Genomic DNA, 207681 nt, shown 5'->3' on the forward strand with positions numbered 1-207681 from the left:
GATCCCTGACTCAGCTCCTGGGCGCTACCTCAGCACAACTCCTGAGAGTTCAGAATAGAATCATTGCCTCCTGCAGCAGTGAGAGATCCGTCAGTCCAGATATGCATTTGGCAGGGAGGTGCAAAGATTTATACTGACCAAAGGATTTGATGTCTGGCCTCCTCCAGAGGAGAAGCAAAGACAGGGCCTGTGGGTTTGTGAGCAGTGTCCCAGAGAGGCTGTTACCTTCCCAAAGGTATCTGGAAACACTCTAGCTCAACCCTTACCACAGACACCCAGGCCTTCGTCACCTCCAGTCGAGCAGTTCACTCCTAAGGCTTCCCTTGACATCAGTGTGGAAGCATCATCATCTGCTCAACTGCTTTTTAATGTACCGGCATATGTAGCTGCCTCCTGGGGCATCCCAATCCCCAAGAGTGGTGGAGCCCCTTATTCCCCCTCCTCAGTGTCTCAGCAACCCACCTTGGGACCCATGAGCCCTGGGTTCTTTGTGTTCAATACCTCCTCCTGGAGGCCAGATGTGTACACTACCAGATAACCCCTACGACCTCTAGAACATTACAAAATGTGTCAGTTCAAGAAATCAAGGACGAAGAGATAAGGTTAAGCAAATGTTTTATTCCAGGAAACGATAGGGGTAAAATAAGGCAGGTGAAAAGGTAACTCCTTCCTGTAAGTACTCCAAAGCTCACAACGAGGAAATAACAACAGGAATTGTTGTTAGTATTAGTATTCCCATAGCACATAGGCGCTCTAGTCATGGACCAGGACCCCATTGCGCTAGGCACTGTGACTTAGCTGATTGGTAAGGTCAAGTAGAAGGATGGTGCCCTTCACCAAGAAGCCAATCTCACCCCCTTCTGGATGGAGTGGGCCTCGGGTGACCTCAAGGCCTAGCCATCCCTTGCTTCCAGTGCAGTAGGCCCTCCCAGGCTCAGCTGGCAGTCAGTCCTCACCAGTGCAGCTGAGTCTGAGGGCTCAGTCTCGTCTTTGTGGAGCTCGGGGCTCCAGGTTAGTCTCAAGCCCAGTGACCTTAGAGAAAAACAGGGTCTTCCCTTCTACTGCAGGGAGCAACTCCAGGGTGGCTTCTCCACCAGCAGCTGTAACCTGACCCTGCAGCCAGCGCTCTCCCACAATCCCTGTCCCTGCTCAGGCTCAGCCTCAGCCCACAGGTTGGACGGTCCCAGCCACATGCAGGCTCTCTGGACCCTTCAGCTTGGTTGCCTGCCCACGTCAATCAGACTCCTTCCTGGTAACTTCCAGACACAGCACCTGCTCAGGCTCAGCTCACATCAGGGTGGTCCCACCCACGTGCAGGGTCTCTGAGCCTGCAGGAGGTTGCCCGGCCTGTCAGTGAGACGCCTGATGTGACTCTGGCTTCCACAGGGAGTTTGTGCCTCTCCAGCACAGACGAGGTGGGCCATCTCAGTCCCCCCCCCCCCACCCCACCCCAGCCATTTAAATTGTTCTCTTTGGGCCGCCACCACTGAACCACTCTGAAAGCTTGAGAGGGAGGCTTAGAAAGGTGTATTCTTGAGGTTACCTGGAGAGAGAGGACTATGGGTGTGAAGAGGGAAGCAAGCCTGGGGTGACATGCCTTGAGAGCCATGAGGCTGTGTTAAGTAACCACGTCAGAGGAAGAAGAGATGTGACGTGAAATAGAGATTCAGAGCTGTCTGCAGGGCATATGCAGAGACAAGGTGGGAGCCTTTGGAGAACCAGCCTCCCCAAGCAAGGAATCCAGCTCATACAGCGGAGGTACTAAGGCCTGGTCTGCATTTACAAATTAAATCAACCCAGCCACATCACTCAGGGCTGTGAACAATTTCACCCTCTGAGCATCACAGCTAGGTCTGCATAACCCCTGGTGTGGATGCAGCTATGTTAACGGAAGACACTTCCAATTCAGAGATACTTTATGAATAATCTGTTTGCTATGAATGCTGACCTGAGTTCAGGCCTTCCGATAGGTTCCATTAACAGATCTGGTTAAATAACAGAGATAAAAGAATATGTCCGATAGAGGCAGGCCTGGGCTATGTCCAAGGAACTCCATAAATCAGAATCAGAGTTGTTTCATGCTGGCGCACACTTTGAAAAGCAAACATACAATCAGGAGTGGGAATTAATTACCTGGGTTCATTTATCACCGCTCTCCCTTGCAAATGAACACATGCTCACACCCTGTCTCAGTGCCAGGCTGCACGTACAGTAGGAGCTCCCAAGCTAGGTTCTGACTAAGAGTTGCAAAGGGTTTCTTCTGCCTTCTCAGTGCTGCTGCAGCATGCCCAATGCCTGCTGAGCCAGATCCTCTCCTCACTCCTCACCCCTGGCCCCAAGCTGGCTGTGTGCCTCAGAGTGCAGCATGTGTGAGGTGCTGGGAGGGAAATCCCAGGAGTTTGCATCTCTGTGGCCAGATGGCACATCACATTTTCAGTGCCAGCCTCTTCCAGCTAGTCACGAATAGCAGGAGCTGAATGTCCCCTATGCCCACTGCTGACTGGGGCATTATTGCATGCCCAACACACCGAGACAGCACTGGGGAGAGATGAGCCAGCTTCCAGGAGCAATGGGACAGTAATGGAGAGCCAAGCAGCCCTGGGAATCTCTAGGGGAGTGTTGTAGACAGGCACTGGAGAAGCATGGTAGGGTCCCTCACTGGGTATATCTACACTGCAGCTGGGACCAAGCCTCCCCTCCCAGCCCAGGTAGACAGACGCACACTAGCTCTGCTCCAGCTAGCCTGCTAAAAATAGCAGTGCAGAGATTGCAGCGCGGGCGGTGGCATGGGTTAGCCACGCAAGCACAAGCCTGCAGGACCCCCTGAGTCTGAACTTGGGTGGCTAGCCCATGCCGCTGCCTGTGCCCACCACCTGTGACACAACAGCCTCCTAGCTATTTCTGGAGCACTAGCTCAAGCAGAGATAGCACATGTCCCTCTGCCCAGGATCCCAGGCAATTATGCAGTATAGAAATAGCCTCAGACTATCTGGGGCAATCGCCAGGCACACTACAGCAGCGTATGCACCATAGGACTGAAAGTTTAACGGAGCTATAATCTGTGACAGACATTGCATCCCCATGCAGTATCCTCAGGGATCCATTGTTTTAAATGACTGGCTTGTGTACGATTTGTGTTCTCCTCCGCAGGGGAAGGCTGCCACAGCTCCTCCAGGAACTAACAACAGTGGGTGGGGATTAAGGCAAATCAGCCAGGTTGTAACCCCCCACCCCCCTCGAGAGGTAGGACTAGGTAAATACTAGTTCAAACTGGATTCTCCACAGACCAACAGGCAAATAAAGGACATTTGGATAAATGGCCTGAGTTTTAAATGATTCAGGATCATATTCCTGATCCAGCAAAGGGACAGGCCCCTCAGTCCAAGAGGGACCCTCAATCCTTGTGGAAGGGTTGGAAGGGCTTGACCTACGGGGCCCCATAAGACTGATGGGTGACTTTGGGTAAGCTTTTAGCATGCCTGTTGGTTCTTTTGTTTTTGTAATGTGTTTTCTCTGTAACGCTTTCACCTTAAGAATAAATGTGCTTGCTTAGCAGGAGCAGTGTGGTAACTTGTAACTGCAAGCAGTACACTGGTCACAGCCTTTGGGGAGAAACCAAAGCACCGGCAATGGCCTGTTTAGGCAGTCAGGCTTGCTGGGGATAGTACAGCTTAAATTCAGAGAGCTGTGAAGACATACAACCCCCGGTCAGGTCACCACCCGAGAGAGGAGATGGCTCCATGGTAGACCACGGAGGGGAAACACAGGTGCAGTTACCCTGAAATTGTGACATCTCCTATCAAAATCCATCCTGCAGTTTGAATTGATTGGGCACAGAGACTGGAATATCAATCGGGATGCTAAGCAAAATAACTCATTTAGGAGGGCAATAGTTAAATTAGCCACATGTGAGGTAAAGTGTAGCCTAGGTCTTTCCACACACACAGCATCTCCCACTACCTAGCTGAATCCACGGGGCATCCACCATAAGTTCAGGCCTCATGGGCCCTCCCTCTGCTTCTGATGGGCCCAGTCTATGATCACCCCACATTAGCCTTTGACTCCATTGGTCACTGAGAGCTGATTCCATCAGGGTCATTCAGCTCAGTCCATTCCAGGCTGCTAGAGTAATGGATAATTCTGTGGCTGAATGCCTGAGCCTTTTAAGTTCTCAATGCTATAACATGCATGTTCTTTGTTCCTTTCTTTTGTGCTCATGCCAATGGGAGGCCTTGGCTGGAGCACAGAGTACCTTGATACTGGGATGATGCTGAAGAAGTGGAAACAGAGGAAAATAGCATTCTGTGATGCCTGTTGTCCCAAAGGATCCCCAAATACTTTGTGAACTATATAAACACAAGACTCACCTTGCTCACAGCTGAAATGCAGCCACCGCTAGGGCAGAACACAACAGCTATTTAACAGCACGTGCCTAACCTACGCAAGCTACAGCTGTGTGCGACAGGAAGTGAATAAAGTATCCAATTGAAAATGCAGTGGGAATTTAGAAAGGGGCAGGATGAAAATAGCCATGTTGGAATTTGGCCAGGACTAGCACCTCTAAATCTTGCAAAAACACCCTAAGATCTATGGTGACCTGATATGGTCAAGATGTCCCTTTTAGATCTCATCTAAAAGATAGCACTACCTGCAGCACAGCACCCCTAGCACCGCACTGGGGCATCAGTTCAGTATTGAGCCAAAGGGACGAATGCCCCTGAGGAATGCAAAAGGCTCCCAGAGGCTTCAGCTCTCGGAGGTTGAAGAATGAAGTTTCTGATCCTTAGGAAAGAGGTGGCATGACTTCGGTACATAACCTTCTGAAGGTCTCAAAGAAGAGGGAAGATATAACTATTGCTGGGGAAAGCGGCTCAGGAATGAGAGAACACAGAGCTGACAGAGGAGCAGGCGTGCACGTACACACACACACAAATTCGTGTGCAGAATGAACTCCCAGAGCAGTGTCCAGGAAAGGATTCAACCGTGAGTCAGACAGGCACTTACAGGGAGGAAGGAAACCACCCAGAAGACAAATGTCAGGCAGACAGGTGGAGAGAGCAAGCCAAACTGCACCACCTCCTCCTCTTCCAAAATGCTGCTTTGGCACTCAGGTAAGGTAGATTACTAATAAAGCAACAGACCAAAGTGTCATACTGGGTCACTTCACCTGCCCAACTGGGATCAATGGAAATAGGTGAGATCCAAAGCTCATGTACTATTTAAAATACAGTAGCAACGGACCTGTCCAGGGCCTCATCCATGCAAAGTTTGTGTGTGTGTGCATGCACGTCCACGGATGCCTTATGGATGGAAGGGATGACATGCTGCAATGGCTCTGCAATCAGTAAACTGACACTGCTATCCCAGCACCATCATGGACACAGGTGGCTTTTGTCTGTGTAAACCACTGCTTGCCTTAAAACATCTGGCCACATCTCCCCCTCCCAGTGCACGTACAATGTATGTGCATTAGCACTGTATGTTATAAATTAGTGACAGCCCAAGAGATGCATTTTAGTTTGGTACAGATAGTCAGCACAGGGACCAGTCATGTGCTGGAGAAGTCTCACATGTTAAAATTCTGTCACCATATCTAAAGGGGAGGTTGGGGTGATTCCCTTGACTTTGATGGAATCTCTCTTTCTCGCACACACACACACACCCCTCGGTATTGCTAATGAAGATTTATTCTTGGGGTTTATTCATAACATTTTTCCAAACAGCAAATATATTGCCTTTGGGATGGATCAGCTCACACTAAATGCCAAAGAACTTCCCGAGGGGCAAGCCCCTCCAGTAGAGGTCCATTTCAGAGGACATAAGCTGGACACCTGAGTGCACCAGTAATAAACTATTTCAGGAACAAACTCCATTGCTTTTCCTATCAGTTGTTCCCTGGGGCTGCTTCCTTGGCTCTGTGAAAGCATATCTGTATTAAGGGAGAGCCTGAGGAATCAATTATTTTCTTTTTCCTTCATCACCCCTTTCTCTCTGCAGCACCCACAGCCCTGGGACAGGGGCTTTATCACAAGCTAAAGGTGGAAATTATGGTGGGAGCCCCAGCCCCTTGCAAAGCTTTTCACAGTACATGGCTTCTTCCTTTCAGCTGGATCACTGGGGGACTCATTCACAGATGGATCTGTTAATACTCTGAGTTGATTCTGATGCTAAGCAGGTTGCTAGAAACAAATCTATACCTGCGGGACCTGATGCTCAATGGGTCCTTAATAAGTTTCTCCTTTTGAATATTCTAAATTGCACCAAGAAAAAGAAATCTTCCCGCACACCACGGGAGATCTCTGGGGGGGCTGCAAAGTCTTCAAATAACACAAGCTGACCCAGTATCAAGACAATCAATCCGCTCAGTGTATTTGTGTGGCCCCAAAGTATCCCGGCTTCCGACAAAGCCCGCTTCAGGGGTTTGCCCGGGGGGTCCCCCTCCTTCCTCGTTGATGGGAAAACTTTATTTCTGTTGGCAGGAGAATGAACAGATTTCCCCATCTCCCTCTTTGCCCTCCCCCCACCGTGAGCAAGCAAACACCAGGGACCCAGCCTGCACCGGGAGGGGCGCCTCTAGTGCCAATACAGACCCGGATCGTGGCAGGTCTGCACTACCAGCTATGGGTCTGCCCCAGGCCTGGCCGCCCCATGCATTACTGCCCTTCAGCCCAGCCTCTGTGCCCGGGCCGGGCGGCCTCCAGCAGGGCGCTTCCCGCACATTGCAGGCACGCGGCACTGGGGGGGGGGGTCGGGGGAGCAGCCCTGGCTGCTGCACAGGCGGTGGCTCCCCCCCTGCCCCTCTGGCTCCGCTCCCCGCGGTGAAGTCATCCCCCGCCGGGCCCAGCTGGGCGCAACGGCCAGGGGGAAGCGCCGGCGCGCGGGGCCGGCGGCAGCAGCAGCAGCAGTGGCGGCGGCGAGGGGGCGGGGCCAAAAACCGCGCGCGCGCGCCGCCCCAGGCTTTCCACGTGCTGCCGCCGCCGCCGCGCCGCGGAGGTGGGGAGCCGCCGCCATGCGCTACGTGCAGAGCCGGCCGTCCGCACCGCCCGCTGGGGAGAGAGAGAGCCAGGCGGTCTGTGCCCGCGGGCGGGGCTGCCGCAGGAGCATCTGCAGCCGCTGGGGGCTCGCGGGGGGCCGGGCGAATGTGAGCGAGCCTTGCAGGGCTCCCTCGGCTCTGCTGTGCCCCCTGGATCCGCGCCCGCCCAGGGGGAAGGTTTCCAAGCGCTGTCTGTGGGCGGCTGCCTGCTGCGCTCGGCTCTGTGCTCCCCGGCAGCAGGACGGGCTGCGGAGGAGCCCTGCCTGCCCCAGCAAGAGGCGACCACTGTCTCCCTCTCTGTGTGTTTCCATCTCCCACACCCCGGCAGGCCGAGCGCTGGGGGACCCTGAATCGCCGGGGAGTCTGGAGGGTGTCACGCGTTGGGAGCGGGTGGCAGGTCGTCGGCACAGGCTGGCTGCTATAGCACTGCAGAGGGAAAGGAGAGAGACTTTCCTCCCTAGCCCCTTCCTCAGCTTCCTGCCTGCCCTGGGGGCAGCATCCTGGGTCAGTAATTGCTGGCACCCGCTCCACTCCCCGGGTGGCCGCTTCTCCGCCTCTTGCTCCTGACGCAGCTGCCTATGGTAGAGAAACTGGGGCTGCACCTGTAATCTCGTAGTGACCACCTACCCACCTCTGCTTGCTCATGACTGAGTCCCTCTCACTCTGCAGTGACCCTTGAGTTTCAGGACCGTCTCTGTGCTGTAGTCTTAGATGGGAAAGGAAAGGGATGGAATATTCCCTTCTGCACTGCCAGAGGCTGAGAGATGCAACCTGTCTGTTCAAGGAGCACCACTGGGGTCTCCTGTGTCATCAAAGCAGCCCCCAAGCTCCTACCTCCCATGAAAGTAAAGTAGGGGCTACAGTATGAGCTCAGTTAAACCCAGCTGAGACTGCATAGCCCTATCTGTGAGATGCTGAGTGTTCTCCACACCCAGGTGCTCTGCACCTCATAGGAGGCTCTCTGTACCCTACAAGATCAGGCTCGCCATCTGTAGGCTCTTTCTTACTCTTCATTGTGCCCAAAATGTGGAACAACCCTCCCTCCCCCCCCCCCCCGTGTGGCCATCACCTTGGGCTGTAAGAGATGCATCTCCACATATGTGCACGCTCACTCCCACACCAAGAGTGAGAAAGGAGGCAAAGGTCCCTGGTTAGGAGATCTGACATAACAACCATCTCCCCCCTGCCAGCTGGGGAAAGTCCGTTAACACCCTGTGGGGAACTGGGGACAAGCTCATGAGAGAACTTTCCCCTCACTGGGTGCTACATGTCTCCTGCTATTAAAAGGTATTGAGTGGGGTCTCTATGGATGCACCTCTCACACATCCCCCTCCCCAGAATCCCTGTCTGTAGGATTCATGGGAAGCACATAAGCTGAAATTCCACCATGATGAGACACTGGGATCCTAAGCATTTCTCCAGCTGCAAGTCAGGACTGCCAGGGAGACTGGGAAAATAACTCTTCATCGCATATGTCTAGGCTGTAAAATTTAAGGCAGTCTGATTATGCTCCAGTGTGGTTAAATGCAGGCCAGGGCCCCTATAGTGCTCATTTCTCATCCTATCTCCAGGCTCCCAGCTGCTAAGGAAGTTATGTCTCTGTCAGGGACTAATTGGGAATCCATTGCACTGTCCCAGTATGACCCAAGTCCTTGGGGCTCCACTCTGCTCTTGCTTACACTACTGTACAAGTGTGACTCCCTGGAAGTCATTAAAGTGATACCAGTTCTAGCAAGAGCAGAACCAAGCCTGTGGTTCTTCATGTTTGCTTGGAAGAGACAATGTTAGCGAGGGCCTTACAATTAATATTCAACATGGCCCCTTTAAGAGGCAGGGGCTGCAATAGGGAATGGCCAATAGGGAAATATTTTGACGTGTTTGGGGTCTCCATCATGTCCAGTAGCCATCAGCCCCAGGGGAACAAACCAGGTTGCAGTAAGCCCCATATCTGAGGGCTCAGAATTCAGTAGAACCCCTTTTTCATTAGCCTGCCTCTTCCTCTGGCATCCTTTGCCATGGACAATGCATGCCAGATCATTTAGCAGAGTCTTCTATGGAAAGTTACCATTAGCGTCAGCAAAACTAATCTTTACTGCCCCGCCCTCTCCCCAGTCAGAGATGAGATGCCATCAAGCCCATAAGGATGGCTTTTAACTCAACTCATATACATACGAAATTTCCATTGGGGTGCTCTCCACTGGACAACAGGTGATGCAAGGCTATGAAACTATCTGCTACCAGGTTCTCCCCCTGCCTTTTACAATTGCCAAATGGGAACAGAACTTACCTCCACTCCAGTCATCTCCAGCCACCTGTGGATCTTGCTGCACCAACTTCATAGCTTGCTGGCAACAAGCTTTGGCTCAAAACTTCCCTTAGACAAAAGTTTCTGGAGTCAGACCTACTGCAGTGAAGGAGTCAGATGGGGACAGAAGAGCCAGATGGTGTGGCCTAATGATCACCGCCATTCAGTATTGTCAGTTGGCTCCTAACAGGGAGTGTTACTATCAAAGTCATCTCCAATTAGCCTCCCATAGTGAAGACTTATCTCTATCTAGGTATTTATAATGCACCACAACTTCGGTATCTACCTCACTTCTTTCCATATATCCTACCCCAGTTCAGCTCTAAGGACTGCACATTGTATTCAAGGGTTGAAGCTGCCCTCTGAGAAGGGTCCATTCCGTGTATCTGCTGGTAAGCTGTTCTCCCCACACTTTGTATCCCCCACCATGTGAGGGGACCAGAAGCAGCCCGGGATGTAGATGAAATAACTGCAGTGCCATGAGATGGTGGCTAGTTCTCCTGGGTATCAGTCTGGTGCCTGGATGAGCTATTGCCACATAAGCAAAGGATTTCCGACAAGGTCCCTCGTTCATCTTCCAGAGGGAAGGATGTCCTCAGTTAGCGGGTGGTGAAGAGAAGGTGAGGAGGATGGTGCAATCATTTGCTACAAAAGAGTAACACTCAGTACAGACATCTCCTTTCACTAGGCATCTCTCTCTCTCTTTCTGCTGTTTTCTGACCTTCCCTTCCTCCTCCTCCCCTTGTCCAAGAACAAGAGTCTAAGAGCAGGAAGAGAAAAGCACAGCTGCAAATTGAATCAATCCTCTCCTGGCAGGAATGCCTGCACAGCTGAGAGCGCTCTTTCCTCGACACAAATCGGTACCAAATGGAACAGATGGAAGAAGGCTAGTGTGGGCCAGAGAGTCACATACCCAGACCTTGATGAGGAGTTTTTAAGAACTAGAAGCATCGGCAGATGGTTGAGACTGGTGTGAGGCACTGCCTGCAGCTCCCAGGGCTGAGCAGCCACCCAGCTTTGTAAAGGAGAATGGGCAAAGAGGCTAGGATGAGGGTTATCTTTTGTCAGTGTGAAAGGGTAGGAGACTCCAATGTTCCCTGTCAGATCTCATGGGGGGCAGGACGAATGGTCTTTTTTTGTATTTATGGCATCAAGACACCTGGGTTCTTTTCCCCTGGCTCTGCCGCAGATTCACTGTGAAACTTTATGCAAGTCATTGCCATCTCTTCGTGCCTCAGTTTGAACCTCCATAACATGGGAATAACAATACTGACCGAGATGATGAATTCGTTCCTGTCTGTATAACACTTTGGGATCCTCCAGTGAAAGGTGCTGTAAATGTGGAAAGCTGAGCTGGGCTTTGACAAGGTCAATTAAGACAATTGCTTTAGGAGAAAAAACGGTCCTGTGGCTTAAATCAATGGCTAAGGACCCTGGAAATGTATGTTCAGTTCCCAGACTGGCCATGTGGTCCTGTGTAAATCACTTAGTTGTGCTTTGCTTCCCCGGCTGTGAAATGGAGAATATGATGCTTCCGCAGTCTGCCTTGTCAATGTAGGTTGTAAGATTTTCAGGGCAGGGACCATCTCTTACTTTATGTTTGTACAGCACCTCGCACAAGCGGGCCTTGATCCCAGCGCAGGCCACCGATGCTATTGTAATATTAATAATGGTTGTCATTAGCCTCAGTTGTGTGAACTGCTGAGAGTTAGAGATTGGTGCTGCAAAATCAAAAGAGGTACATGAAAAAAGAACAAGTAGTGCTATTTGTTGAGCACCGACAATGTGCCCAGTGCTATTCAGACCATAGAGGCCAGTCCCTGCCAATAGCTTACAATTTAAAGAGGAGTTGGTAATATTAAAATCACAGCTTGCCTAGCAAGAACTATAGCTCATTGGTCACTCTCTATTAGCCCCGAAATAGCAAGCAGCAGGGGCCTGTGATGACTAATTGAGCCTGCGAATGTATCTCCAGCACTCAGTGGCTTTTTGTTTGTTTAACATTTGCCAGTATTTCTGAGTGGTTCCACACCATAGCACGGTGTCTGAACACGTATTCTGTCAATTAATACGTCAGCATCTCATCAGCCTTAACGCAGTGGGTAGGTCAGAGGATGGTAACTGAGGCCTAGCCCATTCATGATGAAATTCAAGACCCTGGATTGGGCCAGATGCAGGATCAGCAGCCAGTGCAAAGAGCAGAGCATTGGCGGGTTATGCTGTTGCCACTCTGCCCTATTTAAATGACAGCTCAGTGGCTTGTCACTAGCTGGAGTTTCCATGTGGCCTTCGAAGTCAGCCCTAGTCCCAGCAAGCTGCAATTATTCACCCAGGCAGTGACCAAAGCCTGGATCTCCATAGTTAGGTCCCAGCCCAAGAGGAAAGAGCAGCTGAAGATGAGGAAAAGGCATTTCCAGACACAGGCCCGGGTTAACCAATGTACACTCGATACACTTGCACAGGGCCCGCATCTCAGGGGAAACCCAACCACCGGGCTTGGGTAAGTGGTGTTACAACCTGGTGCACAATGTTGCAATGTCACTCGGGGGGGAGTGGCGAGGCCAAGTTTGAGTGAAGATTGGTGGGGCCCAATTTTCCATAGTGCAGGGGACCCCAAAATGATTTAGTCTGACACTGCTGCCTCCTGTGATTCCAGCAACCCTGGGACCGTGCACCATCTGGACAAGATGGGGACAGATGGATTCCAGTTGGGTTGAGTTTACCACTCCTGCCAAAATTTGCCAACCAGGCCTTCCAATCAACATCACCTCTGTCTGAGTGAGATTGAGCCTGAGCCAGATCCTTTGATCTGACCTACCGTTCTGAGACACTGGGGAGCCAGACTGTCCACGCTTGACAAGGAGGGGATATGTAGCTGACTGATCTCTCTGTATTTATGGCATTGCCTTAAAGCAGGCAAAATTGCTTCTTGCCTGGAAATCTCACCCCCTGTCTCTCTGCATTTACCCGATCCACTTGAGTGGTTCCCCTCCTACTCTGGGCAGTTTCATGTTCTCTTGGTGTCATGCATCCCTTAGCATGATGGAACCCAGACACAATAGGAATGAGAAAAAAAAGGCAGTGGAATTACTATTTCATCAAGTTGTGAAAAATGCTTAGAAGCTACTGTAAGGATCTGAGCACTGGCACTGAACCACATGGGTTAGGCTGCCGTTGTTCCCCTGATCTCCATTGCAGCTGGTAAGCTGGGTGGGTGAGTGTGTTTCCAATTAATTACTCGAGATTCAGGGAAGGAGGGACGCAAAGAAAGAAAGTGACGTGAAGACTTTTCTCCTTCTTATCGTCTTAGGTTTGGCAAAACATGACCACCACTTTACCAGCGGACACCATTAATAGCTTTTATAGGTGTGGCTGGCCCAACACTTCCAGATATCAGACCTGGTCTCAGTTGCTTATAATTTTCCAGACTTTAACCGTTTGAGCAGAAATTTTCCAGGCAGGGTATCTGCCTGAGGCAGAATTTCTTTGGAAAATGTCAGCCAAAACCGTTTAGCCGTTTCTGAAAATAAGAAGGGCAGTTCTAGGGCGGGCAAGCAGACCTGAGCAGCCAACTTCAGCTTTTTTTTTTTTTTTTTTGCTCAGCCACTCAGGGAGGGCACCAAAAAATGTTTTCCATCCCAGCCAGCAAAATAGCTAGGGTCTCTCCTGAGAATGAGGGTAGGGAAAAATACGTTTGTTTTACCCAGGTTAAAAAATTCTGATGACCTTTTCTTTGAACAGCTCTGGTGCACGCCCGCACCCGCTCCCTTCTCCCGCCTGTTTCTCCCCCTCCCGCCGTGCTTTGGAGCAGGGACTTGAAATTTGGCAGGTGGGTCTTTGTGTCAGGGAGGTGTAGAGAATTTGGCCAAATTATAAATCCCTGAAAAATCAGTTTGCACATGCTCAGTAAAGGCTTTTTTACCGCTTAAATTCCCTGAAGATTCCATCCACACTGGGCATGCTCAGCCTGGGGTTGAGCAGGATTTCCCTGCAATTGCAGCTGTGGGCTCTGTTGGGTCTGAGTCCGGGCACCTGACCTGAGAGCAGGGAGATTGTGTCTCTTGTGCTTTCAGTGACCTCCTTGCTGGTCCCAGGAAGTGTGGCGAAGGAAGCTGCCTGATTCAAATGCCGAAGGGACCAGAGTTGGAGCTGCAAAGGGAGGGAATAGACTGGGACGAGGAGTCTGTGGGGGAGAACTAGCAGGGGAGAGATAGGGAAAGGCACTGGGATTTGGGTTTGGGAGAGACTGGGACTGACTGGGCAAGGAGACTGGGAGCTGGGGGGAAACAGGGCAAGGGGACTGGGAGCCAGTAGGTGGGGGAAGACGGAGATAAAATGAGGGTTTGGATTAAGGGCAACTGGCCAGGCAAGGAGACTGGGACTAAGAACCCGTAGGGCAAGGGGAAGGGAGACAGATCTGATGAGGAGCCCAGGTACAGGGGGAGAACTGGGACTGGCTGGGCAAAGCTATTGGGTCTGTGAGCTGGAGATGAACTGGGAGCCAGTGGGCATGGGAATGTGGGGAGAGGGGAGGAAACGGAGGCCATGACAGGAAAGAGACAAATCAGATGAGGAGCCGGGAAATGGCAATTCCTTGCTTTATTCACTCCCCACTCTCCAATGTCTGCATCAGACTAAGAAGGAGGGCCCTAAAAAGCAGCTTCCTGCACTACCCAACCCTGATCCCTCCCAAGAGAAGGTCCAGCCAGTGCACTCAGTGAGGCAGGAGGGGTCCTGGGGAAAAGTAGTAGGTGATCATGTAATTAAAGGCTGTATCATAATGCATATATGCAAGGAGGTGACTTAAGGTTGCCCAGACAGCCCTCACTCTGGCATTCTTATTTTTAGAGTACTTGACTTTGCAACTTTAATAATGTTTTTGGAAGGTAGCTTTGTGGGTATGCATGTGTTTGTAATATAGATTCAGGGTCAGATCCCCAGCTGGTGTATATCAGGGCAGCTCCTTGGACTCCAGCTTAGTATAAGGCATATATGTGTGTCCAAAGTAGTGTACAGACATGAACATATTAATCAGAAAGTAATCAAACAGTAAATCAAAGTATCACTGCCAAGCGAGGGGGGAGAAACCTTGCCAGATACAGTAAGACCAAACCCCTGAAATGTTTTTGAGCTTCAAAAGAGATGGGTTAGTTTTGTTTATTGGTGAGGAGAGTGGAGGGAGGTCCTTATTTTCAGTGTGATGTCCTGGTTTTGCTTGGAAGCAGAAGCACTGAAATATCACCAGCTGGGAGGGCTCCAGCCCCATTTCCAGGCTATTGAAGTGCAGAGGGTTTGGAGAAAGTTCAGAGAAATATTTGAACCTTGTGAGTCTTTCTTTGCAGTAGCACCAAGAGTCTCCCTCATGATCCTGCTGCGTTAGCTCTAGGTATCCATGCAAACAGTCTTTCAAGGAAGTTAGTTAGCCCTTTGTGGGGCTCATGCTCTCTGCAGATGAGCAGCCAGCACCTGTAGGCTGGGCTCTACCTCCTGCTTTTCTTTTTTCCATAAGGCAACTTTTCCCCCCTTGCTTTCTGGAAATGACTCCAAGTCATGAAGTGGCAATACATCTCCATTTTTCAACGAGAGCCACAAATGAAGCCCGGCGCAAAGCTTTGCAGCTTTTTTGGGGGCAAAAATAACAAACAAAACCATGAGAGCACAAAGTTCACGGTCTAGTGCTGTCTGCCACACCGAGGCCAGTGACCCATCTTTCAGCCAGTGCGCCAGAGTGTGACTCCTCTCCAAAGGAAATAAAAGACTCAGAACTGCGAAAAGAAAGGGAACTGCAGAAATGTTTATTTGCAGTACCTCACTCAGTCACTAGATGTCTCTGTGCACAGCATTCCAGAGAGGGTATAGAGTAGACCCTGGCAAACAAAAGCAGACAAAGCTGGGACTTGAATTGTGGGGAAGTCTTTCTTTTCTTTTCTTTTTGCCATCTGTATTAATAACCATTTTCTTTATTAAATGCCACCTGTAGTTCGGGTCAAAAATTTTCCATTAAAACTGTTTTGCACCCGAAAATTAGATTTTTTTTTATTAAATTACATTTTTCACAAACAGTATCTTTCTGTGGAAAATGTTGATGTTTTGTTGAAAAAGTGAATGCCTGAAAACAAAAATCAAATTTCATCTGGCAACCAAAATACCTTGAATCCAAAATGCCACTCTGATATCACACGGGAGTTATGGTTCAGGGGTCTCAAGCTCCCATTCTCCTCTATGGGCTGAGCTCCCCAACTGGACTTTTTCATCTTCTGTCATGCGCTGCAGTCAGGCAACAGCCATCCTCACCAACAGCAAGACCAAGGTGCAGCATGGGAGACAGGGAGCCTGGCCTATAGAGGAGAATCGGAGCACAAGAAACCTGGAACTACAACTCCCATGAGGCAGCACAGAATCAAAATATTTAGGCTTAAATATTTTGCCAAAAACTTGACATTTTCTGCAGGGGGGGAAAACCTGTTATCTCACCAGCTCTACTCCTCTTTAGGAAGGACTATGTGTAGAGCCATATATCATAGCAGAAACCAGTGGCAGCTCTACCAATTTTTCCGCCCCAAGCAATTGCCACCGAATTGCCACCGCACCCGAAAGAGCAGCGGAGCTGCCGCCGCGGAACATGGACTGCTGCCCCATTCTCAATGCCGCCCCAGGCACCTGCTTGGAAAGCTGGTGCCTGGAACCAACCCTGGCAGAAACAAAAGGGGTGAGACAGGAAAGGTGTACATTCTCCCTCCCTCTCCAAGTCACAGGGTGGAGCTGTCAAGGATGAATCCCCACTCTGGCACTTCGAGTGCAGAAGGTGAGGGCCTGCAAGGATTTAAAAAATTAATAGTGGCCACTTCAGGCTTGTATTAAACTCCCAAGGTTACAGCTTTTCTTTGACCTTGGCTTGGTAAATGCTGCCACCACCCAAATGCAAAAAAACCCCTTGGACCCAGGAAGGAGCACTTGGGAATTCCTCCCTGTGGGGTACCCTCAAGCCCTTTCACCCCCTCCCCGCCTCCAGGGAAGAGCTGAGAAAGAAAACAAAGGAAATTAACTGTTGCTACCAGCTAATCAAACAACATTCACAAACCTCTTCGGACACCAAAAATCCAATCCTGTTCTTAAAAAAGATAAATTTTATTACAAATAAAAGGGAAGAAAATACATCTGGAACTTAGGCTTTTGCTAGATTTTAAAAGAGCAATTCCAAAAATTAAGAACCCAAAATAGCTTTCTTGGGGGTTCAGCTTAAAGGTTACAAGCAAACAAAAGCATCTGGTGTTAGCACAGAGGAGATCCACAAGCCAAAATAAAGAAATAAACCTGATTGTGTCTATCTAAACATTCCTAATTTACTTACATATTTGGGGGGGGTTAAATAATTAATTTTAGGTATGATCTGATGATTTCTCATACCTGGCTTAAAGCTTTACACAGCATTCCTGCTGTCCGCTGTTCCCATCTTTCCCAGAGAGACACAACAGACACAAAGGGAAAGCTTCTTTCCCAATTTTAAAAAGTTCTAGCCTTCCCATTGGCTCTTTTGGTCAGGTGGCCACTCCTTTTCTTTTACCTGTGGGTTTGTTAACCCTTTACAGGTAAAGCAAGCAGAGAACAGACACCAAGAGGGATTTTACAGCTAAATGGCTGGCTGGTTGTCCACAGAACGAAGCTACCTCCGCTTCATTTATCACAAGAGCAATCTAATGGTCTCCTTAATGGGAGGGCAGCTGGATTCTGGCAATCTAAGAAAACAGCAAAGCAGGAGTGTTGGAGATGAGGAAAAAGAAAAGGAGGACTTGTGGCGCCTTAGAGACTAACCAATTTATTTGAGCATAAGCTTTCGTGAGCTACAGCTCACTTCATCAGATGAGGTTCAACTCTTCAGGGCTTGGGTGCTGAGGGTGTTTTGACATGAGATACTACCAAAGCACCACCAGCTTTGGCAGTCCTACACCAGGAAATAACCACTGGGCAAACCCAGGCATAGTCCCGAACACTCAGGCAAAATAGCCTCTCACTGCCATGAATCAGTGGGCATATTTTTGCTGGCAGTTCTCACCATTCTCCTCATCTCAGCATTTACAGAGTTGGCTGTGCCGAGTGGTGAGCTGGTTTCTGTTGTGGTACCTGCCTGAGACCATCCCGGGATAAGGTCATTAGTCTTGGTCAGTGCATAGAATAGCTAGGCCCCTCCTTATGACATCCGAGAGAAGCGTTAGGAGGAAGACTCTTCCAGTATTGGCTGGACTGGCATTGCCCAGCTCTGTGGATAGGAGAAGGATGCAGAACTGTTCTGGCTGGGGTAGTCCAGCCGTTTCCTTTCTGGCTATTACTGAATAAGAGAGGCTAGCCTAGGGCCCCTGATGGGAAGTGACATGGGAGGGAGCAGAGAGCCTGGCTGTTATAATTCACTCTCCCTCATGCCCGCTGATGCATGGCAATGAGAAGCCATTTTGGCTGTGTGTTTGCACTATGCCTGGGTTTGCCCAGTGGTTATTTCCTGGGGACCTGTCCTGTTTAAGGACAGTGCAACATGCAGCAGGCACACTGAGAAGCACTGAATGGTAACTTATTTGTTCTTCGCCTGCAGGGTCTTTCCAGGGCCAAAGGAGACCAAGCGCCAAGCCTCCTTCCATCTTATTTCCTCCGCTCCGGGCAGAGCCTCACATCTCAGCTACATCAACCAGCCAGAACCCTCCACAGGATCCATCAACATTTCTCCTTCAGCTGCGTGGCTGGGTCAATGCTGAGTTATGTGAGGTTCACCCTCTTCCCGGGGATGGACCACAGCACCTCTCCGGCCCCAGGACCCATTCCCTGAGTGCCCGAGGAGTGAGAATCCTGTTGTCAGTGGCGTGATTCCTAACCCCTACTGTGCTGCAGTGTGGGACTGAGCTGGAGGCCAGTCTGTCCCCTGAACCAGCTAGCAAGTGACCAGATAGCAAGTGTGAAAAATTGGGACGGTGGTGGGGGGTGATAGGCGCCTATATAAGACAATTAATATCAGGACTGTCCTTATAAAATTGGGACATCTGGTCACCCTACCTGAACAGTGCTGTGACATTCCACAGGGCTGTTCTCCTCCCCGGGATCCCTGTGGGCATCTCACTGTCAGAAAGATCGCGTCATTTGCAGACATATGATCCCCATCGGGGTTTCCCAGCTGTTTTTCCCTCACATTCTTTCTGTGATTCCTGAATTGCCTGACAAGAGAATCCCAGCCAATGAGGCCAACGTGGTGTCAGAGGGGATATTCCTGGGGAAGCATGATTCCCTGGGGCACATGGCGAGATTATGCTCTCCATCTTTACTTAGCCAAGTGGAGCAGGTTCCTTGTCAGACCCAATACTCATCGCAGTTGCTAGGGAACATTATCCTCTGCCTTCACTCCTTAGAATACCATCTACACAGAGTCCTTTGCCTCCAAGTTCCTATTGGCTGCAGAAAGGGTGTCACTGCTCTTTTTATCCAAGCATAAGTTGTGCCACTATCTCTGAGGTTCTGGCTTGCTCCTGACACGCACAGCCCCTGCCTGGTGGTGCATATTTTGCACACCCATTTAACAAGGTGCAGGGCCATATCTGCCCCAGAATGTTGAACATGTCCTCAAGGTCAGTTGGGAAGCCCCAAAACAGGACTGGAAGCCTCACAGCTGTGTGATCTCTGTGCCGGGCCTCTCAGAGCAGGGAGGAGCTGAGCAAAGACTCTGTTCCCATCCATCCATGGGAATTTTGGGGACCAACGAGATTTTGTGCCAGCGTAGAACCTTACATTCTATAGGCAACGGCGTTTCCTAGCACCTTCCTCTGGGCACGGCAGTGCTGTGTTACACAAACAGGGCTGTACACACACCCAAGGGCAGGAGGAAACCCCTATGACACACTGACGCAGAAGAGTTCTGTCTGGTGCATGAAACTCACGCCTCCACAGAGCAACAACACAAGGCCTCTGCACCGCTTAAACGGGGAGTTGTATCCTCTTACAGTTAAATGCAGCGGCCACCCTGAGTGAACTGAGCAGTGAGCAAAGAGGTGGCAGCACAGACGCCAACCTGTGCCATCAGCAAGGACAGCACGTTTCTAGGCTGGGTGGTGGTCCTCCCACACTGCACTTTGCCTCTGAAGAGCTTTCAGTTCCGCTTGCAACTCAAAAGATCTTTATTAAGGTCTAGCTGCTGGTTTTGCAGATTCCTCCGAGGATCTGAAAACCTAGCTGGGGTTCCCTCTGTCTCATTTCCCGGAACAACGATTCCTTCTCTGTGACACATGAGGTGGAATTAAAATCTGGCTTACTCTCCCATAGCTCCTGCAAGGGTAACAAGCTTCACAGATCATAAAGCCAGAAAGGACCATTAGGCTCATCTAGGCTGACCGCTTACATAACACACAGCCCATAGAACCTCACCCCGTAATCTCTGTACCAAGGCTATGATTTCTGTTTGAGCTACAGCAGAGCTATTCAAACAATCTCCAGTCTTGGCTTTAAGTGATGGAGAATCTACAACATCCTTAGGGAAGTTCTTCCAATGGTTAATTATTTTCACTGTTAAAAATGTCCACCTTAGTGTGAATTTGTCAGGCTTCAACTTCCAGCCTTTGGAGCTTGTTACGCCTTTTTTCTGCTAGATTAAAAAAACATCTACAATCAGGAATCTCTTCCCCATGTAGGCTTAAAACAAACAAAAGGAAGTACTACTTCACACAATGCACAGTCAACCTGTGGAACTCGTTGCTGGGGATGTTGGGAAGGCCAAAAGTTAACTGGGTTCAAAAAAGAATTAGATAAATTCATGGAGGATGGGGCCATTAATGGCTATTAGCCAAGATGGTCAGGGCTGCAATCCCATGCTCTGGGTGTCCCTACTACTTCCAAATGGCAGAAACTGGGACTGGACAACAGGGGATGGATCATTTGAAATTGCCCTGCTCTGTTCATTCTCTCTCACACCAGCTACTGCCAGAGACAGGATACTGGGCTAGATGGACCATTGGTCTGACCCAGTATGGCTGTTCTTATACTTGTAGATTGAGATCAAATCACCTCTTAACCTTCTCTTCAATAAACTAAATAGTCTGAGCTCCTTAAGACTCTCACTATAAGGCAGGTTTTCCGGACCTTGAATCATTCTCGAATCACTCTTTTCTGAACTCTCTCCAATCTATCAACATCCCTATGGACACAGTATTCCAATAATGATCTCACTTGTACTGTATAGAGTGGTAATATCACCTCCATACTCCTGCTTGATATTCCCTAGCTTGTCAACTTGCTTATTGTGTGAACTTGTTTCTGTCAAGAGGGTCTTGTGATTGAGGCACTGCACTGGCACTCAGAACACCTCATTCAGTTCCCAGCTGTGCCACTGACCTTGCTGTATGACCTTGGGAAAGTCACTTAATCTCTTTGCACCCAAGTTCCCCAGCTGTAAAACAGAATAATAACCCTTCCTTTCCCCTGCCCTGTAAGCTACTCGGGGCGAGGATTGTCTCTTACCACATCGACCATAATGGGGTCCTGGGTTTATCTAATATATGGTAATAGTGTCAGTAAAGCCACAGATACGACCCAAAAGCCCAGAAGGAGCAGACCTGGTGAGTGAAGGGGGCTGTTTTACCTAGTCACGCTTCTGACCATGACTTCACTTAAGGCAAAAGGACACGCCTTAGTTTATGGTACCATCACTGTGCAATTATCGCGGGTCATCGCTATAGCTCGGGTGAATTGCTCCATTTTTTTGCTGCTGTTAAAGCAGAGGAAGGCAGCTTAAGTCCACGGAAGGGACTAAGCATGTGAAAAATGTTCCCTTTTTCAAAACTACCATTAGCCATTTGAAGACCCTTGTATTTGCTCCGAAACTCTATGCCAAGTCTCTGTCTGAGGCTCATTGCAAACACTCCAGCTCCATAATCCCCTCCAGTCTGGGCTCCTAATGGAAATACCAACAGACCATTAAGTACAGCAGCATTTCTAGGTTCTCCTATAACTAAATGCACACAAAAGAAAAAGGTATAAACAAGCACGATAAGTTAACACTGTGGGCTGTGATTGAAGGCATCTCCAGTGAAGTCTGCTGCTTGATTGTGTGTCACCGTTTCATGAGTTGGAGGAGAGGGTCTGACTGTAGGCATCTGTACCAGGTAAGCTGCCATACTAGGCATGTGTAATGAGAACCTCACAGTGACATGAAGCAACTCGCCCAACCAAGGTCACAGGGCAAGACAACAGCATCCCCTGACTCCCAATCCTGTATATTCCTTCCATAGAAGGGAGGTCTGCATCCTGTCTAAGGACATTAGAAGGAAAAAAGCAAAGAATTGCTCCTTCAGAGTCTCACCCACCCTTGCTCTCCGTCTGAGGGCATATTTCCTGTTTGCGACCTTGTCCTCATTTCCAAGACAACCAGCTGAGGTGTCACGAACAGAAGATTCTGATGCAAGAGTGAGTAGGGGACAAGACGCGGTTTCTCTTGTCCCTCTTGTTCTTTATTGCATTTAAAGAGATTCCTGTCCCAAGAGAATGCTCCCCAAGGCCTATGGGGTTCTTCGAGGGCAACACAGCATCCCAAGATACCTCTTTCCAATATGGAGGTGTTGCTAAGCACCCCAGGAGATGCTGGAGGGCCCTGTTCTACTGCTCATGTGGGTGAAGAGCTCTCCATATGGATTATTATCACTCACAAATCCCTTGCTGCTTATCGTGCGTCTGCCAATCAACACTGGGCAGCAGTGAAATACGGCAGTTTTGATTGTTACGTTTGATTGATTATTTCAGGAGGCAGTAGGGCAGGTGACGAAGACACATACAAGGGAAATCCATCGACCAAGTGTTTCCATCAAAGCCACCCCAGGCCCCAAGGGAAATGGTGTCATGGATAGTATCTCTAGGGAGCCTCCCAGGCTATTACACATAACCCAGTGCAGCGTCCAACATACACAACCACTTCCTAGAGCATGCCAACTGTCATGGTAGCAACACCCATCTAGTCTGGAACTTGGGCCAAGAAGTTCCCACGTTTGCTCAGGATGGTGATGTTGGCTCATGATTTCTGAGGAAGTTACTTTATCCGGATTTCTTTCTCTTTTTGTCCAGTGTCGTTTGTCTGGTTTTTCTAAGCTAGTTTTGATTTAGTTAATTTTCTAACTTTGCACAAATGCCTAGGGTGCTTTGGAAAATAATACAGTAAATATTTGTTTCCACTAAGCCCATGACAAAAAGACACTGAGATACACGCACAGAGACATGCTATGTCTCACACAGACATGTGTACACATAGAGACACAAACACACACACAAACTAGTCAAATGTTAAGGCTAACGCCCTGCCACATTTCCATGAAAAAAAAAATCCTTTTTTCACTAGGCTTACCAAAAATTACCCCCACCTGAAAGGTTTCAGAGTAGCAGCCGTGTTAGTCTGTATTCGCAAAAAGAAAAGGAGGACTTGTGGCACCTTAGAGACTAACAAATTTATTTGAGCATAAGCTTTCGTGAGCTACAGCTCACTTCATCGGATGCACCATGATGAAGTGGGTTTTAGCCCACGAAAGCTTATGCTCAAATAAATTTGTTAGTCTCTAAGGTGCCACAAGTACTCCTTTTCTTTCTCCCCACCTGAAACAATTGTATATCTATATCGACAGATCAATAGATACATTTCTTCTGACAATAATCAGCAGAATCAAATTTCGCACTCACAAAGAAGTAATAAAAAGACCATTTCCAGCCTTCAACACAAAACCTGACCCCAGCCTGCGCTTTCGTAGCTGAGTTAATAAGCCCCACACTAAACAAATATGGAGGGAATTCAGAATGGAAGTGTTAAGAGACGTAATTCCAGGGGGTGTGAATGGCTAATTCTGTACATCCAAATAAAACAGAGGGGAAATATACTGAATGGAGCCATGTAGACGATCATATGAAATGTCAAAAGGCTTGTTGTTCTGCACGCACACTGCCGCGTCAATCTCGAGTTCTGTTTAAACACCCATTCTTTTGGTTTGGCATCACCTCGCCTCTGTGGCTGAATCAAAAGAGGGATGAAATAATGACACAAAGATTTTTAAAAACTCAGCACCAGCTGCAGCAGGGAGAAGCCTGAAGCGAAACGTGAGAGCGTGTGGCTCTTTGTTAAGGTTTCCTTGGCTATAGAATATGGTATATGAGCCGCCTCATGTACCCTATTTGTCATAGGGAGTGAAAGCTCTTAAGGTGGCTCCCCGGGTTCTCTCTCTCTTTTTTTTTTTTTTTTTTTTGGCTGTTGCATTGGGCAAACTTCCCTCCTGAAGGGACCCCCAGTTCCTGGTTATTCCCTGCTGGTGCACCCCAGATTCCGAGGATTGGATCAGTCTCTCTCTAGATGGTGGGTGGTCCCGTCTTTTTTTACTGTAACTGCCACTTTGCATCAGGAAGCTGAACTCAGCACTTCTTGTCGGAAGATGGTTCCAATTTATATAGGCCTCATGGAAATAAATACATACGTTTTCTCATATGTCAGCTGTAATTTATACATGGCCTTCCTGACAAGGCAAAGCTGTGTGCCGAAGCTGGTCAGGAAGCATATTTGCCAGTTGCACAGAGCAAGGCTTGGTCAGTGATGGTTTTTTAAATATATATATCTAGGCACCACTACATTATTTGCTTCCCAGTTGATCCTGCCAATGGAGGAGGCAATTGTACAGAGCCAGTTGTAACAATCCCTTGGCTAAATCCCTGAATTTTAGCTCCAAAGCACCAGTTGAGCTAGAGGGCAGGACTCATTAGCTAGGAGCTGTGGCAGGCAGCTATAGTCTGTGGATCAGCCACAGACCCATTTGGCCGGTGGTGGTGATGGCAGATTTGGCGGTTCAGACACATGGGACTGAGACCCGGCCAACTCTTTTCAGACCCAGGCCATGGAACAGCCCTCAGCTGGGAACTGAGTCATTACCAACCTCAGCCAAATAAGAACCAGCAAATAGAAAGGCAAAAGCTCTTTATCCCATTCCTGACCCACCCTCTCCTGAGCCACCTAGCCCCCCACCTCCCACACCAGCTCTCCTAATAATGTCTGAATGGGAGACAACCTAGTATCTCATTGCAACTGGCCATCCTAAATGTACATAGAGGGCTGGGAGCTCTGCCCTGGTTTGTGTGGGCAGAATTAGCAACGGGCAAAGCAGGAGAGGAGGAGGAACTATCAGGAATGTGTCTGACACACAGAAGGCCTTTCTGCAGGCACCTCTGCTCCATCCAGCTGCACCCTCCTCCCTTCGGGTGCCAGGTCTTCCCACACCAACCCAGCGGCTGCACTGGTTCCATCAGCAGTGCCCTAGAAAGGCAGTTAATACCATGGTGACCAACGCCAGGCAGCTGAGGAGCTCTTAGCCGTCTTGTTTAATCTAAACGAATGCTCTGTAAACGTGAGCACTAATGCTTTTCCCGTGGGCTGCACAGTTTCCCTTAGACGCTTTTGCAGCAGCTGTGGCCCGTTGCCCTCATCTCTCTGCTCAGCTCTTCTCCCTCCTGGTCACCATGGCCATGACAGGGTCGTTGCGACCTCCTGAAGAGGGTTTCCTCCCTGACCGTAGCCTCCCCCAGGATCCTCCACCACCGAGGGCACACTGGGAATACACCACGGCCACATCCCCATCCTCACAGACAGCCCTGAGTCACCATCTCCTCCACCCTTGTCACCAAACCCATGGCGTGGTTCTTAGCAGCCCGCTTAGCATTAAACTCTGTGCTGATGAAGAACAACCCCCAGTGAACGGGACGGGATGAAGCTGCCTTGTGCTGTGGGAGCATTTTTACACGATGCCGCCACAACAACTTTTCCCCATAGCCTGTGATGATGCCTCCGCCCCAGGGTGGAGGGATGGGGGCCTCCATTCATTTGGTTTTCCTATTGGAATAAAAGTGCTTCCTCAGAGCAATTAACCAAGGAGGGAGGCAGCACCAGAGGGCAAACCAACTGATGCTAGGGGCACTGGGGTTTGTTCCTGTACCGGTGGCACAACCGGGCACAGTGGCACGCACCTGTAATCCCAGCTACTTGGGAGGCTGAGGCTGGCGGATCGCTTGAGCTCCGGGGTTCTGGGCTGCTGTGCACCATGCCCATGGGGTGTCTGGTGCCACTGACAGCCTGGCCAGCGGGGGGCTGAAGAAATGGCTAGAACAACATGAATGAGGTGTTGTGATGGGCGCTCTCTCTGTGAGGGCTGATGGACCGATCAATCCAGGTGAGCGGGGGCACAGCCCAGTGGCCAGCTTGTGCCATCTGAAATGGGGGTGGGTTAGGAGTGAAGACCATTCAGCAGGACTGTCCTCCAGAAAAATCTTAGAAAACACTTGGTCTATTCCAAAGGCAAGACACTGGGGCTTTTGAAGTATTTACCCCAGAGATTAGCCCTCTCTGCCAGGGAGGCTTTAGCAAAATCTGAGGGGTGAGGTGGGGGGCTCTATCAGAGGCGAGGGAATCATCCCAACCTCCCCATTCAGTGTGGTGACAGAGCAGATCACTCAAACTCCCTGATATTCTAGTTCAGCTCCTATCTCCCTGGAGAGGGGCCATATCACCCTTAGAGGGGCCTGGAGTCACTGCCATGGTTCTTATCCGAGCGCATCTCTGCTGTTGCCACATCATGAGACTGAATCACCTGTCTGTCCATAGAGATCCACCCCTCAGCTGCCTCCCAGAACGCTGAATCCATTTCATGACGCAGTATGCCTGCCAAAGGACAGTATGGTGCAACGAGAGTGCACACAAGGCGGCCATGTGATCCCTCACAGCTATTCCTAGGCTCTGGGGAAGCTGAAGGATTTTGTCACGTGAAACAAGAAGCACCTGATTGCCGAATTCAAGCCAGGTGAATCCAGCCGCGGTGACAGCCAACTCCTAATTAGTTCGTTGGATTAGAAAGGCTGGGCGCTCGTAATTATTACACAGGGGTGTCCTAAGTGCAGGTCTGGGCATTCCATCCCTGTCAGCTGCTATCCAAAATGGGGGTGGGGGGAGATGCTAGGAGATGCCTGAAGGCCAACAAACTCAGGCTCTATGGGACCATTTGGGAAAACAAAGTCCAGTGTAGAGGGTCCTCTACTCAGAATGTCCTGCTTCCATGCTCTCCCACTGGTTTCTTTGGTCCTGGGCCTCTGAGTTTTTGAGGGGACGTAAAGTGGACAATTTGCACTCACCAAACTCATGACCTTTAGCAAATGATCAAGATTCCAATAACACGGCTAACAAGCCCCGACTGATTTCCTTACCCCATGGCTTGGAAATGCTGCTGGCCATTCATCTGACTCTTTTTCCTGTCACTTATGGCATAGAGTAGCATGTGTCTCCCGAAGAGGTCACGCGTGTTGAGCAATACACGCATGCACATGAGCAGCGTAGCATAGCACAGTATACATGAGCCATACAGGCCTCCTGAGTAGGCTCTGTTGCCTTCAGACACGCAGTTTGAGGCACAAGAGAACTGAGGATGTTTGCAGCCTGAAGTATTTTTATGGCTTGACAAACGGGCAGAAATATTTTGGGCCCTCTCCTGCTAGTTTCCACTCCCCTGAATTTTATTATTATTCATTCATTTCTCAGAATTTTGTGAAGAGAGGCCAAAAGCTGTGGGCATATTTGAACAAAGCTACTGATCATTAGCATGGCCCTGCCAAATTCCCTGAGTGCAGCACTACGCAGTGACCCTTTTCCCATAAACCCCGTCACGCATGCCATTCGGTGGCTCAGAGTCACACCATGAGCGTATTCCCTTCAGCACTGGATGGCAATGCGGAACTGCATTGCAGGGAGCAGCGACATGTCTGGCAACGAGCTGTGTATTTTGGAGTCACTTTCCTAGTGCGGGTGACCGGAGCTGATCCATGGAGACCAAACAGCTTCAGCTCCTCCTCTGAGTAGGGACCAGCCACGTGTTTGGAAAGCACATAGCATGTAAGGAGGCACTATCGCAAATCAGTAATAATAATCCTCCCAAATAACTGGTACTTCCATTCTGAGAAGAGTGTAACAGAAACTAGAGGTGGCAAAGGCCCACTAGACCAGCCATGATTGTTCCATGCACTCTCCAGAACTTTGTGTTATGCTCAGTGGGCTTGTAGCAGAGTGAAAAGCTCATTTTAACTTGCCAGTCAGGATTTCATTGCGATAGGCCGGGCGAAGGCGTTAGCCAGACATGTGCCCCACCAGGCTGGTACTGTAGTGCAATAAGGGGATTATCCAGGCAACTCCGGCACTATTGGGCCTTGTTTTGATTTTCCTGCCTCATCCTTCAGGCTTCAGGTATATGGAATGTCACTGTTAAAAATAATGCCACTTTGCTTTGTTCAAGCACTGCTCTGACTGAAGGATCCCACAGCATTTTAGAAACCAGACATACAAATCACTAAAGTCACCCCTGAAATGCAGCCACCTCTAGGGTGGGATGCAGCAGCTGCTTAACAGCCCACAGCAACGCTCCACAACTGCTTCAGTTGAAACTTCCGTGGAATTTAGAGAGACAAGGTGGGTGAGGTGGTCTCTTTTATTAGACTTATTTCTGTTGATGAGAGACACAAGCTTTCAAGCTTACCCAGAGCTCTTCTTCAGGTCTTCTTCAGGTGGAATTTAGGTCAGGCAGCTAGAATTACCCAGGTTGGACTAAAACCAGAAGCCCAGAATAGTGTCCAAATTATACTGAAGGTACAATGGGACCTTTAATTACCACACGTGGTCAGGGGCTGAGTTTTATGTTTCATCCAAGACAATTCCTTCCTCACCAACACCCATACTGGGCCATTGCGACGGGGCCTCACTCAGAGGCAGAGGGCAGGATACCAGCTGAGGCCCAAACACCACTTTCTGTGGCACAACACCGCCCCTACTGTTACCATGCCGGGAAATCAGCTCAGCGCTCAGAACAGGTGCTTCAGCTCCACTGCAAAAATCACCTGCTGCGGACAGTTTGTGCAATCTAGCCACCCCTTTTCATAGCAGCACTCCAAGGCATCTGCGCCATTGACTCAGCCCCATCTCACGCTATCTGACATGATCGCAGCACAAGGTGATCTGGCTGCAGTCCAAGAATTAGAACAAAGGCTCTTATGGAAAATAAAGATAAAATAAATAAACTCTTCCTCCTGCAAAGAGTCCTGCTCTTGGGGGTCTTCTTGAAAGTCCCCCTCAGAGCCTCTTTACCCCAGGACCTCCCAGACATGGAAAACCAAGCCTCATAAACTCAAACTGCCAACTCAGCCAGCTGCCTCCTGAGAAATGTTATTACCCCCCACATGACACCATGAATCAAGTGGGGGAAAACCAGTGACTGTCGGTTTTCTTCCTGCTGGGAAAGGAGAGAGACTGACTCTGCCAGGATTGTGGGCCTGATCCAAACCACAGTGAAATCAATCCAAAGCTTCCCATTGACTTCAATGAGCTTTGAATCAGACATAAAACCCCTTCCATAACTCACACAACCTTTTCTCTTGTGGGACAGCTAATGTTGAACTTCATGCCCCCATCCCACCCAAAATCCCATCAGTAACTGGAAGCTACTGCCACGTGTATGGCCCTATGCGATGACTGAATCTGGAATCTCCAAAATTATTCTAAAGTGCTGAACTATTTATTCTCCACCCACAGCAAAATGCATTTTTCAGCCCAAAGGGTGATTTGAAACTCCTGGAAGTGGGACAGGGGGTTCTAGCCTTTGCATGTGTAGCTCCCCAAAAGCAGCGGGGAAGAGGTTTCTGGGGGTTCTGATACAATCCAGGGGAGGCATAACATAGAAGTGGGGGAGCAAGCTAGGTGTTTTTGCCTTCTTACATCAGAGGAAAATGGCAGCCATGCACACTTTGTCCCAAATCTCTTCAAGTCTCACACACTCAAAAACCACACAACGAGGCCTGACTGTCAAAGTGGCCCAGGGCCAAAACGCAGGTGGAAGGTCCACAGGGCAGAGTCTGTCTTGTCCTCTAGGTTAGTATAACACATTCAAAGCACTTGACAAAGGTGGCTCAGCAGCCTGATCTCCAGTTTTTGGAGGGGAAAACTGTGACTCCAACAGGCTAAGGGACTTGGTCCCAAAGTCAGGAATAGAACCCACAGGTCTTAGCTCCCAGCCCCTCCCCGACTCTAACCACTAGGACACACTCCCCTTCCAGAGCCTGGAATAGAACCCAGGAGTCCTGGCGCCAAGCCCCCGGCTCTAACCAGTAGGACACACGCCCTTGGTCTAGACCCCAGGCGTCCTGGCTCCCAGTCTGCCCGGCCCCCGCAGCTTTACCCTCGTGCAGGGCAATCTGAGCCCTTTCTACCCTCCCCTGGGCAGCATGGGGCAAAATCTGTCCCCAGCACCCGCGGCTGGGAACTGCGCTAGGGCACCTTAAAGCGGCGCTTGCCCCATGCCCTGCCTCCCGCGCCGCTCGGAAGCAGCTGACTCGCTGGGCGGCCGCCAGGGCTGGTGACTGTTGGATCATTGAGCTGCAACGTGCAGCCTGACATGTAAACGGCGGGCCGGCCTATGCTAATGGGCGGGGGAGGGAAGAGGCGCGGGCTCCCTCCCTCCCCCAGCGGCTTCTCCATTCATAAAATCGGGCGGCCACTGCCCCCTAGTTTGCAAACGCGAACTCGCCTCCCGCCCGGTCCCCTTCCGCGGGGTGGCTGCTTGCTCCACGGCGCAGGGACCCCCGCCCCCCACCCAGGGACCTGCCTGTTGCGGGGATGCTATGCCACCCCGCCAGACAATCCAACCCCATGGACCCCCAGCGCCCCTTTCCCCTGCCCTTCACCCCTCCACACACACACCCTTAGCGCTCCCCTGTCCCCATCCACCACATACAGGCCCCCCCCCTCCGCCCCAGCCTCCTCCTCTGGTTCCAGGTCTCCCAGGACTGTGGTGGGCAGAGTCTTTGTCCCCTGCTTTGCGTTTGAGCTGCATGGTCTGGGGCTGCTTTTCGGTTCCTAGGAGCAGGGACCCAGTCTCCCAGTGACAACATGGAGCCCCGCTGCATGGCCAGGCGCTAGCCCTGGCCTGGGGTTTCATAGCCTTTCTCCCGGAATTGCCCTCCAAATGTCACTCACTTCAGGCCAGCAGAAGCACTTGTTGGATGGGCCAGGTGACCCAGTACAGCCTTCTCCAGGGTGTTCGCAAATCCCGAGACTGGCTTAAAAATCATGAGAGTTTAAAGAAACAAAAACTGGGATCTTTCTTTGGCTTCTGTGCCTTCAGGGCACATCAGGTTACCATTTCAAGTGTTTCTCTGCAACCATGAGGGCTAAACACTTTTTATTTTTAAGTGACAGCTGAGAGTCTCCCCTATCACATGACTCCAGGAACTGGGCCTTTACGAAGAACACCAACCAGCAGGTGACTCGCAATAAAATTGTGAGAGCTGGCAACACTTCAGTTCTTTGCCTCCCAAGCCCCATGCAGCAGCCTGGCATGTTCCCCGTGCTCCATCAAATTCTACACACGGCCAAGGAGCATTTTTGCATGGAAGGGTGGAGGGGGCAGGTACAAACTCAGCCCTTTTCCCACTGAGAAGTGGACAGTGGTGACAGCTTCAGGGCCCTTTCCCATCTCCCCAGGCTCTCACTTTCTCTTAGGCATGGGGAAAACATACAGTGCTGTGCTCCCACGTTGGTATGCAACAGGGCAGATGCTCCTTACCATGAGGAGCAGGAGACAGTGGCTTGTGGGCCGTTTGGTTTGGAGCCCTTGCAGTCTCTATGCAGTGACTTGGCTCAGTTACAAGCCCCATCTCCCTGAACTGACCAGCATGGGTAAAGTTAGAGACCTATCAGCATCGCAACCTCAACAGCCCATCTCAGTGGGTAGGAAGAAACAAACCAAAACCCTTGATTCCCATCATCCAGCTGCTTCTCCATGGCAGCAGAGCAGTCCTCCCTCTTCTGTTTACACCTTGGATTTCCCAGTTCTTCATTATAACACCCCTTCTCCAGATCATTATCCCCATGGAACAGAGTGTGAAATTGAGGCACAGTGGAGGGGATTTACTTGCCCAAGGCCATACAGCGATTCAGTGCCAGAGTCAGGAATAGAGCCCAAGAGTTCCCAGGCCTGTGTTCAGAGCAGCGAGGTGTAGTGGTCTGAGTTAAGACAATGGAAGCTTATCAGCTCAGGCCTCTCCCTTCTTGCAAGCTGTCTGTTCCCTGGACCTCTTCCATGTCGGCGAGGTCCACTCAGCCAGCAGACCTAATATCCTAGCAAAGCAGGAGTGGGGGTGCGTGGTAAATCTCGCAGAACTCCTTGTGCATGCACACACATGTCAGTGTGTGCATATGTGTCTGAAGCGTGTGCAGGTCTGCAGTCTGCTGGTTACTAAAGCTGAATGGAACACACTTCCTGACTTTCTCCAGGGAACAGAAACCACCCACTGGTGAGGGCAGTGTGTGCAGAATGAGCTAGCAGTAAATAGCTGGAGGACAGACAGCGTCTCTGTACGTGAGGCAGAGCACGGAGCACTGCACCTGAGGTAAGCACGGGTGCTGCTCACTTCAGCATCATAATGGAGACATCATTTACTGCTGCATCCGTGCCAGCCAGCTGTCCCTGTGCATCCGTGCCCCCCTCCACTTCCTCCAGGAGAATGCAATGCTAAAAGGGTCCCTAATATCCAGTGCTGGACACAAAGGAGATGGCAGGCAGAGAGCACAATGGGGCTTGTTTTAGGGGCTGTCTGATGCCAGGCTCTGTGGGCAGGGATATTCAATCTATGACACTTGCCTGCTAACCCATTTTCCTGCTCTGTACTCACAGTTGCTTCCGTCCCCTTCACAGGCTTTCCCCTGAGGAAGAGCAGGCTTGGCGCCAACACACCCGGCTGATTTCGTTCCGTCTGCATCACTGTGCTGAAATCTCTTTGTTCTCATGCCAGCCAGTTACTCAGAGAGGCTGAGGCCAAGCAGAACTCATTCCACACGGGTGACCCAGGCAGGACCCTAGCCACTCAGCTGAGAAAGACCTAACAGAACTCATGTCACTTACCCACGGGATATCTGGCTCACTAAGCATCCCTCCATCCCATAGAAAGAGGCACAGAAGCCCCCCCCCCCCCCCATTCCTGCAGGAAGAGTTGGCCTACAGCAATACAAACACTAATAGTAGCCAATGAGGTGTCATTTCAAATGGCCCTGCCCCAGGTCCACGTCCTTTCATTACACTGAGGTTCCTAGCTGCCTTCGCTCCCCCTGTCAGCCCTGCCGACTGACACCAGATGTGGCGCCCATTTGCACGATGGGAATCCCGCACATGGAGCGTGCTGTCAAAGTGCCGCTTTTCCTAGACACCTGGGGCTGCCCCGTAGCTCTCCCCTTGTAATAAAGCTCAGCAGCTGTCGGTGTGGAGCTGGGGTCCCAGGGAGATCACAGTGTCGCGCAGCACGAGCATGCTAAGAGGACGCTGCTGGCCACTCGCTTAGGCCAAGCACGTTAAACGTTAGAGGGAGGCCGGCCAGAATCAGGGCCCCGGGAGGGCAACTGGCGACAGCTGAGGGAGTAGAATTTTCCAGGCCAAGACTGATCCTGGGGGACAGATCAATAGCTTCTGCCCTTCACGCCTGTCCCAGCCTCTCTGGTTCTCCCTCCCCTCCCCATTTCTGTCTCACCCACCCTCATCACTGCATCTCTGTCCCTGGCCTGTTTCAGTGGCCAGCTATTAAATGCTGCCTCCACAAGAATCCCAGCCCCTGAGTGACACCGTGTGGCCACTGTCTGTTTTGCAGGCTTCTCTGCAGACACAACTGACAATCGAGCTATTTATGGCTATCTTCACCCAATTTCCCTCCTTGCTGCTGTTTCTAGGATTCCTCCCCCGCTTTAATCTGTTTCCTTAAATATACCATTGATCCTGCATTGCTCCTCTGCTTCACTATCATCACAATAACTGGCTGCTGGGTCAGAAACCAAGCGGGACGGACAGTAAATAGTGAAGGATTCAGTTGATGGGAGAGGTCCATGCATTCTCTGCCTGGTGCGTCTGCAGATCCTGTGAGCTGAGCTATGTCCGTTCTGTGATCCCACCCTGAGACAGAGCCATCGCTTTCCAAGACTGCATCTCTGCGCTGTACAGAACACAACCCAGCATTCCCACACATGGTGACATCTCCAGCCTGGCCCCCAGGAAGTGACCCACATCCCCCACAGAGCAGCAAGTTTGGGCTCAAGTGGGGACAAAGTGAGCTGCAGGTGGATACTGCGTGGAGCTGACTGCCTTGAGGAAAGGAGGGAGGGACTTAGCCCACGGGCTGCTTGGGGCAGTGATCTCTGGAAGGTGCTCAGATGCCACGGTGATGGGCGTGGTATAAAAACCCAGGCGGAAATAGGTCAGACAACAGGAAGAGTTGTCTGATCTCCACGTTCTAGCACTGCCACTGCAAGGAGGGAGAATTGGGTATCAGCAGGGATTCAATGCAGGGGGGAGGCAGGAGGCCCATGCACCCCCTCCTTTGGCCCCTGACCAGGGCTGGGGGGCGTAATGGTAGAGCCCCTTCACTGCTGCCATGACGGATGGGAGCCTGGGTCAAATACCAGTGAGTGGTGTTGCAACGTGGCGCATGGGGTCACAACGCTACTCAAATTTGAAGCAGCCAGCAGGTAACCTGGACCCCCTCCTTAGCAAAATTCTGTTTGTGTTCCTGGGTATCAATTGGGGGATAACCCTGAAGCCCAGAAGGAATCTCTTTGGGTGAGAAAGCTGTGTTACCAAGCGCAGACTGAATGGTGCCAACATATGGGCCAAGTCCCTGAATCACACACCCCCACTGGAGACCTGAGGCTGTGCCCATCACAAAAGATGCCCAGAGCCTTCTGCACAGGGATGGAGACAGAGTGAAGCCAGCAGGGAGAATGGCCTGGGAAGGAGTAGGCCAGCCCCTCATGCAAACCCGAGTATCAGCACATTAGCAGAGCAAAACTAACGCTCCTGGGATGAAGAAAAGGAGTACTTGTGGCACCTTAGAGACTAACCAATTTATTTGAGCATGAGCTTTCGTGAGCCGATGAAGTGAGCTGTAGCTCACGAAAGCTCATGCTCAAATAAATTGGTTAGTCTCTAAGGTGCCACAAGTACTCCTTTTCTTTTTGCGAATACAGACTAACATGGCTGTTACTCTGAAACCTGACTCCTGGGATGGGGCCACAAACTGGGCCTGAGCACAGAGCACGTGGCTGGCAGTCCTGCTGCCCATTAGCCAGGGAAAAAATAACAAATGCTTTAATAAAGCAGCGTGCGTGTGTCCAGGTACTTCCTGCAAGTGCCAATGCATGTCTGGAAGCAAAGGAATTTCAGTTAACGCTAACTGATGTCACGTTCTCTTACACACACACAGTAAGCATGGGGCTGCATGCAGAGACCACTGTGAGCACAGAAGTAACGTGTGAGGCAAGTGTGAGCAAAAGTGCAGCGTTCACACACAGCCAATCGTGCTGCAAGCACACTCCCTTGGAGATTTCTGCCAGTTATATAAGTTGGCCTTCTCCCTGGCTCAAGGCTGAATTTCCACATCCTGAATCACTGGGGCCTCATCGGGTCCCTGCTCCCTGGTGAACTTTACCAAACAGAGAGCACTCAGGCTGCATATGTCATATGTGTGGGACAGGAGATGAGAGACAGAAAGCATGAAAAATGGGTCTGATTCTTACACTAAAAGGGGAGACTACAGGTCAGGGGTGAGGAGGGGGCACCAACAGAGCTGTGTGTGGGGAGCCCAGGGCTGGGACAGCAGGAGGGGCTGCAGGTCAGGGGTGAGGAGGGGTCACCAACAGAGCTGTGGGGGGGAGCCCAGGGCTGGGATAGCTGGGGGGCTGCAGATCAGGAGTGAAGGGCACTGGTAGAACTGTATGGGGGGAGCCCAGAGCTGGGATAGCAGGGGGGATGCAGCTCAGGGGTGAGGGGCACTGGCAGAGCTGGGTGGGGGGAGCCCAAGACTGGAACAGCAGGAGGCTGCAGGTCAGAAGTGGGCTATTTCTCTTTAAAGCATGGGACAGGAAGTTCTGAGAGGCTGAGTGCAACCCCCTCTTCCAGAGCTCCGCATGTCCCTCACTCCTGATCTGCACCCCCTTCTGTTCTGCTCCTGAGAAGAACCATCATTCCGAAGTGTGTGGTGGTCTTGTGCTGAGAGAAACCCATCAGAGCCAGGGGCCATGTCACTTGTGATCTCTGAAGCTTTCACCCCTGCTTTTCTGAGGCACCCGGTCAGAGCTTGAATGGGGAAGACACTGCCTTGCAATTCAAAGTGCTGAGTTGGGTGGCTGAGGATGTGCTAGCTGGAGCTTTGCAGCCATTCACAACAATGCAGGTATGAAACCAAGTCTTCCCTCTGCTCCGCTCTGCAAGGTGCAATGGAGGCCATAGGACTCTCCATTTGCTACTTCTGCCTACGATGCGGGTAAAGTGCCCTCTGCCAGCCAATCCCTAGCAATGCAAACACCAGCTCCAAGTTGGGACTGGGAGGCTGTTTCCAGTGAGACTGAAAGCAGCCGGAAAAACCCATTGCTTGGTGCCAAAACCCCTGTGGCAGGTTTAGCGTGCCAAGTATGGCTGAGCAGGGGTTGTTTAACTCAGAAACACTAGAGCCAGAAGGAAATTCAGCAGCAGCACAGCTCCTTACCCTCCCCCAAGCATAGGACTATCCTCCCCTGTGATGCTCCCAAGGGGTACCCAGGATTGTGAGGCATCTCCTCAGCACCTGCCCTTAGCCCGGGCTCTGCCTGCTGTGACAGCGCCCTGAAACCATCAGCCTCAGGCAGCGCAAGCACCTTCCGGGCCTCTGCAGGCCTCGCTCCCACTGTGCAGGTTAGCGAATGGCATACACCAACCCCTGAGCCTTCTCCAAATGTTCCCCGCAGCAGCCAGCCCCTTTGCCACTGAACACTCCCAGACATACCAGGCCTGCTGTCCCCAAAGGAACAGGCCACGCCAGCTTGGAAGAGTCAGCTCAAGTCCAACCACCACAGCACTGAGATATATTTACAGCGACAACATGAATGAGTTTATTATCAAAGAACAGAGATTCAAGAGACGGGGGAATGATGTGAGAAACAAATGGTTACAAATAAAACAAAATCATAACACGCTTTCTAGAGACTAAACTTAACAGGTTATCCTCCTGTCTAAAGGTGTTTCTCTCACCCAACATCCTCTACAGTGTTTTCAACCAAGGCTGGCTGAGACCCCGCTTTCATGAATGCGCATGCACTGGCTGTTTCCTTCCTGGGTCCAGGAACTGGGGCATCTTCTTTGCCTTCTAGAAACACCCCACAGCGTTGACTGCCGTTGTTCCTAGGCAGGATAACTGCCCCCCCCCCCACTTTGTGGCTTCTTTTGTCCTGTGTGCTCCATTCCTGTTGCCTTTACATCTCTTTGTCACCATCTGCCCTATACAAACGGGCATCTCTTGTGTTAGCTTACAATGCTTACATCTGACAGAGAGAGAGAATTTCTTATCTCCTGTCTGGAGGAAAACCTGTTTTTCACCTTTGCTTGTGACTGATACCTCGATACAGACTTTAAAACCATATTTTCAATGTACATACTTATCTCCTTCTGTAATACCTGTACACACACCTCACAATGCTATTGACAACCACTGTGACCCTGGCTTTCATTTGAGGCCTCACATAATAGTCTTTGGTAAATCAGAATGTACACATCAGACCCATGAGATTTCTGTTACCCCTCCACACCCCTTTGTCACTTGGCATGAAGAGGTTCCACCCTCAGAAACACTAGAGCTAGAGGAAAATTCAGCAGCAGCTGAGCACACAGCCCCCTGCCCTCCCCCAAACGCATGGACAATCCTCCCCCAGTACCATCCACCCGCTTAGGAGTCATCCAGGGTTTCTCCAAACACTTCCCTGGAGAGGAACTCCATAACAGCTCTCTTTGCCAGGGAGAACAGCGCTGAGTCAGGAGACACTGACCTATAAAGGAGTGCTCCTCTCCGCAGAACTGCTTCCCACCAAGAGGAACGCTCCCCTTCCCCAGAAAAACTCATGGGAAGGTGCCCTTCCCCTCACTTCAGAAAACCATGGGGACCTTTTGATCACCACTTGGAGGTGCTGTAACACCCACTTTGTGCCACCTAGGTCAATAGCTCTCATGCATGGATCCCAGAGACCCCTTCCTGCAGGACGGCGCCATTCTGCGACCCGAGCACCGGAGGGGTGGGTGGCCCAGGAAGGGAGCTGTTTCTTGCAAATCAGTTCATGCTTCGTGAGCCATTCACCCCAGGAAGCATTGACTTCTGGGGATGGGATGAGACAGGAGAGGTCTTTGTCCTGGAATCCCCTCCTGTGACATGCCAGGGGGACTCCAGACACCTCTGAGCGCAGGGAGACGTTTCTCTACATTTATGAAGGTGCCTGCCCCAGGGGCTGACCATCCCCTCGGACACCCTTGATCCTTTCACATGACCCACCCTCCCCACTTCCTCCCCAGCTAGTTAGACAACAGGGGAAGGCAGACTCCTCTTCTCTAAGGACATCTACAAACTCTCTCCCATGAGGTACCAAACACTCAGCTGCCACCCCAGTCACCTTCCAAGGCTGGGCCTGGCCACCCGGCACACCAGGTGTCCCTGGAGGGGTCGTAACTCTGCCATCCTGCTCAGCACTTTCTCAGATGCTCCCTGGAGCTCAGGCCTGTGCAGGGTCAATAACAACCACTACCACCAGGCATCCAGTGGGCCCCGGCTTCCCAGAGCCTTGGGCAGGGTTTGCCCCCCTCTCTAGAAGCAATTGGCAAAGGTACTGGACAGTTTAAACTGCTTTCCCTGCTGGGAACTGGCTGGAGTTCAGAGAGATCTCAGATTGTTCAGCTCCAGCAAGTCTCTCTGTCCCAAGCCCAGCAGGGGGGAGCATGAGCCATTCGAGCAGCACACGGCAGTGGGACCATTCAAATTAACATGTGTTGCAATCGGCAGTGTGGGGCTTGTTTGGGGATGCTGGGGGAGAAGATGGTGTTATATTTGTAACTGACATCTGAGGGAAAAAAATGAACTCCCAGGGGGGTTGTACAACTGGATGGCACAGAGCCAGATTGCTAGGAAGTGTGTCCAAAAGTCCAAAGTCCAAGCTGGGAAAGCTACTGAATTGCGATTAGGGAACCATCTAATACTCTGATGCAGCCCCCCAAAAATCAGGACTATGGGACTCTTGTATAGAATAGCAGGAGGGACACACCTCAAGAGCAGAAGAAATTTCTGTTTGTGCAGTGAAATCCACCCCTATCGAGAAGGGGAAGGAGCAAGCCTATGCGCCATCTAAGTGGAAAGAACAATGAATGAGAGGAAAGTCAGACCAAAAGCTAAGGAGGTCCTACACCAGTGGGACATTCCTGCAAACCCACTGGGAATGGAAGCAACAAACGCCACCTTCATGAGGTGAGAATGATCAATGGATCCTGATCCATCCATCCTCTGAGCAGGAACCCTGAAGTCATCTGTGCTCTACATTTGTAGAGGTTGTCCTTGCCTCCAGTTACTGATGGGGGTGGGTCGAGGAGGAACAGGGTAAAAATGAACAAAGGAGAAGATAGACTGAAGAGAAATGTCCTTGCTGGGAGATGGAATTAGGCTGTAGAATTTTCTCCACAGAGATGAGGTGGAGAGCCTCAGGACTTGGGAAAATGCATTGATCCCGAGGGTATAGGCTGGCTGGGTCACCGAATCCAATCTCAAATCACTGTGATTCTCCTACATCAACCTTGATTCCCTATGACAATTCTCGGGAAATCCCCCCTGGACACAGACACTGTCTGGCTTTGAATTGCCAGAAATGCCTTCACCTGTTCCCTGGAATCCCTCTCTGCGTTATCCATGAACATCAGCAAGTTGGGCCAGATTCGCCCTCTCTGCATTGAGAAATTCCCATGGGTGCAAAGTGGGGAGAAAAGGCCATTACTGGACTGGTTTGAGTGAGTGGACAATTCTGATTTGGGAGCTCTTGCCCAACTCTTTTCATAGACATAAGTCTCCGTGAGCAGGGGAGAATTGGGTCCCATGGAGTCTTTGCACTATTGCCAGTCACCGCTATTTCCGACACCGAAATAATTGGATAGATGAGAACCAGAAATCCACAGCCCTGGACAGAGACCAACGTCTCATGCTACACTGGGCCACTGAAAATCCAGCAGATGAGGACAGCTGTTTGGGCAAGCTCAGGAAAACTGGCAGTCTTAGCGGTGAAGCCTTTGGTGTCTCATTCCTAGTCTGCTGAACAGCCCCCTAGTTGGGCTGGATTCAAACAGGCACTGGGGGAGGTTCCATTCCCCGTCCCTGTTCATGGGAGCCAGCCATGTTAAACCACGGTGACTTTTCAGACAAGGTGGAGAGCCGCCCGTGGAATGCTGGCAGCCAGAGGTTACTGGGCTGCACGGCCAATCACAATAATGAGCCTTATTTGCTGACCAGCGCCGGCAAGACTCACTCCGCCTTGCAGGAACCAGAAGAACCCGAGACAAGGATTCAGCTGCCAGGCCTGCATGCTGGGCAAGGGAGAGGTCTCCTGGTCACACGGGGATCGTCTGCAAACAGGCCAAGTCTTGAAGATCCCCGAGAGGAGTGACGGCCGGGAGACGGCATGGGGATGGCAGGAACAGAACAGCTAGGAAAGGGTAGGGAGAGGCTACGTGATCCTTCTCAGGCAGACCAGATCTTATTAATAAAAGCTGCTTCTTCCCATGGCCTTGATAATCTCTCCCGTGGCAGATTATTTACAGCTGTGGAATTTAATACTCCAATGAACAAAGCTTCCCCAAGCACGCTGGAGAGAGTGGAGGCCAGACTGTTAACCCTTCTCAGCAGCACCTAAGGCTTTCAGCCCCGCTATGGTGCCTGTCAGTGCAGCTGTACCCCATTGCACCCTGGTCTCATCAGTGTTTGGTAACTAAGAGAAACACCCATTCGAACACCCACCTGGAGAGAAAATGTTTTCGTTAAGAAGGCACTCCAATTAACAGGGCACAAGGGAAGATCTTGTTCCCAGCTGGGGTGAGGGGTGTCATGTTCTTTACACGCCAGGGAGCAGGATGGGTGAGTCTGTAGGGGTGCTCTCCCATCACGGCCTGTGCTGCCCTCACAGCTCCAGCACCGTACTAAGGGGCGCCGCTCTGCGAGGAGGCCTGTGAATCTGACAGTGCCCCCTCAGGGCCAAGGGTGCTGGAACAATTTGCATAAGGGGGATGCTGAGAGCCATGGAACCAAACTGTAAACCCTGGATAGGATGGAAACCGCTTCAAGCCAGGGCGTGCAGCAACACCCTCAGCACCCCTACTTCCAGCACCTATGCTCGGGGCTGAGGCACGCTGGCAGGGAACGGAGAATGTGTAACCAGACGCCTGCATTGACCCCAGCCATTCTGGGGCAATGCTAGGGTTTATATTGTGGGCGGGTTGCAGATGTGGTGTTCCAGGGCGGGTCGGCGGCGGTAGTGGGTGAGCGTGCATTGCTGCAGACTCAGGTAACTGAGGGAGAGGCATGTTCATGCAGAGCGGAGCCGCCTCAGGGGCTGCTGGGGTCCCAGCCCCTCCCCTATCAACCTTCTCCTCAAGGGGCTGCAGTGCCCAGTCCCTCTCTGCAGTATCCATGAGCTCCCATCTTCCTCCCCCTCTTCCTCAGGCCATTGGGTCCCAGCCCTCTTCCCTCTCTCCCCCCGACTGAGCTCTAGCCTGGGTGGTATCACGACACAATATATGTATTGTTCCTAAAATTAACACACGGTATGAAGCATGAGGGGGGCATCTGCCCCTCCCCACCGCCCTACCTAAATGGCATTCCTGCTCATTCCACCTCAGAGGTGGCTGCATTTCAAGGGGGGCGGGAAGCAATTCCTGTTGATGCAGTCTGTGCCGTGCTTTGAGACAAAGGCACCATGAAAACGTGAGCTTCAATGATTAGTTCTGTATAAAGGCTCAGGGCAGGCTGTTCGGCTCTGGGCCAGGGCTGAGTTTCTTACACAAGCCCCTGCTGACCTCAGAGAATCCAGCTCTGATAACACAGCAGGGCAGGCACCTGACACCACAGACACTTGGCCAACAGACTCAGCCTTCAGAATGGGAACATTACTGGCCACAGCTAAATTGTCCAGCACAGGGCTCCCTCCCACACGTTGGATATCAGGCTTCTCCAGTACAGGGGAGTCACCACTCACTGAGAACGCCCCCTGCCCGAGGGCCTCTGAAAAGAACCTGAATCCAAGTTTGGGTAACAGGACAGAAGCAGGAGATGTTATTAGTAACCAGCCTGCTAGGTGGATGAGACACGCTGTTAGAATTCTCTGAAGACAATCACAGGCAGCAGGGCCCATAATAATCTGATCTCAGAGTCCAATTAAAGTATAGATACAATGATTTGGGGCTCATTAGACAGCCAGTCTCACCCCCCCCGCCCCCAGGAGAGAAGCGGCTCCTTTCCTTTCTGGCCCCCACCAAATGAAAGCAAGGCCTGGTCTACAATTAAAACGTGGGTTGACATAGCAATGATGCTCCAGGGTGTGAAAAATCCACCCGAGTGCTGTAGCAACGCTGACCTATCCTGGCTACTGCCATTCTGGGAGGTGGAAGTCCTACAGCAATGGAACAGCCCCTTCCGTTTCTGTAGTCTGCAGCTACGCTACAAACTACACCGTGCCAGCATAGCTACAGTGCCGGAGCTGTACTGCTGAAACCCCCATAGCACAGACCTGGCCTAAACCACCCAACTCTACATTTAAATTGCACAGGAGGGTCAAGGCTTGGATCGCCTAAGAACCAAGAAATTCACAGCAAACACCCAATGGAAAGTGTCCTTAATTCACCCCATTGTAGTTGGGGATTGCAGGGGATATGACCCTCTCTTCCATGCAGTAACACTATGGCACAGCAAGGCAGCTCACGGTGACCTGCCAGAGCAGGACCCTATGTAAGCCACACACTTAACACTATGAACTGCCCCAAACCTTCATTAAACCTTCATTAGGCCACCTTCATTGCAGGTGGCCTAGTGCTGCCTCATGTCCTCCCTAAACCTGGAGGGTCACTAAACTTAAACCTCTGAATACCAGGAAATAGAGAGTTAACATCATCTATACAACACCCCTGTACAACCTTAACTCTGCCCCCTTTGAGCAATGGCCCTGTCAGATCATTTGATGGTATCCTTCCCCATTAAAGTACCAGAGAGTAATGAGAGGCAGGGGGAATTAGCTCTTGTCTCTGCTAGGATTAAGGGTAGTCTTAGCCAACATGAGCTCGCTGAACTCAAACTACACTCCGGCACTTCACCTGCTCCTGACAAATCTCGGAAGACTTGCCCAATGGTAACACCTGTTTGTCCTTCTCCCAAAGACTCCATCTAGGGCATTGGCTTCAGTCGGCCCTGACTCAGGCTTGTGGAGCACTGCGACATGCACCCTCAGACCCCCAGGCTTCGGGGGGGATGGATTAGGTTTGGTTTGGTCCCAGTGCATAGCCAGCTCTGTGGCCGGGGAGGGTGGTGGAAAGGGGCAGACAAAGGTAGGCTGGGCGTGGGATGGTACCTTAACTCAGCCATGCCTAGAGTCGCACCCTCCCTGTCCTGGGAGAGCACACGGCAGCACCAGGCAACCTTCCCTCTGTGTTGGGGACGTTTTGGGTCAGTGAATTTCCCTTCTTTTTGAAGCAGTAGTGAGGGGGCCACGTGGATGGGAGGGGACATAGGGGTTTCCTGGGCAAACCCCATTGCCACTCCACTACCAGCTCTTCCCTCCTCCTGGGCCTACCATGTCCTTGCTAGGGAGTGGGGTGCATAGGGGAAGAGGGAAGGTGGTGGCTGATGAGCTGTCAAGTGGCCATCCGGAGGAAGGAAGGAGGAGCGTTTCAAAGGTCCCTTTCCCATTAGTTGGTGGGGCTGCATTATCCACAGCCTGCCCACCAGAGTCACATTGAGGGCAGCTCCATTCGTCTCAGGCAGCAGGCCCTCCGCCTGGCACACAGACTCCCTGCCCCAGCAGTGGATTCTGCTAGGTGGAATTGCCTCCTCCTGCTGCAAAGGGAAGTGATCGGGGTGCAAAGACGCTGCTCAGGCTGCAAATCGTCCCCTCAGCAGACCTGCCAAGCCTCACTCACTGGGATTAAGCACCAGCCCATTTTTCAAGGCTCTTGCCAGGGAGGATTTTTCAGGGAGACATTTCACATAGGGAGATTGCTCCAGCTTGGGTGCCCAGTTTGGGGCTTCCCAAGACACACCTGGCCTTCGCCTCTCCCACTGGGCCCAGGGAACCCATTTGCGACTGCTCTCCCGCCCCCCAAACCTAACTAATTCCAGTGCCCTGCGATCACCACTACGGACTGCACCAGGCTTGGGATCCCATGGATAGGGAGCTAACGGACACTTTGGACCCCAGCCACTGCAGGGTGTTGGGAGCATTCTGGGCAAGAGGAGGTTCTTACCCCAGGTCTGGAACTCGGAGATCCAGGGTAGCCAGTACTACACGTATAAGAGCAGTGTTCCTGTGGCCCTCCAGGCAGAAATCTAAGAGCACACAGAAATTCAGTGCCCTACCATCAAAACCGGGAGGTGGGGGTGTGTGTGTCTTTTTGCAGGTTTCCCTCCACCCTCCATTACTTTTCTCTCTCCCTCGCCAGCTCTTTTCCTCTCTTCCACACACCCACCTGTTCACCCCACCCTTACCTCTCCATCCTCCCCAGCACTAGGCTGTTGCTTCTTCCCTGTCATTCCCGATTTCCCCCACCTTGCTCCTCTCCTGTCATTCTCGATTTCTCTCCCCCCCAACCACCACCACCACATCTTTCTCCTGTGCCACCCCTCCTCTCTGTACTACAGACTATCCACAGCCACCTTGCTGCATGGTAGGTCCATATTGTTAGCTCGGTTCTGTCCATCCCACTGACTCCGTTATTTTAGAGTGGCCCTCACTGCCATATCTCACAGGGAAGCAGCAGCACTCAGAGGCCCAAAATCACAAGGGTTGAAATCTAGAAGCACTGAGAAATTCTGTGTCCTCCCATCAAAGCTGCGGAGGCAAGGGCAGAGGCAGGAGATCCTTGCCATCAGGCCTGTGCTCACTCCACTCCAGCAGGCAGCCTGTCCTGCTCAGTAAAGTCGCTGGTTCAGTTCTTAACAGCTGGGAGGCAGCTTGTGGCAACCCGAGTGCTCTCAGCAGTAGTCCCCGATAGCCACCATTTGTGCAGCAGTCTCCCCTCGACTCCCCATCATCATGGCAGTGTCCGTGCTGTGGGTTTATGCCCAGCTGTAGTGCGGGTGTGAAACCAGGGAATCACCAGGAAAAGCTTTCAGCCCAGGGCTGGGTTTCCATTTCGCAGGCCCTGTGCAGTGAAAAAGGCCAGAATGTGTCTTACTTCAGTGGAAGCAGAGATTAGCTTTGACACTTAACCCCCAGAACACTAGGAGAAGCCAGTGGCTACAGACTTCATGGGCCCAGAGCATGGCCCTGGCTTTACCTGTGCCAGCACCTCTCAGCTACAGAGACATGGCACAGCCCAGCATGGGGAGTGGGTTAGAACAGGGGCACGCAGACGCTCACAACACAGGAGGGATCCCTGAGCCACCGTGATTACAGCTCCCCTGCCCTGTTCCTTAGCTGGGCCCACGCTGAAGTGGGCTCTCCCCCAGCACATACTTTGCAGGTAGGATCCTTCCCCCTGGCTGGGACCAGGCCTGTTTGCCAGTGCAACCTAGCTCACAGCTCTCAAACTCACCACAGCAAATTCCCCCAGGGCAGGGGAGGCCTCCCAGAATGAGGCCAAGCTGCCTCCCCCCAGGCTGCCACTCCTTTGTCCTGCTGTGGTTGCCTGTGGCTTGGGAACGCGCTGACAGAGAGAGATTTCAGCTATTTCATGTCAATCAGGCTTAGAGATTGCACAGTCCCTGGGAGCTCATCTTCGCAGCCTCCTAGGCTGCATTTTAACACCCATGCCGCCCTCTAGTGGCCGAAAGAGGGTCTTTGTGCAGAGACCTGTTGTGGCTGTAAGTTCTGGGAACGCTCTCCCTAATAGACAACGGGAGGTGCACTGTCTGGACGTGGCTGGTAAAGATAAGGACAGCAAAGGTCTTGCTTTTCAGTCTCTTGCTTCTATGGTGCTGGTGGTAGGGGCTCAGGCTGGGCTTTGCTGAGTGATATCATAACAGGGTCTTACCTCATTCAGCATCAGACCCCCATCACTGCCTCAGTTTCCCTGCTCCGGTCAACGCTCATGCTTCCCCCAGTGGTCCTCTGTCTCCTGGCCCTTCACTCTCCCACTCTTTGATACACCAGTTCTCATGCTTCTCAGTGACTTAGCCCTCCAGCTACATCATAGAATCCCTGGCCCGCCTCTGGGTTGGGGAGCAATTAAAATTCAACAAAGCAGATGTCCAGCAACCTCACGCTGGATCTTTCCGTTTGATCTGGGTGCACCCTCAGACACGCTTTTCACTGACACTGGGCTTTAGTTCCCTTCCTGGGCTCAGCAGTGTCACAAAATGGGGACGTCCTCCCACTCTCACTGGAAGTCCCAGCCTTGACTCCTAAGCAAGGGTGAGTGTCTTCTCCCTTCAGCATCCCTCAGCACTATCCTGTCCAGGCTACTTCCTTCCTCGGATACTCCTAGTCCCCTTGTACAGAACTCCAGGCCCTGGCTCTCTCTCAGCTCCCAGTGTCCTTGGGGTAGGGGAGCATAACCGGAGCATAAGCTGGGCCTTGGGAGAGACTTCCCCCACATCTTTCCTAGCCAAACATCTCCTAGAAGTCTCTCCCCCTCTAATCAAGCACGCTGTCTCTTCTAGGAAAGTTTCACCCCACCTCACATTATTTCTGGGTACCTGAACCCCAAACCCACCACCAGAGCAGGCCCAGATGGGACTGGGCCCCAACTCCCTTTAAAGGACCAGCCCACCCCATGATAGTAGTTCAATGTTTGGGGCTTTTAATCCTATGCAAGCTCCACATCCCAGCAGATCATCTGATAACAAACCATACATGGGCCACCCCAGTGGTTAGTGCTCTGGCCGTTCATGACAAGAAAACAGGTTTATTTGGCAATCCCCAGGCCAGCAGGACTGCAGAGCCCCTTAGAGGCAGCACTCCCCACAACCAGGGTTTGGGGTGCAAAGAGAACATCTATTACTAGTCACTAGGACTGGGGCATTGTTTGGTCTCCTTGTAACTCTGCCCACCCCCCTTTGCACAGGGGCTCAGTGGCAGGGCTCCAGGAGTGGCTGCTTGGGAGACACAATGAGGAGAATGCCTTTGGTAAAATTAGGCTCCATGCCAGCTTCACAGGACTGGGCAGGACTCCACCCACACTGGTCAGATTTTCTGTTTGTATGTACATCACTTGGCTGCTTAGGTATGAACATGAACGGGGGATGGAGGAAAGAGACAGAGCTGTATTTTCCTGATCCATCATTCCATCAGGGTGACAGACACCTTAGCAGGGAAAGGATTTAAGAGACTAGTAGTAGGGGAGAAGGCAGGACTAAGCCATGAGCAGTGCAGATGCACAGTAGAACTCTAGTTTGGAGAGTTCTGTCTCCATCTCTGGGGCCCTTGGTTGCATTTCCTACGGGGCAGCTGCTTTGGAGACTGGACACGTCCCAAACAGGTGACAACGTTTTCCCTGAAGTATAACTAAGTGGAGGATGCTTGTCGCAAAGTTAACAGGCAGCCCTGAACTAGACACACGGCCTTGAGTTCCCCACTGCGGTTATCTACTAAATGGCTGGTAGTCTCTGTCTCCCTCTGAAGGACTCCCACTAGGCTCCCCTGCACAGAGCAGAGGCAAACACACGTAGAGAGAGCATAGGTGGCAAGAAAAGAACGTTGGAAGAAAAAGTGAAGATGGGGGAAGAAAATGTAAAACAAGAAGCCCATATTGTCCTGAACGAAAACCAGCAACAAAGAAAATAGAAAGTTTGTACTGATCAAGGGAGGAGCATGAAAGACCTCTGAGCCAGTCAGAAAACAGGGGGAAGCAGCCTACCTCACTACATTAATTCTATAGCTACCCCAACCCAGAGTTATTGGGGATCCTACAGTTCCATGAGCGGAAGAGAATTCTGGAGGACACAAAGAAATTACTTAATATCTTCTCTGCAAGCCACAGTTTTTTTTTCCCCCTGTACCAGCCCAGATGGAAGAACTGTTACCTGGCAAGAAATCACTACAAGCAAAGGGACTGGAGCCAGAGCGCATAACACCACAGCCACATTTATTTCTGGTGGGCCACTCTCCAGACTGGTAAAAAACAGCAGTAGGTTCTATACAGGATATTAGCTTAGTTGTCTGGCATGTCTGCTTACTAATCTCATCAGTTAAGGATTTAGTTCCACATATTTATTTGCTTGCAAATAAAAATGTCTTTTTTACTGTTTAATCCTAAATACATTCCATTGTCTTGTCCACTTCCCCCTCCCCACGGCAAAACGCTAGAGAGTTTTGAGACTCCCCTGTGAAATATTTAATATCCTAACAGCAGGGTCCACTTATCCCAGAAGAAATGAATAAGCCTGATGTTCAAAGGTTAAAAACTGGAGGATGTTTGCAAATTGTTAGAGACTCCAAGTCTTTCTAAGATGATTGCAAGACCTGAGTGGTTGCTTATGCAAGAGAAACATATAATGGAATGGATGTTTAAATGATTTACAAACTAATAAGACAACTTGGCTGTCCCAAGTTCCTGCCCATAGTGGATCTTATACTCATGATCATAATGGTAAGGATGGACTCCTTGCAGAAGCCTAAAGCAGCGGCAAGGGACACTTTTGGAAACATATTTTCATCCTTGCAAGTTCTGGACCCAGTGAAAGCGCCTGTATAGCAGTTTTCCAACCCACATGCCTCATTTTTCCCTACTTCAGTCTTCCTTTCAAACAGTATTTACATTAGGAGGAGGTCGGACTTCTCCATGTCTTCAGGAAGGACGGATAGGACAACGGAGCTGATGGGACTTGATAGGAAATACAGCTTCCTGGAGATGGGGGTTGCTGTTGAGATCAGAGGAAGGTTTCCTAAAAGTAGCATGGAGGGATAGTTACCAATACATATACTCAGTTCAGTGAGTTTTTACTTGGAAAGCTTTAGTCAGTAGCACAGTAGACGAGCACTCAGACAGCTGTACTCTAAAGCGCTTTAACTTTAATGATCTATTAGCAAACTATACCACGGTACACTGATTTTTATAAACCTTGGCTGGTTTAACTCAAGTCATTTTACCTGCAATTGCACTGGCAGAAGCTGTACAGGAGCAGGGATTCAGCCCTGCAAGCCTGACACTCCCTGAACCAGGTGAATGTTTATCAGAGGAACCTTGCTAATCCAATCCCTCAGCGCTGACATCTTTTGCAGGCCAAGAATTCTATTTTCCAGGTAGCTCTTTGCTCCGAGTTCCTAAACGTAAGTATACTCAGTCACAGTATACTCCTGGGATTCTAAACAACTTTAAAACAGGAAAAAGTTTGTCTCGGAAGCAGTAATCCTTTAAAGTTACTTCTGTAAATCAGTGACAACCACCACACAAGTTACACACTGAACAATGCATTTTAGTTCACGGCTCGCTTTGAGTAACATTTAATTTCAGGGAATGGAATCTGGGTTAAACAGGCAGCAGATCATTGTTCAAGTTTATTTTTCCAGAATGGCCTTCATACAAAGCATCAAATGCTTAGTAGTAAAACAAGGCTTTGCAATGCACGCAGGCAGTAAAATAGGATAGGGAGAGAGACAGACATGCAAGCTTCAGCTCATAATCACCTATGATGAAAAGCTAGTACTTTAAGCAAATGCACCTTCTAGGCACTTCTGGTATTTACTACTACTACTGGGTAGCTGAACCTGCCTTTTGGTTTGGGCCAGTGGAATTAAGTAATTTTGGGTTACTTTTCTCTCTCCAACTTTAGTGTATTTTACTTCAGTTGACGGCATGAACAAACCTGCAACAAGCAACAGCAAGTACCTGCTAAAGATGGCAAAGCTTGCCCCACCCCAACAAGAGAAGCAATGCTGAATGTCTGGACTGCCTCCACATATGGTTTATAAATAGGTAATTCAGATGAAAGATGATGGCTTTCAGCTTTATAAAACCCCAGCTGCAAGACTCATTCAGGCTGTAGGGAGCCACTAGAGGGCACCAGGCATGCAAAAATAGTGAATGCTTCAGTCTTCACTCCCTTTAAATAGGATCTTGAAATTCTTTTTTAGGAACCAATAGGGACATTTCCTCTGCCCATGGCTAAAACGCTCAGTAGTATTGTTATAACAAATAAAAAACACATTGCTCCTCCTCTAGGTGGAACATTTTAAAAGGGTTACAGGTGTGATTTAACTTAACGCATGGGCTTTTCAGATAACCACCTCTTTTTCCAACCAGAGCCTTGATTGTATTGCATCAGCTGTATGCAATCTCCCACAGTCCTTAGCCCACACTTCCTAAGCCTTGATGCAACAGCATAGGAGAGGTGTTTGCTTCCCATGGTAGTAGATGCCTATGCCACACTGTGGAACATTTCAATGCTGCTTTTAGAACAACATTCACAGCAGCTGAGACTCCCTAAAAGTATCCCATGTAGTTCTGGGCCCACATTCGACCAAAAAGGACTTTATACAGTGCCTACATGTTTGCAACTCCTTACGTTGTGGTGGAACAATAGCAAGCGCAGGTTCAGGCATCTAATCTAGCTGCACTTATCACTGTAAACCATAAGAAGTGGAGTTCCTATTGACCAGAGAATCACAGAAATGTAGAACTGGAAGGGACCTTGAGAGATCATCTAGTCCAGCCCTCTGCACTGAGGAGGACCAAGTATAACTAGACTATCACTGACAGGTGGTTGTCCAACCTGGTCTTAAAAACCTCCAACAACATGGATTCCACAACCTCCCATGGAAGCGTACTCCAGAGCTTAACTGTCCTTAGAGTTAGAAAAGAGGCCCTTCCCTCTATCAAAGACACAACAGGTCTTGCATAGAAGAGTGACGTAAACGTCCCCTCAAAGCAGGGAAGGGTTTGTTTGGAAGGCGATTGCTATCAAATGAGCTGGTGAAACTGCCCTCAGTTTAAGCTAAAGCTAGAGTCTTCTCTTCCCTTTTGCCACAAAGCTGAGGACCTGGAGAGCAGAAAGTGTGGAGATGCAAAAAGGAACTTGAAAGGATTTAAAAGGAAGTTTTCTAAAAGAGACTGGGTCTAGTTTAAACCCAACCTTTGTGTTGTGTTTTTTTAAAAATGAAAAATATTAGGTTGAACGCAGACTGAATATAAGCCTTCCCCAGCGGTGTTTGCAACTTGAACCCAGGAACTAGTGAAGAGAACCAGAAAATGAAACCGACTAGTTATTTCCAAAGCCTTCCACTGGCTCACACATACATTTCTTATCTTTCCCTACAAGATCCTACTCACCTGAGTCCTGGCTTGCATCTCAGATCTTATCACATTGCCTCATGTCCCCATTTGTTTCCTCTCCAGTTCTCACCTCTTCACCTTATTCTGGGGTGCCCGCAAACATGGAGCAACTTCTCACTACCAGTGTGAGCAGTCCCCTAACACTGTCCTCACTATAATCCCTCCTGAAGACCTGCTTTTTTCTGCAAGGTCCACAGAGACTAGCCCATCACTCAAATGCCTGTAGCACTCCAACATTTCATTTCAATCATATACTTTTCTCTGGGTCTCCCCCGGTGTCTTATCTGGGTCATTTAGACTTGCAAGATCTTGGGGGCTGGAATTGCACTTATTTGTGTGTTACTCATCACAAATCATATTCTCAACAGGCAAGTCGCCAGAACTGAGAAATGCAAAAGAGTAAAAAAAACCAGCATAAATGGGCAAAGCAAGTTAGAGTTTTAACATATTAAGTGTTAATGATCTTGGGTCAGGTTAATACCACAGGCAGGGAAGGGTTCATCTAAAACAGTTTGATTTTCTAACTGCATCACATCCTTTTAGATGGTTTTGCCAAAGCAATCAAAAAAAAATACTCAGTGTCTTAAAAATCTTTTATTCAGCTGTAGATCTTAATTCGCGAGTAGAAGACAAGTCTCCTGATGAACCTCAATTCTCCTTGGATCCTCTCCTAGGTTAAGTGGAACCATGTTTCAAAGCCCATGACGCAGGACAGCCTGAGACCTTTCTTAGTCTTCACACTAAGTGCTGGGCAATGGCCAACACTTTAGAGAACTCTCCTTCGCGCTTCCGCAGTATCAAGGGTATTGGGGTTTTTATTCTAGTCCCCGTTGGGTTTCCATTGTCTTCGATGAGCACCACATTGTTGGAATCAAATCTAGGCGTCATGCAAGGGCCAGGCATCCTGTGACCTACAATTAGAGCCTTTTTCTTTTCTCCTTTGATAGCCAGTAGAATTTTATCCCCCACTTTCCCAACTCCAGTCTTGTTATACACATGGATGCATTTGGGCGGCCGATGGTACGGTGTGTTCCCCAAGGCACTGTTGTCCACCACTCGCACGCGGGTCAGTTTCTGTATCGCACTGCATGCTCCAGAGATGCTGGCAAAAGAGAAGTAAGAATGCTAGACAGAGCTTCTCAAACAATCCTTGGGGATCAAGGGCAAAGCTCAGCACAGAATCAAGCTGTTATATAAGCCAGTGATAAGGAGTCAGTGAGAAATACATACCATACTGATGACACATCTACTGCGTGCAAAGTGTTCTTTGAAAGTCAGGTGCTACTAAATGTAAATAAATTATTCATGCGAACAGGGAGTCAAAAGGGCCACTCTACTCTGAAATGTGACTTTAAAACATGATGTTGTGGAGCCTCCCGTTGATTGCACCCTGTAAAACCTCCAGATGCAATGTGTTCAGTTTACAAGTGAAAGGATTTTGTTTTGTTTTTTTGTCAGTGCCACAAACAGCACCAGGGATCTGAGGACTTGGCTACACTTGCAAGTTAGAGCGCATTAAAGCAGCCCCGGATGCTCTAACTCCCGACGTGTCCACACTGGCAAGGCACATAGAGCGTCTGGACTCTGCAGCTGGAGCGCTCCTGGTAATCCACCTCCATGAGAAGCATAAAGCTTGCTGCACCCAGGCTGAAACACCCCAGCATCAGTGTGAACGAGGTGTTGCATTACTGCGCTGTGACTGGCCTCCGGAAACGTCCCATAATCTCCTGAAGTCAAGTGGCCACTCTGGTAATTGTTTTGGAATCAGCTGCAAGAATGTGGATATCCCCTTTCAAAGCTCCGATTCTGATAGCCGATATGCTTATCTGCTCCAGGACACAGCAACCATTACTGTGGAATGCTGCTTGCGGAGAGTGAGAGAGAGGCAGGGGGGCCTGCTGCTGTCTGAATTTACAAGACAGCATGCTGACACACTCTCAGCCCCCCAAAACCCACTCTCTCCCCCACCCACATACACACAACATACTCCCTGTCACACTCCACCCCACCCCACTTGAAAAGCACGTTACAGCCACTTGCACGCTGGGATAGCTACCACAATGCACTGCTCTTTGTGGCACTGCAAGAGCTGCTAATGTGGCCACACCAGTGCATTTGCAGCTGACACTGTAAACACAGGGCAGCGTTTTCCCTGCTGCACTCTCCGAAGGGTGGTTTAACTCCCAGCGCTCTACATCTGCAAGTCTAGCCATGCCCTGAGAATCAAGCTGGGCTCTTTGTTTCTTGCATGTCCTCATTAGTAATAAAGGTTCTGCAGAATAAATTCTCCCTTCAGAGACACCTGTGAAGTCCCACTGCCTTCCGCGAATGTGCACAGGTGTCACTCAGTCGAAAATTCTCTTCATGATTCAAAAGGAACAGAGCGTGAGCTGGATTCTCTTAGCTATACTGGCTCCACGGGACTAACAAGAATGAAAAGTAGTATAAATGTGTTTGTTAAATCAGCAGATCTGATTCTGAATACACTCAGGGAAAGCAGGGCAGATCTGTACAGTAAGGGGTCATTTTTACGTGTTCACTTTTCAGAGTAGAACCTCACTTTAAAATACATTTTTTTTAAATTAGTTTTTAAAATATCAAATTTGAAGTGGTTTATTGGCCCCATTCAAAGAAGACACCTGGCCAAAATCTAGGAAAGTCTCTCACCACTACAATGGCCCTGTTCAAATCCACTTCACCAGACCCCTTAGGCCCATACTGATCTGATTGCTGGTAAACATCAGCCCAGTAGTTTGTTTCCGAATTACACAATGACCACTCACAGAAGTTCAGGATGAAAGGCCAGCCTATCCACTCAGGTTCTTTCTAGTTTTATAGAGTATAAATTGTACAGTAACTAAATCACAACATCTAGATTCCTCACTCCCTCTTGAAGATGGAGAGTATGTGCACACAACTTTGCCCCCCTCCAGGCCTCCACAAGGAGTGGCACACAAACTCCCTGGCTTATCAAGTGCAGCACACACTTGTACTGATTTAAACAGAAACTGGCATTTCAAAGAGCAGTGCTGCACAAACACAGAACAAGACGACAGTCCCCATAGAATAGGTACAGCCTCATATTGTTAGCACCACATGGCTCCAGAACCTCTCAGTTTCCCAGTTATCTACCATCAATACCTTTTTGTCACAATCCTTTTAAAAGTCTTGGGGACAAATTCTGCCCTCATTTACCCCAGTGTAAGTGGGAGTCAGTGGTCCTTATTCCGGATCTCCATGTAAATGTAGCCCATGGCACTAAAGACGGGAGGAACGAAGCTCCTTTTATAAGGAAATTGTCTTTATTTGCCTCATATACACTGAGCCCAGATACTACAGTGATGGGTGTGACGTGAATGACTAATAAGCGAGTCAATTTAAAACACTAATCCCCCCTGCAAACTAAGGCTCTAATCAATCCTGCAATGAGACCTGTGTTAGTGGCTCCACATACCCTCACAGAGAATATTGCAGGATCAGGGTCCTAAAGGTTAGTCAATGCATTGCATAAGTGAAGCTAATCAATAAATGCCTAGAGGCAGGGACAGGCACTTTAAATTAAAAGAAAACAATGTAAAGGACACTGTCAAGATACAAGAAAAGAATTTTTAAAATTATTTTTTGGTCTAAACACCAGACAATTAACACTAGAAGAATTCTAAGCATGTAACTGACTTTTCACCACATGGGGCTTTCTGTTATCTTTTCTGCATTTCACTCAGCTGGCAACAGTAACAAATGGCTTTTCATGGACTGTAATGACAATTTTTCTCTTACACCGTTTTTACAGAATTAGAATCATGACCTTTTGTGTTTGACCTACTTAACAATGTCCCTTTAAATACAAAAAAACAGTCAGTTTAAAAACAAACAACAACAACAACAGGCATTCACTAAACGCTGCTCGCAGTATTTTAAAAGTACCTGAAGTGCCGCTGCTCGACCACTCTGTTTACTTGTGTTAACAGCAAGCCTAGTCGCCTACTCAAGAAAGCCATTGAGATTCTGGTAACAAGCCCTGCAGGAGAAACAAGAGAATAATGGATTCTGGAAATTGGATAGTGCTGATTTCAGTTTTTAAAAAAAGATAAATCATAGGCTGGACCCCAAAAGACACATCTGGGATGTATAGCACATTGCACTGCTGGGCATACATTACTTGAGTGCTGACAGCATCCTCAGCATTGTATAAACCAGAGCAACAGTCCTTGTTTGAATCTGACAGTCAGTACAACTCAGACATAAAGCATAGGCAGCATGTTCAATATCACTGCCGTGCAGTTTTCTACTTAAGGGGAAAATATACCATTTTAGTGCCTTTTCCCTCTTAATGCAAGCCATGTAACCATTATTTTGGGAATTGTGGGCACGCACAGCGAGAACATAGTCACTATGTAAGACTTTATTCGACCATTAACAGCTACTAAAATTCTCTCCAAAAAACGGCCAAAGAAAATTCTGTTTCCTTTAACGCAGGTTTCGATATAAATTCTTTGGGTTTGTGGATTGCAGGAGGCAAGTCACCACAGAACATGAAAGGAATGAAGAAGCTCCAACTGCCACTGATCAATGGTGCTCCAAATCTTAGCAAGCAGCAGGCATTCCTCAGCTTGTTTCTAGACCCCAATACTATTTCAGGCAATATTTCTCCGCCTGCGGTGCCCACAGGAAACAATCTCCTGTAACCTAAGAAGTTCTTTCTGGAGCCACAGTTTTGAGTAGTATTGCTATTCTTAACTCCTTGCGGCATTCCAACCTCATTACAGCCTTTTGTAAAGACTTGGGCAGGAAATTATCAGATACCAAAATGTTATCAAAACTAGATTCCCTGACTTTCTCCAGGGCCTATATTTTAGGTGCTTCTATTTCTTTGTACCTATGACCATATAGATTAACTGAACTCTTTCCAACAAGGCTCCCTTCTGCCTCTCTCCTTCCTGAAGTAACCATTAAAATACAGTTGCCACTTATCTTTTAGCCAGTTCTGATAACCTTGGGGCCATGTTTTACATACTGGCACATTTTAAGGACCATCTGAAAAAACCTGCCGCAGCACTTCTGCACCAACACTCACACAATATAAAATGTATTCTTAACTGTGCTGCAAGTGGCCTCACGTGGGCAGGTTTTGAAGAAGAGGCTTACCACATTGGAAGTGCAGTATTTTTTGTGGCAAAGAAAAAAACAAAAGAAAACCGCGCCCCGGGGGGGGAGGGGGGGAGAGAAGAGAACAGAACCTGGAATAAATTAGCAATATTTCTTAACATTTTGCCCGAGTTCCCTTCCACTATTCCTAGTGTGACCATCTTCACTGCCAAAAAAGGTGTGTTTTTATAGCAAGAGCGCTAATACATATTAGCGATCTCACTGTGAAATACTAGCGAAAACAAGACTCTGTAGTTTTTACTTTTATGTAGCTAGGCAAGTTCAACTATGGCAGGGAGATATAGTAACTTTCCCTAGCTACATGAAGGTTAAGACTACCTATGCCTTGACTCCATTAGGATTTTACAGCAAGATAGCTTCAGTTACCTCACCCTAAACACGCACAACGTTCCCGGCAGTGAAGAGACAGACTTTGTCCTCAGTTTTGCTAACACTCCTATATATGCTTTATTTTACTAATGGAAGCAAAACTAAGCACATACTTGAGTGTTTACGTGTTACTCTCACTACCTCCAGAGCCTGTGTCTAAGGCAAGCCATGGATCTTTCCGACAGATGGCATCAATGAGAAATACCAGTGTCTGTCTGCCCCTTTCCTGTACCATGCTGTCTACTTAAACTCTAAATTTGCTATTCGTCAGCAACAGCTATCCTTCCATATGAGGATGATGTCTGCCAGGGGAAAAAAGTCATTGATGAGACTTCAGATGGCTGAGGAGTCCAATCAGTGCTCTACAGGTTTTTCCATATATACGGCAGGTGGTTGAGACAGCACAACTGCTGGCCGGGATGCTGTACCCTTTCCTTCCTCCTCTGCCGTTTCTCAGCCTCTTGAGCAAGGCGATTCTCTTCAAACGGGCTGAGGCTTGATGTATGATGCAAGCCATAGCAGTCTATTGGCAGCCAGCTCTTCCCAATTTGTGGGGTCAATGCCTCCCTTCTTAAGATATACTTCCAGGGTGTCCTTGTAGCGTTTCCTCGGTCCTCTTACCATGACTGGTGTTAAGCAGGGCTGTTATTGCCCAAAACCTTTCTTCATCTATCTTGCTGTGATCTTGATTCTTACTCGTTACCTTTCTTCTGGAATTGGGATTGAGTACTGCATGGACGACAAGCTCTTCAACTGTGGTGTCTTCATTCTAAAACTAAGGTCACCAGGACTGTTATTACTGACCTTCAGTATGCTGACGACAGTGCTATCCTCGTGCACACTGAGGGTGACTTGCAGTCCAGATCTTTTCTCAGGTGCCTATCATAGCCTGGGATTTTCCCTCAACATTGGGAAGACTAAAGTTCTCCACTAGCCTGCCCCAGCACAAGTTGCCCCCCTTCTCCCACAAATTGTCATCGGTGGTGAACTCCTGGAAAACACTGAGCATTTCACTGGCTCATAAAAAGCCCTTGGATATTTCTAACCCCAAATCCTCTGTGTGGAATGAGATTACATAGTCACTGACACAAGATAGCTTCTGCTCTGTTAAAGTGGACAGTGTTCAAGAACTATGTGTGATCAGTATTCCATCTTTATAGCAATGCTGAGAAACTCTTCCATCCCCTCTTCCCCATCACATTCTGCTAGTCTTAACTTTCCCTTTGAGCTGAAATAGCCCCACAATTCAGCTCATGCAGAGAAACACACTTTGCACTTAATACTGTATGAACAGTAAATCAGATCTTCAATTTGTTTGACTAACATCAGCATTTCCAAACTTCCCAAGGAAATGAAAATTTAGACCACTGGCAGCAAGAGCCCAGCAGGTAAGCCGTTTTTTGGTCTATTGTATTGGGTGCCAGACACTCCCAAGTTTAGACCCAGCTCCAATATACTCTGTGTAGCCTTTAAGAAGTCATTTATCCTCTCTGCCTTAGTGTCTCCATCTTAACTCCAAGGGGCAGATTAATTTTTTACTGTCTGTATGGCGGTATGTGAATGCTAAGTATTAAAAGCCTGGTTTAATGCTGGTTTAACAGTCATTATAAAGCACTAAAACCCATCCCACCAGTTGCAGCACAGAACACTTCAACACTCCAGAGAGCTGTTACCACATGCTGGCAAATCTTCAAAGTGGACCAGAGAGGAGTCGACAGCATCTGGCACATTCTATTAGAGCAGTAACCGCAAATGTGTGAACAACAAATTAACTTAGTTTTTTTCTTAAGTTTGCTTTCCAGTGTCATTTCTGGACACGTTTCGGTGCTTTGTGGTGCATTTGTAAGATGCTCTTCCCAGCTTCTCTCAAGCCTTATACAATGCAATCATTATTCCTTTGGGCACTTCCAAGAGCCACTCATCTGTAGTTGCGATTGCCCAATCAGCACATGAGGGTGCCTTATAATATTGGAGAAAGGAAAGAGAATATTACTGTTTAATATTAACATTCTTCTGATTGTTGACTCATTCGTGCTAGTACAGAAGAGGCCAGTTTTCATGTAGACTAACATTTGTACCATCTTTGTCATGGCCACTAACCAAAACTAAGACTCGAGATAGCCACCAATCCAAAAGCCAATTTCATGCAGTATAGAGTTTATATGACAAGAGGTGCTTCTTGTCACAGAAATGATCACGGCACTGCAACACAGTAACATGTCTAGAGCACTTAAACGATAACTACACGTTAAATCCGTCCTAATTTAGGTCACATGGCTGCAGCTAAACTCTAGCAATGACTTATTTCATATTGAGAGGGTCCAACTCTGTAAATCCAGGACCTTGAAGCTCTTTTACCCATCTTCCCCCAATCTGACCAATTTTTTTTCGGAATAAGTTTTAGGGAAAAAAAAAAAAAACAAGTTAATCAAATATTCGCTCACCAAAGTGACAATTCCTAGTCTCCTGATTAAGTCTGAATGTGTAATAACCCACTGCAGTAAACATTCCATTCTCAAGTGTATTGCAGCATTCTCCCCACTTCAACAGGCCTTCAGCGGACTTACACAAAGCTCAAACACTGCACAGGAAGAGGAACCGTTCATTGGTCACAAACCACTGAAGGTTATTTATGCACTGTACCATTTTCAAGCGTCGTATTAAAACTCCCAGCTTACCTTTCCCCCTCTCCACTCGGCAATAAAGATGTGTTTTATTAATCTTGCAAATGTAAGTGTTTTCCAACAGAAGCAAATACACTGCAGTTCTGGAATATTCCACTCCACCGAACAGAAAGTAGCCAACCCAGAATATTTTATCTAACACACACGGGCTGCCTCATTAACTAGTATGATCTGAGGACATCTTACCACTAAAATAATAGCAGTGACCATGCGTGTTTACTCCCAAAGGGAGCCAAACAATCCACAAGTTGCTGAGTACCTTCTTCAGGACTCAAACCACATGGGAAACAAGACTTGAGTCTTCAAATTCTCTTAATTTCATTTGTGAGTCTGCCAATAGGAAAGGTGGCTTCCCCCCCACACACTTTAGCGACATGTTGCAAGACCACCTCCCCCGTCAACTCCATTTTGGGTGATAAAACCTTAATGCCCATTGCAGGGGTACTTTGTATAGACAGTCACCATGATTACTACATACATTTCTACAGCTCAATTCAAGTAATAAAAGCACCCAGAGACAAACTGGAAATGCACTCTGCAAAACTGTTTACTAATGGCACATTAGGTCACTATAGGATTAAAAGAAATTTTAAAACAAAAGGCCAGAACATCCACTTTTAAGGGACACAATTAACTTGAAATCTAGTCAGTTTTAAAAATGAGTTAACCACCTGCTTCCAAGTCCCCTGGGAATGTCTGTAGTTTCACAGTCACATTTTCCTATTTATAACTTTTTTCCTGTCCCCTGTTGCTAGGTGAAAGGGCAAACACTGAAACCAACTAAATACAAAATTGCTGTTAAATTCACAAAACACAACAGAAAAACCACGGGAAAACATCTTTCTCACTCTTAATTATAGCAATCTTATCTTAATAGTCAGTTTAGCAGGGTCTAGCCTGACCATTCTTTCAAACTGAGACTGAAAAAAAGTCAAATTCTGGGCACTAGGATGTACAGATTTGAAATGAGTTCTTCATTCATCATTAAAATGAAGGCAATGAACTCAAGATGATATGCACTATGCAAATGTCCGAACCTGCAGCAGCAGTGTATGGGTTTATTTATAGAATGTCTGCCAACCTGCTCTACAAGAGCCAACTGTGAGCTACAGGGGCTCAACCGATTCAGAGTTTTCTTCAGAAAGAAAGAGATGTGATTTAGAGCTTGTGTGTGTTAAAAACACAGGAGATATTCATTACAAAGGCATAACTGGTTTTACATTAATGACACACTATAGAGGCCAAAACTCACACAGAGGGACTTAATTCTTCTAGAATTCAAGTTTTATTAATAGGACTGGTTACTAACCAGAGTATTTATTGATTCAAGGCAATAATAGAAACTCATTATACCTGTGTTTTAAGAAGGAACAATTCTACTTTTGCATAGTTTCCAAGAGAATCACAAGAATTTGGAATTGGTTCTCAGGATCATAATTAACCAGAGAAAAAAATAAAGACACTGAAGTGTTCCAAATTGAAATTCAGGCCTTTCTTTTTAGTGCTATAGATGCCTGAAAACCTTTTCATAGTAAAATTCCCACTAAAATCTTTTGGGAGTGCAAACTAATCCAAACATTAACCTGCATAACTGGATTTTGCTTTCTAGTCCCCACAGAGTGTGCACATGCACATATATACACCTCAAATCTCAAAACAAACTTATCTCTTTTAAAGATTAGTGAGATCTAGTGGACAGGACAAACAGGAAGTCAGAAGACTGGGTCTATTCCTAGTGCTACCACTGACCTGTTATCCAACCATGGCTGTCTTCATAGCAAAAGGGGGCGGAGGTTGTTTACCTGAGATAGCTAACTGAGTCAGCTGTCTCAATGTAAAATCTTGGTGCAGACCAACCTAGTTTTTACCCTAAGGTAGCTAGTTGAGGCCAATCCCAGGTCAGGGTATAGGGCTGACGTCTACTGGCTACATCAAGGTAAACGCAAAAAGAAAAGGAGTACTTGTGGCACCTTAGAGACTAACCAATTTATTTGAGCATAAGCTTTCGTGAGCTACAGCTCACTTCATCGGCATCTGATGAACTGAGCTGTAGCTCACGACAGCTTATGCTCAAATAAATTGGTTAGTCTCTAAGGTGCCACAAGTACTCCTTTTCTTTTTGCGAATACAGACTAACACGGCTGTTACTCTGAAACCTATCAAGGTAAATGTTATCTGTGCTTTGTCTCCACTGGGATTTTACTGAGAAATAGCTATCTTGATGTAAAACTGTCTTCGTCCATTTCACCTTAGCTTCTCTGTGCTTGTCTTCACCAGACATTTACCACCTTGCATTAACTGCCTGCGGGTATGTCTTCATTGCAGTTGGCCCAGGCATTTACCTGGGTGCTGCCCCAATTCCCTCCTATCAACATACAGAATCCTGTCTCCCAAAGTTTGGTGGTGCTTTCAACACAGGCTAGCTGGCACAGCTGGAGGTATGAATAAGAATTTGGGTTCCATCTTCATTCAGGCTGATAGCTCACACATAGTGCAGGGAGGACTAAATCATTTGAGTGCTGATAGTCCTCTGATGCCTTGTCAAAGTTCCCTCCAAAGGGCAGAAAAATTCTTCCACAATTCACTGGGATGGAATCGGACAGGCTCAGCATACTACAGCACAAAGAACCATGTGGCATGGCCCCAGAAGTCCTAGTGATACACCCAGATGAGTGCAGCACTAGGGAGGGCACAGTAACTTGGGTATGGCTTTGCACTGTGGCTGCTCACACCCAAGTTAAGCTAACCAGAACGGATTTAATAATTTTATTAAGATAATGTTGAAGTAAAAAAGAAAACAGTACAGAGTTTAGGCATAGAAGTTTCTCAACCTAATTAACTGCATATCCCAAAGGTTGTTACAAGGAGGAGGAAGAAAAAATGTTCTCCTTAACTTGTGAGGCTAAGACAAGAAGCAATGGGCTTAGGGAGGTTTAGGGTGCACATTAGGAAGAACTTCCTGTGAGAGTGGTTAAGCAAAGAAATAAATTGTCTAGGGAGGTTGTGGAACCTCTATCACTGGCAATTTTTAAGAGCAGTTTAAACAAACACCTGTCAGGGTTGGTCTAGATCCAGCCCTATGATTCTATGAATTACCTGAGGCCAATGTTTCTCACCCTTTCAGGCTGGTGGCCCCTTACTGAGAGGGGGGTGGGGGGGGGGTGTTTAGAACTCCTATTCATTTACTGTAAGAGTAAAAATGCATTGATGCTAAGAAGACTAAACATAAATAATATTTGGGGAGGGAGGTATACTGGACCCTGAAAGGTGTGCCAGGAGTGAGGGAGCAAGATTTTCTTTGTATTAGACTGCAATAACATTTTCAACAACTTTCCCGAAGGTCGCATCGGTTGAGAAACATTGCCCTTTGTTGATCCTTAAGAGTAAAGTCCCTAGCCTTTGTTTGCCAGACACTGGGAATGGGAGACCAGGGATGGATTACTTGATGATTCCCTCTTCTGTTCATTCCCTCTGAAACATCTGGCATTGGCCACTGTCAGAAGACAGGGCTAGATGGACCATTGGTCTGACCCAGTATGGCCATTCGTATGTTCTCAAGAACAAATTTTGTAAGTTGTAATACACATGTGGTGTATCCGAGCCAGACTACTGAAAGGGTCTAGCCTAGACATACCCATTGGCTGACTTTTCTAGTTATACTGTAAGCTCACTGAGGCAGGGATTGGCTATTATTATGTCTGTACAGTACTAAAATAATGGCCCCCAGTTTTGGTTGGGGACTGGAGGCACTAGTATAATACAAAAGAATAACCAGGATGGCCTCACCAAGCCCTATCTAAACCTGAGTTAAGTGTCCCTTGAGCTCCAGAAAGGTTACAAGGGCAGGCCATGACAGGTGTAACAGAGAGGCTGCAGGTTTCAGAGTAGCAGCCGTGTTAGTCTGTATTCGCAAAAAGAAAAGGAGTACTAGTGGCACCTTAGAGACTAACCAATTTATTTGCGCATAAGCTTTCGTGAGCATGCATCCAATGAAGTGAGCTGTAGCTCACGAAAGCTTATGCTCAAATAAACCGGTTAGTCTCTAAGGTGCCACTAGTACGCCTTTTCTTTTTAGAGAGGCTGCAGAGTTTAGTACAGTTTCCTTTTGTGAATGTGTTCTTGAGACAGGAAAGGAAAACAGAGACTTTGTGCTTACAGGGGACAGGCTAGAAGACCATGCAGGGACAGTCAATAGGTGGACCGCTGGCCAAATCCAGACCACCGGACACTTTTGAACAATCTTGTCATTGACTTTTTTTTTTTATCGTTATCATTTTCCCTAGAGTCTGGAAATTTGGACCTGGGCAAAAAAAATAACTGACTACCCCGATCTACAGCGACGCTGCACCTACAGGAAATGAGGGTGCACAGGGCGGCGGGCAGAGGAAGATGCAGCAAGACTCGGGGGTGGCCTCGGCTGGGGAACGAGGAAGGTTTTAGGACATATGGCGAGACCCGTCTCCCCCTCCCAGCCCCCTGCTGTGCACCACGCCGGCAGCCTCCGGGGGTGGCGGCAGCAGCAGCGGGCCATGGCCCGCCCCAGGCCACACGCGGCCGGGCAGCGCCCCGCACCGGTTGGGAAGCCGCCCGGTCCCCCGGCCTTGCCCGGAGAGCGGCCCGCGGCGGGGTCCCGGCTGGGGCGAGCGGGCTCTGGCTGCCCCGCGTGGCGCAGGGAACGGGCCCCTCCCGGGGCGGGCACCGGGCCAAGGTCACTCGAGGAACCCAGGAGTCCGGGTCTCCCCCCACCCCGCCCTCCGCGCATGGCAGGGGGCCGGCGGGCGCCCCGCGCCCCCCAATCACTCACAGGCCGCAGGCTCCCCGGCTCGATCCCCAGCGCGCATGCGCAAAAGGGGGAGCCTGTGCGGGCAAATAGAGGAACGATCTGATCGCCTGAGGGGAGGGGGGCGCATGCGCATCAGCCATTGGCGAGCAGCGCCGGAATAGCTCCTCCCACCACCGCCGCCACCTCCTCCTGCGCAGGGAGAGGCCACGCCCCCTCGCTCCTTGTCTCCTCCTCGCTCTTCCAGCTGAGCCAGGCGGAGGCTGGAGCAGGAGGTTTAGCTGGTGTGGGGCTGGGGTGCCTCCCGTGTGCGAGTGCGGTGCGGTGCCGTGCCGCCCTCCCTGCTTCGGAGGGGCCAGCTGGAGCCCTTGGGGAGTCCAGCAGAAGGAGTGGGGAGCCGGTCCGTGTCTGACACTGGGGTAAGTGAGCCGCCCGGCAGACACTGCATTGCAATGGCTCGTTCCTTTCCCCTCCCTCCGCCCCTCGCCTTTCTTCCCTTTGCAGCAGCAGCTCCAAGAACCTGTCTCCAAGGCCGCCTGGAAATGTGAATGTCTCCCTCTGTGTGTGCACCTCTCCCCGCCCGTGGGAACGGCTCTCTCCTTCCCCGCTCCAGGATCGGTTTCCAATAGATCCGTGGGGGTGCGTGTCGCTCAGCCTGCCTGCCCGCCTCCAGAACAATAGAAGCGGGATCGCTAGGGAGGTGGCTCCTGCAAATGCCCTGTTTGCCTCTTGTGTGATTTCCCCCGCCCCGCCCTTTGTGGAGCCCGGCAGCGGGCTCAGAGGCTAGGATACAGGGTATCCAGGGCTGCCCGCCGACACACGCTAGCCTCATCGCAATAAACACAATGACTCATTCACCATTTCTGTAGCGAATTTTTTTATTTATTTATTTTACCTGGCCCAGCTCTGTCTCCTTGCAGTTCCCTGACTCTCCCCCAATGTCAAAAGCAAATCGCCAAGGAGGAAACGTTGTATTTTCATGCTACTGACGCTGGATGTTAGGATTGATCCAGGTTTCACTGACAGGGTGTGTGTGTGTATCAAGATGGCAAGAGGAGGCTGAGTGCTTCTTTATTGTTCTCCCCTTTTGGTGGGGTGGGGTAGCGTGATGTGATGTTGGTTCACGGTGCTGCAGTCTCCTTCTCCCTGACGGAAGGTGTAGTTGAGGTGAGTTACTTCATGCTACAGTCCCACTCCAGAGCGGCTCTTCTTTGTAGATGGCTCTGCAGCAGCCCTTCAAACTGCAACAGTATTCCTGGGAGAGAGGCCTGGAAGATCCAGGCTCTGGAGGCAAAATCCACCATCATCCTCCTCAGTCAAAGGTGAATCCACCCTGCCTCCTCAGGGAACTAAAGGACTTCCTTGCTTCTGTCCAGTGGCTCATTGTCTGTCAATCAGTCTGATCCTTTTAATGGTGCCTGGCTGGACTGAAAGGCTCTGAGGCAATGTGAGTGCAGCTAACAAACAGCTGGGTCAGCTGGGATCTCTGTCAGAGACTGACTCCGAGGAACCGGAGATGCTTTCCTCTGTCTGGTTTGGACTCTATGGGGCAACTATTCTTCTCAGCCCAAGCAAGGGTGCAAGGAAATTATTTTATCTTAAGCTAGATTACACCTGCTAAACCCTTTATCTGCTGCATACTGACCTCAGCTATTTACTTGCTTACTTCTCCCCACCCCTTTCACTAGTGCTTCACCACCACCTCCTCCTGCTCCTCCTCCTCACTTTCTTCCGGGGTGTCTTTCTCCTGCTGCTCTGCTATAAATAAAAAGGTGTCTTAAAAGCAAAGGAGGCAACCAGCAGAGCTGGGGTGTGAATCCTGAGCTGCTGCCATTCCTGTTTGTTGTGACTTGAGAATTGTGCATTTTGACCTCCCTCCTTCCCTTAATGATAGCAACGTTGTCTAATTTTATTCCAAGTCATGGTGTGCTAATGTGGGTCATCATCTCATGGTGTTGACCTGCTCCCCTCCCCTCCCCAGGGATGAATTAGCTAATGTTGAGCCATGTACAGTACCAGATATGTGCACAGTATTATGTATTATTAAATGGCTTGGAGTTGAAACCCAGCTTTGTTCAGATTTGTCATTCTGGATGCAATTTATTCTTTTGACATAGTAAACAAAATACTAAAAGATTTGAATTTTTAGTGAGCAATAAAATAAAAGTATTTAGGGGACATCTCATGGCCCTTCTGACCGCACTGTATTGGAAAATCGCTTAATATTTTTAAAATGACATTTTTGATGCTGAATTATAACATAACTTACATGTGTATGGCCTTTTTGAAAGGTAAGGGGGAGCTGATGAAGACTCTGAGGGGCATGAATGGCACATCCAAGAGCCTTATGGGGCTCTTGAAACTTCGATGTGATTGGCTGGCAGTTTTCATACCGATGGCATTGGTTCTGAAGTTAGTGCTTTCTTAACAACAGTGTGTCTCCATCCCACTAACGGGCTGAACTGTACAAGAAGTGTTAGAGCTTTGGCTTAAATTGCCTCTTTGATTTTATTGCCATTAGCATTTAAAAATGTAAATCACATGGTATTCCCATTTATCTAAGTACCAGTCCCTTCTGTGTGGAGATTCTAACAGTCAAGTATGTATTATTCACTAGTTCTCTAGCTCCATTTAAACAGGAAAAATAATAAACATAACCCTGGCCTCAAAGAGCTTGTAATTTAAAGCCCTCGTTCTACAGTCAGATCCAAATTGGGATACCTTTGCACCTGCATGACATGCCATGGGTTACAGTTTCAGGACTATACTTAGTGGGGTTAGAATGCATAAATATGTATGTATGTAATCAGTGGAATCTTACTTTTGTAGCTGCAGAAATATTGTAACATAAAACCATATTCCTGATGAAAAGCTGATGCCTATAGCTATCCCATATGACCCCCCTCTCAATGATAAATTACACAAGTGACGGTCATAGCATCTTATCCTTTGCATTTAGCATGATGTAGATCCATATCACTTGGAGGGACCTAACCTGGTTGTGACTAGGGGGAGTATTTCATGCTGTCTAATGGAGTGATGATGTACCTATGCCCCTGACAGCTAGTAAAATGAAAAAGAGGTGGGTTGGACCATTTGTTGGTTGTGATAGTTGACATTTCCCTGCAGGAGGGCAAGGTGTCTGCTTCCCTTGAAGGAACAGCTGTCAGGCTTGGTCTCATTGGCTGGTGACCTCCTCCTAGTGACAGACAAAAGACCTGTACAGTGCAGTGTCCTTGCTGTCTCAGTACCCTAGACTTGAATGAAAGTGAGTGGGCTGAAGCTCAGCCCTGGTAGGACAGATGATGCTGGTGTGTCAGTAGTGTGGAGACTATAGTGAAAGTAGCTCTTGCCCCTTCACTGAGGGAGGTTTTCAGTCTGTGGGTGCTTTTGGGTCCCTGACTGACCACCATGGCTGCAGGATAAAAACACCTTTTTTCATGTATCTCTGTCTCTCTGAGTACTCTCCACAGTTATAGAATTGTAGGACTCGAAGGGACCTTGAGAGACCATCTAGTCCAGTTCCTTGCACTCATGGCAGGACTAAATATTATCTAGACCATCCATGACAGGTGATTGTCTAACCTGCTCTTAAAAATCTCCAATGAGAGAGATTCCACAACCTCCCTCAGCAATTTTTCAATGCTTAACCACCCTGACAGATAGGAAGTTTTTCCTAATGTCCAATCTAAACTGCCTTTGCTGCAACTTAAGCCCATTTCTTCTTGTCCTAGCCTCGGAGGTTAAGGAGAACAATTTTTCTCCCTCCTCCTTGTAACAACCTTTTATGTACTTGAAAATTATCATTACCCCTCTCAGTCTTCTCTTCTCCAGACTAAACAGCCCCAATTTTTCAACCTTTCCTCATAGGTCATGTTTCTCAATGTTTCATCATTTTTGTTGCTCTTCCCTGGACTTTTTGCAATTTGTCCACATCTTTCCTGAAATGTGGTGCCCAGAACTGGACACATTACTCCGTGCTGATACGGCCTCAACTGGAGTAGAGCGGAAGAATTACTTCTCACGTCTTGCTTACAACACTCCTGCTAATACGTCCCGTAATGATATTTGCTTTTTTGCAACAATGTTACCCTGTTGGCTCATATTTAGCTTGTGGTCCATTATGACCCCCAGATCCCTTTCCACAGTGCTCCTTCCTAGGCAGTCATTTCCCATTTTGTATGTGTGCAACTGATTGTTCCTTCCTAAGTGGAGTATTTTGCATTTGTCCTTACTGAATTTCATCCTATTTGCTTCAGACCATTTCTTCAGTTTGTCCAGATCACTTTGAATTTTAATCCTATCCTCCAAAGCACTTGAAATCCCTTCCAGCTTGGTATCGTCCTCAGACTTTATACATGTACTCTCTATGCCATTATCTAAATCATTGATGAAGATATTGAACAGAGCCAGATCCAGAACTGATCCCTGTGGGACACCCCCCCTCCCCCCTTCATATGCCCTTCCAGCTTGACTGTGAACCACTGGTAACTACTCTCTGGGAACGTTTTTCCAACCAGTTATGCATCAACCTATAATATCTCCATCTATAGTAGCATCCATTCCCTAGTTTGTCTATCCTTGCCTCTGGCTTTGTGGATGGGACTGTTCTACTATGCTGTGCATGGGGCTGGCCTCGAAAGGACCGGTTGCACAGAATGTGGCTGTATTAGCTAGAGGGGACATTACACCAGTTTCCCCGAATATGACATTGGCTTCCTCTTCCATTCCAAGTACAATTTGAGATGTTGATATTGCTCTATAAAGCTTGTGTGTGGAATGGGTCCTGGCCACCTGGGAGACCTGCCTCTCCCTACATGTAGCATTGTGACAACTGACAGCAGCTGGGGACAAGCCAAGATTGGGGTCAGGCAGATATGTAGAGGTAGGATAACAACAGGGGGAGGATAGGGGAGGGGAGGGGGAGGATAACAACACTTCTAGAGCCTCCAAGAGTCTTGAAGCACTTTGCAAAGGTAGTTAAGTATTATTCCTGTCTTTCAAGTGGGGAAACTGAGGCATGGGGGGTAAAGGACTTGCCCACTATTGTACACCAAGACAGAGCCAGGGCTAGGACTCACTCTGCTGTCCTTCAGTCCCCTGCTCCAACCACTAAGCCAGTGATACTCGGACAGAGGCTCACGAGCTGCAAGTGGCTCTTTAATGTGTCTCCTGTGGCTCTCTGCAGCATGATAGTAAAACACGGTGTGATTTAATTATTAACCAAACAAGATACTTTTACTATGTTATTAACCAACTATAGTTGTTAAAATAATAATACTTGGTCAGTCATTTTGCTGTAAGAATAATATATATAACAGAAATATTTCCCATTACACTATTTAAATATGAATATACAGTGTTATAGTAAATGAAACAATAAATTCACACTACTGTGGCTCTTATGGGTAATGTTGATCGCTAATTTGGCTCCTGACCCACTAAGATCTGAGTGTCACTGCATGTTGCTTCTTCCTACCCAAAAGCATGTCCACTGGGGGATGTAAATGCCACACAGAGAATCTGGAATATGACTGTGGGCAGCCCACAGTCCATTGCTGGTTACAGAGCTCCCAACTGAATGGAGGACAAGTAGTGAGGAATGTACTGGGGTCATATATGGGGGGGAAAGAGGAGCTTAGAGTGCCCGTTACACAGACCTGAAGCCCACTGCTGATATGTATGTCTGTGCCTAGGAAACACTGATCTAGATGTACAGTACATGCTGTACCAGGAACCCTTCCCTCCCTCCCTCCCCCCCCCACCCCCGTTCTGGTTGATGAGGCAGTCTATTTCACACCTTAATCTGGGTGGATGGTCATTGGCTGTTTGGGAGGAATGTCCATTTCCAGTAATAGCTCATAGTGACCAAGTGGTTTGTGTTAGTTCTGGTCCCCTTTAGGACAATGTATCCTGACTTCTGCAGATGCCTCACCCCATGACTGGAGAAAACCTTTGAGACTACATTGCAGGGATAAAGCCCATCTAGTCTAGCTACAGGTCACAGGGGGGGTTTAATCGCTTTTTATCCCTCTCTAATGTTTCAGAATCTGTGCAGAGAGCAAGCATTCAGCTAGTAAGTAACTCCAGGAGGACTCAGTGCAAACCAGAAATAGCAAAGCATTAAGGATATTACTTCTAATGACGGCAATTAGCTCGTGTCTTACCTAGAAAATGCCTTTTCCTCTCCAGAACCTTTTAGCCTGAAGAATATGCTCTTGTCACTGAGGGGAGGGAGTCTATTCTGCCTTAGCCATCCAGTTAGCACTGGTGGGAGTTATGTGGAAATGAAGCACCAAAGAGGGTAGGGGAGAGACCCCAGTGGGGGCTGGTGAGTAGATTGTGTTACGCAACGCTCTGTGTGTTTTGTTTGTGTTGTAGTAAGTAACCTTGGAAAGAACTGTGATTACAGGATTTTCTGAGTATTTTGGCTGTTAGCGCTGTAGTCAGGAGATCTCTCCTGGGCTTTGCACACTGGTACCTCTTCCCCTTTGACACAATATTGCCAACTTCAAACATCTAAAAATCATGAATCAGATACAAAAATCATGGGATTTTAAAAAAATGTTGGATTCTGAGCCTTCATGGGGTCCTCAGTTTAAGTTTCCCAGCTTTTCTCTGCAGCCATGAGACTAGAAGACTTTTACAAAAAGAGCGAGCTGAGATTCCCCCCTTAACACTTGCCTCCAGGAGCTGGGGCTTTAAGAAAAACACCAAATATCATGAGATTTGTGATTAAGCCCTAACATTGGCAGCACTGAGTTTTGTCCAGTGCTAATTATGCTTTCATGGAGCCAGGCTGAAGTGCCTCAGGCTGCAGGTAGCCTCATGGAATTCTCCCACAGACCATAGTGCTGCCTTCACCTTTGCTGAGATGCAGCCTGGGAAGAGTGCACATCACAGCATGCAGTGCTCAGTCTTCATCCAAACAGCCCGGATGGCACGTTGCATGCTGGGGCCCATATGTTATGTCTACGCTGCAAGGAAATTAACACCTGCAGCTGGCCCTTGTCCGCTGACTTGGGCTCATGGGGCTCCGGGGCTGTAAAATGGCAGTGTGAACATTGAGGCTTGGGGCTGGAGCCTGGTCTCTTGAACCCTGCAAGTGGGGAGGATCCCAGAGTCCAGCCTGAGCCCAAACAATATACACTGCAGTTTTAAAGCCCCACAAGCTCTGTAGATCCCTTTAGCCTCTGCGGGAGGCACCTCCATGTTAAAGCTAAGACCACTGGGATCTGCTCTGTTGGATGTAACCATGTCTGGCCCTGGGGCTTCTGTTTAATTACCAACCCCTGTTTAGCTACCAGCCTCTGTTTGGGAGCCCCTTCCCCCCACTGAGTTAATTGCAGGCAAGCAGTGCTTGTGGCTCCAAAAGCCAGTTTGCATATCAAAGGATCTGTGAGCTCTGGAATCTGATGCCTCCCCTCCCACACCATGGCTTACTGGAGTTTGGGGTAAATCTGCCCCCAGCTTTTTCTGGTTGGCAGTCCTGGGAGAGCACAACCCCCTGAACTGCATCTGTGGCCTTTAACAAATGTAAAGGAGTACTTGTGGCACCTTAGAGACTAACCAATTTATTTGAGCCTAAGCTTTCGTGAGCTACAGCTCACTTCATCGGACGCATACTGTGGAAACTGCAGAAGACATGTCTTCTGCAGTTTCCACAGTATGCGTCCGATGAAGTGAGCTATAGCTCATGAAAGCTTATGCTCAAATAAATTGGTTAGTCTCTAAGGTGCCACAAGTACTCCTTTTCTTTCTGCGAATACAGACTAACACGGCTGTTACTCTGAAACCTTTAACAAATGTGTTGTCAAAGCCTATCCACTGTAAAGCTGCCTTCCAAAACATGGGAACAAAACAGATGAGAGCAAATCTAAACATAAGTCCTTGGTGCCACCCCTTTAAGCAGGAAGAGTCGCTCCCTGGGATCCTGCTGCAGCCCTTTCCCCTAACTCATCTGGAAGCTGTGTCATTTGATTGCTAGCCCTTCAAGGCCTTGCATATTCCTGCCTGTGAAGTGCCTCGGGCAACATGGCATTAGACAAATAATAAACAGGCTGGCCAGAGGCCAGAATCTGCCCTACTTTTCCGCCTGGACCCGTGTAACTTTGTTCTTGTTTCAGCCCAAGAGCTTGGATGTTTTATTTTAAAATGTGTGCCAACCATGCCAGCCTGCATCTCTGTCCCTATGGTAACAAGCCCCAGCAAATACAGCCCTGGTTCCCTGTGCTGTCTTGACAGCAGTGAACGCCGCCGCGCCCCCCACCCCCGCCCTCCATTGTCCAGTTGTCCCAAATGATCCTGCTTGGCTCCGCGCTCACAAGCAGACCCTATAACAAACTGGTGTGCAGCCAAGCCCATTTTGTGAAGGATGGTTTGTTATTTCCTTGTTACCATCAGTTTGCTTAGCACTGCATGGTGCATACAAATCCAGGCAGTGTCTGCTCCAAAGAGCTTTGCTAAGGAAGCAAACTCCAGTGGTGAGCTTCTGACTGGGAAAAGGGAACTGGAAACTCTGATCAGGAGTGGGGAACTAAATGATGGGAAATCCCAAATCCAGCCAGTTTCTGATCTAGATTTCAGTGAGGCTGTTCACAGGACGCTGTTAGGACAGATGGCAGCTGGAATTTCTGAGGGCGCCTAGGAGGAGGCAGGAGGCTGGTGCTCCCAATGTGTGCAATGCAGGAGGTCTTCTTGCCCTTGGCCCACTCCTGTAATCTGCTGAATGGCATAGCCAGGGCAAGGAGAGAAAAGCACAAATAGGATCCAATTCTTGATGCATATTTTCTGCTCTGTATTTTCCACATGGCTTGCTGACCACAGGAAGGAAACTGAAGGCCTGTGGAAAGCTGGAAGTGAAAGGACAGGATTTCTACCCCCTGAACAGGCTCTGCAGAGTCCCAGATTGTGCATAATGGACTCGGAGGGCGGAAGGGGGAAGGTTGCAATTCTTAATGGTGCCACTGCACTTTCTGTGAGATGCCACGTGAAACTGAGCAGGTCTGGACAGTGCAGAGCTGGATCTCCTGCCTTCTGCGGTATCTGAAAGGCTTGTGGATGGGATGGGCAGCAGGAGGAATGCATTCCAGTGCAACGGCTGAATGGGCCCAACTGTCCCCACCTCGGAGAGCTCTGATCTGAGACAATGGAGATACCGCAGCTCAGGGAACTGGACTGGCTGATGGTGCATCTTCAAGAAAAGCTTTCCCTTTCAGGCTTGTGCACACTTGCAGGAAGGGGACCTGAAACTTCGCAGCAGTGTAGCGCTGAGTGTGAGTAGAAGCGCGAATGCGGTATAGAGGGCTTTACCAGGGGACAAGGTGCTAACTTTGCCCCATGGAGACATCCTTTTCCCCTCTAAAGAACGGGAGTGACTGAGTCAATTAAGCTTAGGGTTGCCAGGGGTTCAGTTTTCGACCAGAACGGCCAGTCGAAAAGGGACCCTGGTGGCTCCGGCTGGGGCTGTTAAAAGTCCAGTAAACAGCACGGCGGGGGCCCCAGGCTAAGGCAGGCTCCCTGCCTGCCCTGGCTTCACACAGCTCCCAGAAGCAGCCATCAGGTCCCTGCAGCACCTAGGCGCATGGACGGCCAGGGAAGCTCCACATGCTGCCCCCGCCCCGAGTGCCAGCTCCGCTGCTCCCATTGGTCATGGTTCGCGACCAATGGGAGCTGCGGAGGCGGCACCTGCAGGCGTGAGGGCAGCATGCGGCGCCTCCCTGGCTGCCCATGCACTAGGTGCCGCAGGGACCTGATGACCGCTTCCTGGGAACTGCGGTAAACACCGCTGGGACCCCGCACCCTGCCCAACACCCTGCCTCAGCCCTGAGCCCCCTCCTGCACCCCAAACCCCTCATCCCTGGCCGCACCCCAGAGCCCATACCCCCAGCCACAGTCCTGCCCCCCTTTCAACTTGTTCTTGTCCCACAGCTAGTCTGGGCATCCGCTACTTGTTTCAATGCAAATTAGCAGCAGGGAATCCATGACCCACAGTGTAAAGTGCAGAATTTTGTTCTCCATCCTGTAACGTACCATGTTAATTCCTCTCCGCTCCATAATTCCTCTTCACATGCACCCCATCATACAGCCTCACACAAACCTAGCAGTGGTGCTTGAAGATTTATTCCTGCCCTTCCCCAGATACGCAGAGATAGCCCTGCCTTCCTCCTTCCCCTTCTCCCCCCACCAACCTCTTTCTAATGTATGAATGAGTTTAGAGGAGCCTCACTTGTGAGTGTTAATACTTTAGGGGAAGGGGATGCTCTTCCTCAGGCACTGTGCATGGCCATGATCCCAAAGTCTTGTTGCATCAGCACCAGAGAACAGCCACTATTTATTTCTGAAAGCTCCAGGTACCAGAGCAGCTGCTCTATGATCATTCAATACAATGATCTCCATCAAGTCTCTTCTTCATGCTGTCCTCCCCTCTATTCTCCTCCTAGAGAAGTGACCTGTGTGGACCTCTCTGCTCCTGCACTGAGCCCTTGGATAGCGAAATTCATGTTCTCTGTCTGTTCAAGCTCAATGCTACTGATCTGATCTCTCCCTGAAACAACCACCCTCCACAGGCTAGCCCCACATGCTCTCGTATTGGATGTGCTCTGTTTGTTCCGTTTCAGCCTCTTCTTTTCCCCCTTGATTCCTCTGATTCTCTGTGATGTTTGAACCCCTCCTCTTCCCTGAAAGGAGTCTGCAGATGTGAGGATCTCTAGGGATCTTTTATTGGATGTGGAGGAGCTGGGAACTTACAGACTCTTTATCAGCCACGGTTCTGACTCGTGCTGAACAAAACAGCCCCACCATGATTGCAAGGGATCTGTGAATAGCTGCGTTCACCTGCCGTCCCAGTTGCAGGTTTGCTGGCTGTGCCAGCAGAGGGTGGACTGTGACTCACAAGCAATGTGGCACATGGTGGCCTGTCTGAGATGTGATCTCTGAAGACCATGTGTCCCAGCATGCAATACAGCCAGGCTGCTTGGATCGAGAGAGAGCATTGCATGCTGCACTCTAGTCTCTGATGACCAACTGTGTGTTGAGAAGGAAGGCAGCTCCAATTTGCTCATCTCCTGCTGCAGCTCCAGGTTGGGTGAAGTTTGAAAACTCCAATGCCAACAGAGGAGAGGGTCATGTGCTGAATTTGTTAATTAAATAGAGCTCTTTAGCAGTCACTGTCCTTGAATCACCCCAGCAGCCTCTCAAAGTCAGTGAGCAAAATAGGAACTCTGGGCTCATCACAGGACTCCCTTGCAGAGGGGAAACTCAGGTGGCAACAGGCCAATGTTTATTGCAGTGTGAAATAGTCACCAAGGAATTGTATTGATTGGCTGGGGCTAGAACCTGATGGAAACTCCCACTGAAATGTTACAACATCTGACTTTGGAAATCCTCCTGCTTTCGTCTCAGGCTATTTCACCAAAGGTGCAGGTATTTTCAGATCCCAAAGGGCTCTGCTGACTCTGACTCTGTCCACTGTATCTGGGCATCCGTTTGTCTGAAACTCATTGTCTCCTTCCATGCAAAGCTGTTGGACTATGGAGATTCAAAGGTGAGCTGAAGTTAGTGTAACTAACATCCGCCCCAGACACACACACCCCTCGCGCCGTGTGTAACTTATGCTTGTTGAGGATCTTTTGGACTCCCTAAGACTATGGCCTCAGTTACACACAGATTTGCATTGGTTTAGTTAAACTGGTGCAATCCCCTGTGTGGACATTCTTCTTTCTTATTAAGAGTGGTTTATTTAGAGTTTGCTTAGTCCCCAAAAGCCCTTCTCAAACTAAAATGAGCGTGTCCACACAGGGGATTGCACTGCTTAAACAATATTGGTGTAAATTCACCCCTTAAGCGAAACAAGTGACGAGCCCTAAGACCCACTTACTGACATGTAATTAATACATTGCTCCTGAGTCAAAGGGGAGTAAGCTGGTGAGACTCACGTGCCAAGGGGCCAGGACTGAGTTACATTCCTTCCTATACACCTAACAGCTTTGTGTGTGCGTATAAGACAATGAAGCCTGTGGGAACAAAGGCGGGGAGGGGGGATTTGCTTCCCCACGCTGAGCCCTTCTGAATCAGGGCTGGTTGGTCCTGCACAGGAAGTGGTACCCCACCGCCCAGAATGTAGCCCGGTTTCTGTAATCTGCTGGACACCTCCCCACTGGGCCCAATGTACTGGGGCACATGACTGAGCTCCTAGGCTAGCAGGCGGGGGGAGCATGTCCTGTAATTCCCCTCTCTGGTAGCCATTGAACTTCCTTGTTCTCACAGCAACAGGCAGCGAGAGGAGGGGGAAGAGCTATCAGTCAGGAAGTCCCTCCAGCTCCAGCAAGAGTCCCTCTGCTCTTCCTGAGGCAGCTGCCTCGCTGTCTGCTTCCCTCTCAGCCAAATGCCCTTGTCTGTTGCTACTGGTGAGTCATCAGATGGGAGATACAGGCATGGTGGCTCCTTCAATCGAGTCAGCTCTGCTGTCTATCCATCCAGAATTGTTCTGCAGCGTTCCCTCCTTTTACACACACCACTTCTCCATACCTCGCCATGTATGCAGCCCTGCCCATCTACATTCCATCTCTCTAGGTTTCTGTAGTGTGCCCATCTCCCAGATGCCATGGAGAGCAGTCAACACAGATCCCAGTACTGCACATACCACCTTCCCAACACACACCAAGCTAGTCTTCTAGATCACTGGTGAAGTCAGATGAAACCAAATTTAACGCAGATTCCTGCAACCCCCGCTAGACCACACTCCTCAATTCTGTATCTCGTCATTTAAAGCTCCCCTTTGTTTAGGGTCCAGTTTCTAGTGTATGCAACAGATTTCCTACTCAAGCCTGTTTGAATTAATATTGAGAGTGAGAGCTGTTGAAACACTGCCACAAATGCTCTACTAAACTCCATCTATATTACAGGTACAACTTTCCCTTTGTCCACGAACACTTTAATACTATTCAAAATAAAACGTGATCCCGTTTGTCTGGCAAGATCGATCATTAATAAATCCATGCTGCTTGTTGCTCATGGTGTGCTGTAGTATCGAGGCATGTTTCATTATCCTCTGTGGGAAGGGAGGGGATTTACGAAGTCCAGTTAGGCTCTTGACTTCTGTTTTGAAAGTCAGTAGGAGTTGGGTATGTATTTATACTTCTGAAATCCCCCCCCCCCTTCCCCCAGTGGTTAATTGTTTCTTTCTTTCCTTTGAATCTTTGTTCCATTATTTTAGTGGGAATAGAATTTTGACGTTTGGGCAATAACTGCAAAGATCATTCTTGTGTCCTTTTTGGAAGATCAGTTTGCCAGGAGGTATCAGACGTAATTGTCAGGGGTAGAGTGAGTGTGTCCAAAGGGAGCGTCTCATGAAATAGCAATGTGGATCTCTCCAAGCACAGTGATAACAAATTAATCCTATGATCGCGTCAGGATAAAGCAGGGGTGTCCTTGAACCAGCTTTGCAACTCAGAAGATATCTGAATAGAATCCTAGAAAAGAAGGGATCTTGAGAGGTCATTTACTCCACACAGACACCTCCTTATCCCCATCACATGCTGAGGCAGAATCAACTATACCTAAATCCTAGACTGTTCCTGATAGGTGTTTGCTAACCTGTTCTTTAAAATGCCCAAAGAAGGGGATTCTGCAACCTCCCTTAGTAACCTAGTCCAGTGCTTAACTACCCTTTTAGTTAGAAAGTTTCTCCTAATATCTAACCTACATCTCCCTTGCTCCAGTTTAAGCCTATTACTACTTGTTCTGCCTTCAGGGGGCATGGAGGACAATTGATCACTGTCCTCTTCATAACAGCCCTTGACTTATTTGAAGATTGTTCTTAGGTCCCCCCCTCAGTCCTCTTCTCAAGACTAAACATGCCCAGTTTCTTTAGCTTTTCCTCCTAGATCAAGTTTTCTAAACCTTTTATCATTTTTGATGCTCTCCCTTGGACTCTCTCCAATTTGTCCACATCTTTCTTGAAGTGTGGCACCCAGAACTGGGCACAATATTCCAGCTGAAGCCTCACCAGTGCTGAGTAGAGCAGGACAGTTATCTCCCATGTCTTACAAGTGACCTTCCCATTAATACATCCCAGAATACTAGCCTTTTTTGCAACTGCATCTCACTGTTGACTCTCATATTCAATTTGTGATCCACTATAACCCCCAGATCTCTTTAGCAGCACTACCACCTAACCAGTTTTTCTCCATTTTGTATTTTTTGCATTTGATCCTTTCCTTCCTAATTACTTTTCACTTGTCTTTATTGAATTTCATCTTGTTGATTTTTAGATCAGGTCTCAAATTTGTCCAGGTCATTTTGAGTTCTAATCCTGTCCTCCAAAGTACTTGCAACCTCTCCTAGGTTGGAGTGACGCACAAATTTTATAAGCATACTCTCCACTCCATTACCTTAGTCATTAATAAAAATATTGTATAGTACAGACCCAGAATAGAGCTGTAGGATCCCACTAAGATACATTTCCCCCCCCCCCCCGCCCCCAGTTTGACAGCAGACCACTGATAACTATTCTTTGAATATGGCCTTTCAACAAGTTGTGGACCCACCTTCTAGTACTTTCATCTAGACCAGATTTCCCTAGTTTGCTTATGAGAATGTGTAAGAAACCTTACTAACATCAAGTTCTATCCCATCTACTGCTTCTCCTCTCTGTGCACTAGGCCAGTAATGCTGTCAAAGAAATAGATTAGGTTGGTTTGGCATGATTTGTTCTTGATACATCCATGTCGGCCAATACTTATTACCCTATTATCCTTTAGATGCTTACAAATTGATTGTTTAATAATTTGTTCTAGCATCTTTCCAGGTATTAAAGTTAGTCTGACTGGCTTATAATTCCCCAGATCCTCTGTGTTCCCATAATCGCTAATGGTTCGGAGATTGCTTCAGCTAGTTCCCCTGAAGTACCTTAGGGTGACCTTCATTAGGTCCTGCTGACTCGAATACATTTAACTTATCCAAATATTCTTTAACCTGTTCTTCCCCTATTCTGGCTTGTGTTGCTTGCCCCGGTTGTTAATGTTAATTGTGACCAGATGCTTAAATACCATGAACTTTTTTAGTGAAGAGTAGACTGAAGCAAAATGTACATTGAACACTTCAGCCTTCTTCATGTCATCTGTTGTTAGCTCCCCTTCCCCACTAAGTAGAGGACCTACACTTTCCTTTGTCTTTCTTTTGCTCCTAATGTATTTATAGAACCTCTTCTTACTGCCATATTTGTACCTTGCTAGGTGTAACTCACTATGCATTATCTGACATTTAAATTAGGTTGTGTCTAGAGGCCTCAACTAGGTTTGGGCCCCATTTGCTTGGCATTGTACAAACTGTATAGTGAATGACCGTCCCTGCTGTACAGCTTACAGTTTAAAAGGCAAGACGCTACAGGTGGCTGAGACAAAGAAGTGAGATAGTGTGGGATGGCAGGTGAATGCAGCTGTTCACAGATCCCTGGCAGTTACGGCAGCGCTGCCTTGTTTAGCAGTGCACAAGCCAGACTGGGTCTGGTAAAGATGGGTTACCAAAAATGGTAGGATATGTGCAGTTCTATGGAGGCTGTTTTAAAGATCTCTAGGAAAGGCTGCTCCATAGGTATAAAAGGAGGATTGGAAGTGCACTGTTATCGATGGAGAAGTAATACAATTTTATAGGCAGCTCAATATCTTTTCTGTGTTCTGCAAAATGCCATGCATGTTTTGTATGCAGTGTAATCTATGCAGTGTTGCAGTTGGGAAAAGGGATAGCGGAATTAACTGGGTTGGTTTTATACCCATCTATGTAATCAGTGGTGGTGATGATCATCTAATAATCATCATCTAATAATAAAGAAAAGGAATGTTGCCCTGGATGAATGTAAACATGTGCTGGAAACACCCAGACTTGGTTGACCCAGCTCAAAAATCCACACTACTCATAGTAACACCAGCTTAACCTTTGGTGTAGATAGCGCTAGGTGGACAGAAGGATTCTTTTGTCTACCGCCGCTTGGAGAGGTGGATTCACCCCTCCCATCGGCATTAACAGTCCCCCAAATAGCTATAATTACCTCCCACGCAACCCTAGTGTTTCAGAGCAACCTGACCTTGTACATCCCTAGCTGCTGTTCACGGATTATTTATAGAGTGCAGATTGCTCCTGATGACTTCTCCCTGCCTACCTGTTTTATAAAAGCTGGATTTTTTTTTTTTTTTTCATGGTGAGCTGTACCGGGTTGAATCCAGAACTGATCTCTTATTACCCCTTTATGTTGGGACAAGTAAGGATTTGATTTAGTTTTGGAGCAGACAGGGGAAGTTTCACTGCAGTTCTCCCACTCAAACACACGTGCACATACCCTGTACCTGATGTTAGCCTCCCCTAGAGGCATGTACGCAAGTGTACAGCTTGCGTACACCTGCATTGTTATCCTCCACCTTTGTATGATCACAGAACTGCTGTCCCCGTGGGCTAGGAACGAGTTCCCATGCCAAGAAGCAATTTTTAGTGCATGAAATTCACCCCTTTGCAGAGGGCCACCACAGGATCTATGCTTCACTTGGTTGTACAGTGCTGGGCCGCTACATGGGGTCAATCTTATCCACTATGAATTAACTGCTGGTTGGGTTTGAAGTGAGTTTGGGAGGTTTTGCTTGGTATTTTTCCCCCTCCCTTACAAATGGCGTTTCAGAGCCATCTGCTGCCAGCATTTGTTCTGCAGAATTCCCCCCCACCCCTGAGTAATCCCAGCAGGAGAGAAGCCCAGGACTGAGACCCCCTACACTAACGGCACTGTTGACAGGGCATTTATGGCTAGAGAAGCAGTTGGCCCCTTCTTACTCAACATCTCTGCACCTCACAGGCCTTTGAGTCACAGCCGCTTGCTTTGCTGACACAAACAGGTTTTACTCCTGGGGAGCCGGTACAGCTGTGGGAGAGCAAGCCCGACTCTTTTGCCTGGTAAAGCAGCAGCAAGATGTGCCAGCAAGGTGGAGGAGATGTTGCTGAGAAATAACAAAGGTAGCACTTCCATGAGGTGTGTCAGTTGCTTTCCTGATTCTAAGCGTACTTTGCACCTGACTTATTTGAATGAACTGTTAAACATCACATACAGTCCCAAATAAGAATGAAATATGACGCAAAGGCCATGTACATACAGCTCCCATTGACTTTAGTGGATTTTGGTTTGGGCTCATCATGTGTCTGAATTCCACTCACCATGAATAGTTCTTCCCTCATCATGAGGGGAGAAATATGCCCATGCAGCCTGCATTGCAGAAGAAGTATCCCTATTATTCGTGTATCCTCAGCCAGCTGCCAGTTCTTTGCCCTGATCGCACTGTGAAGGTACTTCCCACGCCCTCCCCTCCCACGGAGCCGATCAAATAGTTGTTTATGAAGTTGGTGTGTTGTCATCCTGCGTGGATCTGCTTGGGTCTCCTAAGTGAATAATGCAGCTAGTAGAACTCATAGAGTTGAATGGGAAGCCCCTCTGTGACTTCCTGTCTGTCTGTCTCTTAACTAGGGGTGTGGGGGAGAGAGGAAGAGGAGGGAGGCAGCAGCAGGAAAGAAGAGGAGGTGGTGTCGGAGCGCAGACTGATGAGGATTCTTAATTGGCCATCTCAAGCAAATTCCTATTGGGCAAAGTCGCTTCCTGCAGCACTCTAGCTGTCTTGCTACAAGTGGGTGACATCTACCATTCTAGTAGAAGCTGACCTATTAGGAAGGCTATAGGAATACCTGGGGGAGGGATCTGGGGGGAGCCAGGCAGTATATACTGTAGCTCAGCGTGTTACAATAAAGGTTCATTTCCCACAGGCTATCTCATGTGTAGGGCAGGACTTTGTTGCTTTTGAGTGAGATCTGCTTCTCAGCCACATTAGCGCCGCAAGGAAAATTTACAGTCCCCAAAACAGTCAAGCTAGCTTCCCACAGACACATCCGTGTGTGTGTGTGTGTTTGCACATGCGCCAACCCATTCAAGCTACCACTTAAATTCACTTAGGCTATGGCTACACAGCGGCACCGATGCAGCTGTGCCACTGTAGTGCTTCTAGTGCAGACGCTCTCCCGCCAACACAGCACTGTCCACACAGCGCTTAAGTCAGTGTAACCTACGTCGCACAGGGGGGTGGCTTATTGTCACCCTTGAGTGACATAAGTTGTATCGACCTGAGATGTAGTGGAGCCGTAGCGTCGGTAGGGAATAATGCTCACCTCAGGGCTTGAAAACGCTACTTGCCAACTTCCCCTAGCGAGTGAAAGTCTGGGTGGGGAGTACCTAAGCTAAGCATTTGTCTCTTCAAAAACTTTCAGTCCTCATGGTTATAAAGAAAACGTTCCAAAGGTGCCATGTTGCCTGCAGACAGGCCATTCCAGAGTCTCCCTGCTGTCAGAGCTAAACCTCTGGGGCAACAGCAGGAAGTACACTCTGGCCAGTTTCACGGTCGTCATTCTGAATCTTTCAGGCTGCTGTGAAACTGATCGGAATCATGTTCATTGTAATGCTGCAGCTTGTCAAGCTCTGAGCAGCAGCAGAGGCAGGAGCTATTCATAAGGCAGGAGGATCCAAAAATGTGGAGGGTGGGAGAGGATAGGGCCTGGTCTACACCTGCAAATTAGATCAACCTAGTTACAGTGCTCAGGATTGTGAAAAATTGCACACCCTGTGCGATGTAGTTTGGTCCATCTAACCTCCTCACTGTAGATGCAGGTAGGTCCAGGGAAGACTTCTTCCATCAGCCTTGCTACCATCTCTCAGAGAGGTGGATTAGCCACAGCAATGGAAAAACCCCTTCCGTAGATGTTGTGGCATAGGCACTTTCTGCAGCAAGAGCTACCGCACTGTAGTGTAGACACACCCTTCGACTATCAGACTTCCCACTCATGGCATCCGGGAGCATAGGCAGCAGAGACAAGCCTCATTCCCACCACTTGCAGAGCTGTCGGGACACTTTAGGACAGGTTCCTGGTGATTTGTCATGCCCTGGTTTACCACAGTCTGCAATAATAACCCTTTGTCTGTCTTTAGTGGAAGGATGGCTCACGGGCTAGGGCACTAGCATAGATCTTGGAGACCAGGGTTCAACTCCCTGCTCTGCCACAGACTTCCTGTGTGACCTTGGGGATGTCACTTCACTGTGCCTCAGCTCCCCATCTGTATAATGGGGATAATAGCACTGCCCTATCTCACGGGGATGGTGTGAAGATAAATGCATTAAAAGACTGGGAAGCGCTTTGATATCTGCTGATGAAACCTGCTATTATCGTTATTTAGCACCTTCCATCTGAGAATCACAGGGTGTTCTACTAACACGTTAACCTCATAACACCCCTGGGAGGGGGGCTAAATATCATCCCTATTTGACAGATTGGGAAACTGAGGAACAGAGAGGGGGCAGTGATTTGCCCAAGGTCACACAGTGAGTCATTGGCAGGATTAGAAATAGAACCACTGACTCTCCTGAGTTCATTTGCCACAAACCCATACTGCTTACTCACTGAACTCTAAACCCATGTGATCTAAGCCCTAGAGATACCGCTGTCACTTCCATAGTGAACCTGAGCTGTTGCAGGAACAGAGACTAGTAGCATGTGTGTGCGTGTGAATAAATAGCCATGGGTTTGTATGCTGAATAGGGAATTCCGCAAAGCGATACCCAGAATTGTGTGGGGCTTGTGGGTTTTGACTGTCCCATTCGGTAGCCCTACAAACATCGATGACTTAACATTTTAGGATTTCTGAGGGTGGGAGGAGGTGAGTGGATGAGTATGTGAATGTGGGGGTGAGAGAATGACTCGACTGCACAGGGCAGGTGGGGCGGAGGGGAAGGACATGTATGAAAACAGTCAGGATGCCTTTCATCAAGAGGAGCTGCAAATTGAAGCCCTGGGGAAGCTAACTGGGAGTGAGGATTAAATGGAGGGCCGCTCTGCGAGGGCTTGAGCTGCTCCGGGGCAATGAGGTTCTTCCCGCTCCCCAAGGTGAGAGAGAACATTGGGCTCAATGTGGAGAGCTGGGGATCAATTTCTAGAGGCAGCCTCTCGGCTTGGAGCTTGCTCCTGTTCTCTCAAGGTGTGTGCTCTGCTCTGCTCGTTGTTCGCACAGCACATAGGGAAGTGAAGGTTATTTGGGGGCTGAAAATCCAGTCAGGTCCTTTGTCTGTTTTATATGCTGTGTTCTCCCTTCACTGTGTCTTCCCCCATGCCGTCCTCTAACCCTTGTCCTGAGCAGACTGGAGTCGTTTGGAACAAGAATGTATATCTTTAACATGGGCTCCCCAGCCAGGGCCCTGTGCTCCACGCTCATCCCTGAGCAAACTTTCAACCCACTTACAAGGCCTTCTAATGGAGTCGCTCGCCCCACTGTCATGGCGCCTGCAGGCAGAGGTATGAGGCCCAGAAATTGATTTGAACTATCCCGCTTAGAAGCATGTCCTCTTTCTTGCAAGGATTCTGAGCCAGCAGCCTAACAACATGGGGGGAAATGAATCTGGGAAGCACAGAGGGGGAACGGAGCCAGGGGATCCATTACAGAATAATAACAGAGTGGAACATTTCTGGCTGTTGTCAAGCAGGAAGGCATTAGCTTTCGCTAAGAGGAACAGCTAAGTGCAGGGTCGTAAAGATGGGCCCAGCATGACTGGACCATGGGACTTGTCCAAGGGAGAGTGAGCAGATAATCAGATGGTCTGGGAAGAGCCAGGAGTAAGCCTTGATGAGTTCACCTGGATGGCCTTTGAGGCTGTGATCTAGGCATCCAGCTCAAAAACCCTGTGTGCTCTGAAACACGAGGGACCACTTCCAAGCACCCAGCATGGCACTAAGCTCAGGGCCCTGAGGGTATGTCTACACTGCAATAAAACACCTGCGGCTGACCCACATTGGCTGGCTTGGGCTTGCAGAGCTCAGGCTGCGGGGCTGTACATCTGCAGTGTAGACATTCAGGCTCGGGCAGGAGCCTGGGCTCTGGGACCCTCCCCCATTGAGAAGATGGCTTGGGCCCGCTGACATGGGCCAGCCGCTGCTGTTTAATTGCAGTGTAGATGTACCCCTAGAAACCAGAGTCAGTCCCCAAACTAAGCTGACTGGAGTTGTGGGGAGGTGTCTCGTGGGGGCTGCAGAGATCAGTGTTGAGTCTGTTCTTATTTAACTTTTCATGTAGAATTTTCATCTCCAAAGCACTGTAGGCACCAAAATGAACGCTCGCCGCCTCCTGAAAGGCAGGAATGATAAGTGGTGTTCTCTTGCTCTTAGAGGTAGGGAAATTGATCCACAAAGAGGTTAAGGGCCTGGCTTTCGGAAGTGCTGAGCACCCACAGCTCCAGATGAGATCAATGGGAGCGGCAGGTGATTAGCACCTCTGAAAAATCAGTCCCCACGTGACTTGCCCAAGGTGCCACAGTGCTTCAGTGGCAGACGGATTCAGCAGTTCCTGGCTCCCAGTGCTGTGCCTTGACCTGGAGGCCACTGTGCTTTTCTTTCAAGCTAGAGATCTGGGAGGCAGTAAATGTCTATTAAAGGAGCAGCTGATCCTCAATTAGGAGGAGCTTGGAACACTGCTGATGACGGACACTATTGTGTAATGGGACGGGGAGCCGCGTGCCCCAGTGCACAGAGCTGCAGCTTGGCTGGTAATGCCAGGAGGTGATGCTCCATCTCTTTGTGGTTCTGGTGCAGGCACCCATGGGATAACACTAAGCGCAGTATCCCAGGCTGGAGAGGCGCTAACTTCTCTCTGTTCAGCCCTAGTGAGATCATTTCTGGGCCCCTAGAGCGAGAAAAATGCCAGGTGTAGAATGTGGGAGGGAGTTAGAAGAAGGGTGATAAAGGCTCTGCTCCTCGGGAGGAAAGAACTGAGTGCAAACAGTTTGGCTTGATGCCAGCTGTGCCCAAGGGGCAGTGGGTTTGTTTAGAGGCCCAGGAAGGCAGAACTAGGAGTAATGGAATAAAACCGAGCGGAAGGAAGTGTAGGCTGGATGCCTGTAGCATTCCTAATGCTGACATCTCGGCATCTGTGTAGCAGTCTGAGCCGGAAACTGAATGGAGGAATAGACTAAGTAGCCCTCCTACCCTGGGCCTAGGGGGGTATTTGCTAGAAGGATGAAACAGGTGTCTCTGATTCTACCCCTCACATCCACATACCCTACCTCTCATGATGCAGACACCAGGGCTGGATCTGGCTCACTGTAGTTTGTCCCACTTGACTTCACTGAAGTCTCACTCCAGTGGATTTACTCACACCAGGCCTGCGCCTGGCTCAAGGCATTCACCAGCGGGGCTGCAATGCTCTGCCCCTGTGCCATCCAGGAGTGGCAGCCAACCACTCGCTGCTGTGCCCACTGGTCTTTGGAGGGCTGGTGGAGCGCAGCCTTGTTTCTGTGCTCTGGGATTCCTTGGGATGCCGGTGGGATGACGTAAAAGAGGGCAGGCTGCCAGGGATGAAATTCCATCCCTTCTGCTTGTTCACAGGTCTGTGGCAAGATTAAAGTGACAGGAATAGAGCATAAACAAGCCAGCAGGCTGGAGATGGTGTTGCCCTCACCCCTGGATCCTTGTACTTCTCCATTTCAGACTGTGGCGGACTATATATAACCCAGGAGCTGGTTGGAGGGGGATGGGCTCGCCTTGTGGACTCTGGCCCTGCTGATATCTGGACTTGTCTCTCTCACAAACTGGCCTGTTCGGGGTGTACAGCTCCCTACTCGCTTGGCTTAATGTGGCCAGGGAACAGCAGCAGTGATCTGATTGCAATCAGAGGAATGTTCCCTCCAACATTTCAATGATGTCCATCCAAACCCCATGTTATGCGGCCTGGACCAGGGCAGCATTTCCTGCCCCGTTACTGCTGGTCACCTTGGTGTGCAAGTGTTGAGGCACTCACCTGTGTCACCTTTTGCTCCTTGAGCCATCCAGAGAGCTCATGGGGGAGGCGAAGGAGCTGAGTGATGCTGCTGAATGAATCAGACAGGAGCAGAAAGGAGAGAGCTTGGGGCATGGCCCAGCACATGGGTTCTCAGCCTGGGGGCTGAAAGCCTCCCCTGCTTCCCTTTCCTTATTACCACGTGGGACGGGGATCTCCGCTAGCTCTTGCTTAGCGTGGGTGTCATCTTGGTATGGAATAGCAGCTCATGGTATGGAAAATAACCCCTTGGAATAGCGCTTAGCACAGAAGGCTGCGAGTCAAGATACCTGGGATGCCTTTGCTGTGCCTTAGACTCTTCATCTCTAAGGGGGGGGGTACTGCCACATGAGGGGGGTGATGCTTCACTAAGGGTCGGAGGGCCCCACAAGGCACTCGGAGAGAGAGGACGCGCTAGAGAGAGACAAAGCATTTGTTCTGTTGGCACATGCATGGCTCAGGAGCTGGCCATGCTAGGAAAGGCAGGTAGCCGGCTAGAAGCTCCTGGGGCGTGGGGGCTAAGTTGTAGTTTTAGCAGCTTTTTGGAGTCCGGCAGTGGCTTTCTAACAGGATTTATTGTCCGAAAGTTCCTGAACCCGAGGAGCTCTGGCACTGAATCCTCCCGCTCCTGGGCAGACAGCGTCATCGGTGTCTTCCAGGCTCTGCTCCTAGCAGGGAGTGTTTGGTGTGTGAGAAATCGGATTGGTTCCTCCAAGCTGAGGGCAGGACACGGAGGAAAAGCTGAGCAGCAAAAACTCTGTTTGGAGAAGACTGGACTGACCTGAGTGAGCGCAGGGGACACTGCCCTGCCAGCTCATCCCCATTCCTTCACCCTCCCCCACCAGCAGTAAAAGGCAAAGCGCCTTCATAAGAGATTCTCGGTTTACCTCTTGCTTGCAGGGTATATTTTTCTGCTCTGTTATTGGAAACCCAGATAAAGATGTCAGGAAGCTGCTTTTCTGTTGCATAGTAATGAAGTCCTTGTTGACGCTGGGTATCTGCAGGTATCCTCTTCTAGAGAGGATGCAGACAGCTTTTCTGATTATTGCAGCTGTTGGGTAGAATGATCAGACATGGCTCAAAACACCACGGGACCCTTTGTCCCTCACTCTTGAAGCTTCAGGGCAGACAGATTTATTTAGATTTTGGAGTTACTTCCTTTCAGAATACCCAGTGTGATACAGCATGGCCAGAGGGCAGCAGGAGAGTGTTAGAAGGGAGCCTTATTCCCTGTAGAGGGAAGAAAGTTTGCTATAAATTAAAGCACCTGAAGCCAATTACAGCACCTGAAGCCAGTCACATGATAAAAACCCATGATAAAAAAGCTTCAATCAGACAAGAGGAGGAGTTGAAACAGTGGATTGGTGTTGGAGCAGAGAGCAGTTTGGAGGGAAGCAGAGGAGAGTTTGCAGAAGTGGTGCAGTGGGCTAAGAAGACCAAGACCCTAGGTAAAGGGACACCTGGTTCCTGCAGAGGGAGGGCAGGAAGCCCCACAAGCTGGGGCAGGAGAGGGAAGTAGCCCAGGGGAAGGAACCACTAGTTCTAGTGGTTTACCGCTATCCCCAGGGCCCCTGGGCTGGGACCTGGAGTAGAGGGCGGGCCCGGGTCCCTGCCTCTCCACTCCCCTCCTCTAGGACACTAGTGGGGCAGTTAATACCCAGTTCAGGGGCAAGAAAGGGTGCCCTGAAACCCTCCCCTCCTCCCCCCCCCCCCCAAGAGAAAGCGCGAGACCCATCATAGTAGGGCTGGCAATTTGCCACACCAGTAACAGTTGCATAGAAAGCAAAGCACCTGTTGGAAGTGGGATATTGTCTCTGGGGATCTGATGTATTACGTGCTAACGTTTGAGAGCTGACACAGAGTACTCAGTGGGGGCTTGCCCATACTAGGGGTAAATGGTTGTGTTGTTTAAAATTGTGGTAGCTAACGCTCCTAGTGTAGGGAGACAAGGTGGCTAAGGTAATATCTTTTATTGACCCAGCTTCTGCTAGTGAATGAGACAAGCTTTCAAGCACCACAGAGCTCTTCAGGCTCTGGGGCACTCTAAAGCTTGTCTCTTTCACAAACAGTCGTTGGTCTGATAAAAGATATTACTCCACACACCTCGTCTCTCATGTGGTGGGACCAACACGGCTACAACATTGCAAACAATCATAGTGTAGCCAGGACACGGCGTAGTTCATCATGTAACAACTAATGCGTTAAGTTATTCTGTTTTAAAGAAAAACCTCTTTTCTAGGGCTGTCCATTTAATCGCGATTAACTAAAAAAAAATTAATCGCAATTTGAAATATAAATCATGATTTTAAAAAATTGTGATTAATCACACTGTTAAACAATAGAATGCCAATTGAAATTTTATTAAATATTTGTGGATGTTCATCTACATTTTCAAATATATTGATTTCTATTACAACACAGAATATAAAGTGTATAGTACTCAGTTTTAATTATTTTCATTACAAATATTTGCACTGTAAAAATGATAAAAGAAATAGTATTTTTCAATTCACCTCATACAAGTACTGTAGTGCAATCTCTATCGTGAAAGTGTAACTTACAAATGTAGGTGGGGTTTTTTTGTTCCATAACTGCACTCAAAAACAAAATAATATAAAACTTTAGAGCCTACAAGTCCACTCAGTCCTACTTCTTGTTCAGCCAATCACTAAGACAAACACATTTACGGGAGATACTGCTGCCAGCTTCTTATTTACGTCACCTGAAAGTGAGAACAGACGTTCGTATGGCACTTTTGTAGCTGGCGTTGCAAGGTATTTACGTGCCAGATATGCTAAATGTTCAAATGTCCCTTCATGCTTCGGCCACCATTCCAGAGGACATGCTTCCATGCTGATGATACTCGTTAAAAAATAATGTGTTAATTAAATTTGTGACTGAACTCCTTGGGGGAGAATTGTATGTCTCCTGTTCTGTTTTACCCTCATTCTGCCATATATTTCATGTTATAGCAGTCTCGGATGATGACCCAGCACACGTTGTTTGTTTTAAGAACACTTTCGCAGCAGATTTGACAAAATGCAAAGAAGGTAGTAATGTGAGATTTCTAAAGACGGCTACAGCACTCGACCCAAGGTTTAAGAATCTGAAGCACCATCCAAAATCTGAGAGGGACAAGGTGTAGAGCATGCTTTCAGATGTCTTAAAAGAGCAACACTCAGATGCAAAAACTACAGAACCTGAACCACCAAAAAAGAAAATCAACCTTCTGCTGGTGGCATCTGACTCAGATGATGAAAATGAACAAGCATCGGTCCGCTCTGCTTTGGATCATTATCGAGCAGAACCTATCATCAGCATGGACGCACGTCCTCTGGAATGGTGGTTGACACATGAAGGGACATATGAATCTTTAGCGCATCTGGCACGTAAGTATCTTGAGATGCTGGCTACCACAGTGCCATGCGAACGTCTGTTCTCACTTTCAGGTGACGTAAACAAGAAGCGGGCAGCATTATTGCCTGCAAATTGAAGCCAAACTTGTTTGTCTGAGCAATTGGCTGAACTAGAACTGAGTGGACTTGTAGGCTCTAAAGTTTTAGATTGTTTGTTTTATTTTTGAATGCAGTTATTTTTTGTACATAATTCTACATTTGTAAGTTCAACTCTCATGATAAAGAGATTCATAGATATTAAGGTCAGAAGGGACCATTATAATCATCTAGTCATACCGCCTACACAATGCAGGCCACAGAATCTCACCCACCCACTCCTGCGATAAACCTCTCACCTATGTCTGAGCTATTGAAGTCCTCAAATCATGGTTTAAAGACTTCAAGGTGCAGAGAATCCTCCAGCAAGTGACCTGTGCTCCATGCTACAGAGGAAGGCGAAAAACCCCCAGGGCCTCTTCCAATCTGCCCTGGAGGAAAATTCCTTCCCAACCCCAAATATGGCGATCAGCTGAACACTGAGCATATGGGCAAGATACCCAGGAAAGAATGGCCAGATACCCAGGAAAGAATTCTCTGTAGTAACTCGGATCCCATCCCATCCCATCTAACATCCCATCACAGGCCACTGGGCCTATTTACCATGAACATTTAAAGATCAATTAATTGCCAAAATCATGTTCTCCCATCATACCATCTCCTCCATAAACTTATTGAGTTTAATCTTGAAGCCAGATAGGTCTTTTTCCCCCACTGCTTCCCTTGGAACGCTATTCCAGAACTTCACTCCTCTGATGGTTAGAAACCATTGCACTGCAGTACTTGTATTAGGTGAATTGAAAAATACTGTTTCTTTTTTTTTTTTTTTACAGTGCAAATATTTTTAATCAAAAATAAAAATAAAGTGAGCACTGTACACTTTGTATTCTGTGTTGTAATTAAAATCAATATATTTGAAAATGTAGAAAACATCCAAAAATATTTAAATAAATGGTATTTTATTATTGTTTAACGGTGCGATCGATCGCGCAATTAATTTTTTTAATCACTTGATAGCCCTACTTTTTTCCTAGGTTGGACAAGCCAGAGAGATCAGGGAAGCTGCAGTGCCTAAAGAGACCTAGATGTGATAGTGGACGGAAAATTAGACTGATATTTGCAATGTGATCTGAATGAAAGAAAGCCTATGACATTTTGGGCCCTGAGTGTAAAGCTGTCATGTCACCTATCAAGGAGGTGACAGTCCATCTCTGTATGGCTCTGGGATATTGTATTCATTCTAGGCACCTCCTTACCATAAAGATATTGACTTATTGGAAGAAGTTCAGAGAAGGGCAGGGAAAATGATCAGGGGGCTGGAGGGACTTGCTTACCAGAACAGTTAGAAAAGCTAAATGTGTGCAGCTTGGCTCGGGGACAGCAAAGGGGGATGGGATAAGTCTACAGATGTTGGAAGCAAGGTGGATTTGATTTAAATCACTAGTCAGGAAGACTCGATTTAATCATGAATTTCTAAATAAAAGTGCGTTCTTGTTGGTTGTTATAACCTTAATACATATTCTTTACAACTCAGATAGATGTACGTTTCATTTTTAGAAGGTACATTCTATACATTTTTAAGTGATTTATTTTGAAAACTTTTCAGATTAGTTTTACAGCTGTATCAGAAAATGAATGTTTGGTCATTTCATTTACCAAAGGTAAATTGAAGCAGATAGTTCACCTCCCAATGACTTCATAAATATCTCCAATTCAACAGGTTAATCATTAATATTTGGAGGATTTTCTTGCCATGCTGTATTAGGAGGAGAACATCACCAGACAGACATTTAAATTGTTTTATTTAACTAAAACAACAAAATTATGTATTCTGGATTTTTTTCTTCACCAGCAAACATATAATATTTTAACAAAACAAGCGCATGAATTTTTGAATTTAAACCTTCAAGTTTTTTAATATCAGGTTTGTTTTTGTTAAAATTGTTAACTAAAATAGTTGAATGAAATATTTAAAAAAAAAACAACAAAAATTAAATCGACTATGTCAGCCAGGTCAACATGAGAAACTTAAAATATTGGCTTCTGCAGCTAACTCAGTCGTCTTCACCTTCATTTTCCTGTTTGTTCATAATCTGGAAAAGAAAAACAAGCTTTCATTCCAAATTGAGAACTCGTTTGGGACCTGAAAAAGCAGGAATTAGTCCAAAGGAAGAAAATATTCTTTCTATGCTGGCAGAAGAAGCTACTGCTGTTAAAAGTGAGATTATCACTTCAACAGTCTCAGAATCCAAGTGCTTAAGTGACTTCCACCAGTTCACTAGTGTGGCTTTCTTTAAAACATCATCAGCAAACAAATATTTCTTGAATGGTTCTTATTCCCAAACAGGGTCTCTTTTACGGCCTGCTGCCATTATAGGTTTTCCCTTCTAGTGAGAGACTGGTCTGGTAGATCTCAAATCAATGAAGGCTACACTCCGAAAGACCTCAAGACTTCTGGAATATGCTGCTCAAACAGTTTCACTTTTTTGTTTCTACTGCCTGTCCCTCCCTTCTCACATTTATCTCCAGACTTCTTCTCCTTGTCCAGATCTATCCTGCCCCCAGCAATCTTCTATTCATTGAACTTTTTGAAACTTTGCACTTTTAGAGAGAGGTAAGGGATGGACTCTGTGTACACAAATTTGCAGAGGGACAATAGGGTTGAGGTCTGTTTGTTGTTTCTCACCTCTTTATATTTTTTTTAAAACATTTTTGTTAACAAGCATGCTATCTTTGGAGACACAAATCCACAGTTTGAGAACTGCAAAACTAAGTATCTGTGATGGTATCTTCTTGACTGAGCACTGAGTCCCATTGGGTAGATAGAAAGATTAACCTAAATAATCTATCCAGAAGCCTGTGGAACCCCATAAGATTGGGTCCCTGATCCATGAACTATTGGAACTCATTTACAAAACTTTTCTTAAACATTACATGAATATATTGTCTCATACATTATAGCTCAAAGATATCTCCTCATGGAATAGGGATTATAAATTCTAATTCTATAGTTTTAATTAAGATACTATCTTTAGATGGGGTTTTTTCCCTCAAAGCGTTTTATCAAAAAAAAATCTGATTTTTATTTTATTTATTTATTTCTTAATCCATTGATTTTATCCACCCTGGTTAGAAGGCTGTAAATGCTAAGGAGGGGAAAGCGTTATTTAAGCATGGGACATGGGGCTAGAACTAGCAGTAATGGGATGAAATTAAGAAAAGAAAAATGTATGGGAGACATTTCCTGATCTAAGAGGCTGTAGAACCATTGCCCTGGAGAAGGGGTGAAAGCATCATGGACTGGGATTTTGTTTAAACTAGCCACTACACATGATCCCATGGGGACTGATCCTGCATTGGCAGGAAGACCTGGGTCAGGGGTCGGCAACCTTTCAGAAGTGGTGTGCCGCGTCTTCGTCGATGCACTCTAATTTAAGGTTTTGTGTGCCAGTAATACATCTTAACGTTTTTAGAGGGTCTCTCGCTATAAGTCTGTTATGTAACTAAACTATTGTTGTATGTAAAGTAAACAAGGTTTTTAAAATGTTTCAGAAGCGTCATTTAAAATTTAAATTACAATGCAGCTCTTACCAGTTTAGTGCAGTGGTTCTTAACCTGGGGTGCACGCACCCCCTGGAGGTGCGAGATGTCCTTTCTGGGGGTGCGAGACATGCCAGGTTTTCTTTATATTTTTTTTTAGAAGGTAAATCATCAAACACAAATTAAGCATAGGCACATAAGTACAACTACTTTGTTTCATCAAATCTATGTATTTATTAACATTATACATTTTTTTAATGATTACTGTAATATACAAACCAAGTTTTTAAGTTTTCAAGTTTTTTTAAGCTAATTGTAGTGTAATTTTTGATAAGGGGTGAGAGAACATATTTTGAGAACTCCAGACCATCAGCGGGCTGAGTGGGGCCAGGTGTAGTGTATTAAATTGCTCCCCATAGGAATGCGCTACTTATGGTGTACTATTACGGCTGATGCTCTGAGCAGCATGGTCAGGGGACAGGGAACAGGGGTGGTTGGATAGTCGTGGGAGTCCCGAAGGGCCTGTCAAGGGTCGGGGGTGTGGATAGAGGTCGGGGCAGTCAGGGCGCAGGGAGCAGGAGAGCTTGGATGGGGGAGTGGTTGGGACGGGGGTGGTCAGGAGACAAGGAGCGGGGAGGCTTGGATGGGTCAGGTGTTATGAGGGGGGCAGTCAGGGAGCGGGAAGTGGGCCGGCTGCTTGGGGAGGCACAGCCTTCCCTACCCCAGTGTAGTGTATTAAATTTCTCCCCTTAAGAACGTGCTACTTGCAGAGCACCAGAACTGGCAGCCGTAAGTAGTGGGCCGGCTGAGCGACTCGGCCCAGCGGCCGGCTGAGCGACTCAGCCCGGCGGCATGCCAGTGAAAATCATGCCGACCCCTGACCTGGGTGATCTAGCCAATCCTTGCTTGAGTAGGACTTGTTTTGTTCCCAGCATCCCAGGTGTGTGTATAGTGCTGCTTGGTTAATGGCCTCACAAAAGGTAGGGCCCCAATTCGGGAAAGCACCTTAGCACATGCTCAAGTCCATCTTGAGTCAGATGAGCATTTAACTTTACGCATGTGCTTTAAGTCCCAATCGCTTGAATGGGCCATGTGTAAGGTTAAGCATGTACTTAAGAGCATTCCTGGATGGGGATGCTTTCCTTAATTTGGGACCCTGGGGTGGGAGGTGCTGCCCAGATGACAGCACGGAGCTGGTGGCCTAGGGGACCGCGGGGCTGTACGGTGCCTCTCTCTGTGCTCTCCAGGCCGTGGCCTGCCCTAGCATCATGGCTGGGGCTTTCCATGGGGAGCAAGGTACTGGGATGTGCCAGGGCAGGACACAGCCCAGAGAACACTGGGAGAGGTACTGTGCTGCCCCAGCTCTTCCTTACAGGGCTGCAGCCCCTTGAACCCGCCTGTGGATGAGTCTCAACACGTCCCAGCACTTCCTTCCCTGGCTGCAGTCCTGTAAAACTGCCTTTCGCTCATTGGCAACCGTTGGATAATGGCAACAGTTTACCGCTCACTGAGAGAGCTGATAGGTGGAATCTCTTGTAATAGGCAGTAATCGCGTATGCTTTATTTCCTGGCAGTAATTAATCTCTCGGCATGCTACAAGCCAGCGATGGCTTCCCTTAATGTATGTCTTGGTGAACGTCACTTCATTGGTGAGACCACAGGAGGAATTGTACTAGGCAGTGATGTCTTAGGCTAGAAAGGCCGGTCTTTCACTTTCTCACACAGTTATTTCCTATACTGTGCATGGCACGTCTCCTGATCCAGCTTCACGTTTGGCCGTGGGTAAAATCTCAGAGCGAGGATGTGGCATCTGAAATTCCCGTGTGCATGCACAGGGAGTAGATTTGCCTCAGTTCCCAGGAAATGTGCTGCCTGTCACTAGGCTTGGCTGCTGTCTTGGGGGGGCTGCTGGCTCTTGTTTTGACCAGGTGTACAGATCCTTCTGCCAGTTCCTGAGCGACATTTGGCATATCTTGCCTCCCTGCTCTAGAGGCAATGATGCATTGCTCCATTCATTGCTTTAGGAAGGAATGGATGGGATATTCAGCCCTTGGCGTTTTATGGTACCATGAAATGCCCAGGTTGCCAGGAGATCCTCTTTCCCCACCCCACTACAGGTAACGTAAGACCCAGCAGGGCTGTATCAGGAAGCCTGGCAGAGGTGGGTAGGATTATGAGGAGGGAGTGACTTTCTCACCAGACTGTCAAACTGTTCTGCTTTCTCTAAAGTGGTGAGCAAGCCCGATGCTAGGGCAGAGAGGCAAAGCAGCGGCTGAGGGCACACACCACCTCCCCCCCAGGCTTTTGGTGCGAAGTGAAGTGTAGTGGGTGCAGGGACGAGTTGCAGGGAGCTCTGAGGGAAAGGAACCCTTTGAGTGACACATGGCACTGGCCCCGAAATCCGGCATGATCTGGCTACAAGGGAGAGGTCACCCTGTGCTCACTACCTGCTCTCCCTGAGGGCTGGGCACCCATGGGACCATAGAGCAGGTACTTCATACCCCGTGCTTAAGGAACACGCCTGGCAGAGCAAGAGGAGGGAGCTCTGAGGTTCTGTTGTACGTGATCCCCAGCTCGGCTGCTGCTGAGGAAGCCTGGCTTGAGGTATATACTGCTGGGAGCAGAGCCATCCGTGGGCCTCAGCCTCTTGGTGCCCAGCCTGCCTTGTGGCAGTTCCCTGCCATGCCTCCTTCGTGCCCTAGACACTGGTGGGTTGGTGATCTCTGAGGGCGAGACTTCTCCCCCCCCGCCCCCCACCCCTTTCAGGCCAATGGAAAGGGACTATGGATGGAGGCAGGAGTTTTGGTCAGAGCCAGGATACAGGGATCAGTGCCGGGTGCATCAGAGAAAAGTGCCAAAGTTTCATGCTGCACTGCACTGCACTGCACTGCGCTGTTTTGCCGCCTTTGGGGTTGAGGAGCAAGTGGCCTCCTAACCTCACCTGTTGAGGCCCTGGGGCATGGTCCTTGGTTTTCTCTCCAAGTTAGTGCCACTCGTTGGCAGGGGTGCAAAGCTTCTCCTTCCAATGAGCATAGTTCGGAGTTTGGGTCAAGACTAACTGCACCTTTGACCTCTTTCTGTCTTTCCACGGGCACCCTTTCAAGTGACAGACCCGGGGCCTGCACGTCTCTCAGGGTGGAATCCTGCCATTCACCCCACTTTTCAACTGGGTCTCCAGGCGACAGCACCTCTGTGTAGCAACCAGGAGTCCTCAGCTGGGCACCAGCTGGGTGTGGCACCTGCAAGAGACTTCCCTTCGGGAGCCGTAACCAGTCTTCAGTGCAGTGACACAGAACAGCCTCTTCAAAACAAAGGGTCATTCATTGATCCATGTGACCATAGCACTCAGGGAGCAAAGGGTTAACACAACCATCAGCCAGCACGCCTTGGTCTTACCTAAAGCTTAGCATTCCCTCAAAGCTTAGGCTTGCTGGGGACTGGGGTTCAGGCTGCTTCCCTGAACACGCCACCTCTGAGTCCCCCGTCTCCCACTGAGCTTCGGGGGGGTGTCTCTCTTTAACACCAGGCAGGCCCCTTTGTTCTCTGTTGTCCCCTTCCCCTTGCCAAAGGGCTCTGGTGAGCACACCGGCGTGGAGGGAGACCAGCAAGGACCCGTCATTGTCTCCTAAGTGTTGGTGGCTATCTGAAGCCACTGAACTCCTTTCCTGGGACATACGACTGACTCCGTCACACCACGTGGCAGAGTCCCACCATGACACCAGCTGGCAGGTACAGCTCTCTCCCACTTTCCTTACAGCCAGTGAAAGTGGTTGGGCTGCAGCTCTCTGGCTACCCCCGGAGCAGGTACAGCACAGGCAGCATCAGGGCAAGCTTCCTCCTCCCACCCTCACCCCTGCCCTGGCAGCATCCTCCCTCAGGGCATTCACGCTCTGTGTTCCTGTCACTCCTTGGTATGTCACTGCTGACACGGGCAGCCCAGGGGGCCCCTGAGTTAGTGCTGATTGGGGTGAGTATTGCCTAGCCTGAGACCCCTAACGTACTTCATGTGGCTGGTGAGCCTCTCCAGCCACTGATGGATAGATCCGTGGCAGCAGCTGGGCTGGCCCTGCCTGAACTGAAGGGGTAGGGACGCAGCCTGCATGCCACGTTGACATATCCCTTCATTGTGATCTTTGTTACCTCAGAGATCCTTGTCCAGGGGCAGGGCTTAGATTCCACTCCTGGTCCCGGACGTACCTGGGGACCTGTGCCTTGCCTGCATGCTTTTCTTTACGTTCTGCCCCAGGCTGGTCCGTGCTGTCATTGCTGTCAGTCTCTCTTGGACGCCGATCAGTGTGTGTCTGTCTGTCTGTTTGAATCGTGGAGGTAGCTGAGGGACATATTGGATGCTCTGGCTCCGTTAATCTTCCTCAGCCGATGCGGCACGCCTGTCCCGAGCTGCTCTCCTGTTGCCTGTAATCATCCTGGCCTGCTGGGTCATCTCTGGCACTGAGGGCCCTTTGCGGATGTCGGCTGTCAGTCAGGAGCACTTGATCTCATTCCTTCCTGTGCTTTAGCTGCCAAATCTCTTTGCATGGAGGGGTTGCTGGGGGAGCCAGACCCTACCCACTGCTGGGCAGTGGCTGTGCTCACCTTTCCTCTGCACCGTTCCTGTGCAGCGGATCCATCTGCTAACTGGTTCCTGTTTGGCTTCACAAGCTAGTATCTGACACTGGCTAGATAGTTAGTCCTACAAAGATCCCTGACTCTAAGACCTTGCCTGACCTCAGTTCTCTGCATTCCTCTCTTGAGCCACTGCGACCTACCAGACAGTTCCGTGCAGGTGAGAGTCCCTGAGTGAGCCCCTCCCAGGAGCAGCAGGGATGGGGTAAAGGAGTGTGACCATCTCCCGCCTGCCAACACTTTAAACTACAGCGTGCTGTGTAGAGTATTTCTCTTGGTTTCTAATAAAGTAGATAAAAAGGTCTGCAATCTGCAAACAGCCTCTTTAACTGCAGAAACTAAAAAGCATCTGTAGGGAACAGGTACCTGGTCCCTGCCAGCAGACCTGAGAAATATTTAGAGCTGGAGGCAAGTCAGTGTCCTGGACTCTGCTCCAAACTGCTGCCTGCATTAGCTGCTAGTAACCATCTGCCTCCAGCCCGTTCAGGAAACTTTTTATTTCCCCTTCCTTTTTCCTTTGCCTCTTCAATTTTCCAGCTGGAGGACTGAACCATTCGGGGGCATGAGGGGATAACTGGGAACTGTAAACCACCTCCCTCTGATTCATGGAGGATGTTAAATATTTTCTGGCCACAATCCTGGAAATGAAGCCCCAGCTTCTTGTGTTCGGAGTTGCCACGTGCAGCATTCCAGTTAAATGAAGAGAGACTGTAATCCCCTGGGGGGCAGGGATTGCCTTTTTGTTCTATGTTTGCACAGGGGTGCAACGGGGTCCTGGCCAAAACTGGAGCCCCTAGGCGCTCTAGAAATACAAATCATGATATTAATTGGGTGCCCTGTTAAGAGAGCTACTGCTCTTTGTTTTCAAGGTGCTCAGAACCACAAGACACCGGGCTCATGTGGGGTTTCCCGCGCCCTGGATATCTGTGGGGTGACAGCGACAGCAAAAAGGGCATCCTCAAAGGAATTCTGCTGTGTTGGGCAGAAGATACCCGAGAATGGAAACTCCAGCTGAGATCCTGCACCAATGAGTGTGATGTAAAAAGGCAGAGAGAAGCCATCTGGGATCTTTCTTCCTGCTGAAGATGTGATGATAGTTGGGAAACTCAGTATTAGTGAACTTGAGTCTACTTGAACCCAGCCCAGTGAGGAATTGGGGACCCTCATAATTCACCAGCACCCAGATTTCAGAAAAGCAAACTCTGAGAATTCAGTGAATAAGGCCCAATGAGATGAAGTTTTAAGGCCCATGCATATGGGAGAGGGCTGTGGGATCCTAAAAAGCACCAGAATTAAGGCATTGCCTACACTGGGATTTCATCAACCAGTGCTTCAGGATTTGCATTCATACAGCTTACCTTGGTGTACAATGCAAATCGCACTGCAGCAGCATGAATTAGGTCTACTGGAGGAGTTAGCAGTGATGCAACTATGCCAGCAGCTGAAATCCCAGTATGGACAAGGCCTAAGGTGCAACAGGCTAGGGCTCTTCTGAAGATGCAAGGAAGAACAGGCAGCCAATGTGACCTTGATGGAGGAAATCAAAAATCTGATGTAGAGATATGGGGGGGGCAGGAAACTCACAAATCTGTACTGTAAATGGATTCCTGGAAAACTGAAGCAAAACTTGCCTGGTAGTGATCTTTGTAAAACAGGAAAAAGTAACCCAAACAACTATTATTTATTTTGATTGCATTTCCATAGCACCTGGGATCCCTGGTCATGGACCACGACTCCTTTGTGCTAGGTACTGTATAAACACAGGGGGGAAAAGACCAACTCTGCCCCCAAAGAGTGTACAATCTAAGTACAATTACTGCCCCTTAAGTCTGACTTCTTTGTTCAGAAATCCTACTGGCTTTAGAAGAAAAAGTCATTGAGCACCTTACAGGGTAATGGGAACCTGAGCAATTAACAGTATTTGCAAGGGGGGATGTGATAAAGCGCAGCTAGTCAGATGAACTTGATGGCTTTCTGGTAGAACAACAAATGGCATGGCTGACGGGAAAGCAACAGGTATTTGGAATTGAGTAAAGTGTTTGATTCAGTGACTCATGAAACTGAACGCTCCAGATTTAATGCAAATCAGCTCAGCTATGACGCTGTTGTGTGGACTGAAAAGTGGCTGAAGGATCACAAACCAAAGGAAGTAGTTGGATGGCAAAGCTATGTCTTCACTGCTTTTTTTTTTTTTTTTTAAAGGTATTTTTACTGAGGGATAATACACATTAGCTATCCTGCAGTAAAATCCTAGTAGAGACAAGGCACCTGTAGTTTTTACGGTAACATGAACTAGATGTGGTTAACCATGGCCCAGAGAATAGTGTTGATCTTGCCTAGCTACATCGTGGTAAAAGCTACAAGTGCCTTTGTGTCCACTAAGCTTTAACAGCAAGAGAATATCACATTAGCTATCTCGCTGTAAAGAACCCCATCTTTTTGGCCGTGAAGGCACAGCCAAAGTGGGAGGTGCCGTGTGAAGACTGAAGGGAGCAGTGTTATTTCTGGTCATGGTGAATATCTTCACTGATGATCTAGAGGGAGGAGTAAACAACACATAAATGACATTCGTAAGGGATATTAAACTGGGAGGAGCTGAGAACGCCAGTGAAGACAGGAAATCCAGAGGATTTGGAGAAAACTGAAAAATAGGCAAGAAATAACTGAGATTGACCATGGAGAGAAAATGGCCCTAATACGTCTGAGGAGAATCCAGAACAGTAATGGCTGAAAGACTTCAGGCTGACAGCAGATTGATAGTCTACAATGAGAGATGGTAGAGAAGACGACCTCTGCATGCAGAGGCTTTAAGCCACAGTACAGCTTGGATGCCCCCACACCTGGAATCCTGCATTGCATTCTGGGAACCTTTAGCAGAAAGCTGTTGAGAGATTGATGGGAGTTCTGCAAAGAGGAATTAGAATGACTAGTGGTCTGGAGGACCTGAAAAGAGCTAAAAATATGTAGCTCAGCTAGGCAACAATTATAAGAGGGAGAAGAGGAAATGAAATGTTTTACTAATTATATGAAGCTCACACTTTTCACAAGTGACGCGTGATTTTTTGGGTGCCCAACTTGATTTCACAATGGGTCAAGCACCTGCCTCTAGCAACCCGGCCCCTTTAGGGGTCTCAAGCTGAGCACCCAAAATCACGAGTTGCTTGTGAAAATCTTGGCTGAACTGTGCAGACACGAAGGAGGGAGAGGAATTAGTCTGGCACCAGGGGATTTAACTTGGGGGAACTGGGATGAAATTAAGAAAGGGAAATTGTTATTTTAGGTTGAATCTCCCCAAAAAAAAAAAATCTTCCTGGCTGGGAAATAATCTCCCAAAGGCAGGGGAGAGAAGCTCATTGCTTGGCACCCTTCAGACTGCTCTGGCCAGAGCTCTCGACCTTGTACTGTAGGGCACAATCCTGTTCTGGGTACCAGCGATGGGTCAGATTTCTCAAAGCTCTTCTCCGTGTCTGTGGATAGGTCTACAGACTGCAATCAGAGGTGTGACTGCAGCACGTGTAAACGCTCCGGAGCTAGCTTGGATCTAGCTGTCTATTTTAAAAAAATACTAATAATAGCAGCGAAGCTGCAGCACCACTGGGCTGTACCACAGCCCGCCCAGGACTTGTAGCTGTGCTGGGAGCGAGACATCCGGGACCTGACCCAGATCCCACTTAGTCCATTGAGAGATTCCTATGGAAGTAATGCTTAGCTCTTGTGTGGTGCTTTACTAGGTTCTGCCTAGTCCTACCCCCTTTCCAGCCACCACAAGGTTATTTCCTCCTGTGTACTGTCAAGTGTTTTGTCCAATCTCGTTTTAAATATCCCAAGTGATGGGGTTTCTGCTGCTCCCTTTAGCAGATTACTCCTCAGCCTAGCAGACTGCGTTTCTCCCTACTCCCTCCAGCTGTCGATACTTCTCTAGTACTGAATTGCCCAGCAGTGAATGCTGTGTGTGGGGTCCAGTCACAGCTAAGCCATATTGTTTGGGCAGCTCCAGCCATCCTGCGATGCCTCCTTGCGTGCAGCCAAAATGATACTTGCTCTTTCTTCTTGCTGCTGTCTTGCATTAGAGGCTCCTGGCTAATTAGCAAGCTCAGCCATTTGCAAGCCTCCAAAACAGCTACTCAAGACAGAGCCATACTGTTCTCCCCAAGGGTTATTCTTAATGGGCAGTATCTTTCTGCTCTGTGTGATTTGCAGATTATACATTCTATACAAAGTTCCATTCATCGAGTTCCCCAGGCCCACTGCTAAGAGTGAAAAGGCTCCCAAAATGCACCGATCATCATCAGCTACATTGCCACAGCTGTGCAGCAGTTCAGTGCTTTCTAGGTACGTCTGCCCTGCAATCAGACACCCGCAGCTGGCCCATGCCAGCTGACTCAGGCTCGTGGGGCTCAGGCTGCAGGGCTGTTTAACTGTTGTGTAGATGTTTGGGCTCAGGCTGCAGCCTGAACTCTGGGACTCTCCCAGCATCCTAGACCCCAGGCTTCAGCCCAAACCCAAATGTCTACACTGCAGTTAAACAACCCCCTAGCCTGAGCCCTGCGGGGCCAGCCACAGGTTGTTAATTGCAGTGTTGACGTGCCTGAGTATTAGTGTGCCATAGGGAGTTGTTTAGTCTAGTGGCTACCACCAGAAGGATGGGCTGGGTTCTCATTGCTTGCTGGGTGGCCAGGTGAGCGCCTGGTCTCGGACTGGGAACAGCACGGTGAAGCTCGTGGCGGGTATTGCAGAATGGTGCAGGAGTAGCTAGAATGGGAGGCTGCTGCTGAGCATGCGTGCAAGACCTTCCACACTTAACTGTTCCGTGCCGACAGCAACAGCAGTGTTATTGAGAGGGAGCCTGGGCTGTGGTGCCCACGGAGAGGCAGAGGGGACCTTGGTGCCGTGGGCCTTGACCTGTCAGCAGCATCCTCTCACACACAGACGAAGGCTCTCTTTGCTGCTGTCCCCTGGGGCCGGGCCCTGTGATCTCCATTTTGGTGACCCACAGTCACTGGCTCCCTAGCGAGGTCAGGCCCAGGCCCGTGGGGGAGGACAGGGTTGGGGTTTGACTGACTTTTTGCCTTCAGTGCTTTGATTGAGGCTGTGGCCTCTCCAAACCCAGTTGGTTTCAGTGTCAAGAAGTGCTGTGGTCGGGACATGCACTGCTCAGCTCAGGAGATGAGCCTGTGTGACCACAGGGCTGCTGGATAGGCGGGGAGAGAGTTCCCCACCTGTGCCTGCAGCCCCCCTTCCCTCCCCCCTCCCCCCCCCCAACTGGCTGGCTGACCACGCAGTGGCTTCTGGACTTGCTATTCCAGTGCTCAGGCACCTCAGCAAGGCCCGCCATGCAGAGATGTTGGGAACAGCAGCCACGATCACCTTTATCCTAAGTGCCTGAGCCCCACACTTTCCAGAGCGTGTGTCTGTCTCTCGCTCACAGAATCCCAGCAGGAGCAAGGGCCAGGTTCTAAGGTCAGCTGAGGAGCAAAGCAGATCTGCGAGGTGCTCAAGTCTGGAGGGACAAGGCTCCTATTTTTATTGTGCGCCCGGGTTGCTCTCTGCCACAGTGGAGTTCAGTCCTGGGGTAGACTGTCTCCTCAACAAGTAGCTCATTGTCAGCTGCCCTGCCAGGGCCCATCTGGTGCCTGCCTAGTGTTGGCCCCTGCTGCCCAGAATGCCAATGACTTGATGTGCATCTCACTGAATGGGAGTCAGCCTCTTTTGCCACTGTCTCTCAAACCATAAGGTGCTGGGCTGAGGAATTTCACCCAATCCTCTCCAACCTCTCCTCCTCCCTCCCCATCCCCATTCACCTTGCCTTTGTAGACCTGCTCAGTGCTCAGATGGAGTCTCTAGAGCATAGCCAGTGATGCTAGAAACTATTTGATGCTCTGGGTAGTTAATTTCTGGTTAATTTCTCCAGCCTAGGGTTGGAGTTAGAGCTGCACCCTTAGATCTAGGTATGTTCCGGAGCACTGCAGATTAGTGGCCTGGCCTGAGATATGTGAATGGCTCTGGCTCTGGGATTCACTCTTTGTTCTTGTTGCCTGCAGGTGGATGCCTGGGGAGGTGTGAAAGCTTTAAAGGCCCCAGTGAGGGTGCATTCCCAATACAGAGAGAGTTCTAACAGAGGTTGCTGGTCTGGGGGAACTCAAGCCATGAACTGCTGTGGAATATGAGACAGTTACATGCCCTCTCTGCAATGCTACCCCAGGGTCTTGGCACTTTTGTGCCCGGCGTGGGGTCAGTGTTGTTCATTATGAAAGGGTATGTTTTGATAAATGGATTATATGTATTTGACTATCCACTTGGCATGTAAGGGGCTATTACAGCTGTAAACAAGTCTATATGAGAAAGGTATATACGGAGTGCAGAAGGAGCAGGGTGGTCATGGGGCCAGAGCGCAGGATGGAGACTTGGGAAAACTTGGTTCGATTCCTGACTCTGTCACAAAGTCCTCAGTTTTCTGCTCTGTGAAATGGGGGTAATGATCCTGCCCTACGTACCCTGCTGGAAAGCTAAATTCATTGTCTAGGCAGCACTTTGGGGTGTGGGGCTGGAGGAGGAGCGACTCTAAAGTGGTACCACCAGCAGCCCCCCCTCTGCCCTTCAGTTGGCTCCTGAGTGTTATGTGACTACAGAAATATAATCGGCTGCAGTGACGTAGTGTGGGTGGAGTTGGGGCTCCACTACAACAATGAGGGTAGGCTAAAGCGCACGTTACCTTCTCCTCCCACCTTCCCTCTCCTCTTGTGGGAGCCTGAAGCCCATAGTACCCCCATTGTCTGAGCTCCATGCTTCCCTACAAGCAAGAACGACCCAGGAGGTGTTCCCTGGAAGTGGCTGAACTGTGGCTAGGAGAGCCCCTGGCCAGGCAGCTATTGCAGGTTCTAAAATGTAGGTAGGGGAGTGAGTCTCTCCCCACCCCTGGAGTTTCCAGTGAGGTTTCCACAGGGAATTTCTAGAGGCTGGATCATCATCCCCCACTGGATGGGAGAGTGAAATATACTCTGGATAAGGGCCGTGAATTGTGACACAGACAAATGAATTGTGCCATTAATGCCTGTGCAGCCCTGAGCATTCCCATCCTTACTGTTGCCGCTTCACTGCCCTGTCCTGGCCCCTTTCCCTCCACATGCTGGACCCTCTTCCCACCCCCCACTCCTCCTGCAGACAGGCCTCAGTGGGCTGGATTTCAGGCTGCAGCGTGTGATGCTGGATGCTTTCCCCTGTGCTGTGTTGCTGTGGACATATGTACTTCCTGGGCTGCGGCTGGCAGCCGGCGGGGGGGGGGGGGAGGCGGGGCTGAGGGGGGAGTTCCCTTGGCAAATGGTTCTGTGTTCCAGGGCGGAGCTGCACCTTGGGGAAGAGTCAGACATTGGGGGTGGGGAGTTTGGGTGCAGGGATGGGCCTCTCTTGTTGCAACATGGGTTGTTTTATTTTTCATAGTAGGAGGCATGCCCCCAAACCCCAGGGCTGCACCCCCGACAAGCCCCCCACGTTTACTCACACACGCACCTTTGCCTCGCCTGAAACAGTCCATCTGATCTATGGGTTCCCCTCTTGGAGGCATGTGGTGTGCATTAAGCCCTAACGAATGCCCTAGGGACTGACACTGTCCTCGTCAGGCTGATAAGTAGGGAAGGCACCCAGAAGCAGCTGTGAAGTGTCACAGGCCATGTTGTTGTTCCTGGTGTCCCTGGAGCTGCCGGGTATGATGATCCGTCAGCTGCACAGTCCCAGGCCAGTAGCATGTACTCTGCTGCTCTGCAATAGCCAAGCACAGTAGGGAGGGGAGAGGTAGCAGCAGTGTTGGGGGAGCTGCCCGAAATCGGTAGAACCGGTCTGTTTGGGGCAGGGTCTGTATCCCGGTTAGTGGGGCAGCTCCTCATGTCTGTGGAACGTCTCTGTCACGGCAGCTGATTGCCAGGAGCCTCATGCAAGGTCTGACCCGGATTCCCATCCAGGAAGCCTGCACTCCCTCTTTCTCTTTCCCTTACTTCCTCATTCTTGCTGAATCATCAAACTCTGGGCAAGCCTAGGAGAGGTGAAGAGACCCTTCCTCTGGCGGGACCCGAGCACCTGCTCAGCAGACACATGAGGCACAATCCCGGCCACGTAGTCTAGTTCAGACCCAGGCAATACAGGTGGGATACATGGAGCACAAAGGTGTCTCGGTGCAAGTCCAGTGGTGGGTGTGTTGTGTTATACCCAGCGTATCTTGGGAGAAGCAGAATAATTGACAGTCACAGAGCTGGGTAGAGAAGTAGGATCTAATTTGCCCATCAACCTCCTGACCTGAGACTCCCAAGTCTCTTAGATGGAGGAGAACCCCTCAGGGAGGCTGATCTGTAGCTGCCAGCATGTGGGTGGTGCTGGTGGGTCTAATTATGGTTCTCAGAGCCTGCTGACTGGACATTTTATGGGTTTGGGAGCTTCCTGGGGAATGACACTGGTTACTGAGGCACCCCCAGCGGAGCTGTGAGGAAGACCGATGTGTCTTTGCCCGCACACCCTACTGGGGCAGAGGTGTGTTTTCTCGTGGTCCCGTCTCCAGCAGGAACAGCGTGAGATGTCTGGTGCCCAGGGAGAGCATAGCCAGCTGGAGCAATTCCTATCGGTTCAGCTGTCTGGGAGAGCCATGCCTACGGCTAGTGCTCTGGCTAGCCAGCTGTTGAGGCTGTATCCAGGAGCAGACGTGGACAGTGGGTGTATGTTAAGCTGTCTGCTCAGGCAGGTTGCGTGAAACTGTTGATCCAGCCTAAGACCCGGCTTTCACCTTCCAAGTGAAAGGCTGATATGGGTGGTGCTGAGACAGAAATGGCAAGTGGCATTTCTCCGGCCCACTCCCAGGCGTGTACCCAGAGTCTATTCCAGAGGGCCCAGGGAATCCTTCCCCCATGAGCTATGCCCAGAATGGACACGGTGCTTCCCCTCCTGGTTCCATGGGCATTCACAGACTGAGGGACCTTGCTCCCGCCCAGCCATAAAGGCTTGGGCCATTCTTGGGATTCTTCTCTCACCCCTGTTCATTGGCCGGGAGTAAATCTCACTGCCCATTGCTGTGCCAGGGCTGGGCCCTCCTGCTGCATCAGCACGGACTATGCTGCGCCTGGCACTCCAGTGCCACAACTGGGCTGGGGTGGGGCAGGGGACAGCTTTTAACTGAACAGTTGCCCTGTCTAGCTTCCATCTTTTGCCCTGTGGCTTAGGCTTGAGGGCAGCTCCCCTTCTGTCCTCCTTGACCACACACCACACTTTTCAGGAGTTGCTTCAGGGCGGAGGGAGGGTGAGAAGGAAATTCCCCACCTCAGCCAGGCTGGGAGAAAGCTGACAATGGGCATGGTAGCATCAGCTGGTGTCAGTGAAGGAGACGGGAATTGTCATGAGAGAGAGGTGTACCAGTACAATGAAATAGCAGGGAATAATTCTACACTGCAGCCTAGGGATAGATGAGAAAGGACAAGAGATAAACCTCTCCCATCTCTCCGAGAACCCAGCCAGAGCTTCCTCCTTTGAACTAGCTATTTAACACACAGGCCAAACGTGCACGATGTGTCCCACTGCTGAGAAGGCGCTGGGAATTTGCGGCTTCTTGGGCTGGGCTGTCCTTTCCTCTGCCCCTCAGGAAACTCAGAGCAGACTCAGCATTATTTAGTCACTGAGCTCCCTGACATTACCTGATTTCCCAGTTGTTAATGTCCAGTGAGTCAGGAGGCTACAACCTGGCCCCTCCTTGTTCCCAGACCTCGTTTCGAGCCACAAGACCAGGCGGTGTCCAGCTGAGCTAATCAGCTAGTGGTGAAAGGTTCTGAAGCTGAAAAGCACTAGGTAGGTACTCAGTGTTGCTACTGTGTTGGGGTCCATCATGTCTGGTCTGTGTACCACGTGAGATGTCCCCATTAGGAGGTAGAGAGCTTGGAGATGGAAAGGAGGGGAGAAGTCCTTTTGGAGTCATTGCAGACTCTCCAGACCACTTAGGCAGCTGGAAGCCCTCTGGTGTCTGAACCAATGCTTCCCTTCTGCACTCATGTCTGTTTTGTAGCTGATGTGAACCACAACAAGGCATACCTGACATGGCAGTTTTACTTCTTTCCTTGGCCAGTACCTCTCCACACTGGTATCTAGAGATTATGCAAGAAAGACTCAGTGCATCCAAGCAAAGCCTGTCTGAACTTGCAGTGCTGGCACCAAAGAACACCTCAATTTATCCCATGTGAGAGGTGGAGGTTTCCACTTCCAGCCACGCACCAGAACTTGGGCTGTGTCTTTAAGAAACACATGCTTTCAAAATGTGCTGCCAATTAATACTAATGCTCTGCACTAATTCAATCAACTTCTATATCAGTGGAGTCAAAGAAAACAAGAGTTGTGCATGGTTGGTTTTTTGTTTTGTTTTTTTTAAAGGCCCTGGGAACCATAGACCAGTGAGCCTAGCTGGTTGGAATAATTTAAAAATGGTATTATAAAACACGGAACTATGGACTAACCAGGGTAGCTTCCACAAAGGAAAAACATGTCTCCTTAATCAATTGGGATTCTTTGAACGTGTCAGTAAAATTGTGGTTAATGGATCTCTGGTCATCCTAATTTACTGAAACATTCAAAAAGTCTCCAATAAAGTCTCTCACAAAAGGCTATTAAGGAAACTAGTGATGGGAGGAGATGTACTGTCATGGATCAGAAACTGGCTAAGGGACCAGTAACAAAAAAATTGGAATAAATGATCAAATTTTCAACATAGCAAAAGGTTGAAAGCAGGGTACCACAAGGTTCCGTACTAGGATGTGTTAGTAAATATATTTATTAATGCTCTGGGCAGGGGGGTGAGCAAAGAAGTAGTCAAATCAGCACATGGCATGGAATTATTTAGGTTAGTCAGGACCAGAGAAGACTAAGGAACTCTAGAGTGACATGACATACAGCTAAGTGAATGGGCAAAATAATGGTAGATGAAACTCAATATTGAGAAATGCAAGGGAATGTACATTGAAAGGAATAATTTGTATATTGCTCAGCCATTGCAGGGTTTTAAATTAACTGTATTACTCAGGGGAAAGACTAGGATGGTTCATTAACGACTTCTGCTCACGATCCTCAGATGCATGAGGAGTAGGATAGAGAAAAGTACTGGAAATATTATGATGCCATTATGTAAATCAGTGGCACAGCCTCATCTAGTAGGTCAGAAAAAACCTTGCGGGCGGAGGAGGTATTCAGAGATGGGCAAGAAGAATGAGCAGAGGCTGGGAGAAACTTTACATGAAGAGAGATCAAAATAACTGGGACTGTTTAGTTCAGAGAGGAAGCACATATATGTGGGCATAATGGTGTATAAAACAAAGAATGGTCTAGGGAAGGGAGAGTGGATGCTCTTAGGCTATGTCTATGCTAGCACTTTTGTTAGTTGGGGTATGAAAAAAACACACCGCAACTGACACAAGTTATACCAAGAGAAGCACTGGTGTGGATAGCAGTATGTCAGCAGCAGAAGCTCTCCCACCCACATAGCTACCGCTGCTCATTGGGGTGGTTTAATTACGCCAGTGGGAGAGCTCTCTCCTGTAAGCATAGAGTGACTGTGCGGGAGACCTGGCACTGGCGCAGCCGCATCGGTGAAGCGGGGCTGCTGTAAGGTCTCTAGTGTAGACATGGCCTCATTTACGCTTTCTTATAACGCAGGTGTAAGGAAAATTGAAAGGGAATAGATTTTAATATGGATAAAAGAATATGGTCTGATTTGGCATAATTAGCCTGCGGAACTCACAGTCACAAGAAGTCACTGAGGCCAAGAGTATAGCAGCATTCAAAAAAAAAAAGTGTTGACCTTTCTGTTGTTAATGAGGCCATCCAGAGGTACAATGGAGAGGACAGAAACCCTCCTGTTTCAGGGCATGTGCCAGCCTTCACCTGACGAGGCTAGGAAGACACTTCCCTATAGATGGATTTTTCCGCAATTGCCTGCTACAGGGATCATTACGCTTTCCTCTGAAGCATCTGGTCCTGTCACAGAGAGGATACAGGGCTAGATGGACCTCTGGGCTGATCCAGAATGGCAATTGCTATGGTCCAAATCGCAAAGGTATTTTGGCTCCTAACTTCCATTGTATTCAATGAGAGAGACACGGTGGGAGAGGTAATATCTTTTATTGGACCAACATCTGTTGATGGAAGAGACAAGCTTAAGAGAGCTCTTCTTCTTCACTGCAAATGACAACTGAATTCAATGGAAGTTAGGAGCCTAAATACCTTTTGTGAGTCTGTTCCAATGTCCCCAACTCATCTCACACAGGGGCCGTTGACCAGCCATCCTGCCATTGTCAATCATTTGCAGCCTGGGGCAAGGAGGAAACTGGAGTCTCAGAGGTTAAGGCTCCCACTCTCACTGCAAGATCCCCAGAGCCAGCTTCTGATCTCACCTCCAGCTTCTGAGCCTGTGTTTGGCTCCCGGGTTCAGGCAGCTTTGCCTGGAGTCTCCTCCCCACCTCGATACGTTTCTCCTCGGAAATCCTGTGAATGATTTCCTGGGGATTCAGATGGTCTGCATGCTCCAGTTCCTGAGAGCGGCGTGTTGCAGCTGAGCAAGTCTGCTAGCCCGTGGCTTTGCCAGTGCCACTCTAATTGGCCTTTAGCATGAGCACCCAGGCGCCTTTGTGATTGCCCCTGTCGGTCATTGGGAGCCGCAGACAGAACCAAACTGTGTGAAGGGCTGCTGGGCCACATGGAACTGACCCTTGGGAGGCACGAATGCACAGATGGCACATCCCAGGGCTCCCCTGGCCCAGGCATTCACATACACCTGGCTGCCAGGTGCCCCAAGCACCTCTTCCTTCTTACTGTCATGGTCCTTTCTTGCCTGACCTGTATCTAATTGGCAGTAATGACAGCCGTTCAGCCCTGTTACTGTGGCTGGGGCTGAGCTAAGCAAGGCTAATTACTATGGAGATGCGGATGTTGCATGAAGAGGTGAGGAGTGAGTGTCAGGGGAAACCATGCTCTGAGCTGCGAGGAAGCTTAGGCCCATCTCTGCAGGCTACATGGCTGACCCCTGAGCAGTCTGGTTTACCTACCTAGACCCTCAGAGCAAGGCTCTTTCAAGCTAACCATCTCTGGAGCCTAACCAGGGTTTGCTTTTTAAGGGTTTTGCCCTTACAGCTCCTCAGGGTCCCTCCCTCTACCCCTCCCTGCCCCCTTCTGACCAGGCACTGCTCCTATCCTCACCTCTGCCCATGCATGGATCTGATGGACACAACTGAAGAAAATGATACAGAGAGCCCGGGCAGCCGTAGGACAAAGCAAGCTTCCCCCATGCCCTGCCCTGGAGGGACCTACCTCTAGAGAGGAGTTGGATCTCCATTGCCCATGCAGTTCTTAGAGTGAAGCTACCTACAAGAGGGCTAATCGATGCTAATTGTTAGTTCCTGCTGATGGTGCTGGTGTTGTGTGTGCGGGTGATAGGGCTATTCTTTCTCTCTTTTGACTTGGGTCTGTCTATAAATTACTAATCTCTGCCTGTTCCCGATCCCCTGGAGTGTAGGCTGATGCCTACTTACTCATGCATTGCTCCCTCCAGCACTTTTCCTGGTCCTTTATCCAGTCTAGTTTTGAACTTCCCAATTGATGGAGTTTTAGCCCTTCCCTTGCGACACTGCCCTGCGGCCTCCTAGATCTTAGCCAAGAAGGTTTTTGATACTCCTCTTCTGCCATTTCACTCTATCGCTTCTCCTTGACTCCCTCTCTGGTCGCTTTCCCCCTCCTGATGTTCATAGCTCTGATTTCTAGCAGGGTGTTACCATTTTCCCCTTTAATTGTCATTTTCATATTTCCCGCCAGCTTCTTACCATTTTTAGATGATCTGTAAGGGTCCTATTTAGAGCCCATTGAAGTTGGTGGAAAGAGTCCCATTGACTCCAATGGCTGTTGAATCGGGCCTTCCAGGTTTGTTGATACCCTGTTGTGAGGGTCTTGCTCAGAGCCGGCTGCAGTATTTGAGGTGGGGTTTCTCCAGCGCTATATCGGACAGGGCCTCCGCTCTCTGATCTGCACGCAGCCCAAAATCGCAGGGGTCCTTATTTAATTTTGCTGCTGGGCTCCGTTGCAGGCTCCTGTGTCATTTGCTGCCTGCTTTATTCACCCAGGTTGCTCTGAGCTGCCCAGGTCTCCCCCTCCCACCTAGTATCTGTTTCTTATTCATTATGCCAGGATGAATAAAGCTGGCTGGCTCTCATGTTATTAGTCCCTGATCACTTTGTCGCAGCTTGCCCCTGCTGTCCTGCTTTTCCCTCTCCTCTCTGATGATGTCAGCACCCCCTCTCTCGTATGCTTATCTGTGAATTTAATTTAAGGTGATGTTTGGCTTCTTTTCCAGATCATAAGTGATGCTCTTAAATAAAATCCCAGCCTCCTCCCAGTTCCCACTGGACACCTCTAGCCAATCAGTACGCTGCTGTTTGTCGTGGCCTTTTGTTTACTGTTCTTCCGCCAGCTCAAATCCATGTGACTATGGCTCAGCTGATCCAATGGGGATTCATTTCTCAAGCAAGATCTCGTGGGACACAGCAGCAAATCTTCCTTCCCATGGACCAGCATCCAGACAGCCTTGTGCTGTGATGATGATCGAACGCTCAAGCTAAACAGGGTGGGGCTGGCTTAGGACTTGGATGGGAGATGTTCCCGAAAAACCCGAGCATTCAAGGAAGTAGTGTTTGGCCATTCAGCAAGGGGAACTTTTTTTCCTCTTGGTCAGTAATGAGCCAACATCCCAGTGTGGTGCTAGGTCCTTTATAAACCACCCTAATGCTGCTTCTGTTCTAGTCACTGCTTCTGAAACTGTGATCCACTGCCCATTTCCATGTGGTCCACAGAGCTGCTTCCAGGCCAGTGAAGAAGTGTCTGTCTGTCTCCTGCTGACCATTGCACAGTCCAGGACACTTTTAGGGTTTCCAGGAGTTTTTCTGACCAACTGAACTAAAAATCCCAAGCCATTTTCTGCCCCTTGGTCTCCTGTATGGGTGTGTCAGGTGTTCCTTGGTTGGCCGTTTCTAGCTGCCATAGAGAAGGGGACTGAAGTTACCAGATTGCTGGTGATTACACTGGGAGAGGGAGGAGTCCAAGTGCGAGAGGCTCTTAAGTGCTGCGTTACTGTATTCAAGGGGCCCTGCTGCAGTTCTATTGTTTCTGTAGCTTGGGCTCCCAGGGCAGCAATTGCCAGGATTGCTCTGCTCCCAGTATCACATCACAGAATCATAGGGTTAGAAGGGACCGCAAGGGTCGTCCAGTCTAACCCCCTGCCAAGCTGCAGGATTTGTTATGGCTAAACCATCCCAGACAGATGGATCCAGCCTCCTTTGGAAAACCTCCAGTGAAGGAGCGTCCACAGCCTCCCTGGGCAGTCTGTTCCATTCTCCTACTGTTCTCACAGCTAGGAAGTTTTTCCTGAGATTTAATCTAAATCTGCTATGCTGGAGTTTGAACCCATCGCCTCGTGTCCTGCCCTGTGTGGCAAGAGAGAACAACTTTTCTCCATCTTTTTTATGGCAGCCTTTCAAGTATCATGTCGCCCCTCAATCTCTTCTCCGAACTAAACATACCCAGTTCCTTCAGCTTTTGCACATATGGCTTGTGTTCAATCCCTTTGATCACCTTTGTTGCTCACCTCTGGATCCTTTCCAGTCTCTATACATTGGTGACCAAACTTGGACACAGTTCTCCAGCTGAGGCCTAACCAGTGCCGAGTAGAGCGGTACTATCGCCTCCCGTGACTGGCATGCGATGCCTCTGTTAATGCAGCTCAAAACTGCATTTGCTTTTTTTGCAGCAGCATTGCATTGCTGACTCATGTTGAGGTTGTGATCCACCACAACTCCAAATCCTTCTCAACAGTGCTGCTGCCACGCCAGTTCTCCCCCATGTTGTATTTGTGCATTTGGTTTTTCTTGACTATGTGTAGCACCGTATATGTGTCTTTGTTGAATTTCATTTTGTTGTCTCTAGCCCAGTTCTCCAATTTATCAAGATCCCTCTACATTTTAGCTCTGTCCTCCCAAGTATTGGCAAGCCCTCGTCAGCTTTGTGTCATCTGCAAACTTGATCACTCTTCCTGCATCCGGGTCATTAATAAAGATGTTAAATAACACGGGGCCCAGAACAGATCCCTGTGGAACCCCACTTGAGACCTCTCTCCAATCTGACATCATTCCATTAATAGCTACTCTTTGTTGTGGCTGTTTAACCAACTATGTCTCCACTGAATGGTAGCTCCGCCAAGCCCACGTTTCTCCAGCATGCTTATCAAATGTCACGTGGGACTGTGTCAAAAGCCTTGCTGAAGCCCAGGTACAATATGTCCGCTGCATTCCCCCTAACTCCCAAACCAGTTACCCTGTCAGAGAAGGAAATCAAGCAGGTCTGACGTGATTTGTTCTTGGTGAATCCATGCTGGTTGCTCGTGACTACCCCTTCATCCTCCAGGTATTTGCAAATTGAATGTTTTTTACATTGCTCTAGTAGCTTTGCAGGTATCAAAGTCCGGCTGACTGGTCTAGAGCTCCCGGCTCCTCTTTCCCCCTCTTTTAAAAGATGGGCACCACGTTAGCCCTTCTCCAGTCTTCCGGGACCTCTCTCTCATCCATGAGTTGGCAAATATTATTGCCAATGGCGCTGAGATTTCTTCAGCTAATTCTTTCAGCACCCTGGGGTGAATAGCATCAGGCCTCGCTGATCTGAATTAATTCAGATTGGTCAGAAGATCTCTGATGTGTTTTTTACTTATCCCGAGCTGCATCCCTTCCCCTTTATTGTCTGTGGTAACTTTGCTAGTTGTCTGGTCACGTGTTGTTTTTTGAGAGAAGACTGAAGCAAAGTAGGTCTCCTCTTCCCCAGTCCTTTGGTACCTTCCTGGTTCTCCAGGACTTCCCACACGTGATCGCTGGCCAGTTAGTAACTTCATTAGCCAGCTCCCTTGGAGACTGTAACGCAAGAGGCTGCTGCGCAGAGGAGGCTGGAGGATGCGGGAGATGGCAATGGGTGAGCTGGCCCTGATTGCTCCTCATCTGCCGCTACCTTCTGTTAAGCGGGCTGCTGACTAGTTGGTCAGGTGTGTTTCTAACTGTGCCTTTTCCCCCCCCCTCCTCCAGGTAAGACGATGAGGCAGTAGAGATGCTTCCCTTCCTGTTTGCCACCCTGGGCTCGGCAGGAGCCACCTGCAAGGTCACCGGCTGTAACAACAGCACGAAGGATTACTGCTACAGTGCCCGCATCCGCAGCACTGTGCTGCAGGGCCTGCCCTTTGGGGGAGTGCCCACCGTCCTAGCCCTCGACTTCATGTGCTTTCTGGTAAGTCTCCCACACCATTGTGCGGCTGCCGTTTGCTGGGGGAGGGGAGGGCACGGCTGTGAGGATGAAGGATGGACATAACTATTCAGAACTCCGGGGTTCTATCCCCAGGTGTGGGAGGAGGAGTGTAATCTACTGATTGGAGCTGGGACGCATGGGAGTCAGGACTCCTGGCCCTGGTTGCCAAGGAGTGGTTAGAGCTAGGACTCCTGAATTCTCCTCTCAGCTTTTGCTGTTGGCTCCTCTGTGACCATGGGCAGGTCACTTGACTGCCCTGTGCCTCAGTTTCCCCTTGGTGAGATAAGGTTAATGACACTGACCTCCCAGAGGCGGTGTGGTTCTGAAGCTCAATTAGCATCTGCCAAGTGCTTTGACAACCCAGTCTCTAGAAAAGCACAGTATTGTTCTTCTTGCTTCTCCTTACCCACCCATGTGCTGCTCTAACGCAGCCCCCTCCCCTGGCAGCGGTAGGCTGGCCAGCTGGAGAACCCTGGCTCTCCGTCATCAAAGCACAATGTTTGGGTTTTTTTCAATAGCTTTAAGAAAAAAATGCCGTGACTGTGTCCCCGCTGAAATGGCATGGCGCAGTGCAAGCAGGGCGAGCTTGCCCAGCAGCCCCACCAGAAGGAAGAGCGCCAGGGAGCTCACTCTCCGTGGTCCATTCAGTCCTTTGGCTTCTCTGGCGGGGCTGCCAACGAGGGGGCCAGTTAGGGCCAGCTGGGACGATCTGATGAGCAGACTCTGATTCAGGCCTCCCCAGCCCGGCCTCGTGCCGCGTTCCTCCAGCCCTAGCTCATGTCGCGCTAAGGAGCGGCCTGAACTTGACAGGCAGGAAGACTGGGATGGGGAGAGGGTCAGGGTCAGGAATGTGGAGGTTTAGGGTGGCCACTAGGGCTATGTATCTGACTAGGGCCAACCTAATGCCAAGACACTGGGCTTTCCTGCCTTGCCAGCCCCTAAGCCCTTCTCTGATTGTTCTGCCGCTTCCTGCGTAGTCTGAGAACAGATGGCTTGACCTCCGCTAGTGATATCGGGGCTTGGGAGGCGGCAAGGTTTCATCTGTTTGTGCTCTGGAGAACAGGGCAGGTCACCACCTGTTGTTATTATTGATTTGTATTACCATTGTGCTAGGTGTTGGACAAACACAGCCTTGATCTGTGTGCGTGGCTGGCAGGATGGATGACCCAGCATGCTTTCACTCTGCCTGTGCATCAGCCAGCAGCCGCTTCTGTGGGACCTCCAGCCAGGGCTAGGCCCCAGCGCTAACAGTGCCCCCTGCCCCCCACCCCACGACCAAATTCACAGAGCTCCTTCATCTGGGGTCTCTGCGTTGGATCCACCTCTCTGGTGTGGCAGGCTTCCGTCGTAAGCTGTGGGCACACGCTGCTCGTGGCTGGCTTGTCTCCTCACAGCCCCTGTCCTGCTCGGATGCATTTCCGGGCTGGGATGGGATCAGCTGAGGGTGAATACTACCAAGCCCTGCTGTGGGGTTCTTTCAGAGGAAGGAGCTGTAATATGCAAGCAGTGAAGTTCCCAGCCACTCTTGGAGTGGGATGGCAGCTGGGGCAGGTACCGGAGCTCCGGGCTGTCGTGGGAGAATGCTACAGACTCGCTCCAGGGAACAGATGCAGGCAATCCTGCATCCCAGAGTCCCGTTTTCTGGGTGTGGATGTCAAGGTGCCCAAAAAAGAGCCATGTTGGTGCCTTGTCAGGAACTGCAGGGCTGCACCCAGCACAGACGGAACAGAGCAGATTGGAGCCCCCTTGGAGTCCAGGAGTTCTGCAGTGCACCCTTCTCCCTTCTGATTCAGGGATGGTGCTACCCGCAGAGACTCCAGGCCCAATACGCAGCGCGACCCGCTCACTCAGGTCACAGCACATTGCATGCGGGGACTGTACTTCCTGTGGGCCACCCCTCTGCCCACCAGATGGGAGATCCACCCTGCAGAGCTCTGCAGGTCGAGCTGTGGCCACCCCCACATCACGCTGTATCTTTTCCCCACCTCCACCAAGAGCAGGCCTCCGGGAAGCTTTTACTCCCCTGTAGGACGCTGCCATTTGTTCATTCAGCTGCAGTAGATGAGGCACCCAAGCAGAGCCAGACGCCCGCTCTGTAGTGCTACCACCTCTGACAGCAGGTCAAGCTGTGATAGCGTGAACGTGGTCACTGGGGGGATCTCGTGCTTGTGAAGTTGGATCCCACTTCCCCGTCTGCTCCTCTCTTCCCAGGCCTTGCTGCCACACCTGAGTGACAAGGGTCCAATTTCTTATGCCACACAAGCAAGCCAAGCACAGATCCAGCTGCTTCCTCTGTCCCCTGCCATTGTTCTCTCCATGCCAGGCAGACGGCTGGGAGGGCAGGAGTCAGGGAGGGCTGCTCCCCCAGCCAGAGGGGGCCTTGTCTCATAGCTTCTCCTTGGCACTTTTACAGGCACTGTTGTTTGTCTTTTCGATCTTGCGTAAAGTAGCCTGGGACTATGGACGTCTGGCCCTGGTGACTGATGCTGACAGGTAAGGTCAGGATGGGGGTGGGCTTGAAGCAAACGGGTTACAGGGTTAAACCCTTTGCTGTGTGCCCAGATGGCAGGGGTGGGTGGGGAAGGAGTAGTGCTCAGGTTGGTTTAAGCCCATACATCCCAGGAACAGGGGGAGTCCCTGCAGCCCAACATGCCAGCCCTTTGTCATTCTGACTTCATTTCTGTGCAGGAGCAAACCTCTGGTGGCTCTGGAGATAAGATTGCAATGTATGATTTATGATTCCTACAGCTACTGTGTGCATGATGCTTTGCAGGCTCTACAACACAAGACAGCTCCCTGCCTTGTGGAAAGGCCCAGCAATGGCCCAGCCAGGGATGGGCAAGGAAAAGGGTGGGATGGGGAAGAGGTTCGGGGAGGGCAAGGTCTGACACACTACCTGCTTTGTTAGCAGTGCAGCTGGAGGTGATTGTACTGACTGATTTCTTTTTAAGTAGATTGGGAGTCACCGACTGGCTTTTCAGGTACTGTAGTTCTTAGCTTTACAGGTCATGGCACTAAATCTGAGGAAGCAAAGGTAGCCAAGCGTGGATGGCTCAGGAGCAGGGCTCTGAGCTGGAAGCATGAGCAAAGTGAGTCTGGAGAAGGGATCCAAGTGAAGTTATTGATGGCTGTGTTGGTGGCTGAAGGGAAACCTTTTTTCCTAACTGCTAATGGAATCTTAGTCTTAAAATATAATTGAACGTGGCTTGGCTAAGACACTGCCGTGTGGACTGAAAACTGGCTGAAGGACTGAGCCAAGGGTTCTGATGATAAAGTGCAGTGTACCAGCTGGAGGAGGTGTCTAAAGATCCCTGCTGGGTATGACTTTCTTTACTGAAATGGAAAAAGAGTATGTGAATGTTGAGTTTGTCGCAGGATGCCAGCTCAACAGTGAAGCAACAAGAGGCAGAGTAGTTTCAGGGGCTGCGCTGGTCTCCTTGTTCCATGACATTCTTTGTTTCAAATCCCAGCTGCTAGATGATCTTGTGTTCAAATGCTGCTCAGCTCCGTCAGAGACAGCCTTTAGAAAGGGTTCTGTGCTCTCTGGCCCATTGCACCCAGGTACATTAGTTCCATTGGGGAACGAAGCGCTCAGAGAATCTCGGAAGAACCAAGTCCCAGGTATTTGCACCGCCTTCCACAATGGAGGCAAAGGAGTTCTACGTATTTTCAGTTGCACTTTCCGTTGCACAAGCTACCAGGCTGACCTTTGCTTCGCTGCTCTGTGTGTTAAGCATTCAAATTAGTCTGGTTTGCACCTCTTGTTACATGACAAGGGAAAGAATGGCAGAGACATTTTCTTCTAACACTGAACAAGGACCTTTATTCAAATAAGCTATATCGCCAGAGCTGCTCAGTCTCCTCCTTACTTAGGTGGAGCTGTGAGTGCTACTGAAGCTAGAGAAAACAGCACCAGGGGACCCAGAGAGATGAGGGGAAAGCAGGCAGGAGGTAGCCACGTGAGGAAACGTAGCTGATCCCTTGTGGGGAAAGTAATCCACAACTAGATCTCAATGGGATGGAGGAACCTGGTCAGCAGCAATGGTGTGTGAGACCAAGGGCGAGAACACGCAGCTAATGAGCCTGCCGTGTGATGTGGCTGCAGTGAGGCCAGGGCAGCGTGGGTGGCAGGGTAAGAGGCATTGTTTTAGAGCAGGGAGGGGATACTGTCCCCAGGGAGAAAGTGACTGGTGCTGTGTTTTTGGCAAGTAGCTTCACTTCAAGCTGCCTCCATGCCTGAGGGCTTCTGGCTCCCAGTGCCAATCTCAGTCCTCTAGAGTAGCGTTTCTCAACCAGGGTGTCAGAACCCCAGGGGGTCACCAAAGGCAGTCGGGGTCATGGCAAGGAGTTGGAAGAGTTATTACACTCTAAAGCAAAAGAAATCTCACATGCCCTTACGCTTCAAGGTCCAGTATTCTCTACCCACCTGGCTAACCACACCCACAAATGAACTATCCAGGCTTTGCGCTGTTCGCACTGATGCATCTCCTACTCTTCCTTTTTATTGAGGGGGATCATGACATAGAATGAGGGGTCACCAGCCTGAAAAGCTGAGAGACACTGGCCTGGGCCATACTGCCTGTCTCATATACCCAGCGCCAACTGCCTGCCTTTGTAACTGGCCCGGTCTGCTCTTCCCCTTTGAGAGGTGGCTCTGCCCGGGAACCTCATTTGTTCTTCAGCTTTAGGCCACGTGCCCTTCCCCAGGGGGACATTTTTTCTCTATTGACTCGCTCAGTCCCTTTGAGAACTATGCAAACTTCAAATCTCCCTGCCTGGTCCTCTCCTCCCTCCCACCCACCAACACACCTTTCCTCCAAACTTGGATCCCTCAGACCTGGGAATGTGGGTGCCCTCTGGAACCTTCAGAGCCGACTCCTGTGTGGGATGGGCCCCAACTCACATGCTCCATGAGGTCCAGTTTAGTCCTGGTGCAACCCATGCCTGCTGGGTGTGGTGCTCTGTCCCCTTCTAGTGACACCTAGACCACTTAGAAATTAATGAGTCTGCTGCAGCCTCAGCTAAGAGCCATGCAGTAGCAGCTCATGCATTAAGCTTCAGAGGTCCCAGGTTCGATCCCGCCCACCACTGACCGGGGTCTGTTGGCGTTACACTGGCACAGCTTGGCTAGCGGTTGGATCCTCGCCCTGTGCTCAGATGGCCTGCTACCCTTGCTAGCACCTATCTGTGAGTCACCGCATTATGTCTGGGTGCTGCCAACTGGAAGGAGAGCCGCAGCTAACCTGGAACAAATAATGCCCAGCTGGCAAGTTAGGGCACTAGGAGGCCCAGAGGAGAGTCGCTGAGACAGCAGCAGATATTGGCAGCAAAGCATCCCCATCTGTGTGCCCTAAGCCTCAGTAGCACAGCCATTTGTGGGGGCTGGTGTGAACTGGAAGGGAAGGGCTACGTGGGAGTGTTTGCAGGAAGCCATGATCCCGGCGAGGGAGTCGAGGGGGGCACTAGTTTTGAGAACTGTGCCAGGTTCCAGCTGCTTCATGCTGGGCTTCTAGCAGACAAGCAGGTTCTCCTATCCATCCCGGGGCAGGCAGCAGGGCAAAGGTGACTGGGGTGCTGCTTCCCTAGGGAACACTTTGGATTTTACCGTGAAATGTGGTGCCCAAGTGCTGCTAGTTTTGGGTTGGGACAAGAAACCCAGCCCCCATGGGATCCCAAAGGTGACAGTGGGCCAGAGCCCAAACACACTCTGTATCTGTGCACTGATGTACAGCCCATGTACAGAGACACGGCCCCTGCCACAGGGGGCCTGCAGTCTCAATTAGACAAACAAACCTTTTGCCACTTGGGTAACCCATGGCAGGGACACACTCCATGCAGAACAGATAGGAGCTGGAACAACAAAAATATCTGAGAGGGTTTTCCTGGCTGCCTCCCATTCCTGACGGGGGCAGGGAGATGGTGAGAATGCCTCTTCCAGTCTTGTGCAGATAATAGTGGGGAGCTGGTGCAGAGGCCAGGGCCATTCTTTCAGATCCTATGTTTGCTTCTGACGTGGATGGGAAGAGATTACATCCCCCAGGTCAAAGGAGGAATCTGGGGTTGGAAAGGGGGCTGAGAGGAGGCAGCCAGAGTTCTGTCGCACCACAAGGGAATGCAAATTGCTCTGCCTCATCAATAAATGGACCCATAGGGCCGATTTGTCTATCGGCAGGAGTGGGGATGGGAGATCTCTGCAGCTGGTTCCTTGGGAACCGTAGGCTGAAATGTTTCCAGTTAACATGAAGTTGTTAAAGACAAGGGTGCAACAAAGCCCAACATAGTCTTCAGGTGTGAGCTTCTAGGTGGGATACAGAAAATGCATTTAGTAAAGGACCGCTAGGCATCACTTAGAATGATAAAACCAAACTTTATTCAAAAGCAAAATGCTTAGCTAAGCAAACAGGCATGCAATTACTACTTAATCAATGAGTGATCAGTCCACTGACAACAGCCTGATGATCCTGGAACCTAAGAGGACCCTTTGGACATTAGTTGGAACTCCTTCCAAATTAACAAAATGACTCCTTTTATAACCCATCATCATACTACCTAACATTACACTTCCCCTTACCATAATTGTATTTTCTCCTCCCCCTTATTGGCTCTTTACATTACACGTTGTGTAAATGAACGTCTGACCCAATGTCCTTCCCATACTATCAATACAGACAGAATTATAAAAAACATTAACAATTCTCAAAAACACTCATTTAAAAAGCCTGCTTGAAGCAGTTATAACCAAAACATAACGGCGCCGTAACCCTGGCTCACGTCCTTGCTAAACGCAGTTTTCCCATCTTACTGTCTCCAGCTTCTCTCTAACTCGCAACCTCCATTCCCCTGACTCCTCTACACTTCGGCTAATTTAGGCCCCAAATGTAACTACCACTAATTTCTTAATCTAAACCATCCTATAGGCTTGCACACTGTGTGTGGGTGGCCCTGATCTGTTTCCACTACTGCTGGTGGAAGCTGGGTCAGCTGCATAAGTGTGTGGTGGGGAAGGCTGCACTGAGGGCCACAGGGCAGCACCCTCAATCTGAGGCTCTCCCAGATAGGTGCTTCCCTGGCGCCAGGGCTCCTGGTCTTCCCTCACGTCACTGCTGACTTTTTGGTCCCTGCCAGCGGGGAGGGAGTTCTGCGGTGTGACGCTTTCGTGTAGCCCATTCGGGATGCACCAGACAATGGAATACGAGTCAAATCAGTGGGTTTTTGCCATCCTCTTCAGTGGTCTTTGCCTCTAGGAAAGGCGGAGCTGCTTGTCCTAAACTGTCCCCTCTCCTAACATAAAACACAGGGCCTCCTTCCCTCTCTGTCAGTCTGAGCTGGCTGGACAGCACTGCAGGGAGAGGCCTCCATGCGCAAGAACCGCTCAAGAGAAGGAACAAAAGAGAGACAGGAAGGGAAGCTGGACCAGCAGGTTTTTCTAACTTCGCCCTGCAGGGATCTTGGCCTAGCCTGGAACAGCTGCACCAGATCAGCAGCCCCAGTCAGTGCAGTTCTCTCAGCTCACCAGGCTCAATTCTTCAGCAGCTGGCCCAGTCTGGTCTGGAGTTGGGCTGACATTCCCAGGAAGAGCAGTTCCTGAAGATCAGCAGGTGTTTTCCCTTTCTTTTGTAGCTGTCATAGGAGTGTCCCTCCTGGTTGCGGCAGGGCGGGCCTCTATTGGAATGTCCAGACAGATTACTCAGCATGTTTGTAAAGAGCCAAGCCTCATGGGTATGTATGAGTTCCCTGGGTCTTGTACTCGTTTTACACTAAGACTAGGGAGTGGAGAACTCATTTCACCAGATTTAGGAGCCGCTTGTATATTGTGGGTCCTAGATTTAGGAGCCACTTGGAAATAGTGAGTCCTAGATTTGGGACAGAACCTGGAGTTTTGGGGGTTCCCTGAGTTCTGGGCTGCTGTGTATTTCCTTATTTAATTCCCTGAGGCCGAGCAAGCTAATCTGTCCTTGAAGACACTGTTTGCACTGGCTCAGGAGGGAAAAAACAATGTTTGTTTCATTTCGTTTGAGGAAGCAGTAGTTTAAGTGATGGGGCAAATGTTCTGCAAAACCCCAGATTTAGATGCACACCCAAGTAGAATCCGAGAGGTTTCCCAGAGCCCAGCGCATCTTAGGGTCTCCCACTCCAAACTAAAGACCCTTCTTGTGACCGCCTCTACTGCAGTGCAGATCTGATCGGTGTGTGTGTTACGGACGGAGCCAGCACCAGAGGTGTGCATGAGATTTCCAGACAAACATGACAGGGCCCTGCCCTGAGGAGCCTGCAGTGTGCTGGGAAACTGAGTGCTGCAAGGAAGTTTTTCCTTTTATTTTCTCTCTCTGATCTGATCATTGACAGGTTTCTCCCCAGGATGGTGAGGAGCAGCCCGGCGCTGTGTCTACTGGGGCCGAGGAGGCTCCCTGTGGGTGCTGCAAAGTTCCCATTGTCTTAACCCTCCCTTTTTGTTTCTCTGCCCCCAGGCGGCGGCACTGGCAGACAGAGCGAGAGGAGCGGGAATAGTATGTTGTTGTTTTTTCAGGGTATTTTCCCTTCCCCCTCTCTCCTGTTTTTTTTCCTTTGGAAATGGCTAGGGGTTCAGGGCTGGGATTAATGTCTCCTGATCAATGCAGACTCTTCAGCCATACATCACAGCTGGGAAGGGGACGGGGCTCGTTCTGGTCCCTCTCAAACAACAGTAACGCCACAGTGATCCTGGGAGGGTACCACAGCACTCACCCTGCTTCACCACAAATTCATGTGTGTGCTGGGACTGGGACGGACCAAATCATGCCCGTTTCCAAAGGCTGGCTGTGTCCCCACACTACTTACCCCTAGATCTTTTCTTCCACCCTTCCCGTGTGTCTATGGATAGTGAGGCAACAGGGAACCCTAGATACAGACTACCTTTCATTATTGCTGTTCTGTTGGGGTGAGCAGGGAAAGGGGTTTTTCTCACCCCCTGTTCAGAGCTAGGATTTGGTCAGATAAGCCCTAGGGGAGCCAGAATTCAGCTACCAAACCCAGAGAATAAGCAGCTGTGAATAATGCACTGGTGCACTGTCCCATCTCCCCAGTCCCTCCCTCCAGCTCAGCCAGTAATGCAGACATGAGCTTCCTATTACAGAACCATTGCCAGCACCATCTGGTACCTTGGCTTGGCATTGCCCCTTGTAGACCCCAGCAGCAAGTGTGTGGGCCGGTCAGATAGACTGAATAGCCCCTCGTACAGCTGCACGTTCTTCTTGTTTCCCCACTGGGGATGTCCCTTTGCATTTTGACTTCTTCTTTAAAATGCTCCATCTCCCACAGAGCCACAGTCTAGAACATAAGAATGGCCACACTGGGTCAGACCAAAGGTCCATCTAGCCCCATATCCTGTCTTCCAGCAGTGGCTGGTAGCAGATGCTTCAGAGGGAATGAACAGAATAGGCAATCATCAAGTGATCCATCCCGTCATCCAACCCCAGCACCTGGCAGTCAGAGGCTTAGGTCTGATTGTTGAGTCTTTCTTGTGCTGCTTTAACTGGCTAGACAGTCTATCCTGGCTGGGGGGTGATTGGCTCTCACCCTCACGCAGGACCAGGGTGGGAGGCAGTACACAGTGGCACAGCAAACTGGCGCCTGTCTTCTTAGTTCTGCTCAGCGCCAGGGGTGAGTAGGGCAGCAACAGAAACTGACCACATCTCGGGAGTGCTCTGTGCTTGTCAAGTTCCCACTGCTGCTCTGCTTGCTGCTGGAGCCAGCTGGTAGGGGCTGTGGGCATGGCACATGGGTAACGGAGGACCGTCCTGCTGTATTCCCCCACTCTGGCACTCTTGGTCCTTGGTGCAGAGCCACCGTCTGCAGCCTTTGGCTTGAGAAAGCGTCTGGCCCTCGTTCTCTGTGTCTGGCTCACTTGGGATGATCCAGGAAGCGCCAGTGCCCAGTTGCTCATCCTCCTGCATGTGTGCCCTGGCTGGCTGGTGGGACTCCGGCTAATGCTGTGCTGCCGGTGTGGGGACTACAGGAGGAGGGCTGCTGCCTGCAGCTAAGTGCACCTATGTAGGGAGAGGGCATCTTGTGCTTGTGCCAAATCCTGCAGCTTTTCTTGTGTTTGAATCTTGCACTTGGTGAGGCTGTGGGGTGAGCTGTTCCCAGATTAACTTATCTGCCTTTTTGCTAACAATGTGGGTGCTGGGCCCCACCTAGAAAGAGGCCCCATCTCTCCTGGCCAAGGTGCTGGCTGGGGGGAGGCGCAGACCCAGCTGTGGGTGCTGCCCGGGGAGATGCAGGCAGGTACCGGTTGCTCTTTGAGTCCACTCAGTGTGAGCGAGGCAGCAGAGATGGGGCAGACCTTTCACACCACCCGCTACCAGGGCCTAGAGCAAACCCGTCCAGAGAGACTCCACGGCTTCTCCCACCCCTTCCAGTTCTTCCTCCCTCTTTCTCAGCCAGCAGCAGGCACAGGCCTCATGGGAGATCTCTGGGGGGGGGGGGGTCTCCCCAACCTGCTGTTTGAACCTTGATGTGAGGCTCACCTCCAATTCATGGAGCTGAGGGAGGAAACCCTGGCCAGACCCCTCCTCCTCCATGGCTGGCAGCAGCACCACAGTGAGCCTGGTAGGTTCCCACTGTAACGTTGCTCCTTGCTAGCAAATATCTGGCGGCTTCATGCGGTGTGTGTTTGTGTCAGTCTGTCCCTGCACACACCAGTCTGGTCATCTGGCCACCGGAGAGCGCCCCCCACCTCCCCGTGGCGCAATCAGTGAGTCAGCCAGCGGATGTCAGCTGAAGCGAAGGAGAAGGCCAGCTGCATGCCATAAGGAGGAGACCAGCCCGCATCTCTCAGGTAGGAGTGGGGAGCTCACAGCCCTGCAGAGCTCCCCACCCACGCAGCTGCCTGCATCACGGCGACATCACACCGCTGCAAACCTTCCCGTCATCTGCCTGGCAACACGTTGCCCGCTGGCTCCCCCTGGTGGGTGCTGTATGTGTTTGTTTCCCTGTGCGCAGGATTATTAACTTCTCCAGTGAGTCATAGTTGCGCAGAAATCGAATCCCGGAGGATGCAGATGGAGGGAAGGCCTGCCCGGTCCCATCTTGACCGGCTCTTGGGGACCAGGCAGGATCAGGCCCTACAGCAAGTTTTGCTAGAGCTTTGCCCAGCCTGGCGTTAAACGTCCTAGTTGCTGGGGCTGCCAACGCTCCGTGGGAGCCCAGCGTATCTCTCTGTCAGGAAGTGTGTCCTGAGTGTCATTCGAATAATCCTTTTGTTAATGTTGTGGTGTTACTCCTAGTTATGCCCCCCTCCCTAAACAGACCCTCTCCTCCTCCTCCCACTCAGTTCACACACTCATTGCCAAGCCAAGCTCGTCAGATATAGCCCTCCTTACTCTTTTCTCCAAATTGGTCCCTCGCTGCCCTTTTCTGCACATCCTCAGTTTGTTGTCTTTCTGGTACCGAGGAGTCGGAACAGAACAGTCACCCAGCTACAGAGCCAGAGAAAGGAGCTAGCCCCTCCCTGCTCCAGGCCATAAGGCATGTGGAATTGAGGGGCCCAGAGCTCAGTGCAGGATCCCAGTTTGAGTCTCCCAGGGCAGTGCAGAGAGTGGCTCTCTCCTGTGGAGAGGTGTGTCTGCGTATGCAGCCTCAGACCTGCAAGCATCTGTCTCATCAGCTCTTCGCTCTCATTTCTTTCCACACCCCTTGAAGCCTTTCTAATCACCCTTCGCTCATGGCATTTAATTCCTATGTAGGTGTCAGCTGGGATGGAGGGAGAGCCAAGTTCTTCAGGAGCTGCTCTGCTCTTCTCCAGTCTCCTCTCAGGACACTTGGCAGGCAGCATGTATCATCCTAATTCCTTTAACTGGGTCACAGGTGTCTCTGGCCATAGGCCTTACCATGGAATCAGTAATGATGACCGTTTGCTTCTTGGTCACTTGCTGGGCCCCTGACCTCCTTTGGTCTCTTCTCCATCTGATCCTCTGCCTGGTAGTGCCTGTTATGAGGATCCAGTTTGAATGGCTCCACATTTCCCTCTGTTCCTATTGCTGTCAGGTTTTCCCACTTCCTTCAATTCATCCCTCCTTTCCCCTTCCAGGATTTTAGCCTGCTGGGACTCTCCCACTGTTTCTTCTCGGTGACTTCAGCTGTTCCTTTGCCCCACGGCTCCAACCTTGTCCAGAACAGCAACGAGCTTGTGGCCCATCTGTGGACAGCCGTCTTGGTCTTCGCTCATAACGAAAGGCCTTCTGCATGTCCCACATCAGCCAGCTTTGAACGCTTAGGCAGCAAGCTGCTCCAGAATCTGCCATAGCCAACTGCTGTGTGATTCAGGGCCCGTGCCGCAGAGCTGAGGCCCAGCTGCCACAGCGTACGCTGTATCCCAGCTGTTGTGTGCTCCTTGAAGCAGGTCTCTGCCTACTGGAGACTTTCGGGGCTTAGCCATCTCCAGGTCTCCCCTCTTCACTGCTAGAACTCTCTGAGTGTCCTGCCATTTATAACTCCCACCTCAGGTAATCACACGCTCCCCCTTTGCTTCCTCAGCAACTTAACTCCCACTTTCTCAAGCTCCAAGTGCATGTTCAGGTCCCCCACTATGTTCTCTGGCCTTGTTTCCTTCTCAGCTGTGATGCTACTAATGCAAAGCATTCCAGGATCCTGACCTCCATCATCACCATCTCCTCTGGGCAGAAATTACCTCCTCCCCTACTATTGCTCCATGAACAATTTGCTTTAACCCAGATAAATGATGTGGAAAAGGGGTGAACAGAGAGGTGCCAATGTTTGCCGACTGTACAAAATTACTCAAAATAGTTTAGTCCAAAGCTGACTGCAAAGTGATCTCACTAAACTCGGGGGGGCAAATAGCAGATGAAATTCAGTGTTGCTAAATGCAAAGTGATGCACATTGGAAAACCTAATCCCAACTATACATATAAAATGATGGGGTCTAAATTAGCTGCTACCACTCAAGAAAGAGATCTTGGAGTCATTGCGGATAGTTTTCTGAAAACATACACTCAATGTGCAGCTGAGTCAAAAAAAGTTAAGTGTTAGGAACCATTAGGAAAGGGATAGATAATAAGATAGAAAATATAATAATAATGTCACTATATAAGTCCATGGTACACCCACATCTTGAATACTGCATGCAGATCTGTATCTCAAAAAAGATACATTAGAATTTGAAATGGTACTGAGAAGGGCAAAAAAACAATTAGGGGTATACAACAGCTTCCACATGAGGAGAGATTAAAAAGACTGGCATGCTTCAGCTTGGACATGACTATGGGGGGATATGATAGAGGTCTATAAAATGATGACTGGTATGGGAAAAGTAAAAGTGTTGTTTACCCCTTCACATAACACGAGAACAAAGAATCACCCAATGAAATTAATAGACAGCAGGTTTAAAACAAACAAAAGGAAGTATTTCTTCACACAGCACACAGTCAACCCATGGAACTCCTTGCCAGGGGATGTTGTGAAGGCCAAACCAATAACTGGTTCAAAAAAGAATTAGATAAGTTCATGGAGTGTAGGTACATCAATGGCTATTAGCCAAAGATGGTTAGGGACACAACCCCGCTCCCTGGGTGTCCCTAAATCTCCAACTGCCAGAAGCATCTGGCAAGGGCCATTGTCAGAGATAGGATACTGGACTAGATGGACCATTGGTCTGACCTAGTATTGCCGCTCTTATGTTCTTATTAACCCAGCCCCCTACACACACAGTCTTCCCTCTGTTTTCCTAGCCCTTTGAGAAGGGATTTCCAGCCAGACTCTGCAGTACGGACCCAGTTGAGGCTATTGAGCAAGCTCTGCTGGGCCTGGCTTTGAGGAGCAGGGAAGGAACCTCAGCCAGACCTCTCCTTTCGCCTCCCCCTGTGTTTCCCAGCTCTAGGGTTTCCGATTTGAATGGGGGGCAAGCTGCTATTCCCACTGTGCACAAGCCCCCCTGCTCTTGAACCAGTTTGCAGAGTATGAGAGGGAGTCATGGTGGAGGTGTGCAGCCAGGATAAGAGAACAAGGGAAGAAACACTCCGGGTAAGGAGTTGGGGAAATCATGGAGGAACAATTATGGAGCGACGCATGCAGTCTTCCATTCCCAGCTTCTTGTAGAGGTTTAGGGTAGCCCCGAGAGTGCCCAGTTAGGGACCTCAGTGCCTTTTTCTGAACCTTTTCCAGTTCCAGAGCTTTTTGAGATGGGGTGACCAGAACTGAACACAGTATTCAAGGTGTGGGCATACCATGGATTGATATAGTGGCACTATGATATTTTCTGTCTTATTATCTGTCCTTTTCCTAATAGTTCCTAAAATACTGTTAGCCTTCTTGACTGCTGCTGTGCACTGAGCAGTGGTTTTCAGAGAACTGTCTACGGTGACTCCCACAATCTCTTTCTGAGGGAGTAACAGGTAACTTAGAACCCATCACTATATATGCAAAGTTGGGATTTTTTTTTTTCTACTGAGTGTTACTTTGCACTTATCAACATTGAATTTCATCTGCCATTTGGAACGATCCTGGAAATGAAATAGTTTATTATAATTTGCATTAATATATTTGCTACACGGTGTGTGTTTTTTACAAAAAAAAAAAAAGAAAGAAAAAAGTATATATGTTAATTCACTCTCCCACCGACACGCTTAGTCATCCAGAAGGACATAGGAAATGAACCATCCCAATGGTCCATCTTTTCCAGGATCCTATCTCTGACATCGTTCACTAACACCAAATGCCTCCGAAGAAGGACCAAGGACCCCTCGAGTCTAGGGGATAATTTTAGAATAACCTCCCAGTATGGGAAGCCCTGGCAATTGATGATCAGCTGAAGTGTGTCTAGCCCTCAGACATTTCTATCCTAGCTAGTAACTGTGATTTATATTTATTCCTATAAATGTCTCTTTCTTACTGTCTTTTAACCTTGCTTGGCTCTTGGCCTCAATAATATCCTGTGGCGTGCCACAGGGTACTGTTCACATTGTGTGGGGGTATCTCTTCCTTTCATCAGTTTTAAAGTTTGCCTCTTAATTTCATGGGGCACCTCCTTGCTGTTGGGTTATAAAAGGGAAAACGGGAGCTCCCAACTGACCTACGTGCAACCATTGGTTATTGTGTGTCCCTTTATTGGGTCCCCTCTTATTCATCGCCTCTCTAAACTAAACAGTCCTAACCTCTCCTCCTGTGGCAGCCTCTGCAGGCCCCTCTTCACTGGTGGGTATGGCTGTAATCTACTGTGTCCTCACTCTCTCCTGTGCACGTGCACAGACTCTTCATGTTCTCTGATAATGTGTCTGGGCTGCTGCGGGTGTCTCCAGCCAGGCCTGGGAGTAAGGAGTTAGCAGGGAGAGTGGAAGGACAGGGAAGCTGCTCACACCTACTCCCCTTCTGTCAGTCCCTGTGAAGGCCAGCAGAGCTGGGTGTCTGTGAGGCTGGCCCTGTGCACTGCAGCACACCCCCGGTACTCCAGTGTGAACAGTGCTGTCTGAGGAGGGGCTTTCCACTAACTGCTGACCTCTCTCTGCGGCTCTTCTCTCTCCATCTCGCCTGGGGCAAACTGACCTCTGACTAACCTCTGACCTCCTGGGTGCTGCTTCCTGGCTGAGTTTCTCTCTTTTCATTCATTAACCCTTTGATTGTTTTTCCCCCACCCGCCCTGTAATTTCAGTGTGGCATCCGCTCTGCACTCTGACAGCCACGACCGCTATGAGCGCCTCACCTCCGTCTCCAGCTCCGTGGACTTCGACCAGAGGGACAACGTGAGTAGGAGCAAAATCTAATCCAGTGGAAAAACCCCTTCCGTAGTTTCGCATCAGAGGAGCAATGTTTCCCTACTGCCCCCTTTACCCGTCGGAAGCAGCTCTGGTGAAATGGGATGGGTCTGGGTAGGCCGACAAATAGGAGGGTGGTTCCCAGGAGACATGCTCTCTGTCTAGATGTGCGCCATGCCATGAGGAGCCCTGGCCTAGTTCCTGCTCCCTCTCCAGTCTATCTTGTGTTCCTCCTCTCCTGTTTGATTGCTGAGGTGTCCCCTGGGGATGTGACCCTGCACTGGGACAGCTGACTCCTGACTGAGTTCCTGTGCTAACTGGCGGCCCTTGGGGTCTGCACTGTCCCCATCGGTCACTGTAATGTAGCAAAATGGCTGGCTGCTTTGACCTCATGACTCAACTGGGAGGGTGACCAGCCAGTTGGTCGTGGTGTTGAGCCTGGCCCATGTCATATGCAGGCGAGTGACTGATGTGTCAGGAGAACCTGTGACCTATCACAGAAGGGCATATCTGGGATCCTACATGCCTGGGCATTTGTGGTCTGTGTGCCCTTTCAGCTTCACTTTCGTGGCAGGGGGAACCACTGGTCCTGGGAAAAACAGGGAAGAGGAGCCTTATATTGCCTGGGGAGAAGAGAGCAGTGGGGCTAGTCTACTTGGGGCCTACCAAGGGGGAGTATGGCTGAGAGAGCCCTCATTAACCTGGGGCTCCCATTGTCTCTTTGCACAGGGCTTCTGCTCCTGGCTGACCGCCATCTTCAGGATAAAGTAAGTGGCCCTTGAATCCAAGTGTTGGTTCTAGAGCTTAGCCACTTCCAGGGCCCAGAGACCAGTGGGGGCAGTGGGGGACCTGGCGCTGTGGGGCTCTAGGGTGGTTGGTTGGTTGTTGCTCGTTGTAGCACCTGGAAGCCCCACGCGGGCTCAAACCCCCCTTGCGGTAGGTGCTGTACGAGCGTGCAGTAGGAGACGGCCCCTGCCCCACAGAGCTTATGGGCCAGCTAGAAAGGGCAGACGAAGGACGGACTGTTCTGTTTTACAGCTGAGGAACTGGGACACAAAGAGACTAAGGGAAGGTCTATGCAGGCATGGTTCCCACTGCGGCTAGACGGATGCACGAGCTCTGCTTGAGCTAGTGCCTAAAAACAGCAGTGTGCCTGCAACAGCACTGGCAGCGGCTTGGGCCCGCCACCCCAGTGCAAGCCCACCGGGCCCCTGGGAACGTACGTGTGCCGCTAGCCCGCTGCAGCCACACTGCTGGTTCATAACACGCTCGCTGGAGCCGAGCTAGCGCTCATCTGGGACCTGCGCTGAGGGTTACGCCGGCCAACGGCTGTCTCGATGGGCCTGAGTGACTTGCCCAGGTTGCCCAGTGAGCCTGTGGCACAGCAGGGGATTCAGCCCAGATCTCTCTGTGCCCAATTACAAACCCTTTCCCTCCGCCCACCGAGCTCCTGCTCGGAGGCGATACCCCCTTTCTTGCTTCGTTCTGGTCCCTGCTGTGCCCGTTGCTCTCAAAGGGGGTCCAGTGCCAGTGAAGGTCAGGAGAACCTACCAGGGCCTCAAGAAGAGGGTGCCCCAAAGCTCTTCTCTAGTGTTTTCCATCCTTAGCTCTTAAAGTCTGTGCGGTCGGCGCCATTACCCCCTCTGGCAGATGGGGAACCCACGGGGGTTACAGTGACGGTGGATTGCATGGGCACAGTTGCCTGACAGGCTGCCATGATCGAGCATCCCCATCCTGCAGGGGCTGGGAGCACTGGGGTGCAGTTGCAGCAGATGGATGTTGGCTAGTGGATTCGTATTTGGGCTAGCGCAAGGCCAGACTGCAAGGTGCTGAGGTCCCTAACTGGCCACTCCCTGGGCTAGGACTGAGGGCTCTGCAGCTCCTCTAAGCGATGGCGTCATTAGAACTCCTTTAGCCCTGGTGTTAGGGGCTATTGCTCTGGGTGCTTAAGGTGCTGAGCGCTGGGCACCGAAGGGCTCTTGGGATTTGGGCCCGTACCCTTATTAGGTGATGCCTCACCGCCTTTGTGTCCTTGCCAGGGACGATGAGATCCGGGATAAGTGCGGGGCCGATGCAGTCCATTATCTCTCCTTCCAGCGGCACATCATAGGGCTGCTGGTGGCCGTGGGCGTGCTCTCCGTTGGCATCGTGCTGCCTGTGAACTTCTCAGGGGACCTGCTAGGTGAGTGGCGGGGGGGCTATTGCTGGCCCTGTTGCGTTCCCACCTTTTGAAGGGAATTAGCCAGCCCTGCTCACAGCAGCCTAGCAAGAGTCCTTGCAGAGGGGGGGCCAGTCAGGACATGGGCTCTTGAGGTGAGGGAGCATCCCTTCCTGCCCTGGCGCTGCAGTGGCAGCTGGGAGCGCCCGCTGGCAGGGAAGCTGTTACTGCGGGGGGGGCTTCACTCTCAGTGGGGAGGGGAGTTCTGCTGAGCCCTCACCCCCTTGCAACTCAGCCAGGAAAACTGGAGCTCAGAAACTTAACCTTTGACCCTTCAGTGTTTCACGGGGATTGCAGGGTGATTCTATTTTCAGAGGCATTGCAGGGATGACTCCCAGAGCAACCCTGTCCTGCTCCATGACGTCCCAGCCCAGACAGCCCAAACCACAACCCTCTGGATTGAATTAAAGGTGTCTGTCTGTCGCTCTCTCCCCAGAGAACAACCCCTACAGCTTTGGGAGAACAACGATCGCCAACCTGAATTCTGGGTACGTTGAGGAGGGGGCGGAGCGGGGCCCTTGGAGAGTATCAGGTGGAGCCACAGGGGGTGCTGCCCCAGGAAGGCCTGGGAGGCTGCTTTGCTGCCTCCTCTGTCCCCTGCTGCTGCTGCTGTCCCAGCTCATTCGCTCTGCAGAGCCAGGTCCCAGCCGCGGTCTCCAGAACAAAAACCTGGGAGCAGCCTCTGGGATGCCACCGCTGAGCCCTGTGCTGGGTAGCAGCCTTTCAGCATGCATGCACCATGCCAGCCAGTTGGACTGTCCCCAGGTGCAGTGCCCTTGGCTGGTAGCCTGGCCCTGGAGGGAGTGGGGTAGCCTACATTGGCTGACTGGCCAGGCACCAGGTGGGGATGGGTTCACGGCACCGACCGGGTGGCCTCAGTTGAGTGGTGTCTCTCTGGTGACAGAAATAACCTGCTGTGGTTGCACACGTCCTTTGCCTTCCTGTACCTGTTGCTGACGGTGTACAGCATGCGTCGGCACACCTCCAAGATGCGCTACAAAGAGGATGACCTGGTAAGGCTGGCTCTTCCAGCCTCCCTTTCTCTGCTCTTCCAGCCTCCCGCTCTCTGCTGCCCCAGCCATGCCTCCCGTTCATGCTGGGGGTGACTCCCCGTGCAGGGTTCTTGCCCGCACCTCACCCCTGATGCAACTGTAACAGTCCCAGGGTCTCCAGGGCCCCCACTGGGTGAGTTGAGCTCCAGCAGTGAGCGTGCAATCTCCTGTCCCTTCCCACTAGGCACCGCCTCTGCTAGGTACGTTCTAGGTTCCCCCACTGAAAGCCACCTCGCCGCCTATGGTTAATGCCCCCGCCCCATCTCTGCTCAGACAGCTGTTGTATCGCCGTCTCGCCAGGACAGAACTGGGGCTGGAGCAAATGTTGGCTGCGTGGTGGGTTGCCCCCATGCCAGCTGGTTGGGGATGGGAGACAACCTGCTAAATGTGTAGCCCTGGGCACCACCGGGAAAATGTGAGCCACTCCCCTGACATTAACCTTAACCTGGCGTCACCCCTTGGCCACAGCCTGGTGTCCTGTGCTGCCCTAGTTTGGGTTCCCATACTGCCCTCACCCCCTGCCCCTTTGTCTCTTCCAGGTGAAGCGAACTCTCTTCATTAATGGGATCTCAAAATATGCTGAGTCGGAGAAGATCAAGAAGCATTTTGAGTGAGTCTGTGCATGCATGCTGGGTCCCAGCTTCAGCTACCTTTTTTCCTCTGCAGAAAATTTCAACTTTTTGGCAAAAAATTGAAAACTATAAAAATTTAATAAATTTTAAAACAAGTATTGTCACCGCACTGTTTCATCGGAGTTGTAGTTCAAGTGCCTCATGTCTACGGTCTATTCTGTGGGCTGGACTACATCTCCCATGATGCACCAAGTGCCACAGTGCATCATGAGTGATGTAGCCCGGCAGGGGAGCCTGGTTTGGGGAGTTTCAGAGTAACAGCCGTGTTAGTCTGTTTTCGCAAAAAGAAAAGGAGTACTTGTGGCACCTTAGAGACTAACCAATTTATTTGAGCATGAGCTTTCGTGAGCTACATACAGAGTATGCAGCCGATGAAGTGAGCTGTAGCTCACGAAAGCTTATGCTCAAATAAATTGGTTAGTCTCTAAGGTGCCACAAGTACTCCTTTTCTTTTTGGTTTGTAGAGGAGGATGTAGACATAAGGCACCAAAACTACAATTCCCATGAGGCACTATGGTGGCATTTCTGAATTGAGTGGTTTTGGTTTTCAGTTGTTTGGGGTTTTTTGTCAAAAAATCAATATAGAAAGCAGCCCTAGTCCCAGCCCTCAGGGGAGAGGGAATGCTGAACCCTTCAGCACCAGCCCTGTCCCTGTAGAAATCTCCCTGGGCACAACCAAACCAAGGGATGTCAGGGGAGACGGAGTGGGGGGCGGTGGCCGAGGTACACCCAGACCCTCTCCAACAGTAGAGGACTCTCCCCTCCACCACCTGTTTTTAGAAGCCCCACAATGAGACCCTGGTTCTTCTAGGGGGAAAGGACTGAAGAGGAGCCCAAGAACACTGCTTTCCAAGCAGGCACTCTCCTCCCCACCATGTTCCCCCATAAGAGCAGAGTGCATGGGCGATATCCTCCCCCTGCACCCATCACAGCTTTAGCAGAATTCCCTGATGATTGGGACTAGGCCTGAGGATGGAGTCTGGGTTCCCACCCACCCGCAGCAATCCCACTGGCTGCTGGAGGGTTTGTTTGAGCTGCTGCTTTCCACCTCATTGCTAATGAGCCGGGGGTTGTTTCCTATCCACAGGGAGGCATATTCCAACTGCACTGTGCTGGAGGCGCGCCCCTGCTACAACGTGGCCAGGCTGATGTTCCTTGATACAGAGAGGTAAAGTCTGGGGCAGGTATGGATGGAGGGCCCCCAACAAGCCTAGGCCAGGAGTGTTGCACAGAGCACAAGGGATGCAGCTGGGGTGAGAGGGTGAGACTCAGCAACAGGAGGGTTACAGAGAACATGTCACCAAAAAAATGCATGGGATGGTCTCGGGCTAGTCCTTATGTAGGCCCTGTCTGCACCACTAAACAGCAAAGGAATTGGGGACTATTTAGCTCAGGAGATAGGGTCTGCTTGAGGGGCCCAGGGCTGGGATAGCAGGGGGGCTGCAGGTCAGGGTTAGAGGGGCACTGGCAGAGCTGTGTGAGGGGAGCCCAGGGCTGGGATAGCAGGGGGTGCAGGTCATGGCAAGAGAGGTATGGGCAGAGCTGTGTGTGGGGAGCCTTGGACTTTGAGGAGACATTAAGCATTGGTGTTGGGTGCATGGCAGAGTGGGGTAGGGCAGAGTTGAATTATCTGGGCTGCTCTGGGGTTATCAATCTGCTTGTATGGCCCCCACCACAACCACAGTGTCTGAACTCCGCAGATCATAACGGATTTGACTCTCAGCCCCCCTGTGAGGCCGGGAAGGATCAGAACTGAGGCACAGGGGCAGTGACGTGCTGCAGTCACGCAGTGAGCCTGGGATTGTCCCACGCCCCGGCACGGAGCCTTAAGTGTCTGTGGCGCCACCTTTGAGCTGTGCTTCCACCCGGCATGGGGGGAGAGTTAGTTACACACTCCTAGGGGCCCTGGTTACTCACCCTGGGGTAATGAAATCCCAGTAGCTTCTGCTTCAGCTGAGTGGGAACCTTCTTAAAAAAAAAAACACATATATGAGAGTCACATACGCAGATCGAGCCCCCGTGCTCTCTACCACCACCTTCCCTGCATTCTCACCCGCTCTCCCTGCTTGCTGCCCCTGTGGTGGTCGCAGCCAGGGGAAGGGCCTGTCTGAGCCTCTTCTTCCCCTCCCGCCGCCTCCTCTTGCAGGAAGAAAGCAGAACGTGGGAAAATCTATTTCACCAACCTGAAGACCAAGGAGAACGCCTCGTCGATGATCAACCCCAAGCCCTGTGGCCACCTGTGCTGCTGCGTCATCAAGGGCTGTGAGGAGGTGCGGGGGCAGGGGGCGGAAGGGCACTAGGCAGTAGCATGGGTGGTGTGGGGGGTGCTGGGAGACCGCCCCCATGCTGCTCCCAGCTCCTGCCAGCCCCCACGTAGAGGAGGGCTCAGCCCAAATCCTGGCACACCAGTGTGTTGCTGTCCCTTTGTCTGCCCTTAGCATCTCTGGGGCCCTCCAAGGAGAGAGAGCTCGTTTTTCTCCATTGTTGTTACTGTCCCTGCTGCCCCCCGCTAAACAGCCCCCTGCCCCAGCTCCCACCCATTTGCCTCGTTAACTCTGATTCTTTCAATCCTAACACCAAGTGGCATTGATGCACCAAGCGGCTGGTCCGGATTAGCCCCGCTGTGCCCCCCACCGCTGGCTGTAACGCACGGGGAGGAGCAGTGTCACTGTGCCCTCTGGGGGCGTGCCCAGCCTGGGGCCCGAGGGAGCAGCAGCATGGTGGGGTTGCGTGGCTCTCGGCTTTGACCCGCGTCCGTGTGTCCAGGTGGAGGCCATCGAGTATTACACCAAGCTGGAGGAGAAGCTCAAGGATGACTACAAGCGGGAGAAGGAGAAGGTGAACGAGAAGCCTCTGGGGATGGCCTTCGTCACTTTCCACAACGAGACCATTACGGCCATGTGAGTGCAAGGGGCCCGCCATGGGACTAGGGAGGGGACGGGAGGGAGAGTCACTGTCATTTCCAGGCAGGCGTGTGAGCAGCTAGAAAACAACGCCCAGGTGCCCCTCCCGATAGCTGGGGGCTCAGCCTCCCTGATCTCCCCTTCTGGGGATGCCTCACGCTCTCCCCCTCTTCCTCTTGCCTCCAGCATCCTCAAAGACTTCAACGTGTGCAAGTGCCAGGGCTGCGCGTGCCGCGGGGAGCCTCGGGCCTCCTCCTGCAGCGAGTCCCTCCATATCTCCAACTGGACCGTCACCTACGCCCCCGACCCACAGAACATTTACTGGTGAGCAGGCCGCATCTCCTGCAGGGCAGGTCTGGGCAGCAGCAGCAGGGATATGGGGGCACGGACAGCCTGGTAAAGGGAAGGAACCATCAGGGCCATGGGCCTAGCCCAGGAGTGCCCTTGGCAGCTCAGGGGCTCAGAAGAGGGAGTATCCCCATCGACAGGCCCACACAGCTGGCTGGAGGGGTTAGCTTCCACTGAAACATCTGGGTGCAGGGTCACAGCCTGGCTGGGCCGTGGGTCTGACTCTGTATGGGGAGCAGTGGGATCTGGGTGCCTCTAAAGGGGGTTCGGGCACTTGAAGAGTAACATCCTAGGCTCTGCCCAGCACAGACCAATGTCTCTGGTGCCTCTCTGCCTCCCCCTGTGATTGGCTTCTGCACCCTGTCTCCCTCCAGGGAACACCTCTCCATCCGGGGTTTCATCTGGTGGATCCGCTGCCTTGTTATCAACGTCGTCCTCTTCCTCCTCCTCTTCTTCCTCACCACTCCCGCCATCATCATCACCACCATGGATAAGTTCAACGTCACCAAGCCCGTGGAGTATCTGAATGTAAGGCCTGCCAGGGGGACAGGCGCAGGAATGAGGAGCCCTCCCCTTCCTCCCATCCCATGGAACAGCCCTGGGGAGGTGGGGGTGGGTCACGAATGTGCACTGGTCCCTCCACCTCACATATCCAGACAGACTAGGCCTGACCCCATCAGGCCGAGCAAGGTCCCTATGGGTCTCAAGTGCTCCTGTGTGGGGAGGGGAGGGCCTTGTCTACATCACTGCTGTGTGGGCACTGCTCTGTTCTGTGAGGGCAGAAAGCAGCCAGACTCCCTGTCCCTGTCCTGAGCTGCGGCACCACAGAGCCTTTTGGAGTAGAACAGAGAGCACGTGTTGTTGGAGCCAGAGCATCCAAGGTGGCTGCATTTGCAGAGGAGACGTAAGCGGCCAAGGATTCTGCCTGTGACCCTATCAGAGGCCTTGAGGATCCCTCTCTTGTCAGAACCTGGGCAAACAGGCAATCTGCACTCTCCCAAGGGACTGCCGGGCTCTTCGGCCAGCAGTCAGCACTCAGTTTTGTATGCATGGCAAGTGGGAGGAAATCCTGGCTCTCCCTACCATAACGGAGACCAAGAAAACACTCCACTGACGTGCTGAGGGACCAAAGTGTTATGAGAGCAAAGGAGAGCTATAGGGGATACACTGACTGCATTAGGCTGCCTCTACACTTGGGAAAAACCCCAGCCCGACAGTTGGAGTAGCTGCACCCTTGCTGATCCCTACATGGAGACCAATGAGTCCCAGGGCAGGGCCTGGGCTGGTGCCTCATTGCCCACCCTATGCAACTCCCAGACTCTTGCTTCTCACCAGGGGATAAGGCAGAGGTGCTGCGGGTTCCCATCCAGGATTCCCAAGTTGAGGAAAGTGCCCCTATGGATACAGCCCCCAAAGGGGCGGAGTCACGCTCAGCTCTGCTGGCAGCTCTTGTCCTCTGCCACTGGCAATGCAGCAGGTTAGCTTGCTGCCCTCCCCCACGTGCCCAGCCTCTGGATTTGCATTGACTGCAGTGAACAGTGTGTTCTTTGCCTTCCCAGAACCCCATCATCACCCAGTTCTTCCCCACCCTGCTGCTGTGGTGCTTCTCTGCTCTGCTGCCAACCATCGTGTATTACTCCGCCTTCTTTGAAGCTCACTGGACCAGGTAAGGACAGCCAGCGCCTGCTCTCAGCCTGAGCACCACTGCCAGCTGTGTGCGCTCAGCACCTTGCACAAGAGCAAGGCCTGCTTGTCCTATTCCTCCCACCTAAGATCCTCCTGTAATTTCATTTCCTGGCATAAACTGTGGGGGTAGTGTGCTTTGCAGCTGTTAATCAGGTGCTGGACCCCATCTCAGAGGTGGCTGCACTTCAGTGACTGGATGAACTGATTGCAATATGCACAGTCAGTTAAGCTCTATGGGCTCCAGATGGCTGGCAGGCATTACGTTTGTATGCGTATGATTGTTATTATGTATTTGTGAGCCAAGATATTTGCTGTGTCGGACCCTGCTGCCCTGATCGCATGTTGCTAGGTCACATGGCTCAGCCTGTTTGAGCTGAGATTGCGGCAGGTCTGCAATCAGTATGTCTAGTGGTCTGAGCATAGAGCTGGCACCCTGGAAATCCAGAGTTCTAATCTCAGCTGGGAGTGACCTTGGGCAAGTCCTATCCCTTCCCTGGGCCTCACTTTCCACATCTCTCCAAATCGGAGAATGAGCCCAGCCCCCTGCTGGAGATCTGTGATGGTGAGTTAGGCCTGGGTCTACACTAGAAGTGTGTGCCAGTAATCCAGTGCTGGCTGGGGGTGATGATTCTATACCAACAAAAGTGTGAAATAAGGTGAACGGTTATAAGCTATACAAACAAAAGGACTTTTTAGCCAGCATAAGATGTGTCTGCCATAGGGGAGAGCTTTACCATTCCAGCTATACCAGCAAATCTTTTCTGGTGTAGACTAGGCCTCAGTGACTGTAAAGCACCAGGCATGATGCTGTCTGCATTCACTCCTGTGGCTGATTCAGGAGGAGCCCCTGGAGGGTTGGGAGTGCTGGGGCTGAAAGGAGTATACTAGGTGAGGGGAAGGATGATTCAGTGGTTAGAGTGCCTGTCTGGGGTTTAGGGGACCATGATCAATTCCCTGCTCTGTTACAGATTTCCTGTGTGACCTTGGGCAAGTCTGTCCTCGTCTGTAGCATGGGGATAACAGCACTGCTGAGGATAAAGACATTGCAGATTGTGAGCCCTCAAATATTCCAGCAATCCCCCATTTATTTATCTGTTGTACTCATTTGCCCTTCACACGTTCTGGGACAGTCTTTTTATACAGTGCCTAGCGCAGCCGGGGGCTGGTCCGTGATGGGCTCCTAGATGCTACCAGAATACAAATAATTAACAATAATAATAGTCAAGTACAATGGACAGATCGGTACCAAAGGGGCCTAGAGGGTACATTGTAAGTCATTACGATGGATCGATAGATGGGTGTGGTCGCCCACTGTGGGGCTCCCCGTCCACTTGCTAATGGCCTCCTCTGTGCCCACAGGTCTGGAGAGAACAGGACTACCATGCACAAGTGCTACACCTTCCTCATCTTCATGGTCTTGCTGCTGCCTTCGCTGGGCCTGAGCAGGTGGGAAGCGAAGGCAGGTCTGGAGACTCAGCGCCACATGATGCACTGGGCTGCGGATGCCCTTAGCCCAGTGTCTTGTCCTGTATCATGGAGGAGAGACGGCCCTCACGCCCATCTGGCGCCTCTATAACTGCAAATAGGGAATTGTTCCCCTTGAGCTTGGGATGGTGGCAGTTGCCCGAGAGCTACAGGGTTGGCCCTTTTAGCTCTGTGCAAGCTGGTTAATTTCTCTCCAATTGCACAGGGCTTAGATCCTGCTCAGTTGGCCCCTTCCAACAAACCTATTAAATAAGCCCATTTGTACGAAACCAGCCAATTCCCCATTGTAGCCAGGTGGGGGCAGGATGCCACCAGCCTCCCTACATGTTGCAATGAATGCACCCGTTCAGCCTTCCTCCTGGACCCACTTCCCAAATCCTCAGGCCAATGTTCCATGGCAACACTCACAAAGCCACCCCAAATGGTTTCTCACCGGCTGTCTGCTGCTAGGACGGGTCCTCTGCTCTGGAGGCCTCAGAGCCCAGGCTGCACTGATGTGAAGAGGGAATGGGGGAGAGTGCAAAGTGCTACAAGAGTAAGGGAAATTCTCCAGGAGTATCTTGAAAATAGCTGATGCTGTATCTGAATCTCCACTGATATGGGCTGAGTAGCTGTGTGACCCCACGGGGCTCGCACTTTAAAAGGATCCCCTTGGTTTAAAAATAATCACACTTCTGACTGAGAATCTTTTACTGGCTATTTGCACAAGCAATGCTTCAGGGTCAAACTGCGCTCCGCAAATGAGCGCGTGCAAGTCCGTAGGCTGCAGAATTTGGGCCTAAACCTAATAGAATTAAAAGAGAACAAGGATTTCTTTCGGCTTGTTTATTCTGTGTGTTTGAGGGCAGGTTGGTTCAGATCCTCAAAGGGATTAAGGCATCTAACTTCCACTGATCTTAGGATCTGGGCCTTTGGAGCTAGTCAGTTTCACTGTTTGCCTTGCATAGGCGGGGTTCACCTGTTTGTTTGTGTGGCTCTTTCATCCAGCAGAGAGAAAAATGTTTTAAAAAACGGGAAAAATATGATGCAGGGAGAGGGGCAGGGAGCCTAAGACTACCTTGAAATCAAAGGTATTTTAATTAATTAGATTTCAAGGTCAATGGATACACAAGCCACTGACGTGTCAGGAGGCAGGAAGATCAGAGCTGCAGCCAGAGACAGCAAACCATTCCCACAGCTATTGTTAGGGCAAGTTCTGTATGTTTTCTTTTCTGGGGGTGGGGTTGTAAATATTTGCACTCAAAAGAGCTGTAGAAATTGTCTGCCGTTCTGATCTTCCAGTCTTGATATGAATCCTCAGACTGACAATATCACTGCGTCCTTACTTCATCTTTAATTTTCATGTATATAATATAATGTCAAATGTTCTAGTCATTTTTTTTTATATTGGCTCAAGTGGTTCAAGTTTTTATATTGGTTCAAGAAACCACTTCCTATTGTAGTGCCGTTTTCCTTTAAAGCAGCCATTTAAGGCCCCAGCATAACTCCCCACCGGGTCAGCAGAGAATTGCAGCAGATGTTGCTGCTAACTCCCCTGCAGAATTGAGTGAGGAAGTACAGGTACAACGATGTGCATGGGATGGACGGCAGAGACAGACAGCCCAACACGGTCTGAGCCCCCTTTCCCAGTAATCTCACCATATACTAAAGATTTCCTCCTCCTTACATGCTGTCCTAAAGACTAGAAAGGGGAGGACAGCAGCACGCTCTCACATATACACGTGTCTAAGAGCATCCGTGTTCCAAGATTACTGTGTATTCGCAGTAGCTGTTGTTCCAGCTCCTGAGATGGGTCGTGACCACGTGTGTGTACAGCTTGTGCTCCTTGATCTCCAAACGTTTATATACTCACACAAGACTCTTTGTTTTTAATTGTTCTCCCTAGTCTGGATGTGTTTTTCCGCTGGCTGTTTGACAAAAAATTCCTGGCTGAGGCCGCAGTGCGATTTGAGTAAGTGATATCTGAAACCAGGGTGCGGGGAAAGCCTCTCTTTGTAATTGTGACTCCTGCTGGGACTGGAGTTTGGGGGGAACTCGCCTCACAGCCTGAGCTCCTGCCCCATTCCTTACCACACCTCCTGCTGGGAGCACCTGGGACAGGCGTAGCTGGAGAGTTCCCCACACAGCCAGTACTCCTGCCCCGTCCCATCCAGTGCCTCCTGCTGGAAGAGGGGGCCTAAGTCTCTGTGAGGTCTTCCAAAGCCAAAGCTGCTTCTAGAGCTGTTGAGCTGGTTCTTCCTAGCTAGATTTATTCCTGGGGGGAAATGTGGGGAGACTGGCCTGTTTGTGGTAAAACACACCAGCTTCCTAGAAAGCAGAATGTCAGGAGAAAGAGGCGGAACAGTGACCGTTGCATGGCAGTGCCAGCCCTGGTCAGCTTCCTCTCTGCCCAGCCGGACCTGCAGCCCATATGCCCCTCCATGTCTGTGGTCAGGTTAAGGAGCATTACTTGCCTGTCTCACTCTCCTCTCCTCCCCTCCCCCAGGTGCGTCTTCCTGCCTGATAACGGGGCCTTCTTTGTGAACTACGTCATCGCTTCTGCCTTCATCGGGAACGCCATGGACCTGCTGCGCATCCCTGGCCTGCTCATGTACATGATCCGCCTCTGCCTGGCCCGCTCAGCCGCTGAGCGGAGGAACGTCAAGCGGGTACGTGGTGGAGCCGACCCCATCTCCCCTAGCAGATACTGGGCACGTTCGCGGCCACCCTTGGAGACCTGCCCCGAGGACCCGATGCACGTCAGGCCCCTGGTGAACAAACCGGGCGTGTTCCTGTAGTTGTGGACTTGTGCAAGCGTGCACCCATGAGTCTGTACCTGTGCAAGCTGCACAGCCATACCCGTGCACATCCAGACGCATGCTCACACATAAGTGTACGTTGACTGGTGTTTAAGGAAACAGCCTGCTAACAGGCATCGCGTCAGGAAGATCAGAGCTGCAGCCAGAGAGCCTGGGGAGAGTGGGGGGATTCCCACAGCTCCTCTTAAGGCAAGTCCATGCGGTGTGCCGTGTGTGCGCTCACAGACAGACCCATCCGCAGAGAGCCTGAACAGACCGTTGCACACGGACAGAGCAGTGCGTGCGCTCCTGTGCATGCCCACGTGCTTCCCGCTACCCGGGGCGCTGGGTAGTTCTGCGTACCATGCTGATGTGCTCTCTGCTTCCTCCCGCAGCACCAAGCGTATGAGTTCCAGTTCGGAGCCGCCTATGCCTGGATGATGTGCGTCTTCACCGTGGTCATGACCTACAGCATCACCTGCCCCATCATCGTCCCCTTTGGTAGGTGGCCGGCCCCCCTCTGCCTTGCTGCCCTTGGAAAGGCTTGCAGCCAAAGGCAGGAGGGAGGTTGGTGTCTTTCATTGCCTCCAGTGGGGGAGCCCCATCTGCAGGGTGCGATTGGAGGCATTATCTTGGAACGGATAAAAAGTTGGGAAACTGAGTCACGAGTCCACCCGATTTAGGCTTAATCAATTTTTACCTTTGTTTATACAATTTCAGACAATTATTGTCACTTATAGTGTCTACATACATTTATGCCAGACAATTAATAACAGATAAGACAGAATTGGTAAATGGGCCCAAGTTACCACATTGTGGGGCACTGGGAAATCCTGCCACCTTCCATGGTAGTCATCGTCTTCTCTGATCCCTCGGTGGGATCCTTCAGTTCCCTCCTTCAGTTTCTGCTGCAGTGTTTCTCCAGTGTGAGCCCATGTTCTCTTAGATCTTTCGTACATTTCTAAGTTACAGATCACTTCAATCTTTATTCAGTCAGCTTTTAACACATTAGCCCTTTGGGTTTGGGATAACCCGTACATTACTCCTGCACAAGCTTTAATTACCCAGCTTCACCATTTTTCCTGTTTGATTTTGCAGTTTGTGGGTCATGTCATTTTATGTCGCACTGCCCTGGGTCTTCCCATGAAGACATTTTTTTGTTGTCACAGCTTTGTCTCTTTTTACCTCAAAACTTCCAGCACAATACGTACCTTTGTTCCTTCAGCAATAACATCGTTTTAAGCCAGGGGTGGGCAAACTACGGGCCGGATCCAGCCCACGAGCTGCACCAGCGGCTCGGCCCCACTCCAGCCAGGGCGCTGGGTCAGGGGCCGCACCACGTGGATGAGCCCCGCTCCGGCACTCCAGCCGGGATTCTGGGTAGGGGGCTGCACCACGTGACTCCCGGAAGCCACAGCATGGCCCTGCTCCAGCTCCTACATGCTCCAGTGTCCCCCCCTTCCCCCCCAGCGCTCCAATGGGAGCTGCAGGGGCGGTGCCTGCGGTTGGTGCAGTGTGCAGAGCCGCCTGGCCACGCCTCCACGTAGGAGCCAGAGAAGGGACATGCCACTGCTTCCGGGAGCTGCTTGAGGTAGGCGGCGCTCGGAGCCTGCACCCCTGAGCCTCTCCCTATGCCCCAACCCCCTACCCCAGCCCTGATCCCCCTCCCGCTCCCCAAAACCTTGATCCCAGCCTGGAGCACCCTCCTGCACCCCAAACCTCTCATCCGCAGCCCCACCCCAGAGCCCACACCCCCAGCTGGAACCTGCACCCCTTCCCGCACCCCTGCCCCAGCCCTGATCACCCTCCTGCCCTCTGAACCCCTTGGTCCCAGCCCAGAGCACCCTCCTACACCCCAAACTCCTCATCCCCAGCCCCACCCCAGAGCCCACACCCCCTCCCAGACTCCAACCCCAGTTTTGTGAGCATTCATGGCCTGCCATACAATTTCTGTTCCCCGATGTGGCCCTCAGGCCAAAAAATTTGCCCACCCCTGTTTTAAGCAGATCAGCAATTTTATGTAAAAGAAGAATTGGCAAAACCACACTTATGCCACCAAGGTCTTGGCCTAAGTGTTATCTCATCTGAGGTAATTTGCTGTCCACAGTTACAAATCCTTAACCTAGAACTAGCAAAGCTTTTCATTTGACAATTTAGCCATCCTGCATACTTATATTTCAGTGTTATAAGTCAGTAGATGTTATCCCCTTAATCTGTTTGGGGAAGGGAGTTTGGAAAGCATGGCTATGATTCTTTAATGGCCCAATTTCTTATCTTCTTTAACCGGGGTTTACATTCCAAGCCCAGTTTTGTTTGTGAACTCTTACAAAGAAACGTCATTAGAAATGTTCCTCTGAATACATTTTGAGGGGTGTCTTAGATATAGGGCCTTGATATTTAGTTGTTATTGATGGTACCCCCACAGCCCTTGTGTGGCATGGTTTCTGTCACCTAGGTCTGGTATTTGAGCATTTGTGCGAATTAGACCCTTTAGAGAGCCAGGCTGTAAATAGACACACAATGGCTCTCGCACCCGCACCCCCTTGGTGCCCAGCATTCCCAGTGAAGGGACAAGCGAGCTACCAGCTGGAAGCTCCACCCACATGCCTGCTGCTGTTTCTCACCTGGTCATGTATTACACAGACTAGGTAAGAAAGATGATCCCCCTGCTCCCTACCAGGAGGCTCTCTGCTGCCCCCATTTCAGGGGATGGCTGCCCCTGTAACTGCAGTGAGAACATCTGCCAGGCTGGGCAGTGAGCTGTCGATTTCCCAGCTGGAAAAGAAAGGGCCTCGGTAGTCTTTGCATAACAGCTGTTTCTGCTCTGCCTCTTGCCCAAAGACCCCTTTTGCCCCAAAAGAACGCTTTCCTGTATGTCCCCTCTGCAGTATGGCAGTATGTCCCCTCTGCTGCCCTGACAGCAGTCCCTACAGGGTGACAAGTGTATGTGTGTGGGGACAGCGAATGGACCTATTGCCCAGTCCAGCTGATGCTGGCGTCCCTGAACCACTCTGTTTGGTGGATCATAGTCTCCGCATGAGGGTGGAGAGCGATGACCTAGCTACATAATGCTCCATGTGTGGCTGGTTGAGAAGCTTCTCTGTCCAATATTATCATGGGCCTTGTCTTCTGTTCCCTGAAATATCTTCTTGGAAAGGCCATGTTTGCAGAGCTCATGCCTAGAAGGGTGAGCCAGGCCAGAGGTTCTCAGCCAAGCAAGTGCTTCCCTCTCGACACTTGCTGAAGTGGTCAGTGTTAATGCCCTGCCTGATGCTGGTGTTCCAGGAGGTTGAATTTTTGGTGTGGCACTCGATGCTTTGCCATGCATAGGTGGCACTGGCTTCTGCTGGCACTAAGGAGCACAAATAATGACATGAAAATGAGCCCCCTGAGTATCGCACCTGGCCTGAGGATCCCCCTCTCCAGCAGGTGCAGAGCAATCTGCTTGCATCCCAGAGCGGGGGTTCCCTGCGGTGGGGGGTGTTACAGCAGGTACATGTGTCACTGCGGACGCTCAGATGCCTAGCACAGCAGGTCAGCCTGGCGGAGAGGGCACTGGGAGTGTGGAATAGGTCAGATAACACTGGAAAGTCCTCCTTTAGCCCCGTTGAATGAATCCTTTCCTTTATGGAAAGTGGGGCTCTGCGTGGAGTGCAACTCCCCCAACACTCTGACCCCTCTGTTCAGCAGTGAAGTGGACACTGGAGAAGGGCCTTCCCAGCAGGCGTGGTAGGGAGAATTATGAGGCTTCACCTGAGCATTGGCTAACTCACTCCAGCTTCCCAGCACCTTGAGTTTGGAGTTGTCTCCCTAAAGTCTAGCCCTGAGCAGCCTTGCAGAGAGAGCATGCTGGCACCTGTGAGCCGGTCCCTGATCTCCCACTATCCCCTGCTGCTGACCCTGGAGCCCAGCAGCCACCTCACTGCTCTTGCTCACTGTGTCTGTCTCTCTCTCTCTCTCTCTCTCTCTCTCTCTCAGGGTTGATGTACATGCTACTCAAGCACCTGGTTGACAGGTACAACCTGTACTACGCTTACCTGCCAGCCAAGCTGGACAAGAAGATCCATTCGGGGGCCGTGAACCAGGTGGTGGCAGCCCCCATTCTCTGCCTCTTCTGGCTTCTCTTCTTCTCCACCATGCGCACAGGTAAGCACGGGGCGAGGGGAGGGAGCTAAGGGGGCGCGTGGCGGGCACCGAATCATAAACGCCGAACTCAGCCTGGCTGAGAGTGCTGGGCTTCCCGTCCCCCTAGCACCACGTGCTGGCTGTCCCCCCTTGGTAGTGGGCAAAGGGCCAGGGCAAAGGCCCCTGGGGGTGGTGAAGCAGGAAGAGCTGCATGCTGGGTGTGCGACCACCCTGACTGTGACCCTTTGCCTTGCCCAGGGTTCCTGGCCCCCACCTCCATGTTCACCTTTGTGGTTCTCGTGATCACCATTGTGATCTGCCTGTGTCATGTCTGCTTCGGACACTTCAAATACCTCAGTGCTCACAACTACAAGGTGAGGTCCCAGGAGGCACTGGGGGTGGGGGGTGTCCGGTTGGAGGGAACCGTGGATGAGGTGATGAGGGGTTACCTCAAGTTGGGCTGTTAGGGAAGCTCCTCACAGGGCCTTTCCTCTTCATTATGGGCTCCCTGGTCGAATACCTCTCCTGCCTCCCCACTCACATGCAGGTGGGTGTAGTTGGGACAGGGCCCTTCCCCCATCTCAGGACCACCGCCACTGGTCTTGTGGGGGGCAGGAAAGCTTACTGGGAGGCACACCCCCTTGCCATGCCTCATCATTGACACATAAGCCTGTTCCCTCTCCAGCCTCCTGGAACAGGAGCCTCATGGGGCTGCCCCTGAGCTGGGCACTCAGCCCCCTGCAGCCCAGCCATTGCTTGTGCGCCCAGGTTCCCTGGTCAGATAAGGCTCCCAGGGAAGGCTTGACAGGGTCAGTGGACCAGCTGCCCCGCCATCTCTGTGCCATGTCTCCATTTCACTCTGTTGCCCTCTAGATTGACCACACGGAGGTGGACGCCGTGGACGGGAGGGTGAACGGGCAACCTGCCGCCATGCCGCCAGCTCCCAAATCCGCTGTGAGTCGCCAGCTCCCCCGCTGCCATGTGTCTCTTGGTTTGGGACAGGGGAAAGGGGCTGCATACATCTCTTCCTGTCTGAGGGCCTCACTCCAGGCCTGGCCCAGCCAGCGTCCGTGGGGTGCAGGCAGGGCTCAGAAGAGAATGCCCTTCCGCATGTCCTTCACCCAGCTGAGATGAGGAATTGTACTGTCCGTCTCCTCTCTCCCCCCCTCGTGCCCCTGATGCTGTTTGTTCACTTTTTGCCTCTTTCTCAGCTGGGACAATGAAACCAGACTGGTCAGTTCCCCTTTTTGTTTCACTTTCTGGCTCTCGCCCAAATGTTGCAGGGCTGGGACCGCCACATCCCAGCACCAGCTGTTTTCATTGCAATCTGACATGATGGAATGAAAACATTTTGGGGTAACCTCTCCGCCCCTGCCCAGCTCTCTGGGGTCTGGAGTCCCTGAGGTTGCCGCTTTAAATCTCTCCTGAGCAAACCGGCTCTGGTATAATCAAGTTCCTTCCAAGGCCAGATACTCTGCTGCAGCTAAGATCTGCGGGTGGTGGAGGGAGGGAGGAAGGAGCCTCAAGGAGCAGGTTACAACTGCCTGACTCTGCCCGCATCTCCATTGTAAGTTGGAGCCACCTGGGGCTGCTCTGACCTGTGACAGCTAGTAATGATCTCCAAGAGACCATTTGCCAGCTGGGGATAGCTGGACTGCAACACATCCCAGCCATGCCCCTTCATTCCCTTATCTCCTATACCAGGGCTCTTTGGGCCTCCTACAGGAGCTGGCTACACCAGTCCTGATCCCACTGGGGACTCCCCCATGCCAGGGTGCTCTGAGTGGCACAAAGGGGACAAGGAAGTGGGGCTGTGAGTCCTTTGCAACATCAAGATTTGTCCTGAGAGCAATCAATGTGTGACTAGTAAAGGAAGGGCTGGATTCCCCTCCAGGAGCGTGACTCCTGATTCACCCCAGCATACGGGGGAGGCCTGATGAGGCCTCATCGGAATGGCTGTGTGTATGTGTAGAGGCCGCTGCGGCAAACCTGGCCTTGTCACCATTTCCCAAGCCCATGCAGTCCTGCTGCCATGCGCTTTCCAGTTACCCAAGGGCCTGTTTGGTAAAGTTCTGCTGTGACATGGCTGATTTACAGATTTGGGGGGCAGGGATGGGCAGAATTCCCCAAACTGTCCTGACTGCTCCCATTTGCCATGCAGCCAGACAGGTGTCCGTACAGGTAAACCAGGTCCTGTGCTGAACTCCAGCTTCCTGCGGGGGTGGCTTTGTCCCTCCCGGTTAGATCCCCTGCTGCGCCGCATCCCCACAGTAGGGAAGCTTCTTTCAAAAGGGCCTCGATATGTGAGTGCCCAGCTTGAGCCATCTTAGATTGCCAGAAAGTGCTGGGCACCTGTCTTCTGTGGGGAAAATCAGACCCCTTTAATATCAGGCCCTCCAGTCTTGTAGAAGCTCTGACCCCCTCTACTCCCAATGGTCCCACCCCTGGCTCTTTGGAAGATTCAGATCTACCTCGAGGTCTTCAGAAAATGGGGGGGTTACCTGTAATGGAACATCAAGAGCTGCACCCCTGGCCGTGCTGCTAGCATTTCCCATCCAAGCGGCCTCCCTGAAATCATCCAGCCCTTCTCCTTGCCCCCGTCTCATGCTGAAACCTGTGCATTCCATGCAGTAGGAGTTCTTTTCAGCCCCAGCATGCCCTGCACTCAGCCTCCTGTCTGCATGGGGCTTACCCGCCGTACTGCACTGCTGTGGCTTTCCAGCAGCCTGCACAGAGCTAACGGGTCTGTTGTCTTTTCCCCCTCTCCCACCTCCCCTCCGCAGCAAAAGTACATCGCACAAGTGCTGCAGGATTCCTCTCCGGAGGGCGACGCAGCCGAGTCCGAGGAGCAGGGGTCCCAGGACGAAGAGCTCATCAACCCGGACGGCATAAACGACACGGATTTCCAGTCGTGTGAGGACAGCCTGATAGAGAACGAGATCCACCAGTAGCGACCCCAGAGGGCAGGAGGGGCAGGGCAGTCCCGGGAGCCGGGGTGGCTGCTGCAAACAGAGAGAGAACCGAATGGAGCCGGGAGCGTGGCAAGGAGGATGCCAGCCCCTGCCCCCTCCCACCTGCCCAGGCTGCTGCCCTAATGCTCATTCCAAGGGTGGGAAGGGGCCGTGCATCAAATTCTCCATTCCCTGCTTCCCCTGCCCTGCTCCCTCTCACTCCCGTCTGGGTGGGTGAGAAGGGACCTGCTCTTACTAGTTACCTTCTCTAACACATGCTGAGACCACGAGACCCCGGGAAGGGAGAAGAAAGAGGAGGAGGAAGATGACTTTGACCCATGCTGCTTCCATTCTGGGAGAAAGAGGACCCAGGGGCAGCAAAAGCCTGGATGCTTTGAGGTGGCAAGTGTTGAGGGGATCTCCGGTCTCCAGTGGCCTCCCCTCAGCCCCCCACATCTGGAATCTTGAACACTAATAATTTATTAGATTTAAAAGAAAAAAAGCTTTAATCAAGGTATTGCAACCCCAGCTAGTAGCGGGCGGCTGGGAGCCCTGCAGCTAGCACTGGTCCTAGCCGCAGAAGGAGCTTTGCCCTTTGCCCCGCGGCTGTGTCTCCCACACGCATGTGCATCGGAGTGTGGGTGCCCCTCCCCAGCCCCTGGCTCTGTGGGCATGTGAGGGCCACGGTCCGGTTTGGGGGAAGTGTAACAGCCTGGGCCTGTTCCTGCTCTTCTTCCCCATGGAGCCCAGTGTCAGTGGCAGCACCCAGCCGAGTGCGGGGAGCAGGTGTCACCCAGTGAAAACCGCGCAGGCTCAGCGATGGCTGGAGAGCACATCCGGGTGGCGAGGATAGTGGGAGGACCCCTCGCAGGGCGAGGGGAGCGTAGGGGCTAGCACGGGCGTGTATCCTATCCAGCCTGTAGGAGAAGAGGGAGCCCCTCCCCCGGCACGGCCTTTTCACGTCTGCGGTAGCTGGAGCCCAGTTGGGCCGTGGTGGGGGCTCACCATGGGGCATGTGGCATTGTTTTAAGTGGCGTTATTTTGTACATTTTCCCCCCCCCCTTTAAAATAAAAAACTGACACCCAGCTGCCGCCGCCCCCCATGCTGTCCTGTGTCTGCGCAGCAGGGCCAGCAAGGGGGAGGACTGGGGTCAGCTTTCCCTGACTGCTGTGGAGTGCAGCTGGGCACTGAACCCAGCTACCAACAGGCGCTGGGGCTGACCATCATTCCCTGGCCCGGGTACAGAGCCTGGATGATCCTTCCTGTGTGTTGGTTCCTGCCAGTGTAGGGCTGCGGCTCCCTGTCCCCATTGCTCAGGCAGCGTGAGAAGCAGCCTCTGCCATCATGCCTTGCCCAGCTCTGGAATCCCAGTCCCCGGGAGAGTTACATCCCTCTTGTGAACTTGGTCCCATGGGTGAGGGTAACATGCTGCTGTGGGACTCTCCCGGGACATCACTGCCTGCTGGGCATATTTCTAAAACCTCCCTCCGACCCTTAGCACCAAACCCACGCTAGGCTGGATTTGCACAGGGGGCTGCGTGCCAGACAGAGTGAGCAGCAGGAACACAAAATAAACCTCCCTGCTGGTAAGCTATATTTATTTTCCCTTGCCTCCCTCACCCTGCTGCTCTGTTCATTGGCCACTGCTGGCCACAGCCCTGACTGCACACCCTACGTGGACACTGCTCCAATTAACTTCAGCCGGAGCAGCGCTTGGAGCCCAGTGGGTGTGTCGGAGCAGACTCCAGGAAAGGCAGTAATAACCTGCCTTGGTCCTTTGCTAGCAACTTCCAGCCAGGAGCTCAAAGCACTTTATAGACACTAAAGAGTTAAGCCTCAGCCTCCCATCTCTGCTCCCAGGAGGGCAGTCAGACTTGTCATCCCCATGGTACGGAGGGGCAAACTGAGGCACAGCAGGGAAGAGACTTGCCCAAGGTCACACAGCAAGTCCAAGGCAGTTTGGAACAGAGACCAGATGTCCCTCCTTTACCCTGCCCCTCTAATAGGAATGCCAGAGACAAGGCAATAGCAGGACTTGCTCCTTGATGGGGGAAGACAAAGGGATGAAGGGCTCAGACCCTGGCTCATTCTTAGCAGCTAGCTGGTGGCTGGAGCATGTTCTTCTGCGGCAGTGGCTGTGAGAGGGTGGGCCCAGTGGGTTCCTCAGGCAGACTTCCCCTCCCCTCTAGAGCTCCCTGCTGAAATGCACATTGTTTCATTTTGATTGATTTCTAGCTTGGCCTGGGGGAAATGAAGCACAGGGCTCTGAGTGCCCGTGTCCAGACAGGGGAGCAGGGGGGATGCTGGTCCCACGGCTGCCTATTCCCATCTGCACCACCCCCTTCACCCCAGTGTGGCGGGCAGGCTGCAGTTGCTCTGTATGTGCAGCTGTTGGGCGCAGTCCCTGGGCACTGCCTGGGGGGTGGGAGGGGAGCTGTCTTCTAACTGGCACTGTGTCTGTGTCGAGCTGTGTATAATACCCTGTATATATTTGTGTAAAAAAGAAAAAAAAATTGAACTTATCAGATTGCCAGCCTCTCTGTGTCGATGGGTTCGCACTGGCAGATGCAGAGCCACGGGCACCAATGTGGGGTGGTGGGTTCTGCCTGGTGCCCAGAGCCTCAGGTACCATGTGTGCGGAGGGCACTGCCCAGATCCTTGGGCACTGCATGTGAGGTGGGCCATGCCTGGAGCCAAACCCCAAGCGCCACAGGTACTGTGGGGAGGGGACCTCTGCCTGGAGTCAGAACCCAGTGCCTCGGGGATGGGGGCAGGCTGTGCCTGGGGCTGGCACCCAAAGCCGTGAGTACCATGCTGAGGGGGAGCGGGGGGGGCTCCGCCTAGAGCTGGGAGCTGGACCTCAGGCACCACTGGGGGTGGGAGGCTCTGCCCAGCCTTAATTATGACCCTTTCCCCCTGGTTAGTGTGCTGACAGGGCTGTAGGAAGGCCAGGCAGGCCTGGAGCCACACGTGTTCCAGGCCCCCAAACCATCTTCCTCTCTGCCTCCGGGATAGGCTCGGGCTCGCCCGCCCAGAACCCAGCCTGGGCTCCTGGTTGCCACACCCTGAGTCCCGCCCGCCCCTCCCGAGCTGCTGCCTGCTGCTGCACTCAAGCCCACTCCACCCGTTAGCTCCCACAGGGCCTTTTGCCCGAGAGAAGACAGGTGTGGGGTGGCATTTGCCCCTCCTCCCCCCAGTGGCAGAGGCTGGAAGCAGCCCTTGTAAGGTTCAGCAGCCCCAAGGTGGGGCCTGAAGCGAGAGCCCCTTGGCAGCCGCGTGTGGAAGGGGGTCCTCTCTTTCTGCCTGAGCAGTGGGGTTGGGGGGGCTTGCTGGTGGGGTAACAGTCCAATAACCAGTGGTGTGGGGGCACCTCCCAGCCTCAGCTCCTAGGCCTCCCCTGCTATCTACGGGCTGGCTCCAATATCTCGCCCTTCCTTGTAGGGAGACAGAAGGGAATTGAGGCCTCAGGGGAATCTGGTGTACATGGCTAGTGTCTGTGTTACCCACTCTTTGTGTGTGCTCTCAGCAGCCCAGTGTCCACTCTCTGGCTATAGAGAAAGGGTGGCTATCGTTGCTTTTCTGTGCTCCCTCAGCCCCCTGCCCAGTGCCTGTGCTGCCCCTTAGGCTTGACAGCACCTGGTCCAGCTTCTGCATGCCCATGCCAGGTGTCTGGCAAGGGGGAGTGGGTCTTCTTGCAACCCACCACACAGTCCCACCTGGCAGGCAGGGCCCAGCTGAAGCTTCCTTATCTCTAGGAATATTTGAATCATACACCAACCCCCACCCATCCCCTCCGCTCTTCAGTTTCACCTCGCTGAATCCCCTGACACTTCCCCTCCATGCACTGCCCAAAGGACCCCCAGGCCCACGGCTGCATGCTCCCACTGGCAACGCTTGGCACTTCCAGACCACATCACCTGTTCAAAGCGCTGCCAGTGCCCGGGGAGCAGCCCCTCATGGCTAAAGCGGTTGGGAGCCTGAGGTGCTGCAGCAAAGCAATAGTGTGTTCAGCGGAGAAATCAGGTGGTGTGGGGGTCCCACTGTGTCTGGGTGAGCTGCAGTTCCCTCTCTGTGCCCGGGACAGATTATCGCTCTTTTACAGCAGCGGGTCCCAGCCTCTGCTTTGTAGAGAGCTGTCAGGTCACTTGGGGGCTAGCACCTCCTTGTCTCCAGCTGGTTCTACCGATCTCCAGACTCTCTTCATTGCAAAGGAAACCATGTCAAAGCAGATGGAAAGAACAAGGAGCCACTCTGGCTGCCTCTTCAGGGCCTGCTGCTACCCAGGAAAGAGGTGCCACTCCCAGGGACCAGAGCCACCAGGAGGAGAGCACTGTGCAGGGGAGAAGAAGGTGATGCAGCTGGGCTGCATGGCGTGGAGAAGAGGAGTCTGGTGGGGCAGCCGTTTCAGGTGAGTAGGAGAGAAGGGAGCCAAGCCCCATAGAGGCACATGCCAGGGAGAGGGGGGCCAGCACAGATGTAGGGGGAGGAAATGAAGAGCAAAGAGAAGCAGGGTAGGGTTTGTTTTCAGAACCCTGATTGCATGATAGACCGTTAAAGAGCAGCAGCCCCTTCTTGATGGCACATATCCCAGGGAGCTTAGTGACTCCAGGGATGCAATGCAGAGGTTGGAAGGGAGCTGCATCCTGGGTGATGGTGACTGGCAGAGCATGAGCACAAATGGGGTGGAGGGGCCCACAAAACATTTTTCTATCGACATATGGCCCATGCTGTGAATACGTTTGGGCAGCCCTGGACTCCTGGGGCAGGGACAGTCACACATGGGGCATGAGCCAAGGCTCCTTGGCAGGCCCTGAGGAGGGCTGGGTTCAGCAATGCCAGCTCCTGGCAGCAGAGGGCGCTCACAGAGCAATCACGGGGTTGCTTGCTCTAGCTATGTCAATGGCAGATGGAAGGGTCCTGGCCCCCCTTTGCTGGGGGCTGCCTGGCTGCTTTGCTCTAGCCAAGCAGCCTGGGCAGGACTCAGCCACTCCTGGCAAATGTCCCTCCTGGGCAGGAGGGATCCAGGCCCTGCTCTGGGTGTGGCGCCAGCCAGGCATAGCTGAGGCCTGACTCATGCAGAGGGCTATGGCTCTGGAGAAAAAGCAGCTGAGTGTCACTAGAATAAGAGGAGGAGAGGGCTGGGCTCTTAAGGGCTCTTAAAGGCACAGGGGCTGTTCTGTCTCTGCTTGGGTCAGAAGCACCGTTCTGCCAGGGCAGGCCCGCTCACCAGTTGCACCTCTCCACTGAGGTGCTGGGCCCGCTCCTGCTCCCCTAGAATTAGTGCCCAGACTGTCATTGACTTCAGCGGGAGCCGGAGCAGCTCTTCTGGGAAGGAGGGTTTGGGGCCCAGGGGGATACCCAAGGCAGGGAGCTCAAAGCAAGGTCCCTAGTAGCTGTAGATTAACAGGGGAAACACCAGCCCCAGAAAGGAGTTGACAGGGCAACCCCAGAGGGGCAGGGAGACTGGGGGCAAGGGGTGTAGATTTCTCCAGCATCCCCCGTAAGTCACTGACTATACCCCCTACTCACTGCTTGTTCCCACTTGAAATGGTCCCCTTGTGTCCCCAGTTGGAGCCCTTGTTGCTCCCACCTCCTGGTCTGAGATGAGGCAGGGCCTAGAGCTAATGGACAATTCAGCAAACCCTGAAACTTGGGAAGCGCTTTTCCATACTGGAACCAGAATGAATGAGCCCATCGCCCAGCTCCTGGGGTGCCTTTGAGCTCCTCACCATGCCTGGGGTCTTGATGGGCTCACTGAGCAGCTCCACCCACCCAGAGGCTGCCCGACACATGCAATAAATGCACAGTTCTCGAAGGCTGCCTTTGCGTCTCTTCTCAGGGTCAGAGGTCCCAACACCCCTGCCTCCCTCCTACAAGGGCTCAGTAACTCATCTCGCGCCATCTGGGCCGTGCCCGCTGTCTCTGCAGCTGAGCTACTCCATGTCTGTCCCCTGGCTGGTAAAAAGGGCTGTAAGGGTAGGCCGCTAGCTCTTTCCCTCAGCCGGGGTGGCTCTTCCCTCGGACCTGGCAGCACTGCCTCCAGCAGAACCGGGAGTGGTTCGGCAGCTCCATTCAGCTTGCCTTGTTCTTTCCTAGCTTTGTCTGTTTGACCCAGTCCACGGGGCAAAGGCCCTTGTTCCCTGGTTCCTAGCTTCTTGTGCATCCCACAAAAGGCTGCTGAGTATTTTGGAGCTAGCCCTGGACCAGTGGGTGACACCTAGAACAGAAGGGGTCCCAGCAGGGTGTTCTATTAATGCAGCCATCTGGCTGGGGATTCTTAGGGGCAGGGACTGCCAGGCTGTGACCCCAATCCTGCTCCCTTGGAGCTAATCGCAAAATCTCCCACTGATTTCAGTGGAAGTAGGCTGAGGCTGGAAGGGGTGAAAGCAACGATCCTCAGCCAAACCTAACCTGCTCTAAGTATGCAATGTCACTGGGGTTGGGACCCCTTTACAGCAGGGCTGATCTTCCCGTTCTTAACTCTCTCTCACACATAGCCCCTGGGGCATTTTCCTTCCTGCAGCTCATTCTAATTAGTACCTGGCCATCACTGCCTGCTTTAGCCTGTCAGCCACAGGATTATGCCCTGGTCATACCACCAAGGAAAACCTGTCCTCCAGGGGAAACCTGCTCCCTCTCTCCCGTCCCCACCCTCACTCCTGCCTCTCCTGCACCTTGAGAAAATAAACAAACAGGAGGCTCAGGCGGCTCAGGTGAGCTTAAAGCAGACACTGAGCCAGAGCTTCTTTTGCCAGGACTCACCCAGCCCTGTTCGCTGCACGGTCACACAGTGCAGCACGCACAACACCCCCTTGTTGTGCAATGCCCTTCCCAGTGCTCCAGGGAGGGGATGCTGGCTGGATCACTGCCCTTCATGCAGCAGGTCCAGGGCAGGTGCAGGCGCCCTTCCACCCCCCCACCCCTCCAGCCCATGCATTTGCCCTGCGCAGACGGTGCCATGCAGTGTCCTGCATGCTCACTCAGCACTCTTGCCCTGCATGTGTAAAGGCCTCCCCCTCCCCCTCCGTGCATGTGTGCCTGCTCAGGGCACAATATTGACGTGCAGTCCCTTGCACTCACCTGTATACCCATGTGTTCCTATAAAGCTATACATGCAGCATACACCTGTATAGCCAAACTCATTGTACAGACCCCCACATGTGTGCAATGACACACACACCTCCAGGCCTCTGTGTGCAGCACATCCTGCCCTCCCACAGGCTGTGACAATGCGTATTACCAGGGGTGGGGGGAACGACACCGTGCCTTGTCCATCCTTTCAGAGGTGTCTTGAGGGAGAAGGCTGTTGTCAGACGCCCCCGGTGTAGCGCTCCGCTCTAACCAATGTTGATAACAGTCGGCTGCGTGCGTGTGTTCCCTCTGTGCGCTGCCCCGGTCTGCGCAGATAGCTGACACAGGAGACCCCGAGAGAAGCCCCAATGACCACAGACTCCGATAAGGTACGAAAGCATCCGGCCAGGTTTATTGTCAAACGAAACAGTCTCTAGCTCCCCGGATCAGATGTCTACAGTTCTGCTAGTACATATGTGCTCCCTGACAATGGACACAGCTCAGTCAGTGGTGGGACACTCCACTGCCCCTGGGCCGGACAGAGAGACCGCCCCAGGGATGCATTCTTATACACAGGTACAAACAAGTTACACATCACTCCTGACATATTGAGGTGCAACCCCTCTACGTAACAAGGTACAACCCCTTTAGGTAGCCAGGTGCCGCCTCTCTCCTTGTACATGTTGGTTTGAACAAAACAACTCTATCCATCATATTACCCTTTTGCCCATCTTTGGGAGGGTCAGCCTGTTGCTTGTTATGTGTGTGGAATGTGCAAGTACCAGAGAGTTCTGATAGCTAGTGGTCCAGTACCTTTTAGATATATATATTTTGGCAACGTCAGTCCTTTCCTTGCCAGCTTCTGTGAGCAGGGCCTGCCTCTTGCTCACAGCTTCACTTTGCTTTATGTTAGCAAAGTCTTGACCATTACTTTAGTTCAGGCCTTAGGCCTCATACCGGGTCTCTGATATAAGGATTTATGTTTCAGGGCCTCATCTTACTACAAAGGCTATCAGGTATTTCATTTCAGTGCATTAACTCCTAGTCTGCCCTGCAGGGGATCTGGTCCTGTTGAGGGGCATTAAGCTCTGTGGGTGGGCTGCTATCTGAGGTAGGGGATCCCCTGGCCCTGGAGACATGGGCAATGCCCTTCCCAGTGCTCCAAGGAGGGGATGCTGGCTGGATCACTGTCCTTCATGCAGCAGGTCCAGGGCAGTTCTCAGAAAAGTGCCTGGAGCTGCTGGAGTTGTCCTGTGAATAGCTGGGAAGGATCCGGTTGGCTCTTGGTGTTGGGGAAGCAAGGTCCAGCCCCGGGACGTCCCAGACTGTGTGAGAGGAGTGGCCTGCCATTGGAGAATGAGCGAAACACACAGCCTGGCTGCAAGAGGCATAAGTGATGGTGGTGAGAGAGACCTCCTCATCGGGAAGGAAAAGTTCCAGTGGCCTGCACATGTGAGTGGGAGCCAGGAAGGCTAGGCTTATATTTCTGATGCTACTATGGATGTTTGTCACCTGCCTCAGTTTCCCCATCTGGAACATGGGAGGATGATCCTGAGCGCTCTAATGTGGGGAGAATATGAGGTTAATTAATGTCTATAAAGTGTGTGTGGTTGGCATGCAGGCTATGAAGGCTGGGCAGTGTTTTGTATGCCCTCTTCTGGATGGACTCAGAACTACTCAAGTGTGTGTCATAGGCTCTGTACTATTAATGAAGGTTCTCCTTCACTCAGGGGTTAGATCCTTTGCTTTTGGATCCAGGAAGGTCGGAGCCTCTGCTTCAGCCCATGGTGGGAGCCAGGCTCGGAGTCTTCTGCTGACCCCAGGGCCAGCCCCTCTGGATCCATCACTGGTGCAGGCGCCTTGCTTTTGGAGTGAGGATCCCTTTGGCAGGCGTCTCGGAGAGCTGAGGCTTTTAGTGCAGCCTCCTCACCCCTTGTAACATGCCCTGACACAGCTGAAGGGCGGTGCAGGATCTGCAGTCTGGCACACAGGGCTGGGCAAACACCAGTCAGGGGGGAAATCCTGAAGTGGGGCGGGGAAGGGGAGGCCTGGGCTTCTCCAGGGAGCAGCTCCAGGGCAGGGAGTCAGACAGCAGCTGCTGTGCCTTTAATTTCTCTGCCCATACCGCCCCCCCCACACACACACTCAATCTAAGCTGCATGCTCCGCACATCCTGCCACCAGGCCAAACCCCACCTTTCCTCTGTGCAGAGCCAGCAGCCGAGCTAGCGCCTCTGCTGCAGCGAGCCGGGGCGAGGGAGGCTCCCAGCACCCACGCGGGGCCAGGGAAGGAGAAGAGAGGGCAGGGCCCCCCCGGGAGCAGCCCACACAGTAAGTTTCTCTGCTCTTCTCAGCCCCTCCGGCCACGCTGGGAGCCGATTAACAGCTCAGCTTCTAGAGGCTGCTAATTTCAGGGCCTGCCTGGGAGGGAGGGGCTGGTGGCAGGGACCCTCCCTGGCTTGGTCACTCGCTCCTCTTGGCTGTGGCAGCTGCTTCAGGGAAATGATCAGGTGAGTCAGGGCGGTGGCACCGGCCTATGGCACAGGTCTCTCCCCCTAGAGCTCTGAAGATGGGGAGGGGCTCGCAGGGTTCTGGCTAGAAGTCTGTGCTCCAGGCCTGGGGGTCCCCTCCCTCAGCAGAAGTGGGGGGAACAGGACCCCCCCCTTTTGCACCTGGGAGGGCAGCAGTGGCATTTTCTCTTTGCCCCCCGCCCTGCGAGTGTCTATGGCATGTGCAAGGGGAAGCTGCTCTGGGCTGAAGCCAGCTGCTGTGTTGCACCCGGTGACTGTGAGCCAGGCAGGGACTGCAGAGGATATGGGTATTCAGCCTCAGACCTGCCTTGGGTCCTGGGCTGGGGGTGGCTTGTTAACCGGATTGTTGTTCCAGCTCTGGAGTTGCCCCCTCCCCCGCCCCCCAGCCTTCCCCAGTGCTGCTCAGCGATGCCCTGGGAGCGCCCGCCCTGTGCATTGCAGGGCTGCCCTGCTGGGAGTGCCAACCTAGGGGAAATCCTAGGGGGCTCTTTCTTCCACCCTTCACCCACGCTTCCTAACTGGCAGTACTGCAGTTCCCCAATGCACCCTGTCTGGAGAGGAGCCTCTCAGTGGGGGTGGGACAGGCCGGCCTGGGGAGGATCCTGCCATTCTGAAGGGAGAGGTTGCTGAAAAATGAGCTCCCTGGCTCTGGCTGCAGATGTGTTGCAGCAGTGAGGGCCCTGTGAGTGCCTCGATAGAGGAGACTGCAGCCCACGGTCCCTGTGGAGCTTGGGGTCTACAGTTGATCGGGGTGGGGGCTATGTGAGAGCTGGGGGAGGCTATGCGTGAGGGAGGCTATTGCGGTCTGGCTGCTTCTTGGCTCCTATTCCCAGCTGTTTGCAGGAAATAGCTTTCCTGCTCCAAGGCTCTGTACTGGGCCCAGCACCCTTTGGAACAATCTCCCGCAGCTCAAGCACCTCTCAAGACAGCGTCTTTCCATTTGCTCAGCTGAGGTGTAAGACTGGCCCTGGCAGCTTTGTGGTTACAAAAGATCCCAGGGCGTGTTTCCATGGAACTGATGTGAACTCCCTTGGCCTGGCCAGATCCCAGCCTGGGTAACTGCACTGTGCCTTCCATTTGTCCTGTTGTTTCATGTGGGTGCCTGCCTTGAGCTCTTATGTGTAGTGTTGCTGTCTGGTGTGTTCCACCCCAGAAGTGGCTGCACTTTGGTGCTGGGTGACCAAGTGTGTATTATATGTAGTTTGGGATTGGGGTGTGGCATTCCTTGGGCTGGTTGGAGAGAAAGTGCCATGCAAGCCTTGGTAACTCTTTTTATGTTTTGCTGGGCGTGGTGGCCAGGTGCGTCCAGGCCTGGTTTGAACTAGACACAGTTCCTGGGCTCTTCTGTGCTGTCTGAGCAGCCATCCCTGGGTGCTGGATTCCTCATGGAGTGAGGAGGGCTCGGCCACGCACAGCAGTAAATCCAGCCCTTGGGCTGCTTGTCCTGTTTCCTTTAACTTTCTAGTCCCTGGAGTTACCCCCTTCTCCATTGGATGTCATTACTGCAGAGACTTGGTGCCCTCCCAGCTCAGGCAGGGATGGTAAGCAGGGTGCTTGTTGTGTTGCTGCAGGCCCTTGATGCAAATCTCGCGGGTTGACATGGAGGCAGGCCTGTCCTAGATACTCAGTACATGCTCTACTGCATCAAGTGCTACCCACCTCCAGCCAGCCGTGGGAGGCTGTTGCAGGAAATGAGGCCTGCATCCACTCCGCACCTGGTGGGCAGCACCCTCCAAGCCCAACGGCTTCAGTTCTGGCTGACCTGGTCAGCTCCGCAAGGAGCCTCCCTCAAATGCCTAGGGACCAGCAGTGGTGGGAACAGCTGGACCCTCAACTGTGTGTATAGGGGCGCCCCTGTGATCACAGGCCGAAAACAAAGGGACCTGGACTTCCCCCCGGAATGGTCACCTGGGTTCTGTACGGAGCTGAACTCCTCCTGTGCACTTGAATAAGGGTCTGCCTGCTGGGTCACCCTGCTGTTGGGTGTCAGCGTCACACTGGGGATCCCAGGCACTGTTCTGCAAAGCTTTGAGTTCTGTTCCCACCTGGGGGGATCGGCACGTCTGAAAGAGCTGTCCCCGGAGTGGTGGCTGGGATGGTGGCAACCTGACTGGTAGGAACTGTTGGTGATCCAAGGTCTAGCTAGGGGCCAGTCTCCCCTGGTGCAGGGAGACTGGAGAAGCCAAGTCCCAGCACAAAGGTGGAGGGGGAATTGGTGAGACAAACTCTACTGTGCAGCTGGGGAAACCCAATCGCCTGCCTGTGGGTGCACAGTGAGTCAGTGGCAGAGCTGGGATTTGAACCCAGGAGTCCAGTGCTCCTTCCCTGATCAATAATGGTTGCAGCCACCAGCTAGTAGGGCTCAGTCTGGGCATGACGTCGCTGGAGGCTGAGTGAAGACAGAACTGATGTACAGGAACGGATATGGGTTGGGGGGGGGCAAGTTGGGGCCCCTCCCTACTCCACGCCTTCCACCTGCAGTCACCCTGCGCTCCTGCCAGGGAAATGGGGCTGTGGCCTGGGGGCTTGCCCTGCTCTGCCCACCCAGTGCTCCAGCAAGCCCTTGTGCCCTGATCCCGCTCCCCAGCAGGAGCGCTGGGAGCACCCTTTTTTTCCAAGGCCCCTGGGCACAGGCCCCGTTGACCCAATGGCTAATCCTCCACTCCTGGTGTAGGGTTTGTTTAGCTGCTGGAGGGAGGCCTTTGGGGACTAGAAGGGCCAGTTGGTTTGTGTCAGAAGGAACAGGGAAGGCGTCTTCCAAACCAAACAAACAGGGCAGTTGTGCTTCCCCTCAAAAACCTCGCTGTGCTGCCAGCGTACGCTGGAACAGCCGAGGTCGCCAGTTCTGAGGGGGGCAGCAAGCTGTCCTAGCCATGCGTTGCTCCGGAGCTCCCGACTGCTCGGATGCTTGGCACCGTGCAGGGCTTGGGGAAGGGAGTGACGCCAGGGGAAGACTTTGAAAGGGAGCTCAGGGACTCCCAGGGCGAGAGTCAGCCCTGGCGTCACTGACTTGTTACACTGAGGAGAAGGCACTGCATGGAGGGATGGGGAAACCTATTGCTATAGCTGGGCGGGGGGCAAGCTTTGTGGCTGAAGCAGTATTTCAGGTAGCAGTGTGTTTCTGGGGGCCTATTTTGCAGGAGTCTGTGGAGCCAGAATTGCCCCGTGGCATCAAAAAGATGGATGCTGCTGGACAGGGCCTGCCAGGTACAGAGATGGCTTTGGGCACTCCCTGGACAACAGTTGGCTTGTGCCTCTCTGAAGCATCATCCAGAAATGTGCACCCTATATGCCCACCCAGGGGACCCATGGGCTCCATCAGCACCAGCTTGCAGGGAGACCTCTGTCTGCTCCTGCTCAGCTGGCATCCAGACTGGTTCCCCATGTGTCTGAAATGCTCTTCACTCCCTCTGCACTCAGGAGAACTCCAGCATCAGCTTCTGGTTACCTCCTTTGTGAGCACAGCAGCCATCAGGGCCTTCCAAAATACACTGAATAACAAGGCTAATAATCTATGCTGTGCGCTATGGATGGTTGTGCCTTCTGGGCAAGGCTCAGCTTATCCACAGGGGGCTGCTGCAGAGCTGGGAGGAGCTATAAATGTTTGAAGAGGAAGCAGGGGTGCAGGAACTCTACAAAAGAGGCTGCTAGTTTTAGGCCCCTGGGGATGAAGAAAAGCATGTAAACGTTCCCAGAGTGTCACTAGTGCAGGGAAGTCTGCCTGAGTCTGCAGACAGCCTGAAACCATCGCTCTGTGAGGGTGACTGCCCCCTGGGGGTGAGGGGGGGCTGTTCACTCAGCTGATGATGGAAATGTCAGCATTAACCACTTTACTGCTGATCACCACATGGTTGGAGAGGGAGGGTTGGTCTATAAAGATCTATGCAGCGTGACTGGGAATGGCAGCTCATTTTGGGGTCACAAGTGGGTGGCACTTAAGAGATGACCCCCAATTATTTTTTCCCATCTGGTTCCTGGAGCCAATCAGCCAGAAGGGAGGATCAGAGAGCTCCATCCACGGGGAGCTAAACCCCAGGAGCAGAGTGGGGCTTTTCACACAATGCTTAGCCTGGCACCATTGTTTTGCAGGGCAACAGTCAGTCGGGGTCTGAGTCACTTGGGCAAGCCGTTGCTGGCATGAGGATGTGCAGTAGGGAGGGGGCATGTAGCGCTGTCAGTGCAGTGGGTGAGGGGCTGGCGCTGCCGTTGGGGAATGCTCTTTCCCTGGAGTGGCACTGCCATGGCTAGAGCATGCTCACACCCATATCAGCGCTGCACAGGCCTGCCGGGAAGGTAGGAAAGGGCCCGGCACAGCATGAGGAGGCTCGAGGCAGGGGAAACCACAAGCCAGGAAACAAAGGCAGCACGGATGACTGTGCCTAGTGGTGTTCCTTGCCCTGCCCTGCCAGTCAGAGACAGGAGGAGCTAGCCCAGGGGCTTCCTGGATGGGAAGGTACTTGACTGGTACACCGAGATGGTGTCGCTGTGAGGTTCTTGGGCACACAGAGGTGCTAGTGCTGTGGACCCTGGGGTGGGGAGTTGGCACGGGGAACTGCGTGGGAGTGGCACCAGGTGCAAGGATGAAAAAGGGGATTCATATTGTGGCAAGGAGGGGCACAGGGGTGGGGAGAGGAGCAGAATTGGTACTGCCTGGGGAAAGGGGTACTGGACATGCAGGCGGGAGTTCATAATGTTAGAGGAGCAGGCACCAGGGGCATGAAGGGTGGTTGGGGCTGCGGGGGGAGGGTATATTCTCTCCCTCCCCACCTCAATGAGCATTGGAACAGATACAGCCAGTGCCACCATAGGGCAGCTCTGTGGGGCAGGAGCCACATGCACCTTGTGTTCAATGCCCAGTCTCTTGCCCATCCCAAGGAAGCCAGCAGAAGTATAGCATGGGATCTGCCAAGAGCTGTCCCAGCCAATGCCATCCATTTACTCCTGGTAACAGCAGGCACCCCCAGGATCGAGGGAGACCTCCTCGTGGCCCGGCTCCGTCCACGCTGTCTTGTGCTGAGGGCTGTGGGGTGTCTCTCAGCACTGGGCTGCTAGGTGCCTGGTCCCCTGCCATTCTGGGGGGCTCTGGCAGGGGTGGAATGGAGAGGATTGTGGCTGGCAGCAGGGAGGCTGTGGGGAAAGTGTTACGGGCCCCAGGGCAGGATTTCTGGCAGCAAAAAATGGAGCCCAGCTTGGCCGTTGCAGTGAGATGTCCTGGGGGTAGCTTGGGGTAATTGTCTGAGCTGGGGAAGAGTGGGGGTGGGAAGGGTCTGCTCCACCAGGGTCCCTCTACTGCCGTGTGCAAGGAGACTTCTTGTGTGTTTCCAGCGCTAGTCCTGCCGAGTGTCGCTCCCTGTGAGATGAGGACAAGCCAGCATTTCTGAGGGGGATTCCAACAGGTCCTCGGGGTGATGTTTTACCTGAGGCCTCCCCTTCCGCGGGCCCTAGTGCCAGTCCTCAGAGCGAGGCCTTGGGTGTGCCAGCCAGTGCCCACCGCCTCATGCTCAGTAGTGCTCCTATGTGCTGCCATGGATCTTGCGCTGGCTGCAGTCCCAGCGCAGGCTCTGGAGCAGCAGCAAGGTGGGTCAGAGCTGACCTCGCTGGATGGGGTGGCGCAGCGCACTGGGGCCTGGTGCTCAGGGGAGCCCAAACCCACAGGCCCCAGGTGCTGATTAAATCCTTCGGAGGCAGGGACTTTGCAGGCCTTTACCTGGTTTGTGGTGGGCTCCCCACCTCCGCCCATCCGTCATTCACCCAAGAGGGCGATGGGTCGCAGTCCCAGCAAGGGAGGTTGGGGTTTGGCCCAGGTGATCCAGGCTTGGCTGGCTGTGGGGCCCACCCCCATATTTTGGGACGGGAAGCTGGTGACTGGTGGGGGGAGGGCCAGCCGTGTCCCTGGCACTAGTGGGAGTTGGTTAGTTGCACACACCCCGACCAGGACAGAGCTGTGGTCCTGCTGGTCTGGCATCCAGTCTCCAGCAGGGACTGATGGCTGGGCACTCTGGAGTCCCCCTGCACCCGTATGCCCCTCTCCCTCCTGAACACCATTGTGGATGGAAATGTGGTCTGTCAGGCTGGAAGCCATGGCCCAGTTCTACACAGAAGTGACAGTGTCTGTGCTATGGATTGGGGTGTGGGAATAGCCCCTGACTGTGGGAGGCCACCCCAGGGGTCCTTTCTGCACTGCCAACTGGCCCCAGCTTGGTCACTTGGTTTCTGAGTAGCACCCCTTAGTGGGAGGCAAAAAAAACGAGGAGTCCTTATGGCACCTTAGAGACTAACAAATTTATTTGGGCATAAGCTTTCGTGGGCTAGAACCCACTTCATCAGATGTATGAAGTAAAAGATACAGGAGCAGGTATAAATACATGAAAGGACGTGGGTTGCTTTTCCAAGTGTTAGGTCAGTCTAACGAGATAAATCAATTAAGAGCAAAATACCAAGGGCGGAGAAATAACTTTTGAAGTGGTAAGAGAGTGGGCCATTACAGACAAAAAAACCGAGGAGTACTTGTGGCATCTTAGAGATGCCCAAATAAATTTGTTAGTCTCTAAGGTGCCACAAGTACTCCTCTGTTTTTTTTGCTGATACGGACTAACATGGCTACCACTCTGAAACCTGTCACCATTACAAACAGTTGACAAGAAGGTGTGAGTAACAGTAGGGAGGGGCTCTCCTGGAGCCGATGGTACTTTCCCAGCAGAGGCAATGCATGGGAGGGCATGCAGGGTCATATGCCCCCCCAGATTGCTCGGTCACATGGTGCGGCCAGGCCCCCTCCGTGCAAGGTGGCTCAGCCGGTGAGCTGCACAAGGCAGGGAGAGGCAGAGGCAGGAGGAATACCTGGGAGCTGCAGGGAGGGGCCACTGCTTTCCAGGAAGGGGCAGGCATTGCTTTTTGGGGGGAAGGGGCTGCGTGGGGGGGCAGGACTCAAGCTGTTCTGGGATTGTGCCACCCCTCCACCCCACCCCACCATCATCAGGCACAGGTCATCTCAGTTTCCCGGAATCATGCATCCTGTCGGCTCTGAGCTTGGTTTGAGTCACACTCTCCTGCTGGAGGAGGGCTGCCCCGGATCCTCCCTCTTTTCCACCTTTCCAGACTCCTGTAACTCCTCCAGGAGTTTGAAGTCCAAGTCCCACTGCCCAGGGCTGAAGCATATAATTTAGCTTCACAAGGTCCCCTGTGGTGTGGGCCCTGGGCAATTGCCCTGCTTGCCACCCCTTAATGCCCACCCTGAACTTGCTACCTCCTTAAACCTGTCCTGCAACCCCCCTGGGGGTTGGTTAAGAGAGAACCACTGCTCCAGCCCACTGAGCAATGCTGGCTCTGGCCTGCAGCCTTGCAGAGATGTCACCACTTGCTAACGGGCCCTCCAAATGTGCTGACTCAATGCACGCTCGGCCAAGGGCATCTCCAGAAGGAAGGGACTAGTGCAGGCAAAATCTACAGTGCTGCAGGGCCCATCCCTGGGAGGGGGAGCCTGAGGAGCAGCCACTTCCAAACCCCTCTCCCTTCCCCCCTGAGGAGTTCCCACCTTCCCACTGTGGCCAGTCTCTTTCCCCCCCACCTCATGGTTTGTCTCTGAGAACAATATCACCCACATCTTCTCCCCACCAACCAGCAGGGATAGCTAGAAGTGGGTCTAGGACAGTGGTTTTCAAACTTTTTTTCTGGCAACCCAGTTGAAGAAGATTGTTGATGCCTGCGACCCAATGGAGCTGGGGCAGAGGGATTTGGGGTTTGGGAGGGGGCTCAGGGCTGGGGCAGAGGGTTGGCGTATGGGGGTGAGGGCTGTGGGATGGAGTCGGGAATGAGGGGTTCAGGGTGTGGGAGGGGGCTCTGGGCTGGGGCAGGAGATTGGGGTGCAGGAGGGGGCTCTGGGTTTGGGGGACTCAGGGCTGGGATGCGGGAGAGGATGAGGGCTCTGGGCTGAGGGTGCAGGCTCTGGGATGGGGTCAGGGATGAGGGGATTGGAGTGCAGGAAGGGGATCCGGGTTTGGGGGGGCTCAGGGCTGAGGCAGGGGATTGGGGCGTGGGCCTACCTCCAGTGGCTCCCGGTCAGCGGTGCAGGCGGGGTGCAGAGGCAGGCTTCCCGCCAGTCCTGGCACTGCGGACCATGCTGCACTCCGGAAGCAGCCAGCTGGTCCAGCTCCTAGGTGGAGGTGCAAGGGCTCCACCACCCGCAGCTCCCCGGCCAATGGGAGTGTGGAGCTGGTGCTCGGGGTGGGGGCAGCACACAGAGCCCCATGGCCACTATGGGCTGGACCTGCTGCTGGCCGCTTCCGGGTAGGGACTACTAGTTTTACTACTAGTTTTTACTGCCCACCAGGATCTCTGGGTGCTGAGCAAGGCAACCCAGTGCCTTGTATTCCACATCCCAGTACAGGGGCGCAACCCAAACTTTGAAAAACAGTGGTCTAGGAGAGTCCCAGCATCTCCAGTCTCAGCCTCCCCCAGCAGGAGCACTGGTGGTGGGGGAGCGCCCACGTATTCCAGTCCCAGCCTCCCCCAGCAGGAGGCACCGTAAGGAGAATGTTGGTTCTGGGGGCAGCTCCCAGCCATTCCTGTCCCAGCCACCCCCAGGAGGCACTATGGGGAATGGGGCAGGAGTGCTGGGTCTGGCAGGGTTCCCATCTATTCCAATCGCAGCCTGCTCCCGCAGGAGGCGCTGTAAGCAGCAAGAACAGAGCGCTGGAGTGAAAAGTTCATCGCTCTGAAGTCCTGGTGGGCAGTGATGAACAGTGGGTGCATTGCCTTTGGTGTGGGGAATGGGGGCTGAGGCGGCCAGGATTCCTGCATGCTTGGCCCCTTTCCAGACAAGTCCAAAATCGCTGTTTGTAGTTCTGTGCAGAGTTTCAGCAGCGGAGCCGCTCCCCACCCCCATCTGCTCCCAGCTGGGGTCCAGGGCAGCTCTGTTTGTTCGGCTTAACACTATTGTGGATAGAAATGTGGCCTGTCAGGCTGGACGCCACGGCCCAGTTCTACACAGAAGCGACAGTGTCTGTGCTATGGACTGGGGTGTGGGAATGGTCCCTGACTGTGGGAGGCCACCCCAGGGGTCCTTTCTGCACTGCCAACTGGCCTGCCGTGCTCGGTCACTTTGGTTTCTGGGCTCCCTCACAACAGTCTGTCAAAAGGAAGATGGTTACTGTGTGGGACGAACTTTCCATCCTGTTAAAGTAGTAGCTGGAAGTACTAGTCAGAGTCCAACATACAGCTGTGCAAGCTTCTCCAAAAGGCTCCACTATTGCACCTCAAACCAGACCAGCCCTGGGCTCCCCACACACAGCTGCCAGTGTCCCTCACCCCTGACCTGCAGCCCCCCCCACCCCCCCTGCTATCCCAGCCCTGGGCTCCCCACACACAGCTCTGCCTCTACCCCTCACCCTGACCTGCAGCCCCCCTGCTATCCCAGCCCTGGGTTCCCCACACCCAGCTCTGCCAGTGCCCCGCACTCCCAACCTGTCTCTTCTCTGCCTAGCCCAGATTCCTCTTGCAAACTCTGTTCCCATGGGGGAGTCCTGTCCCCAGCCATTCCTGAATCTCCTCTTCCCCACCTCCCACTGCCCCCCACACACTGCTGTGCCATGTCTCATCTCCTAGTGCCTTTTTCGTCACAGGGGGAGGTGCTGAAGCTAGCGCTGCCTGTGCCTGGCCAGCTGCACCATGATGTCCTTCGGGGGAATTGCCTCCCGGCTGCAGAGAGACCGGCTGCGAGCGGAGGGGGTGGGTGAGCACAGCAATGCTGTCAAGTACCTGAACCAGGACTACGACACCCTGAAGCAGGAGTGCCTGGAGCGTGGCAGTCTCTTCGAGGACCCCCAGTTCCCAGCTGTCCCCTCCGCCCTCGGCTTCAAGGAGCTGGGGCCAAACTCTGGCAAGACCCAGGGGGTACGCTGGAAGCGCCCATCGGTAAGTGCCTGGCGCTCTCCTCTGTGGGGCCTACAACATCCATCTGGATCCACTCAGCCAGGAGGCCCTGGACTGTGAGAGCTGCTCTGCCATGGTGACCCAGGCTGTCGCCCTGTCCCTTACACACTGGATCACTTTGCCTGCCCTGAACCCTGGTCCACAATCTGCCAAGCACTCCAAACCCCTCTGCCTGCCCCAGGCCTCATCTCCTTCAGACGCTCTCCTTCCCCACAGGTGGCCGGAGCCACGGGTGCCAAGGGAGTTCTGTCTGTTGCACCCCCCGAACCGGTTGCCTTCTGTAGTGAGTTCCTTTTCCCTCAGTTAGATCCGGGCGTTGAAATGTGGGGGTTGGTCTCTGTCTCACCCCTGCCCTTTCTGGATGGAATCGGACCTGTGCAGGTGTGTGAGCCCGTTGCCTTCAGTGACTGGGGGCCCTCAATGTAAGCCCTCATACCATTGCCACTAACGAGGTTTGGGGCCTGTGGCTCTGCAGCAGCAGGTCTCAAAATGTTTCCCCACTGATCCCTTTGGAGTGGTTACAGTCAAGGCCCTTACCCACTGCTGGTGGCAGCTGGCACCCCTCTCTCCTAAGGGTGCTGTCAGACACTGCCACTCGTGGTCACCCCTGCTCCCTGAACCAGAGCCCAGCTGATACCTGCTGTGTAGAGATCAGAATGCGGATCCTGCTGAGATCTGGCACCAGTATTTGAGTGTCTCTGCCCCTCTGCAGGAAATCGTGGGGGACCCTCAGTTTATTGTTGGAGGCGCCACGAGGACGGACATCTGCCAGGGGGCTTTGGGTAAGTACTGTCCCTCCAATCCCTGCACAGCGGCACCTGGGGTTTGGTACAGAGTGAGGAGGAGGTGTTTGTTTGAGGAGTGTTTGAATGGATTGAAATTGTGGGGCCCTCTCAAGTGCAAAGAGAGGATCCTGGTGGCAGGGGCCAGGGTTTTGTAAGGGTCGATTTCCAGCATTCTCTCCAGGAGTTGGGGGATTGACCCCAGTGCCCCCGCTGAATCAACTCTGCTATTACTTCTGTTCTTCCCCCATAATCCCACCCAACCCTGCAGCTCTGGTTCCATTCTGGGATCTCCCTCCCATCTTGCCAGGATCTAAGAAGGACTTCCCTCCCGTTTAGCACTATGCAAAGGGCAAGGGCTCGCAACCCCTTCGCCACTACTGTGTGTGACTGACTGTTGGTTACAGTAGTCCGTGGACATCCCAGCCAGGAATCCAGGCTCCACCGTGCCAGGCACTGTGCGTACATGTCCGTAATAAGCCAGTTCCTGCTCCAAAGAGCGTTCAACCTTGGCAGGTGATGAGAGACAACAGTAAACGAACGTGGTACAGGGCAAAGTAACAGTGCTCTGACTGTGATTGGTGGTGGTGGCCGCTCGCTTGCATAGTGTTTTGTGGGCAGCATGGTGGAGGTGAATTGGAAGGACCATGCAGTGGCTCTGCTGATTTTCACAGGGAGTGCCTTCCAGGCAGGCGAGGGAAAAAGCACAAAGGTGACCAGTGGTCAGCAAAGGCTGGCAGAGGTAGATGTCTGGATAATATATTCGAGTTGTTAGGTAGGTGGGGCTGAGCTGTGATTAAAAAACAGTAGCTTGTGTTTGATGCCTTGGAGAAGGGGGCGGGGCAGTGGAGGGACCCAAAGAGGAAGGTGACACAGAGTGATCTTAGCTGGCAAGGTGATCTTAGCAGCAGCATTTTGAATAGGCTCAAGTGGAGCAAGATGGTATGGAATCATAGACATGTAGGGCTGGAAGGGACCCTGAGAGTTCATCTAGTCCAGCCCCCCGCACTGAAGCAGGACCAAGGAAACCTAGACTGTCCCTGAGAGGTGTTAATCTAACCTGTTTTTAAAAACCTCCAGTGATTCCACAGCCTCCCGAGGTAATCTATTCCAGCGCTGAGCTATCCTTACAATTCCAAAGCTTTCCTGATGGCTAACCCACATCTCCCTGGCTGCAGATTAAGCCAATTACTTCTTGTTCTACCCTGAGAAAACATGGAGAACAATTGGTCACTGTCCTCTTTACAACAGCCCTTCACATATTTGAAGACTGTTATCAGGTCCCCCCTCAATCTTCTTTTCTCAAGATTAAACCCTCCCTCCCCCGTTTTTGTTTTTTTTTTTTTTTTTTTTTTTTTTTAACCTTTCCTCATAGATCATATTTGCTAAACTTCTTATGTTTGTTGCTCTCCTCTGGCCTCTCTCCAGTTTGTCCACATCTTTCCTAAAGTGTGGCACCCAGAATTGGATGTAGTACTCCAGCTTGAAACTCACCGGTACCCAAGCAGGGCAGGACAGTTACCTCCTGTGTCTTCCATACAACACTCCTATAAATACACCCCAGACCTACAACACCCCTGTGATCTTGGACACTTCCAAGCATTTGTCAAGGAGCAGTGATGATGGGAGATGATGATGGTTTTGATAGTGTAGCCAGATTTTTTTAAAATGCTGCGTAGGAAGAAGTGGCAGGATTTAGATACGGTCTGAACACATGGATCTCGAGAGCAGGGTCTCCTAAAATACTGTGTGCTGATGTGTGTTAAACAGCTGCTATGTTCCACCCCCGAGATGGCTGCATTTCAATGTCTGGGGAAGTGATTACTGTGTCTAGTTTGTTGCACCCCTTGGGGGCTCTGGGAATGTCGAAGCTGCCATGGCACAGCAGCATGAACTGCATGGGGAGCCACAGAGCCAGGCTGGGTACAGTCTCTGGAAAGAAAGAAGCAGGATCCCCAACTCCCTTACAGCAGCCAAAACTGGGCCCAAAATTGCAGTTAGTACATGAGTCTGTCCAGGAAAGAGCCATGGCCAGAGTAGAGGTGGGAGGCTGCAGGCCAGGATCAAGAGGCATAGGCAGAGCTGGGTGAATGGGCCAAGACTGGAATGGTAAGATGGGGAGGGCTGTGGGTCAGGAATGAGGGGCATTGGCGGAGCTGGGGGTGGGGCCCCAGGACTGGACAAGCAGGGGGAGTTGGTAGCCAGGATTGCGGGGCATTGGCCCAGCGGGGGTGAGGTTGGGCCACTCTGTGGTGTGCCCATGGCAGGCACTGCTGCCTCCACCCGGCTGGGATTCATGAGTGGAGCGGGTGGCGGGTGTTCTGGGCCTGGCCACGCCCGGGCAGGAAGTTGCTAGGGAGCTGAGTCACAAGGGGAGGGCAGCCAGTGGCTTGAGGGTTGCTGTGGTGATGGTGTGTGAGTTGGTGCCGTGGCTATATTTAGAATTCCCAAAGGGATATCATAACCAGGCCCTGCTCCTGAGTCCGGTCCAGGGCGTGCCCCCTGCCCCCAAGTCCACTCCAGGGTGCCTGAGCCCAGGCCTGGTTCTTTTCCTGCTGGGAGCTTCCCTGTTCTGCCTCCTGGGTACTCCCTCTGCATCCCATTAATTGATCTTTAAATATTCATGGTAAATAGGCCTAATGGCCTGTGATGTGATGTTAGATGGGGTGGGATCTGAGTTACTGCAGAAAATTCTTTCCTGGGTATCTGGCTGGTGAATCTTGCCCATATGCTCAGGGTTCAGCTGATCGCCATATTTGGGGTTGGGAAGGAATTTTCCTCCAGGGCAGATGGAAGAGGGCTTGGAGGTTTTTCGCCTTCCCCTGTAGCATGGGGCACGGGTCACTTGCTGGAGGATTCTCTGCTCCTTGAAGTCTTTAAACCACCATTTGAGGGCTTCGGTAGCTTAGACATAGGTGAGAGGTTTTTCGCAGGACTGGGTGGGTGAGATTCTGTGGCCTGCGTTGTTCAGGAGGTCGGACTAGATGATCATAATGGTCCCTTCGGACCTTAATATCTATGAATCTGTGAATCCCCAGCCCTGCCAGCCTGTGCCCACTCTCTGCTGCTCCCCCGCCCCTACCAGCCTGTGCCATTTCCCTGTTGGATTTGCCAGTTGCCAGAAAAATAATTTAATCCGCCAGGTTTTTTCTTTTTTACATGGATACTATATACTAGATATAGATGCTATAAGTGGCTGTTGGGGGATGGGGAGCTGCAGAGTTGCCTTGTGGTTGGGGGTTGGGCTTGCCTCATGGGGGAGGGGATGCCAGTTTTTTGGCATTTTGGAGGTGGTAACCCTATCTGTCTCCCCTGGCGCCCAGTCGTCTCCGCCTTCAGCCGCTTGTCACTCACAGCCTGGTTCCTGCCTGCAGCAGGGCCGCCTGGCTTGTTCCCTTCTGACTGACAGGAGCAGCTGGGGGTGAGGCACAAGCTGGCTGGCCTCCCAGCAGTTCCTGCCCTCCCCCATTATTCCCGGATGCTCTGGGGAGGAGTGTGAACCCCTGGACACAGTGCCCAATGCCTGGCTTGGATCTTGGGGCAGCATGTGCATGGGGGCTGTGTTTCCATCCCCCTCAGTCAGTGCTACCTCACAGGCCCTTGGTCCCTTCCTGCAGAGCACGTGGGAGGATGGCGGGTGCTGGGGGGGCACATCCTTCTGCCTCCACAGGGCTAACCAGGGGTGTTGTGGGGGTGGAGCATCCCTGGGAGGAAGTTGCTGTAACTCCCCCTCACACACTCCCCTGTTAACTCCTTCAGTGGGTTCTGTGGGCCCAGGGGATGCAACTGGCGCTTGTATCATAATGGGCAGCAGGCTGGAGGATCCCATGTGGCGCTGCCCAGGGCGGGAGGGGGGTGAGGTAGAAGTGGGGAGGGTTACAATCTCTGGTCTCAGTGACTCAGCAGGGAAGCTGTAGGGAGGGAGAGGCTGGGGGCAGGTCTGGTGGCTGATCCCAGCTCCCTGCTCTCCAGGTGACTGCTGGCTGTTGGCTGCCATTGGTTCCCTCACCCTCAACGAGGATCTCCTGCACCGCGTGGTGCCCCATGGACAGAGCTTCCAGGAGGAGTATGCTGGAATCTTCCACTTCCAGGTAAGGCCCAGGGCAGGGCAGTTCCCCACCCCACAACAGGTGCTGCAGAGCTCCTCGAGGTAGGTCCAGGCCTCGGAGTGGAATCCAAGCCTCCCCCATGGCCCTGGCCTAGGACCATCTACACTGAGTAACTCCTGGGCCCTGTCATGGCCCCTCTCTGCCCCAAGCTCTGCAGCTGTCCCTGTCCACGGGAGCCTGGTCTTGCCCCGCTCACCCCAGGCTCTCCTTCCTCCCCAGATCTGGCAGTTCGGCGAGTGGGTGGATGTGGTGGTTGACGACCGATTACCAACCAAGGACGGGGAGCTGGTGTTTGTGCACTCGGCAGAGTGCTCCGAGTTCTGGAGTGCTCTGCTGGAGAAGGCCTATGCCAAGTGAGTGTCACCCTGCTGGGCCTGGGGCCAGTGGGGTCCGAGAGGGCGAGGGGCTGAGCGGAGAGCACATCTCTGGGGATCTTGTCCTGGGGGTGTCTCCTCCAGTGGGCTTGCTCCTCTGATCTGGGGAGCAGTGGGACTGCTGTCTGCCCTGGCGTCCCGCTCATCCTCTGGCTCTGTCTGGTGTGCAGACTGAACGGCTCCTATGAGGCCCTGTCAGGGGGTAGCACCACCGAGGGCTTTGAGGACTTCACTGGCGGCGTGTCGGAAATGTACGACCTCAAGCGGCCACCCCGCAACCTACCCAGGATCATCCACAAGGCGCTTGATAGAGGATCCCTGCTTGGCTGCTCCATCGACGTAAGGGGTGCTCCTCTTTCCTGCCCTTCCCTAAGGGGTTGTAGGGAGCTTGGGGCCCCTTCTCCTTCCACCTCAGGCTCTGAGGCCAGATTGCTCCCTGCGTCCCCCTCCATGCCCAGCTGCCAAGGGGGTAGGTGTAAAATCCTCCTTAGCTGTGTCACAAGGCCCTTGATAGAGAGGGTAGCTCCCAACTGGTATCCTCCCACCATCTCAGCAGGGCTGGCCCTAGCTTGAGGGGTGCCCCACCCAGATCACCCCCATCTGAGGACAGCATGGCCCCCTGCTGAGCCCCAGAAGCAAGGGCTGGGGAGCAGAGCTGGTTCACAGTCTCTGTAGGTACCTCAGGCAGGGGATCTAGATGGGACCAGTCTTGCTGGCGGGGGAGGCTCGTGGGTGCAGAGAGATCATTCATGCCCCTCTGCCCCATTGGAGGGTTTTGGAGCAGGCATGTGCCCCCTTGTGGTGAAATTTTGAATCAGCACGCACTGATCTGCCATTTCCAAGCAGGTATGTGGGGGCCATAAAACCAAAATCCCCCAAACAACTGCAGGGGCAGGTCAATCCAAACCTCTGAGGAGAGGAGCCAGAGAGTGGGGGCTTCAGCATTAGCCCCCAGCCTGAAGGGTCCCTGGGAATGTACTGTGAAGTAGAGGGATTCTTTCCTCCTCCCCCAACCTCTGCTCTAGGTGTGTTTTTTATAGGCGTCCACAAAGTGAGCAGTATCCATTCATCTCCCCCTGCCCCCCCAACCCCTCCCAATGTGTCGCATTGCAGCTATCCCTCCAGCAGAGCCCTTGTTGCAGCGGCTGCAGTGAGAGGGAGCAGGGGCTGGGTGGGTGGCTGTCGCAGGGAGTTGAATAGATTGGCCCACATCACCAGCCCTGATCCTCTGGTTGACGGTGCCCTGCCCCTCCCCGGGGCTGGAGCAGCTTGGGATGGGGGTTCTCTGTGGGAAGGCAGCATGTGTCAGTGTCTCCTTAGCTAGAGGAGGAGGTGCTGGCTCTGGACAGCGGGAGATGCACCAATTCCTTGTCCTCTCCCCTCAGATCACAAGTGCCTTTGATATGGAAGCAGTGACCTTCAAGAAGCTGGTGAAGGGGCATGCCTACTCTGTCACAGGCTTCACTGAGGTGAGTGGCTGCCTGGGACCAAGAGAAATTACATGGCTCAGCCAGTGGCATCAGTTTAACCTTTGACCTCTGAATTTTGCCAGGTGGAGTACCGGGGTCGCCAGGAACAGCTCATTCGCATCAGAAACCCCTGGGGTCAGGTGGAGTGGACCGGAGCCTGGTGCGACGGGTGAGTGAGAAACGGGTGCCATGCTGGTATTGTAGGGTCCTGCTGGGAGGAAAGTCTTGTAGTGTGCAGTCCAGGTGCTGTTTGCATGGCACTACTAAGAGAGAGCTTGCAGTGCATGGTGCGCCTGCGGCAGATAAAGGTGCAGCTCCAGGGTGGGCTCTGAAGTGTCTGGCACTGGGGCGTGTCGGGGAGGGTGGCACAGTCCAGTATTAGTGTCCCCTGTCTAACCGCCTCTCTCCTGCCATCCCAGCTCTTCTGAGTGGGACAACGTGGACCCCTCCCAGAGGGAGGAGCTGCAGCTGAAAATGGAGGATGGTGAGTTCTGGTGAGTATCTGCAGAGACAGATGGTGCCACTCTCCAGCAGGCGGGGCAGCCTGCACCTGTTCCAGACAGGGGGTGGGGCCATAAGGTTCTGATCCTCAGGAAATCACATGCTTTGTCCCAATGGGCTGAATTCCTACCAAATCAGAGCCTAGGGAAGTGTCTTCATCTCCCCAGTTAATAACTCTGCTCCTCTGTGGCCCTTCCATCCAGCCAGATGCTATGGAGCTGGCTAGCCCTCCAGGCGTGCGAGCGGGGCCTGTCGTAGCACGTCCGCACGCCACGTCCTGTCGCCCCTGTCCCAGCTGCAGCCTGTTGCCATGGTGGTCCTGCTGTGCCTCTCCCCATCCCCAGCGCGCCATTGAGAGCGCCTGCTTCTTGGCCCAGAGTTAGGGCAAGGGAGTCCGGTGGGGTTTGTTGCCCCGAAGATGGAAGTAGAGCTGGGGGATTGGCAGAGGGCTTCACGGCGCGTAGCTCTGCTAAGGGACCCTGTGCTCAGGGCGGGACGCAGCCAGGCTGATGATACGAAGGACCCCAGCTGGGTTGCATGGGGCTTGGGCCAGCAGGAGGGACACCTATTCCAGGCTGCTGCCAATGAACCCAGATGAGCCCCCCTCTGCACTCAGCCTTGTTGGGGTGGTGAAAGCAAATAGGGCTGGGACAGGAATGTGAGGGAATAACCTTTGCTGCCCCAAGCATTGCTGGCTCAGACAGTAGTGGGGGGTGGGCTGGATGGGACCGCCTGAGTATGGCCCCTGTAACTCTCCCCTGTCTGAGAGCTCCTAAGCAGTGGGGCACAGGGAGGGGGTTAGAGCCAGGAAAGCGAGGGTCCCGTGGATGGGAAACTGGGAGCCACCCCAGCACCGCTGAAGAAACCCCCTGGTGTAGAGACCTGAGCTGGGTGGAGTCTCAGTCTTTTGTCTGCCTCCCCTCCCCCATGTTCAGGATGGCTTTCAAGGACTTCATGAGGGAATTCTCCAGGTTAGAGATCTGTAATCTGACCCCTGATGCCCTGGACAAGGACGGCCTGAGCAAGTGGCACACGACCCTGTTCGAGGGTTCCTGGCGCCGAGGCAGCACAGCAGGGGGCTGCAGGAACCACGCAGGTACCACCCACCACCAGCCTGTTCCTTAAGGGTATGTCTACACTGCAGTGTAAGCCTAGGGTTCGAATTCAGACTCAGGCCTAATCCCCTTTCCGTCCACACATAAATCGCTCAAACCCAAGACCCCAGAGGGGTGGGGGATCCAAGCCTGAGTCAATCCAGGACCCAGGGTTCAAGCCCTGTTGCTCTGCAGTGTAGACGCAGCCCCACTGGACTCATGCTCTGGGAGTCTGCCACAAGTATCCCACGGGCCAAATTCCATTGTCCTCTGGACAGCCAGGTTTGGTGGGCAGTCAGGTTTTCCCACACTGCACCACGAACAAAGGGCTAAAGCAGCCACATTTTTGGAAGGGCACTAGGAAGTCTGGGGTATAGATAGCTGGACTTGTGCCCACCTAATGGAGACCCAGGTTGGGGCCCAGGGTTCAACAGTTTGGGGTTACAAATGAGTGTAGACGCTCAAGCCCTAGGTTCACAAACTCAAGTTCTACTAACCGTGGGCTTACATTACAGGGTAGACATACCCTAAGACTCCAGTTTTCATGTGTGTGTGATCAGGGAGCACAGTGATGCTCTGGAAGTGGTCTGCCATGGGGTGGGGGTTGTGGGGCCTGTCCCTACTCTGGCAGGGGGCAGCCCCTGGGCAAGGAACAAACTGTGTAGCCCAGCGAATCTGAGCCCTGCGATAAGGAGGGAGTGGCTGGTGATCAGAGACACTGGGGGGGGATGCAGGAGCCTACCCCTTGTGTAGCGTTCGCTGTGGGGAAGTGGGTGCAATGGGGGAGGAGGCTGTGGGGCCTGCTCACCCAATGCATTATCCCGCCTCCTCTTTCCTGCAGCCACGTTCTGGATTAACCCCCAGTTCAAGATCAAGCTCCTGGAGGAGGACGATGACCCCGAGGATGATGAGGTGGCCTGCAGTTTCCTGGTGGCCTTGATGCAGAAGCACCGGCGGAAGGAGCGGAAGGTGGGGGGCGACATGCACACCATCGGCTTTGCGGTCTACGAGGTAAGCCCCTGCGTGTTGCTCAGCACTCCCTAGGGGTGGGGAGTCCCCCATCCCAACCCACATGTGGGCAGCACTGCTGAGCTCCAGAGAGAGCCAGTGAAGGGATCCCACAAGCCCTGTTAGTGGGGTGACTTTCCTCACTCGCCCCCCATTCAGCACTGAGCGCAAGAGGCAGCAGGCAGGGGCTCCGCTCCCCACAAACAGATCCTGATCTCTCTTTTCTCCTTTCCACAGGTCCCGGAGGAGGTATGTCCTGAGCTGCCAAACCCCACCGCTGGAGTGTGAGAGAAGAGGAGTGCTAGGGCTGGCAGGAAGGGGTTAATTCAGAGCCTGGGCTCCTGAGGTCCATCAGCCCTGGGGATTTCCCACCTCAGCCTTTCATCAGTTCCATCAGCCTGCTAGGGTGACCCCTGGCCAAGCCTTCCCTAGTCTGGCAGTAGAAAGCATGCCAACATGTGCTTAGCAAGGGAATACCAGGAGGAGCTGGCTGATGCTCGGCCTGGCTAGCATCACAGGGGCTCGGCACGCTCAGGTTTGAGCAGGAAAATCCCCACCGCCTGGAGTAGCTCCGGAGCCACATGCAGCTCTTCAGAAGTTAATATGCGGCTCCTGGTATAGGCACCGACTCCGGGGATGGAGCTACAGGCGCCAACTTTCCAATGTGCCGGGGGGTGCTCACAGCTCAGCCCCTGGCTCTGCCACAGGCCCTGCCCCAACTCCACCCCTTCCCTCCCCCTCCCCTCCCAGAGCCTCCTGCAGGCCACAAAACATCTGATCGGGAGGTGCAGGGAGGGAGGGGGAGGCTCTGATTGGCAGGGCTGCTGGTGGGTGGGAGATGCTGGGAGCAGGTCGGGGGAGCTGCTGGGGGATTGCTGATGTATTACTGTGGCTCTTTGGTAAATTCTGGCTCCTTCTCAGGCTCAGGTTGGCCACCCCTGCCCTGGAGTAATCGCTCACTGCAGTGTGTGCGTGCACACATGGGGCAGGGGCTATCTCCTTGCCTCCAGAAGCTGCTGCATTGGTCAGTGGTGAGAGACCAGACACTGGATTAGCTGGGCCGGGCTAGTCTAACAACTTCCTGGAGATGGTCTGTCCGGGGTGGGTAGGTTTGATGGGTACCCTCCACCCGAGAGCCATGAGTCTGCAGCTGTGCTGATAATCTAATGTGTCTGGTGCCTTGTGCCCTGGGCAAGTCCTCCCTGCCCATGGCAGGGCTGTTACCCATGGGTGTGTCTGGTCCCCAGGCCCGGGGCTGCCAGAACGTGCACCTGAAGAAGGAGTTCTTCCTGCGGAACCAGTCCCGGGCACGCTCCGAGACCTTCATCAACCTCCGGGAGGTTAGCAACAAGATCCGGCTGCCCCCGGGCGAGTACCTCATCGTGCCCTCCACCTTCGAGCCGCACAAGGAGTCCGACTTTGTCCTGCGCGTCTTCACTGAAAAGCAGTCAGACACAGAGTGAGTCCATATGTGAGATAAGCGGCCGGGTCTCAGCTCAGGCTGTGGGGACACGATAGCCCAGCTCATGCCTGGCATGGCTCGGGTGGTCCCTGGGCAGATCTGGCTGTGTGGGAGGCTTCTCCAGAACATACTGACATAGGGGTGGGGGAAGGCAGTCCCCCCCAGGTTTGGGCATTGGGATCGGAGCCCCACACAGCTGCAGGGGAGAGGCCTGACCCTTCCCTGCCCATCACTCCATGTCTGTGTTGCCAGGTGTCTCAGTGCTTTGTATCCCCTGGGTGTCTGTTTCCCCCCAGATCAGGGGTAGGACAGGGTCCCCAGGTCATGTTCCTTGGGCCCTTCTCTCCAGGGGTCTCAGAACTAGGGTTTCTCTCCCCAAACCTCCTGGCCCGTCTGATCTAGCCACACTAGGGGGTATGCCATGCTCACTGCCCCCACAGCTATCCACGCCTATCAGGACTCCGTTCCCCTCCCAGCTGGCATGCTGCCCCCTCCGTCACTGTGTCTCCCTTTGTGTCCCCAGGGAGCTAGATGAGGAGATCACCGCGGATCTGCTGGATGAGGTAAGAGGCCACCAAACCCAAGCTAGTGACACCATCCCTGCTCAGCCTGCTGAGCCTGTGGGGGTGCAGGGCAGCACAGTGGGGCATGGGGGGAAAGAGTTCCAGCTGGGGGCTGGCTGCATTCATGTGCTCAGTGCTAGTTTGAAATGGCCCCTCGGCCAGAGGACCGACTGGGCTGAGGGGCAGAGAAGGGGGCGCGATTGAGGGAGGAGGGCAGGTGACAGTAGAGAACGGATGGGGAGCTGAAGGGCAGCTGGAGGAGGGGTGCAGAGAGCTCCCCCTGCTGGTCCTTTTCAGTAGGAGCGATGGCAGCTCAGCTTTAGTGGGAGGGGAAACTCCAGAGCTTGTTTAATAACCTGCCCCTGGTTTGTGTCGCCCCAGGAAGAGATCTCGGAGGACGACGTGGACAGCTCTTTCAGGAACATGTTCCAGCAGCTTGCAGGAGAGGTGGGTGCTGCCGCTCTGGGCTCTGTTCATGCCCCCACACCCCTCCGGTGCCCTTTGCGCCAGCAGCAGGCTGGGAGCGTTCTGTGAATCAGAAATGGGAGGGTGGCCGTTGTTGTTAGTCCTCGTCCGGATCAGGCCCTGTGGTCCCGGGCGCTGAGCGCGCACGGCTGAGACGCTCCCTGCCCTGAACAGCCCCCAGGCTCCGCAGCAGGGGTGTGGACGTCAATCTCAGGGGTGTAAGAGGCGCGACCCTCACTGCAGCAAGGCTGGGACGCTCTGTACCCAGCTGGGGGCCCCATCACTTAGTGGCTCAGTCCCTCCTCCCCTCTGGGTGTCGGGCGCAACCCGGCTCCATAAGGACTGGGCCTGAGCGTTTATGCCCCACTTTATTAGAGGGCAAGAGCCTGCCCCCATACCCACTGCAGCTTCCCATGGAGGCCCCGCAGGCTGTGGGTAGGGAAGTCCTGCTTACCAATGCTCCTAAGTCTTTTCCTGCTCCCACTTCGTACCTCCTGCTGCCTCAGTGGAGCTGGGGCGGGGGTCCTGGCCGCAAGACTGGCTCTGACCTATAACCTGGTTTCCTTGGCCAGCAGTGAGGTGCTGCAAACCAGCAGGTCTCCTTCACTGACAGCATAGAGCAGACACGGGCCATCACGCAGCACTTGGGGGGAGGGAGAAAATCCCTGCTTGCGGGTGATGTGACGGGGTCAGAGAGGGGCCCAGGCGCTGCCTGAACCACGCCTGGCACCAGGGAAACCCACCACCCTGGTGTCTTGTGAGCAAGTCTGGGGCAGGTGCCCAGCTGAGTGGAGTGAATGGGTCACCGCTAATCCTCTGCCCTCCCACCAGGACATGGAAATCAGCGTCTTCGAGCTCAAGACTATTCTGAACAGAGTCGTCACCAGACGTAAGTGCTGCCCCCGGTCTCTCCCCCATCCCGGACGCTCTCGCTCACTCGCTCCCCTGCTCTGTGACTCATTCTCCCAATAACAGCGTCTCCTTCCCCCACACCCAGACAAAGACCTGAAGACGGACGGGTTCAGTATGGAGTCCTGCCGCAACATGATCAACCTGATGGACGTATCCTGCTGCGTGCTGGGGGGAGGGGGAGCCTCTCCTATGGGGACCCACCCTTCTGGCAGAGACCCCTTTTCCCGAGGTGGGGGTGGCGGGTGGGTTTGGTAGTTTCAATAGAGGCCCAGCCCAGCATGGCTCCCCAGATGTCTACTCTGTACCCCTCGCCCATGCTCATTTCTTGGGGGGAAGTTAGATCCCGGCTGCAGCAGCACCGTGGGCCCCTGCTCCAATGCCTCTGACCCCCGTTGGCCAGGGTGCAGGCTGGAGCAGCAGGCTTTCTGGAACAAGCTTTCACTTCCTCTCCATGCCCGCTGCCCAGGGAGCTGTGCTTGCTTCAGCCCAGAGCCTGGCCACACCCTTAGTTTCTCTTCTGCCTCCCCATTTGCGAGAGGAAGCGTCCCGCCGCTCAGTTCCCTCTATTAGTACATCTCACACACCAGGCTTGGGACCCTTTGCTGCCCAGCAGTGACTTGCTCCATCTCTGGGCTAGGGGCAGACTTCAGGGAGATCCCTGTCCCCAAGGGGTACTGCGTGAGGGTATACCAGGTTCTCACCCAGACGCCTTCAGTGGAGCAGAGCATTCCCCCCTCCCCCTTGTTCTGTCTGACTGCTGGGGTTGGAGGTGGGAATCGACAGCCACTGGTCTGTGCTCCCGGCTCACACTGAGAGTCACTAGGGCAGTGCCAGGGAGTCATGGTCACTGGGGAGCAAGAATTAAACACCACCAGAGCCCCGTATCCACTGCACCCCAAGATGGATGGGAGCACATGCCAGCCCAGCTCTTAAAGCCACTCTGATCCCAGAGCGCTTCACAAATTGTGTGTACACAGTGTCACAGAAACACAGCCACCTCTGGGGTGGGGCACAATAGCTGTTTAACTGCTGCACAGCATAGCAGCGTGAGGGGATCCTGTGCCCAGTTCATGCAGCAGGGGAGAGAGAGGGGCCAAATGGAACTGAGCAGGTTAGAATTTGGCCTGGCTAAAAGCCCTGTTCTTGCCAAAAGTTTCCTGGGATCTTGAATGAACACAAGTGGCCAGGGCCTCTGCCCTTCCCAACCTCTTCCTGCCCGTCCCTGCACTCAGGGTTACAGACCCTTGGCTGGTCACTTTCTCCTTGACTCTGCTCCCCAGAAAGATGGCAGCGCCCGCCTTGGCCTTGTGGAATTCCAGATCCTGTGGAACAAGATCCGAAGCTGGCTGGTAAGGGGGTGATTTGTGGAGCGCTGGAGCGAGACACACTCCTCCGTGCTGGGGTATGGGGTGGGGGGAAGGAAGTGCCAGCCTGGTCTTCACTTCCCCATTGTGTCATTGCAGACAATCTTCCGCAACCATGACCTGGACTCGTCAGGCACCATGAGCTCCTATGAGATGCGCATGGCTCTGGAATCAGCTGGTAAATCAGGAGGGGATGGGGGAAGGGCCCTGGGCAGGGGTAGGCGGATATGTTGATCTTGGTCCCTGGATGAAAGTCCCTTGCAGCTGGATCAAGCCCGATACCCCCCGGTGCCATCAGCTCAGAGTCCGCCAGCCATGGCATTAGGGTCACACCTGAGATCTGTTCTGGCTTCCCTGTACCCAGTGCCCGGAGTCTGCTGACTGCTCTGCACTGGGGGTACTGTCCGTAATCGTGTGGTCACAGCAATGCTAGTCTGAGTGCCTTGAGACCAGATGAGTCTGGGATGCAGGCAGGGCGGGCCCAACCTCCAGCCACTCCATTGTGGGGCTGGCTTCCTGGCAGAAAGGAATCCAGGGGATCAAGCGGGCTAAGTGTCCCGGCTACAGATTGGGGGAGAGAGCTGTAAACAGAGGGCTAGTGTCCCCCAGCGCATCGGCCTCTTATTCCAGGATGGGCTGGATTCTGTTTCCAACTCCCAGCTGTTGCTGAAACCCAAAGGGTATGGTGCCCTCTTTTTATAGCCCATCCCACGCTCCCCTGGGGACTAACGGCTTCCCCCATCTCTGCCCTCCAGGCTTCAAGCTGAATAACAAGCTGCACCAGGTTGTGGTAGCGCGCTATGCCGATGCAGACCTGGGCGTGGACTTCGATAACTTCGTCTGCTGCCTGGTCAAGCTGGAGGCCATGTTCAGTAAGTGCCATCTGTCGGGCGCAGCTGCACCCAGCACCCGCCAGGCAGGAGGTGCAGAGGAAATCCTGCCTGCGACCGAAACTGGTAGATCAGGGAAGCCAAGTGGCATTGCCTGGGCTGTGGGTGGGTTAACATCCCTGTTCACACTGGAGCCTGGAGAAAAACCTTGATTTTAAGCTTCATCTGAAAGAAAGCATTTCCCCTAGTGGGGCTGATGGAGTCAGAGCGCCCCCTACTGAGTCACTGACATCACCCCCAGCAGCAGAGCCCCGCTCAGGATGCTACTAGGCATTAGGACTGACTTGCTGTCACGGATCCGCAGGACTGGTGCTACACCACCAACTTTGGAACAGTCTCTAGGAGGAGCCCCTTCAGTGTGCCCGGCCCCCCCAGGGGTCTCACTCTTCCTCCCCGGGGAAGCCATGGGGCCTCACTGCCTCCTTAGACTGGACCTGTGGGTCTTCAGCACTCCTGCTTCACCCAGTGATCTCCGATCAGCAAGTCCAGCGGTGATAGACTCCTGGCACAGACTTGTACACTTGTCAGGGTTGAGTGCACCCCACCAAGCATTTGCATTGACACACAGACAGCATGGTCAAAACAGTTTATTAGTCCACAGGAGCACAGCAGAGGAAGTCCTGGGGGTAGCCTAGAGAGCTGAGGGTTAAAGCATAGTCCATTCTGGTTAGCCCAGCCAAGCTGGAGTGAACCCCTTTGTTCAAGCTCTGTCCAGGTGAGAGCTCTGACTCCTTCCAGCAGCCAACTCTTATCCTCCCATCTCTCCAGTCCTGCTCTGGGGGGAGGAGGGGGGGGACACACTTCCTCCCTCCCTCTGGGTGGTTGGCTGATAGATGTCAATGTCCCAGTGAGTGGATTTGCCATTGTCTTAGATGCTCCATTGACCTGGGAACTAATCCCCGTCACTTAAGCACTACAGCTATGCCAATGCAGCATTTTAAGTGTAGACCTGCTCTTAGCCTGCTCTGAGAGTCCTTTTTGCACCCACTGGGTTACAATGCAGCATAAAGGGGAAAATGAGGCATAAACAGGACTCATAAAAATATTCCCACTTTGCCACAAAGTGCACCCTGGGTTTTCAGGGAGGTCTCCCATCCAATTCCTGATTCAGCCTGACCCTGCTTAGCTTGCAGAGCTGGGCTGGGCTGGTATCAGCTGGCTGTCAGTATTGAGGTGTAGCTGTGACATACTGAAATTGGCCATAATCAGTGGCTCCCGCACCATACCACGTGACTGCACAGCTGCTAACCCAGGGGCTGGGCATTCAGGGGAGGATTCGTGGCTGAGAAGCTTGTGGCAGCTGCCCCCTGAGCAGCTCTCGCTCCTTCTGCCCCCTGCAGGATTCTTCCGCAGCATGGACGCCGAAGGCACCGGCACAGCAGTGATGAACCTGACCGAGGTGAGAGCGAGCCCTGGGCAGCCAGAGGGCAAAGGGAGCTCTCCGGTGGAGCTGGGGAAGCTGGGTGGATCCTGGGGCGTAAGGGGGATCTGCGTTAGAGAAGGGGGAGCCCTCCGGACTGCTGGGGTAGGGGAGGGAACAAAAGTCCTCCCCCAAAAAATGGAGGGGAGGGGAATGGCAGACCCCTCCTGTCCACATCCTCCCTCAGCCAGCTCTCTGCAGCTGCGCTGGCTGCTGGGCAGCATTCCCAGCTCAGTGAAATCCCCAAGAGGAACAGATCCTGCCTAGGGCCTGGTTTCCTCACCACCCCTATCCTCTGTATCTAGGGATGTGTCCAGCCCTGGTGACCATCTGATCCCCTGAAACAGAACAACCAAGGCTTTAACTCTGACTGAGTTGTGGACCAAGCTAGTGGGCTGGGGGAGGATCATTACTGTAGCCCCTGCCCCTCCAACCCTAGCCCCAGTGTTCGTTCACTGTCCCCCTACTGGTGGCTCAGTCCAGGTGGAAACCCAGGCTTTGGACCCCCCTCTGTTGCAGTCTGGTGGGGCAGCGGTTTGTGGCTCCCTTTCCCCTCCAGCCCGTTCACTCTTTCCTCTCCCCACAGTGGTTGCTGCTGACGATGTGTGGCTAGGAGCAGAGACAGACCATGCCGGCTGAAACACCCCGATGGGCTGGGACACCCCATAGTGCCTCCCCCTCGGATTTACAGACACATAACGTCCCGTCATCACCCCTGCTCCTTGCCTCTCTATCCCTCTCCCTCACCATCCCACACTGAGCCCATGGCCTTCACCCCACCTCCCAGCAAGACGCACTCCAGCGTCATGTTGCCCCTTTTCAACCCAAGCAGCTAGTCAAAGTTTGGGGCCCTGTGGGTGTTCCAGCTGGGAGTAGAAATTGGTGATAGGCTGATCTCTCTTTGATGTAGTTTTGTTTATTTACAAAGAATGTACAAAGTCCTGTGTCTGTGAAGGCAGAGTGAATTGAATAGCAGGAACCAGTTTCTTTGGTTCACAGCACCAAGATTTATCTTTTCACCTGCACCCCAACCCAAAAACCTCTCCCCTGGTTTCTTCCGGGGTCAGCCACCGTGCTTTTCCTTCTGCCTGTCTCTCTCATTCAGAGTCTGCCACACAGTTTGTGTTATTCCCCATACACACACGTGCACACCTGCTGACCATACCCAGTCGTACCATCTGCCCACTAGGTGCTAGTTTCTGGGCAGATTATTAGGTTTTGTTTCAGGTGTGACCCCTTAGCTGTCTCTTATGATGGACTTAATTGAGGGACTTATTCACACATCAGTTAGAAGTTTTAACTCAACCCATAACAAGTTCACTGTTTCAATTTGTAACAGTCCCAGTGGCCAAGCCTCTCTAGCTCATTCCTGATTGTGGGCATGGCTTGTACTCTGCAATAGGAGGAGGTGGGGGAGGGCATAATGGGGTATGCTGCATGTTGAGTCATTGCACATGGTCTTCAGACCAGCAACTCTAGCTGCATGTAGCGAGGCGCCAGTAAGGGATGGAACTTGACTGCAGGGTGCAGAGTACCTGGCCCCCATGGGGAGGGCGTGGGATCTGTGTCCCTTCCTGGGGGGCTGCTCTGGCCCACGCTGGCGTTGGTGCCAGTTTGACACTTTGAGTGAATCCCCCCAGGTCTCAGCACTGGGAATCGCAACCCTGCGTCTTTGCTAGGGGCTGGGCTGAGCGGCAGCCAGCATGGGGGTTGCCTCTGGTTAAAACCAAGAAGGGGCACTTGAGAGGAGGGGAGAGATCTAGTGGTTCAGAACCAGGCAGTAGGACTCCTGGGTCCTGTTCCTGGCTCTGGGAGTGGAGTTTGATTTAGGGGTTGGAGGAAGGAGCTGGGAGTCAGGACTCCTGGCAGCCGAGCTGTTCTAAGCACTTACATGCTTATCACCATTGTGCCTGAGCACCTTCTAAACATGGCCATGACCAAAGTATAAAGCCCCCTCGTGGGTCAGGACTCCTGGGTCCTAGCCCACCTGTCACTGACTCGTGTGGCCTTGGGCGAGTCTCTTCAGCTGGTCTGAGCCTTAGACCATGTCTACACTAGAGAGCTTCCAGCAGCACTGCTGTAAGATCTCTCGTGTAGCCGCTCTATGCCGACAGGAGAGAGCTCTCCCGTCCGCATAATAAAACCACCCCCGCGAGCGCCAGTAGCTATGGCAGCAGGAGAAGCTGTCCTGCCAACATAGCGCTGTGCACACCGGCACTTCTGCTGGTGTAACGTATGTCGTGTAGGAGTGTGTGGGTTTTTCTTCACGCCCCTGAATGACGTACGTTCCACCGACAAAAGTGGAAGTGTAGACAAGCCCTCGCTCTTCAACCCAGGGTTGCTGAGTGCAAGAAGTTTGTGGTGAATGTCACTCTTCTGCCCCCTGCTGTTGTTTAAGGGGGCAGCGCACCCTATATCTGCCCTAGAGAGAAGTTTAGGGTTTTCTCTCCCCTGTACCACCCCCCGCGTGTCTCGACAGGAACAGGGCTGTGATTCCCTCCCCCAGGGGTGAGTTCCTTTCTTGCCCCCTTACTTCATGGCCCCTGTGCTGCTACTGCAGTGGGGTGGCCCTAGCCGGGGCTCTGTCCAAAGCCCCTGCCCTGAGGCAGGGGTGTGGGCAGCAGCACGAGCGCTTAGCCCTCCACCCCACCCCTTGCCTATGCATCTCTGCAGGATATGGCTGTGGAAATAACCACTTCTGCTCGGCTGGCAGAGCTGCCTCCCCAGCCCCTGCTCACCATGTAGCCTGGATAATAAATAGAGATCTGTACAAACGCAGCCTCTGCAGTGTGTGATTGGGGGCATAAAACTCTCGCAGGGGCACGGATCTACAGCCAGGCCCTGTGCACAGCCTGGGCTGCTGGGTCGAGTAGGGGAGTAGCCCCCGTCTGCACTGGAGCAGAGCAAAGAGTCTGTCCCTCCCCAACAGTGTCTGGGGATAGAACATGGGCATTAGCCCTGGGACAGTAGGGGGGTGGCACTGCTCCCTCCCTGCCCATTGTGCCACAGCATAGTGGGTGCTGTCAGAAAGTGCCCCCGACCCATCTCTGCTGAACTGCAGTGGAGGCTGAACTAGGGTTTGGGGCAGGGGACTGGGCCAGTGGTGCAGTGTTCTGAGTGGGCCCAGCTGCCACAGGGATGAGACACGCAGCTGTGTCAAGGAGAGGCTGAATGGAGCCTGAGTTGCAAGGGGATCCTGCTTTCCAGGGTGTGTGGGAAGGTACAGCTACCACCTCTTGGGCACACGCAGAGGGGCACAGCTGTCTGTGGGAGTAACAGGAGGGAGCTGGGGCCTAAGGGACCATTAGCCTTCTTTCCCCTGGCCCCAAACTGGGGGGGGGGGCAGTCTTGTTCCCCCAGGAAGCTCTGTGGACCAAGGCAGGGCTGGGTTGGAAGGAATCCCCAAGCCCTGGCCACAGCTGCTGAGGGGAAACCCAGCATCTGCCCTAGAGGGCTCTATTGGTGGGGACTAGGGCCACAGATGGCATTTCTGGGGGTGAAGTAACTCTACTGGGTTTCAGCTTTGTGCCCTGCTGTCCCCTGTGTGTGGGGGTGAGATGGGGTGAGGCTGCAGGCCTGCTGTTGCATTAGAAGGGTAGTTAGCTAGGTCCCTGCCCTGAAGCACTGCCTGCCCTATGCCCTGGGTATAATTTCCTGTGGTATTTCTGCCGGACACTCACTAGGGGGAAGTACAGCTCCTCTCCACAGCCCGCCTGGCAAAGTCCTCAAGTGCCAGCGGGCCGTGCTCCAGCCGAATGGTGCTGCTGGCTCCGGGCCTGGAAGGAGCCCGTGTTGTAGTCAGCAGAGGGGCTCTGGGTTTGGGAGACCGGGAAGCATCTGGCGAGTCAGGCTGGCTGGGCAGCACCACCCTCCTGTGCTGGGAGCCCAGCCCAGCCGCCATCCGGTGCAGTCATTTCTCACCTACGGGAGTCACTGGAGGGGAAACGCAGCAGCTCTTGAGCGAGTGCCCTGGGGAGCCTGCTGAGTCGCTGCAGCATTTCTTCGGGGGGTTGGGAACCAAACCAAGCTTCCTACCCGGATAAGCCCACTGGGCCAACAGCCCATGAATTGAAAGCCAGGCTCCATGCATGTTTCCATTTAGATGTCTGGGTCAACGTCCCACCCCGTCCTGGATGCTTGGGTGCAGTGCACTAATGTAGCAGCCATTCACCTCCAGGGAGCCAGCCTGCTGTGCGGCTGAAGTGACCATCAGTGTCTGGGTAACACGTGTTGGATTGTCCACCCCACAGAGACCTCAAGCAGGAATAACCAAGAGGGCTGCAGGCCAGGGGTGAGGGGTGTTGGCAGAACTGTGGGCGGGGGGGAGGTCCCAGGCTGGAATAGCAGGGGGCTGCAGAGCTGGCTAAGGGAACATAAAGCAGGATTCACCATTTCCCCAGAAGCAGCTGGCGCCTTGGACTAGGAAGAGGCTGGGCTGCGGGCCATTTCTGCATACTCTGTGTGTGTCAGTGTGGCGGTCACTGTTTATTCCTGAGAGACAAGGTAGGTGAGGTCATATCTTTTAGTGGAACAACGTCTGTTGGTGGAAGAGACAAGCGTGTCTCTCTCAGCACCAGAAGTTGTTCTACTAAAAGCTATGACCTCACCCACCTTGTCTCGCTCCTATCCCGGGCCCAATACAGCTACAACAACTGTTTATTCCTGGCATTTGTCAGCACAAAAAAAGTCCGTGCTTGCCACGTGCAAATCTGAGCCCGGGGGGGGGGGGGGGGCACATCCCTGGAGAGCTAATGTGGGCCAGGGTTGGCAATAGCCCCCTATTAAATAGACATTGCACAGCTTCTCTGGGTTCAAACAGCCTGGCCACCTGAAAAAGCCCTCATATAGCCCAGGGCTACCAGGCACATCACAGGGCACCCATATGTTTTGTGACAAGGGGCTGTTCCTTCAGCTTCTCTTGGCATTTCCATCCATTGTGCTTACGTGGGGGGGCAGGGGCAGAGGGGAATGCTCAGACAACATAGGGTTAAACGTGCAGAGGGAGGGAATGGAGTGGAGACAGGCCTGCAGCTCTGGGGCTCTGGCCCTGGAAAGCAGACCACACAAGGCACGGCACTTGACCCTAGGTAGGGATTTTGGGAGGCCAGAGAATGCTGCTACTTCCTTTGAGATGGCGCAGGTCACAGCTGGATGCAAAGAGCTTCCAGGCAATCTGCACAAAGGAAGGAGATGGGGAGGAGGTCCTTAGCCTGTATTGCTCAAAGCAGAGTCCGTGCTTGGCTTCTGCTGGTGGAATGGCTGCTGTACCCAGATAGGGAGTCCTGGCCCAGCCCTCCTTGGAGCAACCCTCACTGAGTGTGGGTGAGGTTAGCGCTTGGGAAAGGAGCTAAGAGCACTTGCAGGGGCTGCTGTCCCTTGGGCTCCCCACTCCCGATATTCAAGCAGGGGCTGCTGTCCCTTGGGCTCCCCACTCCCGATATTCAAGTGCACACAGCTTGGTGGGGTCTGTTCACTGAGCGAGCTGCAGGCTCTTGTGTGCTGTGCTGGAAGGCACAGCCTGAGAAAAGAGTGTCCTGGCCACAGCTTCCTCCATCCCCCGCTCCTCTGCTCCCTGCCCCCCACCCCCACCCCTGCAGCTTTCCTCACCGCTTGGAGCTAGGCACCTCCAGGAAGGTTCCCTTTGCCTGCAGGGCAGCTGCCTGACTGGCTGAGCTCCCTGTGCGTGTGTGTGTCACCGGAGTCCCTGGGCGATGCTCTGGAATTGCTCCCCATGAAGCCAGGCAGGACTCTGGTGAAGTCTCCTCTCTGTGAGCAGACTGTCTGCAGGGCAAGAAGCTCACACGGCTTCCACCTTCCTGCGTCTGACCTTGGAGCATTCAGCATCCTCTGCTCTCCGTGCGCTTCCCACAGCGAGTCTGCCCTGGCGGGGTCCTGGGGAAGCCAGAGCGTCCTGCACCCCAACTCCACAGTCAGATGTGACTCTCAGCCAGCCAGTAAAACAGAAGGTTTATTAGATGACAGGAACATGGTCTAAAACAGAGCTTGTAGGTACAGAGAACAGGACCCCTCAGCCGGGTCCAATTTGGGGGGCAGTGAGCCAGACAACCACGTCTGCACTTCACTCCTCGTCCCCAGCCAGCTCCCAACTGACTCATCCTCCAGCTTCTCCTCCTCTGGGCTTTCCCCTTTCCCAGGCCAGGAGGTTACCTGATCCCTTTGTTCTCCAACCCTTTAGCTCTCACCTTGCAGAGGGGAAGGGCCAGGCCATCAGTTGCCAGGAAACAGGGTGTCGGCCATTCTCTGTGTCCAGACCCCTGCACACACCTGCCCTCTAGGGCTCTGCAATGATCATACACCCTTACCCCACCATCTAGATACTTAAGAACTGCATAGGGGAAACTGAGGCACCCCACACTATTCAGAGGAAACATTAAGAACAGTCCCACTTCGTCACATCATGTAAGGGGCAGCACTGGCCTAGAACCCCCCAAACCCCCTGTGCAGCTCATTGTCTCCGCACGCTGGCCAGGCTGTCTCTGTACAAGGCTCAAAGGGGCCTCTCAGCTGGGCCCCATTGGCAGCGGGTGGGGGGGATGGGACAATGGGGGCTGGGAGTTGAGCAACAGTGACCAGCTGACAAGCAGGAGAAAATCAGAAGCAGAACTGGATTTTATTGCTCTCCCAGCTGTGGGGACTCATCACTGACACAAAGGGCCCAATTGTGGGGCACCCTCTGCCGTTGGTCTGACAGGTGCCCCAGGCTTAGCCTCATTGACCAGGCCTTCTGGGCAGCAACTGGTGGATCATTCCCCATGTAGCAGCTAGCCAGGCTGGTGCGGGGGGTGAGGGGGCAGCCAGCTGACGTCTCACTACCTCAGAGGATGCTGCTTACCCAGCCCCTCATGTTCCAAGGGGGGCAACAGGGAGGCCCAGCTGGGCCCTGCACCCCACCCCATAGCAATTCCAGTGCATAGGGGCCAGAGTGTTAGCCACCCCTTGATGGATTCAACCCACAGGCTCCCTTAGCTATCACTAACACAGAGCCACCGCTGCCAGCTAGAGGTGGCATTCACACTCCTGCCTCCCCCTGCACCTTGGGGACTGCCACGTGCAGGTGTAGGGCAGACAACTTGTGCCCAGCCTGCTCTGAGATCAGCCAGCAAGGGGCACTGTGGGGCAGCTGGGAGGTCAGAGCTGCTCAGCGGGCAAGGAGAGCGAGGTGTGGCAGGAGGTGATTGGAGCCACTGAGCGGACAGAGTGCAATGGGGTGTCTGGAGCTGCTCAGCAGGCAGGGAGCACTGCAGCAGTAGGGGGCAGTGAGAGCTGCGTAGCAGGCAGGGGGTGCCATGGGGTGGCCTAGGGCAGTCAGTGGGCAGGGAGCACTAGGGGGGTGGTCAGTGTGGCCCTGCAGGAAGGTTGGTAGAGGTCAGAGCCACTCAGTGGGCAGGAAGCTGGGAACTGTGACCAATGGGAGCTGCAGAGGCAGCGCTTGCGGGGGCTGCACTGGCAGGTGCAGGCAGCACACGAAGCCCCCTGCCCCTCCCCAGGGCCACAGGGACATGCCAGCCGCTTCTGGGAGCGGCACAGGGCCAGGGCAGGCAGGGAGCCTGCCTTAGCCCTGACCCCGTCGGGAGCCCCCTCCCGCACCCAAACTCCCTCCCAGAGCCTGCAACCTGCACCCCATCCTGCATCCCAATCCCCTGCCCCAGGCTCAGCCCGCAGTCCCCACACTCTGAACCCCTCGGCCCCAGCCTCCAGCCCAGAGCCCACACCCCCTCCCAAACCCCAGCCCCCTGCCCCAGCCTGGTGAAAGTCAGTGAGGGTGGGGGACAGCGAGCAACAGAAGGAAGGGGGGGGTGGATTGAGTGGGGCGGGACCTCAGAGAAGGGGTGGGGCAGGGGCGGGGCCTTGGGAAAGGGGTGTGGTGGGGCAAAGGTGTTTGGATTTGTGTGATGAGACAGTTGGCAACCTTAATTACTGCCATTACTAATCCTTCATCCTGCCATGAGTGCAGGGGGCTGGACTAGAGGGCCTTGTGACGTCCCTTCCAGAACTATGATACTATGATTTGGAAATGGCAGAAAAGGGGAGCTTACCTTCTGTGGCCTGAGGAAGGGGGTGCTCCCAGAGGCCAGGATTCCCCCAGATTGCAGGGGGGTGTTCCCATGGGCTGGGATTCCCCAGTCTACCCTGGGGAAGCTGTACTCACCAACAGTCTGCATTGGGATCAGATGGCAAAGGGGGACTCCACCTTCAGGTCAGGAGTCCTCTGGGGAGGGGGCTGTTTCTTAGCCATTCCCTCCTATGGTCCCCACTTCCGAGCCCCTTTGCCCCTCTGTCGGCTACCAGTGCCTCTCCTTGAGTGACTCCCTCCCTGGGCTCAGCTTGGCCCAGAGCCTAGCTCAGCTTTAGGCCCATCACTGGCAGCCGAGGCCTTCCCAGTCCTGTGAGCATTAGGCCTGCACAGTCGCTGTGCCACTTCCTCCGGCAGGGCCCTGGGCCAGGAGCTGCCTGAGGATCTCTTCTCTTGGAGCCAGCAGCTTCAGAATCTGCCCTGCCCTTAGGGACTGGCCTCCCCATCAGGTCCCTAGCATTTGTTTTCAGTGCCAGCTGCTCCTGTCTGTCCTGCCCCCCTCCCCTTTGCCAGCCCATCGGGTGCCTCTGAGTGAGGGGAAGGCGTGGGGGATTCGCAATGGGGCGTGGGGGATTCGCAATCCATGCCCACCTGGCCCTACCAGCTGCTGCTGCCCGTAGCAGGCAGGCTCTCTGGCCCACTCTCCCCATCAGATGTGGGTTTCGCTCTCCTCCCAGGCCCGCGGCTGCAGGAATTCCAGACCCACTGGCACAAAGGGGCCTTTGTTGGGGGGAAGCACCCTGGATGCTGGCTGCTGCTTCTCAGAGCTCAGCCGCTGCTCCTGGCAATCATCTCACGACAGTCAGGCTGGGGAGAACTGCCTGGGGGGCGGGGGGGGCGACAGACTGGAGCCTGGGGGCCTCTGTATACCCAGAGCAGGCACAGCCTGGGCAGCAGCAGGACTCAAGCGTCGCTGCCACCCTGCAAATGTGCCTCAGCCCTGCCCTGGAGGGGAAGATGGGGGTTCAGTGTCTATGGTCCAGCCGGTCCTTGGCCTCTCTGCAGGGGCTGCCCATGAATGATAAGAATGGTGGGTTTTGGCATGGGGATCCCTGGTCACCAAATATCCATCACGTGCTACCAGCCTGGGGGGGGCCTCGGGCCTGGTGCTCTATATGGGAACGACTCAGTGTCCCAAACCCCTGAGCCTTCTGGTCCCCTCTCCACCCCCCTCCTGTTCCCAGAGCCTCGCCAGCCTGTGCCAGGGGATAGACCCATCGCTGGGACAGCAGCTCAATTAAAATACAAGAGCAGCCCCCTTCCCCCCCACAGTCCCTTGGGAAACACCAGCAGCTCCTGGGGGGCCGCCACATCCCTGGCACAGCTCAGAGCGGCACTGCTTGTCTTCTGTGGGCTAGGGGGCAGCAATGGGCCCAGGCCGCCCTGTGCGGAAGGGGAAGTCAATGGAGGGGCTGGCTGGGGGGATAGTCTGAGTACAGCATTTTGGGGGGATGTCTGGAGGGAGGGATGTGGTCCAGATGACAGGAGAAGAGGAGTTTGGCTGCAGCACTGGGGATGGACAGGAGGCAGGGTTTCTGGGAGGCAGCAGAGGAGGCTGCAGGCTGCAGGGATGGAGAGAAGAGATCTGCTTTGGTGACCGCGTCTGGAACGCAGGATGGCGGGCAGCTGTTGGACCCTGCCCACACCAAACAGCTGCCATCTCGGTACCAGCAAAGCGGGGGGAGCGGGCGGGGCCTGGCTCCCTCCAAGCCTCCCGACACACTCCATTATCCAAACTATAGTCAGAAAACCCCCTCTCCGAGAATGACTATCCCACATTCTTCCTGCTCAGGGGGCTGTGGACTCAGTTGTCACTGTCCCGCCTTTTCCCTCCCCTCCCAGCACAGTGCTGCTAAGGCCTGCCAGCAGCTGCTGCCCAGGAGAATTCCCCCTATCAGCTCTCAAGAAAGGCTTGGACCTCAAAGAGCACACTCCCTCTCCTCCCAGAGCCAGGACACAGAACCCCGGAGCCGGTCTGGGGAACCCTGCCAAGCTTCCCTGCTCGGGGAGTGGCAGCATGGAGCTGAGCGAGCCCTGTGCCAGTGTCCAGCGGAGGTTGGGCTGGCTGGTGGAAATTCATCTTGCTGGATGTCTCCCCTGCACACCAAGGAGAACTCTGCTCGGGCCAGTCAACTGCCCGCAGGAACTGAGGACTGGAGCAGGCCCTTGCTCACCCCATGTCACAAATCCCAGAATTTCCCATTTGCCACGCTCCCAGCATCTCACCTGCCGAGGTGCAGGGAGCAGAGCTGTATAGAGTCTTGCTACATGATTTCTGACACGCAAGGGCTGGGGCCACTGAAGAGCCAGCAGGTTCCCACTCGCCTGTACGCACGCTACCCTGGCCTTCCTTCCCCACCTCAAGCCAGCTTCCCCCAGCTCCGTATGGTCAGTGATGCCACCTGTCATCCACTTTGTGTCTAATCTCCTGAAGTGCCTCCTGTCGGGGGCTGATGCAGATCATTCATCTTGTCGCTTTGTTGTTCCCTCCATAATGGCTTCTCCCTCCTGCTCTCTGTGTCTATCACCACTGTTTCTGCAAAGGCAATGGTATCGGGGGGCAAAGGTCAATGCTTTGGACTAGCCAGCCTCCTCCTCACCTTCCTTGCCTGATCCCTGAGTCCAGCTCCTGCTTTGTCTTACAGATTGTACTCACTCTATTTGCATGAATCTAGCCTGCTAGGTACAGTCCCAGCCGGAGAGGTTTCTTTGGGGGTTAGTGGCAGTCTGGTATCTGGAGTCAATGAGAGCAGCTGAAGCTACAATCTGTTCCCTTCCAATGTGCTGAATTCTGCAGCACTGGTCCTTTAAATGTGCCTTCTTAGGGGCCGCAGGCCAGGAACCTTCTCCCTGTCTCTAGGAAGGGGCCGTGGAGCATTTCTCACTGACAGTGAGATGCTGGCAGGCTCTGTCCCTTGGGCCTGCTGTTTCTGCACATGGCTTGTGGGCTGTGACCTCACCCTTATCCGGCAGGAAGAGGGGTTGGGCCGCGGACAGTCCAGTTCTCTTAGGGTTTGGGATTCTTTCCTGTGTTTGGGGTTACAGCTGTCTTGCCCCAGCCACCCTTACTCCCAAAGGAAGCTGCTCTCAGCAGCAGACATAGGAACGGGCACTTTGCTCTGAGGACAGCCATCTGCTCTGATGGACAAAGGGATGTTCTCTCCAGACCTGTTGATGTGTCACTGCACAGGCATTCCCATCAGATCGGCCACAACATGTGCTGTTATATGGAGTGAGATGCTCAGACTTCCATCTCTCGCTGGATCACTGCAGATTCACACCAGGGCCCTCCCTGACCTGTCCTAGCACCTTCCATCTGAGGCTCTCAAGGCACTTTGAAAACATGAGTGAATTCTGCCTCCCACTCTCCTGGAGGCAGGGAAGTATCATTCTCCCTATGGTACAGATGGGGAAACTGAGGCACAGAGAGGCCAGTGACTTGCTCAAGGTCACACAGTGAGTCAGTGACAAAGCTGGGAACAGAACCCAGGACAGGAGTCCTAACCTGTAGCCCCTCTGCTCTAACCAGTAGATACCACTTCTCTACCAAAATGGGAACCCTGGAGTCCTGATTCCTACTCCTCTGCTCCATCCTCTAGCTCACGGGTGGGCAACCTATGGCACGCATGCCGAAAGCGGCACACGAGCTGATTTTCAGTGGCACTCACACTACCTGGGTCCTGGCCACCGGTCCGGGGGCTCTGCATTTTAATTTAATTTTAAATGAAGCTTCTTAAACATTTTAAAAACCTTATTTACTTTACATACAAAAATAATTTAGTTATCTGTTACAGACTTATAAAAAGAGACCTTCTAAAAATGTTTAAATGTATTACTGGCATGCAAAACCTTAAATTAGAGTGAATCAATGAAGACTCGGCACACCACTTCTGAAAGGTTGCCGACCCCTGCTCTAGCTCATGCTCCCTTCTTCATCACACTCGTATGCACTTGGGTGAATTTACCGCTCTGAATAGGAAAGGTCTGAACACCAGCCACACCAAACCCTGAGAAACAGCAAGAGCCCCAGGCCCTAAATACACCCCAAAGTGCGTGTGTAGGGAGATGCGGGATACCTGACAGCTACACTCCGGCTACTCAGAATCCTCCACACATGACACTCCAACTGGCTGCAGTGGGGACAACTGTGCTGGGACCCATGGAGGATCCTAAGCTCAGGAGGGGAATTAACTGCAGGGGCAGCTGGTGGAACTCCAGCCTGCTTTCATGCCAAAGCCCCTGGTTCTGAAGAAGGAGGGGGGGAAAATACAGGCAGTGGCTGGTGCAGAAAGAGCATTGGCCCTCTGACAAGGATCCCTGCCTTTCACGTAGCCTATGGGCCCTGCACTCCAGCATAGGTAGGGTCAATGTAACCCTGGGCAGGGATAGATCCACGGAGTGGCAGTGTGCACAGCACATCCCAGTAGAAGGCACTCACAACACCTAAGGCAGTGCCAAACCCTCCCCCAGCAGGGGCAACCTGGGGCAGCCTGTGCTTTTTGGTCTATGCACAGAGAAGGGGTCATCCTTAGGCTGCACAGCCCTATTCTCCGGAGGTGAGGAAGGGGAGATGTCATCAAGCCGTGCAACTGGTTGGACGGAGGGAGAAGATGAGGGAGCAATATAGATGTACGGAGTCAAATGGCAGGCCCATTAGGGCGGGGGTGTAGTCTAAGGGTTAGAGCAGGACGCTGGGAGTCAGGACTCCATTCCCAGCATGGCTGAGGAAAAGCAGGAGACCGGGAGGCAAGGGAGTTGTGTTCTGGTCCCAGCTCTGTCAATGGCTCACTGTGTGACCTTGAGCAATGCCCTTCCTCGTTGTTTTCCCTCTTGTAAAAGGAGGGTAATGATCCTGACCTCCCTGATAGGGGAAGGGGGCTTGGAGGGTGGCTTGGCAAATGTTTGACTGCTCTGGATCCTTGGAGCAAAGCAGCTATAATCAGGCAAAGCGTTATTGGCATTATTACTAGTCCCAGCAGCTCGGCAAACAAACCCTGCCCCACTTCATCTGATCTCTGGTATTTGGCAAGCCCCTTTCACAGGGGTCTCTGAGCAACCTGGGCCTTCCACTGGAGCAAGGTACAAGCAAGTTATTTCTGCTGGTCCCTGCCCTTGTTACCTTTCGGGCTTGACACTCATAGCCTGACAATAAACAGGTTTCTACAAATTGTATTTGCGAAAGACCCTTTGTTCCACAGGGCCTCTCCCCACTCTGTGTATATCTCTATAGGTTGGGTAACCTGCATACACAATACAACTAGGAATGTACTGAAATTTTTTTGCTCTTGGCTGGAGTCTCTCATTCTCCCATCATGACATGGAAACCCTCAGCACAGCCATGCAGGGTGTTAGTTCACTCCCGCTCAGGCAGGGCTTGCAGTGTGCTTTGGCACAGGGAGGTGCAGGCTCTCTGGCAATCTGGCTGCTTCCATCCACGCAACACCTTGCATGGATTGGCATCGACAATCTTTTGCTCCTTCTGTAAGCAGCCCACCTTGGCCTGACGCTAATTGATGAAGCTGCAAAAGTCCTCTGTGTGATAGGGGAATATTCTTACTCACATTGTACTGATGGGGAAACTGAGGCACAGAGGGGCAGTGACTTGTTCAAGGTCAGCACTGTAAGTCAGTAATAGAACCCAGGAGTCCTGACTCCCAGGCAAGTGCTGTAACCACTGCCTCTCCCATACAAGGTAAAAATCTCCCAGCTGGGAGAGTATAAACCCTAAATGGCTTCATCTGCTGCATGTTCTGGGCTGAAGGTTGCTCCCACTACACTCATGCAACCCTGCTGACACCAGCGGGGAGGAGAGGTGGCGGTGGGCAAACACTAGCATTGGGGTGTACCACGTGGCATGCCGGAGGGCAGCTGTGCGCCTTTGAATGTCAGAGCGTGCGCTCTGTGTGTGTGAGAGAGAGAGAGAGAGTGAGAAAGTTCATTCCAGGCCTAGGACACAGGAAGCCTGGCAGGCCCAGGAAGTCTAGTGGGCAAGTTCCAGGAGGGTTACATCACTGCTGACCCTTGCAGCTCTCATGCCTGTGACAGAGCTGTTGAATGACTGTTTCTGCTTTAGGAGCAGAATGTCTCCGTGCTGGGGCTGGGCCAGCCCCTTCATCCCAGTGTTCATCTCTAGCTCCCCGTGAGAAAGCTGCAGGGCTGGGAAAGGTCATGGCAGCTGAGCTCACTGCAGTGGCTTTCCGCTGGGATCATCTGGGCAAAGGATGGGCCGTGTCAGGATGGGGCCGGAAAGAAAGGCGAGGCGTGCTTTCGGTCTCAGCGCCCCTGGCCCCCTGCAGCGTTTTAAAATTAGCTGACAAGCTCCAATCTTTACACTGCCCATTCCCACCCGCTTCGTGACTCCCCAGTCCAGTGCGTTCCCAGGCTCTGAGTATGTTAGCCCCACCCTGAGCACCTAGGCAGGCACCATGTGGCTCAGGACAGAGAGGCAGATGGAGCCAGGGCATTCTTTCAGTGGAGGCAAGTGGGGGTGGGCTTGTCTGGGAGAAGGAGGCAATCTCGTACTCTTGGCTAAATGGGGCTGTCCCCCAGGAGGAGTTGGGGAGAGGGCAGGGCTCAGCTGAGGGGATGACGGTAAACACGATCCTAGGTACAATGGGCAGAGGGACAGAGAAACAAGTGCTGGGAGTAAATAAGGCCCTAGTGAGACTCTACCTGGAATGCTGTGGGAGGTCTGGGTCCACCCCACCAAGGAGGATTACTCTGGAGAAGGGGCAGAGGAGGGCACCAAAGCTGATGCTGGCCCTGAGGGGTTTGGCAGAAAGGTTGGGGGGCAGCGGTTTGGGATTCTGCCTGGAGAGGAGATGATTCTTCAGGGAGATTTGAGGTTTGCACAGTTCTCAAAGGGATCGAGTGAGTCAGTTGAGAGAAACCATCCCCCAGGGGAGGGGATGTGACCTGAACCTGTCCAGTCACCGCCTCAAAGGGGAATGAGCAGACTGGGCCAGTTAGCAGGGTAGGCAGTTGGAACAAGGTGTATGAAAGAGCGTGAGGCAGCTTGATCTGCATCCTGGAAGGGCGGGACTGAATGGGGCAATGGAAGGTGGGATTCTGGTAAATGTGAAGAGTGGGACTGAACAGGCGCTAGTTAGGGGCTAGAACGGGGGGATCTAGTGCCAGAGAGAATGCCACTGAGACACAGGGCTCTTTTTGCCAGGCTCTATGGCTGCTGCTTTATTGTTCTCATCACCCCATGTGCAAATCTGTATGTATGTGTCAGTATGAAAGCTCAGTGACTATGGGGCTAGGACTTCTCAGAGCTTCTCCCTCAGTCCCTATATGGGTGTTCAGCTAGAACCTGACCCTTAGATTCACAGATTCCAAGCAGGGGTGCTGGAGCAATTTTTATAGTGGGGGTGCTGAGAGCCATTGAACCAAACTATAAACCCTGTATATGATGGAAACCACTGTATATGATGGAAGACAGGGGGTGCAGCAGCACCCCTAGTTCCAGCACCTATGATTCCAAGGCCAGAAGGGACCATTGTGATCATCTGGCCTGACCTCCGCTTTAACACATAGAACTACCCCTAGAATAATTCCCAGAGCTGATCTTTAAGAGAAACATCCAATCTTGATTTAAAAATTGCCAGTGACGGAGAATCCATCCAATGGCTAATTACGCTCAGTGTCAAAAATTTACATCTTATTTCCAGTCTGAATTTGTCTAGCTTCAGGGTCCAGCCGTTGGATTGTGTTATAGCTTTCTCTGCTAGATTGAAGAGCCCAGTATTAACTATTTATTCCACATGTAGATGCTTATAGATTGTGATCGAGTCACTCCTTAACCTTCTTTTTGCTAAACTAAATGGAGTAAGCTTGTGGAGGCTATACTATATGGCATGTTTTGTAATCCTTTCATCATTCTCATGACTCTTCTCTGAACCTTCTCCAATTTATCAACATCCTTCTTGAACTGTAGGCATGAGAACTGGATGCAGTATTCAAGCAGTGGTTGCACAAGTGCCAAATACAGAGGTAAAATAACCTCTCTACATCTATTCAAGATTCCTGTTTATGCATCCCAGGATTGCATTAGCTCTTTGGCACCAGCATCACATTGGGAGCGCCTGTTTAGCTAATTATCCACCATGATCCCCCAATCTTTTTCAGAGTCACTGGATAGAGCAGAGAGTCCTCCATCCTGTAAGTATGACCTACATTCTTTGTTCCCAGATGTATACATTTACATTTAACCATATTAAAATGCATATTGTTTGCTTGCGCTCAGTTTACCAAGTGATCTTGATCATTCTGTATCAGTGACCTGTCCTTTGCACTAATTACCACTGCCCCAATTTTTGTGTCATCTGCAAACATAATCAGTGATGATTTTATGTTTTCTTCCAGGTTATCGATAAAGACGTTAAATAGCATAGGACCAAGAACTGATCCCTGCAGGACTTGACTGGAAAGAGACTTGCTTGATGACGATTCCCTGTTTACAGTTACATTTGATGACCCGCCAGTTTTTAATCTATTTAATATGTGCCATGCTAATTTTATATCATGATAGTTTTTAATTAACACGTCATGCGGCACCAAGTCAAACACTTTACCCAAGTCTATGTCTATTATGTCAGCACTATTACCTTTATGAACCAAACTTTTAATCTCAGCAAAAAAAGATATCAACTTAGTGTGACAGGATCTATTTTTCATAAACGCTTGTTGATTTGCTTTAATTACATTACCCTCATTAAGTTTGTTATTAATAGAGTCCCATCTCAGCCACTCCATTATCTTGCTTGGGGTCAATGTAAGGCTGACAGATCAATAATTACTCAGGTCATCCCTGTGTACCCTTTTTAAAAATTGGCACATTAGCTTTCTTCCAGTCTTCTAGAACTTCCCCAGTGCTCCATGACTTATTGAAAACCATCATTAACAGTCCAGCAAGCTCCTCGGTCAGTTCTTTGAAAATCTCGGATGCAAGTTATCCAGCTGATTTCAAAATGTATAACTTTAATAGCTTCTGTTTAACATCCTCCAGAGATACAAGTGGAATGGAAAGAGAGTTGTCATCACCATATGATGAAAATGCATCACCTGTTTTTCCCCAATCATAGAACAGAAATATTTATTGAATACCTGTGCCTTTTCTGCATTATTTTTGATCTTTCTACCATTTCCATCTAGCAATGGACCCATAACATTGCCAGGATTCTTTTTGTTCCTAATATATTTAAAAAACGTCTTCTTGTTGTCCTTAAGTCTGCTGGCCATAGAGTTCTTCTTGTATCACTTGGCTTCCCTTATCAATTTTATACAATTCCTAACTTCTGATTTATATTCATTATATTGTGGCTTTTGGGGCATCTAGTAAGGTGTTCTTAAATGATTCCCAATTATTATTCATGTTTTGGAGACAGCAAGAAAGAAAACACCTCATGTTTCCACATAGCAATTTGCATGAGTGCAATAGTGTTCCTAACTGACACTGGAATGTAAGTGGCATCAATACCCAAAAGTAGCACTCCCCACTATGATCTACATGACACCAATACCCATTGCTAGCATCCAAGTGGATGGAAATTGCTCAGGATCGCAGGTCCTGTGGCACTTTTTGCATGAATGGGCAAGTCTGCAGAGGAACTACATTTGGAACACAGGTTCTGATCCTCAGCTTGGTCCTAACTCCCCTGGTTGATGGCAACATGGAGACTGAGGACCTTGAAATGCTTAAAAAGGACCCAATCTGGTCAGTGCTTAGAACAGGGTTGTTGGGCTGTAGCTCTCTTGGGCCAGAGTGAAAGGTTGGCTTTTTGAGGGGTAGGGTAATAACAAAGGGAGAATGGGAGAGCACAGAGCAAGGCCCCTTTCCTCCCAAAGTATAAATATCTCCCCTATTGGACAGCCAGCGGGAACCAAAATAAAGTAGGTAGCACTGGCTAAGGTTCCCAGAGTCTTCATGCAGGACACCCTTAGGGTACAGCAGCGCTCACAAACAGCTGCCAGGTGGCCTTAGAAACTATAGTTACTGCACCCCAAAAGGCCAGCCTCATAGCCTCTGGAGCCCCCAGTGACACTAGATTACAGCGCCTCTTATGGGCTGTGGTCAACTTGTTCCTAACACCTCTACAGATTTCTTCTGCTGCTGAGTCCTCCATTCCCTCTGAGAGCTATGGAGCAGTCCTGAATGCCACTGGCTATGTGCCCCCATTCCCCATGCCCACTTTCTCCTAGGCTGAAGCACAAGTGCCTGTGTTGTTTGGATGTATTACTCTCCACAGGGGAAGCAGTAGACAGTGAGGAGCAGGGTGTGGGTGACAGGGCAGCAGTTGCTGTGGGGGATTGGCTGTATTTTTAACTCAGCCGCCTGTTTGGGGTTTCAATGGGGCCTTGTACTGAAACAGAACCCTGCGCTGCTGCTGCTGCCAAATTGTGTTATTGTGCAGGACAGATGTTGTTATTGCAATCCCCTCCTTCAGCCCCCAGCGCTAACCGCCTTGCATGTGCCGGGAGACAGCACAACCATCCCCGACAGATGGGGTCACAGGGTCGAGCACTATCACTTACACTGAGCATGTGCCTTCCCCCCCTCCCCGCCCCGAAGGGAGAGTTTAAAGGGGCAGCTGGTGAGGAGGGGAATTTTTGTTGTTTCTCATTGCTGGGGACATTATTTCTGTTTGTGCTGGAGACAGGTCAGGTTGTCAGGGGGAGCTGAGGCGGTGAAGACTCCTCTTTGGGGAAAGATCCAGGGTCGTTCCCTCAGCAATCCCGGAGAAGGAAGGATCCCAACAACTGTAAGAGCCACATGGGTTATATGGGTCCTCTCTTAGGGCTGATTTCCATTTGGAATCTCAGTGCTGGGGCCCCAGGGCTCAGGGGTGCATCCCAAGACAGGGTTGATCCATAGGGGCACCTTTCTCCCTCAGGAGAGCATTTGGCACCCTTGTTCCAAGGGACACTCAGAAGCTGCGGGCTAGGACTGTTTGTTTGGGGGGCAGGGTCACGTTTCTCTGCTGCAATAACCTCGCCCTGGTCAAACCATGAAGAGGTGCTGTTTGGAGCTGGGCTTTTTAATTGCTCTGAGAAGGGGGATGTGTACAAGCAGACAGTGAGTGCCAGAGAGGGGGAGGACAAAGATGGGGACAGGAGACAGTCAAGATCAAGACTGCTGGCAATGAGCTATTAAAGAAGCCATTGCTTTGTATAAAATTCAACCCTTGGACTGAATCCTTCTCTGGGTTACTCCACAGGCTGCGATAGGGCTATTCAAGATAGCAAAGTGTTTGCCGGAGCAGGCCCCAAATCTGCCCATGGGGCACAAACCATGCCTCCTTGTCTGCATAAAAGGAGGATTATTTTACCATGAGTATTTTTCTTGTCTTCCTAGATTTTTCCCAGGTACAGGCCATCTCGAGAGTGAGAGCTGCCCAAGGGGAAAACTGTTGCTGAGCTTGAGGTAAGAAGGCTGAGTGTAATATACACAGCCCAAGGCAGAGCTACGGTTAGCTGAGCTCCTCTTGCTGGAGGTGTAGGGTTGGATCCTCCAGCTTCTCTTGGGCAGGCACTACCATGTATCTCGATTCATAAATATAGAGGGTGCTTTACTAGGCTGGCATGTTCCCTGCTATGCATAACAGACAGTGAGACTTGCCCTAGGCTGTGCACCTCCAATATGCAGCTTTCAGTCACAGGTGACCACTTTTAAAGGCAGCCTCAGGGGCTGGGATACTGGCCAAGGATTAAGGAGACATAGGTTCAGTTCCCACAGACTTCCTGTGTGATCTTCAACCTTAGTCTCTCTGTCCCCCATTTATAATGTGGGGATGATAGCTCTGCCTCACAGGGAGTTGTGAGGATCAATACACTACAGATTGTGAAGTGTTCAAATGCTATGGTGATGGAGGCCACAGAAATATGTCAGATGGATGGACAAAGATCCATTCCTACTAGGTAGCTTTTCCTAGTCCTTTGGGACAGATTTCCCTGTGCATTGTATTAGAAAATCTATGGTCACCTCCGCCACTATGCTGCATGCTGGTGCCATGGGGAATTTCAGTGGGGCAGCAAGAATAGACCTCCCCTCCTCTTGCTGTGAGAGCCCAGGCACCTACCATTGGACCTAAAGATGTCCCGTGAGCAGCTGGCAGTATGGGGCCTATGACTCACAGCGGAACAGTTCCCAGTCCACCCCCTAGCTCTGGCTCACGCTGGCACTCAGGAGTTC

The 207681-nt window shown here is 51.9% G+C and overlaps 3 protein-coding genes across 5 annotated transcripts; 2 read left to right on the top strand and 1 right to left on the bottom strand.

Moving 5' to 3' along the window:
• Nucleotides 1-48845: 48845 nt before the first annotated feature.
• Nucleotides 48846-63796, bottom strand: MRPL14 (mitochondrial ribosomal protein L14). Its single transcript, XM_074947083.1, has 3 exons — nucleotides 63719-63796; nucleotides 54620-54713; nucleotides 48846-51797 (listed from the first exon to the last, which is right to left on the bottom strand). Exons 1-3 carry the CDS (start codon nucleotides 63753-63755, stop codon nucleotides 51431-51433), a joined length of 498 nt encoding a protein of 165 aa, XP_074803184.1. The 5' UTR covers nucleotides 63756-63796; the 3' UTR covers nucleotides 48846-51430.
• Nucleotides 63797-63920: 124 nt separating this feature from the next.
• Nucleotides 63921-153947, top strand: TMEM63B (transmembrane protein 63B). Of its 2 annotated transcripts, XM_074949062.1 has the most exons (24): nucleotides 63921-64113; nucleotides 115312-115510; nucleotides 117942-118021; nucleotides 123997-124035; nucleotides 131169-131259; nucleotides 132001-132038; nucleotides 133311-133453; nucleotides 133926-133977; nucleotides 134394-134502; nucleotides 135081-135151; nucleotides 136261-136341; nucleotides 137320-137443; nucleotides 137940-138073; nucleotides 138263-138400; nucleotides 138799-138952; nucleotides 139984-140090; nucleotides 141470-141556; nucleotides 143481-143546; nucleotides 144081-144243; nucleotides 144768-144873; nucleotides 148351-148518; nucleotides 148756-148871; nucleotides 149371-149451; nucleotides 151281-153947. In XM_074949062.1, the coding sequence occupies exons 2-24, from the start codon at nucleotides 115334-115336 to the stop codon at nucleotides 151446-151448; spliced, it is 2493 nt and encodes an 830-aa protein (XP_074805163.1). In that variant the 5' UTR covers nucleotides 63921-64113; nucleotides 115312-115333; the 3' UTR covers nucleotides 151449-153947. The 2 variants fall into 2 exon arrangements, with proteins under 2 accessions (XP_074805163.1, XP_074805164.1); XM_074949063.1 differs by lacking the exon at nucleotides 123997-124035 and having other exon boundaries at nucleotides 63922-64113.
• Nucleotides 153948-160700: 6753 nt separating this feature from the next.
• Nucleotides 160701-190160, top strand: CAPN11 (calpain 11). 2 transcript variants are annotated; one of them, XM_074949065.1, is made up of 22 exons: nucleotides 160701-160850; nucleotides 170671-170962; nucleotides 171693-171762; nucleotides 175735-175853; nucleotides 176091-176224; nucleotides 176416-176584; nucleotides 177631-177714; nucleotides 177798-177883; nucleotides 178134-178208; nucleotides 179151-179311; nucleotides 180151-180320; nucleotides 180555-180566; nucleotides 181565-181776; nucleotides 182303-182342; nucleotides 182724-182789; nucleotides 183639-183696; nucleotides 183805-183869; nucleotides 185000-185068; nucleotides 185183-185261; nucleotides 185839-185955; nucleotides 187314-187372; nucleotides 187980-190160. In XM_074949065.1, the coding sequence occupies exons 2-22, from the start codon at nucleotides 170717-170719 to the stop codon at nucleotides 188004-188006; spliced, it is 2118 nt and encodes a 705-aa protein (XP_074805166.1). In that variant the 5' UTR covers nucleotides 160701-160850; nucleotides 170671-170716; the 3' UTR covers nucleotides 188007-190160. The 2 variants fall into 2 exon arrangements, with proteins under 2 accessions (XP_074805166.1, XP_074805167.1); XM_074949066.1 differs by lacking the exon at nucleotides 160701-160850 and adding an exon at nucleotides 160883-161029.
• Nucleotides 190161-207681: the final 17521 nt, after the last annotated feature.

This window comes from Natator depressus, chromosome 3, assembly GCF_965152275.1.
Source record: "Natator depressus isolate rNatDep1 chromosome 3, rNatDep2.hap1, whole genome shotgun sequence".
Classification (NCBI taxonomy): domain Eukaryota; kingdom Metazoa; phylum Chordata; order Testudines; family Cheloniidae; genus Natator; species Natator depressus.

Excerpts from the sequence above, each read along its gene's own strand:
- MRPL14 (XM_074947083.1), bottom strand. The coding sequence starts at position 63,755 with ATGCGCGCTGGGGATCGAGCCGGGGAGCCTGCGGCCT. Across the intron at positions 54,714-63,718 it reads AGCCGGGGAGCCTGCGGCCT|GGCTTGTTACCAGAATCTCA; the intron begins GTGAGTGATTGG and ends TTTCTCCTGCAG. Across the intron at positions 51,798-54,619 it reads GTCGAGCAGCGGCACTTCAG|CATCTCTGGAGCATGCAGTG; the intron begins GTACTTTTAAAA and ends CTCTTTTGCCAG.
- TMEM63B (XM_074949062.1), top strand. The coding sequence starts at position 115,334 with ATGCTTCCCTTCCTGTTTGCCACCCTGGGCTCGGCAGGAGCCACCTGC. Across the intron at positions 131,260-132,000 it reads ACTTCGACCAGAGGGACAAC|GGCTTCTGCTCCTGGCTGAC; the intron begins GTGAGTAGGAGC and ends CTCTTTGCACAG. Across the intron at positions 144,874-148,350 it reads CCCCATCATCGTCCCCTTTG|GGTTGATGTACATGCTACTC; the intron begins GTAGGTGGCCGG and ends TCTCTCTCTCAG.
- CAPN11 (XM_074949065.1), top strand. The coding sequence starts at position 170,717 with ATGATGTCCTTCGGGGGAATTGCCTCCCGGCTGCAGAGAGACCGGCTG. Across the intron at positions 175,854-176,090 it reads CTGGAATCTTCCACTTCCAG|ATCTGGCAGTTCGGCGAGTG; the intron begins GTAAGGCCCAGG and ends CTTCCTCCCCAG. Across the intron at positions 183,697-183,804 it reads GAACAGAGTCGTCACCAGAC|ACAAAGACCTGAAGACGGAC; the intron begins GTAAGTGCTGCC and ends CCCCACACCCAG.